Raw genomic sequence first — 288,358 nt, 5'->3', positions numbered from 1 at the left:
AGGATGATAAAGGAGCTGGGAGGGTTTATGGAAAGGATGGGATGGTGGATCTGTGGAGATTTGGGGAGACGGAGTATTCCTTCTCGCACGTGTACAAGGTATAGTTATGGGCCAGGGCTGAGAAACTCCAAAGTGTATTATGAAGCTCACCTGACCTATAACCTTTATGTTGAATTTGGTTAGGATGAACACAAAAGCCTTCACTTCAGGTGTGATTCATCAGACTTCCTAGACACTTTAATCCAAACAAGGTTTATTCCAAAAATGTTATTAACATAAAAATATATATAAACACAGCAAGAATTTTTATCAATTACAAACATAAAGACACCACACAGCTACAGTAATCTATGTATGTAACACTTAATGAATTCCCCCTTAACTGTTCCAATTCAATAACAAAATCCAATTAAACCAAAACCCCTTTTCAAGGGCGTGGCCCAGCACACTGTATTCTCACTTGAATGGGACTGGTCCTTTTCCTGAAATTCTGATCCAATTCCAAACAGCAGATTCAAACTCCTTCCGGAAAACAACTATATCTTTAACGTTATCCACAACTAATATAATTTTTACTTGAACTGCTCTTTAAAATGAAAACATAGAATGACAGGGAAACAACTTATTTTCTCTTTCTGTAGTCTACAGCAGTCAAACTGAAACTGAAACCCCCTCTCACCTCACAGCCACAGCCCAGCTCCACCCACAAAATCACATCACTGAAGCCATGTGATAAGACAAAAACCTTTCTTAAAGGGACACCACATGACAGTATACTCCAGGATTGACTTCTTTGTAGTGAGCCGAGCAGTGTTGGTGGGGGTCGAAATGCGGGAATTGTGATCTCAGACCATGCGCCTCACTGGCTGGAGGCCAGGCTTAGTTCGAGGCAGGAGCAGAGGCTGGGATGCATCTTAGATTCAGGGCTTATGGCAGGCAAGAAGTTCTGTAAGAAGGTGCAGTCGGTGATCGGAGACTATGTGGAGTTGAATCAGAATGGGGAGGTATCAGCAGCCACATTTTGGGAGGCGTTGAAAGCAGTGGTTCAGCGGGAGTTTATCTTGTTCAAGGCGCACAGAGATAGGATGAGGATGGAGGAATATGGACGATTGTTGGACGAGATAGTCAAGGAAATATTCGAGTGCCCCCACCAAGGAGAGGTTAGGGGCAGTTCGATCGGCTGACAATGGGGAAAGCAATGTGGCAGCTAAGGAGGGCAAGGGGGTGCATTATGAATATGGAGAGAAGGCAAGCCATATGCCAGCACAACAGCTATGGAGGCAGGCCGCGTCCAGGGAAATTCTGAGGGTACGACAGGGAAAGGGGAAGTAATGTTGGAGCCAGGGAAGAATAACGAGGTTTTCAGGGAGTATTATGAGAAGTTATATAAGGCCGAACCGAGTGGTGGGGAAGGCGACATGGGGCGGTTTTGGATGAGCTGGAATTCCCACGGCTGGATAAGAGGAGGAGGCGGTGGCTGGAGGAGCCGCTAGGGTTGAGAGAGGTGAGGGATGAAATCGGGGAAAGCCCCGGGGCCAGACGGTTACCCGGCAGAGATTCTATAAGGAGTTTACAACAGAGTTGGCACCACATTTACTGGGAACGTTTAGTGAAGCGCTGGAGAAGTGTGAGCTACCGGAGACACTGACCCAGGCGTTGATCACGCTAATCCTGAAGAAGGGGAAGGACCCCCTAGAGTGTGGGTCATACAGACCCACATCATTGTTAAACACGGATGTGAAAGTGTTGGCTAAATTAGTGGCGCGAAGGATGGAAGGATGCATTCCGGGTGTGATCGCCATCCAAAGGTTCCCCACTGACTCCGAGTGCCCCACATCCACTTTGTGAAGTGGCTACAGGTGGCACGTCTCGACCTAACTCAGGAGGAATACCCGCCGCTGAAAGCAGCCGGCCAATCTGATTGGCTGACTGCTCTCCAGCCCCTGCAGTGGCAAGAGCTGCAGTGGATTGAAGAGGAATTGCACGAGGAAACCGGAGGTTAAATCCAGGTACCTGAGGCCAAAGTGAAGTTTCAAGAGGTGCCAGGGCCGGGAGGGGAGAGAAGGCTTGGAGTGACAGGAAGGGGAAAGAGGCAGGGAGGAGAGGGAGGCCCAGAGGCCAATGAACATTTTGGGGCGGGGGGGGGGGGGGGGATTTGCTGGTGGGCCCTCAACTTGAGGAGGGTTTTGAATGGAGGCTCTCCTTACCCATTCCCAGATCTACGTCTGTTGAATTTTGGCCTCTCCCCACATAAGTTCAATTGAGTCGGCCTAAAAATCAGGATGGGTGGGAAACAGCCATTATTCAGCAATGCACAGTTCTGCTCCAAAATGGATTACTTGGCACTTAGAATCAATATTAGAAAAATGGCAAAGTTATACAAACAATCGCCTGTAGGATGTCGATTATTCATGTTGATTGTGAGACTTCCGGTTGCGGCGATGCACTGCTAAGCCGCACGTTTCGGCAGCTCCCGTTCGAACGGACTTTTGGGCTCTTTTCGGGAGCCCCAACGGAATTTTTTTTAGACCAAGCCCAGTGTGGGGTGATGAAGGAAGATCCCCCCCCCCGTGTGTGTATGGAAAGGACCAGTGGTAGTGGCCAGATTGTGAAGGATCCTTTGGAGCAGCGGCAGAGCAGAGAAGGGAGAAGCAAGATGGCGGCGGATGGAGCCCAGACGACATGGGGCACGGACCAGCAGGAATTCCTCCGACGATGTGTGGAGGAACTAAAGAAAGAGGTGCTGGCGCCGATGTTACTGGCAATCGAGGGACTGAAGGAAAAACAAAAGGTCCAGGCGATAGAGCTCCGTGGAGTGAGGGCAAAGGCAGCCGAGAATGAGGATGAGATACAGGGCCTGGTGGTAAAAACGGAGACGCATGAGGCACTACATAAAAGGTGCATAGAAAGGCTGGAAGCCCTGGAGAACAGCTCGAGGAGGAAGAACCTACGGATTTTAGGTCTCCCCAAAGGAGCAGAGGGAGCTGATGTTGGGGCTTATGTGAGCACGATGCTCCACACGCTAATGGGAGCTGAGGTCCCAACGGACCCCCTGGAGGTGGAAGGAGCGTACCGGGTCCTTGTGAGAAGACCAAAGGCGGGTGAAATACCAAGGGCGATAGTGGTGAGATTCCACTGCTTCATGGACAGAGAGGCGGTCCTGAGCTGGGCCAAGAAGGTACGGAGTAGCAAGTGGGAGAATGCGGTGATACGTGTGTATGAGGACTGGAGTGCGGAGGTGGCGAGAAGGAGGGCGAGTTTTAATTGGGCCAAGGCGATGCTTCACAGGAAGAAAATAAAATTTGGGATGCTGCAGCCGGCGCGATTGTGGGTCACGCATCAGGGCAAGCACTACTACTTCGAAATGGCAGATGAGACATGGACCTTCATTCAAGAAGAGAAACTGGACTAGATCTGAGAGTTTGATGTTGGGGGGGAAGCAACGAGGTGGTGGTACAGGAATGTAAAGTGGGGAAAGGGGAGGTTTATTATACAGCAATGTTGGATGGGGAATTTCTCTCCCCCTGATGGGGGGACACGAAGAAATGTGGGCGCCGGTGGGAAAAAGGGACAGAGAGGGGGAGGGGGAATGAGGGAGCTGCGCCACAGGGGGCGGGGCCGATAGGCAAGCACGGGGTTTTTTCCCACGCTATGGAGATGATGGCGGGAAGATAGGCGCAGGAAGGAAGAGAGCCCCACACACAAGGAGGTCAAAGAGAGAACGGGGGAAGCCGGGGTCAGCTAGAGTTAGCTGACTTTCGGAAGCATTATGGGGGGAGTAACCATGCTAGATGGGGATCTAGCCGGGGGGGGGGGGGGGGGGGGGGCGGGCGGGGGGGGGGGACTAACTGGGTTGCTGCTGCTGAGTGCAAGGGGGAGCTGGCAAGAGAAGAGGTGGTCGGGACGGGAAGGCGACGCCTGGGGGACAGATGGGTGCGCGGGACCTGGACGGGAGGATGGCCCAGAAAAGGGGATGGCTAATCGGTGGGGGGGGGCGAGCGGCCCCCCAATCCGGCTGATCACGTGGAATGTGAGAGGCCTAAATGGGCCGATTAAGAGGGCACGGGTGTTCGCGCACTTCAAGAGACTGAAGGCGGACGTAGTCATGCTCCAGGAGACGCACCTGAAGGTGGCAGATCAGGTTAGGTTAAGAAAAGGGTGGGTGGGACAGGTATTCCACTCAGGGTTGGACGCGAAAAACAGGGGGGTGGCGATACTGGTGGGGAAACGGGTATCGTTCGAGGGTAAGAATATAGTGGTGGATAACGGGGGCAGATATGTGATGGTGAGTGGTAGATTGCAGGGAGAGGCAGTCGTGCTGGTGAATGTATATGCCCCGAACTGGGAAGATGCAGGATTCATGAAGCGGATGCTGGGACGTATCCCGGACCTGGAGGTGGGAAGCTTGGTAATGGGGGGGGACTTCAACACTGTGCTGGATCCAGGGCTAGACCGGTCTAGATCCAGGACCGGGAGAAGGCCGGCAGCGGCCAAGGTGCTTAGGGGATTTATGGAACAAATGGGGGGAATGGATCCGTGGAGGTTTGCCAGGCCATTGGCTAAAGAGTTTTCCTTTTTCTCCCACGTCCACAAGGTATATTCCCGAATAGACTTCTTTGTTATGAGTAGGGCACTGATCTCGAAGGTGGCAGGAACGGAGTATTCGGCCATAGCCGTTTCAGACCACGCCCCGCATTGGGTGGATCTGGAACTAGGAGAGGAAGGGAGCAGCGCCCACTCCTGCGACTGGATGTGGGGCTACTGGCAGATGAGCGGGTCTGTGGGAGGGTGCGGGGGTGTATTGAGAGATACCTGGAGGTCAATGACGATGGTGAGGTTCAGGTGGGGGTAGTATGGGAAGCGCTGAAGGCGGTGGTTAGAGGAGAGCTAATCTCCATTAGAGCTCACAAGGAGAAACAAGAGGGCAAAGAAAGGGAGAGATGAGTGGGGGAGATTTTGAGGGTGGATAAAAGATATGCGGAGGCCCCAGACGAAGGACTGTATAGAGAAAGGCGAAGACTTCAGACGGAGTTTGACCTGCTGACCACAGGAAAGGCAGAGGCACGGTGGATGAAGGCACAGGAGATGCGATATGAGTATGGGGAAAAGGCGAGCCGGCTGCTGGCCCACCAATTTCGTAAGAGGATAGCGGCGAGAGAGATTGGGGGAGTTAGGGACGAAACGGGAACTATGGAGCAGAGAGCAGGGAAGGTGAACGAGGTGTTCAAGACCTTTTATGAGAGGCTATATCCCCGGGGGGAAAAGAGGGAATGCTACATTTTCTGGACCAACTAAGGTTCCCGAGGGTGGAGAAGAAGGAGGTGGCAGGTCTGGGGGCGCCAATCGAGGTGTACAAGGTGACTAAGGGACTGGGGAAGATGCAGGCAGGGAAGGCCCCGGGACCAGACGGGTTTCCGGTGGAATTCTACAGGAAATATGTGGACCTGTTGGCCCCGCTGCTGGCGAGAACCTTTAACGAGGCCAGGGAAGGGGGGATACTACCCCCGACAATGTCGGAGGCGACGATATCATTAATTCTGAAGCGGGATAAAGATCCGCTGCAATGCGGGTCATACAGGCCTATCTCACTCCTAAATGTAGACGCCAAACTGCTGGCAAAAGTGTTGGCAACAAGGATAGAGGATTGCGTCCCGGGGGTGGTGCATGAAGACCAGACAGGGTTTGTAAAGGGGAGACAACTGAATGTTAACGTTCGATGGCTATTGGGGGTGATGATGACGCCCCCACCGGAGGGGGAGGCAGAGATAGTGGCGGCGATGGATGCGGAGAAGGCATTCGATAGGGTGGAGTGGGACTATTTGTGGGAGGTGCTGAGGAGGTTTGGGTTCGGGGAGGGGTTTGTTAGATGGGTCAGACTCCTATATGGGGCCCCAGTGGCAAGTGTAGTCACAAACCGGCAAAGATCGGGGTATTTTCGGCTACACAGGGGAACAAGACAGGGGTGTCCCCTGTCCCCGTTACTGTTCGCGTTGGCAATTGAACCACTGGCCATAGTGCTGAGGGACTCTAAGAAGTGGAGGGGGTGGTTAGAGGGGCAGAGGAGCATTGAGTGTCGCGCTACGCTGATGACTTACTGCTATACGTTGCGGACCCTGTAGAGGGGATGCCAGAGGTTATGCAGATACTGAGGGAGTTTGGAGATTTCTCGGGATGCAGGCTAAATATGGGGAAGAGCAAGCTTTTTGTAATACACCCGGGGGGCCAGGGAAGAGGAATAGACGCTCTGCCGTTAAGGAGAGTGGAAAGGAGCTTCCGATATCTGGGGATCCAGGTAGCCAGGAACTGGGGAACTCTACACAGACTTAATCTGACGCGACTGGTGGAGCAGATGGAGGAGGACTTCAAGAGGTGGGATATAGAATCATAGAATCATAGAAGTTTACAGCATGGAAACAGGCCCTTCGGCCCAACCAGTCCATGCCACCCAGTTTTTAGCATTAAGCTAGTCCCAGTTGCCCGCACTTGGCCCATAACCCTCTATACCCATCTTACCCATGTAACTATCTAAATGTTTTTTAAAAGACACAATTGTACCCGCCTCTACTACTACCTCTGGCAGCCCATTCCAGACACTCACGACCCTCTGAGTGAAGAAATTGCCCTTCTGGGCCCTTCTGAATCTCTCCCCTCTCACCTTAAACCTATGCCCTCTAGTTTTAGACTCCCCTACCTTTGGGAAAAGATGTTGACTATCTACCTTATCTATGCCCCTCATTATTTTATAGACCTCTATAAGATCACCCCTAAGCCTCCTACGCTCCAGGGAAAAAAGTCCCAGTCTATCCAGCCTCTCCTTATAACTCAAACCATCAAGTCCCGGCAACATCCTAGTAAATCTTTTCTGCACTCTTTCCAGTTTAATAATATCCTTTCTATAATAGGGTGACCAGAACTGCACACAGTATTCCAAGTGTGGCCGTACCAATGTCTTGTACAACTTCAACAAGACTTCCCAACTCCTGTATTCAATGTTCTGACCAATGAAACCAAGCATGCCGAATGCCTTCTTCACCACCCTGTCCACCTGCGACTCCACCTTCAAGGAGCTATGAACCTGTACTCCTAGATCTCTTTGTTCTATAACTCTCCCCAACGCCATACCATTAACTGAGTAGGTCCTGGCCTGATTCGATCTGCCAAAATGCATCACCTCACATTTATCGAAATTAAACTCCATCTGCCACTCGTCGGCCCACTGGCCTAATTGATCAAGATCCCGTTGCAATCCTAGATAACCTTCTTCACTATCCACTGTGCCACTAATCTTGGTGTCATCTGCAAACTTACTAACCATGCCTCCTAAATTCTCATCCAAATCATTAATATAAATCACAAATAACAGTGGACCCAGCACCGATCCCTGAGGCACACCACTGGTCACAGGCCTCCAGTTTGAAAAACAACCCTCTACAACCACCCTCTGCCTTCTGTCGTCCAGCCAATTTTGAATCCAATTGGCAACCTCACCCTGGATCCCGTGAGCTTTAACCTTCTGCAACAACCTACCATGCGGTACCTTGTCAAAGGCTTTGCTAAAGTCCACGTAGACAACGTCTACTGCACTGCCCTCATCTACCTTCTTGGTCACCCCCTCAAAAAACTCAATCAAATTTGTGAGACATGATTTTCCACGCACAAAGCCATGCTGACTGCCCCGAATCAGTCCTTGCCTCTCTAAATGCTTGTAGATCCTTCTAGCAACTTACCTACTACAGACATTAGGCTCACCGGTCTGTAGTTCCCAGGCTTTTCCCTGCTGCCCTTCTTAAACAAGGGCACAACATTCGCCACTCTCCAATCTTCAGGCACCTCACCTGTGGCTGCCGATGATTCAAATATCTCTGTTAGGGGACCCGCAATTTCCTCCCTAGCCTCCCACAACATCCTGGAATACATTTCATCAGGTCCCGGGGATTTATCTACCTTGATGCGCTTTAAGACTTCCAGCACCTCCTCCTCTGTAATATGCACACTTCTCAAGACATCACTATTTATTTCCCTTAGTTTCCTAACATCCATGCCTTTCTCCACCGTGAATACCGATGAGAAATATTCATTCAGGATCTCACCCAACTCTTGTGGCTCTGCACATAGATGTCCTTGTTGATCCTTAAGAGGCCCTACTCTGTCCCTAGTTACTCTTTTCCCCTTTATGTATCTGTAGAATCTCTTTGGATTCTCCCTTGCATTATTTGCCAAAGCAAATGTTGCCACTCTCATTGGCGGGCAGAGTGCAGGCGGTAAAAATGATGGTCCTCTCGAGGTTTCTTTTCGTGTTTCAGTGTCTCCCCATTCTGATCACAAATAGACAGGAGCATTATGAGCTTTGTGTGGGCAGGGAAGACCCCGAGGGTAAAGAGGGGGTTCCTGCAGCGCAGTAGGGATAGAGGGGGACTGGTGCTGCCGAGCCTGAACGACTACTACTGGGCCGCCAATGTGGCGATGGTTTGTAAGTGGATGAGGGAGGGAGAGGGGGCGGCGTGGAAGAGGCTGGAGATGGCGTCCTGTAAAGGAACGAGCCTAAAGGCGCTGGTGATGGCGCCGCTGCCGTTCTCCCTGAAAAGGTATACCACAAACCCAGTGGTGGTGGCAACCTTGAGGATCTGGGGGAAGTGGAGGCGACACAGGGGGGTGACGGGTGCCTCGGTGTGGTCCCCGATTAGGAATAACCACAGGTTTGTCCCAGGAAGGATGGACGGGGGGTTCCAGGGTTGGCAACGAGTAGGAATTAGGAAACTGAGGGACCTGTTTATAGACGGGACGTTTGCAAGTCTGGGAACGCTGGAGGAAAAATATGAGTTGCCCCCGGGGAATATCTTCAGATATATGCAAGTGAGGGCGTTTACGAGGTAACAGGTGAGGGAATTTCCGCTGCTCCCGACACAGGGGATCCAAGATAGAGTGATTTCCGGGGTATGGGTCGGGGAGGGCAAAGTGTCCGAAATATATCAGGAGATGAGAGACGAGGGGGAGGTGAAGATAGAGGAGCTGAAGGGAAAATGGGAAGAAGAGCTGGGGGAGGAGATTGAGGAGGGGCTATGGGCTGATGCCCTAAGCAGGGTAAATTCCTCGTCTTCGTGTGCCAGGCTTAGCCTGATTCAATTTAAGGTTCTACAGAGTACATATGACGGGAGCAAGACTGAGCAGGTTCTTCGGAATGGAGGACAGGTGTGGGAGGTGCTCGGGAAGCCCGGCGAACCACACACACATGTTCTGGTCGTGTCCAGCACTGGACGAATGAGTACTGAGGGGGGGTGGAAAGGGTGATTTCAAAGGCGGTGAAGGTCCGGGTCAAGCCAGGCTGGGGGTTAGCGATATTTGGGGTAGCGGAAGAGCCGGGAGTGCAGGAGGCGAAAGAGGCCGATATTCTGGCCTTTGCGTCCCTAGTAGCCCGGCGTAGGATTTTACTCATGTGGAAGGAAGCGAAACTCCCCGGCGTGGAGCTCCTGGATAAACGACAGGGCAGGGTTTATAAAGCTGGAACGAATAAAATTTGCATTGAGAGGATCGGCTCAGGGGTTCTCCAGGCGGTGGCAACCGTTCCTTGACTATCTCGCGGAACGTTAAGGGAAGATAGAGTGACAGCAGCAGCAACCCGGGGGGGGGGGGGGGGGGGGGTGGGGGGAGGGAAAGGGGGGGTGAGCACTATTTTTTGTTATTTTGTTAGTTCACTATATTATTTGCATAATGTTATTTACTAGTTATTGTATTATTTTTATGTTGGTTTGTAAAAACGGAAAAATTTAGTTTCAAAAATTTAATAAAATATATATATATTTTTTAAAAATTCATGTTGATTGTGATCTCTCCAATGATTAGCCACTCACCCTTCTCTCCGACTGCAACAATGAAGTTCCCTCATGAAACACATTTATACCTTTTTCCCCCAATAGTAGACAGGGTGTTAGGCTGACAGGACCGCACTGTACAATAAAAGTCTTTTGTGACATAAATTATCCAATGGAGCCGAGTATCTTTGTTTAAACCATGGAGTTGAAGCCCACCTTTATGTTGCTTTTCCTCTATAGGCTAGAGAGATCTTGTTAAGGCCTCCCATCTTTGAACAGCCAAGATTTTACATTATCTGCCCTTATCTCATCCTGGGCTGTTTTCCACAAATTTCTCAAAACATTTGAAGTTGGGTTTTGTCGAGGAGGAAGAATATTTGAGACAGGAAACTTCCTGACCCAGCAAACCTATCTCTTTTAAAAAGGCCCCAGCCACCGTATTACATTCGGGGGGGCGGGGGAGTGATAAGAGTTGGGCCTACCGACATCAGAGGCTCTTCAGATGCAGCCACGGAAGTGAACGAGCTGATGCAAACTGGTTAGAAGGCCTCCCTCAGTTCTCTGGGTTGGCCCAATTGCATTAAAGGGTGTTAGGACCTCTAGCTATTACCCCTCGTATCCCCTAACGCTCCCTCCCCTCCCAACCAATATTTATACCCCATTATAACCCCATGCCCCCTTACCCTTTATTCCCCATTCCATGCCCACCATTGCCTTTCCATGCCCCCTGCATTCTCTATGCCCACTCACCCAATCTGCACTATCTACAAAACCAATGAGCTACATAGAAATACTGGCAATTCTTTGAAATGCTCATGAAAAAACATTCTTTCAAAAATCTCCTTTGAAAACCTACTGCTTACACCTTATAAAGTGTCAATCAGACAGAGCCATTCATAGCATCAATAATAGAAGTTTTACCTCATTTCACACCTCTTAATTTTGTCCAAATGGACACAGGCATTGAAAAACAGATAAAGGACAAATAATGTCTTATAACCTCTAGAAGATATCAATCAAGCAAAGCAAATACTTCCTTTCTACTTGTCTGAAATGATACCATGCCCACGGAGCTGATTCTATTAGCCAGCCTTGGAGCTCAACCAAATACTCACAATTCGGCCATCTGGTAACTGAATTAACAGAAACAGATTGCCAGATATCTGTTTCTCTGGATGGTCTCGGTAAGTGATGGGAGTGTGACGTGTTATGCAGCTTGCAAATTTAATGGTATAGTGGCTCGGATGTTGTATATTAAGTAAACTGTGGGGTATTAACTGCGGATTTACATGTGCTCCTATGAATATGAACACACTGAAACTTAGGTTTGGTTAGAAGGCACATGTTTGTAATGGGTAACTTTGTAAATAAATGTGTGTGTAAAGTTTGGCTCCAGTTCTATCATTCAGCACCTGGTTTTCTCGAATAGAACATAGAAGATATCCTTTGAGGATGCATTCACTGACTTTGACCATCCATTGAGCTTTTTACAGGACGGCAACCAGATTGTTAGTGTGAAAATCCTTGCATTAGTGCTCCTTGCCTTTTGTTCCCCTTCCCTCTGGATGATGTTCCTTGATGACCACCTGCATCTCTCCTCTCCCACAGAAATATGGGGCTGGACTCTCCATTTCAGCGGCTAACTGCCGGCTCGAACGGAGGATTTGGGGGAATTTTATGACCAAGTTATCGGCGCTGACCCCTCACCAATTCCGGGACCGATGAGAGGCTAGCAGCGGCACCGAGTGGAACTCCTAGCTCCCACGCCGAAAGCGGCTGGAGAATGGCCAGGTCCCTGGCCGTGCGTGGGCATGGCTGATGATCTGCAGCGGTCGCGCCAAACAACATGGCGCCGGGCTCGACCCGCCATCCGTGACCCCACAGGCCACCCCCTGGCCACACCCCACCAGCCCCCCCAGCCCTTGCAGAAGCCCCCCCAGCCAGCAGCAAGATCCCGGCCGAGTGAGGCGCCGCTAGACACAGACCACAGCCGCCACACTGAGTTCCCGCCCACTGAGACCACGCGTGTCCAGCACTATCGGGAACTCGGCCCATCGGGGGCGGAGCATTGCGGGAGGGCCTGCCGATGACACGGCAACATCGTTGCAACGGTGCGTGGCGTGATTACGCCATTTCTGAGGGGGTAGGACATGGCTGACCGCCGTCACACTGGCGCCGACCCCGATTTGGGAGTCGTTTCTCTGCCCGATCGCCGATTACGATATCGCCGTCGGGCAACGGAGAATCCAGCCCATGGCCTTTTCCCAACTGTCTAACTCCATGCCTCCAACATTTCTTCCCTGTGGCTGAGCCCCCTCTTTCTGCTCTGCTGCTCCATTTTCTTGGTTTCTAATAGCAGCCTGTTGAAGTAGCATCACACAAGGGTGTCCTTTCTGTCACTGCAGCTGCCCTTTAAGAGGAACAGACTGCTTTTAAGAGGTGCAGGAAGCCAGCAGCCCAACCGCAATCAGCGGCATGGTCCAACCAAACCACTGAGGAGCCATCACAAAGTTCGCACAATGCCTTCCTTAATGGGGGCAGGGCCTGGTCATTTCTCATGACCCTCACGGCCGAAAACAAATGCAGGCAAATTGTCAGCCCTTTGAATTTATATGGGGTGGAATTTTACGCCAGTGGGATTTTCCAATCCCTGCAAAGTCAATAGACTTTTAAACAGCTTACTGCATTTTACGGCCCCAATCCGATGGGGGTAAAACTATAAGCATGGTGTTATTCATAACCTCAATAAATCCCAAAGTAATTTACTGCCAATTAAATATCATTACTTTTGTACTGTAGGGAAACCTGGAGGCAACTGGTGCACAGTAATCTCCCACAAATAGCAATGAGGTAATGACCAGACCATCTGTTTAGTAATGTTTGTTGAAGGATGTTTGGCCAGAACACCAGGGCACCTCTGCTTTTTGATATAGTGCCATAAGATCTCTTCTATTTACCTAAGAGGACAGACAAGGCCTCGGGTGACATCACATCTGAATGACAACACCTCTGACAGTGCAATACTGCCTATGTTTTGTACTCAAATCTCTGGAGGGGACCTTTGCTGCATCATTCTCAGATTCCACGCAAAGGAAACCATCTTGTGTTTGTGCCGGATCTTTGGTGGATATTCCTAACTAATCTCGCTTCCCCTCTCTTTCCCCATAGCCCTGCAGATGTCTCCTTTCAAGCATTTATCCAATTCCCCTTTCGAAAGTTACTGTTGAATATGCTTGCATGACTCTTGAAGGCAGTGTGTTCCAGATCACAACACAACGTGCATATAAATACCTCCTCCTGTTGCCTCTGGTCCCATTGCCAATCACCTTAATCTGTGTCGTCTGGTTACCGTCTCTCCTTTCCCTGGAAACAGTTCCTCCTCATTTATTCTTTGAAGACCCTAGTTGGACACCTCTGTTAAATCTCCTGTTCACCCTCTCTGCTTTGAGGAGATCAATCTCAACTTCTCCAGCCTCTTCACAAAACTGAAACCCCTCGTCACTGATATCATTCAAGTAAATCTTTTCTTTGACACACGATTGGGCAGAAAATCGGTTTTGACGCCAAAATCGTGCCGGGGGCCGGTTTCATGCCAAATCCCAATTCTCCGGTGCCTCGACATCGGCGTCAACCTGTTCCACTCCGCGTGTATAGTAAATAGAGGGGTGCGGGCAGGTGATGGGGGGCCATGGTGACCTCCCACGGGACTGGGCCGGTGCCCAGGCATGGACCACCATTGTCGAGGTCTGCAAGGCAGCCATCTTGCTGCGCACCCCACTGACCCCCACCTTGGCCCCTGGTTCTACAGAGTGACACTGGCTGTATGGATGCTCCCAGCCCTGCATCCCAGCCCCCACTCTCCCACCCAAGGGCAACACCCACAGTAGCCCCTGCAGGAGGGCACGGGCGGGGACCGTGGAGCATACTGCTGGCAAGGGCAGTGGGGACTGACAGTACCCCTGGCAGCAGGGACAGGCACAGTGCCAGAGGCCCCAATAGTGCCGGGCACTGACGGGGCCAAGGGCAGAGTACGCAGGGTAAACCGGGGCCACTGTGCAGCCCATCGGACCTGATTGGGCACGGGGGGGGGGGGGGGGGGGGGGGGGGTCCACCATGCCAACATGCCGGCCTTTCACCCCGTGCAGACAATGGATATTGGAATACAACCAGCAATGGTGGCCTTCCTCCTAGTCGCTGCTGCCCTGGGGGATGCCCTGCGACTCGACGAGCTGGAACTGCCCGAGGAGGAGAATTCTGCAGCAGCGGAGCCTGCCCCATAGGAACAGGAGGCAGCCGGTTAGAATGGAGAGCGGCTGGGCAGCACGGCAGCGCAGTTGGTTAGCACTGCTGTCTCATGGCGCCGAGGTCCCAGGTTCGATCCAAGCCCGGGGTCACTGTCCGTGTGGAGTTTTCACATTCTCCCTGCGTTTGCGTGGGTTTCACCCCCACAACCCAAAAGATGTGCAGGGTAGGTGGATTGGCCACGCTAAATTACCCCTTAATTGGAACAAACTAATTGGGTACTCTAAATTTATAATAAAAAAAAAGAATGGAGAGCGGCCACCCAACAGGCCAAGGAGGAGGAGGTGCAAAGGAGGCACTGCATGAGACCTCGTGTGTACCAGCACCGCCTGTCATTCGAGGACCTGTCGGACCGGGCATGCCGTTGAAAACGCCGGCTAAGCAGGGGCACAATGCTGCACATCTGCCAGATCATGGCACACCTGGAACTGTAAGGAATAGGGGAGGACACCCGCTCCCGGTGGCCGTCAAGGTGACAGTCGCCCTGAACTCTTACACCACAGGGTACTTTCAGGCACAGAATGGGATCCTGTCCGGGATCGAACAGAACTCGGTGCACAGGTGCAACCCTGCCATCACGGAGACCCAATATTCCCAGTCGACACAATGCATCCATTTCAATATGAACAGAGCCTACCAGGATGCCGGGCAGCGAGGTTCGCCGCCGTCACCGAGATGCACGGGTCCAGGGTGTGATCGACGGGATCCACTGCAGTCGTGGCTGATGACACCTATCCGGAGACTACAGACCGATGTGGAGACCTGCTACAATGACACCCATGCCGTGACCAGGAGTGTGATCAAGCGGTGCTTTGGCATCCTGAAGATGCGGTTCAGGTGCCTGGACCTCTGTGGAGGGGCCCTCCATTATGACGCTGGGAGGGTCTCCCGCATCGTAGTGAGTTGCTGCATCCTCCACAACATCGCACAGCAGAAAGGCAACGTGCTGGAGTAAGTCCTCGTCCGGCTAAGAATATGCGGGGGGGTGCCGAGGATGGGCAAGACATGGGACCCGGGCAGGCAAGGGAACCCCAACGATGTGTGCGCCAGGGCCAACTCGCACAGGACGCGCTGGTCGCCTCCAGCTTCAACGACTTGGTGGGGTGGGGAGAACTGGCCAGGGGCATGGAGACCGGATCTGACACCCACCCCTACCCCCTATGCAACCTCTTTTGTGATACTTACCTGTCACACAACGGGGTTGCGGGCCCTGGGTTTGCAGTAACAGCGGGTCTGGGATGGAGGATGATGTCAACTCGCTCTGCGATGAGCTCCGGTTCGCCACATCATTGACAACATCTGACTCCTGCCCATGGTAGCACTTTCCACTGTCCACCTGGGTGACCCCTGCATGCGATCTGGCCATTCCATAACAAGGTCCCATCAAATCCCCTGGGGTGGCGGACATGGGGGCGGTGGGGGATGCGGATGGGGCACCGGAGCGGTGAGCGCTGGCTGAACTGCAGTCCCAGAGCCAAGCCCACCCCCATCGTCCGCCCAGCCTCCTCCCTCACCCCGGCTCCCCTACCCAAGCCCCCTCTGCGGCCAGCCCATCCCTCACTTCCATCGGACAGAGCACCGAGGCAAGTTGTAACATTGTACACAGGTTTTAATGTGAAAAGATAAATACAGAGTGGTGCCTTAGCCCCTATATCTAAACTGTGCCCTGCTTTTCTGGCCTTACGGGCCCTGGCGCTATGTCTAGGTGGATCACCAGACAGTACATCAGCAGTGGAGGCGGCCTGCTGTGATTCCCGCCCTGTGACCTGGGTCTCTTTTGGCGGGGGTCTTCTGGGGCGACCAGGCCTGGATGGGCCCGGCTGCTGCTCGAGTATCCGCAGTGGTGTGGTGCCGTCATGTTCTGCCCAATGCCCACCAGATGTGCCAGGGGCAGGAGGGGGGAGTCCGAGATGCTGCAGTATTCCGGCACCTCCCCTGCGGGAGTCAACTTCATGGGCCCCGTCACCTCTTCCTCTCTCGGGGTGCCCGATGGCCCCCGGGCTACTCCATGGGAAGGGGTGCGAGCGGAGATGTCCCCTGAGGTTCCCCGCCTCCTAACTCTGCCTGTCCTGGAGGCTCGCTCTGGTCTCGACCAGGGTCTGCATACTAGCGGCCATGGAGCACAGGGAGTGGACCACCTCCGTCTGGGACTGCGCCACATCACCCATTGACTGTGCCATTCTGGGTCTGTGTCACATGAAACAGTAGCTGCGCCATCTCCCACTGGAACTGGGCCAGCATATTTGTGTCTGTGTCACGTTGGCCAGCGCCTGGGCAATGCTGCCGCCACTCTCAGCCATGGTCCGCTGTGGTAGGGTCACGCTCAGGAGCGCCAGTGTAATGTCCAGAGTATCCCAGGCCTTGGCTGTGCTGATCCATGGCCGAAATCCTTACCTTCAAGGCCTTCGCCGCGGACACCGCCCGTGCGGTGTTGGTCTGGATGGCACGCATGGCCGGCACCACCTTCTTCTCATGCATGGAGTTGGACTCCTCCACCTGCACCTGCAGGTGCCGGATGCTTGCCGACAACCCCTCATGCAGTCCATGATTCTGCGACTTCATCTCCGCTATCGATGGGACTGTCCGTTCCATAAGTCCGAAACCCGACTGGACGTCCCTGGGGTCGGCCCATCCTCCGACCATCAGCGCCCCCTTCGGGAGTTCCTACCTCCACCTGTTGCACCGGAGCATTTGTGTGCTGCGCACCAGGGAGTGTCCCAGGAGCCTCTTCACTAAAGTGCCCAACCGAGGTGAGTGTCTCTGGGATGGTGGAGGGTGTTGGAGACAGCTGTGACGGGAAGTCAGTGTCATCGGAGCCGAGCTCTAGGGTGTCCTGGGTCTCGGGTATATGGTTCTCCTCCGTGTCGGTATTATCCTCGTCGCTTCCCCGCACCTGGGCTCGGGCTGGGGGCGGGAGTGGGGACACCAGACGGACCCGCCCCATCACCAGCAGGTCTTGCAAGACACAAGACACACGATTAGCCCACGGACTGGGGGTGGGACTGGGGGTGGGGGGGGGGGCATTGTGGGGGCAATGTTTCGGTAGTGTGAGGGTGGTGTTGGGGTGACGGTGGTGTGTGTGTGTGAGTGGTGTGAGAGATGGGGTGGTGTTGGGAGGGTGGGGGACCACAACGCCGACCGGGACCTCACTTCCTTGCCCGATGCTGATCCACATCCTGCGACTGCCCTTTATGGGGCCCGCCGACCACGTGCAGGGCCATCTGCTCTGCTGCGGTGAGGGGCCGCAAGTCCGGCAGTCCCCCTCCAGTCTTTTCCCACTGCTGGCGGTTATGGGTGGCCATCTCCTGGAGGGGGGGGAGGGGGGGGGGCATGGTGGCCATAATGGCTTGTGGTGCAGGGTGGGGGTTCAGGCACCCTCCGGGTGGGGAGGGGTGGGTTACGGGTGTGTGGGCCAGGCTTCAGTTTTGTGGGCACATTGTTACCCACTCACCCTGGCCACCCTGAGGAGGTTGAGCAGTTTCTTTTAGCGCTGCTGGCCGGTCCGGATGGTGTTCCTCGTGGCACCCAGGCACGGTTGAACGGCGGCGGCCTCCTTCCTGGGCCAGGGTACAGGGTCGCCTGCCTCTACTCCATGGCGTCCAGCAGTGTGTCAAGCTCGCCATCCGTGAACCTTAGTGCTGCTCCCCTCGCTGCCATCTTGTTGGCTGGGATGGTGTGTGTGGAGAGTGGAGTGTGTATATGTGGCTGCAGCTTGTCAGCCTCCTGAGTGTCAATCGTGAACCCGGCGAATCCCGCACCGTTTCTCATTAGAATCGATTGTGTTCCATGTGGCGCTGGTGCTAGCCTTTCAACAATCACTGACTATGTCCAGGTGCGGCACCAGGCTTGCTGGTGTAGAAGTCCAAGGATCCTGCCCCGGCGACAACACAACGTCTCAGGAACGGAGAATTCTGCCGATGGCCTGCTGACCCTCAAACAAGAATGCTACCATTGAGCCAGAGCTGATGCTACAAGATGCTGGCAATGGCTTAACATTGGACACATCAGCTCCGTAGCTCACAGAAAACCACCTCCTATTTATGGATGTGAAAGGATTCCCTCATTCGCTGGATTATTCTCTAATGCTCCCACATGTGTCCCCACCACCCCTACCTCTCCTAAAGAGACCCGCTGTCTGCACATGACCAATTGGCGGGAAAGATGACCAGGAGTGTTGGCACATGGATGTGATCAGCTCAACGTGGAGCCAGCTAACTTGGGCACAATTCTCTTGGTCCAGGACATTCTCCCATGGATGTTCCTTAGGTTAATTTGGCGGGGCGGGAATCGGGCCGCGCCGGTTGGCGGGACCCCCCGCTCAATTCTCCGGCCTGGATGGGCCGAAGCCCCGCCCAGAAATTGCCTGTCCCGCCGGCGTAAATCAAACCTGGTATTTACCGGCGGGACCAGGCGGCGTGGGCGGGCTCCGGGGTCCTGGGGGGGGGGGCACGGGGTGATCTGACCCCGGGGGGTGCCCCCACGGTGGCCTGGCCCGCGATTGGGGCCCACCGATCCGCGGGCGGGCCTGTGCCGTGGGGGCACTCTTTCCCTTCCGCCTCCGCCACGGCCTCCACCGTGGCGGAGGCGGAAGAGACTCTCCCCACTGCGCATGCGCGGGAAACTGACAGCGGCCGCTGACGCTCCCGGGCATGCGCCGGGAAACTGTCAGCGGCCGCTGACGCTCCCGCGCATGCGCCGCATTTCCGCGCCAGCTGGCGGGGAAACAAACGCCATTTCCACCAGCTTTCCCTCAATGTTGGGGCTAGGCCGCCAAAGATGCGGAGCATTCCGCACCTTTGGGCCGGCGCGATGCCCGTCTGATTGGCGCCGTCTTTGGCGCCAGTCGGCGGACATCGCGCCGTTGGGGGAGAATTTCGCCCACCATGTCCCATCTCTTGAAGTCCTCCTCCATCTGTTTTACCAACCGCGTTAAATTTAACCTATGCAATGTACCCTAATTCTTGGCTATCTGGATCCCCAAGTAGCGAAAGTCCCTTGTTACCTTCCTCAGCGGTAAGTCCTCTATTTCTCTGCTCTGCTCCCCTGGATGCACCACAAACAACTCACTTTTCCCCATGTTCAGTTTATATCCTGAAAATTCTCCAAACTCCCCAAGTATTCGCATTATCTCTGGCATCCCCTCCGCCGGGTCCGCCACATACAACAACAAATCGTCCGCATAAAGAGATACCCGGTGTACCCACAGATTTCCTGATGGCATGGGATGGTCACAATGGGAAACCCCATTGGCCGGCTGCCAGAACGGCGCGCTGGAAAACGGGGCTGGCGGGACAGAGAATCCTCTGTAGCACAGTGGTTGGCACGGTTCGATTCCCAGCTTGGGTCACTGTCTGTGCAGAGTGTGCACGTTCTCCCCGTGTGTGCGTGGGTTTCCTCCGGGTGCTCCGGTTTCCTCCCACAAGTCCCGAAAGATGTGCTGTTAGGTAAATTCTGAATTCTCCCTCTGTGCACCCGAACAGGCACCGGAGTGTGGTGACTCGGGGATTTTCACAGTAACTGCAGTAATGTAAGCCTACTTGTGATTCTAATAAAGACTATTATTATTATTTTGTTTATCCACCTATTGGTGCTCTAAGTCAGACTTTCATCAATTCCCATAGCAAGGTTTTTCCTGGAACAGGTCGCTAGTCTGTCGCCAGAGGCTTATAGCTTGCGAGGCGTCAAGCATGTCCGACCAGGAGTCTATCCCGCTCTTACCGCCAGCCATTGGCGTATTGGAAGAATTTTGCAGGTTGACACTCAACCTGTTTGGCCCCTTTGTTAGCTCATCTTCCTAGGCCATCAAGTCCTGGTGTGGAACTCGAACCCAAAGTTTCTGATTCAAAAGCTGGGACGCTACACACTGCGTCACAAGACCTCCTCCCCACCTAAGTTAAAATAAGATGATAGCACATGACAATGTGTTCAAAGAATTAATTGAAACTTGAAGATTTTTAATAACTGCACTGTGACTGACCTTGCTTTCCAGTTTATGGATCAACATCATTTCTTTTAATTAGATTATAGCCTCACAACCTGTACAGTTTCATTACTTGATACGGCATATCTATTTTTGTCTTGTATCAGAATGAATCAGCCCTTGTCTTGAGTTTTATTTTGAACAGTTTTATTAGTTGCTGTTGTGTGACCCTCTCGGGAGCGCAACTCCACAGTTTTACATCAAAGCACGATTGGACTGAGGTTACGGACAGAATCACAAGCACTACAGCAAGCAAGGTGGCCATTTTCTCTTGACATTTAAATTGTTGGGATCTCTAGAAGTAAATAATATTCAGATGTGCAGATAGGATTAATATCTGTCAAATGATTACTGAAGCAGCAGCAACCTCTGACTTCCACCAGCTAGAAGGCCAAAGACAGCAGGAATATGGGAAAGACATGTTCCCCTTCAAGTCACGCATTCCTTCTTTTTGAATTTATGGCTGGAATTCTACGTCCATTCGCTGACAGCGGGATTCTCTGGACCCGCCGGCAATGCACCCCCACCCATGCGTTTCCCGGTAGCATGGGGTGGCTTCAATGGCAATTCCCAATGACAGAGGCATAAACAGAGAATCCCGCCACCAGTGAAGCGCACCAAATTTTGCATCCTCTCTCGCAGCGATGGCAGGCGGACTCGCAACGGAGAATCCCGGTCTATCCCGCCCATTCCTTCATTGTCACAGGGTCCAAATCCAAGAACACCCTATTTCAGAGCTCAGTGAGAATACCTTCATCGCACAGGGTTACAATACAAGAGGAATACCCACCGCCATCTTTTCAACGGCAATTAAGGGTGGGCAATAAATCCCAGCCCCACCTGTGATGCCCACACCCTGAGAATTAACAAAAAAATTAAAGGCAGTTTATTGTGCACAGAAGTTTCTTATTTATATTGTCATGTACGCATGTTGGTTAAATAAAATACCGAGAGGCATTGGAGGAACTAACACTTACTAGGGGGCAGTATATAAAGGAAAAGATGATAGAATAAGACACTTTAAAAGAAAGTGTGTATGTTCAGGGTAGCACGGTGGTGCAGTGGTTAGCACTGCTGCCTCACGGCGCCGAGGTCCAAGGTTCGATCCCGGCCCAGGGTCACTGTTCATGTGGAGTTTGCACATTCTCCCCGTGTTTGCTTGAGTTTCGCCCCCACAACCCAAAGATGTACAGGGTAGGTGGATTGGACACGCTAAATTGCCCCTTATTTGGAAAATATGAATTGAGTACTCTAAATTTATATTTAAAAAAACAATGTGTATGTTCAAAAGGTGTGATATTATCAGGGAGAAAGGGGATTTGTGAAGATGAGATTGCATTTATAGTTTATGTTTAGTTTTATAAGAAGGCCTGGAAGTGTGAAAATTCAATTAACAAAAACAATTAAAGTATCAAAATTCTGAATCAATCGCCAGAAATATTAAATGTTTTGTAATCAAGCTCTTTTGTCAATTTTGCACCACGAACAATGTGGGAAAGGGCAAGGCAGAAGGGAACAGGATCATCCATAAAAGTAACCTTATACAATTTCAGTTTAATTGTCATCAATAATATACAATCTGAGGCCTCAGCCACAAATCGACTCCCTGCTATCTGTGATTTCTACAACTGTCCTGGTAATATAACTCTTCCCCAGAAAGCTGCAGAGCATTCCAATTGAATATTTTCAGCACAATTCACAGGTTTTGGTTGGAAACACACTAGAATGTTATAAAGCCTGGGCAGGTGGGTGGAGCTATGATATAAATCAACAACGCGTTTATTAAATGACAGAATAGGTTTGAGGGGCTGAATGGCATACTCTTGTTCCTATTTTCCTATGACAGTCAAAGGCATAAATCCTATCTTCATAGCAGAAGTGTGAGGATTCTAGACACAAACATTCACCGGTTTATGAATGTTCCATGAACAGACTGACAAATGCCTGGTGATGCTGAGCTATCATAGATCACACTTTACAGTTGTTGTGTTCAACTTTCTGGATGCCTCACCTCTCTTTCATCTTCTGACCTTGCTTTACAAGCTCGCCATTTTTCTAACCACATGACTTCACACCGTTTCACTATAATTTAGGGCATCAAACTATTCAAGACATTTCCAGGCTTTCTAAACATCTGTAACCCAAGGATTTCTTTCTGAGCAACAGAGACTAAACAACAACAATAATGATAACTTTCATCCCTGTAACCTATTTAACATAGCAAGATGTCCCAAGGTTTTATAGGAACGTAAATCAGACAAAAATAGATGTTAAAGAAGGAGACATTAGGATAAGTGACAAGACAATGCCAACAGGAGATGTTGGTGTTCAGTTGAATCTCTTAAAGAGACTGAACATCTTTTTGGCTTGATTACAGATAGTGAAGAATACATCTTGTGCTGTGACTGCATAGTAGCAGCGTGAAATGGCCAACTTCACCTGTTGCTCAATTTTTTGAGACGCCTTAGCCTACCTGGGTAATTTGAGGGACAGGACAATTTTCTGGACCAGAATTGGCGGCTTTAGGCCCATTCATGAATTTGTACGATATACAGTGGTAAAAGATGTGATTGGGGTAGCCGTAATCCCACAAGCTGGCTTTACCACATCCTGTTTAACGCATCAAGCTTGCATGCTGAGCCAATGGTTCAGCCCTGTTTATGAGGTTGCTGAACAGGCCAAACCTATAGTGCATGGAACTGCAGGAATCCCAATGCATCCCCCAACAAAGCAAAGGGAAGGGATAAATGGGTCATTTTGGGGGTTGGAAAGACAGAAGTGGAGTGCCACAGGAATCAGAGCTGGGGCCTCAACTATTTACAATCTATATTTTTGACTTGGTTGCTAAATTTGCTTCAGAAAGGGTGCCCGATCTCTGGAGGGCCGAGGTTTCTGGCTCATTCAGGCCCCCTTTCATCAGGCACCCTTTCTGAATTGGCCCCAACAGCGTGCCAGCTTGAGACACACCTCCAGCATTTTCTTTTACTAAATGCCGGAAAATATAGAGAGAAAAGTTGGCTGTGCAGCTGACATCGGTTTCCTAACCTGAACCAGCACTTCGAAAAAAAAGGGAAAATTTCACCCATAAGATCCTGAGGCGACTTGACAGGGTTAATGCAGTAAAGGATGCGTCCCCATGTGGGGGAGACTAGAACTAGGGGACACAGCTTAAAAAAAGAGCTGGCTCATTTAAGTCTTAACAGTGCACTTTGAAAGCAGAGCATGGTTAGAACATCTCAACATGGTTTTATAAATTAGAGTTCTTTGAGGATGTAACTAGTAGGATCGATAAAGGGGAGCCAATAGATGTAGTATAACTTGATTTGCAAAAGGCATTTGACAAGTTGCCACACAGAAGGTTATTTGGCAAAATAAGGGCTCCTGAAGTTGGCAGTAATAAATGAACATGGATAGAAGATTGGTTCATGGATCCAAAAACAAGAGTCGGCATAAATTGAGTTTTTTTTCAAATTGACCGGCAGTCAATAGTAGAGTACCACAAGGATCAGAGGTGGGGCCTCAGCCATTGACAATCTATATTAATGATTTAGGTGAAGAGACAAGGCGCTATTTAATCGGAACATTTCAAAGTGTCATTTTGGGTACAATTGGCGGGGAGTTTCTCAACGGCCGCTGTGGTGAGATCACAGCCCGCATTTAACGGCACTTCGTGCCGGACATGAGCCCACACGAGCTTCTCGCCATTACTGGCTGTCTCACCTGATGTGTTGGGTGCTCTGGATCCGTGGAACACATACAGGGCCACCAACACGTAAAATAGTGCAACACTATTTTATTAAGTTAGAAACTGTTGAACATACTTTCACTGTGGGTTAACACGATGTTCGATTAAACTAAAGACCTGTGCCTGTCCGAATCAGTCTATGCACTCAGCACATGGTGAAGATCTGTGCTGTAAGCTCTGTCCTTCTGAGAGGCTGCATCCCGAATGAGCGGGAACTCTGATGCCCCCTGTCTTTATAGTGCGTGTGCTCTAACTGGTGATTGGCTGTGGTGTGTGTGTTGATTGGTCTTGCTGTGTGTCCATCAGTGTGTGTGTATCTGCACCATGATATACTGGTGTATATTATGACATCACCCTCTGAATCGTCAGACTCACGCATCAGCGTCTCGCCATTAAGAAGGGGGAGCTGCTTTTAAACGCTCCCTCACCACTCAATCTCAGGCGGCACGCAAGCATGGCAGCGCGCAGACCTACTCCGCACTTTGGTCATGCCGACCTGGCCAGTCTTCGCGATGCTGTCGATGAGAGAGGGGGCATCCTGTTCCCCCGAGGGGGCCGGAGGGTCAGCAGCAGGTCCACCAATGCCTGCCTGGTAGTGGCTGTCAGTGCGAGCAGCATGACCAGGAGGACCAGCGTCCAATGTCGGAAGAAGACCAACGACCTCCACTGAGCTGCAAGGGTAAGTTACCACCTCTCTCCTGTCACCCTTCCAATACCCAACCACCCCTCCCCTCGCCAACAAATCACTGGCTGACATCTCACAACCTCCCCACATCCGATCTTTGTGCTTGTTCCTCAGCAGCCCCCTGGCACCTACCAGCACAACCCCTTCATGCTCAATTGTGGGGCCCACACACGTCACCTGCTATAGACCCCCCCCCCACCCCCCCCCCCCCAACCCCCCACCCCCCCCCCCCCCACCCCCCGATCCATTAAGCATGCAGGTCACAAAGCCGTCTCTTTATCCCCGCAGGAGACGATAGCCCATAATAAGTGGGAAAGGGCCAAGACTGGGGGCAGAAACCAGAGATCCAAGTTCTCGCCCCCTCGGAGGAACAGGCCCTGGAAATTGCGGGGTTGTCCGAGGAGAGAGCGGTCACCGACAGCAAGATTGGCCAGCGCTGCAGCAGTGAGAATCCACTGTCCCTTCACCCAGATGACATGTCAGACAGAATGATCATTCCCTGTCACTGACCACATGTCCATTTTCTTGCAGGATCTCCATCTGATGAGGCCGGGTCATCCGGTGTCGGCTCCATGATATACTGTTCCCCCCCTCCCAAGAGACCACCTCGGAGGAGAGTTCCGAGGAGACCACCATCAAGGTGTCACAGCTATCACCCACACATTTCACCAGGGCAGAGACACACACCTCGGTGGGCGACATTAGTGGACAGGCTTCTGGGATACTATCTGGTGAGCACCCCACAGCTGATGATGCAAATTCGGTTGAGGCAGGAACATCCAAGGGAGTGAGCAGTCGGAGGGCTGCTGGATCCCAGGAATCAATTGGATCTCAGTCAGATGCCGAGCCTCTTGTCAAGGTTCTCCCAGAGCTGATGCAGATGCTAGGACTTAGCCGCGATATGCAGGAGGGGTTGTCAGCAACATTCCAACGAGCACATAGCCAATTGGAAGAGTCCCAAAAGCTACAGGCACAGGAGATGATGCCAACAATGAGTGGCACTGAGGCCAACACCACTAGAGTGGCGACCGCAGTGGAAAGGCTGAGGCACGAGGTCAGCATCTTGATTGGTGGTGTCCAAGGCATGGTTCAGTCCGTGACGGCCATGGCTGAGGGCCTCAACATTATGTCCCAATCGCTGAGGGACATGTCCCAGATGCAGATGGACATTGCTGAGGCACGCCAGAGCATGGCTCAGTCTTTGAGGAGCATTGCTGAGGGTGTCAATACCATGGGGCAGAGAATGGGGAGCTGCCAGGAGGAGAAAGGACTGCAGGTCAACCGAGAGTCTGCCACCAGGTGACGGCGGTCTTCAGTTCTTCCAAATCTCCCCCTCCTGACAAGGGCGCATCTCAAGGACAGTAAACAGAAAAGGGTGGCACGGCGAGGCAGTAATCCTCGACCCCGGCCGTGGAACTACTGCCTGAGAGGGAAAAAATCGACAGGTGGACTTTGATCTGCTCTCCACTGGGAAAGCAGTGCACCAGCTCCACCAGACTCAGGGGACCTTTTATGAACACGGAGACAAGGTCAGCAGCCTGCTGAGAAAGCAGGCAGCCATGAGGGAAACAGCTCAGGTTAAAGGCAGAAGCGGCAGGCTAGTCTCTGCACCAGAAAAGATCGACAGAGGCTTTGCAATCTTCTACCGAGGACAGTACACCTCCAAGCCCTCTGGAGGGGGACTCGAAGATAAAGCAGTTCCTCGACGGAATGGACATGCCGGTTATGGGGGAATATAAGAGACAGGGATTGGAAGCACCATTAGAACTGGGGGGAAGTCATAAGAAAACAAGACATAGGAGCAGAATTAGGCCACTCGGCCCATTGAGTCTGCTCCGCCATTCAATCATGGCTGATATTTTCTCATCCCCATTCTCCTGCCTTCTCCCCATAATCCCTGATCCCCTTATTAATCAAGAACCTATCTTTTGTGAGGGCCACAAAGAATTGCAGCACGAGTTTGTAAAACAGAAAGAAATAACATTAATTTACAATAACATGTATATCTACAACAGCAGCAGTAACTCCCTTGCTGCTCACTCCTCTCTAGCTGGTCCCATACTGGCCAGCTTATTTATGCAGGGAATCTGCTCATGATTTCTCCGCCCCCCTCATTGGGGAAGCTCATACTCCCTAAGGATTATTGGATTGCCATTAGTCCCCAGCCAGTGGTAAGCAGGCAGGTTATAACATCCCTCCGCCCCAAAATCCAAGGAATCCACCGAAGACCCTGGCAAAGGAGGGCATCGGACTCGTTTTGCCGCAGGCCGGACACCATTTGCACGAGGAACTGGATCAGGCAGCATGTAACGAGACGGAGAACGGCGCTTCCGTGATGAACGACATAATGGTTGTATATCCACGGCCCGTGGGTCCGAGGACTCCCCCTCTGAGGCGTCCTGCGTCTCCATCTCGGAGTCGGAGTCCACTGCCTCCGTCATCTCGGCATCCCTATCTCCACGCGGTTCTGCAACGACCTGCGCAGGCTTTGAGTGCGGCGCCAGAGGAAGATTGTGAGGAATACTCTCCACTGTGTCTGGTTTCTATGGCTGTAGAAGTGAGCTCCGTGGGCGGGGAATCTTTGGAAGAAATGTTCTTCTGGACCGAATGTGGTCTACATGCTTGCGCTGGAGACGACCATGGGCTTGCACCTGGTAAGAGATAGGGCCCATTCGGCGAAAGATAACGCCAGGGACCCACTGGGCACCACCAGCAAAATTTCGAACGAACACTGGGTCACCGGGCGCAAACTGCCGAATCGGCCGATGCCGAGAAAGGTCAATGTCCCTGCCGTTCTTGAGTGCGGCGCACTTTTGCACTAATGTCTGGGAAAACTATGCTCCGAGGTGGGTGTGAAGTCTCCGGCCCATTAGGAGTTACCCCAGTCACCGCATGTGGAGTGGTCCTGTATGAAAACAAAAAACGAGCCAGTCTCGTGTCCATAGACCCGGACTGCTTCTTTAGGCCCCGTTTGAATGTCTGCACACCACGTTCTGCCAACCCATTGGAAGCCGGGTGGTATGGAGCGGTTCGGATATGGCATTTGCCGTTCATCTTCATGAACCTCGCAAACTCCTCACTTGTGAACAGAGTGCCGTTGTCCGTGACCAGCACCTTGGGGAGGCCATGCGTACTGAAAGACAAACGCATCTTCTCGATTGTTGCGCAGGACGTTGTGCCCAGTATCTTATGCACCTCTAACCATTTAGGCTGGGCATCGATTAATAGAAGGAACATGGATCCTTGAAAAGGGCCGGCGAAATCCGCATGCAAGCGTGCCCAAGGCCACCCTGGCCATTCCCAGTGATGTAGGGGGGCGGTCAGCAGAAGCTTCTGATGCTCCTGGCAAATGGAGCAGTTTTGGGCCACCTTCTCAATGTCGGTGTCGAGGCCTGGCCACCAGACATAACTCCGGGCCAACATTTTCATTTTGGTCACACCCGGATGCCCATTGTGCAAGTCCCTTAGTATCAGCTCCTGTCCTTTCTCCGGGACAATCACACGCATCCCCCACAAGAGGATGCCGTCTTCCACGCTAAATTCTTACAGCTTGGAGGAAAATGCCCGCAACTCGCCTGGGAGCTGTCTATGTTTCCCACCATACAGGACTATGTGCCGAACCTTTGACAGGGCTCCATGTGGGTCCACTCACGGATCTGTGATGCCGTGACAGGCAAGGAGTCCATAAAATTTAGGGTTCCAACCACCTCACAGGCCGCGGGGGTCGACATGGAGCCACTCGATAAAGGCAATCGGCTCAGTGCGTCGGCATTTGCTATCTGCGTTCCTGGTTTGTGCTCCGGAGAATACTCGTATGCAGCAAGCAACAAAGCCCAGCGCTGGATCCATGTCGAAGCAATGGGCGGTATTGGCTTATCCTCTCGGAAAAGTCCCAGCAGAGGCTTATGATCAGTCATGATAGTGAAGTGGCGGCCATACACATACTGGTGGAAGCGTTTCACCGCAAAGACCACCGCCAGGCCCTCCGTCTCGATCTGCGTGTACTTCTTTTCCGCTGCAATCAATGTGCGGAGAGATGGACAGGGGGTCTGGGTGTCAGCCCGCGTTGCAGAAGGAGGTGAGTAGCCATCTTTGCCCACAGGCAAAGAGCATGCCACCCCAGTGCCCGGGGGAGAGTGGTGTAGCTTCAGGTAGGGGTGGACCGCATGGTGGGGCTTGGGGGGGGGGGGGGGGGGAGGTGCGGATGCGGACGTGTGTGGATCCACCATGCCAACCATTGGGTCGTGTGCTCCCATACAAGGGGTAACCCTAGCCCCTGCCTGTCTGCCCCACCGACCACCCACAACTCCCACTGACCTCAGAGGCTTCTGGTGTGCAACTGAAGGCTGTTTCTGATCGGGAATTGGCAATCGTAGTTTGGTGAGCACTTCACACATCCCAAGTGGATTCCCGTGGGTGGGCGAGCCACCTTGATGCATGGACACTGTGCTTGAACATTGCGGGAGGCAGCACCACAGATGCATCGGCCAACATCGGGCACATGTCAGCGGCTAGGTGTACATGGACAGGATGTCTTGGGTGGGGCGGGGTGGGGGGGGGCGGGAAGGGGAGGGGGCATGTCTGCGGGGATGGAGGATGGGATTAGTGTTCTGCCCGCATCACGGAACAAAGAGCAAGAGGCGTTATACTGGTTGTGGTGAGGGTATTTTAATGTTCCTCATTCAGGTGTGCCCCACTATGGTGCCGGTTCACTATCACCAGCCTCCTTCCCCCCCAAACCCCCTACAATGCTCCCTCCACCCAATGTACACTCCACTCCTTACCTCCCACCTACCCTCGCCAACCCCTCCGCCCCCCGGTTCGAGTTCCAGCTGCCCCTGCATCATCTGGCTCTGCCAGCCCTGGCGGCTCCCCATGGTCTGCACCATGGTGTCGACTGTCGACGCCCTCGGCGATGCTCCTCGGTGACTGGGCCATGCTCGGCAGTGACTTGGCAATGCCCTCCTGCGACTGGGACAAGCTCCGCAGCACCTCAGCCATTCGATTCTGAGTGTGGGACATGTCCCGCAGCACTTCATCAAGGTCAGCCTGGTACTGGGTCATGTCCTCCATTGAGTCAGGCAGTCTGCCGAGGCCGTCGGCCATGGCCCTCACCGACTGCGCCATGCTTTGGACACCTTGGACATGCTGCTGACGTCATGCACCAAGCTCTCCACTGCGGTCGCCACCCTAGCAGTGTTGGCCTCATTCCACATACTGCCGGTGACATTTCCTGGGACTCCTCTAATCGACTATGGACCAGCGGGAGTGTCACTGACATCCCCCTCTGGATGTCCCAGCTGCTCCCTAACGTCTCCATCAGCTCCGGGATAGCCTGTTCCACAGGCTCAGCATCAGGCAGGGACCCAGCCAGGCCCTGGAATCCAGCCCTCTGACTGCTGTCTCGCCTGGGGATTCCTGCCTCCACCTGATGTACATCAGTGACTCGCGATATGCTCACCAGGTTGTGCCCCAGAAGCCTGTCCGCTAACGTTTCCCACCGAGGTGTGTGTACCTGCGCTGGTGGAGGGTGGGAATGACAGCCTCCCCAGATCCGCATCCCCAAATCTCGGGGCCGGTCGTCTCTGCACCTTGGCTGTGAGCTGAGTGGGGTCGGTTGTGCAAGCGCTGTTTAAGTGCTGCTCGACCTTGTGAGTGGGTGGGCTGACGAGGACGGTCCCGGCAAATAGGCTGGCGAGCCTTAATTTGCGGAGTGAAGCCAATGAGGCTCGTTAAATGGACCAAATAATATTGTATTGCTGTGCCGACCTCGCCGGGCCTAGAGCCGGGAAGCTCGCGGCAGTTCCCGCTCGCTACCACACGTAGAAATCTTTCCGGGGAATCAAACCCTGCGTCCCATATGCCTGTTTTTTTTCCCATAACTCCAAATAAATTCTCCTTAAATATATGTCCAATTGCCTTTCGCAAGTTCCTATGGAATCTGCTTCTGTCACCCTTTCCCGATCACAACAATCCTCTGAGTGAAAATAAATCTCCCTTTTCCCCTCTAGTTCTTTAGCCAACTTGCCAGGGAGAACAGCTTCAGAACCCCTCATAACTTTGAACATGTCTAACAGGTCTTCCCTTCACTTTCGTGGTACCCAGGAGAACAATCTGTTCACATAACTGTGGGCCCTCATCCCTGGGATTATCCTGGTAAAGCTCCTCTGGACCCTTGCCCAGGCCTTGACATCATTCCTAAGTGTGGCACACACTTTATACATAATGCTTCCAATTCAGGCCTAACCAAAGATTTAGGAAAGTTTACCAATATAAAAAATCTGGAATTAAAATTAGAATTCTGACATGGCAGATTGTCATAAAAAAAAACATCTGGTTTGCCAGTTCTCCTTTAGGGATGGAATCTGCCAACCTTACCCGGTCTGGCCGCTGCAATGTGGTTGTCACTTAACTGCCCCCCGAAATGGCCTTGCTAGCCACTCTGCTCAAGGGCAATTAGCAATGGTCAACAAATGCTGGCCCAGCCAGCGACTCCCACATCCCATGAAAGAAGATTTTTAAAAAGGAGCAGTGTTGTTGTTCTTCCAGAAGATTGTTAGCTTCATCCATGAAGACATATGGAACAAAACTAGGTAAATGATTTTGGGATGCAGTTCAGGAAAGGGTGACCATTGAGAGGTTGAATGGCCTACTCCTGTTCCTATTTTCCAATGCTTCATGATACACTGTACCTTTCAATGTAGCTTTGAAGATGCCTCTGAGCTGATAACAGTTAACAGGGCACTCTCTCTACAGAGTACTCACGGCAACCCAGGTCTCAGATATCCCCTACAAAGAGTTATGAAAAGGACTCACTGTATATTAGCAAACACTAATTGTGTTATGTATTCTAACAGAAGCTCATAAAGGTGAAAGGAAACCAGAGATTGCAATTTCAAAGGGAAAAAATGAACACTTGACCTAAATATGATTGATGAGGGCAATGGTTTCTGAAATATAGCAGAACAAAACCACAGACTGAAGACAAACTGGTGGCTTTATTCCAAACAGCTGATCCAGAAAATATAAAAATAATTGATGTGTTGTCTTGTATTTGTGAAAATGTAGATGTGTAATGAGGCCATTGCCTGATTAAGAAGCATTCGGTCACCAAGGAATTTAACCCATTTAATCCCTTTTAATGGGGACTTTTTCACATTCGAGATTTTGTAAAGAAAGAACTCTCATTTATATAGTGGCCTCAAGACCTCAGGAAATCCAATTAAGTACTTTTGAACTCGAGTCACTGTTGTAATACAGGGCACGTAGCAGCCAATGTGCTCACAGCAAGCCCCCATTTTTCCATTCGACAAGATGCAAGTTTTTCATTCTGATGCAAGATCTGGAACCTTGGGCTGAATTTTAGCCAAACATGGGTGTGCGGGGGTCGAGTCTAATGTTAAAATGTTTCAAATCTGGTACCAAACCCCAACCCTCCTCCAGCACAGCCATTTGCAAGTTTAACGGAGGCGAGCCAACAGGTGGTAGCCAATATGCTCCGAGGAGTCGAGGAGGCAATTTAAGCATCTTTATGAGGCTGACAGCCTCTGATTTAAACTGCTTTGTAGGTTGAAGCAGGGCCAGTCAGGCCTGAACGGAGCCAAGGATAGATTCAGGTAGTAGGTAAGCACCTTTACAGCATTGCTTGAGGGCCATCAGAAACCGGATTGGTCCTCCTCGGAACCCACCGACGCCCTCATCATATCTCCCCACCAGACAGAAATCACTGTGATCAGACCTCTCTCTCTCCTCCCCGCCCCCCCCCCCCCCCCCAGATTAGGGATAATGGGGCTGGTTTAGCACAGTGGGCTAAACAGCTGGCTTGTAATGCAGAACAAGGCCAGCAGCGCGGGTTCAATTCCCTTACCGGCCTCCCCGAACAGACGCCAGAATGTGGCGACTAGGGGCTTTCACAGTAACTTCATTGAAGCCTGCTTGTGACAATAAGCGATGATTATTATTATTATTATCAGACACTTTGGGATCAGGACATCCCCCAGGATTGTTAATTGGGCCTATCACAGTACACAGGGAATTCCAGAATCCAGTTTTCCCATTCAAAACTTCCAGCCTGTGTAAAATGTCCATAATAACATCTAGACCATTCATCTTTATCATAGAATTTACAGTGCAGAAGGAGGCCATTCGGCCCATCGAGTCTGCACCGGCTCTTGGAAAGAGCACCCTACCCAAGGTCAACACCGCCACCCTATCCCCATAACACAGTAACCCCACCCAACACGAAGGGCAATTTTGGACACTAAGGGCAATTTATCATGGCCAATCCACCTAACCTGCACATCTTTGGATTGTGGGAGGAAACCGGAGCACCCGGAGGAAACCCACGCACACACGGGGAGGATGTGCAGACTCCGCACAGACAGTGACCCAAGCCGGAATCGAACCTGGGACCCTGGGGCTGTGAAGCAATTGTGCTATCCACAATGCTACCGTGCTGCCTGGTTCCTATCCACATTGCTACCATGCTTCACTCTGTTACTTTCTCCACAGAAGCTGGCTGACCTATTTAGGGCAGGATTCTCCGACCCCCCGCCGGGTCGGAGAATCCCCGGGGGCGGTGCGAATCCCACCCCGCCGCCGTATTCTCCGCCGCCGGTTTTCGGGCGGGATTCACGCCACGCCGGTCGGGGGCCGTTGGTAGCGGTGCCCCCGGCAATTCTCCGGGCCCCGATGGGTCGAGCGGCCGTCCGTTTTTGGCCAGTCCCACCAGCGTAGGTTACGCATGGTCCCACACGGCGGGATCTGGCATGCGCGAGATCACGCCGGCCCTTTGCCGCATGCGCGAACCCGCGCAGTCCGTTCGGCACCGGCTGGAGCTGCACCAACCCCTCCGGCGTCCACCTAGCCCCCAGAAGTGCGGAGAATTCCACACTTTCGGCGGCTGTTGACGCTGATGTGGTTGGCGCTGGTTCTCCCGCCGGCGTGGGGACTTAGGCCCCAGAAGGGAGATTCCCACTGTTCATTTTGTACTTTTACCAGTTTTAGCGCTGTTGGTTGAGGGATGGATTTTGGCCAGGACACCGGGGAGATCTCCCCTAATCTCCGTTTAAAGTCTCCTTTGAAAGACATCCCCTCAGGCAGTGGAATACTCTCTCAGTATTGCACTGGGGCTGTCGGCGGTCTGCAACCAATGGCTCCAGAACCACATGCTAACATCTCTAACATGTCATTTGTAGATCCCAAATTACCCAGTTGAGTCACGTTAACATGAAAGAAGTCTAAAACAATTAAATCAAGAAAAGTAAGAGGCATGTTTTTATTGTGGGGATAAAACATAATATTGTGGGGATAATAATCATTATGCCGCACTTTATGGGTGCGAATGATTATTTTAATGAATAGCGTCGTCATACACTAAAGAAGCCTGTTTGAATGGTGCAGCTATATCATGGTTGTTAATATGCCTTTAGTTCAAGGAAAAGGTTTTATGGTTGTGACCATAACTGTTTCCAATATAACTGAGATGATAAATATTTCTGAATGTGCTATTATTAGAAACAATTCTTTTAATCGCGAGAATCGATAGCTGAAAATAATGTTAACCCTACTCATTTTAAGTTAGATTGTTTAAAAGACGACTTCACTGACAAAATTATAGCTTTAAAAAAACATAAAACTTGATCACTCGGAGTCAGGGCTATTTTAATTGTGGGGGTTTTTTTCCTCTATTGATACATGTTATTTTATTTAATCGTAGTCGCAAATGTTGCATTCGACCAAGGGCACTTGACAAGTTGCCAAGTATCTGGTTTAGAGATGCTGAATTTTCATTTTCCAATTCCCAATCAAATTTTGTTTCTGCAATTTTTTTTTTTAAAAAGCTCTTCAGATACAAACGGTTGCTGAGCTCTGAGCTTGACTGTGTGCTCTTTGAAAAAGGCATCCCATACAAAGTAATTCAGTGGCACCCAAACCGTCTGCTGCCTGCGCATTATGATGATTGCAAGTGTGCTGCTGACTGGCTACACGCTTCAGCAGGGGACTCAACTTTGTGCAACGCTGAAGCCATTAAAGGCCAGCCTGCATTTCCTAAAGTGCAATCTGGCTGCAGCTGGTGGGAATCATTGTGGAAGGGATTAGTGAGCAGAAGGAAGAGTGAAAATGGCGTCACACACCAGAGAGCCTGCCCTAAGGTCCTCCAACATAGCACTTGAGGTTTTGGCAGATGTATTGGAGAGGGGCGCTCTTCCCTCAGGAGACCAGCAGAAGCCCACCACCGCCACTATCCCCCCCCCCCCCCCCAAACCCAGTAAGATCCTTCCAGAGGTAACAGGAGTAGGTATCAGTCATGGTCAGTGCCTGCAGGCTAACTCCAAGGATCTGGATGCTGCACGGCAAAAGGTCCAATGACCTCATGCATGTGGCCAAGGTCAGTGAATGCATCTTCGAATGTCGCATCCTGACAAATGGTCCACTATACTCACACACTGATTAATTTACCATCTCCTGTTCCCCTCCCCCACTGCTCATATCTCAATAGCCCCTGACAAACAGCAAAGCTAAGATTCCTTGCCCCTCCTCACCCTCCCATTTGGAGCATTGCTGCATGCCGAACGCCCACATCTCTCTGCTTGCACACGCAGTCACCTATTCAACTGTGGTAGACATATTACATCACATTCACTGACACAGTCCCTTACTACTGAAGGCAAAGTGGCCCAAAATCAGAGGGTTCAGCATGGAAGTGACAAGGGACAGGCATGTTAGCATGCCCTCACTTGCATGCTGTGGAAAATGCTACAATGCTGAGACAGTGGCCTGTGGAGGATGATGGCACATTCCGACCTAATCCACTTTTTCACGTTGAACTACTTCCTCATTTCAGTCGCTTCAGATACACAAGTTGCTGATGGCATTAGCATAAACCTCTTGCTCTCTGCCCCCCCCCCCCCCCCACACACACGTACTCACATCTCAACCTTATCATTGTGTCTTTCTCCCTTCAGGCACTCAAGAGCTGCCAACTGGTCAACAACTGGTGCAGGAGCCTGGAGTGCAGCCACGGCCAATGCCTGCTCCAAGGGCAGAACCATTCTTCGCAGGCCTCACTGACGATAACCATGTCGTAAAATCAGCCAGCACCTCCACAATCTCAGCAGAGCCAGCAGAGATCAATCAGCGACTAAACCGCAAGTTGCTGATTTTAGTAACTCGAGGAAGCCAGCCAGCGGTAGTGGAACAAATATTTATTTAACTTTTTACAATATTCTGCTTACGTCTCCCACTTCAATTCTTTCTGGGAGAACTAACCACACCAGGCTTTAAGTCGGCTTTTATGTTAGTCTTTAACGCGCTCCAGTTGAGCAGCTTCCACTCTATCTGGGAAGTTCATACTCCACGGGTCGTACGGGGGTCGATCAACAATGGTTCCCCCTTGGTCCTCATGGGGGTTATAACGCTGATGTTCCCTTTAAATAAGTGTTGGTCGGTGGGGATGGTGGGTGTGGGGAGAGGCCCCCCTGCTGCTGGGTACATATGCAGCTGCGCATCTTTAAGGGACGGCATGATCCTGAGCGATGAAGTCAAAAATAACGGCGCCGGCATTCAAAGCAGTGTCCTATGCTGGCTGGCCTCACAAGCGGCCTAATCTGCATTTGTCTGGCACACGCTGATCACACCCATGCCCTGGCTAAAATGGCACACAGTACACACCATGCCAGAAATGTAAGCATACGGCGCAGATACCATTTTAATTCCAAAACCACATCCATTACTGCCAAAACAAAAGCTGTTCTGGATCTATTTCCCCAGACCCTCCAGAGAGGAGCTTGCATCTCCACCCTTCTGACTCTGAAGTGAGAGTGTTAAACCAAGACAATATTTCATAAGATGAAAATTCAGACAGGACTGTTTCACCCAAAAGGTTAATAAACTTTGTTGTGTGATTGACCCAGAGGTGAGCCGTATAAATTGTTTTATGAGTCACTTAACAATGATTCTGGAATAAGTATATTGAGGGATTTTTGGAGAAGGTTGGATCAGCCTATCAGAAATATTTGTCCCTAAAGATTATTTGCCGAAACATTCAAAAGAACAGTTTACAGTCGAGCGGCACCGTAGCGCAGTGGTTCGCACTGCTGCCTCACAGCACCGAGGACCCGGATTCGATCCAGCCCCGGGTCACTGTCATGTGGAGTTTGCACATTCTCCCCATATCTGCATGGGTCTCACTCCCACGTCCCAAAGATGTGCAGGATAGGTGGAATGGCCATGCCAAATTGCCCCTTAATTGGGAAAAACATTTTTAAAAATAGTTTACAGATGGTTTAAATATTTAGAAATTGGTGGCCACATTTGAGATCAGGGGCGAAATTCTCCCCCAATGGCGGGATGCCCGCCGACTGGCGCCAAAGCCGGCGCAAATCAGACGGGCATCGCGCCGGCAAAAAGGTGCGGAAGTCTCCGCATCTTTGGCGGCCTAGCCCCAACATTGAGGGGCTAGGCCGACGCCGGAGGGATTTCCGCCCCGCCAGCTGGCGGAAATGGCGTTTGTTGCCCCGCCAGCTGGCGCGGAAATGCGGCGCATGCGCGGGAGCGTCAGCGGCCGCTGTCAGTTTCCCCACGCATGCGCGGGAGCGTCAGCGGCCGCCGAAAGTTTCCCGCGCATGCGCAGTGGGGAGAGTCTCTTCCGCCTCCGCCATGGTGGAGGCCGTGGCGGAGGCGGAAGGGAAAGAGTGCCCCCACGGCACAGGCCCGCCCGCGGATCGGTGGGCCCCGATCGCGGGCCAGGCCACCGTGGGGGCACCCCCCGGGGTCAGATCGCCCCGCGCCCCCCCCCCAGGACCCCGGAGCCCGCCCACGCTGCCTGGTCCCGCCGGTAAATACCAGGTTTGATTTACGTCGGCGGGACAGGCAATTCCTGGGCGGGACTTCGGCCCATCCGGGCCGGAGAATCCAGCGGGGGGTCCCGCCAACCGGCGCGGCTGGATTCCCGCCCCCGCCCAATCTCCGGGAGCGGAGACTTCGGCGGGGGCGGGGGCGGGATTCACGGCGGCCAACGGCCATTCTCCGACCCGGCGGGGGGTCGGAGAATGACGCCCCAGAATAGTATTAACATCTGGCATCTGTCTTCTATCCAGCATTCAATCCTTGGACACCCCAGATGTGTTACTCCTTCTATCCCTCAGTTTTTCCTCTCTCCAATCTTAATTTTCATCACCTTATTTACCTCAGGGTAGAATTTCACACATTTTTCACAATCTCCCGCCATAAGTCAGTAGGAATCATAAAAGGAATAGTGGAAATTCTCCCCTTCACCGATCTGACTTTGATCCTGACTTGCACAATGGTGTTGACCGTTCACCTTCGTTAACAACAAAAAAAATGCTTGCTGGTGCACAAGCTCACAATCATACAAATAACCCATATGCACACAGGTGGTCATGCTCAGTGTTAGGATCCCAAACCAGACCCTAACATTTGTTAGGATACTGGACAAGAATCCCAAACATTTTTTTAGTTTGTAAAACTGTGAGGAAAGAGCGATTACTCTGACCAATAGGTATCTTTTATGTCAAAACAAACTTTAATTTAAACACAGAATTAACCACATTAATATCAAAGAAAATAGCTTTACAGTTATCAGTTAAACAGTTCTTGAACAAAAGGGAAAACTTGAACTTGCTATCTATACTGACTACTAATTCCAATTAAGCAACCCAATACAGTCCAAATGCTACTTATAAATAAAATTAACAGGTGACTTGCTTAGCTGCTTAGATATTTGGTGAGAGAGATCCATTCAAGAGCAGAACAAGTACACTTCTGCTCAACCTAACAGCATTTGGCAAAACTGCTGTTCAACTTAAAATACTTCTGTCTTGTCAGATTCAAATCCTATGGCAAAACTGCCAAGCTACAGACAGACCTGGCTCCTCCCATTATTACATCACCCTTGTCTCATTAAGATGCAACATGACCTGCTTAGCTAGGACTAAATACAACCCATCATAAATTATCTACCCTCCAGGGAATCTACAGCAATCAAAACAATGTTCCATTAGCCATCTTTAAAATAATCATGTAACACAACACACATACAGATGAGTACACACGCACAGCTCACACATAGAAACAAACAATACACACACAGGCAAACTCACATACCTACACATACACAGATACACATGGCACACATAACACACACAACACAGAAACACATCTGAACACACACACATATCCCATGTGCATACACACATAACACAAACACACAGGTACACACATGGATGCAAGTATATATATATAATATATATGTGTGCTTTTTTGTGTGTATGTATATATATATATATACACACACAAAAAAGCACACAAACACTACTCTAGGGGCACATACATGCATTGACCACGAAACCACAAATACAGGCAATAGATATATACACAATATACACTGGCATTTGCAGACCCATTGATGCGCAATCAATTACTCTCGAGACGAAGGTAATCAGTAACTGAGGCTTTAATGCACTAGAACTTTACCCCAGCAGCTTCGGTACAGAAAGTGAAGGCTGCTGGGACGGCACCGTCTCTTATACCCTGCCTTCATGGCGGAGCTACGTCATACAGCCAATGGTAGACTCCGGGGTCTTAACTAATGGCGTCGGCCTCTCAGGTACCGCAATACCTGGTACTACCACATTCACCCCCCGTTAAAAAAGTCCGGCGGGGGTGGTGGCCAATGGGGAAAAAACCCAGTAGCATTTCACACGGTAGGACCAGGTATTGAGGCACCGTGCAGGCGAGGATTCGAGCAAAACGTTCATTTATTGTGAAAGTCAGGATGAAGCAATAAGTCGATCGGGTGGCCTGGTCGTCCTTCTGGAACGCCGGAGCTTCGGTGGTGATCCTGGTGTGGGTCCCGGTGGTTGTGACTCTGGGAACGTAGTTTCCGCCTCCTCGGCAGCTTCGTCACCCCTGGGCGGCGCTGTTGGGGCAAGCGGTTGACGCGAGGGGGGAGGACCTGTATGGGGCGCCGGTGGTGGGCGGGCCAAGGCAGGAGTGGCGGGAGTGCTGACCCCTCCCACTGCTGCGGGGGGTGTGGGGGTGGGGGTAATGGCTCGGGAGCGCATGGGGTTCCGGCGGGCGCCAGGTCCCGAAGGGAGACTGTGTCTTGCCTGCCGTCCGGGAACGCCACATAGGCGTACTGCGGGTTAGCATGCAGCAGGTGGACCCTCTCGACCAATGGGTCCGACTTGTGCGCCCGCACGTGCTTCCGAAGCAGGATGGGTACGGGTGTTGCTAGCCAGGTTGGGAGCGAAGTCCCGGAGGAGGACTTCCTGGGAAAGACAAAGAGCCGCTCATGGGGTGTCTGATTTGTGGTTGTGCAGAGCAGCGACCGGATGGCATGGAGTGCCACAGAGAGGACTTCTTGCTAGCGGGAGACTGGGAGATCCCTAGACCGTAGGGCCAGTAGGACGGTCTTCCAGACCGTTCCGTTCTCCCTCTCTACCTGCCCGTTTCCCCGGGGGTTGTAACTGTTCGTCCTGCTCGAGGCGATGGCCTTGCTGAGCAGGAATTGACGCAGTTCGTCGCTCATAAAGGAGGACCCCCTATCACTGTGTATGTACGCGGGGAAACTGAACAGTGTAAAGATACTATGGAGGGCTTTTATGACGGTGGTTGCGGTCATGTCGGGGCAAGGGATGGCGAATGGGGACCGGGAGTACTCGTCAATCACGGTGTTGCGGTCGGTGGGGGGGGAGGGGGCATTTGAAATCCATGCTGAGGCATTCAAAGGGACGAGAAGCCTTTATCAGGTGCGCCCTCTCTGGCCGGTAGAAGTGCGGTTTGCACTCTGCACAGATTTGGCAGTCCCTGGTGACTGTCCTGACCTCCTCGATGGAGTAGGGCAGGTTGCGGGTCTTTACGAAGCGAAAGAAGCGAGTGGCTCCCGGGTGGCAGAGGTCCTCGTGGAGGGCTAGGAGGCGGTCCACTTGGGCGCTGGCACAAGTGCCACGGGACAGGGCATCAGGAGGCTCGTTGAGCTTCCCTGGATGGTACAAGATCTCGTAGTTGTAGGTGGAGAGTTCTATCCTCCACCGCAAGACCTTGTCATTTTTAATCTTGCCCCGCTGTGCATTATCGAACACGAAGGCAACCGACAGTTGGTCCGTGAGGAGAGTGAATCTCCCGCCGGCCAGGTAATGCCTCCAATGTCTCACAGCCTCTACTATGGCCTGGGCCTCCTTTTCGACCGAGGAGTGGCGAATTTCGGAAGCATGGAGAGTGCGGGAGAAGAAGGCCACGGGCCTGCCCGCTTGGTTGAGGGTGGCCGCCAGAGCTACGTCGGACGCATCGCTCTCGACCTGGAAGGGGAGGGACACGTCGATGGCGCGCATCGTGGCCCTTGCAATGTCTGCTTTGGTGCGGCTGAAGGCATGGCGGGCCTCCGTCGACAGGGGGAAGGTTGTGGACTGGATTAGGGGTCTGGATTTATCTGCGTAGTTCGGGACCCAGTGGGCGTAATAACTGAAAAACCCTAGGCAGCGCTTCAGGGCCTTGGGGCAGTGAGGGAGGGGGACCTCCATAAGGGGGCGCATTCGTTCGGGGTCGGGGCCTATAACTCCATTTCGCAGTACGTAGCCGAGGATGGCTAGACGGTCGGTGCTGAACACACATTTATCCTTGTTGTATGTCAGGTTAAGGATTTTTGCGGTTTGGAGGAAATTTCGGAGGTTGGTGTCGTGGTCCTGCTGGTCATGGCCGCAGATGGTTATCCAGATACGGGAAAGTTGCGCGTAAGCCGTACCGGTCAACCATGCGGTCCATCTCTCGCTGGAAGACCGAGACCCCATTAGTGACACCGAAGGGAACCCTTAAAAATTGGTAGAGCCGCCCATCTGCTTCGAAGGCAGTGCACTTGCGGTCACTATTACGGAGGGGTAGCTGGTGGTAGGCGGACCTGAGATCCACCGTTGAGAAGACCTTGTATTGTGTGATCCCGTTTACCAGGTCGGCTATACGGAGGAGAGGGTACGCGTCCAGCTGCGTAAACCTGTTGATGGTCTGGCTGTAGTCAATGACCATCCTATGCTTCTCTCCAGTCTTTACCACCACTACCTGGGTTCTCCAGGGACTGTTGCTCGCTTTGCTGACCCCCTTCCCTCAGCAGCCTTTGGACTTCTGACCTGATGAAGGTCCGGTCCTGGGCACTGTACCGTCTGCTCCTGGTGGCGACGGGTTTGCAATCCGGGGTGAGGTTCGCAAACAGGGAAGGCGGGTCGACTTTAAGGGTCGCGAGGCCGCAGACAGTAAGGGGAGGTATAGGGCCGCCGAATTTAACGGTCAGGCTTTGCAGGTGGCACTGGAAATCCAGCCCCAGGAGTGTAGCCGCGCAGAGGTGCGGCAGGGCGTACAGGCGGAAATTGTCGAATTTCCTACCTTGGACAGTGAGGTTCGCTAGGCAGAACCCCTTTATCTCCACCGAGTGTGACCCGGAGGCCAGGGAGATCCTTTGGTTTACAGGGTGGGTTACAAGTGAACAGCGCCTTACCGTGTCGGGGTGAACAAAGCTTTCCGTGCTCCCAGAGTCAATCAGGCAAGATGTTTTGTGTCCGTTGACGAGGACCGTCGTGGTAGCCTTTGCGAGCCCCCGGGGTTGATTTTGGTCCAGTGTCACCGAGGCCAGATGGAGCAGTTGCGAGTTCTGGTCGAGCAGCGTGTAGTCGGCCGTGCTGGGGGCCTGGGGCTCTATCCAAGATGGTATCGGGGGTGGACAAAATGGCGGCACCCACCCGTCCAGTGTGGTGTCCGGGGAGCATGATGGCCGCGCCCGTGGGTCGCACGTGGCCCTAGGATAGGGGGGTGGAGGTGAGCGCTGGAGCGGGGCGTGCTGCGGCGTTCCGGGGGCGCAGGAGACAGCAGCCACGGCGCGGGGCGGTGAGAGCTGGCCGGTCGGGGCCTGGAGTGGGGCGTGCTGCGGCGTTCCGGGGGCGCAGGAGACAGCAGCCATGGCGCGGGGCGGTGAGCGGCGCTGGCCGGTCGGGGCCTGGAGCGGGGCGTGCTGCGGCGTTCCGGGGGCGCAGGAGACCGCGCCCACTGCGCGGGGCGGTGAGAGCTGGCCGGTCGGGGCCTGGAGTGGGGCGTGCTGCGCCGCTCCGGAGGCGCAGGAGACCGTGCCCACTGCGCGGGGCGGTGAGCGGCGCTGGCCGGTCGGGGCCTGGAGTGGGGCGTGCTGCGCCGCTCCGGAGGCGCAGGAGACCGTGCCCACTGCGCGGGGCGGTGAGTGCTGGGCGGTCGGGGCCTGGAGCGGGGCGTGCTGCGGCGTTCCGGGGGCGCAGGAGACAGCAGCCACGGCGCGGGGCGGTGAGCAGCGCTGGCCGGTCGGGGCCTGGAGTGGGGCGTGCTGCGCCGCTCCGGAGGCGCAGGAGACCGTGCCCACTGCGCGGGGCGGTGAGAGCTGGCCGGTCGGGGCCTGGAGCGGGGCGTGCTGCGGCGTTCCGGGGGCGCAGGAGACCGTGCCCACTGCGCGGGGCGGTGAGAGCTGGCCGGTCGGGGCCTGGAGCGGGGCGTGCTGCGGCGTTCCGGGGGCGCAGGAGACAGCAGCCACGGCGCGGGGCGGTGAGCGGCGCTGGCCGGTCGGGGCCTGGAGCGGGGCGTGCTGCGGCGTTCCGGGGGCGCAGGAGACCGCGCCCACTGCGCGGGGCGGTTGAGAGCTGGCCGGTCGGGGCCTGGAGTGGGGCGTGCTGCGCCGCTCCGGAGGCGCAGGAGACCGTGCCCACTGCGCGGGGCGGTGAGCGGCGCTGGCCGGTCGGGGCCTGGAGTGGGGCGTGCTGCGGCGTTCCGGGGGCGCAGAAGACCGTGCCCACTGCGCGGGGCGGTGAGAGCTGGCCGGTCGGGGCCTGGAGTGGGGCGTGCTGCGGCGTTCCGGGGGCGCAGGAGACCGCGCCCACTGCGCGGGGCGGTGAGAGCTGGCCGGTCGGGGCCTGGAGCGGGGCGTGCTGCGGCGTTCCGGGGGCGCAGGAGACCGCGCCCACTGCGCGGGGCGGTGAGAGCTGGCCGGTCGGGGCCTGGAGCGGGGCGTGCTGCGGCGTTCCGGGGGCGCAGGAGACCGCGCCCACTGCGCGGGGCGGTGAGAGCTGGCCGGTCGGGGCCTGGAGCGGGGCGTGCTGCGGCGTTCCGGGGGCGCAGGAGACCGCGCCCACTGCGCGGGGCGGTGAGAGCTGGCCGGTCGGGGCCTGGAGCGGGGCGTGCTGCGGCGTTCCGGGGGCGCAGGAGACCGCGCCCACTGCGCGGGGCGGTGAGAGCTGGCCGGTCGGGGCCTGGAGCGGGGCGTGCTGCGGCGTTCCGGGGGCGCAGGAGACCGTGCCCACTGCGCGGGGCGGTGAGCGGCGCTGGCCGGTCGGGGCCTGGAGTGGGGCGTGCTGCGGCGTTCCGGGGGCGCAGGAGACCGCGCCCACTGCGCGGGGCGGTGAGAGCTGGCCGGTCGGGGCCTGGAGCGGGGCGTGCTGCGGCGTTCCGGGGGCGCAGGAGACCGTGCCCACTGCGCGGGGCGGTGAGCGGCGCTGGCCGGTCGGGGCCTGGAGCGGGGCGTGCTGCAGCGTTCCGGGGGCGCAGGAGACCGTGCCCACGGCGCGGGGCGGTGAGAGCTGGCCGGTCGGGGCCTGGAGTGGGGCGTGCTGCGGCGTTCCGGGGGCGCGGGAGACCGTGCCCACTGCGCGGGGCGGTGAGAGCTGGCCGGTCGGGGCCTGGAGTGGGGCGTGCTGCGGCGTTCCGGGGGCGCAGGAGACCGTGCCCACTGCGCGGGGCGGTGAGAGCTGGCCGGTCGGGGCCTGGAGCGGGGCGTGCTGCGGCGTTCCGGGGGCGCAGGAGACCGTGCCCACTGCGCGGGGCGGTGAGAGCTGGCCGGTCGGGGCCTGGAGCGGGGCGTGCTGCAGCGTTCCGGGGGCGCAGGAGACAGCAGCCACGGCGCGGGGTGGTGAGAGCTGGCCGGTCGGGGCCTGGAGCGGGGCGTGCTGCGGCGTTCCGGGGGCGCAGGAGACAGCAGCCACGGCGCGGGGCGGTGAGCGGCGCTGGCCGGTCGGGGCCTGGAGCGGGGCGTGCTGCGGCGTTCCGGGGGCGCAGGAGACCGTGCCCACTGCGCGGGGCGGTGAGAGCTGGCCGGTCGGGGCCTGGAGCGGGGCGTGCTGCAGCGTTCCGGGGGCGCAGGAGACAGCAGCCACGGCGCGGGGCGGTGAGAGCTGGCCGGTCGGGGCCTGGAGCGGGGCGTGCTGCGGCGTTCCGGGGGCGCAGGAGACAGCAGCCACGGCGCGGGGCGGTGAGAGCTGGCCGGTCGGGGCCTGGAGCGGGGCGTGCTGCGGCGTTCCGGGGGCGCAGGAGACAGCAGCCACGGCGCGGGGCGGTGAGCGGCGCTGGCCGGTCGGGGCCTGGAGTGGGGCGTGCTGCAGCGACCCAGTAACCCCACCTAACCTTTTTGGACACTAAGGGGCAATTTATCATGGCCAATCCACCTAACCTGCACATCTTTGGACTGTGGGAGGAAACCGGAGCACTCGGAGGAAACTCACGCAGACATGGGGAGGATGTGCAGACTCCGCACAGACAGTGACCCAAGCCGGGACCCTCCAGTATGATACTGAGACGGTTGTCCGCATCGCAGTGGGTTGCTTCGACAACATCGCGCAGTAGATGAGCGGCGTGCTGGAGGAGGAGGATGAAGGTCTGGCCTCATCCAATGAGGTGGATGCGGGCGAGGGTGAGGGTGGGCAGGACATGGGACCCAGGCAGGCACGGGTGGCCAGGCAACGTGTGCGCCAGGGCCAACGCGCACGTGACGATCTGATCGCCTCCAGGTTCACCGACTGAGGCGTGGGTGGGGGGAACTGGCCAGGGGCATGGGATGGAGGATGATGACAACCCGCTCTGTGATGAGCTCTGGAGCTCCGCATTGTTCGAAAACGTCTGACTCCTGCCCATGGCAGCACTTTCCACCGTCCACCTGGGTGATCCCTGCATCCGAGCTGGCCATTCCATCACACGGCCTCATTGAATCCCTGGGGTGGCGGTGATGAGGACAATTGGGGGGAGGGGGTTAGGGTGGGGAGCCCAGGCCACCCACAAGATCCGCCCATTCCACCCCCGGCATCCCCGCTCTTGCCAGCCCAGACAAGCCCATCCCTCACACCCATGTGGCAGAGCACTGAGGCAGGTTGTCACAGTGTGAACAGGTGTTTAATGTGACCACATATATACAGACTTGTGCCCTCCTCCCTATAACTAAACTGTGCCCTGCACCCGTGCCAACTTAACTGGTGTCCAACATGTCTTATGGGCCCGAATGCTATGTCTTGGTGGATCCCCAAACAGTACATCAGGAGTGGGGGCGGTCTGCTGGGGTGACTGCCCTGCGATCTGGGTCCCGTTGGCGGCCGTCTTCTGGGGTGACTGCACCCGGCTGCTGCTCGGGTGTCTCAGGTGGCGTGGTGACTCCCTGTTCTGTCCTCTGCCCACCACTTGCACCAGGGACAGGAATGGGGGTGGGGGTGGAGTCCGAGGTGCTGCAGTGTTCCGGCTCCTCCCCTGCGGGAGTCACCTCCTCGGGGTGCCCAATGGCCTCCAGGCTACTCCATGGGAGTATCCCCTGAGGCTCCCCGACACCTGGCGCTACCAGTTCTGGAGGCCCGCTCTGGTCTTAGCCAGTGTCTGCATGATCGCGGCCATGGAGCATAGGGAGTGGACCTACTCCATCTGAGACTGCACCACATCCCCATTGACTGTTCCAATACCTTCTGGGTGTGTCACATCAGCCAGTGACTGCGCCATCTCTCTCTGGGACTGGGTCACCTCCCTGAGTGTCTATGCCACGTTGACCAGCACCTGGGCAATGCCGCCGATGTTCCCAGCCATGGACCACTGTGACTGGGCCACGCTCAGAAGCACAGCTGCAATTTCCAGGTGGCTTTGGGACATGGTCGCCTGCGAGGCGGCAGCCCTGTCCTGAGCCTCAGCCAGCACCTCCATAGAATGCCCCAGGCCTTGGACATTTTGATCCATAGCCAAAATCATCGCCCTCAATGCCTCTACTACAGACTCCACCCATGCGGTGCTGGCCTAGGTGCCCAACCAAGGTGAGTGTCTCTGGGATGGTGGAGGGTGTTTGGAGACAGCAGTGCCGGAAAGTCAGTGTCATCTCCGGAGTCGAGTTCTGGGGCTCCCTGCGCCTCGGGCGCACGGTTGCCGTCCGAGCTGCTCCCAGCGTCGCTGCTCAGCTCGCTGGCTGTGGGTGGGGTACACCGGATGGACCCGCCGAATCACCAGCAGGTCCTGCAAGACACATGACTAGACCGCGAGCCGGGGGTGGTGGGGGTCAGGGTGGTGTGGTGTTGAAGGCAAGGGTGGTGTGGGGGTGAAGGTGATGGTGTTGGGGTGGGGGGGTTATTGACGCACGTGGTATAAGGAACTGCAACTTAGTGGTGTGGTAGTATGCATTAGGGGTCATGTGGGACTGTGAAGCCGTGATGTCATTGGCTGACAGATCCCGGGTCCTGGTTGGCCGTTGACCTCTAGCTCCGCCCTGAAGGCGGAGTATAAGAACCAGGAGTCCTCCCCCGCAGGCCAGTCTGCTACTGAGCTGCGGGGGAACAGTCACGCTTAATAAAGCCTCATCGACTTCACTCTATTCGTCTCTCGGAGTCTTTGTGCGCTACAATTTATTAAGCGTGCCTAAAGGACTATGGAGCTCAGGATCATTACGGAATGCCTGAAAATCAGCCCCCACGCAGTGAACTCAGCAGCAGTTTTCAAGCACTGGCAGACTTGTTTCGAGGCCTACCTCAGAACGGCCCCCGGCTGGGTCACAGAAGACCAAAAACTACAGGTCCTGCACTCGAGGTTAAGCACGGAGATTTTCTCTCTCATCGAAGACGCAGAGGATTTCCAGACGGCGTTCGCAGCACTAAAAAGCATCTATGTTCGCCCAGTAAACCAGATCTACGCTCGCTATCAACTCGCAACGAGACGGCAAAGTCCCGGAGAATCGATAGATGAATTCTACGCCGCGCTACTAATTTTGGGACGGGCATGCAGCTGCCCGCCGGTGAGCGCGAGTGAACACACGGACATGTTAATGCGCGATGCTTTTGTGGCAGGTATGAACTCCTCCCAAATCCGCCAAAGACTTTTAGAAAAAGAGTCGCTAGGACTCTCAGAGGCACGGGCCCTAGCAGCCTCCCTGGACGTGGCCGCGCGAAACGCCCGCACCTACGGCCCCGACCGCGCGGCAGCCCATTGGGCTCCGTACGCACCCGTCGCGACAAACCACCCCCCCCCGACCACCCCACAGGCTTGCGCGGTTCAGACGCCAAGTCGCACCGGGGGAGCCCGCTGTTATTTCTGCGGCCAGGCGAAACACCCCCGGCAGTGCTGCCCGGCCTGCGCAGCGATTTGTAAGAGCTGCGGGAGAAAGGGCCATTTCGCGGCTGTGTGCCGGTCCCGGGAGGTCGCCGCTGTCCCAGGAGAACAAGGAGCCCTGCGAGCTTCTTACGCTCCCCAACCCCCCCCAGCGCCCCATGTACGACCCGCAGGCGCAACCATTTTGGGTCCCGGCCACCGCTGTCCCCGGAGAAGAGGGAGTCCTGCGCGTCTCTAACGCTCCCCAATCCCCCCCGCGCCCCATGTACGACCCGCAGGCGCCGCCATTTTGGGTCCCGGCCACCACGAGGGGAGGAGGGGCGCCACCATCTTGGACCACCCCAGACCTGTGCGACGCATGGGGGCGGCCATTTTGTCCACCCCCGCCGCCATCTTGTGACCCCCCAGCCATGTGCGATGCATGGGGGCAGCCATCTTGTTCACCCCCGCCGCCATCTTGGACGGCAACAACGGACCCCAGTGTCGACGGCTCCACGGGGTTCGAAGAAGACACTCAAGCATTACGATCACGTCTGGCCTCAATGACGCTGGACCAAGCTCGGCCCCGGACGCTCCAGACGATGACAACAACGGTGCTGATAAACGGGCATGAGACACCATGCCTGGTCGACTCCGGGAGCACGGAAAGCTTTATCCACCCCGACACGGTAAGACGCTGTTTTTTGACCATCCGTCCCAGCGCACAAAAGATTTCCCTAGCTGCAGGATCCCACTCCGTACAGATTAAAGGCTTCTGCATAGTTACCCTAAAGGTGCAAGGGAGGGAGTTTAAAAACTACAGGCTCTACGTCCTTCCCCAACTCTGCGCCCCCACATTACTGGGATTAGACTTCCAGTGCAATCTGCAGAGCCTAACCTTCAAATTCGGCGGCCCAATACCCCCACTCACTAGCTGCGGCCTCGCAACCCTCAAGGTTGAGCCCCCATCCTTGTTTGCAAACCTCACCCCGGATTGCAAACCCGTCGCCACTAGGAGCAGACGGTACAGCGCCCAGGACCGGACCTTCATTCGGTCCGAAGTCCAGCGGCTACTGAAGGAAGGCATAATCCAGGCCAGCAATAGTCCCTGGAGAGCACAGGTGGTAGTAGTAAAGACAGGGGAGAAGCAAAGGATGGTCATAGACTATAGTCAGACCATCAACAGGTACACACAACTAGATGCGTACCCTGTCCCCCGCATATCCGACATGGTCAATCGGATTGCCCAATATAAGGTCTTCTCCACCGTGGACCTCAAGTCCGCCTACCATCAGCTCCCCGTCCGCCCAAGTGACCGCAAGTACACAGCCTTCGAGGCAGACGGGCGATTATACCACTTCCTAAGGGTCCCATTTGGCGTCACAAACGGGGTCTCGGTCTTCCAACGAGAGATGGACCGAATGGTTGATCAACACGGGTTGCGGGCCACGTTCCCGTATCTCGACAACGTAACCATCTGCGGCACGATCAGCAGGACCACGACGCCAACCTCCAAAAATTTCTCCAGGCCGCTAAAGCCTTGAACCTCACGTACAACCATCTTGGGCTACGTAGTGCGCAATGGGATAATAGGCCCCGACCCCGAACGCATGCGCCACCTCATGGAATTTCCCCTCCCGCACTGCTCAAAAGCCCTAAAACGCTGCCTGGGGTTCTTTTCATACTACGCCCAGTGGGTCCCCCAGTACGCAGACAAGGCCCGCCCCCTAATACAGACCACTACCTTCCCCCTGTTGACAGAGGCTTGCCAGGCCTTCAGCCGTATCAAAGCAGATATCGCAAAGGTCACGATGCGCGCCATCGACGAGTCCCTCCCCTTCCAGGTCGAGAGCGACGCCTCCGATGTAGCTCTAGCGGCCACCCTTAACCAAGCGGGCAGACCCGTGGCCTTTTTCTCCCGAACCCTCCACGCTTCAGAAATCCGCCACTCCTCAGTAGAAAAGGAAGCCCAAGCCATAGTGGAAGCTGTGCGACATTGGAGGCATTACCTGGCCGGCAGGAGATTCACTCTCCTCACTGACCAACGGTCGGTAGCCTTCATGTTCGATAATGCACAGCGGGGCAAAATCAAAAACGACAAGATCTTAAGGTGGAGGATCGAGCTCTCCACCTTCAACTATGAGATCCTGTACCGTCCCGGAAAGCTGAACGAGTCGTCCGATGCCCTATCCCACGGCACATGTGCCAACGCACAAATTAACCGCCTCCAAACCCTCCACGAGGACCTCTGCCACCCGGGGGTCACTCGGTTCTACCACTTTATTAAATCCCGCGACCTCCCATACTCTTTGGAGGAGGTCCGTACAGTCACAAGGAACTGCCACATCTGCGCAGAGCGCAAACTGCACTTTTTCAGGCCGGATGGTGCGCACCTGATTAAGGCTTCCCGCCCCTTTGAACACCTTAGTCTGGATTTCAAAGGGCCCCTCCCCTCCACCGACCGCAACACATTTTTTTTTTTTTAACAATACAGCGCAGTACAGGCCCTTCGGCCCACGATGTTGCACTGAAACAAAAGCCATCTAACCTACACTATGCCATTATCATCCATATATTTATCCAATAAACTTTTAAATGCCCTCAATGTTGGTGAGTTCTCTACTGTAGCAGGTAGGGCATTCCACGGCCTCACTACTCTTTGCGTAAAGAACCTACCTCTGACCTCTGTTCTATATCTATTACCCCTCAGTTTAAAGTTATGTCCCCTCGTGCCAGCCATATCCATCTGCGGGAGAAGGCTCTCACTGTCCACCCTATCCAACCCCCTGATCATTTTGTATGCCTCTATTAAGTCTCCTCTTAACCTTCTTCTCTCCAACGAAAACAACCTCAAGTCCATCAGCCTTTCCTCATAAGATTTTCCCTCCATACCAGGCAACATCCTGGTAAATCTCCTCTGCACCCGCTCCAAAGCCTCCAAGTCCTTCCTATAATGCGGTGACCAGAACTGTACGCAATACTCCAAATGCGGCCGTACCAGAGTTCTGTACAGCTGCAACATGACCTCCCGACTCCGGAACTCAATCCCTCTACCAATAAAGGCCAACACTCCATAGGCCTTCTTCACAACCCTATCAACCTGGGTGGCAACTTTCAGGGATCTATGTACATGGACACCTAGATCCCTCTGCTCATCCACACTTTCAAGAACTTTACCATTAGCCAAATATTCCGCATTCCTGTTATTCCTTCCAAAGTGAATCACCTCACACTTCTCTACATTAAACTCCATTTGCCACCTCTCAGCCCAGCTCTGCAGCTTATCTATATCCCTCTGTAACCTGCTACATCCTTCCACACTATCGACAACACCACCGACTTTAGTATCGTCTGCAAATTTACTCACCCACCCTTCTGCGCCTTCCTCTAGGTCATTGATAAAAATGACAAACAGCAACGGCCCCAGAACAGATCCTTGTGGTACTCCACTTGTGACTGTACTCCATTCTGAACATTTCCCATCAACCACCACCCTCTGTCTTCTTTCAGCTAGCCAATTTCTGATCCACATCTCTAAATCACCCTCAATCCCCAGCCTCCGTATTTTCTGCAATAGCCTACCGTGGGGAACCTTATCAAACGCTTTGCTGAAATCCATATACACCACATCAACTGCTCTACCCTCGTCTACCTGTTCAGTCACCTTCTCAAAGAACTCAATAAGGTTTGTGAGGCATGACCTACCCTTCACAAAGCCATGCTGACTATCCCTGATCATATTATTCCTATCTAGATGATTATAATTCTTGTCTCTTATAATCCCCTCCAAGACTTTACCCACTACAGACGTAAGGCTCACTGGTCTATAGTTGCCGGGGTTGTCTCTGCTCCCCTTTTTGGACAAAGGGACCACATTTGCTGTCCTCCAGTCCTCTGGCACTATTCCTGTAGCCAATGATGACATAAAAATCAAAGCCAAAGGTCCAGCAATCTCTTCCCTGGCCTCCCAGAGAATCCTAGGATAAATCCCATCAGGTCCCGGGGACTTATCTATTTTCAGCCTGTCCAGAATTGCCAACACCTCTTCCCTACGTACCTCAATGCCATCTATTCTATTAGCCTGGGGCGAGTTGGTCACTAAGACAAGTGCTTTTAAAGGACAGACTTACCTCCCAGCAACCACTTCCGCAATGCTCCCGCTGAAACTGACTCACCAGCTGTTCTCACGCCGAAATCGACTGGCCTGCCCCTGCAAAGACAAGTGCTTTTAAAGGTTGACTTACCTCCCAGCAGCCACTTCCGCAATGCTCCCGCTGAAACTGACTCACCAGCTGTTCTCACGCCGAAATCGACTGGCCTGCCCCTGCAAAGACAAGTGCTTTTAAAGGACAGACTTACCTCCCAGCAACCACTTCCGTAATGCTCCCGCTGAAACTGACTCACCAGCTGTTCTCACGCCGAAATACTTCCTTAATGTGGTGGACGAGTACTCCCGCTTCCCCTTCGCCATCCCCTGCCCTGACATGACAGCAGCCACAGTCATTAAAACCCTGAACACCATATTCACACTGTTCGGTTGCCCCGCCTACGTCCACAGCGACAGGGGGTCCTCCTTCATGAGTGATGAGCTGCGCCAGTTCCTGCTCAGCAACGGTATAGCCTCGAGCAGGACGACCAGCTACAACCCCCGGGGGAACGGGCAAGTAGAGAGGGAGAATGGCACGGTCTGGCAGACCGTCCTACTGGCCCTACGGTCCAGGGACCTCCCAGTTTCACGGTGGCAGGAGGTCCTCCCGGACGCTCTCCACTCCATCCGGTCACTACTGTGTACTAGCACTAACCAAACGCCTCATGAGCGCCTCCTTGTCTTCCCCAGGAAGTCCTCCTCTGGAACGTCGCCGCCGACCTGGCTGGCGGCCCCAGGACCCATCTTGCTCCGAAAACATGTGCGGGCGCACAAGTCGGACCCGTTGGTCGAGAGGGTTCACCTCCTTCACGCGAACCCGCAGTACGCTTACGTGGAGTACCCCGACGGCCGACAGGACACGGTCTCCCTGCGAGATCTGGCGCCCGCTGGCAACACACACACACCCCCGACACCAATCACCCCCTCCCTGCCACCGGCGCACCCCGCGACCGCCCCCTTCCCAGGAGGATCGGTCCTCCTCCCAGGCCCGACCAGTAGTGAAGCCGAAGCTGAAACCGTAAGGCTCCCGGAGACGACAACACTGGAACAAGCACCACCACCACCACCGGGGCCGAGGCGATCGACACGGCCGACCAGACCGCCCGACCGACTCGTGGTGTCGATCTAACACTACAACATGTGGACTTTAACGCTCCGTGGCGTCGATCTAACACTACAATATGTGGACTTTAACGAGAACCTTTTGTCTTTTTCTCCTGACGATTACTGTAAATAGTTCGAAACAAAAAAAAAACCTTGTACATACTGTAATGACATGCAAAAGTTTTCCTCCCAGGACCAGCCTTGTAAACCCCTACCACCATGCGAAGCATCACCCCGCCGGGTTCATTTTTAACAAGGGGTGAATGTGGTAGTATGCATTAGGGGTCATGTGGGACTGTGAAGCCGTGATGTCATTGGCTGACAGATCCCGGGTCCTGGTTGGCCGTTGACCTCTAGCTCCGCCCTGAAGGTGGAGTATAAGAACCAGGAGTCCTCCCCCGCAGGCCAGTCTGCTACTGAACTGCGGGGGAACAGTCACGCTTAATAAAGCCTCATCGACTTCACTCTATTCGTCTCTCGGAGTCTTTGTGCGCTACAAGTGGGGTCACACTTCCTTGCCCACGGCCGATCTCCACCCCGGCGACCTTCCTTTCCTCCGGGCCACCGACCACGTCCAGGGCTCTCTGTTCTGGAACGGTGAGGGGCCGCAGGTCAGGCTGGCCCCCTGCAGTTTTCTCCAGCTCCCGGCAGTTGTGAGAGGCCTTCTCCTGTGGGTGGAAACAGAAAATGACAGTTTTAGACAATGACTGACTGACGCATGTAGCCCAGGGGGTGGGTAGCTGGTGGCCTCAGTGGCCAGCCTACCCGGCCATGGCAGCCGGTATGGCTGCCGACATGTGGTGCAGGGTGCAGGTGGATCCGGCAACCCTCTAGGTTGGGGGGCAGTCAGGTTACGGATGTGTGGGACATGGGTTGGTGCCAGGGGCACAGTGCTGCCTACTCACTCTGGCCGCCCCGAAAAGGTTGTGCAGTTTCTTCCGGCACTACTGGCCGGTCTGGATGGTGTTGCACGCGGCTCTGACCGCCTCTGCCACCTGCACCCAGGTACGGTGAACGGCAGCGGCTGGCAACCTCCTTCCCGGGCCAAGGTACAGGGTCAACCGCCTCTTTTCCACTGCTTCCAGGTGGGTCTCCAGCTCGGCGTACATGAAACAGGGATGGTATCTGTGGGGATTGAAGTGTGTATATGTGGCTGCAGCTTGTCAGCCTCCTGAGTGCCAATGTCAGACCCAGTGAATCTGGTGCCGTTTATCATTGGAATCGATTGTGTTCCACGTGGCGCCGATGCTAGGCCCTGAACAGTAGCTCAATTGGTCCAGGTGCAGCGCCAGCATTGCTGTCGTGAAAAACCCAGAATCCTGTGCTGGCGCCAACACTTAGTCTCAGGAACGGAGAATCCCGCTGCCAGTGACTGTAAGCCTTGAAATTTTTCAGTTCATCAAAGAATGAGCATGCATTTATGTAGGTCGTGCCTGATAAACATGACTGAATTTTCTGAAGGGGTGACTAAAGTACTGGACAGGGGTATGTCTGTGGATGTTATTTATCTGGGCTTGAGGAAGGCATTTAATAAAGGCCACGATTCTCCCGATTGGAGACTAAATGCTCCCGCCAACAGGAAAGAGATTCCCACTGGCACAAGGAGTGACCCAATGTGCCATTGTGCTAGGCTGGAGGGACTCAGGTTAGGCGTCTTTCCTGGGAGGGGTTGGTCTGGCTACACTGTAGGCTTTAAACCCTTTAAATAGTCTGTCAGTATCTCAAAAATGCAGTTGTGAGATAATAAAATGGAAGTGTTGTCACCTTCTGCCTAAAACCTTTTAAACAATATATCAGTGTGCCAAGTTCAAAGATCTGTGCATTGAAAGTAAAAGTATTCCCGTTAATGTGGTAGAAATCTTTGCAGTGGTGTTTTTACAGTCAGTGTCACTGCCTTTAATCTTTTCTAGCCTGTTTGTAAGCCTCGAAGCCTAACAGCTTTGAAATGCATTGTCTACATTCAATTTCACAGACTATTGTCTTGTGCAAGCTTTCTGATTGGCAGGTCAGCAGGTTTCAAAGGGAGGATTAAGATTGGTTATTTATAGAGCTCTGCAGGGATCCATCAACGCAGAGGAGCAGTTGTTTTTCTAACTGCAGTTTTTTTACAAAGCTGTTTTCTTTGTTCTTAGCACCCGGAAGCTCTCACTACTTCTCCTCTTGCTACCTGTTAACAAAAAGATGTTTTTTAATTCTGATTTCCCCCATTACCAACGGTCGTATGTTTTCATTAATACTTAAATTTGGAGTGTTCCACTCCTCGATTATTAACTTGCACAGCAAACTTGAGATGAGATAAAAGGGTTGGTTTATTTCGCACACATACACACACAATATGCCCAGCCATGTCCCCCACCAGCTGTGTGCTATACTCACCTCTGCACCTTCAGCGTGGAAGTGATTCCCACCGGTGTGGCATCACGTTGGCAGAGGAGAGCATTCAACGTTGCCTGAAGATACGGCGTCAAGCTGTTTAATGACATTTAAATCAAGGCTGTGAACCTGATCGCGTCACTGGGGAGGGCCAGGAACGTCGCAGCCAGAAATCCCACGGGTGCAGATCCTGTTCTGGCCCTCTCGTGAGAGTTAGCGGCCAGAACAGGATGCAAATGGGCCCCAAGAATCACACCCTGAGTTTTACAGCACAAAAATAGGCCCATTGGCCCATTGAGCCTGCACTGAAAATCAAGAACCTATCTATTCTAATCCCATTGCCCACCAGTTTGTCTGTGGCCTTGTATGCTATGCTGATTCAAGTGCTCATTTAAATGCTTCTGAAATGTTGTGAGGCTTCCTGCAGGAAGTGAGCTTCAGATTCCCACAACCCTCTGGGTGAAAACATTTTTCTTCAGATCCACTCTAAATCTCCTGAGTCCACGCTATGAGAAGTGCACTTATAATTTTATGTCATTAGGAGAGTAGGTATATATGATTTGCTATTTACTGTACTCACCAGTTTTTGTTTCAATAAAACTATCGTTAATTCAGAGCCTCAACCTTGATCTAGAAGGAACATTCGTTGGTGACATGTCATGGGTGGGTTTCTGCGTTTTTGAGCCTGAGTGTTGACGCCAACACAGAATCCGTGTACATTTACGACAGAAATACCGGCCGGCGCCGCACCTGGACTGATTGCGCTACCATTGAGGGGCTAGCACCAGTGCCGCGTGGAACATAATCGATTCCAAGGAAAAACGGTGCGGGATTCGCCAGGTCCGTGATCGACATTCGGGAGGCTGACAAGCTGCAGCCGCAAATACACATTACAATACCCACACATGCTCATCCCAGCCAAGAAGATGGCACTGGTTACACTGGAGCGCGCCCATACAGTTGATGGATCGGCTGGAGCCAGAGGGCACCCAGGGGCGTTCCCTGGGGGGATACCTAGACACCCATGGCACTAAGATCAAAGTGGGCTGTGAGTGGTGTGCGCAGCTGCATGGCTGCCTTTCCGGCTGCGGTAATGACGTTCCGTGTCCAACCACCCCAACCCCACAGCCCACCACTCGCTACTCCTCCCAGCCCTGGCAGAGGCCCCTGGCCAGCGGCACAACTGTCAGCAAACTATGGCGATGTTGAACACCTTCCATACCTCCCCTCTCTCCCTCAGCAGCCGCCACACCGATTTCACGATTTTTAAATGCACAACTGAACCACGCCGTCGGGAAAGCGCCATCGGAGGCGGAGGATCCCGGAGGCCCCGGAAAATACTGGGTCGGGCCCGCTAATGATATGCAAACGGTGTCTACTGTACCTGCATTCCGGAACGCATTGATGCTGCTGTCGAGGTGCTGGATCGTTGCGATTTGACGCGCTTGTGCGATTTCGCCGTCGGAATCAATTCTCCACCCAATCGCCTTTCCCGATTTCAGCGTCAGCTGACGGAGAATCCCGCCCCATGCATTTCCGATGTTGGCGCACAGAATAACGTTATCTGTTATAACCCATGTACCCTGGTACCATTTTCCAATGTACTGGGAGGAAATTGATACACTCCAAATAATAAGGGACACAAGGTCCACTTACTGGACTAGGTGGTGATGCTGAGCCCAGGAACATATCAGGCATAAAACCCCCAAAGTTGACAGACCCTTAATGTTTTAATTGGTGTATTTGACAAGAGAGCCTTTGATGCTTAATTTTCATTCCCATCAGTTTGCCGTTTGGAAATAGGTAGTTTAAAACTTTTAACCATTTATTTTGTTTGGCACCACAACCTTCACATCTTGCTAGCGTGGATTCAAAATGTGGGGATGAGGCTGCACAAGTTGTTAGCTCTACTGGTAACAGAAGAAAGAACCCACGCACTTACAAAGTCACCATTGTTCCACATGACCGCAGGCTGCTTTCCCCTTTTAGTCCCCTTTTTGTCCCCTTTGAGAGAGAGAGAGAGAGAAGAGCTGATGGTGATTTAACCTGAGGATCACCACGCCTCAACGAGGGGAAAGGTGGAGAAGGTGGGACCTTCATTGAAGCTATGTTGTTGGTCTACACTCTGCATCACAAACCAGCTTCCCAGTCAACTGAACTAAACCAATCCCATAAAGCATAGTGAAAGAATAAACAGTTATTGTGGTAAACCACTGTTGCACCTCTATTAGGTGATGTATGGTAGGACCTGTACTACAGGTTCGTTAGTAGTCCCTGCCTGCTGGCTCCGCCCAGTAGGCGGAGTATAAATATGTGTGTCCTCCATGCTGCAGCCATTTTGCCAGCTGCTGTGGGAGGCCACACATCTTAGAGCAATAAAGCCTCAGTTGTACCCAACTCAAGTCTCTGTGCAATTGATCGTGCATCAGTTATGATGTAAGAAATATGTCAGCCAATTTCCACACAGCCATGACCAACAAACAGCAAAGTGATAAGGGATCACTTCAGCTGTCTGAGCAATACTGTTTGAGGGATAAATCTTGCCCAGGGCACTGGGGAGAGCTCCTTGCTCTTATTCAAAACAATGCCGTGAGTTATTTTACACTGAAAACAGATTGGACATTTGGATTCCAAAATGGCACACACAGAAAGAGCAGAAAAATGTTTGAACTGCAATTTGCAACACTCGAGCTAGAAGAGGAAGCTGGTGTTGAGTAACAGTAGAGGACAAAGCGAGAAGCCTACACCAAGCAATGCTGGTTCAATCAGTACTCATTACAATGATTTCTGAAACAAAATGACCTCCAGAGAATTAGAAAATAAACAGTTTCAATCATCCTGTCATCCCAGATTGGAAAGAACTTCAGTTTTATTTCGAACACTTCAGTGTCTAAAGGGAATGAATTGTTTGGTTTATGATGGGATGGGAAGGTTAGCCCTTTACAAGTGATATTCTAATTCACTTACACAGAGTGTAGAGGAAAAATCGCCCCTCTTTAATTGTTACTTTAATAAATACCAAGCAAAAAGAAAAAGCAGCCTGACCTGCTTTTTAAAAAAAATAATCTTTATTGTTAAAAGTAGGTTTACATTAAGACTGTAATGAAGTTACTGTGAAAATCCCCTAGTCACCACATTCCGGCGCCTGTTCAGGTACACAGAGGAAGAATTCAGAATGTCCAATTCACCTAACAGCACGTCTTTCGGAACTTGTGGGAGAAAACCGGAGCACCGCGAGGAAACCCACGCAGACACAGGAGAACGTGCAGACTCCACACAGCCAGTGACCCAAGCCGGGAATCAAACCTGGGACCCTGGCGCTGTGAACCAACAGTGCTAACCACTGTGCTACCATGCCACCCAGTAAAACTCTGTGCGCCTGACGGGATTTGGATGTAATAAAGCTATAATAATCCTCAAGGGATAGAATAGAATCATAAAATCCCTACAGAATAGAATCATAAAATCCCTACAGTGAAGGAGGCCATTCAGCCCACTGAGTCACACAGACCCTCTGAAAGAGCACCCTACCTAGGCCCAATCCCCCACCCTATCCCCTAACCCCACCTAGAGGCTATATACCATGGCCAATCCACCTAACCTGCACATCTTTAGACGGTGAGAGGAAACCGGAGCACCCGGAGGAAACCCAAGCAGACACGGAAGAACGTGCAAGCTCCACACGGCCATCTCAGGTTGAAATCAAACCTAGCCTTCTGGCGTTGTGAGGCAGCAGTCCTAACTGCTGTACTCAGACCGGCTGCAACAAAAACAGAGAATGTTAACCAATCTCAGCAAGTCAGGCAGCATCTGTGGTGAGAGAAGGGAGCTAACATTTTGGGTCTGGCAGACTCGTCAAAGCTGGAAAGAACTGGAAATAGGGTCAGATTTATACTGTTGTGAGGGCGTGGAATGGTGGGGCTAGATTGGGGGTCAACCATAGATGGAGATTGACAAAGATGTGGTGGATAGAAAGACAAAGGGAATGTAAATGGAGGTGATTAAGGCTAAGAAGGGTGCTGATAGTGGCACATAAAGAGATTAGAATGTGTGAATGGCAGAACAAAGGTAAGCAGAGTGTCAAAGGGCAACTAGCAACAGGGAAAAGAGGCCCAAGAGAGTGGGGGGGGGACAATGGTGAGGGGAAAACAGATCAATGGAAGCAATGAAAATAAATTGACAAGAAATAACTCAGGCCAGCTGAGTTACCTAAGCTGGACGTTTGAGAGAAAAAAACACATCAGCAAAGTAACGCTGGGTGGAGAGATCTGTAACATGACCGAGGAATTTTCCCCAGGCCTGTAGGTGAGGCTTTTCTGATAATAAATCTTGAGAACAAAGTAACAGCAGGAGACCATTCATCAACTCTCACCCAACCCAAACCCAAACCCATCCCACCATTAAATTAGATCACAGTCAACCTAGATCACAGTCAACTGTCCAGTTGCAGCTCCTGTTAGACCGCTTGATGGCTCTGGAGCTGTGGATGGACTCACTTTGGAGCATCCGCGATGCTGAGGACGTCGTGGATAGCACGTTTAGCGAGTTGATCACACCGCAGGTGAAAGGTACTGAGGGAGATAGAAAATGGGTGACCAAAAGACAGAGCAAGAGGAGGAAGGCAATGCAGGTGTCCTCTGCGGTCATCTCCCTGCAAAACAGATATACCGCTTTGGATACTGTTGAGGGGGATGGCTCACCAGGGGAAGGCAGCAGCAGCCAGGTTCATGGCACCGTGGCTGGCTCTGCTGCGCAGCTGGGCAGGAAGAAGAATGGCAGGGCTATAGTGATAGGGGACTCAATTGTAAGGGGAATAGACAGGCGGTTCTGCGGACGCAATCGAGACTCCAGGATGGTATGTTGCCTCCCTGGTGCAAGGGTCAAGGATGTCTCGGAACGGCTGCAGGATATTCTGGGGGGGGAGGGTAAACAGCCAGCTGTTGTGGTGCACATAGGCACCAACGATATACGTAAAAAATGGGACGAGGTCCTACAAGCTGAATTTAGGGAGCTAGGAGTTAAACTAAAAAGTAGGACCTCAAAGGTAGTAATCTCAGGATTTCTACCAATGCCACGGGCTAGTCAGAGTAGGAATGTCAGGATAGAGAGGATGAATGCGTGGCTCGCGAGATGGTGCAAGAGGGAGGGATTCAAATTCCTGGGACATTGGATCAGTGGGAGACTAGAGGACAGGGAAATCTTTAGGGGGCAGCAGAAAGCTACTAAAAAAAGCTATAAAGAAGAGTAAGATGGATTATGAGAGTAAACTTGCTCAGAATATAAAAACAGATAGTAAAAGTTTCTACAAATACATAAAACAAAAAAGAATGGCCAAGGTAAATATTGGTCCTTTAGAGGATGAGAAGGGAGATTTAATAATGGGAGATGAGGAAATGGCTGAGGAACTGAACAGGTTTTTTGGGTCGGTCTTCACAGTGGAAGACACAAATAACATGCCAGTGACTGATGGAAATGAGGCTATGACAGGTGATGACCTTGCGAGGATTGTTATCACCAAGGAGGTAGGGTTGGACAAGCTAATGGGGCTAAAGGTAGACAAGTCTCCTGGACCTGATGGAATGCATCCCAGAGTGCTAAAAGAGATGGCTAGGGAAATTGCAAATGCACGAGTGATAATTTACCAAAATTCACTAGACTCTGGGGTGGTCCCGGCGGATTGGAAATGAGCAAACGTGACACCACTGTTTAAAAAAAGAGGTAGGCAGAAAGCGGGTAATTATAGGCCAGTGAGCTTAACTTCGGTAGTAGGGAAGATGCTGGAATCTATCATCAAGAATGAAATAGCGAGGTATCTGGATGGAAATTGTCCCATTGGGTTCATAAAGGGCAGGTCGTGCCTAACTAATTTAGTGGAATTCTTTGAGGACATTAACAGTGCGGTAGATAACGGGGAGCCAATGGTTGTGGTATATCTGGATTTCCAGAAAGCCTTTGACAAGTTGCCACACAAAAGGTTACTGCATAAAATAAAGATGCATGGCATTAAGGGGAAAGTAGTAGCATGGATAGAGGATTGGTTAATTAATAGAAAGCAAAGAGTGGGGATTAATGGGTGTTTCTCTGGTTGGCAATCAGTAGCTAGTGGTGTCCCTCAGGGATCAGTGTTGGGCCCACAACTGTTCACAATTTACATAGATGATTTGGAGTTGGGGACCAAGGGCAATGTGTCCAAGTTTGCAGACAACACTAAGATAAGTGGTAAAGCAAAAAAGTGCAGAGGATACTGGAAGTCTGCAGAGGGATTTGGATAGGCTAAATGAATGGGCTAGGGTCTGGCAGATGGAATACAATGTTGACAAATGTGAGGTTATCCATTTTGGTAGGAATAACAGCAAAAGGGATTATTATTTAAATGATAAAATATTAAAACATGCTGCTGATTAGAGAGACCTGGGTGTGCTAGTGCATGAATCGCAAAAAGTTGATTTACAGGTGCGACAGGTGATTAAGAAGGCAAATGGAAGTTTGTCCTTCATTGCTAGAGGGATGCAGTTTAAGACTAGGGAAGTTCTGCTGCAATTGTATAAGGTGTTAGTGAGGCCACACCTCGAGTATGGTGTTCAGTTTTGGTCTCCTTACTTGGGAAAGGATGTACTGGCACTGGAGGGTGTGCAGAGGAGATTCACTGGGTTAATCCCAGAGCTGAAGGGGTTGGATTATGAGAGGTTGAGTAGACTGGGACTGTACTCGTTGGAATTTAGAAGGATGAGGGGAGATCTTATAGAAACATATAAGATTATGAAGGGAATAGATAGGATAGATGCGGGCAGGTTGTTTCCACTGGTGGGTGAAAGCAGAAGTAGGGGACATAGCCTCAAAATAAGGGGAAGTAGATTTAGGACTGAGTTTAGGAGGAACTTCTTCACCCAAAGGGTTGTGAATCTATGGAATTCCTTGCCCAGTGAAGCAGTAGAGGCTCCTTCATTAAATGTTTTTAAGATAAAGATAGATCGTTTTTTGAAGAATAAAGGGATTAAGGGTTATGGTGTTTGGGCCAGAAAGTGGAGCTGTGTCCACAAAAGATCAGCCATGATCTCATTGAATGGTGGGGCAGGCTCGAGGGGCCAGATGGCCTACTCCTGCTCCTAGTTCTTATGTTCTTATGTTCTTTTGTTCAACCTACCTTGCAGCAAAACTCTATCAATCTTGGCTTTGGAATTTTCAGTCGTTCAAATGTTTTTTTTGTGGGAAGTGTGTTCCAGATTTCCACTATGCAGCAGGTGCAAAGTATTTCCTAATACCACCTCTAGCTCTAATTTTAAGGTTATGCCCCCATGTTCTGCACTCCCCACCCCACAAGGATGTAACTTTTCGCAATCTGCATTGTTAACTATTTTAATCATCCTAAATGCCTCAATTAGACCATCCTCAATCTTCTGCATTGGAAGGAATACGGTCCCTGCAGCTTGTCCGCAGAACTTAACCCTTTTTAAACCTGACACTGATAAATCTCTCTGCATGGTATTTCCATCTCAATGTATTTCTTACAGGTTTCCAGCTCCCTCAGAGCGCCTCGGCAGCTGTCCCCCTGAGGAAGCAGCAGCCCTCCACCCTCTTCCCGCCTCTTCCCCCGGGAAGGCCGAGGCTACCCCAGCGCGCCTTTCCCACCAGCTGCTCGTTACTGGGCTAGCCGGCGGGAAAGCCTGGATCGCGGGTGCACGTGTGTTTTCCGAGGCCGCTGAGTGTGTGCACCCGACGGACGGACGTTCAGGCCCATATTTAAATCAACACCTGAGGAGGTGAGCGGCTTCCTTCTCCAACTCCCACCTGTGTGGAGAGCGCAGTGACCCCAAGTACTTGTTAAACAGCCAACAGGACAGAGCAGCAGAGTGTCAGATCGCAAATTCTGAGTAGTTTTCAAAAGTGACATCCCAGCCATTGGAGTGGGCTGGGTGTTGCAGGTGAAAGCCAACTGATGTCAGGGTGAGCACACAGGCGGTGCTCTGGGGGTGAGTAAATCACTTGTTATTTTTTTAACAGTCAGTCAACCGAATTTTAATTCAGGCTCTCGAACAGAAAAATCAATTTAGAGATGCCAGGGCAGACATGGTGTAGAGACTGGGAGTTCACAGATGGAAATACTGGGCGTGATTCTCCGTTTCTGAGACTTAAGTGTTGACGCCGAATCCATGGACATCCACGACAGAAGAACTGGCGCCACACCTGGACCGATTCTGCGACTGTTAAGGGGCTAGCACCGGCGCAATGTGGAACACAATCGACTCCAATGAGAAACGGTGACAGATTTGCCGGTTTCGCGATTGACACCCAAAGGCTGCCAAGCTGCAGGCACATATAAACAATTCCCTCCCAGACACACCATCCCAGCCAATAAGATGACAGCGAGGAGAGCAGTCCCAAGGTTCGCAGACACCGAGCTGAAGACACTGTTGCACACGATGGAGGAGGGGTAGATGATCCTGTACCCCGGCCCAGGAAGGAGGCTGTCAGCAGCCGCCGTTCATCGGGCCTGGGTGCAAGTGGCGCTGTGGGCTACACTGGCCAGCAGAGCCGCAAGAAACTAACCCAACCCACCCCCCGAAGACGGTCAAACCCCCAACATGCGCCACATGCCGGCACCCATACCGGCCGGCATGGCCGGTTGCCCTGGCCACTGAGGCCACCAGGTACCCACCCCCTGAGCTGCATGCGTCAGACTGTCTAACACTGTCGTTTTGTGTGTGTGTGTGTCCGTTCCTCCCCCCGCAGGAGAAGGATGCGCACAACCGCTGGGAGCGGGAGAAGACAGGAGGGGGACCGCTGGGCTTGCTGCCCCTCACCATGGCCGAACAGAAGGTCCTGGACATGGTTGGCAGCCTGGAGGAAAGGGAGGTCGCGGAGGTGGAGCTCGGCCACGGGTGAGCCAGTGAGCCCCTGCTGAGCTGCGGTTCCCTGTGACACGGGTGCCAACTCCTCCCCCACACCATTCGCACCCCCACACCACTGTCACGCCAACACCACCCTGACCCACACCCTCAGCCTACAGCACCCCCAAACCACCACCCCCTACCCACCCTCCCAAACCCCCTCCCCCGGCGTAACCATACATCTTGTCTTGTGTCTTGCAAGACCTGCTGGAAATGGGGGCGGGTCCAGCTGGCATCCCCCGCCCCCAGCCAGTGTCAAAGCCATAGACCCACTCGTGAGCCGAGCAGTGACGAGAAGAACAGCTCGGGTGGCAGCCCTCGTCCCGAGACTCAGGACATCCCGGAGCTCGGGTCGCTGATGACACTGATTTCCCGCCACAGCTGTCTCCAACATCACCCACCATTCCAAAGACACCCACCTCGATTGGGCACATTATTGAAGAGGATCCTGGGACACTATCTGGTGCGCAAGACACAGCTGTTCTAGTACAGCAGGTGGAGGTAGGAACACCCGAGGGGGCGAACGGTCGGAGGGCAGACCGGCCCAAGGAACTAGCTGCCATCCAGACGCGTCTCGGGCTTCTGCAATAGACAGTCCCATCTATAATGGAGATGGAATCGCAGAGCCAGGGACTACATAAGGGGTTGTCGACGAGCGTCCAGCACCTGCAGGTGCAGTTGGAGAAGTCCAACTGCATGCAGCAGCAGGAGGTGGTGCCGACAATGTGTGCCACCCAGACCAACACCGCACAAGTGGCGTCCACGGTGGTTACTGGGGGCGACAGTTTTGGCAATGGATCAGCATGTCCGAGTCCTGGGGCACTCTGTGCAGGCGGTGGCCATGGCCCAGGACAGGGCTGCTGCTTCACAGACAACCATGTTCCAGAGCCTCCTGGAAATTGCAGTGGCGCTCCTGAGTGTGGCCCAGTCACAGCAGGCCATGGCTGGGAATATCGGTGGCATTGCTCCGGTGCTGGCTGACGTGGCGCAGACACAGAGGGAAATGGCCCAGTCCCAGAGGGATGTGGCGCAGTCACTAGCTGATGTGGCGCGAGCTTGCGGACCCTGGCTAAGGCCAGAGCGGGCTTCCAGGAATGGCAGTGGCGGGGGAGCCTCAGGGGATCGCTCCCGCTCGCACTCCGTCCCATGGAGTATCCCAGGGCCATTGGGAACTCCGCAGGAGGAGGAGGTAATGGGGCCCGTGCTGGTGACTCGCACAGGGGAAGTGCCGGAACACTGCAGCATCTCAGACTCCCCCCAACCCCGCCCCCACCCTCCTGTCCCAGGCGCATCCGGTGGGCAGCAGACACCAAGCCACCTGGGACACCCAAGCAGCAGCCTGGCCCATCCAGGCCCAGTCGCCCCAGAAGACGCCGGCCCACGGGGACCCAGGTCGCAGGGCAGGAATCACAGAAGGCTGCCTCCACCTCTGTTGTACCGTCTGGGGATCCACCTAGACGTAGCGTTAGGGCCCGTGAGACCAGGAAGTTGACACGGGTGCACAGTTTAGTCATAGGGGCTAGGGCACAAGCCTGTATATATTTGGTCACAATAAACATCTGTTACCACCAATACAATCTACCCTGGTGCTCTGATGTGTGAGGGGTGGGTCAGGGGTGGTGATTGGGCAGACATTGGGGTGGGGGGGAGGAATGGGCAGATGCTGTGGGTGGCCCGTGCTCTCCCCCCCCCCCAGGGTATCTAATGGGACCGTGTGATGGAATGGCCAGCTTGCATGCAGGGATTGGTGGATGGTGGAAAATGCTACTGTGGGCAGGAGTCAGACATTGACAAACGATGCGGAGCACCAGAGCTCATCGCAGAGCGGGTTGTCAGGATCCACCATCCCATGGGCCAGACCCGCTCTTATTGCCAACCCAGGGCCTCCACACCGTAGAGTGGCAGGTATATATCACGGACGGAGTTGCAGGTGGGGGTTTGGGGGAGGGGGGCGATAGCCCGACCACTCGGCCTGTTCCCCCCCCCCCCCCGTCCTATCCCATCCCCCCCTCCCCCAGCACTGGCAGGGCCCCTCCCACCTCAGCCAGCCTGGCCAGTGTCCGGCCCAGCAGCTCGCAGTTGCTCCTCTCCGGGTTCTACCTCCTCTCTCCCTCTTAGCAGCCAGGATGGTGATTTTTGAAAGCACAGGTGAACCGCGACGTTGGGGACTCGGCCCATTGGAGACGGAGAATCGCGGAGGCCCCGGAGAATATCGGGTCAGGCCCGCTAATGATATGCAAACGGTGTCCATTGTACGTGCATTCCGGTACGCATTGACGCCGCTGACGAGGAATTGCGATTTGGCGTCAAATTGGCGGCTGCCACGATTTTGGCGTCGGATCCAATTCCCCACCAATCGCCTTTCCCGATTCTGCCGTTGGCCAATGGAGACACCACAAAGTGGGGATGGGGAGGGTTTTCTGAACAGGTTAATCCAGGAGACAGTCACATTCCAACGAAAGCCAGAGATTCAGGAATGGGAAGAAGTGATTGTCAGTGAACCTATCACAGGTACTTCGGCCGAGTCGGGATGGGGGTCCAACAAGTCACAGATCTTATCCAACAGATACAATGGGCGGGATTCTCCATTGCCAGATGACAAAATCATATTCGGCGATCGGGCGGAGAATCCCCGTTTGTGACCGAATCGGGTTCAACACGTTTTTCGAATGCTCCGTCCCTTCCAAATCGACATCATCAAGCCGCACGCCGTTGCGGCTATCCCCCGTGCTCCGCCCCCGATGGGCCGAGTTCCCGACTGCGCGGGTCACGCGTGGTCTGAGCTTTTGTAAATCCGGCATGGCTGTTGCGGACTGTGACCACCGCTGCCACAGTCGGGAGAGGGGAACCGTGCTGCTGGCAGGGGGGGCTTTGGAGAGAGCTGGGGTGACTGGTGGGCGGTGGTTCGGGGTTGGCGAAGGCGGTCCAGGAGGACACTATTTGTCCGGCCAGGTCCGCGCACGGCCGCCGCCATTTTGGACGGCGCGACTACTGCAGGTCGTCGCCATGTACATGCTCGGCCACGTACCCGGCAATTCTCCAGCCATTTATGTCGGGAATGCCGGGAGTTTTACGTGGTGCGGGGGCGGCGCCGAGTTATAATTGTAAAACTAGACACTTCCTTCAGACCTAGCCTCAAAATCGGAGAATGCAGACCAGTGTGTTCCCTACCCATGAGGGCAAGGGGAAAGGCTGCAGGGAAGGCAGCTACAATGTCAACCAAGGCTCAAAGGTCTGTCCAAAGTGGGGGAAGAGCAGAACAGAAATGTAGTAGTGATCAGGGCTTCTAAATTAGGGGAATCAATCGCATCCTCTGGTAGTCACGAATGAATATCCCAGAGGAGGTGTTTTCTAAACGATGCCAGGGTAAGGGATATCGTGAGGTAGTTGGAAAGGAAACTGGAACGGGAGGGGAAAATGTAGTTGTCATCGATTATGTCAGAACATGATGTGGAGATGCTGCTGTTGGACTGGGGAGGGCACAGTGAGAAGTCCTACAACACCAGGTTAAAGTCCAACAGGTTTGTTTCGAATCACTTTTTCATTGTCCTGAAAGCTAGTGATTCGAAACAAACCTGTTGGACTTTAACCTGGTGTTGTAAGACTTCTTACTGTACCAGAAATCAATCGGGCAGGATCTGGGAGAGGTTCTCTTGAGGAAATATCAAAGCTAAGAACTAAATTAAAGTACCGGACTACAAGAGGGGTAACCCAGATTATTTGACTATCCACATGCATTGTTTTTACAGTGTTTGACCAGAGAGCCTCCAGATCTCCCGTGAAAAGATGACCTCTGTTCTTCCCATCTCCTACACCAAGATCTCCAACACTGTGTCTGAGCACCTGTGAGAGCTCTCCCTCTGGCATGCTGTATCTTTGCTCCTGTTTCTTCCTTTGAGGAAAGTCTCTCGCATTCATTTCAATCACCTCACGCAGCCAGAATGTATTTCATCCCGAAGATGTGCAGGCTCCACAGGGAGGGGTACCTTCTGCCTCCACGTTGGCTCAAAGTTGGTCAGAATGTGGCACAGGTACAGCACTGTCTCTGGTGAGGCAAAATCTCCTGTGGCCCATGATGTCCGACAGCTCCATGAAGGACACATGGGTCCTGTAATAATAATCTTTATTAGTGTTACAGGTAGGCTTACCTTAACACTGCAATGAAGTTACTGTGAAAAGCCCCAGTCGTCACATTCCGGTGCCTGTTCGGGTACACGGAGGGAGAATTCAGAATGTCCAAATTACCTAACAGCACGACTTTCTGAACATGTGGGAGGAAAGCGGAGCACCCGGAGGATCCCACACACCTTGGGTCTCCTTGTTCGCCTTCATGCCCCCTGTTTGGCCCTGCAGCCCCCTGATCTCCTGACACTGGTGTCCCCTGGGTGTCGCCGCTCGTTGCTGCCGGAGTCTGTGCTCCACCGGCGCTGTAATTAGCAGAACTGCAGCTCCACTGGCTCCATACTGATCTTCATTGGTAAGCTGTGCGGGATGAGAGAGAGACAGTCAGGTTGGTGTCACAGTCGCTTAACTTCAGTACCTCCCCTCACCCACCCATTGCTCTCTCGGTCCTGGGAGCAGCCAGTCCTGCACCTTATCAGGTGGCTATCACTCACTCTCATCTCAACTGTCCTTCCAGCTCAATTGCATGACCGACCCCAGTCAATACCCTAGCCCCCTTCAAAATCACCTCTGGCCTTCTGTCTGGTTGTCCCCTCCCTTAAAGAGACATTGATAGGATGCAGAGCTGGGCCGAAAAATGGCTGATGGAGTTTAACCCTGATAAGTGCTAGGTGATTCATTTTGGTAGGAAAAATTTGAATGCGGATTACAGGGTCAACGGCAGGGTTCTGAGGAATGTGGAGGAACAGAGAGATCTTGGGGTTCATGTCCACAGATCTCTGAAGATTGCCACTCAAGTGGATAGAGCCGTGAAGAAGGCCTATAGTGTGTTAGCGTTTATTAACGGGGGCTTGAGTTTAAGAGCCGCGGGGTTATGCTGCAACTGTACATGACCCTGGTGAGACCATATTTGGAGTATTGTATGCAGTTCTGGTCACCTCATCATAGGAAGGATGTGGAAGCATTGGAAAGGGTGCAAAGGAGATTTACCAGGATGCTGCCTGGATTGGAGGGTAGGTCTTATGAGGAAAGGTTGAGGGTGCGAGGGCTTTTCTCTTTGGAGCGAAGGAGGATGAGAGGCGACTTAATAGAGGTTTATAAGATGATGAGGGGGATAGATAGAGTGGTCGTACAGTGATTATTTACTCGGGTGGATGTAGCCGTTATTGTGTTCAGTTTTGGTCTCCTTACCAAAGGACGTACTGGCGCTGGAGGGTATGCAGAGGAGATTCACAAGGTTAATCCCATAGCTGAAGGGGTTGGATTACGAGGAGAGGTTGAGTAGACTGGGACTGTACTCGTTGGAATTTAGAAGGATGAGGGAGGATCTTATAGAAACATATAAAATTATGAAGGGAATAGATAGGATAGATGCGGGCAGGTTGTTTCCACTGGCGGGTGAAAGCAGAACTAGGGGGCATAGCCTCAAAATAAGGGGAAGTAGATTTAGGACTGAGTTTAGGAGGAACTTCTTCACCCAAAGGGTTGTGAATCTATGGAATTCCTTGCCCAGTGAAGCAGTTGAGGCTCCTTCATTAAATGTTTTTAAGATAAAGATAGATAGTTTTTTGAAGAATAAAGGGATTAAGGGTTATGGTGTTCGGGCCGGAAAGTGGAGCTGAGTCCACAAAAGATCAGCCATCATCTCATTGAATGGTGGAGCAGGCTCGAGGGGCCAGATGGCCTACTCCTGTTCCTAGTTCTTATGTTCTTATGTTCTTATGTTACAAGGGGGCATAACTATAAGGTTCCGGGTGGGAGATATAGGAAGGATGTCCGAGGTAGGTTCTTTACTCAGAGAGTGGTTAGGGTGTGGAATGGACTGCCTGCTGTGATAGTGGAGTCGGACACTTTAGGAACTTTCAAGCGGTTATTGGATAGGCACATGGAGCACACCAGAATGACAGGGAGTGGGATAGCTTGATCTTGGTTTTGGACAAAGCTCGGTACAACATTGAGGGCCGAAGGGCCTGTTCTGTGTGCTGTACTGTTTTATGTTCTAATCTCTCCATCACTGGGGGTTCTGACAGGAAGTTTCAATGGTCATCCATCCCTCATGGGCAGCGATGACTGGACGGTTCTGTCCACCTTGCGGACTAATGGATCCTGTGGTAAACCACTGTTGTACTTGTATTAGAGGATGTATGGTAGAACCTGCACTACAGGTTCGCCTGTGGCCCCTGCCTGCTGGCTCCGCCCAGGAGGCGGGGTATAAATATGCGTGTCCTCCAGCTCGCAGCCATTTCACCAGCTGCTGTAGGAGGCCACACATCTGATACCAATAAAGCCTCAGTTTGGATTCAACTTTCGTCTTTAGTCAAATTGATCGTGCCTCAATTTATTGGTATCAGTTTCGAAGGATGGACCTCCGTATTAAACCGGATCGCCTGCAGCTGGATCCGCACTCAAGCGACGCCAGAAAGGACTTCCAGCACTGGCTAGCTTGCTTTGAAGCGTATATCAACGCGGCGCCGTACCCTGTTCCGGAGGCTCAGAAGATCCAGATCTTATATTCCAGGCTGAGCTCCAAAGTCTTCCCGCTGATCCAGGATGCGCCAAACTACGCCGAAGCCATGACTCGACTCAAGGATAATTACGAGCAAAAGACAAACACGTTCTTCGCCAGGCACGCGCTCGCACCTCGTTCTCAACTACCGGGTGAGTCCATAGAAGATTTCTGGAGGTCCCTAATCCCACTAGTCCGGGACTGTGATTGCCAGGATGTTACAGCTAAGGAACACTCAGAACTCCTCAGTGACTGGAATTGGGTCAGATATCACAGGGGCCACGCGCGACCTCGCAGAGACTAAAACGCTAGCGCTCTCCATGGCGATCGCCCTGCGCAACGTCCAGTCCTACGCCCCCAACCGCGCGGCCCACCCCTCCTACGCTTCATGGACCTCACAGGCAGCCGCCCCAGCGGGGGCACTGCCCACCCAATACGCCTGCGCTATACGCCAGAGAGCAAACCCCGGGAGGCCCCGATGCTACTTTTGCGGCCAGCAAAAGCACCCCCGCCAATGCTGCCCGGCCCGTGCTGCCCTTTGTAAAGCCTGCGGGAAGAAGGTCCACTTCACCGGGGTGTGCCAGGCCCGCTCAGTGGCCGCGATCGCCCCCCCCCCCCTAGGCACGGACAATGGGCGCCGCCATCGCCTCCTCCCCCCTCCCCCCAGACCATGTGGGATCAGTGGGCACCGCCTTCTTCCCCTCAGCGCAACACGTACATTTCATGGGCGCCGCCAGCTTGCTCCACCCCCGCAACATGCGTTCCATGGGCTCCGCCATTTTGTAACCCCCAAGATCTCCGGGCGCCGCCATCTTGTCTACCCCTCAGCACATGGACACCACCAGCATTCCAAGATTGGAACCCAATGACCAACCAAGGCTCGCCTCCATGTCACTCGACCAGTCTTGCCCGCATAACCTGACCAACGCATCCACCAGCGAGACAGTCGACGGCCATGTGACCTCTTGCCTGCTGGACTCCGGGAGCACCGAGAGCTTTATACACCCGGGTACCGGGTATGGTAAGGCGCTGCTCCCTCACGATACACCCCGCCAATCAAAAAATCTCCCTGGCCTCCGGATCCCATTGCGTAGCGATCCGGGGGTACTGTACGGTCACGCTCACGGTCCAGGGCGTAGAATTCCACGGCTTCCGTCTCTATGTTCTTCCTAACCTCTGCGCCACACTTATCCTTGGCCTGGATTTCCAGTGCAACCTCCAGAGCCTAACCCTTAAATTCGGCGGCCCCTTACCACCCCTTACTGTGTGTGGTCTCACGACCCTAAAGGTCGACCCACCTTCCCTCTTTGCTAATCTAACTCCAGATTGCAAACCAGTCGCCACCAGGAGCAGACGGTACAGCACCCAGGATAAGACCTTCATCAGGTCTGAAGTCCAGTGGTTGCTTCGGGAAGGCATCATCGAGGCCAGCAACAGCCCCTGGAGAGCTCAAGTGGTAGTGGTTAAATCTGGGGAGAAACACCGAATGGTCGTGGACTACAGCCAGACCATCAACAGGTACACGCAGCTCAATGCCTACCCCCTCCCACGCATATCTGATATGGTTAACCAGATTGCACAGCACCGGGTCTTCGCAACGGTGGACCTGAAATCCGCCTACCACCAGCTCCCCATCCGTAAATCGGACCGTCCATACACTGCCTTTGAGGCAGACGGCCGTCTATATCACTTCCTTAGGGTTCAACAGGGGTGGTACCAGGGGATTGGAGAGTGGCGAATGTCGTGCCCTTGTTCAAAAAAGGGACTAGGGATAACCCTGGGAATTACAGGCCAGTTAGTCTTACTTCGGTGGTAGGCAAAGTAATGGAAAGGGTACTGAAGGATAGGATTTCTGAGCATCTGGGAAGACACTGCTTGATTAGGGATAGTCAGCACGGATTTGTGAGGGGTAGGTCTTGCCTTACAAGTCTTATTGAATTCTTTGAGGTGGTGACCAAGCATGTGGATGAAGGTAAAGCAGTGGATGTGGTGTACATGGATTTTAGTAAAGCATTTGGTAAGGTTCCCCATGGTAGGCTTATGCAGAAAGTAAGGAGGCATGGGATAGTGGGAAATTTGGCCAGTTGGATAACAAACTGGCTAACCGATAGAAGTCAGAGAATGGTGGTGGGTGGCAAATATTCAGCCTGGATCCCAGTTACCAGTGGCGTACCGCAGGGATCAGTTCTGGGTCCTCTGCTGTTTGTGATTTTCATTAATGACTTGGATGAGGGAGTTGAAGGGTGGGTCAGTAAATTTGCAGACGATACGAAGATTGGTGGAGTTGTGGATAGTAAGGAGGGCTGTTGTCGGCTGCAAAGAGACATAGATAGGATGCAGAGCTGGGCTGAGAAGTGGCAGATGGAGTTTAACCCTGAAAAGTGTGAGGTTGTCCATTTTGGAAGGGCAAATATGAATGCGGAATACAGGGTTAACGGTAGATTTCTTGGCAATGTGGAGGAGCAGAGAGATCTTGGGGTCTATGTTCATACATCTTTGAAAGTTGCCACTCAAGTGGATAGAGCTGTGAAGAAGGCCTATGGTGTGCTCGCGTTCATTAACAGAGGGATTGAATTTAAGAGCCGTGAGGTGATGATGCAGCTGTACAAAACTTTGGTAAGGCCACATTTGGAGTACTGTGTACAGTTCTGGTCGCCTCATTTTAGGAAGGATGTGGAAGCTTTGGAAAAGGTGCAAAGAAGATTTACCAGGATGTTGCCTGGAATGGAGAGTAGGTCTTATGAGGAAAGGTTGAGGGTGCTAGGCCTTTTCTCATTAGAACGGAGAAGGATGAGGGGCGACTTGATAGAGGTTTATAAGATGATCAGGGGAATAGATAGAGTAGACAGTCAGAGACTTTTTCCCCGGGTGGAACAAACCATTACAAGGGGACTAAAATTTAAGGTGAAAGGTGGAAGATATAGGAGGGATATCAGAGGTAGGTTCTTTACCCAGAGAGTAATGGGGGCATGGAATGCACTGCCTGTGGAAGTAGTTGAGTCGGAAACATTAGGGACCTTCAAGCAGCTATTGGATAGGTGCATGGATTACGGTAAAATGATATAATGTAGATTTATTTGTTCTTAAGGGCAGCACAGTAGCATTGTGGATAGCACAATTGCTTCACAGCTCCAGGGTCCCAGGTTCGATTCCGGCTTGGATCACTGTCTGTGCGGAGTCAGCACATCCTCCCCGTGTCTGCGTGGGTTTCCTCCGGGTGCTCCGGTTTCCTCCCACAGTCCAAAGATGTGCATGTTAGGTGGATTGGCCATGACAAATTGCCCTTAGTGTCCAAAATTGCCCTTGGTGTTGGGTGGAGGTGTTGAGTTTGGGTATGGTGCTCTTTCCAAGAGCCGGTGCAGACTCAAAGGGCCGAATGGCCTCCTTCTGCACTGTAAATTCAATGATAATCTATGATTAATCTAGGACAAAGGTTCGGCACAACATCGTGGGCCGAAGGGCCTGTTCTGTGCTGTATTTTCTATGTTCTATGTTCTATGTTCCCTTCGGCGTCATTAACGGGGTCTCGGTCTTCCAAAGGGAGATGGACCGAATGGTCGACCGGCACGGTTTACGGGCCACGTTTCCATACCTAGACAACATCACCATCTGCGGTTAAAGGGGCTGGTTTAGCACACTGGGCTAAATCGCTGGCTTTTAAAGCAGACCAAGGCAGGCCAGCAGCACAGTTCGATTCCTGTACCAGCCTCCCCTAACAGGCGCCGGAATGTGGCGACTAGGGGCTTTTCACAGTAACTTCATTGAAGCCTACTTGTGACAATAAGCGATTTTCATTTTTTCATTTCATGATCAGCAGGACCACGACGCCAACCTTGCTAAATTTCTCCGCACTGCTACTCTCCTAAACCTCACTTACAACAAGGAGAAGTGCGTGTTCAGCACAAACCGCTTAGCCATCCTCGGCTACGTGGTGCAGAACGGAGTTCTGGGGCCCGATCCCGACTGCATGCACCCCCTTATGGAGCTCCCCCTCCCCCACTGCCCCAAGACTCCCAAACGCTGCCTGGGGTTCTTTTCATATTACGCGCAGTGGGTCCCAAACTATGCAGACAAGGCCCACCCACTCATACAGTCCACCCAGTTTCCCCTGACGGCCGAGACCCAACAGGCCTTCGCCCGGATCAGAGCTGATATTGTCAAGGCCACAATGCACACTGTAGACGAGACGCTGCCCTTCCAAGTAGAAAGTGACGCATCAGACGTCGTCCTTGCCGCCACCCTCAATCAGGCAGGCAGGCCCGTGGCATTCTTCTCCCGCAAACTTCATGCCTCAGAAATTCGGCATTCATCCGTCGAAAAGGAGGCTCAAGCTATCGTTGAAGCTGTGCGGCATTACCTGGCTGGCAGGAGATTCACTCTCCTCACTGACCAACAGTCAGTAGCCTTCATGTTCAACAACACACAGCGGAGCAAGATCAAAAATGATAAAATCTTGCGGTGGAGAATCGAGATCTCCACCTATAATTACGAGATTAGGTATCACCCTGGCAAACTCAACGAGCCCCCAGACGCCCTATCCCAAGGTGCATGTGCCAGCGCACAGGTAGACCGACTCCGGACCCTGCACGACAGCCTTTGTCACCCAGGGGTCACACGGTTGTACCACTTCATTAAGGCACAAAATTTGCCCTACTCCATTGAGGAAGTAAGGACAATCACCAGGGTCTGCCAGGTCAGTGCGGAGTGGAAGCCCCACTTCTACCGGCCGGAGCGCGCACGCCTGTCGGGGGGCCGTTGAAAGAGGCCTCCGCAGCGATTCTGCGCCGGCAACTGCCGCGTTCCCGCCGACGTGGTGCTAACATGGTTCCACCCGGCGGGAGCTCGGAGTTGCGGCTGTGGTGGCCGTCCTGGCGGGGGGCAGGGGGATCCATCACCGAGGGGGGGGCCTCCACGACGGCTAGGCCCGCAATCTGGGGCCACCGATCGGCGGGCGCTCGCGATCTGAGGAGGGCCTACTTCTTCGGCGCCGGCCCTCTGTGTGGGTCCGCCATGTCGCGCGGGGCTGCCGCCACAGTGCATGCGCGGACCCGCGGCCGGAAGTGCAGGGCCCCGTCTCAGCAGGCGGAGCTGCGTGGAGCACTCCGGGGCCCTGCAAACCCCCTTAAAAACGGAGAATCACCCCGGACTTTCCAGAAAAAAAGTCTGGAGTGATTCGTGCCCGTTTTCGCGCGGGCGTGGGGACCTAGCCCCATTATAGGAGAATACCGCCCAATGAATCCATTCCAGGATGTTTTCACCCATACCAAGGTGATGCAGTCAAAAGTCGGGCCGTCAAGGTCCCAAAGACGGGATTTCAAAAGGAGAAGTCTCACTCGGCCAAGCTAACTGAATTCTTTGAAGAAACAACAGAGAAAGTAGACAAGAATAATGCTGTACTTGTTATTTATCTACGAAAGGCGTTCGATAAGGTGCCACATGATAAACGAATGAATAAGGTCAGAGCGTGCAGAATCAGTGGACAGGTCGTAGAAATGATAGCTAACTGGCTACAAGACAGAAAGAAGAGAGTAGGGACAAAGGGTAGGCATTCAGAGCAGCAGCAAGTGGAAAGTGGATCAGCACTGAGATGCCGTTCTTATCGAATTCGACTTCGTAAAAGCACAATTTCTGAATTTGCAGACTTCACCAAATTGTGAGGGAAGTCAATGCTGAGGAGAACTGCAACAAATTACATGAAGCCATGAATAAACTCACAAAATTGGCTTTGAATCACCAAACTAATTTCAACACAGATAAATGTGAGTTATTACATTTTGGTCATAAGATTAAGGGGCCCACGTATTACTTGGAAAATAATAATCTAAGTGAGGTAGAGGAGCAAGGTGCACAAAGAGCACAGATACACAAATCACCAAAAAGTTAATAAGACCATAAAAAAGCTGGAGAGTTAACACTGAAAAGTAGAAACCATGTTAAACTTAGATCAAACCTCAGGTTGGATGACATCGCGTTCCATTATTATTGCAAGATGATGGAAAGGGTTTGGATGGACTGAGGATGGTGTAAAAATCATTCACAAGGATGACACCAGAAATGGGTTGGTGTACCTATTAGCAAAGGAAGAAGAGGCTGAGTCTCCTTCCTGGTGAACGGACTGAGGGATGACCTGGTAAAATTATGAAAGGTTTTGAGAGAGTGGACAGGGAGCGAGTGGGGAAGAGCAAAACTGGAGGCCCGTCAATATAAAATAGCCACCAAGAAATCCAACAGGGAATTCAGGAGAAACGTCTTTGCCCAGAGAATAGTGAGAATGTGGAAGTCGCTACCACCGGGAGTGGTTGAAATGAACAGTATGAATGTATTTAAAGGAGACACTAGATAAGTTTATTCAGTGAAGGGAATTAAGGGTTTTGCTGACAAGGTTTGATGAGAAAGGGTAGGAGTGGAGCATGAATGCGGACAGGGGCTAGTTGGGCTGAATGACCGTTTTGGTGCTATCTGTTCTGTGCAATTCTAAAAAATACTGGTAGTGGTTTGATATTACTGGGTGGCATGCAAGGCTATTTTGGAGTCAAGTATGGAACTGCAGTCACATCAAGCCTTGACTGGATATAAGTGAACCAGTTGGATCTTTGCCATATTCCGAAAACTTCAAATTAATTTTTACTGAGACGAGCTTTATTGTTTCCAGATTTTTTTCATACTGAATGCAGATTTTCAAATTGCTATGGTGGGATTGGAACTCGCATTCCTTGGATTACCAGCCCACTAACAAAATAGCGACACTGACGTACCCTTTGCACGTGTCTCCAGTGCCTCTTTGCAAAGTCCTGCAATCAATATCTATTCATGCAGTCATGTTTGGCCATTTCAGCAAGTTTTTATTGAGTCATATTTGAGTGACTCTCAAATCACTAGGTGCCCTAGTCGTCCTTGTCGATCGCCTCAGCCCCGGTGGTGGTGCAGCTGCTGGTTCGGGCACTGTCGTCTCTGGGTGCGTTGCGCTGTTCGTCCCTGTTTCTTTACTCCTGGGCGGGCATGGGAGGAGGACCGATCCACCCGGGAAGGGAGCAGTCGTGGGGTGCGCCGGTGGCAGGGAGGGGGTGATCGGTGTTGGGAGTGTGTGTGTGTTTCCGGCAGGCGCCAGGTCCTGTAGGGAGACCGTGTCCTGTCGGCCGTCGGGGTACGCCACGGAGGCGTACTGAGGGTTTGCGTGGAGAAGGTGAACCCTCTCGACCAATGGGTCCAATTTGTGCGCCCGCACATGTTTTCGGAGCAAGATGGGTCCTGGGCTGCCAGCCAGGTCGGCAGCAGCGTTCCGGAGGAGGACTTCCTAGGGAAGACAAGGAGGCGCTCGTGGGGCGTTTGGTTAGTGGTGGTACACAGCAGCGACCGGATGGAGTGGAGGGCATCCGGGAGGGCTTCCTGCCACCAGGAAACTGGGAGATTTCTGGACCGTAGGGCCAGTAGGACGGTCTTCCAGACTGTACCGTTCTCCCTCTCTACCTGACCGTTCCCCCGGGGGTTGTAGCTGGTCGTCCAGCTCGAGGCAATGCCCTTGCTGAGCAGGAACTGACGCAGCTTGTCACTCATGAAGGAGGACCTCCTGTCGCTATGGATGTACGCGGGAAACCGAACAGTGTAAAGATGGTGCTGAGGGCTTTAATGACTGGCCACTATCATTTTGGGGCAGGGGATGGCAAAGGGGAAACGGGAGTACTCGTCCACCACGTTCAGGAAGTATGCGTTGCAGTCAGTGGAGGGGAGGGGACCTTTGAAATCCAAACTGAGGCGTTCAAAGGGACGGAAAGCCTTTATCAGGTGCGCTCTATCTGGCCTGACAAAATGCGGTTTGCACTCTGCGCAGATTTGGTAGTTCCTGGTGGCTGTACGGACCTCCTCAATCGAGTAGGGAAGGTTGCGGGACTTCACGAAATGGTAGAATTGAGTGACCCCCGGGTGGCAGAGGTCCTCGTGGAGGGCTTGGAGGAGGTCTACTTGTGCGTTGGCACATGTGCCGCGGGATAGGGCATCGGACGGCTCGTTCAGCTTTCCGGGATGATACAAGATCTCATAGTTATAGGTGGAGAGCTCAATCCTCCACCTCAAGATCTTGTCATTCTTGATTTTGCCCCGCTGTGCATTATCGAACATAAAGGCTACCGACCGTTAGTCAGTGAGGAGAGTGAATCTCCTGCCGGCCAGGTAATGCCTCCAATGTCGCACAGCTTCCACTATGGCTTGGGCTTCCTTTTCCACTGAGGGGTGGCGGATTTCTGAGGCGTGGAGGGTCCGGGAGAAAAAGGCCACGGGTCTGCCCGCTTGGTTGAGAGTGGCCGCCAGAGCTTCATCGGATGCGTCGCTCTCGACCTGGAAGGGGAGGGACTCGTCGATTGCATGCATCGTGGCCTTTGCGATATCCGCTTTGATGCGGCTGAAGGCCTGGCGGGCCTCTGTCGACAGGGAGAAGGTAGTGGACTGTATTAACAGGCGGGCCTTGTCTGCGTACTGGGGAACCCACTAGGCGTAATACGAAAAGAAGCCCAGGCAGCGTTTCAGGGCTTTGGTGCAGTCGGGGAGGGGAAACTCCATAAGGGGGCGCATGCGTTCGGGGTCGGGGCCTATCACTCCATTGCGCACTACGTATCCCAGGATGGCCAGACGGTTGGTGCTAAAAACGCATTTTTCCTCATTATAGGTGAGGTTCAGGGCGTTAGCGGTCTGGAGGAATTTGCGGAGGTTGGCGTTGTGGTCCTGCTGGTCATGGCCGCAGATGGTTACATTGTCGAGGTATGGGAACGTGGCCCGCAACCCGTGCTGGTCAACAATTCGGTTCATCTCTCGTTGGAAGACCGAGACTCCGTTTGTGACGCCGAATGGGACCCTTAAGAAGTGGTAGAGCCGCCCGTCTGCCTCGAAGGCCGTGTACTTGCGGTAACTCGGGCGGATGGGGAGCTGGTGGTAGGCGGACTTGAGGTCCACGGTGGAAAAGACCTTGTACTGTGCAATCCGATTGACCATGTCGGATATGTGGGGGAGAGGGTACGCATCGAGCTGCGTGTACCTATTGACGGTCTGACTATAGTCTACGACCATCCTCTGCTTCTCCCCAGTCTTCACAACTACCACCAAGGCTCTCCAGGGACTATTGCTGGCCTGGATTATGGCTTCCTTCAGCAGCCGCTGGACTTCAGACCGGATAAATGTTCGGTCCTGGGCGCTGTACCGTCTGCTCCTAGTGGTGACGGGTTTGCAATCCGGGGTGAGGTTCGCAAACAAGGAAGGCGGTTCAACCTTGAGGGTCGCGAGGCTGCAGATAGTGAGTGGGGGTATTGGGCCGCCGAATTGGAACGTAAGGCTCTGGAGGTTACACTGGAAATCTAACCCCAAGAGAGTGGGAGCGCAGAGTTGGGGAAGGACATAAAGCCTATAATTCTTAAACTCCCTCCCTTGCACTGTTAGGTTCGCGATGCAGAACCCCTTGATCTCTACGGAATGGGATCCCGCTGCCAGGAAAATCTTTTGGGTGCTCGGACGAATAGAAAGAAAACAGCGTGTTACCGTATCCGGGTGGATAAAACTTTCCGTGCTCCCAGAGTCGATTAGGCATGGCGTCTCGTACCCGTTGACCAGCACCGTTGTCGTTGCCGTTTGGAACGTCCGGGGCCGCGATTGGTCCAGGGTCACCGAAGCCAGTCGTGGTTGCTGCAACGTGGCGCTTTCTTCCTACCCCATGGAGCCGTCTATGCTGGGGTCCTTGGCTATCAGCCAAGATGGCGGCGTCCATGGATTGCACGCGGTCGGGGGGTCACAAGGTGGCGGCGCCCATCCTCCCCGCGTGGTGTCCGGGACCCAAAATGCAGCGCCCGCGGGCCGCACATGGAGCGCTGGGGGGGTTGAGTCTGCTGTCCCCGTTCTCTCCTGGAGATTGCGGCGACCCCCCGGGACTGGCACACCGCTGTGTAATGCCCCTTTTTGCCGCAGCTTTTACAAATAGCTGAGCGGGCCGGGCAGCGCTGCCGGGGTTGTTTCGCCTGCCCGCAAAAATAGCAACGAGGCCCACCAGGATGGTCTGGTGCTCTACCCGCGCAGGCTTGCGGGGGGGTGGGGGGTGCCGGGGAGTCGGTCGCAACGGGGGTCCACGGAGCCCAAGGGGCTGCCGCACGGTCGGGGCCGTAGGCGCAGGCATTTTGTGAGGCCACGTTGAGGGAGGCCGCAAGGGCCCGTGCCTCTGTGAGTCCTAATGAGTCTCTTTCTAACAGTCTTTGGCGAATTTGAGAAGAAGTCATACCTGCTACAAAAGCATCTCTGATTAGGAGCTCCGTGTGCTCGTTTGCGCTCACCGACGGGCAGTTGCAGTTCCTTCCCAAAATCAAGAGCGCGCTGTAGAACTTGTCGAGTGACTCTCCGGGGATTTGCCATCTCGTCGCGAGTTGTTGGCGTGCGTAGACCTGGTTTATGGGCCGAATGTAGACTGCTTTCAGCATGGCGAGCTGCGTCGGGAAATCCTCCGCGTCTTCGATGAGCGTGTAGATCTCCGGGCTCACCCTGGAATGCAGGACCTGCATTTTCTGATCTTCCGTGGTCCGGCCGGGGGCCGTTCGAAGGTAACCTTCGAAGCATGCTAGCCAGTGTTTAAACACAGCCGCTGAGTTTGCTGCATGGGGCTGATTCGCAGACACTCCGGGGCGATCCGGAGCTCCATCGTCTTTTAAGCTTGCTTAATAAATTGTAGCGCAACAATTACTCACTCAAGTCGAGAAGAGATTAAATCAATCGAGGCTTTATTAAGCAAGACTTGTTCCCCAGCAGCTCAGTTACAGAATGCGGCTGCTGGTAGAACTCGAGCTCTTATACTCCGCCTTCAGGGCGGAGCCAGCAGGCGGCAGATCCAACCAGGACCCGGGACCTGTCAGCCAATAGCCTCTCGGCTTCACAGGTACCGTACTACCCCTAATACATACCACCACAGTAGATTACTGAAGAAAGGAGATCAAAGTGTGGAGGGCACCCATAAGCTCTCAGTAACTGGAGTCCACAGTCAGAAAATCAGTTCTTCATTTGGGGCATGCAGAGATACCCGGGTGAACAGGCTGCACAGGAAACAGAACATACTGTGCAGAAGGAGGCCATTCGGCCCATCGAGTCTGCACCGACCCACTTAAGCCCTCACTTCCACCCTATCCCCACAACCCAATAACCCCTCCTAACCTTTTGCTCACTAAGGGCAATTTATCATGGCCAATCCAACTAACCTTTTTTTAAATAAATTTAGAGTACCCAATTATTTTTTCCAATTGAGGGGCAATTTAGCATGGCCAATCCACCTACTCTGCACATTTTTGGGTTGTGGGGGCGAAACCCACGCAGACACGGGGAGAATGTGCAAACTCCACACGGACAGTGACCCAGAGCCAGGATCGAACCTGGGACCTCAGCGCCTGTGCTGACCACTAGGCCACCGTGCTGCCCTCAATCCACCTAACCTGCATGGCTAAGGACAGTGGGAGGAAACCGGAGCACCCGGAGGAAACCCACGCAGACACGGGGAGAACGTGCAGACTCCGCACAGACAATGACCCAGCAGGGAATCGAACCTGGGACCCTGGCGCTGTGAAGCCGCAATGCTATCCACTTGTGCTACCGTGCTGCCCTAAATCCCCAACCTCAAGCTGCTGTTAACCATGTGTCCCAGTCTCCAGGTTCAATTAGGAGTAATTTACTCTTCTCTTGCCACTGCCAAAGAAGGCACACTTCCTTCTCAAAATACTAACAAAGTTGAACTAACTGCCAGATATCTATTGGCACAGAATGTTGTGCAGATATTCAGTCGATCAAGGCTCCACTTCACTACCAAATGGATCTTACCAGCATGGTCTCAATGCTGCCATTGGCTGACTCCCGGCCACAGTAACTGTGGTAATACCAGGTATTGCGGTACCAGAGAGAGGAATAACCATTGGCTAGACCGCGGGGTCTACCATTGGGCAATGTACATAGCCCCGCCCTGAGAGGCGGGGTATAATAACCTGTGCCATGCCCAGCAGCCTTCACTTCTGTAACTTCGCTGCTGGGTACAGTTCTATATGATTAAAGCTGACTCGATATGACTCCACGTGGACTCAAGCGTATTGATTGTGCATCAGTAACCAAGGCTTCAATCTCCTGCTCCTACTGACAGACATTTTTCTACGTCAGCCCAACACCATGCTTACCCTTTCCTGCTCAATACTGGATGTCCTTTCGGTTTGAGCCTTCAAGGCCAGCCAGCTTGCAGGCTCCAGAGATGATGCTCATACTAAATCCTGCTGTCCATGCCCTAATTTACACCCAGGTCAACCCATCACCTCTTGTGTTCACTGACCGAGATAGGTTTCCGATCTGGTAACATCTCAAATTTAGAATTCTGAACCGAGTGCTCGATGTTAAGTAATGGGTTAAAAGACATTTCAATTAGTTGTCTCATTTATGTTAAGTATCCAATAATTGACACTGATATGTAAAGGGGCTTCAGGTGGCCTTTGTGTCAGGTGATGTGATATTAGAGTTTTGTGCAGAGTCTGTTGAAGTAAATGAAAGGTGTTTGTGGAAAAGGAGCAGAATCTTTGACTCTTTATACAAGAGCAGCTAAACGTCTAGCACTCAAATGCCTTCATGGCCTTTCCCTTCTCTATTTCTGTAACTTCACCCATCCCTGCAACCCGCAGACAGATTTACCTCTTTTTCTGGACTCTTGCACATCCCCAAATCTTTTTACTCTGCTGTTGGCAATTGACTTAAAAGCTCTACGGTCAAGGTTTTTGCCAACTTCCTGAATACCAACTTACGTGGCTCAGGTTTAAAGTTTCTCTGATAATGCGGCATGGTGGCACAGTGGTTAGAACTACTGCCTCACGGTGCCAGGGACCTGCTTTCAATTCTGGCCTTGGGTGACCGTCTGTGCGGAGTCTGCACTTTCTCCCCGTGTCTGCGTGGGTTTCCTCCGAGTGCTCTGGTTTCCTCCCACAGTCCAAAGATGTGCAGCTTAAGTGGATTGGCCATGATAAATTGCCCCTTAGTGTACAAAGGTTACGTGGAGTTGTGGGGATGGGGTGAGGAAGTGCGCCTAATGGGGTGCTCTTTCAGAGGGTTAGTGCAGACTCAATGGGCTGAATGGCCTCCTTCTGCATTGCAGGGATTCTATGATTCCATCATGCTGCTGTGAAGCACTGTTGGACATCATGGCATGTTAAAGCCATGATGTAAATGCTAATTGCTTTCCTTGTAGCCCCCTCGTACTGTGGGCCAGGAGCTTCTGGACTGGATTGCCAAGGTTTTGCAGCAGGAGTCTTGAGGGAGATTGAGGTGATACATCCTTGCCTTTGTTTGTGGACTGCCTTCTCTTTCAAGAAGAAATCAGAGAAAGAAAATATTGAATACAGGTTCGGTCTGAGAATATTTCTTTTTTACATGTCATTGCCTTTGCAGAGTCTGCACGCTCTCCCTGTGTCTGCGTGGGTTTCCACTGGGTCCTCCGGTTTCCTCCCACAAGTCCCGAAAGACGTGCTGCAAGGTGAGTTGGACATTCTGAATTCTCCCTCTGTGTACCCGAGCAGGCGCCAGAATGTGGTGACGAGGGGCTTTTCACAGTAACTTCATTGCAGTGTTAATGTGAGCCTACTTGTGACAATAAAGATTATTATTATTATGAGGTTGAAAACAGATGCTGCCAAAGAAATGCCCATCGCATCATTCTTTCACTATTTCCCCCTACATGTTCAGATTGGAGTAAAAAGATACATGCCAAAGTCGGAAGGTGATGTCAAGGTTAATGTAGAACCTTCTGCTTGTAGTTGTTAAGATGGTACAGATGGCATTCAACGCAGGAACAGCAAGGTGGATGCTGAAAATGGGACAGATGCCAGTGGTTACTGTGTGGAATTTGGGAGTAGCATTCTGTCCAAATAGCACAACATCAATTACAAAACTGGGCCAAATGGGCTGGGGGTCAAAATGCCTGCAATTACTCTCTGTGCTAATGCTGAATGCATTCAGCTGAGGCTCCCATTGCCACTGTTATTAAATAACTGGATAAACGTCTCTGGTAAATAAGCAGACAACATGTGCAGAAGAATGTTTTGGTTGTGATACCAGGCTACCTCATGCTTCTATGTGAAAGCCGGAGCTCCCAGCTCAATGTATCAGAACCCTCGACATTATTCAATGACGAGCAGGAGAATTCTGATCAATATTTCCCCTTCCACCAATGTCTTTAAAATCGATTGCCTGGTTATTATGATATTGCTATTTGTGGGTGCTTGCTGAATATAAATTGGTTGCAGGGATGTTTCTTGGATTGGATTAGGGACCACACCTCAATAGTGTTAAATTGCTTGTGAAACGCAGACCTTGAGGTAAGAATTCAGCAATCTTATGCTGGTGCTGGAACTCTTTGTTTCAATGTAGCTAGGCTTCAGGTCAGAGGGCAGCTTCACAAAATGACCCCTGTGATGTACTCCAGGGCCACCTCTGACTGAGCAAGAGACAAGAGCAAGACTGAATGTCTCGGTGCACTTTACAATGGGTTGAAATGGACATGGAACACTAAAGGAAGAGGGGATGGTGGCAGGGGAAGGGAACGTGACCAAAGGAAGTGGCTGGAGAACTAAAGTTTTGGGAGGTTCTCAGAGAGAGAGAGACTTCCAGAGAAACAGGAGGGCAATGATTGTAAGATCTGCCTCTGATGGTATGGCAGAGGGATAAGGGAGGAGGTAGTGCTTTCCAGGATGTACCTGGAGCAGGTTACTTGGATGGGGTGAAACTGGCTGAAAGAAGGGTTGAAGACAAGTGGAAGACACGGTAGCATTGCGGATAGCACAATTGCTTCACAGCTCCAGGGTCCCAGGTTCGATTCCGGCTTGGGTCACTGACTGTGCGGAGTCTGCACATCCTCCCCGTGTGTGCGTGGGTTTCCTCCGGGTGCTCCGGTTTCCTCCCACAGTCCAAAGATGTGCAGGTTAGGTGGATTGTCCATGATACATTGCCCTTAGTGTCCAAAATTGCCCTTAGTGTTGGGTGGAGTTACTGGGTTATGGGGATAGGGTGTGGAAGTGTGGACCTTGGGTAGGGTGCTCTTTCCAAGAGCCGGTGCAGACTCGATGAGCCAAATGGCCTCCTTCTGCACTGTAAATTCTATGATAATCTATGTTGAATTCAAATTTCTGGGGCATGATGAGGATCCTGAGTAGGGGCAAGCAGAGAAAGCTGAGGATTTGTTGAAGCGAACATACAGAGAAACATACATAGAAAATAGAAGCAGGAGGAGACCATTCGTAATGATCATGGCTGATCATCAAATTCAATACCCAATCCCGCCTTCCCCCCATATTCCTTGATCCCATTAGTCCCAAGAGCTATATCTAATTCATAGAATCATAGAATTTACAGTGCAGAAGGAGGATATTCAAGCCACCACTGATGCTTGGAAAGAGCACCCTACTTAAGCTCACACCTCCACCCTATCCCTGTAACCCCACCCAACCTTTTGGACACTAAGGGGCAGTTTAGCATGACCAATCCACCTGACCTGCACATCTTTGGACTATAGAGGAAGCCGGAGCACCCGGAGGAAACCCACGCAGACACGGGGAGGAAGTGCAAACTCCACACAGACAGCCACCCGAAGCCGGAATTGAACCCAGGTGCCTGGTGCGGTGAGGCAGCAGTGCTAACCACTGTGCCACCGTGCGGCCCCAGATTCCTTCTAGAAATCACACCTTTTGGCCTCAACTACTTTCTGTGGTAGTGAATTCCACAGATTCACCACTCTGGGTAAATAAATTTCTCCTCATCTCAGTCCTAAAAGGTTTACTCCTTATCCTCAAAGTATGACCCCCTAGTTCTGGACTTCCCCACCATCAGCACATTCTGTATTCTACCCTGTCTAATCCTGTTCGAATTTTATAAGTTTCTATGAGATCCCCGCTCACTCTTCTAAACTCCAATGAATATAATCCTAACCGACTTAGTCTCTCTCATATGACAGTCCCGCCATCCCAGGAATCAGCCTGGTAAAACCTTCACTAGCAAGAGCGTTCTTCCTCTGATCAGGATAAGATAAACCTGCACACAATACTCCAGGTGTGGCCTCGCCAATGCACTTTACAATTGCAGTAAAACATCCCTGTTCCTATACTCAAATCCTCTCATTATGAAGGCCAACATACCATTTGCCTTCTTTACTGCCTGCTGATGCACGAGGACACCAAGGTCTCACTGAGTAGCCACCTCTCTCAACTTACACCCATTCAAGTAATAAAAGAAGTCTCCTGTTTACAACAACAACTTATATTTATATAGCATCTTTTATGTTATGAAATGTCCCAAGGCACTTTGCAGGAGCACTCAGAACCAAGTATGTCAGCAAGACACACAAGCGTGGTCAAGCAGGTGCATTTTGAGGGACAGCTTAAATGACAAAAGCGAGGTAGAGGGGCAGTGAGGTGAATGCAAGGTACCTGCAAGTTTGGGGACTGGAGAGCACGGCCAACAATGCTGGAGCCATTAAAATTGGGGATACTCAAGTGTCCAGAATTAGAGGGAAACCGATATCACGGAGGGCTGTGGGGCTGGAGGAGATTTCAATGGTTGGGAGGCAATAGGCAATGGAGGGATTTGAAAAAAAGGGCTGGAATTTTAAAATCAAAATGTTGCTGTGTTAATGGTGCGCTAAATTCAGATATGCTGGTGAACAACCTCTCTAGCCTGGAATAACTAATGTCGTATTTGAGACATGTCAGCTATCTAGGCCGGGATTCTCCGGTCCCCCGCCGGGTCGGAGAATCCCTAGGGGGAGGGTTGAATCCCGCCCCGCCACCGGCTGCCCTATTCTCCGGCACCTTTTTCCGGGCGGCAGCGGGATTCCTGCCACGCCGGTCGGGGGCCGTTGACAGCAGCCCCCCCCCGGCGATTCTCCGAGCCCCGATGGGCCGAACGGCCGTCTAGTTTTGGCCAGTCCCATGGCGTGAATTACTCCCCTCACGCACAGCGGGACCTGGCAGGTAAGTGTGCGGGGGCGGTCCTGGGGGGGGCACGAGGTGGGGGATCCGACCCCGGGAGGATCCCCCACAGTGGCCTGGCCCACGATCGGAGCCTACCGATCTGCATGTGGGCTTGTTCCGTGGGGGGACTTCTTTCCTCCATGCCGGGCCCCTGTAGGACTCCGTCATATTGCCCGGGGCCGGCGCGGAGAACAGAACCCCCGCGCATGCGCGGAAATACACCATCCCTTCGGCGCCGGCTGGAGCCCTCCGGCATCCACCTAGCCCCCGAAAGTTCAAAGAATTCCTCACTTTCGGGGGCTGTTGACACCGGAGTGGTTGCTGCCGGTTTGCCCGCTGGTGTGGGGACTTCGTCCCCAGAAGGGAGAATCCCGCCCCTACTTTCTGACCAATTGTGTATATTTTAACACATTTTCAAAGTTTCTTTGATTTGAAGGTTAGAGAGCACAGGGCGATAGGAGAATGGGGCTTTTGATGACCTCAAGTTTAAAGAGGGTAAAATGAGCAGCCAGATTAAGTTGGAATAGTTGAGTCTTGAGTTAACAAACAGGAATAAAGGTTGGATGGGCTGAGCAAGGGCAAAGGCGAGCAATGTTACTGAAGTGGAAAAAGGTGGTCTGAGTGATGATGCGAATATGAAGTTGGAAGGCCCCCCAAGGAGCAAATGTGACACCCAGGTTGCGAATAGCCAGGTGTGCTGTCACCAGAGGCTGTGTGCTGGAAGGACCGTACTTTTCTCATAGGATTCGTTTCCTGACAGAGTTTCCCCCTACAAGAAGTCAACCCAGAAGTCACAGAACCAACTAATGGAAAACCCCTATCAGGAATCAGTGCAACGAGGATCAACTGGTGTGGCCTTGCGAGATGTTGTAAGCAGAGCACTGAGTCTTGCTAGAGGGGAAGCATTTGGTGATGGTAAGGAAGATGCCTTGGAGAGTGAAGAATTTGCTGTGTTAATACTGAGTGTTGCTGGTGGGGTGGCATGGTAACGCAGTGGTTAGCACAGTTGCTTCACAGCTCAAGGGACCAGGATTTGATTCCCGGCTTGGGTCAGTATCTGTACGGAGTCTGCATGTTCTCCCCGTATCTGCGTGGGTTTCCTCCGGGTGCTGCCCGTTTCCTCCCACAAGTCCCGAAAGACGTGCCCGTCAGGTGAATTGGACATTCTGAATTCTCCCTCAATGTACCCGAACAGGCGCCGGAATGTGGTGACTGGGGGATTTTCACAGTAACGTCATTGCAGTATTGATATAAGCCTACTCATGACGCTAGTAAAGATTATTAATATTGGACTCTGCCAAAAACAGATTTTGGATTGAACTTTGGCCTATGTGAGAACCCATAGGTAATCTGACTATCACTGTTATAACATTGTGTTGAGTTTTCACTAGGAAACAGATCATCGTCCAGGTTTAAAAACGGATATTCAGGGCACGGGTCTCCGGCCTCGTTACGCACTCGCTCAAGCGAAACGAGGCTGGTCAATAGCGAGAGAGGCGTCAAACAGTTTTGCGATGCAACCGGCCTGCTCCCTTAGGCAAAATCGTGATCTCGCTGCTGCGTGGCAAGAAACCAATTATCACCACTTAAGCTCTATTTCCATACAATTAACAGCAGCCACCTCTTATCCAACGGCCTCACATCATTCAGTGGCCTCCCCAGCAAGTGGTCACGCTGGCGCCGATCAGTACTCCTTTTTAATAACGTGAATCTGGCAGAAGGGCTTCTGCGGGGAGCCGAGGACGTGAGTGGCCATCTTTGCTCACAGGCAACGGGCTCGAGGGCGCTTGTGCTTGCCCCCCCAGTGCGCGTGCGGGGATGAGGGTCCCTCGGCTGGGGGTGGGGGACCCTCCGCAGGGGTGGGCCATCATGGGAGAGAGGAGAAGTGTTGGGGAGGGGGCAACTAGGGGAAACTGGTGTGGAACCAGCATGCCAACCCCTGGATCGTGTGTACCCATTTCTGGCAACCTGAGTCCCTGTCCATCTGCCCCACCAATCAGCCATAACTCATAGACTGCCGGAGCCTCTGGCCATGCGGCTGAAGGCTATTGCTGATAGGAAGTTGGCAATCGTGGTTAAGTGAGCACTTCACACAACTCGAGTGGATCCCCATGGGTGAATGGGCCATGTAGCATTTGGGAATCATTGCCTAGCGTCCCAATCACACCTTGATGCTTGGGCACTTTTCTTGAACACAGCGGGAGGCACCACCACACACACAGCAGCCAACATCCGAACACCCAGGGATGGGACACAGCTCCAGGGACATGTCCATGGCTGGAGGGTGGGTGAGTGCCACGGGGAGGGGGAGATGCCCGGAGAGACGGGCCAAGCGTTCGGAGAGCGGCCCGCATTGAGGAAGAATGTGGCAGAGGCATCATACTGTTGTGCACAAAGGTGTTTACTGTGTGTAACATATCCCCATTCTCCCGATGGTGCCGCACCCCCACCCCCTCACCCCCTACCTAATGTGCATCAGCAGCAGAGTGGTGCTCCCTTATTGTGCCCCAGAAGCATGATCACTAATCTGCGCTAGTGGGGTATGGGGATGACAGCTGTGACGCCTCGATTGTGTCCTCCTCGGAGCTCTCCTCTGAGGTGGTCTCCTGGGAAGCTGGAGAGGGGGCCGCCCGGGATGGGCCGGCGCCGTAGGCTGGAGGACCTGCGGGAGAATGGACATGTGGTCAGTGGGAGGGATGGGTCAGTCAGTAAGGCAATAACAACTCACTTTGACAGGTCCTTTGGGTGGAGCCCGGTGGATCCTCACCTCTGCGGCATCTGCCAGCCTCTGCATTGGTGACTGCTCTGTCCTCAGCCACCCCAGTAACCTCTAGGACACACTCCTCAAAAGTGGTGAGGATTCTTATGTCCGGCACACCATCACTGGTCTGGGCCCTCTCCTGACTGTTGTGGAAAAGACACAGAGAGGGGGCATCATTAGCCACACACGTGGTTCACAGTGGTGGGACAGGGGGTGTGAAGGAAGGGTTGGGGGGGGGTTGAAGGGGGAGGCGGAGTGGAGGGATGGTTGGGGTCGCATGGAGAGTTATGGGTGGAGGCTCGCGAGGGTGCAGAAAGATCCTGGGCAGGGTGGGGGGGGGGAGCAGTGGGCATTGTGTCTACTCACTCGTGCTGCCCGGTATAGGTCGTTGACCTTTTTCCGGCACAGGAGGCCCGTCCTTCTGGTCACACTCCCAGTGCTCACAGCCGTCACCACCTCGTCCCAGGCAACACTGGCTGCCCTGTGACCGACCCTCCAGGAACCTTGTGGTAACAGGACATCCCTCCTGGCCTCCAATGCATCTAGCAGCCGCCCCAGATCTGCATCCCCGAATTTTGGGACTGGTCACCTCGTCGCCATTGTCGCCGAGCTGGCTGGGGTTTGCAGGGCAAGTGCTGCTCGACCTTGTTAGCGGGGGGCTGCCGAGCGCGGTGCCGGCGAATCAGTTGCCGAGCCTTCATTTGTGGCGAGAAGCCTGTGAGGCCTTGTTAAGTGGACCAATTAACGTTGAATTGCGTTGCTGGCCTCACTAGGCCAAGTGCTGGGGAGCTCGTGGCAGTTTCCCGCTCGCTATCACACTTAGAAATCTTTCTAGAGAATTGTTCCGAATGTGTGTAAATTTGTGCTCAAAGAGGAGCTGGGTATTTATTTCCTTCCTTTTTCTGTTTTGCTGAGTGTCTGAAGACCTTTGAATAAATGTTCAGGTTTTGGTATTTGGAAAATTGTGAGCTTTTGAACTGATTGAACTTTTGAACTGATTGAACTGCAGACAGATTGTGAAGGACAAGAAGGGGACGTTTCCCTTTGTTGTAGCTGTTTGGAGAAATGCCTTTGTGCACTGCTGCATCTTGTGTACTGTGGCTTGGCATAGTCATGTGACTGCTTAGGTAATCTTGGGTGAGACAAAGCTTTGTGCGTAAGCCATTTTCTTTCCACCACGTGGTGTCACAAGTGTGGAGCTGAATTTGAGTAGGTTTGGACAATTGTAAGAGAGTCAACCCGCTGTAAGAAACAACCAATAAGAATTAAAGCTTCAGCCTGAAGCTGTACAGTGAGTCAGTATAGCTTTGAATATACCAGTATTGGCTCCAATGGAGATGAAGGCAGATTTGAGAATGAGTTGGAAATGTTTCTGGTCTCAATGGCAGAAATATGAAATTGCGCAGAGTTAAATAAGAAACCTCTGTTATCAGTGCTGGGGAAAGAGTGCTACAATCTGTATTGTACCCTAGGCCTGAGAAGCAGAAATGCCAGTCTTATGAAATTTTGGAAAACCTACTTTGAGCCCTCTGTACATGTTATTTATGAATCTTGTGTGTTCAACATCGAGGGCACGATTCTCCGCTCCCACGCCGGTTGCGAGAATCGCCTGGGTCGCCTCCCGCGTTCACGGAAGCGGCCAGACCGGCACAATCGCGTTTTGCACGGCGCGGTACAGTGAATCGCCCGAGACAGCCAAAATGGCAATTCACCGGTACCCCCGCGATTCTCCGGCCCGAATGGGCCGAGCGGCCTGCCCAAAACGGCGGGTTCCCCCCGGCGCCGTCCACATCTGGTCGCTGCCGGCGGGAACAGCGTGGGAACGCTGGGGGGGCATCCAGCGGGGGGGCGAGGGGGGATCCTGCACCGGGGGGGCCTCAAATGGGGTCTGGCCCGCGATCGGTGCCCACCGATCGTCGGGCCGGCCTCTCTGAAGGAGGACCTCCTTTCTTCCGCAGCCCCGCAAGACCCGTCAGACATCTTCTTGCGGGGCGGACTCGGAGAGGACGGCAACCACACATGCGCAGGTTTGCGCTGGCCAACCAGCGCATGCGCGGGTGGCGCCAGTTATGCGGCGCCGGCCGCGTCATGTATGCAGCGCCATCTTTATGGGGCGCCAAGGCCTGGCGCGTGTAAATGACGCGGTGCCGCTTCTAGTTCATTATCAGGCCCTGAATCGGTCGGGATAGGGGCCGTTTCGCGCTGTCGTGAACCTCGACGGCGCGAACACTCTGTCTCCATTTCGGAGAATCCCGCCGCAGAGCTCTGGAAATGGGGAGGATATTGATTAGTATGTGACCTCACTGAATCTTGAGTTTGAGCGGTGTCACAGTGATTAGCACTGCTGCATCACAGCGCCAGGGACCTGGTTCAATTCCAGCCTTGGGTAACAGTTGTCTGCATGGGTTTCCTCCGGGTGCTCCGGCTTTCTCCCAGTCATAAAATGTGCAGATTAGGTGGATTGGCCATGCTAAACTGCCCCTTAGTGTCCAAAGATGTGCAGGTTAGGTAGGGTTATGGGGATAGGGGGGGGATGTGGGTCTAGGTAGGGTGCTCTTTTGGAGAGTCGGTGCAGACCCGATGGGCCAAATGGCCTCCTTCCGCACAGTAGGGATTCTAAGATTCAGTTCTATGATTCCATGAAGGATAATCTGATCAGAGATAGGATCGCCTTAATAATAGGACATCCCGCTTTGCAATCCCGAGAGGCAGTTAAGGGCTTCCAGGTTCGAGACAATATGGAGAGAAGGAAGGAAGAACTGCAGAAGGAGAGTATTGAGCCCATGTGAAGTATCAGTCCAGCACTGGTGCAAAGTGCATCATGAGCTTTGCAGACCGATGTGAACTTGGTCAAGTTGGGCAACTCAACAATGGAACCATCAAAGATAAAGTTGAGGCTCTTCTGATGGAACAATGCTCACCCCCCAGAGGACAAACTAAGCTGAGAGCCCAATGCAATGGGAAGGAAGCAGATTGGCTGTTTCAGGTAGTAGACACTGAAAATCTCAGCTGGAACAAGTCAGGAACGTCGACTGATAACCCTCGGTGTACTGACAGAGATTTTTAGTGTTCACGTGGCACCTGGCCATTAACTGCTGAACAGATCCTGACAATTTACACAGATATTGTCACAGATCTTGGATGTCTTCTTGTTGAATATCATGAAGTAGGTGAGAGTGTAAGATCCAACTCCACATCTTCCACGAGCTGTTCTCCAGTCCAGCCTGAAAGATAGAAACTTCAAAAGATGGGAGTACTCCAGAAAGTGACAACTCCTACAGACTGGGGTCAGCAGCACGGTAGCAGTGAAACAATCTGGAAAGCTGCGAGCATGCTTCCATCCATCCAAAGAAGCTCAGTAAAGCTTTGAAGAGATCTCACTACCCCATGCCAAACACTGGAAAACGAAATGTCCTGCAACTTGCCAAGACAGGTCCTCACTACCCTAGACATGAAAGATGGATCCTGGCCAGCGAAGTTGGATGAAAGTAGCAGTTTTCTGACTATGTCCTGGATGCCATTTGAGAGGAACAGATGGTTGCACATGCTGTCTCACAATTCTACTGCTCCAGAATATCAACACTGACAGCATGAGATCGTCAATGATCTTCCAGGAGTGAAGTGATTGAGGATGATCAGCTAGTCTATGGATGTGGAGATACAATGGAAGAAGCCATCGTTGACCATGATCAGAATTTAGTGAGAGTGCTAGAGAGTTCGCCACAAAGGTGAAGCTGAACTAGAAGAAAACTGCAATTGATCCTGCAAAGTTCGTGTCCAGTTTGTCATCTCTCTCTAACATCTTTATTATTGTCACAAGTAGGCTTACATTAACACTGCAATGAAGTTACTGTGAAAATCCCCTAGTCGCCGCACTCTGGCGCCTGGTCGGGTACACAGAGGGAGAATTCAGAATGTGCAATCCACCTAACAGCACGTCTTTTGGGACTTGTGGGAGGAAACCGGAGCACCTGAAGGAAACCCACACAGACACGGGGAGAATCTGCAGACTCTGTACAGACAGTGACCCAAGCCGAGAATCGAACCTGGGACCCTGACCCCTGAAGCAACAGTGCTAACCGCTGTGTGAACACGAACATTGCAAGTTCACTGCAAAGGGTGCTCCTATTGTCTTTGCTTGTGAATATTTTAATCAGTACCTGTTTGGGAGCGACAAAGTGATGGTAGAGTATGACTGAAAGCCACTTAGTTGGTTTGAAAAAAATTCTTGCACCAGCAAAGGATGTTACTTTGTTCGCAGAGAACCAAATTATTTGGAAGGTGACGTACAAGCCAGGGAAGCGGATGTACATCGTTGGCATACTGTCAAGATCCACATTCCCTTTTTGGAGGAAGTTACTGATGCTAGTACAGAATGTGAAATCTTCCAGATTCAATGGAAGCAGCAAGTCAATGTGATCTGGAAGTCATCAACTGAGCAGCGACATTGAATCTGACAGATTAGCATATTCTGCTCTGACCAAGCAAACTGCACAATGAGTTGCAATTCTTAAGTGCTACAGGAAGTAGTAATGAAAGGATGGTTGGAAACAATCAAGGACACCGTTATTGTTAAGTGTTGGGCATGATTTCCTAAGGTGGCATCTTGTAGAAAGGAGATGAGGAAAACAATGCTGTAACACATCCATGTAAACCATCAAGGAATTGAGTGACATAGACATAGATAGACAGAATTTACAGTGCAGAAGGAGGCCATTCCGCCCATCCAGTCTACACCGGCCCTTGTATAGAGCACCCTACTTAAGCCCCTACCTCCACACTATCCCTGTAACCTAGAAACCCCACCCAATCTTTTTGGACACTAAGGGCAATTTATTATGGCCAATCCACCTAACCTGCACATTTTTGGACTGGAAGGAAACGGGAGCGCCCGGAGGAAACCCACGCAGTCACGGGGAGAATGTGCAAACTCCACACAGACAGTGACCCAAGTCGAGAGCAAACCTGGGACCCTGGAGTGATGAAGCAACGGTGCTAACCACTGTGCTACAGTACCGCCTTGGGTGCCATTGTTGCGAGCTGGCTGGGGTTGCCTGCTTAAGTGCTACTCAACCTTCTTAGAGAGGGACCTGGTGAGCGCAGCGCCGGCGAATCAGCTGGCGACCCTTCATTTGCAGCAAGAGGCCGATGAGGCCTCGTTAAGTGGACCAATTAATGTTAAATAGCGTTGCCGGTCCCTCTGGGCCGAGCCCCGGGAAGCCCGCGGCAGTTGCCGCTCGCTGTAACACTTAATCTTTCCGGAGAATGGCTAAGAATGCAGAATCGAGTGGTTTGCAGCCCTCTGACATGGAAATTTGTTTTGTTTTTTTCTTTGAGACACCAGGATGGCAGTATTTATTGCCCATCGCTGGATATCTTTTCTGATTTCAAATCAACTGTGTATTGTTAGTTCGTCACATCAGACAACCCATTTTTCCCACTTGTTATGGAGACCACAGTGATATCTTGCACTCCAATTGGAGAATCACCCTGCCGTGCAACCAGTTTCCCACAGTGGGTGTTATGTGAAAGTCTGGAACAGAGTCGTCATTTCTCTGGGTGTTAAGACGGAAAGACATTTTTAAATTATATATGTGGGCAGGTCAGACTTAGAGCTCCCCACCAGGAGGACGTCCTTTCGTCCAGCTACAATCTCTTAACTTGCCATTAATAGGCAATTTGCTTCCGCCAGTACAGCTTTCAGGGGTAAAGGAGCGTACAAACGTTCTAATCACTTCAGGATGCATCTCCCGCCCCCCCGCTCTCATATGGAAGGGATATCATATTGACTGAGTCAAGTGTAGGCCAGGCTAGCTGTGGTGACAGTTCCCATCTCCTGAAGAACATTAAAGTACTCGGTGGGTTATTATGACAATTTGGAACTTCCCTCGCCATTTCTATTTTCTTGGGACCACCACACAAATGACCAGATTTCTTGAATTTGGTTTCACCAGATTCTAAACCTCATGCAGGTTTATATTTGCAGACCCATATGACGGAGGGAGGGGGGGGGACAAAAATCTGAAATGTAGAAGTCAAAACAAAACTGAATTTAAGAGTTGTGGGAGTCTGCCTGGAGAGCGCTGTGTGGCAAAAGCACCACCGCTGACGTTAATGGGTAAATTTATCCTCTACCTTTCCGTTCAAAAATTATTGGGTTCTAATTTCGGAAACAGTTTTCAAGGCAATGGCAAGCATCATCGGCTGGATTCTCTGTTACTGAGACTAAGGGCTGGATTCTCTGATTTTGAGGCTATGTCCGGAGGAGTGTCTAGTTTTATAATGAAAAGCTGGCGCCGACCATGCGCCGATGCTCCGCCCGATGGGGGGCTCGCAGCGGCGCCGGGTAAACCATTGCATTCCCGACATAAATGGCGGGAGAATTGCCAGGTCCGTGACGGCGCATGCGCAAGGCAACGATCTGCAGCAGTTGCGCCGTACAGCATGGCGCTGAAAGCACACGGACCCGGCCAGCCAAATAGTGCCCCCAAATAGTGCCCCCACCAGTCCCCCTAGCTTCCCTGCCAGCAGCACGGCTCCCTCCCAACTGTGGCCGCGCTGGACATGTGCCGGAACACCGCAGCACCTTGGACTGCCCCCACTCCCTCCCCCTCCAGTCCTTGGCACGTCTGGCAGGCAGCGGAGGACAGGGCAGCACCACACCACCTGGGACACCCGAGCAACAGCCGGATCCATCCAGTCCCGGTCGCCCCAGAAGATGGGGACCCAAGTTTCAGGGTGGGAATCGCAGCAGGCCACCTCCACTCCTGCTGTACCGTCTGCAAAACCACCTAGACATAGCTATAGGGCCCATAAGGCCAGGACGTTAGACCTCAGTTAAGTTGGCAGGGGTGCAGGGCACAGTTTAGTGTTAGGGGCTAGGGCACAAATCTGTATATACATTGTCACATTAAACACCTATTCACACTGTTCCAACCTGCCTCAGTTATCTATCAGTTGGGTCTGGGCTTGCCAGAGGGGTGGAGGGGGCAACACGGTAGCACAATGGTTAGCACTGTTGCTTCACAGCGCCAGGGTCCCAGGTTCGATTCGTGGCTTGGGTAACTGTCTGTTTGGAGTCTGCACTTTCTCCCCGTGTCTGCACGTTCTCCCCGTGTCTGCTCCGGTTTCCTCCCACAAGTCCTGAAAGACGTGCTGTTAGGTGAATTGGACATTCTGAATTCTCCCTCCATGTACCCAGAATGTGGTGACTAGGGGCTTTTCACAGTAACTTCATTACAGTGTTAATGTAGGGGTCAGACGTTGGCATATGGTGCAGAGCACCAGAGCTCATCGCAGAGCGGGTTGTCATCATCCTTCATCCCATAGACCAGGCCCGCTGTTACTGCCAACACAGAGCCTGCACCCTGTTGTGCGGCAGGTATGTATCACAGAGGGGGTTGCAGGCAGGGGGGTGGCCGGTGGGGGAGGAGGGGTGTGGGGTGGAATGCAGAGTCTGTGCACCTGGCCAGGTTCCAACCCCCCCCCCCCCCAACTGGTGACCCTGGAGGTGATCTAGCGTGCGTCCCATGCATGTTGGCCCAAGTGGATAGCACTGTGGCTTCACAGCGCCAGGGTCCCAGGTTCGAGTCCCTGCTGGGTCACTGTCTGTGCAGAGTCTGCACGTTCTCCCCGTGTCTGCGTGGTTTTCCTCCGGGTGCTCTGGTTTCCTCGCACAGTCCTATCAATTATTTTCATTTCTCCCATCGATCCATTTTCCCCTCACTATCCCCCACCACCACCACCCCACTAGGGCTACCTGCTTCCTGTTCCAGGGTGTCCTTTGACACACTGCTTACTTCTGCCATTAATGCATTGTGATCTCTTAATGACTAAGAAGGGTGCTGACAGTGGCACATTTATCACCTCCATTTCCATTGCCTTTGTCTTTCTGTCCACAACATATGTGTCAATCTCCACCTATGGATGGCCCCCCTATCCAGTCCAAATGCTCCACATCCCCCCCCCCCCCCCACTAAAAATCTTACCCTATTTCCAGTTCTCTTCATCTTTGACAAAGAGGCATCCAGACTCGAAACATTAGCTCCCTTTTCTCTCCACAGATGCTGCCAGACCTGCTGAGATTGTCCAGCGTTTTCTGTTTTTGTTTCAGATTTCAGCATCCGCAATCATTTGCTTTTATATTGAATGTATTTCATTCCTCCCTGGCTCAATTTGCACCAACTCCCTTTGGTAACTTACGCCCACCTGGTCAAAGCTCCCTATAAATGTTTCTTTCAAAAATGAATTTAAAGTCTGAGAAGCAGCCGATTGTAGGACCCAGGGGCCACCGATAGCGGCACTGCACTGGTAGATGGGGGAGGGGGGGGATCCATCATTTTACTCAAACTCCGGGGTAATGCGGGACTTGCTATTTCTCCCCACACTGAACTGATACATTGTGGTCGAGGTTCGAATGCAGAGTAACGCCGCAGCGGTCAATGGATCTAGTTGAAACTGCTGATCATTTCTCAGTCAAGGATTGCACCAGCTGCACACGGAACACTGTTTTGCACCGAGGTATCGGATAGGTCATCAGTTCGGACCCTCACATCGTGTTGACAAGGGGCAGCCCAGCAGGACTAATGGAGTTTCTTCCCCCGCGTCCCCATCTGTACCTATTCAATAGCCGGACATAGTTGTGCCGCAGAGTGTGATCCAAACAGAGGTAGGTCTGCAATCTCTCCCAGCATCAGACTGACCCATCAGGCGATAACTTACAGCTCTTTTCACTGTTAGGTGCTTTATAGTGTGTGTGTGTAGCAGATCATAGAATTTACAGTGCAGGAACAATTTACAATCCAGGAACAATTTACAATCCAGGAACAATTTTTTGAAACGTTTGTCCCACCACCTCTTCAGACTATTTCCGCTGCATTGAAAGTAGTCAATCACTGTGACAATTAATGCCCCAGTTACACTCTGCCAAGCATTTCTTAAACTGCACATCACACAAGACAAATGCGATTTCAAACCGATATGTTAGCGTTTGCAATTCGGAATGGTAAAATAGTCTCTCATACAAGCACATATACTCCCACACACGCACACTCCGTGCACACACATATGAACACTCTCCTGCACACACATTATTCCCATACACACATTTTACTCTCACGCACATAACTCTCCTACACACGCATTCATGCACACACAAATACTTTCTCACACACATATTTCATGGAATCCCTACAGTGCTGAAGGAGGCAATTTGGCCCATTGGGTCTGCATGATCCTCTGAAAGAGCACTCTACCTACTTCCCCGCCCTATCCCCCCTATCCCCGTAACCCACCCTAACCTTGTGGACACTGAGAGGCAATTTATCATGGCCAATCCACCTAACCTGCGCATCTTTGGACTGTGGGAGGAAACCGGAGCACCCAGAAGAAATCCACACAGACACAGGGAGAATGTGCAGAGTCCACACAGACAGTGACCTGAGGCAGGAATCGAACCCGGGACCCTGCCGCTATGAGGCAGCAGTGCTAACCACTTTGCTATATACTCTTCCGCACACATATTTGCACTTTCTCAGACACATGCTCTTCCAATTTCCCTGCATACACACTCACACATTTATATTCTCTGTTATTGATTCATACACTCACATACTTGCACACACACCTCACACTCATTCACATGCTCACACTTCTCCAGCAATTCATTGGGATGGAGGATGACTTGCTTCACTCCAGTTTGATGGGTTCTGAGATAGCAGTTTAATGGGCGACTTGTCGCCTCTGCCACCTGTGGGTCAGGTAGTGCTTGGATGGTCAGTTGAGGTGTTTGCTGGTTTATGCATTCTTTCTTTTCAAAAAAATAAATTTGGAGTACCCAATTCATTTTTTCCAATTAAGGGGCAATTTAGCGTGGCCAATCCACCTACCCTGCACATCTTTGGGTTGTGGGGGCAAAACCCAAGCAAACACGGGGAGAAGCAAACAGTGTGCAAACTCCACACTGACAGTGACCCAGAGCCGGGATTGAACCTGGGACCTCGGCGCCGTAAGGCAGCAATGCTAACCACTGTGCCACCGTGCTGCCCTGGTTTATGCACTCTTACTGGCATTTTGACTTTGCTTCTGTGTCCCGAACAATGTCTCTCGTTTTTGTTTTCTGTGCCTTCCCAAATAAACCTCCACTTTGCTCAGTCACAAGCCAGGGCCTCTCATGAGCCGACAGGAATATTTAACCTCATCAGAGATGCTTTGAGGACATCCCTAAAGTGTCCTCCTGAGAACTCCCTGTCACGGCTAAGTTCAGAGTAGGACAGTTATTTTGGGAGTCAGGTGTCGGACTATGAACAACATAGCCCATCATTCTGGGCATGTTGGCGCAGGAGAGAACAGTGTTATTGGATCACCTTTCCTGCCACTGGAAAGGTCTTGCGAAGGAACTGCTGGTGAAACTTCACCAGTGCTTTGAGGTGCCTGTGGTAGCTTGTCCAAGTCTCTGAAGCAGATGTACACTGTCCATGTACGCACTGTTACATGTATCACACACGCTGTTGCGTATACGCTGTGAGGCATCCACACAAGCATTGTTGCAATTGCACCATCAAGCATACACACAAACGCTGTTGCGTATACACCATCAAGAATCCACACAAACACTGTTGCGTATACACCATCAAGAATCCACACAAACGCTGTTGCATATACACTATCAAGCATCCACGCAAACACTGTTGCATATACAACATCAAGAATCCACACAAGCACTGTTGCGTGTACACCATCAAGAATCCACACAAATGCTGTTGCGTGTACACCAAGAATCCACAAAAATGCTGTTGCGCATACACCATCAAGAATCCACACAAACGTTGTTGCGCATACACTGTCAGCTGTCCATACAAACTCTGTTGCGTATATGCCGTCAGGTGTCGATATAAACTAAGTTGAGTATATGCCATCAGGTGTCTGCACAAATTCTGTTGCGTATGTGCGGTTAGGTGTCCACACAAACTCTGTTGCGTATATGCGGTCAGGTGTCCACACAAACTCTGTTGCGTACATGCGGTTAGGTATCCACACAAATGCTGTTGTGTATAAACCATCAGCCGTCCACAGAAATGCTGTTGTGTATACGCAGTCAGGTGTCGACACAAATGCTATTGTGCATACGCAGTCAGATATCCACACAAACGCTGTTGCGTATACGCAGTCAGGCATCCACACAAACGCTGATGCACATACGCAGTCAAGCATCCACACAAACACTGTTGCATTTACGCAGTCAGGTATCCACACACGCTGTTGCATGTATGCAATCAGGCATCCACACAAACGCTGTTGTGTACATGCGATCAGGTGTCCACACAAACTGTGTTGCATATACATCCACACAAATGCTGTATACACAGTCAGGCACACACACTCATATTGATATACACTCTCAGGGGCTGTTTAGCACACACACACATATTGATACACACTCTCAGGGGCTGTTTAGCACAGGGCTAAATCGCTGGCTTTGAAAGCGGACCAAGGCAGGCCAGCAGCACGGTTCAATTCCTGTAACAGCCTCCCCGAACAGGCGCCGGAAATGTGGCTACTAGGGGCTTTTCACAGTAACTTCATTTGAAGCCTACTTGTGACAATAAGCGATTTTCATTTCATTTCATATGCATGCACTCATGCACTAACACACACTTGAAGACACCTGCACGTTTACATGAATTCAAGTTATGCAAAAATACACCTGTGTCTATAAACATAGATATTTTTTGTCTATATGCACAAATAATTTTATAAATCTCTGTGGATACAGATATGCAGACACGTACACGCACACTCCTGGTTATTGGGTGAGAGGCACACTGCTGCCTCAGTGGGTGATTACTGGTAGATTTCAGCAGAATGGAGCAAGGCTGGATCGGAGATAAATAGGGTAGGTAGGTTGGTGTGTAGGTGTTGGTTTTCAGGTTGGGACACTGGACCAGCTCTCTGTGAACAGGGCAGTGCGATGCAGTGATGGTGCTTTTAGACTGCAGTGTTCCTCCCGCCGATTCTGCTGCCCCATCCCCAGGGGCCGCTCGGTGGAGGGATGGGCTCAGCGAACAGCCCCTCACAAGTGCTCATGGATCGCTCGGCAGGGTCTAGTACCACGCCGGGCAGCTTTTTATAGAAAAGAAGATGAGGTAGGCGGAACGAAGTGCTGTCTTGTTTTATCCTGCTCCGGGGAAATACGTTGTAGCCGCCGATGTGAAACTGACCTATCTACACAAATATATTCATCTAACATTCATATCACATACACCTCACGAACACATCACACTCCTATAGTTACGTATACAGCACATTCCTACAGTTACATACACATGTCACATACAACACACTTATAGTTACATATACATCACATACCTATAGTTAAATACACATGTACATCGCATTCCTATAGTTACATATACATCACATTCCGATATTTACATGGGCATCTCATTTATACATCACATACCTATAGTTCCATACACATCTCACATATATAGCACATTCCTACAGTTACATTTACATCATATACCTATCGTTAAACATACATATACATCACGTACCTATAGTTAAATACATATATCCATCGCATTCCTATAGTCACATGTACTTCACATTCCTGTAGTTACAAACACATATACAGCACACACCTAGAGTTACATATACACCACATTCCTATAGTTTCATGCACATCTCACATACAAAGCACATTCCTATAGTTACATATACATCACATACCTATAGTTAAATACACATCACACACCTATAGTTAAATACACATATATATCGCATTCTTATAGTTAGATATAAATCACATACCTATAGTTAAATACACATATATATCGCATTCTTACAGTTACATATACATCTCACGTGCAGGCCAACTGAAAATATTAATGTGCATTTCGCAAAATTTCCTGATCACTTAAATGAGACACGTTCCAACAGAACACAGGGCTGAGCTGAGCTTGACAATTGGAACTGTCTAAACTCAGCGGTCACGATGTTGCATTGCTTCGGCGTGGGGCTGTGTGTGTCTGTGTCAGGGGATAGCACTCCGAATAAACCGAGGGGGGGGGGGGGGGAGGGGGCGTCGGGATATCAAAGTTCTTCCCTTCAGATCTCCTTGAGTGAGGCAAATGTTGAATTCGCAAGGTTCGTGTATTGTAAAGAGATTGTCACTGCAGTCCTGGTCTCTCTGATCAAGTGCAGGGCTTTAGCCAGCTAACTTGGTGACTGTGCCGGCTACTACCACCTCTCATTGTAAACATTTGTCAAATTCCCGTCATTTTTTAATTCTTCGGATCCTGGCACGGCCGGGTGGATTGATCATTGCATCACTGCACCCTCCTGTTAGTTTCAGTTTGAGAAAGGTGAGGGTTTACACCAAGTGCAACGGCTCGACAAGATAAATGGCCTGAAATGGGGATTTTACCCCCACCCCTGATTCTGTTGATGCCAGTGGAGTTCACATCTGCATCCTGCCAACTCCCAGTGTCAGATTGCAGCAGTGCTACTGAAGGGTGAGAGAGTCTCATTTATTTGCAAAACCTTTCCTGCTGTAGTGCTCTGAGGGAGATAACGTTATTGAAGAAGGTGGCCTGTCGGGGAGGGAATACCTGGGATGGGGTGTGTGTTTTGACAAACATTCACCTGGACTCTTATTATGAGAGCTGCTGCATTGTGTTTGCAAAGAAACGTCAAATGTTTGGAGCTCCATTGGCCAAAAATAAACGGTGACCGTTCACACTGGAGTCCTGATACTTTTGGGAGCTCGGGGTACACGAACTATTGAATCATAGAATCCCTACAATGCAGAAAGAGACCATTCGGCCCATTGAGTCTGCACCAACCCTCCTAAACAGTGCCCCGCCTGGGCCCATACCCCCCCCCCCCTCTCTCCCTGTAACCCCACCTAACCCAAACTTTGGACACTAAGGGACGATTTATCATGGCCAATCCACTTAACCTGCACATCTTTGGACTGGGAGGAAACCGGAGCACCCGGGGGAAACCCACGCACACACGGGGAGAACGTGCAGACTCCATACAGACAGTCACCCGAGGCCAGAATTGAACCCAGGTCCCTGGCTCTGTGAGACAGTTGTGCCAACAACTGTGCCACCCCTTGCTAATGCCTTTCTCTCCACCTTCCTAACCCCTTCTCCCCTCTCCTTCACCTCTGCCAACACCGCCATTTCCTCCTCGCTGAATCATGGGGTAGGGATTTTATGGTCACAAATTGGGTGGCCCACATGTAAATTCCAGAGTCGACAATCTGATGCCAGCCTCTGGTATTACGGAAGGCGAGCGGGCGCCGAGATTGGACGTTCGACCACCATTTTGAAACAAGCAGTTAACAGGCGACCAAGCATGTTTTTCAGGCCCAACCCATGTGCAATATATCCGATGCCCACCTCATTTTCTGGGCTTCAGACAGGAAAAGGTTTGGAGGTGCTTAAGGCCAGGTGTGAGAAGGCAGCACAAAGGTGGAAGAAACATTTTGCAGCTTAAAAAGCAGCTTGTGTGTGTCTGTGTGTTTCCAGCGAGCTGCAGTTTGGAGAAAAAGAGCTTGGGGAGTGTCTGTGTTTGCAGTGAGCTGGATCTCTGCCATGAAAGACTGTCTCTGGATCATTTGGGTGATTTAAACTCATAATAGTAAAGCCTTTAACCTGATGTGATTCTGTTTAAAGATGTTAAGTCTCTTGGAAGTTTGAAGGAACATGTTGAGGAATTATTTACTGTTGCAATATTTTCAGAGTTATCTTTGAAGTAAGGGATGTTAAGAGATCCAATGTTTATTTAAGATGTTAAGTTGTGTTCGTGGAATAAACATTGTTTTGTGTTTAAAAACCTACGTGTCCATAATTGTAATCCCACACCTAGGGAACAGTCTGTGCAACAAATACATTAAAGGGAGAGGTTGGTTGAACTCCATGATACATTTTGGGGTTCTGAAAATGCCTCACCCATAACAATTGGAGGCTCGAGGGGGATAAAAGTCTATCTATTGGATTGGCTTTTGTGAACTTAAAGACAGTGAAGGATTGTTGCTTTTCCGGTGTGGTATTTTAGTTTAAGTGGGGAGAGTGTTGTGAACAGTGGCTCTTTCAGAGGCTCAGAAGTTTTTGGGGGTGGAGAATGTCACACGTAGTACTTTACGGACAGAAACGAAAAGCAGACTGTTAGATTTGGCAAGAACATTGCAGTTAACATTACCTGACAAAATGTGAAAAGGTGAGGTAATTATGGCGGTGGTTAAGCATTTAAAGTTGCCTGAGATAGAGTTTGACTCACTGGAAATGGCAAAAATTCAGTTGCAAATTAAACAAATGGAACATGAGAAAGAATTAAAGCAGCTTGAATACGAGAGTGAGAGAGAGGAAAAAGAAAGAGAAAGAGAGAGAGAGGAAAAAGAAAGAGAAAGAGAGAGAGAGAGGAAAAAGAAAGAGAAAGAGAGAGAGAGGAAAAAGAAAAGGAGAGAGAAGAAAGGAGAAAAAAAAGAATAGCCCTAGCAGAACAAAAAGAAAAAGAAAGGGAGATACAGATTAGGGAAAAAGATAAAGAGAGAGAGTTTGAACTTCAGAAAATGGCCATGAAACATGACAATTAGTTAAAATTGGCAGACGTAAAGGGAAACGTACAGTTGGATGATAGTGATGAGGATAGTGAGAAAGAGTGTCATAGTCGAAGGCTTGGTGGGAATCTATTTAAATATGTCCAAGCATTGCCAAGGTTTGACAAGAAGGAAGTAGAAGCCTTTTTCATTTCATTTGAGAAGGTAGCTAAACAAATTAAATGGCCACAGGACATGTGGGTGTTACTGATTCAAACAAAGCTGGAAGGTAGAGCTAGTGAAGTGTTTGCATCACTACCGGAGGAGGTATCTGGAACGTATGAGGAGGTGAAGAAATCCATCTCAAGTGCATATGAGCTAGTGCCTCAAGTTTACAGACAAAGGTTTAGAAATTTAAGGAAAGAATTTGGTCAAACATACATGGAGTTTGAAAGGCTCAAACAGAGTAATTTTGATAGGTGGATAAGGGCTTTGAAAATAGACCAAACGTATGAAGCTCTCAGAGAAATTATACTTTTGGAGGAGTTTAAAAATTCAATTCCTGAGGTAGTGAGAACTCATGTGGAAGAACAGAGGGTTAAAACTGCGAGATTAGCAGCGGAAATGGCAGATGATTATGAATTAGTTCATAAATCAAAGATTGGTTTCCGACATCAGTTTCAGCCGGTGAGGGATAGAAACTGGAGACATGAAAAATACTCAAGTGGTAAAGGTAAAGGTGATCTGATGGGAGACAATAAAGAGAGTGTACCTCAGATTAAAAAAGAAATCCAGGAGGGTGGAAAAGAAATGAAAAGTTTCAGTTGTTTTCACTGTAATAAACTATGCCATGTAAAGTCACAGTGCTGGTAGTTGAAGAAAAGCACTGGGAAGGAATTTTAAGAGATACAGGGGCTAGTCAGTCTTTAATGGTAAGAGATGAGGAATTCTGTAGTTTGGGAAGAATGTTGCCAGAAAAGGTGGTGATATGTGGAATTCAGGGTGAGAGGAGTAGCATTCCATTATATAAGGTAAGGTTGGAAAATCCTGTGAAGAGTGGTGAAGTGGTAGTAGGAGTAATAGATAAACTATCTTGTCCAGGAATACAGTTTATCTTGGGTAATGATATAGCTGGATCGCAGGTGGGAGTGATGCCTACTGTGGTTGATAAGCCATTGGAAAATCAGTCAACTGAAGTTGAAAGACGAATATCCTGGGATTTTTCCGGATTGTGTAGTAACAAGGTCGCAAAGTCACAGGTTAAGACAAGAGGAGAAATCAAAGAGTGAAGATGAAATTGAAGTGCAATTATCAGAAACGATTTTTGATCAGATGGTTGAAAAAGAATAAGAACAGGTGGAGGATGAGGCGGATATTTTTAGTTCAGGAAAATTGGCGGAGTTATAACAGAAAGATATAGAAATAAAACGGATATATCAGAAAGCATATACGGAAGAGGAATCTGAGAGTATACCAGTGTTATTACCGTAAAAATGATGCCTTGATGAGAAAATGGAGACCTGTACATATGCAGGCGGATGAAAAGTGGGCAGAAGTTCATCAAGTAGTATTGCCGGTAGGGTATAGAAAGGAGGTGTTGCGAGTTGCACATGAGGTACCAGTGGGAGGTCATTTAGGAATAAGGAAAACTCAAGTTAAAATCCAGAAACATTTTTATTGGCCTGGACTACATAAAGATGTAGTTAAATTTTGTCAATCATGTCACACATGTCAAGTGATAGGAAAACCTCAAGCAGTGATAAAACCAGCACCCCTAATATCCATTCCAGCTTTTGAGGAACCTTTTACAAGGGTCATAATCGATTGTGTAGGACCGTTTCCTAAACCAAAAAATGGGAATCAATATCTTTTGACTGTAATGGATGTGTCTACTAGGTTTCCAGAGGCCATTCCAGTACATAATATTACAGCTAAAAGGATTGTGGAGGAGTTACTTAAATTCTTTATTAGATATGGACTACCCACAGAAATTCAGTGGGATCAAGGAACAAATTTTACTTCAAAGTTATTCAAAGAAGTTATGGCTAGCTTAGGAATAAAACAATTTAAATCAACTGCGTACCATCCAGAATCGCAGAGAGCGTTAGAAAGGTGGCATCAGACATTAAAGACAACGTTGAGGGCGTATTGTCAAGGTTATCCAGAGGATTGGGATAAAGGAATCCCATTCGTACTGTTTGCAATTAGGGATGCACCTAATGAGTCTACCAAATTTAGTCCTTTTGAACTAATTTTTGGTCATGAGGTAAGAGGACCACTTAAATTGATTAAGGAAAAATTGGTGGGTGAGAAATCGGAAATTACACTATTGGATTACGTCTCAAATTTCAGGGAACGATTAAATAGAGCAGGTGAATTGGCTAGATAACATTTGAAAGATGCACAAAATGTGATGAAACGGGTAGCGGACAAGAAATCCAAAGTTCGTAGTTTTGCCAGTGGGGATAAAGTTTTAGTGTTGTTACCAGTGGTAGGTGAGCCTTTAAAAGCTAGGTTTTGTGGACCGTATCAGATTGAAAGGAAATTAAGTGAGGTGAATTATGTGGTAAAAACACCAGATAGAAGGAAGACTCACCAAGTGTGTCATGTGAATATGCTTAAAAGGTACTTTGAAAGGGAAGGAGAGAAAAAGGAGGTTTGAATGATTCTAACTCAAAGTGACAAATCAAATCCAGATGACTGTGAATTTGACATACCTCAAATTAAATTGGAAAATGAGGATGTTCTTAAAAATTGGGATGAATTGTTAAGTTATCTTCCAGAGGAAAGACAAACTGACCTGAAAGAGTTATTGATATCACATGGCAAGTTTGTGGAGATAAATTGGGAAGTACTAAAATGGCTATACATGATGCAGATGTGGGAAACGCTGTTCCTATCAAACAACATCCATTTAGACTTAATCCTTTAAAATTGGCACAGGTTAACAAAGAGATTGAGAGTATGCTTAAAAATGGCATAATTAAAGTGGGTTGCAGCCAATGGAGCTCACCCATAGTGATGGTACCTAAACCAGACATTACCCAATGGTTGTGTGTGGACTACAGAAAGGGGAATGCAGTTACAAGAAAGGACTCTTATCCTATCCCACGTTTGAAGGATTGCATTGAGAAATTGGGACAATCTGCTTTTATTTCCAACTTCCAGACATTGAAAGAACATTTAAAACATCGTATGGAGTTCTTCGATCAACTTCAGGTGGCGGGTTTGGTGATGAACCTAGCCGAAAGTGAATTTGGAGAAGCCCAAATCACTTTCCTTGCGGAGTTTCCGATACCCTCAAGTCGAAGGGAAATAATGCAATTTCTTAGCATGAGTGGATTTGGTCAAACAGTTGTGCAAAAGTTTTGTGGCGTGATTACTCCACTGATGGAATCGCTGAAGAAACGTAAAAAATTTCAATGGACAGCGGACTTTCAACAGGCATTTGACTGCCTGAAAGCTGTGATCACCAATGTTCCTGTATTGGGGAATTGCAAGGGGCTCTGTGGTCAGATTGAACTAAAGTATCTGATTCTACAGAGAAATGCCGAGGAGTAGAGGAATGGATGGATCGTGCAGAGACTTTGTTCAAAGAGACTGTCAATCGAGAAGGATTTCGGTTGGAGGAAGAAGAACAAAGAAAAATGGACTATATTATTATACCTGTTTGCGTGTGTTGTTTTTTTTAAAAACGAAAATGTATATTTACTGTGTACATTTCTTAGTGGATGGTGCAAAAGTGGAAAATGAAACCATCTTGAAGTTGATGGGGGTTTTTTTCTCTTGGGGGGAGGTGTCATGTGAGAGTATCTTTAAGACATGGATGTTTAAGCAATGTATCTTTAAGAAAACAGTGATGTCAGAGAGTGGGTGGAGCTGAGGTCAGGTCAGCCATTTTGGCAGTTTCTGGTTTTGCAGTTTAAAAAGCAGCTTGTGTGTGTCTGTGTGTTTCCAGAGAGCTGCAGTTTGGAGAAAAAGAGCTTGGGGAGTGTCTGTGTTTGCAGTGAGCTGGATCTCTGCCATGAGAGACTATCTCTGGATCATTTGGGTGATTTAAACTCATAATAGTAAAGCCTTTAACCTGATGTGATTCTGTTTAAAGGTGCAGGGATCCTGTGAGTCTATGAAAGCTGCATTCCTCTTACCACATCCACCGGGGAATGGAGGTAAGAATCAGGCATGAACTGAAGGAGGGGCTTTCATGAACATTGTCACTCCCAAACATGGTGGAACCCAGAATGTGAGTATAGGAGATGAGGCAGAAACAAGTATCTTTAGCCAAAATTGTCAAGTGGATGATCCTAATTGGCCAGTTTCCAGTCAATTCAATGAATGTCTTGTAATACGAAGACATGTCTGAATGCTTTGGGCATAAAAGAAAGACAATGTCCCTGATCGCCTTCCAGCTACAGGGCTGAAGATCCACACCAGCCACTCGCCAAATTATTCCAATGCAGCTACTGAAGCTGTCATTACCCAGCAATATAGAATGTTCCCCATCTATGTCTTATCAACAAGAGACAGACCTACATAAGGCCCTGTAGAGACAATGTAGGGGGAGGGGCTGGTTGAAAAATGGGCAGACGAGACACTACTGGGCAATACAAATTTCACCCCCAGTTGATGTACATGTTGGCAGTTATGCGAGCTGGATAGAATAATCACCTACCCAATTTGAGAAGGCGGGCGACATTAAATCAACCTCTTGGCAGGTAAGGCCTCAGCTTAACATGTCATCCTAAAGACAGCACCTCCGGCAGTGCAGCACTCCTCCTTTACTGCACCGGCAGTGTCAGTCTGGATTATGTACTCAAAGCCCTGGAGTGGGGCGTGAATCCAATATTCAGAGGGAGATAGCAAGTCCTCACCCAGGCTGACGCCTGTGATAATAAACACATCTTTCAGATAATGACTCGGAGGCAAAGTGAGGATTTAAAGGAACCCATGACAGCTACTTCTTTCGACTCCCTTGAGATTGCTAATTAAATGGAACTCCACTCAGACTCAGCAGATAAGCGAGAACAGACTGAGCTAGACCAAACTTCATCAAAATGCGCCAGGGTGCACCGGGGTGGAGGAGCATTAAAGAAATGGCGACATTTCCTTTTATGAAATTCATATCTGCATCTCTGAGTGCTGAGTAAAGCATTGTGAGACTGTCCTTGAAACACGAGTGCCTGTCTTTAAAGCCCACTTAGATCTTTGATGTTCACTATTCTGGTGTCAGGAAGCACATTTGGTTAGATATAAACTTACAGTGCTGACTGCCTGTTCAGCTAAACAAAAGAGTTATGAATCAGAGCACTACAAAAAGCTGCCTCAATAGGTGTCTGTGGATCTCAACTTTTATATAAAATCAGGTAAAGTTGCTAAATATAAATTAAACGCTGCTAACCTTCGACGCAGTGCTCAATTTTTAGTCAACCTGCCTGGACTGAATAAGTGCCAGGCTTTCATCCGATCCTGGCTCAGTTCCTGAGGACAGTTGGCCCAGTATCAAAGGCAGGCACGCTGGCTAACCGACGGCTATCAGGAGAAAGAAATCAGGAAGCCAGTCACACTCTTGCAAAATAGAGTGGAGAGACAGAAACAGATTAAGAAAAAATGTGGAGTATATGAGTGTTCTTCACACACGGGAGCTGGCTCCAATTCCAAACTCAAACTGCGCTCGGGAGTCACTCAAGTTGTACAAATTATTCTAAAGAAAATAATCTAAAGATTGTGAGTTTTATATGCCCGGTGTTGGGAATTTGAGGGAACCATTGCACCATTGCACGGATTCGAGGGCACTCGGCCCCATTTACACATTTGCTAATGTTTTAATACTGGGAATATGAGTGTTGCTGATGCGACCAGCATTTAAAGCCCATCCCTTAAGTGAGCGGCTAACTAGGCTAAGTCAGGGCGATAGTTAAGAGTCAACCATGTTGGTGTTGGACTGGAGTCAGATGTAAGCTAGGCCAGGTAAGGACAGCAGATCTCTTTCCCTAAAGGGCAGCACGGTGGCACGGCTGCCTCACAGTGCCGGTGGCCCAGGTTCAATTCTGGCCTTGGGTCACTGTCTGTGTGGAGTTGTACCTTCTCCCCGTGTCTGCGTGGGCTTCCTCCGGTTTCCTCCCACAGTCCAAAGATCTGCAGGTTAGGTGGATTGGCCATGATAAATTGCCCCTCAGTGTAGGTTAGGTTATGGGGTTACAGGGATAGGGTGGAGTGGGCATGGGTAGAGTGCTCATATGAAGGGTTGGAACAGACACGATGGGCTGAATGGCCTCCTTCTGCACTGTATGGGTTCTATCCTATTCTAAACGGCATTGGTAAGCCCGTTTGGTTTATGATAATCTGATAGCTTTGTGGTCACCTCTACTAGTGACAGCTTTTTTATTTCCAGATACTTTTAAACTGATCGTTGATTGTCAAAGGCGCCCTGGAGGGATTTCAACACAGGTTCTCTAGTTTATTAGTCTAGGCTTCTTGGTAACTGGTCCAGTAACATAAACATTGGTTTAGATGAAACCATTGATAAGTTCCAAATTCCTCCCCTGGGGGAAACCAAACTGTGACACCCAGATCTGGATGTAGATGGGGGATGGGGGTCTGAGCAAGGTTCAAAACAGCCAAAGCATCCACCCCGCCCCTCCCCCCCTGCCTCCGCAGCCAGCATTCCCCAACAGCAGCTGAGGATTACTTTACAGCCTCTGGAAGTGGCAGTCTCCTGCCCACCCCCCCCCCCCCCCCCCCCCACCCCCCCAACCACCACCACCAAGCACCCCACCACCCACTTCCACATCGGACTCGAACTATCGGAGGCTGGAACCAGCTGTGGCCTGGTAGACAGAGATGGGAATGGTATTGTCTTCACTGCGATGTTGCCCTTCCCAGGGTAACAATAGGTGAGGCCCCTTTGTGTTGCTGATGGTTCCTGGCCACATCTATGGGACACTGCAGGAAACTCACTACTCAATTGATAACCGGGTGGAGAGGATAATAGACTGAGGAAGAGAGAGAGAGAGAGAGGGTAGGGGATGATGGAGTGAGTGAGAGAGAGAAGGGAGAGTGAGGGGTGATGGGATGATGGAATGAGATAGAGAGGACAATGGAGAGAGAGAGGGAGGATGAAGGAGTGAGGAAGAAAGAGAGGGATAAGAAGTGAGATAGAGAGAGAATAAGGGATGATGGAGTAAGATTTCTCTATATATATAGAGAGAGGGGACAGAAGATGATGGAGTGTGATAGAGAAAGAGGACAGTGGTTAGCACAGCTGCATCATAGCGCCAGGATCCGTGTTCAATTCTGACCTTGGGTGACTGTGTGGAGTTTGTATGTTCTCCCGGTGTCTCCGTGGGTTTCCTCCGGGTGCTCCGGTTTCCTCCCACAGTCCAAAGATGTGCAGGTTAGGTGGATTGACGATGCTAAATTGCCCCTTAGATTCAAAGATGGGGTTCTGGGTTCCGGGGATAGGGCGCAGGAACAGGCCTAGGTAGAGACTTTATTTCAGAGGGTCAGTGATGACTTGATGGGCAGACTGGCCTCCTCCTGCACTGTAGGAATTCTATGGGCTTGAAGGGCGGGGATGATGGAGTGGTGACATTGTGGGCAGAATGCACGTGTGCAACTGTTCTTGATGCCCTTCTGGTCAGTGGGATGAGTTAGAGCACTTTAACAAACGTCACATGGTTGTGAATTTGTTCTTCTTGCGAGTAGAATGAAACAGAGTTGTTTTTTCAATCCCTATATCTCAACACTAGTAGAGCTTTCGATGATGCTACCTGTAGGTGCCAACTGCCATTCTAATTATATGAGAAGAGGAGCTGGAGCCAAAAGAGACACAAGACATGTTGAAGGGCCCCCCTGGACTGCATGAAGAAAACTTCGGCCTATTCAGCCATGGCTCCAATTCAACAGTAGATCAGTCATTTGACTAGTTTGGTCCTGATACAGCTCATTGATTGGGGCCTGGTCAGTCCCGGCTAGTTCCCACATCTGGCTGATCATAAATGGCTCTCAACAAATACAAAAGCAAAATACCACAGATTCTGAAAATCGGAAATAAAAAGAGAAGATAATGGTATTATTTGGGTCAAACAACATCTATGGAGGGAGAAAAGAGATTTTGTGTTTCCGGCATTTTCTGTTTTGATCTTGTGATGAATATAGAAATTGTATATTATATTTTATATTTTGTTGCGGTAATGTTATAAAAAACTCTTGTTTAAAATACATCCAGGCAGTATGTCAAGCTGTAATTAAGGAGTCATGAAAGATGAAGACATGATTGATTCCAACCACTTACTTTCTTATAGATGAAGGGCTAACAAAATAGTGTTTTGATTGCTGGAGATTCCCTGGACTGTAGATGATTTGAGGAATTGCATTTAGTCCCACCAACCAGGCCATCCCACTTAGTGAGATACGAAGCAAGTAACCTATTTTGTTAACTTTTTTTATCAGTGCCATTTGGGTTGCTTTAATTGGAATTAGTAGCTGGTGTAGGTAGTGCTTGAGATTCCATTTGGAAGACCATGGGCGGGATTCTCCGTCCCGCCGCATCCGTTTTCTTGTGGGGCACGCGCCCGCCGGCACCGGGATCATCCGTCCTGGCAGCCGGCCAATGGGGTTTCCCATTGTGGGCACCCTCATGCCATTGGGAATACCGTGGGCATGAGTGCGCTGCTAGCAAAGTGGAGGATCCCACCGATGAAGATTCCAGCTACATGTTCTCCCACCAGAGGTGAACTGGAACTGATTAGTGCTCCCACTGGGAGTTCAAATCAGGAAGCAGTTCCGTATCCTTTCCCATGCAAATTTATGCATGGAGAGGAATATGATAGATTCCCGAGGGAATCCCGTCATTGGGCCGCCATTTTGAGCATCTGGCCCGATAGCAAGGCCCCGTGGCTGGCCACCTCCCCCCCACCCCCACCCCTACAGCATCGCAAAGCAGCCTCCTAACCTCCCGCATCACGGATCAAGCCGCCCGCTCACGATTCAGCTCCCCACCCCCAAGTATAGGGTGACCCGACGTGCCAACTCCCAGAGAACCCCTGAATAGGCAGATCCCCGAGACCCCTTGGTTGGGTGATCCCCCCCAGAGACCCCATCTATATGGAGACCTCCATAGAGACCCCCCAAATAGGGAGACCACTCCAGAGACCCCCTGGAAAGGGGACCCACCCAGACACCCGCTAGATAGGGAGAACTCTAATGATCCTCCTCGATAGGGAGACTCCCCCCCCGAGTCCCGCAAGATAACATGACCCCCCCCAGGGGCTCCCTAGATAGGGCAACTCCATAGATAGGGAAACCTCCAGAGACCACCTAGATAGGGAGACCCACACAAAGAGCCCCTGATTAGGAGGGCCCCCCAAGACCACCTGTCATTTTCCACTCAGCAGTTCACTTAACTCTCTTTGAAGTGGTTGATGTTTGTAAACATTGTGGTTATAGCACTAAGAGAAGCTGTCAATCACAGCCCACTAGGACAAATGAATGAATGGCTTGCAGCTGAAGGATCTGAGGGGTTTAAACAAAGGTCAATGCTTTGCTCTTTCCAGTAATGGACATGATGTTTCCACATGGGGTCTCTGTGGGGATTCTCTTTAGGAGGTCTCTGTGGGGGGTGTCCTTTAATTCAGGGGGTCTCTGTGTGGAGTCCCTGTATTCAGGGGGTCTCTGTGGGGGGTTCCTTTATTCAGGGAGTCACTGTGGGGGGTTCCTTTATTCAGGGGGCCACAGTGGGGGGTCCCATTATTCAGGGGGTATCAGGGGTGTCCCCCTATTTAGGGGGTTTCTGAGGATGTCTCACATTATAGGAGGTCTCTGGGGAATTTGGGGAGTCTGGTAGGGGAGGGGTAGGCAGGTTGTGCATTGTAGGGGAGAAGGTTGCCCTCGGGTTGACCTTGGGGGCAGCTCCCTTTAGTGGTCACCCTTTTGGCCCACGGCAAGGTCCACCTCATCAGGGCCATGTGGGCAATACATGAAGTGATTGTCGCCCATGTGACTCTCAGCCCAGAGGACCAGAGAATCTGGCGCTGGGTCCGCTAAGTGGATGCAAATGGATCATTAGGACACCCATTAGCACAGTCCCGCTGGTGCGCAGACACGAACCGCGATTTCGGCTGGATGCCCGATTCTCCGACCGATCACGATCTGCGTTGCTGCCATTGCGGGGTGGAGAATCCAGCCCTGTAAGATCAAGCTTTTGCTTTTATGGAATAACTATTTAACTGTGAATGGTAAAAATGTTTCTTTGAAGTTAATGTGGTTAATTCTGTGTTTAAATTAAAGTTTGTTTCAACATAAACAATACCGATTGGTCAGAGTCATCGATCCTGGGGTGAAGTATCCTTTCCTCAGTTTTTCAAATTAAAAAAAATTGTTCGCCGTTCTCATCTGGTATCCTCAAAAATGTTGGGGTCTGCTCCGACATCCTAACGATCTCGATAAATGCAAGTCTTTTGTTTACTTCAGTGACACAAAATTGATGGATTGGTTATCACCTTGAGGAATGGAACCTTGGGCTGGATTCTCCGCAGCCCCGCTCCGAAATCGCGTTTGGCACAGGGGGTGGAGAATCCAATTTCACGCCAGAATTGGGCCCGGCGCCAGCCGGCAATTCTCCTGGACCCGAGAATCGGTGTATTCGCGGAGTATTAGCCAGAGGCCAGCCCAGCGATCCTCCGCTCCCGACCGGCCGAGTTCCCGACGGCGTGGTTCTAATGACCTATCGCCGTTCAGGAAGCTCGCGTGGCGGCTGCGGACTCAGCCATCCTAGTGGGGGGCGGGGGAATGGTACACTTATAAGACCATAAGATCTAGGAGCAGAATTAGGCCACTTGGCCCATCGAGTCTGCTCCGCCATTCAATCATGGCGGATATTTTTCTCATCCCCATTCTCCTGCCTTCTCCCCATAACCCCTGATCCCCTTATTTTTTTTTAGCAAACAATTTTATTGAGGTATTTTTTGGCATTGTAAACAGTTACAGATTACAGAAATATGCAAACATCAACGGAAAACCAAACACTTCAACCTAACCATAATGCATATACCCGCTCCTCTCCCATAGACACTACCCGCCTATTTATCCCTCCTATTCTACTCTAATCTCCCCCCTCCCTCTCACTGACGTTCACTCTCCCGCGAAGAAGTCGATGAATGGTTGCCACCTTCGGGCGATCCCCAATACAGATCCCCTCAAGGTGAACTTGATTTTTTCCATACCCAGAAAACTTGACATGTCCGAAAGTCACTGTTCGGTCTTCGGGGGTTTGAGTCCCTCCATGCCAGCAGTATTCGCCGCCAGGCTATCAGGGAAGCAAAGGCCAGAACATCCTCTTTCTCCCCCTGGACGCCAGGGTCTTCCAAAACCCAGAAAATTGCCACCTCTGGACTCATCACCACCCTTGTTTTCAGCACCCGGGACATGACGTCCGCAAATCCCTCCCAGTACCCCCTAAGCTTAGGACATGCCCAAAACATGTGAACGTGGTTCGCTGGTCCTCCCGCGCATCCAGCGCACTTGTCCTCTACCCCAAAGAATTTGCTCATCCGAGCCACCGTCATGTGGACCCGGTGAACGACCTTAAATTGAATCAGGCCGAGCCTGGCACATGTTGCGATTGAGTTTACCCTACTCAGTGCTTCCGCCCATACCCCGTCCTCCACCTCCCCGCCGAATTCCTCCTCCCATTTGAGTTTCAGTTCCTCCATCTGGGACTCTTCCCCCTTCATGAGCACCTTGTAAATATCCGAGTCTCTACCCTCCCCTCCTTCTCCTCCAGAGACTATTCTGTCCGGGATCCCTATTGGTGGGAGGCGTGGGAAGGATGGGACCTGCCTGCGTACAAAGTCCCGCATCTGTAAGTACCTAAAGTCATTTCCCCTTTCCAGCCCAGCTTTCTCCTCCAACTCCCTCAAACACGCAAAGCTTCCCTCCAGCAACATATCGGCCACCCTCCTCACCCCCACCCGCCGCCATGTTCGAAACTCTCCATCCATGTTCCCGGGGGCGAATCGATGGTTATCACAAATTGGAGCCCAGACCGACGCACCCACCTCCCCTGCATGCTTTCTCCACTGGCCCCAAATCCGCAGGGCCGCCCCCACTACCGGGCTGGTGGAATACCTGGCCGGCGCAAGCGGTAGGGGAGCCGTGACCAGGGCTGCCAAACTGGTGTCCCTGCACAAAGCCACCTCCACTCGCTCCCAGATAGACCCCGTACCCACCATCCACTTCCTTATCATGGCTATGTTAGCCGCCCAGTAGTAGTTGATCAGATTCGGCAATGCCAGTCCCCCCTCGCTGCGGCTCCTTTCAAGCATCGCCTTCCTCACCCGCGGGGATTTTCCCGCCCAGACAAAGCACATGATGATTTTGCCGGTCCTTTTGAAGATGGACCGTGGGATAAAGATCAGGGGGCACTGGAAGATGAACAGGAATCTCGGGAGGATTGTCAACTTTACCGTCTGCACCCTCCCCGCAAGTGACAGCGGGAGTGCATCCCATCTCCGAAACTCCCTCTTCATTTGTTCCACCACTCTAGTCAAATGTAACTTAAGTAACCTGCCCCAGTCTCGTGCCACCTGTATCCCCAAGTACTGGAAATTTTCACCAACCAGCCTAAATAGCAGCTCCTTCAGCCTATTCTCCTGGCCCTTTGCCTGCACCACAAACATCTCACTCTTGGCGATGTTTAATTTGTACTCTGAGAACCGGCCAAACCTCCTCAATGTTTCCAGTATATTTTCCATCCCGGCCAATGGGTCTGAAACGTACAGGAGCAGGTCATCCGCATAAAGAGAGACCCTGTGCTCCAGCCCCACCCCCCCCCCCCCCACCACCCACCCCCCCCCCCCCCCCCCAGTCACTCCCTTCCACCCCTTTGCAGCTCTCAGCGCAATCGCCAACGGTTCTATGGCCAGCGCGAACAGCAACGGGGAGAGTGGGCATCCCTGTCTGGTACCGCAATGTAGTCTGAAGTAATCTGACATTATCCTGTTCGTCCTTACGCTAGCTTTTGGGGCCTGGTACAATAGTCTGACCCAATTAACCAGTCCCTCCCCGAACCCAAACCGTCCGAGTACCTCCCACAAATAGTCCCACTCCACCCGGTCAAAGGCCTTCTCAGCGTCCATTGCCACCACTACCTCCACCTCCTTGCCCGTCGGGGGCATCATAATCACATTAAACAATCTTCTCAAGTTGGCTGTCAGCTGCCTGCCTTTCACAAACCCTGTTTGGTCGTCCCCAATCACCTCCAGTACACAGTCCTCAATTCTAATCGGCAGGACCTTGGCCAGGAGCTTTGCATCCACGTTGATCAGGGAGATTGGCCTGTATGACCCGGATTCCGGGTCCTTGTCCCGCTTTAATATCAGCGAGATGGTGGCTTGCGACATCGTCCCTCGCCTCATTAAAAACCCTCGTCAGGACCGGTCCCACTATCTCCGAGAACCTCTTGTAAAACTCTACTGGGTATCCATCTGGTCCCAGGGCTTTCCCCGACTGCATGGCCTTTAGGCCCCCCAGTACCTCCTCTGCTCTAATCGGGGACCCAGCCCGTCCACTAGTCCCCGCCTACTTTTGAAAAGGTTAGTCCATCCAGGAACCGTTTAATCTCCTCCGGCTCCTCCGGGGGTTCTTAAGTGTAAAGCTTACTATAAAAGTCCCGAAATACCTTGGGCGTCATTCTCCGACCCCCCGCCGGGTTGGAGAATCGCCGGGGCTGCCGTGAGTCCCGCCCCCGCCGGTTGCCGAAGTCTCCGGTACCGGATATTCGGCGGGGGCGGGAATCGGGCCGCACCGGTTGGCGGGCCCCCCCCCGCTGGATTCTCCGGCCCTTATGGGCCGAAGTCCCGCCGATAAATTTCCTGTCCCGCCGGCGTGGATTAAACCACCTTTTGGACAAGGCGGCGTGGGCGGGCTCCGGGATCCTGGGGGGGGGCGCGGGACGATCTGGCCCCGGGGGGTGCCCCCACGGTGGCCTCGCCCGCGATCGGGGCCCACCGATCCGCGGGCGGGCCTGTGCCGTGGGGGCACTCTTTCTCTTCCGCCTCCGCCACGGTCTCCACCATGGCGGAGGCGGAAGAGACTCCCTCCACTGCGCATGCATGGGAAACTGTCAGCGGCCGCTGACGCTCCTGCGCATGCGCCGCCCCGACATGTCATTTCCGCGCCAGCTGGCGGGGCAACAAAGGCCGTTTCCGCCAGCTGGCGGGGCGGAAATTCCTCCGCCGTCGGCCTAGCCCCTCAATGTTGGGGCTCGGCCCCCAAAGAAGCGGAGCATTCCGCACCTTTGGGGCGGCGTGATGCCCGTCTGATTGGCGCCGTTTTGGGCGCCAGTCGGCGGACATCGCGCCGTTTCGGGAGAATTTCGCCCCTTATTCAGTCCTGACCGGTCCTCCACTCTGCTCCCCTTCCCATCCACCACTCTACTTATTTCCCTGGCTGCCTCCCTCTTCCTGAGTTGCTGCGCTAGAATTCTGCTGGCCTTCTCCCCATGCTCATACACCACTCCCCTCGCCTTCCTAAGTTGTTCCACGCCCCTACTCGTGGATAGCACACCCAGTTCCGCCTGCAATCTCCGTCTCTCCCTGAGTAGGTCCTCCCCCGGGGACCCCGCATGCTCCTCGTCTATCCGGTAAATCTCCTTAACCAATCTGTCCATTTCTGCTCTATCTGCCTTATCCCTGTGAGCCCGAATTGACATGCAGGTCCACCCAATGTGGGGCATGGTCCGAAATAGTGATTGCCGAGTATTCCGTATTCTTTACCTCCCCCACACAGTCCCTGCTCAAGATAAAGAAATCAATCCTAGAGTATACTTTGTGAACATGCGAATAGAACGAGTAGCCCCTTCCCGTCGGCTGTCTGGCTCTCCAGGGGTCCACTGCCCCCATTTGCTCCATGAACCCTTTCAGCTCCCTTGCCATTGCTGGGAGACTACCCGTTCTGGGACATGACCGGTCTAGCCCCGGGTCGAGGACCGTATTAAAGTCCCCCCCCCATCATCAACTTGCGTGAGTCTGGGATCTTCCCCAGCACTCTTTTAATAAAGTCAGCGTCGTCCCAGTTCGGAGTATATATGTTCACCAGCACCACTCTCCTCCCCTCCAGCTTGCCCCTTGCCATAAGGAATCTGCCCCCGCCATCTGCGATTACGCCCACCGCCTCAAATTGAACCCGCTCATTGATCATAATTGCTACCCTCCTGGACTTAGAGTCTAAGTCCGAGTGGAAGACCTGGCTGATCCAGCCCTTCCTTAGCCTAGTCTGGTCAGACACTTTCAAATGTGTCTCCTGCAACATAATTACGTTCGCCTTTAGAGCCCGCAAGTGCGTGAACACACGTGCACTTTTAACTGGCCCATTTAGTCCTCTGACATTCCAAGTGATCAGCCTGGTTGGGAGCACACCGCGCCCCCCCCCCCCCCCCCCCCAAACCCCCCCACGCCGGTCAGCCATAACCTTTCTTGGGCCCGCCCCTGGCCCATACGCCGCACCGCTCTTGGCCGCCTCCACCCCTGATCTCCTCTCCATTACCTACTTCAGACCCCTGCCACGTCAGCAGAATAAATTTCCCCCCTCCCCCCCTTCCCCCCAGCACCATCTCCCGATAGCCCCACCCCTGCCATTCACTGGCTGTATTCTCCCCCCCCTCCTGACTCCCTTGACTAGCCAATCTGCTAGCCCGGTGACTCATCCCTCCGGCGTCCCCTTGTCTCACTCCCATTGTTTCCCCGACCTCATCTCCCCACTCCCCAGCACACCATCCCCCACTCCGACCCACTGGAGCAGCCTCACTAAGATGGGAAAGATCAGACACGATGTAAACATCAAACAGCACCGCGAGGCTGCTCCAGGTACAATACAGTTCCAGCTGTGTACACAGATAAGTGTTAACCCACATCCCTTTCTGAACATTAATAAAATAGCAACACAGTAACCCAGTACCCATACATCACCCACCCGAAACAAACATAAAAACCATAGACATTTAAAAAAATCCCAATCAACATCTTTAATCCCCATTGCTTACCGGCCACCTTTATGTTACAATGAAGGCTCCAGCACACCCAGAGAACACGACGAAAGGTACCAACAACAGCATAAAAAAGAGAAACAAAAAGAAGAGCATACGAGAGGGGGATCCCCGCACCCCCCGTAGCCAAAAGCTGCCCAAAAATACAACATATGGCACCTTTAAAGCAGCAAACAGTCGACCATCAGTCCAGGCACAGTAGGCATCCCCCCAAACAATAACTCTTGGACCCTAGCTTGCGTCCGTGGGTCCTTTTTTCGGGACCAGCCCCTGATCCCTCGCGAAGTCCATCGCTTCTTCAGGCTCGGAGAAGTAGTGGTGTTGGCCCTGATGCGTGACCCAAAGACGGGCCGGGAAGAGAAGACCAAACTTCACGTGCTTTTTGAACAACACCTCCTTAACTTGTTTAAAGGCTGCTCGCCGCCTGGCCACCTCCTGGCTTAGGTCCTGGTAAATGCGAAGGACACTGTTATTCCGCGTGCTGCTCTTAGCACTCTTTGCCCACTGCAGCACCCGCTCCTTCTCCACAAACCTGTGGAACCTGATCACCATCGAACGGGGGGTACCCCCCTGGACGCACCTGTCTCGCCTGTACTCTATGTGCCCCCACCAGCTCCGGCGGTCGCGGACAGGCTTCAGCCCCCATCAGCTGCATCAACAGGTCAGCCACAAACGCTGTGGCATCAGCTCCCTCAGCCCCCTCCGGGAGGCCGATGATCCTCAGAATTTGTATGCGGGCTCTATTTTCCAGCTCCTCTACTCTGTCCAGCAGTCTTTTCTGTCTCTCCTTCAGCCCATCGACCTCTAGCGCAGCAACCGTCTGCGCGTCCGCCTGCTCCTCCACCGCCTCCCCCAGCTCCTTACCTTTTTCGGCCTGGGCATCCAGTCTCTGGTTCAATTGATCCACTGCCTTCTGAAGTGGGTCCAAGTTATCCCGCTTCAACGATTCAAAACTGCTCTTTATCACCTACAGCATGTTTTCCAGAGCCTGCTGGATCGCCGGGTCCGAGGTCCGCAGGTCCGCCATCTTTGCTCCCGGGTCAGCTTCCCCTGCACCTTGCCTTTGTCCCTTCCTCTCCCGTTTGTGCTGCTTTCTGTTGTCCCGTGGTTCCATGCAGCTCTGCCCGTTCCTCAGCACCTCCGTGGTCACCTTTCCAGTGCTCCACAGTCCGGCAAAACCGGGGAACCAGGTCCTCAAATCCCGCCGGAGTGAGAACCACCAAATGTGCGGCTCACTCTCTCATCGCCGCCACCGGAAGTCCCCTTATTGATCAAAAATCTATCTCTGTTTTAAAGACACTCCATGATTTGGCCTCCACAGCCTTCTGCGGCAAAGAGTTCCACAGATTCACCATCCTCTGGCTGAAGAAATTCCTCCTCATCTCTGTTTTAAAGGGTCGTTCCTTTAGTCTGAGATGGTGCCCTCTGGTTCTAGTTTTTCCTACAAGTGTAAACATTCTCTCCACGTCCACTCTATCCAGGCCTCGCAGTATCCTGCAAGTTTCAATAAGACCCCCCCTCATCCTTCTAAACTCCATCGAGTACAGACCCAGAGTCCTCAACCGTTCAGCATACGACAAGCTGTTCATTCCAGGGATCATTCTTGTGAACCTCCTCTGGACCCTTTCCAAGGCCTGCACATCCTTCCTTAGATACGGGGTCCAAAACTGCTCACAGTACTCCAAATGGGGTCTGACCAGAGCCTTATATAGCCTCAGAAGTACATCCCTGGTCTTGTATTCTCTCCCTCGTGACATGAATGCTAACATTGCATTTGCCTTCCTAACTGCAGACTGAACCTGCACATTAACCTTAAGAGAATCGTGAACAAGGACTCCCAAGTCCCTTTGTGCTTCTGATTTCCTAAGCATCTTCCATTCAGAAAATAGTCTATGCCGCCATTTCTCCTTCCAAAGTGCATAACCTCACACGTTTCCACATTGTATTCCATCTGCCACTTCTTTGCCCACTCTCCCAGCCTGTCCAAGTCCTTCTGAAGCCCTCCTGCTTCCTCAATACTATCTGCCCCTCTACAAATCTTTGTACCATCTGCAAACTTAGCAACCGTGCCTTCAGTTCCTTCCTCCAGATCATTAATGTATATTGTGAAAAGTTGTGGTCCCAGCACCGACCCCTGAGGCACACCACTAGTCACCTGCTGCCATCCTGAAAAAGACCCCTTTATCCCCACTCTCTGTCTTCTACCAGTCAGCCAATCCTCTATCCATGCCAGGATCTTACCCTGAACACCATGGGCTTTGAACTTATTTAACAGTCTCCTATGCGGCACCTTGTAAAAGGCCTTCTGGAAATCTAAATAAATCACGTCTACTGGTTCTCCTTTGTCTAACTTCGTTGTTACCTCCTCAAAGAACTCTGACAGATTTGTCAGACATGACCTCCCCTTGATGAAGCCGTGCTGACTCAATCCTATTTTATCATGCACTTCCAAGTACTCTGCGATCTCATCTTTAAGTAGGGGCTGGTTTAGCACAGTGGGTTAAACAGCTGGCTTGTAATTCAGAACAAGGCAGCAGCGCGGGTTAGAATCCCGTACCGGCCTCCCCGAATAGGCGCCGGAATGTGGCAACTAGGGGCTTTTCACAGTAACTTCACTGAAGCCTACTTGTGACAATAAGCGATTATTATTATTATTATTATGGACTCTGAAATCTTACCAATGACCGAAGTCAGGCTAACCGGCCTATAATTTCCCGTCTTCTGCCTCCCTCCCTTCTTAAACAGTGGTGTTACATTAGCCACTTTCCAGTCCTCTGGGACCTTTCCTGCCTCCGGTGATTGCTGGAAGATCACCACCAATGCCTCCACAATTTCCTCAGCTATCTCTCTTAGAAGCCTGGGGTGTAGTCCATCCGGTCCAGGTGATTTATCCACCTTTAGACCTTTCAGTTTTCCCAGAACCTTCTCCTTAGTGATGGCCACTGCACTCGCCTCTGCCCCCTGATTCTCCTGGAGCTCTGGCATCCCACTGGTGTCTTCCACTGTGAAGACTGATGCAAAGTAACTATTCAGTTCGTCTGCCATTTCTTTGTCTCCTATTATTACTTCTCCAGCCACATTTTCCAGTGGTCCAATGTCTATTTTTGCCTCTCTCTTACCTTTAATATATCGAAAAAAACGCTTCTTATCTTCCTTTATGTTACTAGCTAGCTTGGACTCATATTTCATCTTCTCCCCGCTTATGGGCAGCCGGGGGAAAGATTGGGGCGGTCAGATCTTCGCGCGGCCGATCAGGGGGGTCTACATTCTTCATCTGCCTCCACGGTCCGCGTCCGCCATTGCGCTCGTGCTGCCATTGGAGGCCGCCGTGCGCATGCGGGGACTCAAAATCGGAAGTGCGGGGGCCCGTATCCGCAGCTAAAGCTTTGTGAATTACTCCGGGTCCCTGCTGGCCCAGCTGAGTTAACTGGCTGATCTTTTTGAGAGGAAACTCAAGAGTGAATGAATCGCCAGCGTTTTTACTCCGGCGTGGGGACATAGACCCATTTTGGGAGAATCCAGCCCCTTATCTTTCAATGAGGCACCTGACAACCTTCCGGCCTCAACATTGGGTTCAACATCTTTAGATTTTAACCACTGCTCCCAATTCTTCAGGCTGGTGCTGTTCATGATTCCTCTGGGCCTAGCTAATTTGTCCCATTAGCAGCTCTGTTACCTAATCCCATAATTTCTTTTGTCATCCTGCCCGTCACTCTTCCTCAGATTATCCCTTTGTTCCCTCGTGCCCACCTCCCCCTAAACCTTCCCCTCCAGCTCTACACTTGCTTAAAAACCATTCAATCTCTTACTTTTTGCGTTTCTGATTATAGCTCGTCAACCTGCAACATTAACTCCCTCTCTCTCTCTCCACAGACGCTGCATTGGTCATCTGAGAACTTCCAGCATTTTCTGTTCTTATTTCCAATTTCTCACATGTGTAGTAGTTTGCTTCCATTCGCAACCTCTTATTTTCTGGCACGCAATTGATTTTTACATCTCGCTGAACCACGGTTAATAAATTCAACTGGTCCTGTTCCCGGGTACGTTTGGTTTATTAAAAACTGCAACCCAAATGGCCCAGGCACCAGGGGAACAGGCTTGTTGGAGGTTATCATTCTGGTCAGCACTTCCTGATGCACTATCAATTACAACGAGACGAGAGTAATCGAGGCTTTATTAAGCAGAGATGTGTTGCCTCTTGCAGCTGCTGCCAAAATGGCTGCAGCTCAGTGAGCACACACATTTATACTCCGCCTACTGGGCGGAGCCAGCAGGCAGGAATCTACCCCCATACCTGTAGTACAGGAGCCTTACCGTATTACTTCTCATAGACGTCATATATACAAACAGTGGTGACTACCACATTCACCCCCTGTTAAAAAAGAGTCCAGCGGGGGTGGTGGAAAACTATTTACATGTATGTGAGCATTTTTAAAGTGTACAGTTTGGGGAAAAGTTCACAAATTTAGCCGGTCAGGTGCCTTGATCCTCTGTTGTGAGCGCCGCAGTCCCGGTGGCGATGCAGGCGCCAGTAACTCCGGGAGCGTGTAGTCCTCATCTTCATCCCCAGGTGGAACCAATGGGAGGACCGATCGTCCTGGAGTGGGGGCTGTGGTGAGGTGCGCTGGGGGGAGGATGGGTGGCGCCGGGGCAGTTGGGAGGGGGGGGGATGGACCAGCTGGTGCCAAGTCCCTGAGGGAGGCTGTGTCTTGGCGGCAGTCGGGGTATGCCACGTAGGCGTACTGCGGGTTTGCATGCAGTAGCTGTACCCTCTCGACCAATGGGTCCGCCATGTGGAGCCGCACGTGCTTGCGGAGGAGAACGCGTCCTGGAGCTGCCAGCCACATTGGGAGCGAAAGCCCAGAGGTGGACGTCCTAGGGAAGGCAAAGAGACGTTCATGGGGGGTTGCATTAGTCGCAGTGCAAAGTAGCGATCGGAAAGAGTGGAGGGCGTCGAGGAGGACCTCCTGCCAGCGGGAGACTGGGAGGTTTTTAGACCGTAGGGCCAGCAGGACGGCCTTCCAGACTGTCCCGTTCTCCCTCTCCACCTGCCCGTTTCCCCGGGGGTTATAGCTGGTCGTCCTGCTCGAGGCAGTGCACTTGCTGAGCAGGAATTGACGCAGCTCATCACTCATAAAGGAGGATCCCCGGTCACTGTGGACGTAAGCAGGGAAACCGAACAGAGTGAAGATGCTATTGAGGGCTTTGATGACTGTGGCAGACGTCATATCGAGGCATGGTATGGCGAAGGGGAATCTGGAGTATTCATCGACCACGTTAAGGAAGTACGTGTTTCGGTCGGAGGAGGGGAGGAGCCCTTTGAAATCCACGCTGAGGCGTTCAAAGGGACGGGAGGCCTTCACCAGGTGTGCTCGGTCTGGCCAGTAGAAGTGCAGTTTGCACTCCGCACACACCTGGCAGTCTTTGGTGACCGCCCTGACTTCCGCAACTTTGAAGAGATAAAGCTTGGGAACATATGCAAGAGGAAATATGAATGTTCTGCCCTTGGTTTAAAAATAAGGGTCGTGAGGCCGCATACAGTAAGGGGTGGTAGGAGCCCGCCGATTTCAGAGTTAGACTTTGGAGGTTGCACTGGAAGTCCAGGCCGAGTAGCAAGGCAGCGCAGAGGTTGGGGAGGACGTAGAGCTGGAAGTCGCTGCACTCTATGCCCTGGATGGTGAGGGTGGCAGTGCAGTACCCCCGGATCTCCAATACGGGCTGCGGGCCATGTTCCCATACCTAGACAATGTCACCATCTGCGGACTTAACCAGCAGGACCACGACGCCAACCTCAAAAAATTCCTCCACACCGCCAAGCTCCTTAATCTCACATACAATAAGGAGAAATGCGTTTTCCGCACAACTCGAAAATGAAGCCTAAGCCATTGTAGAAGCTGTGCGACATTGGAGGCATTACCTGGCCGGCAGGAGATTCACTCACCTCACTGATCAACGGTCGGTTGCCTTCATGTTTAATAACACACAGCGGGGCAAGATCATAAACGATAAAATCTTGAGGTGGAGGATCGAGCTCTCCACCTACAATTACGAGATTTTGTATCGCCCCGATAAGCTCAACGAGCCCCCCGATGCCCTATCCCGCGGTACATGTGCCACTGCAGAAGTGGACCGACTCCGGGCCCTACACGATGGTCTCTGTCATCCAGGGGTCACCCGGTTCTTTCACTTCATAAAGGCCCGCAACCTACTCTACTGTCAGTGTAGTTGGGCGCGTCCGGATATGGGGAAAAATATCGGACCTCAACCGTGTGTACAGGATCTGAGGTTTCTGTGCTTCTGAGGGTTGTTCTGTCGCTGATCCGATGTAGGCTTCAAAGCAAGCTAGCCAGTGGTCGAAGGCCGACGTGGCTTTGTCTGCTTGAGGGTGTAGCTGCAGGCGATCTGTCTTGATGCGTAGGTCCATCGCTGTAAAATCTCTGCTTAATAAATTGATGCATTATCAATTATGACGAGATGAGAGTAGAGAGCAATCGAGGCTTTTTCAAGCAGAGATGTGTTGCCTCCTACAGCTGCTGCCGAAATGGCTGCAGCTCGGTGAGCACACACATTTATACTCCGTCTACTGGGCGGAGCCAGCAGGCAGGGGTCTACCCCCGTACCTGTAGTACAGGAGCCTTACCGTATTACTTCTCATATACGTCATAAAAACAAACAGTGGTGACTACCACACTTCCGTTTCTAGCTGTCAGGATATTACTTGTTGACTTTAGCAATGACAGGAGCAGGAATATTTATCAATCAAGCATAGAAACCTTTCTGCCACCAATTCTTTGTCTTGTATTTACTATAATTTAGGAATTTAAGAAGTTCAGAGGATACTAAGGGAAGGGTTGACACTGAGGTAACTAATTTAGAACACCATTTGCCTTTTACCATCCAGGACAAAACAGCCCGCTTGATTGGCACGCCATCCACCATTTTATGCATTCACTCTCTCCGTCACCAGTGCACAGTGGCAGCATTGTGCACCATCTACATGTTGCATTGCAGCTACTCACCAAGGTAGCACCTTCCAAACCCACCTCTACCACCTAGAAAAACAAGGGCAGCAGATACCTGGGAACACCACCACCTGCAGTTTCCCCCTCGAGGCCATTCACCATCCTGACTTGGAAATATATTGCCTTTCCTTCAGTGCCGCTGGGTCAAAATCCTGGAATTCCCTCGCTAACAGCACAGTGGGTGTAGCTACACCACTTGGACTGCAGCGGTTCAAGAAGGCAGCTCACCACCACCTTCTCAAGGGCAATTAGGGATGGCAGTAACATTGGCCTGGCCAGCGAAATCCACATCCCATGAACAAATAATTTTTTTAAAGCTGAGATATTAATAATTGGTCCATCCATTTTATTGCTCTCCATTTTGCCAATGTCATGGGAACTCTCAAAATGACAGTCACCTTAAGAAAGAGAAGTGGCTAAAATGTTTTCATTGATAGCATTAAAGTACCTTGTCAGTGTCGCAGTAGGAGAATGGCAGTGTAGTGACTATGTCTTTGGACTAATAACCCACAGAGTGTCAGTTCAAACCCTACTGTGACAGCCTGAAAATTTGAATTCAATTCATACATTATTTTGATTTTTTAAAATAACCGGTAAAAATGATCATGAAGCTGGAGGATTGTTGTAAAAACCCAACTGATTCACTAATGCCCTACAGGAATGGAAACCTTTCGACCTTCAACGATCTGGTCTATATAATAATAATCTTTATTGTCACAAGTAGGCTTACATTAACACTGCAATGAAGTTACTGTGAAAAGTCTCGAGTTGCCACATTCCGGCGCCTGTTCGGGTCCACAGAGGGAGAATTCAGAATGTCCAAATTACCTAACAGTACGTCTTTTGGGACTTCTTGGAGGAAACCGGAGCACCCGGAGGAAACCCACGCAGACCCGGGGAGAACTTGCAAACTCCGCACAGACAGTGACCCAAGCCAGGAATCGAACCTGGGACCCTGGAGCTGTGAAGGCATAGTGCTAACCACTATGCTACTGTGACTCCAATCCCACACCACTGGGATTGACTCTTAACTGCCCTCTGAAATGACCTAGCGAACCAGACATGTCACACTGCGACAGCAAAGCCTCACTAAGGCACCCACCACCACTTTCTCAGGCCAACTAGCCACATCCCAATGAAGGAATTATTTTAAAATCCCAACTAAAATAGCATTCTATTAAGCTTCAATTGTCTTGTTTCAAGCAAAGTAATGTTTGGGTTGTTTGACACAGAGCGATATCTTTCATTTCACCCAAGTTCAGCTCATTTGCCATTTATGAATTACGTGGTTTTCCAGACTGCCGACACAAATCTCTGACTTCCTCACATTACCTCTAGCGATGATCGAGTCAGACACAACTGCCACTCCAATGGCCATGATTAAGGTGCGGTCAAAGTAGGAAATGCTGGAAGTGTGCATTAGGTGAATCACCATCTGAAGCTGAAATGTGGGCCAGTGTTTCAGGTAGAATCCCTCGTCATTAGGTTAGCAAATAGTTTTGCTCATCCAGTAGTGTTTCTGGAGCAACTGCTGTAACTCTCCTTCCCTTAAATCTTGTCCTCCTCTCCCCTGCAATATACCCACTTCCATCCTCTGTGTCTGCCGCCCAGCTCTCCCCTGACCACTCATTCTGCCCTGCTCTCATCTTGCATTCACTTTCCCTCCACCCTACCTCCGTCTCACCCCTCCCCTTTCCATTCTTTCCTTGGGCCTTTTCTTTTTCCTCTTGTATTCTCTCCCCCCACCCCCGCCACTTTCTCTACTCTTGCATTATTTCTTCATTCCCCTCCCATATCTATTCTCTCACTCCTTCTCTTCTATTATACTTGAGGCACCACTATAAACCAGACAGTGGCTGCTTGATGGCACGAGCTCCCCCCTCTGAACGTGGTTTACGATTCCCCTCTGCTGCCCAATCATTGCTGAAATGAGGAGTTGGGATCCCCTGAAAACATTAGTGCCTTTTCTTGGCCTGGTGCACTCATGCAGTGGGTGCTAATGCAGCTGGTGCAGTGGCTGCAGCATGGCTGGTGGAAGGATGCTGATTTTCAGGGGGGACACTACACATGGCCTTGTGACTTCAAGTAGCTCTGGCCCTTTGAAGACACAACTACTGACTACACCACCTGGGAATGGAGATAGCAAACTGGGCTGTCTGCCTTGCTAGATGTCTGGAGAGAGGCACTGGCAAGGTGGCACTGGCAGAGTGGCACTGACAAGGTAAGGGTGGCACGGTAGCACAGTGGTTAGCACTTTTTGCTTCACAGCACCAGGGTCCCGAGTTCGATTCCCAGCTTGGGTCACTGTCTGTGTGGAGTCTGCACGTTCTCCCCTTATCGCGTGGGTTTCCTCCGGATGCTCCAGTTTCCTCCCACAAGTCCTGAAAGACGGGCTGTTAGGTGAATTGGACATTCTGAATTCTCCCTCAGTGAACCCGAATAGGTGCTGGAATGTGGCGACTAGGGGTTTTTCACAGCAACTTCATTGCAGTGTTAATGTAAGCCTACAAATAAAGATTATTGTTAAAAAAAGGTGGCATTGGTAGAAGGTCAGGCATTCCAATTCTCTTCCTGCACCTAGTGGTGCGTCAAGCCAGATTTTTGTCTGTTTCCATAGCTAGTAATTCTCAGAACAGGTCACTAGCCTGTCACCAGCGACTTATAGCTTGAGGGCACTACTCCGCATGAAGTGTGGCTGACCAGGAGTCTTACCACCAGTCATTGGTGTTTTTGGAAGGATTTGCAGGTTGACACACTCAAGCTTTGTTTGACTGCGTGTCCTGGCGTGAGACTCAAACCCGGAGCTTCTGGCTCAGAGGCATGGAATCCGCCCACAGTACCACAAGACCTCCTGGAGTGGCAGTGGTGGAAGCACAAATGGTGTCTCCTGAGAGGCAGGTACAGCAGGTGGTGAAGAAGGCAAATGGTATGTTGGCCTTCATAGCGAAAAGATTCAAATACAGAAGCAGGGATGTCTTACTGCAATTATGCAGGGCCTTGGTGAGCCCACATCTGGACTATTGTGTGCAATTTTGGTCTCATTATCTGAGGAAGGATGTTCTTGCTATGGAGGGAGTGCAGCGAAGGTTTACCAGGCTGATCCCTGGGATAGTGAGACTGACATCTGAGGAGAGATTGAGTCAGTTAGGATTATATTTGCTAGAGTTTCGAAGAATGAGGGGGATCTCATAGAAACCTATAAAATTCTAGCAGGACTACAGGGTACATCCAGGAAGGATGTTCCTGATGGCGGGGGACTCCAGAGCCAGGAGTCACAATCTAAGGATATGGGGTAGATCATTTAGGACTGAGGTTAGGAGAAATTTCTTCACCCACAGCGTGTTAAGCCTGTGGAATTTTCTACCCAGTAAGCAGTTGAGGGCAAAATATTGTATGTTTTCGAGAAAGAGTAAAGAGTTAGGTGTAGATCTTGAGGCTGGAAGAATGAAAGAATGGGGACGCGGGGGGGGGGGGGGGGGGGGACAGGTGACTGAGTTGGATCAGAGAGGCACTGGCAGAGTGGCACTGGTAGAGTGCCAGTTCTCAGTGAATGGCAAAGCAGGTTTGAAGGGCTGAATAGTCTCTTACTCCTATTTTCAATGTTTCTATGAGAGTGGACAGAAGGTTCATGCAACAGGGAGCCATTGCCACCCACACTGTGTAAGCTGTAGATTTAGCAATAGTGCAGTGTTCCCCAGGTTCAAATTATTAATGTGCACCAATCAAAGAATGGTCCTCACACTAAACCCTATGGGACACCGTATACCTCCCTCCAGTCAAAAATTCACAACTCTCTGTGGTTGTTTGGAAAGTAATGGAAAGGGTACTGAAGGATAGGATTTCTGAGCATCTGGAAAGACACTGCTTGATTAGGGATAGTCAGCACGGATTTGTGAGGGGTAGGTCTTGCCTTACAAATCTTATTGAATTCTTTGAGGAGGTGACCAAGCATGTGGATGAAGGTAAAGCAGTGGATGTAGTGTACATGGATTTTAGTAAGGCATTTGATAAAGTTCCCCATGGTAGGCTTATGCAGAAAGTAAGGAGGCATGGGATAGTGGGAAATTTGGCCAGTTGGATAACGAACTGGCTAACCGATAGAAGTCAGAGAGTGGTGGTAGATGGCAAATATTCAGCCTGGATCCCAGTTACCAGTGGTGTACCGCAGGGATCAGTTCTGGGTCCTCTGCTGTTTGTGATTTTCATTAATGACTTGGATGAGGGAGTTGAAGGGTGGGTCAGTAAATTTGCAGACGATACGAAGATTGGTGGAGTTGTGGATAGTAAGGAGGGCTGTTGTCGGCTGCAAAGAGACATAGATAGGATGCAGAGCTGGGCTGAGAAGTGGCAGATGGAGTTTAACCCTGAAAAGTGTGAGGTTGTCCATTTTGGAAGGACAAATATGAATGCGGAATATAGGGTTAACGGTAGAGTTCTTGGCAATGTGGAGGAGCAGAGAGATCTTGGGGTCTATGTTCATACATCTTTGAAAGTTGCCACTCAAGTGGATAGAGCTGTGAAGAAGGCCTATGGTGTGCTCGCGTTCATTAACAGAGGGATTGAATTTAAGAGCCGTGAGGTGATGATGCAGCTGTACAAAACTTTGGTAAGGCCACATTTGGAGTACTGTGTACAGTTCTGGTCGCCTCATTTTAGGAAGGATGTGGAAGCTCTGGAAAAGGTGCAAAGAAGATTTACCAGGATGTTGCCTGGAATGGAGAGTAGGTCTTACGAGGAAAGGTTGAGGGTGCTAGGCTTTTTCTCACTAGAACGGAGAAGGATGAGGGGCGACTTGATAGAGGTTTATAAGATGATCAGGGGAATAGATAGAGTAGACAGTCAGAGACCTTTTCCCCGGGTGGAACAAACCATTACAAGGGGACATAAATTTAAGGTGAAAGGTGGAAGATATAGGAGGGATATCAGAGGTAGGTTCTTTACCAAGAGAGTAGTGGGGGCATGGAATGCACTGCCTGTGGAAGTAGTTGAGTCGGAAACATTAGGGACCTTCAAGCAGCTATTGGATAGGTACATGGATGACGGTAAAATGATATAGTGTAGATTTATTTGTTCCTAAGGGCAGCACGGTAGCATTGTGGATAGCACAATTGCTTCACAGCTCCAATGTCCCAGGTTCGATTCCGGCTTGGGTCATTGTCTGTGCGGAGTCTACACGTCCTCCCCGTGTCTGCGTGGGTTTCCTCCGGGTGCTCCGGTTTCCTCCCACAGTCCAAATATGTGCGGGTTAGGTGAATTGGCCAATGATAAATTGCCCTTAATGTCCAAATTGCCCTTGGTGTTGGGTGGAGGTGTTGAGTTTGGGTATGGTGCTCTTTCCAAGAGCCGGTGCAGACTCAAAGGGCCGAATGGCCTCCTTCTGCACTGTAAATTCAATGATAATCTATGATTAATCTAGGACAAAGGTTCGGCACAACATCGTGGGCCGAAGGGCCTGTTCTGTGCTGTATTTTCTATGTTCTATCCCTTTGCCAACATTGCCATATTTTGTTAGTGCCCCTTTTAATGCATGGGGTTCCATTGTGGCCAACAAGTCTGATATGCTGTATTCTACCAAGTGCATTTGAGAATCCATACAGACAACATCAACTGCACTGCCTCATTCACCCTCCCTGTTACCTCAACAAAAAACTCAATCTGTTTAGTCAAAGACAATTTGTCTGGAATTAATATTCTTTACTGTTCCAGACTTGTCCAAATAGCTATTAATTTTGCCCCAGATTAATATTTTAAAAAGCACCCACCAAAGTTAAACTGACTTGCCTATATTTGCCAAGTTTATCCTTCTCTCCTTTTTGGGGGCAAGGGTTTAATATTTGCAATCCTCCAGTCCTCTGGCACCTTCCCCCCACCCCCACCCTGCCATGTACTTATTGGAAGATTATGAAAAGCATTTCTGTAACTTCCAAACTGACATCCCTCAGCATCCATCTGGTCCAGGTGACTTATCCACTATGAATGCTGCCAGCTTTTCTAGTACCGCCACTTTTATCTATTTTTATCTGATCCAATATCCTGTCAAGCCCCCTGTTTGCAGTAGGTAGGCGGAATTTTAAACCATGGCACGCCCAACAGAGCAACAGGAAGTGGGCGCATAATCCACTCTCTCGCTTTTTACTGGTTCCCACATAATTACATTTAAGATTTAAAGTGTTGGTGGCATTGACAGGAGATCATATGGTGAGGCAGCTTTTAGGTGGTGAAGCCCGCCATCCGCTCACAATACAGCAGGTATGGGCATGCTATAAAAGAACCGCCTGGACAAACGGGAAGGCTCCTTATCATGGCCATAACCTGTCTGCCCAACTCCATCGTCATTAACACGCAATTCATTGAGAGCACTAAGCTGGTGTTTTCCAATTTTATATTTCATTTGCAAATATTTCACATTACATTAGTTTCACTTCATTCATGAGTGCATGATCGTTACAAGTTAAGACCAGCTCAGTCAGAGAGCTAAATGTACTGGCACATCTCATGGTTGGCACTCATTGATGGTTGCAAGGGAGTTAGGGACATTTCTTTATTGTGCAAGAAACAATGTTGGGCGCGATTCAACTAATTGGGAACAAAATCCCATAGCAAGCGCGTTTCCCGGCGCTCACAGTGCGGAGAATCACATGGCTATATAATGCAACTCGCGTTGTATAATGGGCCTCAGCAGAGAATGGGTGGCCTCGGGCGCACATAGCCCGTTTTGTACAGTGAAGAGCTCTGCTCGTCAGACCCCCCCAGTGTAGCGAGAGATCAGTACGCCATTTGAAAATGGCGAGGCCCCCGAAGCGGCCCCCAACCCCCCCCAGCCCCAATGCACTATGAGAGGGTATTTGGCCCCTCCCCTCACCCCCCTCCCAACACTCTTGTGCACAAAATGCCATCTTGGCACCTTGGCAGTGCCACCTGGGGACCTTGGCAGTGCCAGGGCACCACCCTGCTGAAAAGGCATGCAACAGGGGGCCTCCAATCCTCTGGGAGACCCCCAAAAGTGCCACACATCTCCTGACCTCATTACAGCATCGGTCCAAATATAGACAAAAGAGATGAACTCGAGGTGAAGCGAGAGTGACATCAAGACAGCATTTGATCGAGTGCGGCATCAAAGAGCCCTGAAGAAAATTGAAGCTAATGGGAATTAGGGGGAAACTCCCCTTGCTGGAGTTATACCTGGCACAAAGGAAGATGATTGTAATTGTTGGAGGCCAATCATCTCAGTCCCAACGCATTGCAGAAGGAGTTCCTCAGGGTAGTGTCCTAGGCCCAAACACTTTCAGCTTCTTCATCACTGACTTCCCTTCCATCATAAGATCTTGGTGGGGTTGTTCGCTGCTGATTGCACAATGCTTGTTACCATTTTCAACTCCTCAGATACTTAGGGTTTGTGCTCACACGCAGTAAGACCTGGACGACATTCAGGCTTGGGAAGAAACGCAGCAAGTGTCAGGCAATGACCCTCTCCAAGAGAGACTCTAACCATCTCCTCTTTTAACAACATTACCATCACCGAATCCCCCATCATCAACATCCTGGATGTCCCCATTGAACAGAAATCTAACTGCCTTGCCACATAAATACTGTGGCTACTGGAGCAGGCCAGAGTTTGGGATCTCTGCAGCAACTAACCCACACTCTGACTTTCCAACGTCTGTCCACCATCTACGTGGTACAAATCAGGAGTGCGATGGAAGACTCTCCACTTGTCTGAATGGATATGCAACAACACTGAAGAGACTCAACACCATCCAGGACAAAGCAGCTCACTTGATCAGCATTCCATTCACCACTTTAAACATTGACTCCATCACCGACGCACAGTAGCAGCAGTGTGTACCATGTAGAAGATGCACTGCAGGAATTCACTAAGGCTCCATTGACAACTCCTCCCAAATCAACAATCTCTACCACCTAGAGCAAGGGTATCAGCAGGCACATGGGATCAACATCCCCTGCAAATTCCCCTCCAAGTCACACACAAGATACTTTCCAAGTCTCACACACTAGTGCAACATAAAAATACATTGTCATTCCTTCAATGTTGCTGAGATAAACTCCTGGACCTTCCTTCGCAGCAGTACTGTGGGTGTACCCATAACACATGCACTGCTGTGGTTCAAAAAAGCGACTCAAGCACCACCTTTTATGAGGGCAATTAGGGATGGGAAATCTTTGCACAGTAACTTAATTGCATTGTTAATGTAAGCCCACTTGTGACAATAAAGATTATTATTATAAATGTTTTGCCTCACCAGCAATGCCCATGCCACAAGAATAAACAAAGGAAAAGGTAGGACTTGGTGAATGGGATGTGCAAATTGTAGTAATGTGGTCAGATTGTGAGACAACTCTTCAGTCACAAGAGAGATTTGAACAACCAGTTCTGCAGGCAACGATTCAAATTCACATTGAGCCTAATGCCAAGGAGTGAGGCTTGGAGGAGAATTCCATTCCACAGTCAGTTTCCATCGCAGTATACAGGTTGCCATGGCTACTGTAAAACAAATTTCAAATGTAAATAAAAAGTGAACTCCTCTGAGTAACATCTGGACTATAAATGAAGAGTCATCATATTATAAACTGTAAAATGAAATATAAAGCACAATGGCTTATAAAATTGATCCCACAGTGCATGCATTGTGGGTGCGAAATGACTATTTAAGTCTCCAATATAGCAGGCACACACATTACAAGCTAGAAGTGTGCCATCCATCATATTGCTAAAGACCAAAAACTAGTGCCTATATCTGTAAAACGCATTGAGACATTTTGTCACATGCAGATAAAGGGCTTAAAACCTGTTTGAGGCCCTCACTGCAAGATTGGTTTGCCCTGCAGCAGACAGCATCACCTGCATCAGGAAAACTAGGCCGAGATGTGGCCTAATCCATAGTCTTTAAAGGCACTGCCTGTTAGTGCACAGCCAACAAGGTAAGATTCAACTCTCCCAAATTTCTACGATGTTGAAGCTCAAAATTTGAACAATCCCAAGCTCTGCTGCCTTGTGTCCCAATCACACCAAATTCTGCTGAGCCGATACCGGCGAGTCAGGTCACTGACCTACATTGATTCCCGGTCCACAAACATCTCTTTAAAATTTTTATCTCCATGTTCAAATGTCTCCAAAGCCTCCACCCTCGCTATGCCTATGGCCTCCTACAATCCTCTGATCACTCCGCTCTATCGTCTTGTGCATCTCCTCACTTCCTTCACCCTCACCGTTGGCTGTTTCTGAATGCGCCCCCTCAGCCTTGCCACTGTTTTTTCTCTTCAAACCTGCCCGTGCAGCCAAGTTTTAGCCATGTTTGTGGTCACCTGCCGTAATACTGTAAACGTTATGATACCTGTCAGTCTCCCAACCAGAACTCGCAGAACTAACCGGAATTTCAGTAGGAACCCCTGACACGAATTGTCCCTTCACTAACCAGAAGCAATTGCAAAGTTATCTGGAACACGGGTGTATACACGATCATTTTATGCGTTAATTTACATTTTATGTAATGTTGAAGATTATAAATTATAAAATTTACTTCCTGAGCACCTACATATTAGTTCATGCGACAAGCATTGCCCTGTATTCCATTGGGAAATGAAACTCTGTCAACTAGCATTTTTGATTGCGTCACCCATTCCCCACGAATGCCAATAATAAAGATTTCACTGTACCACCTTCTGGGGCTTGGTGTCAAACCATGCTTGCTAGTATTCCTTTGAAGTACCTGAGGATGGTTTGCTGCCTGATAAATGAAAGTTGTTGACTGAGCTCAGAAGGGTGTGTAACTTTAAAGAAAAAGGCGGATGGAGAGGTCAACAAGTTTGTTGGTGCATCAGGAGTCCTAACCCGATCCCTCGGCTTGCGGTGATAAGCAAAAGAATATTTCTGTTTTCTCAACAGGAAGGAGATCTGAGGGTCGGATGGGCTCCAGTAGAATAACTTTTCTTCTTGGACAGCAGCGGGAGTTTTGAGATAATTGGTCGGAGATAGCAAAGCAAATGGAAGGTCACATGGATCAAGGCAAGGGCTTGAGTCACAAAGCTCCTGTCGAGGCTGGGAAAAGGAACGGTCTCATCAACACCAAAGACTTGGCGGCGGACAGCAAGGATGGCCTGGTGTCTCTCTATTCAGCGCCTCAATACCAGGGTCACACAGTGGGGAGTTTCCCACCTCAGAACTACATAGAGAGGAGCAGGAATGACTCCAGCCAGCAGCAGGTCCTCAACCCCAGTACCCTGCAACACACGGTCGAGGCCCAATACCGGCCCAACATCATTTTGTACTCCGAGAATGTCCTGAGACCTTGGAGCGAGAACAACAGTTCAGACTGCTGTGAAACAACTTTTATTGAAAGCAGGTCCCCCACAAAGGATGGCCTGGACTATGGAGAAAGCCAATTTATCGACCTGTCAGCAGACGATAGCAAAGTCCAAACCCTGTCTTACGATGTGGAGGATGAGGATGACTTCCAGGAGCTGGAGGTAGGAATCTATTTCAAATTATTTCTTCGGAATTGAATTACTGGGATTGTGGGAGGCGGGGATAATTTTAACCTAACTTGCTCGATGGGAAAGAGTTGGATCGGAATCCACTTTACAACCTTGCCCGATTGCACTCCGTTGAAGTCAATGGAAACACAATCTGTGCAATCGGCTCCTGGGCAGATGGTGGAAGTGTGAGCGACAACAACTTACGTTTATTCAATCACTACAGCATAGCCAAAAGTCCCAAGGTGCTTCACAGAGCGGTTGGCAAATTAAAACTTTACACTCAGACACATGAGGGGGGCACCAGTGCAGGTGACCCAAAGTTTGGTCAAAGCAGTAGGTTTTAAGAAGCGTTATGAGAAGGGTAGCAAGGTGAAGAGTTTTCAGGTGGAGTTCCAGAGCTCAAGGCCTAGGCTCCTGAAAGGATGAGAGTTGATGGTGGAGGTGAAGGAAGTGGGAGACCTGCTGGAGGCCAGAATTCGAAGAGCACGGAGATCTCGAGGGCTGGAGGAGGTTACAGAGACGGAAGGTGTGAGGCCATGCATTTCTTTTCCATAATATAAATGAGAAACACAATGGCCTTGACAGAGTAATAACAAATTCTATCAGTTTACTGTGTGCTGAAGGTGGCGTTAACTGAGCAGATTTCAATATAAATCTTCCCACATTCACGAGAGGAATAATGAAAGAGTTTTTTTTAAATCTTTTTTTTAAAATTGCAATTCTGTAACACTTGTCACAATCTCAGGACCAGCCCAAAGCAGCTTAAAGCCCATTAAACACTTTTGGAATGTGATAGTACAGAGAAACACAGCAGCTCATCAATGCACATCAAATTCCCGTAAACAACCACACAATAATAATCAACATTCATTTAATGCTGGTCAAGGGATAACTGTTGGCCAGGAAATTGAGGAGAGCTGCCCTGCTCTTCATTGAAAGGCAGACAGAGTTTCAGTTTAACCACAGAAACCCACCCCACTGGCAGTGCAGCACTCCTTCAGTACTCCACTGGACTGTCCGCATTGATTCAATGCTGTAGTGGGGCTTGAATATACAGCCTTCCGATTCAGGTACTGCTGAGCTACAACTATGGCTGTGGCAAATTACACCAAGCCAGTCAAAGTACAATAAATAATTGTAAGCTAAACTGGTCTGATGAACTGCCGTTGTGTCAATTCGGTCACGGAATCACCTTTCCCACATTAAATCCTTTTTTTGCCCAAATCAGTGAACAAAATGACAATAAACACAGTTTTTAAAAAATGGAAGTAAACACAGTTCTGTGATCATATGAATCAGATTTCCAGTAATTACTGTGTAGGAGCTGAAGTAGGAAGAAGTCATGTTGAGGATGTCATCAGCTGCCAAATACTGCAGAGTTCACTGTGAGCCAGTTTAACCATCTAACCAGATTGAAGAAAATTGAAAGAAGGCAAGATAAGACATTTATTTTGCACACTGAGTCATTTGGAGCTGGGACGCACTGCTTGAAAAAGTGGTGAAAGCAGATTCAAAGAAATTGGGTATCTACTTAAGAAGGGAATATTTTTATGTTATGGGGAAAGAGCAGGGAGTGCAACTAATTGATTGGCTTTCATGGTTTTACATGGCAGGATTTTCCACACCCTCCTGCGGCATGTTTTGCGGCGCCAGCGGCAGGATCGTCCGGTCCTGCCGCTGTCACCGTGGTTTCCCATTGTTTCACCCCCCTGCCGTAGCTGGGGAACCCGCGGCAGGGTGGGGGACGGTCGCCATTGGTGGGAGCGGCAGATCCCGCCGGCGGGAATAGCCAGAAAATCCTACCCTTTGGGCGTGATCTTCCCAAAAGGGAACAAAGTTCCCGAGCGAGCGCGTTTGGCTGCGTGTTTCGCAGTACTCGCAGTGCCAAGGAACACACGACTATTCAACACGACTCACTTAAATAAGGGGCCTGAACAGGGAGCGCACGGCCAAGATCGTACATAGTCCTGTTTTTTTACAATGGTGAGCTCTGCTCGCCGGAACTCCCTGTTGTAGCGAGAGATCGGGACACCATTTTTAAATGGTGCCCCGATCTCCAAGGCCCCCCCAAAATCCCTGACCTCCCCCAGCCCCCCACCCCAGCCCCAACGCAATATGGGAGGATCCCCAGCTTGCACCCCCTCCCCCTCCCCCCCCCCCCCCACCACGACAGACAACCCCAGCCCGATCCTGCGCATGCAAAAAATGGCAGCTTGGCACCCTGGCAATGTTCCTACCAGTGCCACCTGGGCACCTTGGCAGTGCCAGGCTGGCATTCAGGTGGCACTGCCATGGTGGCACTGCCAGGGTACCCAGGGGGTACCAGCAGTTCCGGGGCACCTCCCTGTCCAAAGGGCACGCTTGTGGGGACCTACAATTCCCTTGGGAGACACTTCCCCAAGGTCCGTTCCATCTGGTTCCAGTTTGTGGGGATCAGTACCAAACGGCGCTTGCGTGAGGTCTCCGGCGCGAAGGGGCTGAATCCCTAAGCCTCAGGTACGTGGGGAATCTGCTCATTAGAGTAAGGCTCGCTCTAATATGCTGATTTTCCAAAAATTGATCTTGCCCATTGTGGTGGAATTCATCTTCCAACGCCTCACGAGGTTGTGTTGAATCTCACGAGCCGAGTAGATCCCGGGAGTGGGGTCTCCTGGCTTTCAACAGCCACGCTGTGCCACGGCGAGCTGCTTTTCCAGCGCAGCGTGGCCGTAGGATCGCGCCCTCAATATTTATATAATTCAACAATTTCCCCACCCTCTGCCTATTTCAGCATCTTTTTAAATTATTCCAGAATTCACCTCCCCTGCATTCGACAGAAAGTCCATTCCAGGTGTGATCATTCTTTATGATTAAGGTCAGGGGCGGGTCTACTATGAAACTAATGAAGCTTAAGCTTCAGGGCGCCTAATCCCGGAGGGGCCCCAGAAGCGACTTTAGCCCACATTGCTTGAAAATTGTGTGGTGTTGGATAACAAGAAAGTCAAATAAAAATACTGTGGATCAGCAACGTGAAGAACAGATGAGAAAAACCATACAGTACTATTTTGAAGTACTGAAAAGAGTTGTAGCTGTTATAAAGTTTTTCAGTGAAAGAGGTTTGGCATTTAGAGGTCATGAGGAGAAGTGGGGCTCAACAAATATTGGAAACTTCATGGGGGCCATTGAACTTATTGTAGAGTGTGGTAGTAGTCTGTGTTAGAAGGATTACGGTACCTGGTAATGCTGGAATACCATTGGTGGAGAATGTACTTGTTCCTATTGGTTAAGCCTGGATGTTAGCTCCGCCCTGCAAGGTGGGGTATAAGAGTCCGTGCCGCCTCAGCAGGTTTCTTCTGTACCTGCGCTGCTGGGGGAAACATCTAGCGTATTAAAGCCTTCAATTGTCTCCAATCTCTCTTCTGGAGTTATTGATCGTGCATCAATTTAATACGCTAGTTTTTAAAGAATGGAGCTCCGAATCAAGCCGGAGTGTCTGCAACTCAGCCCCCACGCGGCAACCTTCAAGCACTGGCTGGCGCGCTTCAACGGATATCTCGGGACGGCCGAAAACACACCCACGGGAGAACAGAAACTACAAATTCTGCACTCGAGGGTGAGCCCAGAAATCTACACCCTCATCGAGGACGCGGATGATTTTGATGCCGCAATGGATCTGCTGAAAGGACATTATATTCGTCCTGTAAACCAGGTCTACGCCCGACATCTACAGCGACGAGGCATAAAATCCCTGGGGAATCACTGGAAGAATTCTACCGTGTGCTCCTGGTGTTGGGGAGAAACTGCAGCTGCCCGCAAGTTTCAGCAAACGACCACACAGAACGTTTGATTCGGGACCCTTTCGTTACAGGTATGCTGTCCTCCCAAATCCGCCAATGATTGCTGGAGAAAGAGACACTAGGCCTCAAGGAGGCACGGGCCCTTGCTAGCTCCCTGGATGTGGCCTCCCAAAACGCCCGCGCTTATGTCCCAGACCACGCGGCAGCCCCCTGGGCAGCGTGGAACCCCCCCGCGGCCGACCCCGAGGCATCTCCCATCCCCTCACAAGCTTGTACTGCGAGACAGCCTGGCAACCCCGGGGGGCCCCACTGCTATTTTTGCAGGCAAGCCAAGCACCCCCGACAGCGATGTCCGGCCCGTTCATCCATCTGCATGGGATGCGGCAAAAAGGGCCACTCTGTGGCGGTATGCCAGGCCCGGGCGGTCGCTGCGGTCTCCGGAGGCGAATACGGACCGCCACCACATCCCTCTCCACGGAAGCCGTGCGGCCAGCGGGCGCCGCCATCTTCCTCCTCCAGGGCCACGTGTGGCCTCCGGGCGCCGCCATCTTGTCCCGCGGACGCCACGTGCGATGGATGGGCGCCGCCATTTTGTGCACCCCCAGCCATGTGCGACCAGCGGGCACCGCATCTTGGATGGACTCCCAGGACCCCAGCTCGGCTGACCACACACCGCCCGAAGAGAACATCCAACTGCTGCCACGATTAGCCTCGGTGACCCTGGACCAGTCTCGGCCCCGAACACTCTCGACTGCTACGACGACGGTGCTTATCAATGGGCATGAAACATCCTGCCTAATCGACTCTGGGAGCACGGAGTGCTTCATACACCCCGACACGGTAAGGCGCTGTTCTCTCCCCGTCTACCCCGTTAATCAAAAAATCTCCCTGGCCTCCAGATCTCACTCAGTGGAATCAAGGGGTTTTGTGTAGCTAACCTCACGGTCCAGGGAAGGGAGTTCAAAAACTACCAACTCTACGTCCTTCCTCACCTCTGCGCGGCCACACTCCTAAGGTTGGATTTTCAGTGCAACCTCCGAAGTCTAACTTTCAAATTCGGCGGCCCTATACCACCCCTCACTGCCTTGCGACCCTCAAGGTCGATCCGCCTTCCCTGTTTGCGAACCTCACCCCGGATTGCAAAACAGTCGCCACCAGGAGCAGACGGTACAGTGCCCAGGACCGGATCTATATTAGGTCAGAGGTCCAACGGTTACTGAGGGAAGGTGTCATTGAGGCTAGCAACAACCCCTGGAGAGCTCAAGTAGTGGTTATAAAGACCAGGGAGAAGCATAGGATGGTCATCGACTACAGTCGGACCATCAACAGGTTTACGCAGCTTGAAGCGTACCCTCTCCCCCGCATAGCATTGTGGATAGCACAATTGCTTCACAGCTCCATGGTCCCAGGTTCGATTCCGGCTTGGGTCATTGTCTGTGCGGAGTCTGCACGTCCTCCCCGTGTCTGCGTGGGTTTCCTCCGGGTGCTCCGGTTTCCTCCCACAGTCCAAAGATGTGCGGGTTAGGTGAATTGGCCAATGATAAATTGCCCTTAATGTCCAAATTGCCCTTGGTGTTGGGTGGAGGTGTTGAGTTTGGGTATGGTGCTCTTTCCAAGAGCCGGTGCAGACTCAAAGGGCCGAATGGCCTCCTTCTGCACTGTAAATTCAATGATAATCTATGATTAATCTAGGACAAAGGTTCGGCACAACATCGTGGGCCGAAGGGCCTGTTCTGTGCTGTATTTTCTCTGTTCTCTGTTCTGTTCTATATCCGACCTGATCAACAGGATTGCGTAATACAAGGTCTTTTCCACGGTGGATCTTAAATCCGCCTACCACCAGCTCCCCATCCGCACTAGAGACCGCAAATACACTACTTTCGAAGCAGATGGGCGGCTCTACCACTTCTTAAGGGTTCCCTTCGGTGTCACTAATGGGGTCTCGGTCTTCCAACGAGAGATGGACCGAAGTACGTTTTTTTTCCTATGATGCCCAGTGGGTCCCCAACTATGCGGACAAGGCACGTCCACTGATCCAATCCACAGATTTTCCCCTGTCGATAGAGGCCCCCCATGCCTTCAGCCGCATCAAAGCAGACATTGCAAAGGCCACGATGCACGCCATCGACGAGTCCCTCCCCTTCCAGGTCGAGAGTGACGCGTCCGATGTAGCTCTGGCGGCCACCCTCAACAAAGCGGGCAGACCTGTGGCCTTCTTCTCACGCACCCTCCACGCTTCCGAAATCCACCCTTCCTCAGTCGAAAAGGAGGCCCAGGCCATAGTAGAAGCTGTGCGACATTGGAGGCATTACCTGGCCGGCAGGAGATTCACTCTCCTCACTGACCAACGGTCGGTTGCTTTCATGTTCGATAATGCACAGCGGGGCAAGATAAAAAATGACAAGATCTTACGGTGGAGGATCAAACTCTCCACCTACAACTATGAGATCTTGTATCGTCCCGGGAAGCTAACCGAGCCTCCTGATGCCCCTATCCCGCGGCACATGTGCCAACGTACAAGTGGACCGCCTCCGAGCCCTCCACGAGGACCTCTGCCACCCGGAGGTCACTCGCTTTTTCCATTTCATCAAGACCCGCAACCTGCCCTACTCCATTGAGGAGGTCAGGGGAGCCACCAGGAATTGCCAAATCTGTGCGGAGTGCAAGCCGCACTTCTACAGGCCAGAGAAAGCGCACCTGATAAAGGCTTCCCGTCGCTTTGAACGCCTCAGTATGGATTTCAAAGGCCCCCTCCCCTCCACTGACCGCAACACGTACTTCCTGAACGTGATTGACGAATACTCCTGGTTCCCATTCGCCATTCCCTGCCCCGACATGACCGCAACCACCGTCATAAAAGCCCTCCACAGTATCTTTACGCTGTTTGGTTTCCCCGCCTACATTCACAGCGGTAGGGGGTCCTCCTTCATGAGTGACGAACTGCGCCAATTCCTGCTCAGCAAGGGCATCACCTCAAGCAGGTCGACCAGTTACAACCCCCGGGGAAACGGACAGGTAGAGAGGGAGAACGGAACAGTCTGGAAGATCGTCCTACTGGCCCTGCGGTCCAGGAATCTCCCAGATCCCGCTGGCAGGAAGTCCTCCCGGATGCCCTCCACTCACTGCTTTGTACCACGACCAACCAAACACCTCACGAACGTCTCCTTGTCTTCCCCAGGAAGTCCTGCTCTGGGACATCCCTCCAGACCTGGCTGGCAGCTCCCGGACCCATCCTGCTCCGAAAACACGTGCGGGCGCACAAATCGGACCCATTGGTCGAGAGGTTCCGTCTCCTCCACGCTAGCCCTCAGTACGCCTACGTGGCGTACCCCGATGGCCGACAGGATACGTTCTCCCTCCGGGACCTGGCGCCTGCTGGTTCCCCATACACCCCCCTGCCACCAGTCCCACCCTCCCTCCCACCGTCGCACCCCACAGCTGCCCCCTTCCCAAGTGGATCGGTTCTTCCACCGGCCCTGTCTAGGCCCTCCCGCCCACCAGCGCACCCCACAGCCGCCCCCTTCCCAGGTCAGTCGGTCCTTCCACCGGCCCCGTGTAAGGGTGCTGAAGCTGCCACAGAAGCCGAAACCACGCTCCCGGAGTCACAGACGCCCGAACCTCCACCGGCATCACCACCAAAGCTGCAACGATCACAGAGGATGACCAGGACCCCCGATCGACTAATTGCTTCATTTTGAAATGTACATTACCGTTGTAAATAGTTAAGCTGTAATAAGGCAAAATGCTGTAAGGAGGTATTACGGTACCTTCATAACTGTAACTTCTACCACTTTACCACGTTGTAATACGAAGCCACCACCCCGCCGGACTCTTTTTTAACAGGGGGTGAATGTGGTAGTCTGTGTTAGAAGGATTACGGTACCTGGTAATGCCGGAATACTATTGGTGGAGAATGTACTTGTTCTCATTGGTTAAGCCTGTATGTTAGCTCCGCCCTGCAAGGCGGGGTATAAGAACCCGTGCCGCCTCAGCAGCTTTCTTCTGTACCTGCGCTGCTGGGGGAAACATCTAACGTATTAAAGCCTTCAATTGTCTCCAATCTCGCTTCTGGAGTTATTGATCGTGCATCACAGAGTTCGACCCATTTTTACATGAACATCTCGAGAAATGTAAAAATGAAAAAGTAAATGCTACTTACCTATCCAAACCCGTGTATGAAGAATTGATAGAAATCATGGGAAAACATGTACAAGATGAAATTGTGAATCAAATCAACAACCTAGACACCAAATACTATTCTATTATTGTTGACTCTACGCCTGACCTGACACATGTTGACCAGCTGGTAATTGTGGTTCGATACTGCTATAATGTAAAACCCTGTGAGAGATTTTTAACATTTTTACCGATAGAAAACCATTCATCCACGACCTTTTTCAACAAAATACAACAAGTCCTGGGTGAACATAAGCTTTCATTTGAAAATATCCGTGGTCAGCCCTAAGATAATGCATCTAACATGAAGGGCTCGGAGAAAGGGCTGCAAGCACTCTTTAAAAACATTAAGAGGTACGCAGACTATGTACCATGTGCAGCCCATTCACTTAACCTTGCTGGAGGAAAGGCAGTGTCTACTGTACCTGAAGTTGTTGACTATTTTGGCATTTTGCAGGAGCTGTATGTTTTCTTTTCTGGATCTCCATGAAGATGGGGGATTTTAAACACACAGGGCAATCTACATTTTTCTCTAAAGAGCTTAAGTGTAACTAGATGGTCTGCACACTTTGAAGCAGTGCGGGCAATTAAAAATGGATATATGGGTATTTTACAAACTCTCAAACATATTTTTGAAGATTCAGAAGAGAAGCCTGAATGTAAATGAGATGCAAAGAATTTATACCACAAGTTGGTAAAGCTGGAATATGCTATTTTAACTGTCGTTTGGAAAGAAGTGCTGGAGCGTTTCAACAAAACAAGTAAGAAACTCCAAACCCCTGGTTTTGATGTATTTGAAGGTTATCGTCTGCTATCATCTTTACTTTCGTTTGTTAAAGAACTCAGAGAAAATTCAGCCGATAGGATTGCACACTATGAATCAGAAGCAAAAGGTTTGTATGAAGATATCACCTCAAGTTATTCTGATGCTTCCAAACGCATTGTTACAAGGAAATTTTCAGATGGAACAAGTGGTATTGCTTCTTTGAGAGGAGCTGACAAATTTAGGATAGAAGTTCTATATCAACTCTATGACTGCTTGATAATCCAGTTACGCAAGAGGATTGACCCATATGAGCAGATTGCGAAAAGGTTCAAGTTCCTCTCAGAATTGGTGAACAATTCTGAAATTGATGAGGACAGTATTAAACTTATAATATCGTATTACAAAGATGATATTGACCACAAATTAGTAAACGAGTGTTATCAGTTCAAAGAATATTTGCACCTTAGGAAATCCCAGAACACAGAAGAAAACACGCCATCTAAAATGCAATGCGCAGAAGTTCTTCAGCTTATTTGTGAGCAACACCTAATTGACGTGTTCCCCAATATTACTACTGCGCTTAAGCTGTACTTGACAATGCCTATCACGAGCTGTGAAGCAGAAAGCAATTTTTCAAAGCTATCCTTTATTTTTTTTTTATAAATATTTTATTGAAAATTTTTGGTCAACCAACACAGTACATTGTGCATCCTTTACAAAATATTATAACAACACAAATAACAATGACCTATTTTATAAACAAAAAATGAATAAATAATAAATAACAAAAATGAAAACTAACCCTAATTGGCAACTGCCTTATCACAAGTAACGCTCTCCAAAAATATAATTTAACAGTCCAATATATAATTATCTGTCGCAACGACCTATACATACTATACAGTATATATTAACAACCCTGAGAGTCCTTCTGGTTCCTCCCCCCCCCCCCCCCCCCCCCCCCCCCCCCCCCCCCCCCCCCCGCCGATCCTGGGCTGCTGCTGCTGCCTTCTTTTTTCCATTCCATCTATCTTTCTGCAAGGTATTCGACGAACGGTTGCCACCGCCTGGTGAACCCTTGAGCCGACCCCCTTAGAACGAACTTAATCCGCTCTAGCTTTATAAACCCTGCCATGTCATTTATCCAGGTCTCCACCCCCGGGTGCTTGGCTTCTTTCCACATTAACAATATCCTGCGCCGGGCTACTAGGGACGCAAAGGCCAAAACATCGGCCTCTCTCGCCTCCTGCACTCCTGGCTCTTGTGCAACCCCAAATATAGCCAACCCCCAGCTTGGTTCGACCCGGACCCCCACTACTTTTGAAAGCACCTTTGTCACCCCCATCCAAAACCCCTGTAGTGCCGGGCATGACCAAAACATATGGGTATGATTCGCTGGGCTTCTCGGGCACCTCGCACACCTATCCTCCACCCCAAAAAATTTACTGAGCCGTGCTCCAGTCATATGCGCCCTGTGTAATACCTTAAACTGAATCAGGCTTAGCCTGGCACACGAGGACGACGAGTTTACCCTGCTTAGGGCATCTGCCCACAGCCCCTCCTCGATCTCCTCCCCCAGCTCTTCTTCGCATTTCCCTTTTAGTTCATCTACCATAGTCTCCCCTTCGTCCCTCATTTCCCTATATATATCTGACACCTTACCATCCCCCACCCATGTCTTTGAGATCACTCTATCCAGCACCTCTTGTGTCGGGAGCTGCGGGAATTCCCTCACCTGTTGCCTCGCAAAAGCCCTCAGTTGCATATACCTGAATGCATTCCCTTGGGGCAACCCATATTTCTCGGTCAGCGCTCCCAGACTCGCGAACTTCCCATCCACAAACAGATCTTTCAGTTGCGTTATTCCTGCTCTTTGCCACATTCCATATCCCCCATCCATTCCCCCCGGGGCAAACCTATGGTTGTTTCTTATCGGGGACCCCCCCAAGGCTCCAGTCTTTCCCCTATGCCGTCTCCACTGTCCCCAAATCTTCAGTGTAGCCACCACCACCGGGCTTGTGGTGTAGTTCCTCGGTGAGAACGGCAATGGGGCTGTCACCATAGCCTGTAGGCTAGTCCCCCTACAGGACGGCCTCTCTAATCTCTTCCACGCCGCTCCCTCCTCCTCTCCCATCCACTTACTCACCATTGAAATATTAGCGGCCCAATAATACTCACTTAGGCTCGGTGGTGCCAGCCCCTCCCTATCCCTGCTACGTTGTAAGAATCCCTTCCTCACTCTCGGGGTCTTCCCGGCCCACACAAAACCCATGATGCTCTTTTCGATCCTTTTAAAAAAAGCCTTCGTGATCACCACCGGGAGGCACTGAAACACAAAGAGGAATCTCGGGAGGACCACCATCTTAACCGCCTGCACCCTCCCTGCCAGTGACAGGGATACCATATCCCATCTCTTAAAATCCTCCTCCATTTGTTCCACCAACCGCGTTAAATTTAACCTATGCAATGTGCCCCAATTCTTGGCTATCTGGATCCCCAGGTAACGAACGTGCCCTGTTACCTTCCTCAACGGTAGGTCCTCTATTTCTCTACTCTGCTCCCCTGGATGCACCACAAACAACTCACTTTTCCCCATGTTCAATTTATACCCTGAAAAATCCCCAAACTCCCCAAGTATCCGCATTATTTCTGGCATCCCCTCCGCCGGGTCTGCCACGTATAGTAGCAAATCGTCCGCATACAAAGATACCCGGTGTTCTTCTCCTCCTCTAAGTACTCCCCTCCACTTCTTGGAACCCCTCAACGCTATCGCCAGGGGCCCAATCGCCAGTGTAAACAATAATGGGGACAGAGGGCATCCCTGCCTTGTCCCTCTATGGAGCCGAAAATATGCAGATCCCCGTCCATTCGTGACCACGCTCGCCATCGGGGCCCTATACAACAGCTGCACCCATCTAACATACCCCTCTCCAAAACCAAATCTCCTCAACACCTCCCACAAATAATCCCACTCCACTCTATCAAATGCTTTCTCGGCATCCATCGCCACTACTATCTCCGTTTCCCCCTCTGGTGGGGCCATTATCATTACCCCTAACAGCCTCCGTATATTCGTGTTCAGCTGTCTCCACTTCACAAACCCAGTTTGGTCCTCGTGGACCACCCCCGGGACACATTCCTCTATTCTCATTGCCATTATCTTGGCCAGGATCTTGGCATCTACATTTAGGAGGGAAATAGGTCTATCGGACCCGCATTGTAGCGGGTCCTTTTCCTTCTTTAAGAGAAGCGATATCGTTGCTTCAGACATAGTCGGGGGCAGTTGTCCCCTTTCCTTTGCCTCATTAAAGGTCCTCGTCAATACCGGGGCGGGCAAGTCCACATATTTTCTATAGAATTCGACTGGGAATCCATCCGGTCCCGGGGCCTTTCCCGTCTGCATGCTCCTAATTCCTTTCACCACTTCTTCTACCTCGATCTGTGCTCCCAGTCCCACCCTTTCCTGCTCTTTCACCTTGGGAAATTCCAGCCGATCCAAGAAGCCCATCATTCTCTCCCTCCCATCCGGGGATTGAGCTTCATATAATTTTTTATAAAATGTCTTGAACACTCCATTCACTCTCTCCGCTCCCCGCTCCATCTCTCCTTCCTCATCCCTCACTCCCCCTATTTCCCTCGCTGCTCCCCTTTTCCTCAATTGGTGTGCCAGCAACCTGCTCGCCTTCTCCCCATATTCGTACTGTACACCCTGTGCCTTCCTCCATTGTGCCTCTGCAGTGCCCGTAGTCAGCAAGTCAAATTCTACATGTAGCCTTTGCCTTTCCCTGTACAGTCCCTCCTCCGGTACTTCCGCATATTGTCTGTCCACCCTCAAAAGTTCTTGCAGCAACCGCTCCCGTTCCTTACTCTCCTGCTTCCCTTTATGTGCCCTTATTGATATCAGCTCCCTTCTAACCACCGCCTTCAACGCCTCCCAGACCACTCCCACCTGGACCTCCCCATGATCATTGAGTTCCAAGTACTTTTCAATGCACCCCCTCACCCTTAGACACACCCCCTCATCTGCTATTAGTCCCATGTCCATTCTCCAGGGTGGGCGCCCTCCTGTTTCCTCCCCTATCTCCAAGTCTACCCAGTGTGGAGCATGATCCGAAATGGCTATAGCCGTATACTCCGTTCCCCTCACCTTCGGGATCAACGCCCTCCCCAGCACAAAAAAGTCTATTCGCGAGTAGACTTTATGGACATAGGAGAAAAACGAGAACTCCTTACTCCTAGGTCTGCTAAATCTCCACGGGTCTACACCTCCCATCTGCTCCATAAAATCTTTAAGTACCTTGGCTGCTGCCGGCCTCCTTACAGTCCTGGACTTCGACCTATCCAGCCCTGGTTCCAACACCGTATTAAAATCTACCCCCATTATCAGCTTTCCCATCTCTCGGTCCGGAATGCGTCCTAGCATCCGCCTCATAAAATTGGCATCATCCCAGTTCGGGGCATATACGTTTACCAAAACCACCGTCTCCCCCTATAGTTTGCCACTCACCATCACGTATCTGCCCCCGTTATCCGCCACTATAGTCTTTGCCTCGAACATTACCCGCTTCCCCACTAATATAGCCACCCCCCTGTTTTTCGCATCTAGCCCCGAATGGAACACCTGCCCCACCCATCCTTTGCGTAGCCTAACCTGGTCTATCAGTTTCAGGTGCGTTTCCTGTAACATAACCACATCTGCCTTAAGTTTCTTAAGGTGTGCGAGTACCCGTGCCCTCTTTATCAGCCCGTTCAGCCCTCTCACGTTCCACGTGATCAGCCGGGTTGGGGGGCTTCCTAACACCCCCCCCCCCCCTTGTCGATTAGCCATCCCCTTTTTCCAGCTCCTCACCCGGTTCCCGCGCAGCTGTATCTCCCCCAGGCGGTGCCCCCCCGCCCATCCCCTCCCATACCAGCTCCCCCCTCTCCCCAGCAGCAGCAACCCAGTAATTCCCCCCTCCCACCCACCCCCCCCCCCCGCTAGATCCCCCGCTAGCGTAATTACTCCCCCCATGTTGCTCCCAGAAGTCAGCAAACTCTGGCCGACCTCGGCTTCCCCCCGTGACCTCGGCTCGCACCGTGCGACGCCCCCTCCTTCCTGCTTCTCTATTCCCGCCATGATTATCATAGCGCGGGAACCAAGCCCGCGCTTCTCCCTTGGCCCCGCCCCAATGGCCAACGCCCCATCTCCTCCACCTCCCCTCCTCCCCTCATCACCACCTGTGGAAGAGAGAAAAGTTACCACATCGCAGGATTAGTACATAAAACTCCTCTTTCCCCCCTTTTTAACCCCCCTCTTTGCCCCCCACATTCGCCCCACCACTTTGTTCAAACGTTCTTTTTAATAACCCGCTCATTCCAGTTTTCTTCCACAATAAAAGTCCACGCTTCATCCGCCGTCTCAAAGTAGTGGTGCCTCCCTCAATATGTGACCCACAGTCTTGCCGGTTGCAGCATTCCAAATTTTATCTTCTTTTTATGAAGCACCGCCTTGGCCCGATTAAAGCTCGCCCTCCTTCTCGCCACCTCCGCACTCCAGTCTTGATAAACGCGGATCACCGCGTTCTCCCATTTACTGCTCCGAGTTTTCTTTGCCCATCTAAGGACCATTTCTCTATTCTTAAAACGGAGGAATCTCACCACTATGGCTCTGGGAATTTCTCCTGCTCTCGGCCCTCGCGCCATCACTCGGTATGCTCCCTCCACCTCCAACGGACCCGCCGGGGCCTCCGCTCCCATTAACGAGTGCAGCATCGTGCTCACATATGCCCCGACGTCCGCTCCCTCCACACCTTCAGGAAGACCAAGAATCCTCAGGTTGTTTCTCCTTGCGTTGTTCTCCAGTGCCTCCAACCTTTCCACACATCATTTCTGATGTGCCTCATGCGTCTCAGTCTTCACCACCAGGCCCTGTATGTCGTCCTCATTCTCGGCTGCCTTTGCTTTCACGACCCAAAGCTCCCGCTCCTGGGTCTTTTGTTCCTCCTTTAGCCCTTCGATCGCCTGTAGTATCTGGGCCAACAGCTCTTTCTTCATTTCCTTTTTGAGCTCTTCCACACAGCATTTCAAGAACTCTTGTTGTTCAGGGCCCCATGTTAAACTGCCACCTTCCGACGCCATCTTGGTTTTTGCTTGCCTTCCTTGCCGCTGTTCTAAAGGATCCACTGCAATCCGGCCACTTTCTCCTCCTTTTTTCATCCGTAACCAGGGGGGATTCCCTTCTGGTTTACCGCACAGTGTTTTTAGCCGTCAAAATTGCCGTTGGGGCTCCTATCAAGAGCCCAAAAGTCCGTTTCACCGGGAGCTGCCGAAACGTGCGACTCAGCTGGTCATCGCCGCACCCGGAAGTCAAAAGCTATCCTTTATAAAGAACAAATTTTGGTCTACCATGACTGAAGAGTGCTTAAATTCTTTATGCATATTGTCTCTAGAAAATGATATTGCAAGCTCTCATATGACAAAACTGTATGTGAATATGTTGCCAGAAAAAACAGAAAAAAAGATTATGTTGTAAAATGTGCTTCATGTAGTATGTATTCCCATAGGTGTCTAAAATAAAAGATTATATTGACTGTGGTCTTTTCTATGGATTATTTCATCATTCTATGATGCATCATGCATGTATATAACATTTCCCTAATTTTCAGCCCCCCATAACTCGAAAACGATAAGGCATAGGAAATATTCGTTCACACCAGTGACTTTGACATGTGAGATAATCCAGTACAGCAATTTTAATCAAAATCTGAGATGTAGTGGTTACATTTTTTAAACATTTGTGGTGGTCTGTCGTGGAACAACCCCATTGAAGAAGATAACAGTGGTTACCCAGACCTCGTTGCTGGTTGCGAAGGGGCCCCCATAACAGTTCAAGCTTCAGGGCCCCAAAAATGTAGGTCCGCCACTGATTAAGGTATCAGTCTTCAATGTATGATTTTACCCATTTGAACCCATGTCATACTTTAAATTAAATGCCTAGAGTAAAACTCTGGATTTATGCTTTCCACCCCCATCACTCTCATCTATTCCTCTTCAGCACGTCCCCTTGAGGCTGACAAGCCTGTCCCTTCGCATAACCCAGACCCCTGCCATTCGGTCATCGGCCGTGTGGTTCCTTTCTCCTCTGCCTCCAGTTGTTAAATGTCTCTCTTATTTCTCAGTGATCAGGACAAGTACCAAAGCTTCAGTCTGACCAGAGCCCTGGACAGTTTGATCATGACTTTGCCTGTCTTGTACTCTACTGTATTCAGAATAACTTCAAACATCCTATTGGCTTAACTGGCCTTGTTTGAGTATCAAGGTTACTAATACTCTTCAACCTCTTTCTACTTCTTCCACAACTAATTCAATCCCATTTTCCTACCCCGCGAGCGTTATTTTAAAGTCAGCATTTAATCTCGGGCGGGATTCTCCACTCCCCAGCTTTGTGTTTGTCGGCGACACGCCTTTCATTGACCGCCTCTTGTCATTTCCCATTGAAATCACCTCACACCACCAGGGGGAATAGGGGCCGGGATTCTCCGAGCCTCCGCGCCGCAATCGCGCTCGGCGCAGGGGCGGAGAATGAGCATCAGACCCGCAATCGGGTCCGACGGCGCTTCCGCGATTCTCCGGGGGCCGGAGAATTGCCGCGAATCGCCCGTGCGCGGTCGACGCGGTGCTGGTCGGGGGGGCATTGAAGGAGGCCCCCGTGGCGATTCTCTGCCGGCAACTGACGGAGTTCCCGCCAGCGTGGTTCACTCATGGTTCCATCCGGCGGGCACGCGGAGTGGTGGCTGCGGACTCAGAGCGCGGCCGCTCTGGTGGGGGGCGGGGAAAGCCGTCACCGGGGGGGGGGGCTCCAGGCCGGCCAGGCTCGCAATCGGGCGCCACCGATCTGTGGGTGCGTGCAATCTCGGAGGGGACCTATATTCTCAGGGCCGGTCCACTGTGTGGGTCGGCCATGTTGCAAGGGGCCGCTGCCGCGCGCATGCACGGACCTCTGGCTGGATGTGCAGGGCCCCGTATCGGCAGCCGGAGCTGCAAGGTGTACTCCAGGGCCCTGCTAACCCCCTGCAAAATGGAGAATCACTCTGGACTTTCTCCAGGTAAGTCCAGAGTGATTCGTGCCCATTTTCCCGCGGGCGTGGAGACGTAGCCCCATTATCAGGGAATTCTGCCCAGGGAGCCCCAATTGCCAGAGAATTCTGGTCCTTAACTGAACATCCCATGCAGTCTTCTTCGTTTCCCACCCTTCCACTGATCTCCTGCCACTGACATTACACCTTTAACCAGGAGTTTTCTCCTCTTGGTCCAGTTTCTTATCGATCCCCAAGGCTTTTTTTCCTCACTCTTTATAGTTCTAAACTTCACCTATGACCCCTCCTGTGAAATATTGTCCAATTGGTTTTAGAATCGAGGACTGTCGAAGATCACTTGAGTTATCATTTCCTCAAAGAATTTGACACGATTGGCAATCAGGATCTTCTCCTTCCCAAACCAGGTTGACTACTGTTTACTGGGTTATTATTGTTAGATTACTCTGATAGTCAATGCCATTATTTTGGATTTAAAGTGGAACGAAGGATCTGTAATTACTTGTGTCTGTTTTCACACACCTTCCCCCCTCCCATTCGAAGGTGGATACTGGATGTGTCTATTTTCCATCTCCACAGTGCTCTGTAACTCATTGATCATGATTGCCAATGCTTCTCAAATCCCCTCCCTCATCTCTCTCATCTCTCTGGGATAAGTGCTATCTATCCCTCGAGATGTAACTTTTTCTCACACTTAAACAAATGGGTTTTGATAATATTTCTGAGCAGTTTCGAACCGAGGCCCTTTTGCATGTAAAGCAAACATGACATCCATTGCACTATAGAAACAGGGCCTGTTTCGAGCCTAACAAGCCTGATTGGAAGTTCCATCATTTAGGCCATCATTCTGCCGTGGTTACCCAGGTGTTCTGGTCAATATTTATCCTTCGCTGACATCAATCAGAGAAACGATCTGCTTGAGGAGAGCGCATGGTTCACGCCTTCCCTTGTGAATATTTGCAGGAAGGGAACATTCATTACACTGATTCTCGGTTTAACACACTTGTACCTTTTATGGTCTTTAATTCTTCTCCAACCATTCTTACTACAGGGTTTTCAGCACAGGCCTCGGTGCTATCAGCCTCGCCTGAGTCAGAAGGTGATGGATTCAAGTTGTACTGCAGAGTACATAATCCAGGCTGACACTGCAGTGCCTGTACTGAGGCAGTGCTGGAGAGCTGGCACTGCCCAGCTTTTGGATTGAACGCTAAACCAAGGCTGGGACTGCCCTTCGTTACAAAATCCTGGGCAAGTGCACGGTCAGTCCCACAGACCCCGGCGTCCCAACATAAGTGAATTAACCAATAATTTGTATATTTTCCTGAGATCTTTGATCCTTGACTGCTGCAGTCTTACAGGCACCAGATTTGTAAGTAAAACATTTTTAAAAACTGTACCTATGACAAGAGAAGAGTTAAACACGGAATGGTAACAATAGAACAACGGTTTGCTAATCTAATTCCCCTAACACTGTCCCTCCCTCCACACATGCACACACAAATCAGACACACAGTGAGGGTGAGGGAAGGATCACAAATAATGGGGATTAAACTGGGAATAATAGATTTGAGGATCTTAGCTGCTGAGGTTCAGGTCTTTGTAGGCAACAATCTCTTCGGGACACAAAACTTTGAAATCCACTGGTTGGACCGGACCCCTTAGTCTTTGCCTTCAATTAGAACCCGCAGTCTGTAGAATCCTTTCTGGGGAGCCACTTTCACTTGACTGACCTCAGTCTCACTGAGACAATCTTAGAATTCTCTATTTCAATGTTTACAGCAGGTTCACTGCCCACTCTATATTTCAACTGCTTGTCTGGTCTTTGTGCAGGGTTTCTGGCTTCACAGGCCTGGTTTTAAGGACCATTTTTGGTTCTCAGGAGAGGGATATCAGAGTGGGTGTTTCCCAGCCTTTCAAACAGAGGATTTCACAGGCCTGCCTACTGCTTGCAGAATTTCAATCATAAATTGCCTTCACTGGTCTGGCTGGAGAGGGTTTTAATCATCAGCCTTATCCAATAGAACCTATTCTTTCCAAGGTTTACACAGAACTGACACTCAGCTCTGCAAATGGAACCTGCCAATGTCTCCAGAACATTCTGAAGGGCCCAACCAATCAAAATCAAGTATGGGATAAATCCCAGAATTCCAGAAGAGCTGATTGGCTGCTAGCCAAGTCCATCAAAATTAATTTATGGGCCCCTGCCACATAGTACACTACACCAAGGGGTACACATGAGCCAGTATCATATTAAACCAGGGGTATTTCAGTTTAAAAACCGAAGTCTGCAGTATTGAAGCAGCCAGCAAGACAGGAATTAAAAAGGTAAACAAGGATCAGACAAGGATTTAAAAGAGGTTCCTTACACATCTCAGGTTGAAAAGATTCCACTGCACCATCTCAAAGAAGGACAGGGGAATAATCCCTATGTTCTATTCAATAGATATCCCTTATCAATCAGCATGGTGAGAAATTATCTGATCATTTATCACATTGTTGTTTGGGGAATCTTGCTATGTGAAAATTAGCTGCCACAGTTCCTACCTTAGAATAATGAATAACACTTCTCAAAAACACTTAATTGACTATGAAGAGCTTTGGGTAAATCCTGAGGTCATGTACGTTACTAATCAAATGCAAGTCATTTTTTCTTTAATTACTGAAATAATTTTTCAGTCATGTTTTTCCACAGCATACTTTTTAAACACACTCACGTTGTTGCTGGTCAGCCTGTTAATGTTTTTCCTCATGTTCCTCCATTCATCTAACTCTCTGTTTTTTTTCTTTATGGGATTTACAAAGGTAATTCTTTCCTCATCACTTTTGATTTGTTTGTTAATCCTTTTCAGGTCATGTTTTTTTTGTCTGAGCTTGCTGAATTTAGGGATATATTTATCTTGTATGATCAGCACTATTCCTTCGAAGGAGGAGCGCGGTAGCACAAGTGGGTAGCACTGTGGCTTCACAGCGCCAGGGTCCCAGGTTCGATTCCCCGCTGGGTCACTGTCTGTGAGGAGTCTGCACGTTCTCCCCGTGTGTGCGTGGGTTTCCTCCGGGTGCTCCGGTTTCCTCCCACAGTCCAAAGACATGCAGATTAGGTGGTTTGGCCATGCTGAATTGCCCTTAGTGTCCAAAAAGGTTCGGAGGGGTTACGGGGATAGGGTGGAAGTGAGGGCTTAAGTGGGTCAGTGCAGACTCGATGGGCTGAATGGCCTCTTTCTGCACTGTATGTTCTATGTGCTGTGTATTCCTTTTATCCTCTCTACTTCATTTATGCCCAAACACCTTCCTCCAATCCGTTTGCTTTAGTTGCTTCCTTGTTTGTGAGAAAGTTATATACATGTCGAGGGTCCTTTGTCCCAAACCCTAGGGGCTGATTGTATTTTGATTTTCAGATATTTTTGGATCTACTGTATATACTGTAGCCTCTAAGCTGAGGCTAGCTGTAGTCGACAAATACAAGTTTGTTTCTCCATTTGTCAACTCTCACACACCCTACGTCTTACATACAAACACTTGAATTAAGAGCAGGAGTAGGCCATTCGGTCCCTCCAGTCTGCTGTGCCATTCAATAAGATCACAGCTGAGCTGATTGTAACTTCAATCCCACATTCCTGTCTACTCCTGATAACCTTTCACCCCCTCGTTAATCAAGAATCTCTCTAGCACCGCCTGAAAAATATTCAAAGACCCTGCTTCCACTGCCTTTTGTGGAAGAGCGTTCCAGAGATTCACGACCCTGTGAGAAAATATAAATTCCCCTCATCTCCTTTTTAAATGAGCGACCCCTTATTTTTTAAATAGCGACCCCTCGTTCTAGATTCTGCAACAAGAGGAAACATCTTCTCCCATCCACCCTACCAATACCCCTCAGAATCTTAAAGGTTTTGACCTCTTACTCTTCGAAACTCTAATGGATGCAAACCGAACTGAGCCACTCCAACCTTTCCCCATAACACAACCTGCCTATTCCTCATTAGTCTCGTAAACTTCCTCTGAACTGCTTCGAATGCCTTTATGTATTTCCTTAAATAAGACCAATACTGTACACAATTTAGATGTGTTCTGACCAGTGTCCTGTACAAGCGAAGCATAACCTCCCTATGTTTGTGATCAATTCCTCTCACAATAAACAATGACATTCCATTAACTTTCCTCGTCACTTGCTGTACCTGTACACTAGCCTTTTGTTGGCACCTGGACTCCCAGATCCCTCTGCATCTGAGAGCTTTGCAGTCTCTCATTATTTAGATAATAAGGTTTTTTTTATTCTTCCTGCCAAAATGGGCAATTTCACATTTGTCCAAATTATACTCCATTTGCCAGACTTTTGCCCACTCAACCTATACATGTCCTTTTGTACACTCCTTACGTCCTCTTCACAATTTACTTTCCTCCATTTCAGCAAATTTAGCAATCACAACTTCAGTCCCTTCATCCAAGTAAATAAAACATAAAATGTTCAAGCCTCAGCACTGATCCCCGTGGCACGCCACTGGGTACATCTTGCCAACCAGAAAAAGACCCATTTATGCCAATTCTCTGGGCAGAATTCAACCAAAAGATTTCTCTGTCACTTTGGGCAAGTTTGGAGGGGTGTTTCTCGTCAGCTTTTTGGGTGGGATCCGCACCAGTATACAATCATTTGGGGCCTTGGGGTGCTTCTCCCCAGTCTAGCCCGCACATAGAAATTCTTCCAGCACTGAGGAGCTGAAGTCGCCAGTCAGACTGGCTCCTCAGAGATCAGGGCACCAGTTTGAAAGGGTGCCCCGATCTCTAAGTGAACTTGAGGGTCCCTTTAACCCTCCACCAATGGACAATGTCACCGCACACCTGGGCATTATCCCACATCCCCTCAAGTGAGGACACCTCACTATGGGGTCGCTGAGGGCACCCCCTTCTTAGGCCCCTTCATGCCCCCTTTCAGGCCCCCCCCCTTTCAGTACCACCACCCTTACCCACCCCAACCTTTATGAGGCCCCTTCATACCCACCCTTCACCCCTCCACCCTTCATATCCTCCAATCGCCCATTTGTGGATACGGCCCCCCTCACGGCACCCTGGCAGTATCTCTTACAGCCTGGCAGTGCCATCTAGCACCTTGGAAATGCCAGGGTGGCAATGCCAAGGTGCCTGGGTGCCAGAGGAAGGGCCAGGGCGCCATACTGCCCTGTCCCTGACTGCCCACTGGTCTCCAATGGCCTGGGAAAGCACCCCAGGGTCCATTACCTGGTCCACATTTGTGTGGACCAGCACTGAATGGCGCCCGGTCGTGGCCTCACTTGCAAGACCGTTAGTTCTGCGAGAGCTGGGAGAAAATGTCCCCGAATAGCTCATTTAAATATGCTGATTTGGGTCTTGCCGAGCGAGGGCGAGATTCAGATCGTGACATGTCGCGAGGATTGATTAAAACTTGCATGACGTCTCAAAAGTTGGAAATCTTGCAAGAGACTTCTCGTGAGATTCAATGGCCTTGTCATGTTGGGCACAACGAGGCCAGTAAATCGCACCCTCTATTTCCGGTTAGCTAGCCAATCATCAATCCATCCCAATATGTTACTCCCAACACAATGGGCTGTATCCTCCGTTTCTGCCGCTAAGTGCCACGCCGGCGTGGGACCCGTGGTCTTTCACGATTGGCAAATCAGTGCAAACCCCTCACCGATTCCGGTACCAATGTGGGACTAGCACCGGCACCGCTTAAAACGCCCGTGGATCGCGCGGAAAATGGGCAGGGAATGGCCGTGTCGCGCATGTGCAAAGCTGACAACCTGCACCAGTCACCCCTTACTACATGGCGCCTACCTAGCGTGCAAACTGCCACCCCACTGCTCACCCCTGGCCACCCCTCACCAGTCCCCCCAGTCCTAGCAGACGCCCCCCTGGCCAGCGGCACGGTTCCCGGCCGAGAGTGACGGTGCTGGACACAGTCCGCAGCCAGCATGCCGGGTTCCCGTCCGCTGGGACCACATGTGTCCCTCGGTGTGGGGAACTCGGCCCATCGGGGGCGGAGCCACATGGGTGGGCCGGCTGATGATGCACCAGTGCCATTGAAATAGCGCACGGCGCGCGTCACAATGATGCCAGTTTGGAGGGGGCGGAGCATGGCGGACCGGTGTCAAACCGGCACTGGCCTCGATTTTGGCGTGAAAATTCATTCTCTGTCCGATCGCCGAACACGATTTCGCCGTCGGGCTATGGAGAATCCCGCCCCATGAGTTTTTATTTTCTGCAATAACCTTTGATGTGGCACCTTATCAAATGCCTTCTGGAAATCTAAGTGCAGTATATCCACTGGTTTCCCCTTTATCTATGCATATGTGACTCCTTAAAAGAACTCTGTTGACTCTGCCTGATTGCTTTCGAGCCGGCACCTCAATATGCCAACATCTTCATGCACAAGTTTGAACAAGACATCCTCACCTTACAGGACCTTCAACCGACGTTGTACACCAGATACATCGATGACATTTTTTTCCTTTGGACCCACGGCAAAGAATCACTGAAATGACTACACGGTGACATCAATAAGTTCCATCCCACCATCAGACTCACCATGGACAACTCTCCAAAATCAGTTGCATTCTTGGACACACTCATCTCCATCAAGGATGGTCACCCAGCACTTCGCTTTACCGCAAGCCCACAGATAACCTCATGATGCTCCACTTCTCCAGCTTCCACCCTAAACACATTAAAGATCTCAGATGAGGTGGAGTGCAACAGACATCTACAGATGCTTAAAGATGCGCTCTTATGAACGGGATATGGCGCTCAACTCATCGATCGACAGTTCCAACGCGCCCCAGCAAAATACCGCACTGACCTCCTCAGAAGACAAACACGGGACACAACTGACAGAGTACTCTTCGTCGTCCAGTACTTCCCCGGAGCGAAGAAACTACAACATCTTCTTTGTAGCCTTCAACACGTCATCGATGAAGACAAACATCTTGCCAAGGTCATCCCCACACCCCCATTACTTGCCTTCAAACAACCGCGCAACTTCAAACAGACCATTGTTTGCAGCAAACTACCCAGCCTTCAGAACAGTGACCACGACACCACACAACCCTGCCATGGCAATCTCTGCAAGTCGTGCCAGATCATCGACATGGGTACCACCACTAAACATGAGAAAACCATCCACCAGGTACGTGGTACATACTCATGCGACTCGGCCAATGTCTACCTCATACGCTGCAGGAAAGGATATTCCGAAGTGTGATACATTGGCGAGACCAGGCAGACGCTGCGACAACGGATGAACGGACAGCGCGCAACAATCGCCAGGCAGGAATGTTCCCTTCCAGTCGGGGAACACTTCAGCAGTCAAGGGCATTCAGCCTCTGATCTTCGGGTAAGCGTTCTCCAAGGCGGCCTTCAGGATGTGCAACAATGCAGAATCGGCGAGCAGAAACCTACAGCCAAGTTCCGCACACATGAGTAGAGCCTCAACCGGGACCTTGGATTCATCTTGCATTACATTCACCCCCCACCATCTGGCCTGAACTTGCAAAATCCTACCAACTATCCTGGCTTGAGACAATTCACACCTCTTTAACCTGTGATTATCCCTCTCTCCAGTTGCTCCGTCTGGACCTGTAAAGACTTAATTACCTGCAAAGACTTCCATTCAAAGTATCGTCTTGCATCATTGACTTTGTCCATATATATGTTTCTGGAACCCACCTCTTCATTCACCTGAGGAAGGAGCTGTGCTCCGAAAGCTAGTGATTCGAAACAAACCTGTTGGACTTTAACTTGGTGTTGTAAGACTTCTTACTGTGATTGCTTTAGAACTTCCCCCAGTGACCTGTGATGGCATCTTTAATAATGTCTTCCCACATTTTCCCAATGACAGGTGTCCTGCTTTATGTCTTCCTCCCTTTTTAAGGAAAGGAGTGACATTTGCCATCTTCCAATCAAATGGAACCTTCCCCGAGTCTTGGGAATTTTGGAAAATTAAAACCAATGCATCAACTAGCTCATTAACCACTTGGTTCAAAATCCTAGAGTGAAATCCATCTGGACCAGGGGATTTGACAGCCTGCAGACCCAACAATTTGCTGACTACCACTTCCCTGGTGACTGTAATTTTCCTGTGTTTGTCTCTCCATTCCATTTCCTGATTTACAGCTAATTCTGGGATGTTACTTGTGCCCTTTATAGTGAAGACAGATGCAAAATATCTGTTCAATTTAACCACCTTGCTTTCCATTATCAATTCGCCAGATGCACTTTTTATAGGGCTAACGATTATTTTGTTAACTTTTCTTATTTAAATATCTATAGAAAATCTTACTCTCTGTCTTATTATATTACTGGCTAACTTTCACTCATATTCTAGTATACCTCTTCTTATCAGTCTTTTAGTTATTCTTTGCTGCACTTTATATTCTTTCCAATCTTCTGACCTGCCACTCATCTTTGCACAAATATATGCTTTTTCTTTAAGTTTGATACTATCTTTTTGGGGGCGGCATGGTGGTGCAGTGGTTAGCACTGCTGCCGCACGGCGCTGAGGACCCGAGTTTGATGCCGACCCCTGGTCACTGATTGTATGGAATTTGCACATTCTCCCTGTGTCTGTGTGGGTCTCATCCCCACAACCCAAAGATGTGCAGGGTATGTGAATTGGCCACGCTAAATTGCCCCTTAATTGGGAAAAAAAACACTTGGGTACTCTGAATTTCTTTTTAAGTTTGATACTATCTTTAACTTTTTTAGTTAACCACAGAGATGGGTCCGCCCCTTGGAATTTTTCATTCTCATTGGAATGTGTCTACTCTTGTGTATTTTGACATATCCTTCAGTCTGCCACTGAATCTTTATTGATTTATCACTTAAGCACATTTGCCAGTTCACTTTAGCTAGCTCCATTTTCATGCCTTCATAATTACCCTTATTTAAGTTTAAAATATTGGTCATAGATGCACTCTTCTTTCCCTCAAAATAATGTAAAATTCAGTCACGTTATGATCACTGTTGTCTAGGGGTGCCTTCACTCTGAGGTTATCAATTATTCCTATCGCATTGCCCAAACCACATCTAGTGTAGCCCGCCCTCTGGTTGGCTCCAGAACATGCTGCCTAAGAAACTATCATGGAATCATAGAATCCCTACAGTGCAGAAGGAGGCCATTTGGCCCATCGGGTCTGCACTAACCCTTTGACAGAGGACCCCACCTAGGCTCATTCCTCCACACCACCCCTGTAACCTCACCTAAACTGCACATTTTTGGACACTAAGAAGTAATTTTTAGCATGGCCAATCCACCTAACCTGCACATCTTTGGACTGTGGGAGGAAACCGGAGCACCCCGAGGAATCCCATGCAGACACGGGGAGAACATGCAAACTCCACACAGACAGTCACCCAAGGCCGAAATTGAACCCGGGTCCCTGGCGCTGTGAGGCAGCAGTGCTAACCACTGATCTACCGTGTCACCTGGGAGCAGCTACAAATGATAGCATGTTCAGTTCAATCTTATGGAGTGGACTAAACAGAGGCCCAACAGATACATTAACGATGAGGACGGGATTCGAATCCACGCATGCGAAACAAAATGGATTAGCAGTCCATTGCCTTAACCTCTCGGCAACCTTATCATCGTGAAAACATAATATGAACTCCTCACCCACACTACCTTTGCCCATCTGATTTTTCCAATATACATGTAGATTAAAATCCCTCGTGATTATTGCCTTACCTTTCTGACAAGCTTCCAATTTCTTTCTTTTACACTCTGTCCTACCATATAGTTACAATTAGGGGGCCTGTACACCACTCCCACAATGACTCTATGACTCTATACTGTCCCCTACTACCATTACATTCTTATGTGTGCCCCCAATGTGAATGGCTTCCTGTACCGTGGTGCCATGGTCAGAAAGCTCATCCACCCTTCAGACCCCACATTCATCCAAACAAACTGAGAAAGCTCAATCAAATCTGTTGGACAATTGCAGAGCCTGATATTGCTGCACTCCTGCCCTCTGGGTCTCCCTACCTGCCCCAGCTGCAGTCCCACCCTCCTGTCCCTCACCATTATCCAAACCAGAAGACCCTATTCTCAGGAGTGTTACCAGCTCCTGATACAAAGTGTTCAGGTAACCTTCTCCTTCCCTTATGTGTCGCAGTGTCTGAATATCAGCCTCCAGCTCAATGACTCTGAGCAGAAGCACCTCAAGCCACAGACACTTACTGCAGCCGTGCCTGTCCTGGATAACACTGGTATCCATGAACTCTCACCTGCTTCAGCCACGGCACATCATCTGTCCGGCCATACCTATGAGCTTTAATTAATTACTTCATTATTTTATTGAATTATTTATTTACTTTTAGATATTTATTAATCTCATCACAAATTTAGTACCATTGTAAACCTTAGGAAAATAGACATTGACCAGATACTCACCAGATACTCACCTCCCCTCCTATAGAAGGGCAGAAACCAAATCCTACAGGGTAAAAAAGCAAAGGAATACCTCCCTCGCCTCCTCACCAAACTCCCTCAGCTCAACAAACCGCCACACTCTGTTGAGGTTGCACTCCTGTAATGTAGGATTACATTGTTTTATTTACATACAAATTAACAAATTAACTGCATAGTTGTTCAAAAAAGCATTTGCTTTTTGGATGTGTTTGGTTTTCAGATGGACAGATACAGTGTATTTTACTTGGCTGGTAGGGTGGGTTTTCCAGCACTTCCCTCCAGTCGGATATTCCAGTCCCACCAAAGTTGACCCCCCACCACAGGTTACCCAGCAGTGGGATGGGCAAACCATGGAAAATACTGTAGACATCAGTGGGGCTGGAAAATCCCACCGGCAGTCAATAGCGAGTGGGGGGGGAGGGGGGGCAGAGAGAGGGAGAATGGGGGGGGGCAGAGAGAGGGAGAGTGGGGGGGGGGGAGAGGAAAAGTGGGGGGGCTGGAAAATTTCGACCGCATCTAAATCCCAGATCATTTCAGGTCATCCAGTCCTAGACATCAAATCCATGGATGGGATGCAATGCAGAGTTATCAAAAGCTCAACGGATTCAATCGATGGTTGCAAAGATTAGGCTCTCGAGTATAATAGATTAAGGGGTGATCTGAGGAGTTTTCAGATGATTATAGAGAGAAAATATTTCCTCTGGCGGGATTCCATAACCAGGAGCAGAACTTTCAAATGAGAGCTTGGCTGTTTAGTGGTCAGGAAGCATTTCCTCACACAAAGGGAAGTGGAAATCTGGAACTCTCCCCACCCAACATCATCCAAGAAAAGGTGTTGAGGCTTGATCATTTATTGTTGAGCAAAAGTACTGAGGGATATGGGAGTTGCTGTAATATGCCTTTAAGGGATAGCAGCATGTCATCACTTTAAAAGGATAGTGTTATTTGATTCAGCCTCAGTTTCACATTGGCCTGGAGCAGAACACAGGCACACAGCTCTGCAGCTCAGATGTTCTCAAGCTTTCGATCCATACATGTATGTTCACATGGAATTAGTAAATGAACTGACCACATGTTTGCATAATTATTTATGAGCGGTTGGTGCCTTTTGTATCTTTATAACACATATATGTTATATGTGTTACTTGTGTCAATAAGCGATTTTCATATGATAAGTTATGCACAAGTTTAAAAACATGGAGGTTATGTTGTAGCTGTATAGAATGCTGCTGAGACCTCACCTGGAGTACTGTGTACATTTCTGGGCTCCTTATTTGCGAAAGTATGTGCTGGCACTGGGGGGTGGGGAGGGGGGAGGCATGCAGAGGAGATTCACTAGGTTGATTCCGGAGTTGAGAGGATTGGCTTATGAGGAGAGATTGAGTAGACTGGGACAATAGCCATTGGAATTTGGAAGAATGAGGGTGGATCTTATTGAAACATATAAAATTATGAAGGCAATAGATAAGATAGAAGCAGGTAGATTGTATCCACTGGTGGGTGAAACTAGAACTATGGCATAGACTCAAAATAAGAGGGAGCAGATTTAGGACTGAGTTGAGGATGAACTTCTTCACCCAAAGGGTTGTAAATCTGTGTTAAGGAGTTGAGCAGTTGAGGCTACCTCATTGAATATTTTAAAGGCAAAGATAGATAGATTTGTGGACAGTAAAAGAATTTAGAGTTGTGGTGAGCAGGTGGGCAAGTGGAGCTGAGTCCACAAAAAGATCAGCTGTGATCTTATTGAAAGGCAGAGCAGGTTCGAGAGGCCAGATGGCTTACTCCTGCTCCTAGTTCTTATGTTCTTATTTCGTGCAGAAGAGCACTTTATCCACAGAGTAAAGTACTCTAATGCATCTGAACAATTCCCCAATGTTCATCATATTAATGGTCACTTATTTTTTAAGAACAAAGCACTATAATCAATCACTGCATTGAAAACATACTTAAAATACCATACAGCATCTAATTAAGAAATGTGAGGTTGTCAACAGCTTTTAAACTTTCTGTTAACAGGTTCCCAAATCCAGAGCAGCCTTCCACCCTGATTCAGAACCCCTCTGACCTGGCATGAATGACATCATGTTTTGAAGCTTTCCAAAGCCAGCCCAGGTCCATGAAAATTATAGTGGCTCTCAATTCACCAGGCTGAAGTGTCCTGCGTCAGGGTTTCTGACTGCGGGCTCACAACCCGTACCCTTGACCCACACCTTTGAAAATAACAGAGGATGAGATTGGAGGCAGAAATCCTGGAATCGAGTTCACCACCTCTTTATACCTTCTCATCTGATATAGGTTTACCCCATGACAGGACAGTAAAATCATGTCCTGGTTTGTCATGTCCATGGGAACAGGAGCCAGCCATTCAGCCTCTTTTTCACCATTCTACTCAATTACGACTGATCATCACCCCAACTCCATTACCCATCACTGCTGCACATCCACCAATAACCTGATCAATCTTGAAATGATACTTGGCATTTTGAGGGAGGTGGTTGCCGATTTCTAATATGCTTTGTGTGAAAAAGTGTCTTCTAATATTACTTCAAAACGGCCTGGCACTAAATTTTAAATTATGCATTCTTGTTCCGTTTCCTCAGCTCGAGGAAATCATTTTTCACTATCTATCATTTATCAAGTTGGAAACCTCATTTGGTTCACCCCTTAAACTAAAGGAAATGCAAAGCCTGTTTACCCAATTAATCCTCATAACTGAATCCTTTTAACTGCAGTATGATTCCAGTGAATATGCACTGTACCTTTACCAGTGCCAAGATATCCTTGCTGAGGTACAGTGCCCAGAATTGAAGCCCGTACACAGGATGGGCTCTGACTAACTGTATTCTGCTCACTGCAACCACTGAGTTGGATTGGTTTGTCTAGCTTTCTTCCTGGTCCAGATGGACCATCAGATCGGGTGTTTTAAATTCCGCAGTGTTAAAGGTCATGGTGTTTTCTCCGTACAGTGATTTCCTTACCACAGCCAGGTCTCTGGATGAGTTGCTGAGCGAGATCAAGGGTTTTTACCTCAGGCTCGGATAAGGCAAAAGTAGTATCTAAGGGGAATGAACCATGCCCATATGACTGTCCGCAACATCAGAAAAGGCTTGGAGGACACAATCACCTGCCCACACTTTTATGTTCAAGACATGCCTTGTCACATGTTCCATGAGAACAGGAAATGAAGGAGTCAGAAATAATTATTCGCATTTATACAGAACCTTTCACAGCATCAGGGCAGTATAGCCAATGTTTTAACAATTCATTTACGGGATGTGGGCGTCGCTAGTTAGGCCAGCATTTATTGCCCATCCCTAGTTGCCCTTCAGAAGGTGGTGGTGAGTTGCCTTCTTGAACTGCTGCAGTCCATGTGGTGTAGGTACACCCATGGTGCTGTTAGGGAGGGTGTTCCAAGATTTTGTCCCAGCGACAGCAAAGGAACGGCGATATTTTTCCAAGTCAGGGTGGTGCTTTTGAAGTGTAATTATGTTAACAATGTTGAAAGCGTGGCAGCCAATTTCATGCAGAGCAAGATTCCAGGAGCAGCAACGTGATAATGACTATATAATCTGGTTTTGCGGTGCTTTGAGGACTCGTTCGCTCTCCTTCAAAATAGTGGTATGAGCTATTTCACGATCACCTGAAAGGGCAGATAGAGCCTTTGCTGAACTTTTCATCTGACAGAAAGCTCCATCGACAGTGTAGCCCTCCCTCAGTATTGTAGTGGGGGAGTGACAGCCGCAATTATGCACTCGTGTGGGCCATTCTGATGGGGAGATGAGCAGGAATCTGTGAAGGATCTAAAGCCCGTTTCAACATGGGTAAACTTTCCCAAATATGTGAATATTCCTGCCTACCATATCAAGGCCTTGTTAGGACCAATTTCCAGGCCACGGAATTCCTATCATCATTTACAAAATCATTTGTAAACCTTGAAATTAGCACAATTTCATCAAACTTCATGTGGTTCTATTTGGGAGTCAAACCTACAATCATGTATATCCTCTGTTACTTTACTGATTGAATAGAAATCTTGAAACAGCCATCAAAATTCTGCTATTTTATAAATATTATATTCCTTTTGTTTCATCTAAAGCCAAAACTGTAATGTGGGAAGTATTGGGATGAGATTTGTTCGGATCCCAAGCGATGTTTCCCAGCGGCAGAGGCGGCTCAAGATTGGCTGCCGGTGGGGTCTTTCCATTCTGCCAATGCCGATGCCATTTTGCGTTGCTCGCCCGTCCTGCCACCAGAGAACCCTTCACTGGGGTGACGGGGAGGGGGGGGGGGGGGGGCGGAGGCGGTTGCCTTGCGGCTGCAAATTGGGACAGGTAGCACTCATGGTTTGGACTTGTTAGGGGACCAAAATGGTGCCTGCAGCACACATGCACACTTTTAGTGTGAGGCACACGACAGATACCACACTGTGACAGTGTTGGCACATACAGTGCATGGCTGCATAAATATGCAGAACAGGAAGAGCATGTCGTCAATCAACATCCAATAGTGATTTGACTCCGGCGGTGCCTCCTCATCGGATGAGGCCTGGCGTTAATCCTCACCTCCGCATCTTCAGGATGTCAATGCGCTGCCTGATCACGGCCCTGGTCAAGGCATGGGCATCGCTGTAGCAGGTCTCCACGTCAGTCTGTGGCCTCCGGATAGGCGTCATCAATGATGTCCACAGAGGATAACCCTGTCGCCCGGGGGCCACCCCCTCATCCCGGGTTCCACCTCAAAGGATTCGGGAACCGTCGAGTGTGCCACGATGAAGGCGTCGTGCACGCTGCCTGGGTGTCGGGAGCAGAAGTACATGATGTGCATCTCGTGGTCACACATCAGCTACACGTTCATGGAGTGGTACCCTTTTCGGTTTGTGAAGACCATGTGCTGGTGCTCGTAAGAGGACAAGCGTCCCATCGATCAGCCCCTGAACCACGGCCATCCCAGTGATGGTGTCGGATCCTGCTGCCCGGGCACCCTGGTGAGCTCGGTCGCCATTGAAGCTGATATATTGTGTCGAGCGGGCATATTGGGGCTCCATGAAGGCGCAGGTGCACCTGTGCACCGAGGTCAGTGATATGCCGGACAGGTCTCCACTTGGGTGCCTGGAAGGCCCAGTGGCAATAAAGTTCAGAGTGACCCATCACCTTGATGGACGCCGGGTGCTGTTGGCCTGCCCCATACCCCCCGTGGTTCCAGATGCACCATGATCTGCCGGATATGTCGCACGGTCCCCTGCATGCCCGGTCTGGCAGTTGCTTGAATGACAGGCACTGCCAGTACACGTCCTCGGTCGGCTCTCGATCCTCACCAGCTGGCTCTTGTTCCTCTGGGGCACGCTCCATTGCTGCAGGGTCCTCCCCGAGTAGCTCCTGTTCTTACAACCTCAGTGTATCCACCAGGTGGCAAGGCAGATGGAGTTGGATTTGGCTTTTGTTTATTGTCACGTGTACCAAGGTACAGTGAAAAGTATTTCTCTGCGAGCAACTCAACAGATCATTAAGTACATGAAAAGAAAAGGAAATAAAAGAAAATACATAATAGGGCAACACAACATATACAATGTAACTACATAAGCACCGGCATCGGGTGAAGCATACAGGGTGTAGTGTTAATGAGGTCAGTCCATAAGAGGGTCATTTAGGAGTCTGGTAACAGCGGGAAGAAGCTGTTTTTGAGTCTGTTTGTGCATGTTCTCCGACTTCTGCATCTCCTGCCCAATGGAAGAAGTTGGAAGAGTGAGTAAGCCGGGTGGGAGGGATCTTTGATTATACTGCCCGCTTTCCCCAGGCAGCGGGAGGTGTAAATGGAGTCAATGGCAGGTTTGTGTGATGGACTGGGTGATGTTCACGACTTTCTGAAGTTTCTTACGGTCTTGGGCCGAGCAGTTGAGGCTGTGATGCAGCCAAATAGGATGCTTTCTGTGGTGCATCTGTAAAAGTTGGTAAGAGTTAATGTGGACATGCCGAATTTACTTAGTTTCCTGAGGAAGTATAGGCGCTGTTGTGCTTTCTTGGTGGTAGCGTCGACGTGGGTGGACCAGGACAAATTTTTGGTGATGTGCACACCTAGGAATTTGAAACTGCTAACGACCTCCACCTCGCCCCCGTTGATGCTGACAGGGGTGTGTACGGTACTTTGCTTCCTGAAGTCAATTACCAGCTCTTTAGTTTTGCTGGCATTGAGGGAGAGATTGTTATCGCTACACCACTCCACTAGGTTCTCTATCTCCCTCCTGTATTCTGACTCATCGTTATTCGAGATCCGGTCCACTATGGTCTTATCGTCAGCAAACTTGCAGATGGCAACCATTCCTGGTTGAATTCCGAAATCCGTTGTCTGCAGGAAGTGAAAGGCCAACATGTTAGAATGGTGTGTATCCCCGTGCCCAACCAGGTCCAACGGGCTACACGTGGCCACAGCCTTCACTACAGCCCCTGCCTCCACATGTCTCCTTCCCCCGCCCCCCCCTTCTCCCCCATCCTCACACCTACCCTTGGCCATTCCTCCTGACACTCTGCCCTCTGCACCACACCCCTGGCTCCAGAACCTGATCCCTGCCAGAAGGGGAACTGATACCTGGTACTACCTCTGCCAGCGGGAGGCTCTGTGGCCCCCATTCGGCACCTTCCTGTAGTGGCAACTATGGGCGTTGCCCTCGTGTGGGCCGTGTGATGCACTGCCAGTGTGTGGTGCCTGATTGTTGGTGAGGCGGGCACGTTGGTAAGGTGGAGCTGGGGCGAGAGAGAGATTGGGGGTGGGGTGTGAGCACCCATACAGCCGGCGTTGCTCTGTGCAACCACGGGACACGGTGAGCAGTCAATAGGGTGCACAGCTAAATGACTATTTAGCAGGCCGCAGCAATGGCGGTCTGCGCCTGGACACCAGCAGCCCACGGTCGTGCCTCTGTGTACAAGATCTACCTTCGCTCTCTCACTCAGCAGCCACTGCGCCTGTTTCTTGATTTTTTAAACCACAAGTGAACCTTGTCATTGGTAATTCCTTCTAGTGGAGGCAGAGCATCCCGGGAGCTCGGGAGAATACCATGACGGGCCCGTTAATGATATGCCAATGGCGTTTACTGTACTTGCAGCGTAGAACACAGTGATGCTGCTGTCGAGGGGACGGAGCAGAGCATTCTGTTGGGTGCCCTGCGCCGACCTTGATTTTCAGCTGAGAAGCAATTCTCTACTTCATCATGTTTCCCGATTCCGGCATTGGCCAATGGAGAATAAGCCCCTGGTGTCCTGGTTCAACACATTTATATTCTGATTAAGAGGTTTATCCAACACCTTTAAAGTTAATTCAAATTTAACTAGGAGGATTCATGGACAAAAGCTACTTCATTAGTGAGACCAAGTGAAGAAGATATCCATAAAACTGCCTTTCTGGAACCAAATGTGAATAAATTGGCTAGTCTAATGTGCGTGCTTTTTAGATAAATTCCTCACCCTTCTACTGTGATATAAAAGATTAAATAGGGATTTACTGCTTTGCTGTCTCAGTTCCTCCCTCCATTGGAGGTGTTAGACCAGCTGAACAATATTAGTGAATGAGAATAATTATAAATCGGATGATTAAAGTTCATTGTTTTAAGTAGGTGGTAGAGTGGTTTTGAAATGACGGTTGCCCCCATTATCTTTATTTAAGTTTGTCCTGAGCTTTCCTGTACCTCCTGATGTGACAGTCTCTACCTCTCGACTGTCCCTGACTGCATCAGTAAGCTTCTACCCCAATTAGTCCAGAAGTGCGGCATCTTGAGCCAATTCAGATTTTTCCTCTCCTGTGAGAACGCAACGGAGACTGGCAAACATTCTTCCATGAATCACTGAAACGTCAGTCAGGACTGGTCCCTCAGTCTAGGCTCCAGCCTTGCAGTTATCGAGCCGTGTCGATGGTTCTATTTCATTTTGGTTTGTGTTTCGTAGATTTTTCTCATTAACAGTGACTGGTATTGAGAATTCCCTCATATCCTGCAAGTTGGCATTGAAGTGCAAGTTGGACACCTCTGTGACACAAAACAGAATGCATTGCAATTCAATCGCAATTTAATTAACTCTTTACTTCGGTCTTGGACTTTCTCACCAACCTCTGCTTTTATTATGAAATGATGGAACAATCCAGGAAATATGTAATTAACTGGATGCCTTGCTTTTTGATTTTACACAGAGCGATTACTCGAGTGAGACAGAAAGTGAGGACAATTTCCTCATGATACCACCCAGGGACCATCTGGGTCTCAGCGTTTTCTCCATGCTCTGCTGCTTCTGGCCTTTGGGAATCGCTGCCTTCTACCTTTCGCACGAAGTAAGTAGGGGTGAGAGGTCACACGGACTGCTATATAAATGAAGGAAGCATCACAATTCATCCTCAAACACTGCCTGGCATTGGAATGACCATCGATAACCAGCGTTTTATTAAACGGCAGCAATTAACATAAGAACAGAAGAACTAGGAGCAGGAGTAGGCCACCTGGCCCCTCGAGCCTGCTCCGCTATCCAATGAGATCATGGCTGATCTTTTGTGGTCTCAGCTCCAGTTTCCGGCCCGAACACCATAACCCTTAATCCCTTTATTCTTCAAAAAACTATCTATCTTTATCTTAAAAACATTTAATGAAGGAGCCTCAACTGCTTCACTGGGCAAGGAATTCCATAGATTCACAACCCTTTGGGTGAAGAGGTTCCTCCTAAACGCAGTCCTAAATCTACTTCTCCTTATTTTGAGGCTATGCCCCCTAGTTCTGCTTTCACCCGCAAGTGGAAACAACTTGCCCGCATCTATCCTATCTATTCCCTTCATAATTTTATATGTTTCTATAAGATTCCCCCTCATCCTTCTAAATTCCAATGAGTACAATCGCAGTCTACTCAACCTCTCCTCGTAATCCAACCCCTTCAGCTCTGCAATTAACCTAGTGAATCTCCTCTGCACACCCTCCAGCGCCAGTACGTCCTTTCTCAGGTAAGGAGACCAAAACTGAACACAATACTCCAGGTGTGGCCTCACTAACACGTTATACAATTGCAGCATAACCTCCCTAGTCTTAAACTCCATCCCTCTAGCAATGAAGGACAAAATTCCATTCGCCTTCTTAATCACCTGTTGCACCTGTAAACCAACTTTTTGCAACTCATGCACTAGCACACCCAGGTCTCTCTGCACAACAGCATGTTTTAATATTTTATCATTTAAATAATAATCCCTTTTGCTGTTATTCCTACGGAAATGGATGACCTCACATTTGTAATTCATAGATAGAAACATAGAATTTACAGTGCAGAAGGAGGCCATTCGGCCCATCGAGTCTGCACCGGCCCTTGGAAAGAGAACCCCGTTTAAGCCCACACCTCCACCCGATCCCCGTAATCCCAGTAATCCCACCAAACATTTTTTGGATATTAAGGGGCAATTTAGCATGGCCAATCCACCTAACCTGCACATCTTTGGACTGTGGGAGGAAACCATAGCACTTGGAGGAAACCCATGCAGACACAGGGGGAACATGCAGACTCCGCACAGTGACCCAAGCCGGAATCAAACCTGGGACCCTGGAGCTGTGAAGCAACAGTGCTAACCGTACTCAATGTATTTTGTTAAGATCAAAACTCATGAAGCTGTTCCTGATCATTTTGATTTGAGAGTTAATTCCTGTCCTAACGGGTGTGTTGCCCCCCCCCCCCCCCCTCTCCCAGTGCCAGAGTAAGTGGTATTTCAAAGCATCCAGGGAGGAATTTGGAAAGGATGGGGCCATTGTGGTCAATGTTAGAACAAAGTGACATGTAGGAACAGGGAAAAAGGTCTTTCTGATGGAGCATCAGGAATTTGGAGCTGAATTTAAAAAGCCGTCAAGGGTAATAATCACTGGATTATTGCCCAAGTCATGGCAACAATGGCATACAGGTAGATCAGGGGAATTACTATGTGACTAAAGGGTTGCTGTGGGGAAGAGGAATTCATTTAAGGAACCATTTAATCCCTACAGTGCAGAAGGAGGCCATTTGGCCCATCAGGTCTGCACCGACCCTCTGAAAGACCATCCCACCCGCACCCACTCCCGCCCCCCATCCCTGCAACCCCACCTAACTTGTACTAAGGGGTAATTTAGCATGGCCAATCCACTTAATCTGCACATATTTGGACTGTGGGAGGAAACCAGATCACCCAGGGCCCCAGTTGAACCCGTGTCCCTGGCGCTGTGAGACTGCAGTGCTAACCATTGTGCCACCATGGGGCACAGGCACCAGTATTGTGGCAGAAAGGGAATGGGCTCCCTCTGAAATGGAATGGAATCAGTGTTGTGGCAGAAAGGGTAAACTCAGAGGTGCTGAAATTAGTTAAGCTGCGGGACAGATCTCCAAGAAATGAAGCAAAGTTAAATATAACTGAGACAGGAAAGGACTGCCTGAGCCAAGGGAGGGTGTAAAATGGCCAGGGAAGATAGAGTTATAGAGCAGGAGAGGAATAGGGTTAAAAATAAGAGGCAGGATATTTTTTAAGTGCTGAGAGACTGGGAAATGTTTCCATCCAGGGGAACTTTGTTGTTCCTGTAAGTCAATCACAGAATATCAACATGCACAAGTAACAAGCAAATGGGAAGGCAAGTGTTATGTGGTGGCTTAGTGGAATCATCACTGGACTAGTAATCCCGAGACGCTGGGTCATTCTCTGGGACCTGAGATCGAAAGCCACCACAGCAGAAGGTGAAATTTTAATTCGCTTTTTTAAAAAATCTGGAATGAAAAGTGTAATGATGACCAAGAAATCATTCTTGATTATCATAAAAACCCATCTGGTTACTAATGCTGCCATCCTTACCTGGCCTGACTCCAGACCCAAGCAGTGTAGTTGACTCTCAAATGCCCATTGAAATTAATGCGATATTAAGCCGAGACACTGGGCGGGATTCTCCGTCCCGCCGCACACATTTTCTGGAGCCAGCCAATGGAGTTTCCCTTTGTGGGCACCCTCATGCCGTCGGAAAATGCTCGGGCGCGAGTGCATTGCCGGCGAAACGGAGAATCCCGCCGACGGAGAATCCAGCCCACTATCTGTCCCCACAGGTGGATAGAAAAGATGCCATGGCACAGTTTTAAAGATGAACTGGGGAGTTATCCCTGTTCTCCTGGTCAAGATTTATCCCCCAATCTATGTCAAAAACAGATTACCTGGTCATTATCTCATCATGGGAGTTTGCTGAGTGTAAATTTGCTGTTGCGTTTCCTACACTACACTTCAAAACCACTTTGTTGGCTGAAAATTGCTTTGAGACATCCAGTGGTTGTGGAAAGTGCTGTATAAATGTGAATCTTTCATTCCATTTCCCTCATTTTTCTGCATCTTTCTTCCTTGTTGGGGCTGGGGTGTGGCCCTCCAAGAGTCTCGGATGGTCTCCACCAGTGTGGCCTGCAGTGGCGGACCTCAATGGCTGCCCCCTTGGCCCACCGTGAGATCCACCACGTCAGGGCCATGCTGACAAAGATCACAAGTGATCCGCACCCACGTAATTCACGGAGAATCACGGGAGGCCAGAGTACAGGGCACCGGACCCGTTTGCATTTTGTTACAGCTGGCGTGCAGCGTGGACCTCGCTCACGCCGCCAGCGGGGGAGTTGGAGCATAGCATTCAGATCACCCAGCGCTGATCCCGATTTCAGTTCTAAATCTACTGCCTCTCAACCTATATCTGTGACCTCTCGTTCTACAAGGGGGAACATTTGGTCTACCTTTACTTTATCAATTCCGTTTAGCATTTGATAGACCTCCATCAGATCCCCTCTCATCGTTCTAAACTCCAGCAAGTATAAGCCCAAACTCTTTAATCTCTCCTCATACATCAACCCTTTCATCCCCGGAATCCAGCTGGTGAACCTCCTCTGAACTGTCTCCAATGCCACCACATCCTCAAGTAAGGAGACCAAAACTGGACACAATTCTCCAGATGTGGTCTCACCAACACCCTATATAATTGAAACAACCCTCTGCCCAGACGCATCTTGAATCTGCTTTCCAGTTAGATAATAATCTGCTGTTCTATTTTTTTGGCCAAAATGGATAACCTCACACTTATCTACATTAAACTCCAACTGCCAAATTTGGTCCAATCCCCTAACCTATCTATATCTGTCTGTAAAATCTGTATCTCCTCTTCACTGCCTGCTTTCCCACCTATTTTAGTGTCATCCATAAACTTTGCTATGTTACACTCTGTCCTTGGACCTCTGGTGGCGGCTTGTAGGTGGAGGTCTCACGTTAGGTGGCTCAGGCTAGAGTCTCTAGTTTTTGGACTTTTGTGCCCGGTCTCAGGGGTAGTTTGTGACTGAGTTGGTGTGAGAAGTTATAAGGAAGGTGTGAAATGTTGAAGACCCAGAAGGAAGATGCTGGATTAGGAGGGTGAAGCTGCAGAGGGGACAGCAGGCAGGGGGGTGGGGGAGTTAGGCCTCCCAAATTTGTTGTATTATTATTGGGCGGCAAATGCAGAGAAGATGCGGGGCTGGAGCAGGGAGGGGGGGGGGGCTTTGTGGGTGATGGTGATGGGGGGCTCTTGTAGGGGGGCGGGGTGGGGAGGTTGGGGGGCTCTTGTAGGGGGGTGGGTTTGCGGTCGCTGGCAACGTGCCGTTCCCAATGGCCCCAGGGACGTATTTGGTGAGTCCAGTGGTGGTGGCCACGTTGAAGATCTGGAGGCAATTTAGACAGCACTTTAGGCTGGGGCCGGCTCGGGGGGAATGCCGATTAGGGGGAATCATGGGTTCGAGCCGGGGAGAATAGATGCGAGGTTTTGGGGGTGGGAAGAGAGAGCGAATAAGGCTCTATTTCTGGGGGGGGGTTTGCGCGTTTGGAGGAGTTGGGTGAGAGGTTTCACGTGGGGTTTCAGATATCTGCAGGTGTGGGATTTACGAGGTGTTTCCGACCTTCCCGATAGCGCTGGCCTCTTTGTTGTTGGAGGCGGTGCTGTCAGTGGAAGGATTGGAGAGGGGGGGTTGTCTCGCCGATTTACAGGAGGATTTTGGAAGAGGACGGGGTGGTGTTGGGGGAGTTAAGGCGAAGTGGAGGAAGAGTCGGGGTTAGTGCTGGAGGAGGGACTATGGTGCGCGATGTTGTGGAGGATGAATGCCTCGACTTTGTGTGCGAGGCTGGGGTTGATACAGCTGACGGTAGTGTACAGGGCGCACCTTACAAAGTCTAGGATGAGCCAACTGTTTGAGGGGGTGGAGGATGTCTGAGAGCGATGTGGGAGGGGCCCCGTGAACCCTGTTCATATGTTTTGGGCCTATTTGAAGCTGCAAAGGTTTTGGAGGACGGTGTTCAGCACCACCTAGGGGGGTGTTACATATGGACGTGGAGCCCTGTCCCCTGGAAGCCATATTCGGGGTGTCGGATCGGCCGTTGCTACATGCAGGTACGGGGGCAGATGTTTTAGTCTGCGCCTGATGGGTCTTGTTGGGGTGGAGGTCAGCTTCTCCACCCTGTGCCTCGGCGTGGCGGGGGAGCCTGCTGGAGTTTTTGACTCTGGAGAAGGTGACGTTTGCACTAAGGGGGGGGGGGGGGGGGGGGTGGCAGTAAGCGACAGGTTCTACAATTGTTGGGGTTTGTTTATCATGCATTTTCAGGAATTGGTTACTGTTGACTGTTGGAGGGGAGGGTTTGGGGGGGTTGGGGGGTTTTGTTTATGTTTTTTTTGTATTGTAAAATTGTTGAAATTTTGCTGACTAAATTTACTTGCAACAAAAAAAGTTACACTCTGTCCCTGCTTGCAGATGATTTATATAAATTGGAAACGGATGAGGTGTGAGGACTGCCCCTGCCGCACCCCGCTAGTAACAAAAAAAGTTACACTCTGTCCCTGCTTGCAGATGATTTATATAAATTGGAAACGGATGAGGTGTGAGGACTGCCCCTGCCGCACCCCGCTAGCTACAATTCGCCAGAGAAGGACCCATTTATCCCAACCTTCTGCTTTCTGTCAGTCAGCCAATTCTAAATCCAATCTGGTACTCTATTCCCAATCCCCTGTGATCTCACCTTCTGGATGCAGCACCTTGTCAAATGTCTTCTGCAAGTCTGGTTATACCACATTCACAGGTTTCAAATTATCCACCTTGCTGCTTACGTCTCAAAGAACTCAAGCAAGTTTGTCAAGCATGGTTTACCCTTCATAAAACCATGCTGACAATAGTGGATTGAGCTTTGTCTTTCCAAATGTTCAGTCATCTTCTCCTTAATGGTTGATTCCAGCAACTTCCCCACAGAGATCAAGCTAACCAGTCGATAGTTTCCTACTTTTTGCTTCTCTCCCTTTTTGAATAGGGGCATCACATTAGCGTGTTTCCAATCTACCGGGACCCTTCCAGAATCCAGGGAATTCTGAAATATCATAACCAATGCATCCACTATCTCCACTGCCACCTCCTTTAATACCCCAGGGTGCAGGCCATCCGGTCCCGGAGACTTATCTGACCTTAATCCCATCAGTTTATTCAATACCATCTCCCGAGTGGGTTATTGCACCAATTTCCTCTAAATTAACTGTAGTTTTGGAAAATGTCACTTAGGATCGAGACAAGGAGAGGTTTCTTTACACAGAGGGTTGTGAACTTTTGGAATTCTCTACCCCAGAGGGCTGTGGAAGCTCAATCATTGAGTATGTTTAAAGAGAGATTGATAGATTTCTGATTGACAATAACGTAAAGGGTTATGGGGATAGTGGGTGTAAAAGGCATTGAAGTGTCCGATCAGCCAAGATCGTATTGAATCGTGTAGCAGCCTCGATGGGCTGAATGGCCCCCTTCTGTTCCCATGTTCCTATTTTCCTTTATTCCTATGAACCCCAGTTAGACCGCAACTGAGGTATTGTGTCTTGTTCTGGTCACTGTATCATAAAAACAGATACAGTATTGGATTTTATGCTCCTCCACCAGCAGGTTTGAAGGGGTAAGTAAAATCCAATGGTTCATCTACCGCACACCCCCAGCCTCATCCCTGGGGAGGAGTTAGGTGACCTGCCCACTCTGGGGCATATTGAGGTCATTAAGTGGCTAACTAATGGCCACTTAAGGCCTTCACCTCGCCCTGGTCAATATTGTAACCATGATGTGGGATGGGGGTACGGGGGGGGGTTCAGCAACACCTTGCAGGAGGTTCAACATCTTTCGCTTCATGGGGGGGGGCAGAGGGGGCCCCCTTTGCAGCTCCCCTGGATCCATTGGAGGCTAACTTTGCTCCTCTCGCAAGATTATAATCCCCTATTGACCCTCATCCCTGGTCTTTTGAACTAGGCTCCCAACCCCCCAAATCTCTCGGTCCCTCCTTCCCTCTCCAAGACTCCCAAACTCAGACTCACCTGGGTTCCTCAGCATTAGACTGTCTGTGGTCCCAACAGTAGCCACCGCTCCCGGTGGCCCTGCTGGTACTATGGAGTAGCTAGCCGTCCAAATGGTAAGCTTCTCTAAGATGAGACTTCCTCCAGAGAAAGGGGCGGTAGCTCCGCCTTAAAGCAATGAACACTGCTCCCAGCATTAAATTGTTGAGGGGCAGCCATCGGGCTTGTGGTCGGGCTCCCCTCCCCTGACCTTTTAGCTGGGGGTGTGGGGACAGCACCCCATTAAACCCAGCACCCCATTAAACCCAGCACCCCATTAAACACAGCACCCCATTAAACCCAGCTCATTGAGAAACAGAGGGCGGGATTCTCCCATCCCGCGGCAGAGTGTCTACGCCGGCGTAAACGCCGTCGCGTTTTACGATGGCGTGAACGGGCCGCTCCCAGGACTAATACTGGCCCCTACAGGTAGCCAGCACGGCACTGGAGCATTCACGCTGCTCCAGCTGCCGATCCCGGTGTGAACTGTCCGCGGGATCGGCGCATCCGCAGTTGCGCCGTCGCCAATGAGGACATGCGCAGTGGCCTCCTTCAACGCGCCAGCCCCGACGCCACATGGTGTAGGAATACAGGGGCCGGCGCGTAGGAAAGGAGGCCCCCGATCGATGGGTCCCGATCGCAGGCCAGGCCACATCGGAGCTCCCCCCCCCCACCGGGTCGGACCCCCCCACAGGCCGCCACCCGACCCTTCCATGCCGAGGTCCCGCCGGCCCAGAGCAGGTTAGAATCGACGGGCCTGCCGCATAGAGCCGCCCACGACCGGCACCGCGCCAACTACGCCGGCGCCAATGGCGCCGATTCTCCACTCTGCGGAGAATCGCGTGCCGGCGTCGGGGCGGCGTGGCCCATTCGCGGGGATCCTCCGGCCCGGCCCAGGGCTGGGAGAATCCCGCCCTGAGTTTTAGCTGCTTATGGATAAGGACAAGAGTGGTCTTCAGGCGAAGGTGTTAGACTGGGGGAAGCCTAATTACAACAGAATTAATCAGCATCAGGAAAGTGTTGACTGGGCGAGGCGGTTTGAGGGAAAATCAACATCTGGCATGTGGGAGACTTTCAAAAGTCAGTTGATTAGAATTCAGGACAGGCAGGTACCTGTGACGACGAAAGATAAGGTGGCAAGTATAGGGAACGCTGAATAACAAGGGATATTATGAACCTTGTCAAAAAGAAAAAGGAAAAAGGAAGGCTTAGGTCAGATGAAGCCCTTCAAGATTATAAAGGAAGGAACTTAAAGAAGACTAAAATGTGTCATGAAATGTCGTTGTCAAACAGGATTAAGGAAAATCCTAAACCATTTTATACATATATAAAGAGCAAGAGGGTAGCCAGAGAAAGGGTTGGTCCATTCAAGGATATTGGAGGGAATCTATGTATGGAACCAAAGGAAATGGGAGAGATACTAAATTAATACTTTGCCTCAGTATTCACCAAAAAGGACTCAATTGTGAGGAGTATAGGGTAGAGTGTGTAGATATTCTGAGTCATGTTGATATTAATAAAGAGGTGTTAGGCATCTTAAAAAGCATTAAAGTAGGTAAGTCCCCAGGGCTTGATGGAATCTACCCCAGAATACTGTGAGAGGCAAGGGAGGAAATTGCTAGGGCTTTGACAGTAATCTTTGCATCCACATTGGCTACAGGTGAAGTTCCAGAGGACTGGAGAGTTGTCAATATTGTTCCATTGTTTAAGAAGGGCAGCATGGATAATCTAGGAAATTATAGGCTGGTGAGCCTTACGTCAGTGGTAGGGAAATTATTGGAAAAGATTCTTAGAGATAGGATTTACTCACATTTGGAAACAAATGGACTTATTAGTGATGGACAGCATGGTTTTATGAAGAGTAGGTCGTGCCTCACTAATTTGATCGAGTTATTCGAGGAAGTGACAAAGGTGATAGATGAGGGAAAGGCAGTAGATGTGGTATACATGGACTTCAGTAAAGCCTTTGACAAGGTACCTCATGGTAGACTGGTACAAACGGTGAAGTCACAGTGGGTCAGAGGAGAGCTGGCAAGTTGGATACAGAGCTGGCTTGGGCACAGAATACAGAGGGTAGCAGTAGAAGGGTGCTTTACTGAATGGAAGGCTGTGACTCGCGGTGTTCCACAGGGATCGGTTCTGGGGCCTTTGTTCGTGGTGAATAAAAATGATTTGGAAGAAAATGTAGCTGGTCTGATTCGTAAGTTTGCAGACGACACAAAAATTGGTGGAGTTGCGGATAGTGAAGAGGATTGTCAGAAGATACAATAGGATATAAACTGGTTGAAGTCTTGGGCGGAAAAATGGCAGATGGAGGGGGGAGGGAATAGGTGATCATGCTGATAAAGTTAGATGAGGAAGAATGAGAGTGAGGTCGAGTGAAGCCTGAACATTTGCATGGAATTGTTGGGTGGAAGTTTCCATGCTGTACCAGCTATGTAAAGTACTCATCTCCCATGTGCACGTAGAGAGGTGCAATCTCATCGAAAGAAACCTGACAGAGCCTGTGAGCTCTGTACACATGGGGATGAGTAACAGCAATAATCGTACCTAAAAAAACTACTGCGGTGCCTGTCTCCCACATGATCACATCTGGAATAATCATTCCAGTACCTGGCTCCTGTGCACATTAACTAATCAACAACAATCCCCACATCTAAAGACTTATTACAGAACCCATTCCCATTCTGTCATAATTGGCCATACTGGCATAGTGGTTAGCACTGCTGCCTCACAGTGCCAGGGACCCAGGTTCAATTCCAGCCTTAGGTGACTGTGTGGAGTTTGCACTTTCTCCCATGTCTGTGTAGGTTTCCTCCAGTTTCTCCCACAGTCCAAAGATGTGCAGGTTAGATGGATTGGCCATGCTAAATTTCCCCTTAGTTTTGAAACATGTGCAGGTTGGTGGGGTTACAGGGATAGGACGTGGGAGTGGGCCTAAATAGGATGCGCTTTCAGAGAGTTGGTGCAGACTCAATGGGCCAAATGATTTCCTTCTGCACTGTAGGAATTCTATGGTTCCTCCACCTACCGCTTGGCACCATAGTGCTGTCCTCTTAACAGCTCCCTACAAAGAAGATTACACACACATGCACCAGAAGTGTAACGACACATAGTTCACTGTTTCTTGCAGGAGTACTGTCATTCTCTATAAGGTCAATACCAATGCCTACGAAATAGACCAAATTCTTCTGGTCCATCCATGAACCTTTAAGTCTGCCTGCACCTCTCGTGCTGGTAGTGCCTTCTAACAGCCCAAGACTCATCTGGACTTCCTCTTCTGACCAATCGTGTGGCCAAGTCGCACCTTCTTCATTTTCATTACACACAAGAGCAAGCTCCAGGTTCCAGTTGAATACACTTCTGGTGTTTCCTGCACTTTCTTACTACTGGATGGTGCCAGGAGGGGGTGTCGCCTCTGACAAGAGCCGGAAGGTGATCCAAGTTTCCTCAGATTGCTAATCATCTTGCGTATAAACCCAAGGGTGGAATAGACCCACACTTCACAAGTGTGTAATAAGACTAAAGTTGACACTGAAACAAAAGGGAGGCATTAGGACAGGTGAGCAAAAGCCTGCTCCAAGAAGTAGGTTTTAAGCAGGAGGAAAGGGAGGCTGAGATGCAGAGTCGTTCAGCAAAGAAGTTAGAAAAAGCATAGGGCCCAGACACTTGAAGACACAGTTGCCAATAGTAGGGTGAATGAACTGAAAACAGGATGCAGATCGCAGCAGAGTGAACTGGTAGGAGTTTGGTGAATGGGGAGTTTTAAGTATCAATACCTTTCTGAAAAATCTGGTCTACAATTAGCATTTAATGAGTATTTACTTAAAGTGAAATGAAATGAAAATTGCTTATTGTCACAAGTAGGCTTCAAATGAAGTTACTGTGAAAAGCCCCTAGTCGCCACATTCTGGCACCTGTTTGGGGAGGCTGGTACGGGAATTGAACCATGCTGCTGGCCTGGTCTGTTTTCAAAGCCAGCAATTTAGCCCTGTGCTAAACAGCCCCTGAGTTAATAAACTGAAGTAAGTTAATAAACTAAAGTATTTTCTTCCAGCCTTAGGCAGGGATAAACAAGTTCCACATGATAATGGAAGGCAGAGTGGGCTCGGGCGGCCTACTGGCCTACTCCTACTCTTAATTTAGATGTTTACATGTATGTTCGTATGCCAAGAGGCCAGAGTTGGGATGAATGTAGAAATATCAGAGGACTGTAAACAAGAGGGTTACAGGGATATGGAGAGGTGAGACTATTGATGGATTTGTGGTAGTCACCACTGTTGTATCATATTGTATATATGGGCATGACGGTAAGGCCCCTGTACTACAGGTACGGGGGTAGATCCCTGCCTGCTGGCTCCGCCCAGGAGGCGGAGTATAAATGTGTGTGCTCTCCGAACAGCAGCCATTTAGTAAGCTGCTGTAGGAGGCCACACATCTCTGTGTAATAAAGCCTCGATTACATTCTACTCTCGTCTCATCATAATTGATAGTGCATCAGGATTTGAACAAAAGATGACGTTTTCCCCACTTAAAGGTTTTACTGTGCTAAAAGTGTACTATTAAATTGAAGAGTTGAGGGCAAAGGCCATGACTGACAGCATTAACCAAAGTAAAAAAAACAAGTTGTCCATGTAGATCCCTCTGAAATTATCCACCCTGCTGTAGTGTATTGAAAATTGTATTGTGCAATGTATCTACTTGAGGCTATCGTACACACATGTACCAGTAGAGGGAGTCTGATAGGGAGATAATAAAGGATCAATGCTTCACAACTCCTGCAGTTCGAATTGTAGATGTCTCTAGCTGAATATGTAACTAAGAATTCACACCTGCTGCAGATTGTGTGACCCATGTGACTATTTCCCTCTGTATATAATTGAAGAGAAAACAATGTTTAACTGAGCCATCACTGGGTCTGTAATATCAGTTTAATAGAAAAACTTTCACACAAAAGGTGCATTTGTATTACAGCCATGCACAGCCTCAGGATGCCCCAAAACACTTCCCAGCCAACAAAGTACTTTTCTTTTAAGTGTAATGTGGGAAATGCATGTCCAATTTGTACATAGCATGGTCCCACAAATAACAATGGGATAATGGCTAGATAATGTTTTGTTTTTGAGTGATACCTTTTGTGGGATGAATATTGGCCGAAACACTTGAAACAGAGGAACGTGAACGAGGTAGCTTTAGGACTGCTCTTAAATTATGCAAATTCTGTTTCTCCTCCCATTGGTCAGTTTGCAGTAGGAAGGTGTCACCTCCACCAATGTGACACCCTTGTGAATGGGCAATATTATCCTCACAGAGCGCTTTAGAGGGTACAAAGACAGGTCTTCACCGACGGGACTAAGAGAGGGTCCTTAGATCTGAAGTACGGACATCCCAACCTCCTGCATATTTCTCGTCGCTTTCCTTTGGCCAACATCCCGAGATGTTTTTAATTTGACAAATCTTCTATGGAGGAAAAGGGGATGCACTCCCACAACTAAATAGCTCCAAGCGAAAACAGCGATTGCAGAACTCAGCAGGTTAATTGGATTGGATTGGATTGGATTGGATTTGTTTATTGTCACGTGTACCGAGGTACAGTGAAAAGTATTTTTCTGCGAGCAGTTCAACAGATCATTAAATACATGGGAAGTAAAAGAAAATACATAGTAGGGCAACACAAAGTATATAATGTAACTACATAGGGCACTGGCATCGGATGAAGCATACAGGGGTGCAGTGTTAATGAGGTCAGTCCATAAGAGGGTCGTTTAGGAGTCTGGTAACAGCGGGGAAGAAGTTGTTTTTGAGTCTGTTCGTGCGTGTTCTCAGACTTCTGTATCTCCTGCCCGATGGAAGAAGTTGGAAGAGTGAGTAAGTCGGGTGGGAGGGATCTTTGATTATGCTGCCCGCTTTCCCCAGGCAGCGGGAGGTGTAAATGGAGTCAATGGATGGGAGGCAGGTTTGTGTGATGGACCGGGCAGTGTTCACGACTCTCTGAAGTTTCTTGCGGTCCTGGGCCAAGCTGTTGCCATACCAGGCTGTGATGCAGCCCGATAGGATGCTTTCTATGGTGCATCTGTAAAAGTTGATAAGGGTTAATGTGGCCATGCCGAATTTACTCAGTTTCCTGAGGAAGTATAGGCGCTGTTGTGCTTTCTTGGTGGTAGCTTCAACGTGGGTGGACAAGGACAGATTTTTGGAGATGTGCACCCCTAGGAATTTGAAACTGCTAATCATCTCCATCTCGGCCCCGTTGATGCTGACAGGGGTGTGTACAGTACTTTGCTTCCTGAAGTCAATGACCAGCTCTTTAGTTTTGCTGGCATTGAGGGAGAGATTGTTGACGCTGCACCACTCCACTAGGTACTCTATCTCCCTCCTGTATTCTGACTCGTCGTTATTCGAGGTCCGGCCCACTATGGTTGTATCGTCAGCAGACTTGTAGATGGAGTTGGAACCAAATTTTGCCACACAGTCATGTGTGTACAGGGAGTAGAGTAGGGGGCTAAGTACGCAGCCTTGCGGGGCCCCGGTATTGAGGATTATTGTGGAATAGGTGTTGTTATTCATTCTTAATGATTGTGGTCTGTTGGTCAGAAAATCGAGGATCCAGTTGCAGAGTGGGGAGCCAAGTCCTAGGTTTTGGTGCTTTGATATGAGCTTGGCTGGGATTCTGCTGTTGAAGGCGGAGCTATAGTCAATAAATAGGAGTCTGATGTAGGAGTCCTTGTTGTCGAGATGCTCTAGTGATGAGTGTAGGCAGGGAGATGGCGTCTGCTGTGGACCGGTTGCGGCGGTATGCGAATTGCAGTGGATCAAGGTGTTCTGGGAGTATGGAGGGGATGCGCTTCATGATCAACCTCTCAAAGCACTTCACTGCGACTGAAGTCAGGGCCACCGGGCGGTAGTCATTGAGGCACGTTGCCTGGTTCTTCTTTGGCACCGGTATGATGGTGGTCTCCTTGAAGCAGGTGGGGACCTTGGAGTGGATTAGGGTCAGGTTAAAGATGTCTGCGAATACCTCTGCCAGCTGGTCCGCGCAGGCTCTGAGTGCACGACCAGGGATCCCGTCCGGGCCCGTCGCCTTCCGAGGGTTCACTTTCAGGAAGGCCGATCTGACTTTGGAAGCTGTGATGGTGGGTATGGGTGAGTTATGGACTGCAAGGGCACTCGACAGCGGATTGTTGGTTACCTGCTCGAACCGAGCATAGAATGCATTGAGCTCATCGGGGAGGGGTGCGCTGCTGCCGGAGATACTGCTCCGCTTCGCTTTGTAGCCCATTATGTTGTTTAGTCCTTGCCACAATCGCCGAGAGTCTGTCTGTGACTTTAGCTTGGTTTGATATTATCTCTTGGCATCTTGGATGGCTTTGTGGAGGTCGTACTTGGATTTCTTGTATAGGTCAGGGTCGCCTGACTTGAACCCCTCAGATCTGTCCTTCAGTAGGGAGTCAATCTCGTGATTGAGGCATGGTTTCCGGTTGGGGAACGCACGTACTGCTTTCTCTGGCAGGCAGTCGTCCACACATTTGCTGATGAAGTCTGTGACGGTGGTGGCATACACATTTAAGTTGGTCGCTGAGTTCTTAAATATGGACCAGTCCACTGTATCTAAGCAATCACGTAAGAGCTCTTCTGTTTCCTCAGACCAGCACTGCACGGCCTTCTTAGCTGGATTCTCCCGCTTGAGTTTCTGCTTGTATGCTGGGAGAAGAGGCACTGTCTTATGGTCTGATTTCCCAAAGTGAGGTCAGGGGGTGGAACGGTAGGCGCCCTTGATTTTTGAGTAGCAGTGGTCAAGAGTGTTGTCGCCCCTGGTGGGAGAAGAGGTGTGCTGGTGGAATTTTGGCAGTACACTCTTGAGGTTGGCCTTGTTGAAGTCTCCGGCCACGATGAACTAGGCCTCCGGATGGTCTGTTTCGTAGTTGTTTATAACTGTACAGTTCATCCAGCGCCGCCTTCACTTCTGCCTGGGGTGGGATATAGACCGCTGTGATAATGACTGAAGTGAACTCACGTGGAAGATAGTATGGGCGGCACTTCACAGTCAGGTATTCCAGGTCCGGGGAGCAATAGGTCGCCACATCCAAGCACCAAGAGGAGTTGATGAGGAGGCACACCCCTCCACCCTTCGCTTTGCCTGATGACGCTGTGCGGTCTGCCCGGTGAATTGAGAAGCCTTCAGGTTGTATGGCACAGTCCGGTGAAGCGGGGGTGAGCCAGGTCTCTGTGAAACAGAGCACACAGCAGTCTCTTACTTCCCTCTGAGAGGTAAGTCTGGCGTTAAGTCCATCCAGCTTGTGTTCGATCGCTTGGACATTTGCCAGGAGTATCCTGGGGAGAGGGGTCTTGAAGCCGCGTTGCGTCAGTCTAACCTGCAGACCGCCACGTTTCCCTCGCTTCCTCGGTCGGCGGCTGCGGCTGGATGATCCTGGGATCCGATGGGAGAAGTCTGACCTTGTAGAAGGTAGGTGGTTGCGTCTGGCGGGGTCCAGGGCGCTGGCGGGGACCAGGGCGCTGGTTACGTTTCCGAGGTCACATCTGGTTGGGTCCCGGGTGCTGATTGAGGTAGAGGGGTTGCTAGGGGGGGCATGTTTGTGATCTGGACGGGTCCCGGCGTTCTGCGGGCACGTGAATACCTTGCAGCGCGTTTGGGTCCTCGTGCGCGGTCTCCGCCATTACGGGGTCCTGGGTCGTGGGCAGGAGCTTCCTGAGGCAGGTTGGGTTGAGTCTCGTGGTCTGTTCCCTCCCTGGGCGTTCCTGGGGTCAGGTCTTGAAGTAGGCCCGGTCGGGCCTCCACGTGGATTTTTCTTTCTTCCATCTCCAGGTAGGTCGGGTTGCTGGGCGGCCTCTCAAGGTCGGGTTGCTGGGCGGGTCTCTCGGGGTCGAGTTGGGCCGGGTCTCGTCATCGGGGGTCAGGTAGGGAGCTCTGGGGGCTGGCGTCAGTTGTTAGGCCGGGTTGGGAGCTCCGAGGTCCAGGTCGGCTCCAAATCGAGGTCGGGGCTTCACTTCCGGTTTGGGCCCAATCCACTTCCAGGTCGTGGGAGAGGTTAGTAATAATGTTAGTCTCAGAATTAAATTTTAAAAGATTAGAACGAGTATAAGTTAAGTAAAAAGTGGATCTGTTGGGGAGAGCTCGCAGAGAGTCGCCTCACTCCGGCGCTATCTTCTGGACACAATCTGCCTGATATTATTGTGGAGGACGTGTAATGTGTCGGTAATATTAACTGGCAGCAGAGACACTCATTACATTGTAAAATCTCTGTTTGGAAGCTATTGGATCTTGGTTTAATTTTATGCTGCGTTGTGGGATGTGCACTCCAGCACTTTCTTCATTATAGTGTAGCTCCCGAGGAATATATTACAATGAAGGTAGATAACACTGTAAAATTCAGAAAGATATTAAATTGCACTCCAGGAACCTCAAAGGAAATAACTTTCTGCATTCCCTGGGCCCCGAGGCAGCACGGCAATGGTTTTGTGACTGGAGATGTTTCAGGTCTGTGACGTGGGTTGTCTCTCAGCTTGCCAGGGCCTCTGTTCGTCCCTGAAGTGAAAATGAGGCTTCCTTCACATGGAGCAGGGTGATGTTATACAATCTGTCTCCAGGCAATTGAAACAGATTTGAGTGCTGACTCTGAGAGAGCAGCAGTAGTGTGAGAAGGTGCCAGAGGATGCAGGTTGATTTTCTGTCCTGTCGACCATTTTGCAGGAACGCTGACCTCCAATCGGCCAGGCGCCAAAAACAGCTAAACACCCGGTTTTGGTACAAATTGCATTCGCAGGCGCCTGCATGTTTTCTGCCATTGTTGATGTCAGTGGCAGGCATCCGCCAGCAGGTGCCGGGACTAGTTTGCGATTTGTGCATTACAGGCCTGAACACTCACTATCTCTCCCCTCTCTTCACCAGATGTGCAGCACCCCTGGCCTGAACCCTCACTATCTCTCCCCTCTCTTCACCAGATGTCCAGCACCCCTGGCCTGAACCCTCACTATCTCTCCCCTCTCTTCACCAGATGTGCAGCACCCCTGGCCTGAACCCTCACTATCTCTCCCCTCTCTTCACCAGATGTCCAGCACCCCTGGCCTGAACCCTCACTACCTCTCCCCTCTCTTCACCAGATGTGCAGCACCCCTGGCCTGAACCCTCACTATCTCTCCCCTCTCTTCACCAGATGTGCAGCACCCCTGGCCTGAACCTCACTATCTCTCCCCTCTCTTCACCAGATGTGCAGCACCCCTGGCCTGAACCCTCACTACCTCTCTCCTCTCTTCACCAGATGTGCAGCAACCCTGGCCTGAACCCTCACTACCTCTCTCCTCTCTTCACCAGATGTCCAGCACCCCTGGCCTGAACCCTCACTACCTCTCCCCTCTCTTCACCAGATGTCCAGCACCCCTGGCCTGAACCCTCACTGCCTCTCTCCTCTCTTCACCAGATGTGCAGCACCCCTGGCCTGAACCCTCACTACCTCTCCCCTCTCTTCACCAGATGTGCAGCACCCCTGGCCTGAACCCTCGCTGCCTCTCTCCTCTCTTCACCAGATGTGCAGCACCCCTGGCCTGAACCCTCACTACCTCTCCCCTCTCTTCACCAGATGTGCAGCACCCCTGGCCTGAACCCTCGCTGCGTCTCTCCTCTCTCCCCTCTCTTCACCAGATGTCCAGCACCCCTTTCACTCGCTGCCCCTCACTAGCTGCCGCTTTGCCGAGTCCTTGTTGCCTTATTCCTGTATTTACAACACTGGTGAGATACAGAGCAAACCGCCCTCGACATATTCCCATCACACAGCCAGGAAGACACAAAGTAATTTTTCTTTTTTTGTTTTTCTTTTTTTTAAATATTAGATTATTTTAACTTTTTCCCAATTAAGAGGCAATTTAGCATGGCCAATCCACCTAACCTGCATATCTTTTGGTTCGTGGGAGTGAGACCCACGCAGACACGATGAGAATGTGCAAACTCAACACGGATAGTGACCCAGGGTCGGGATCGAACCTGGGACCTCAGCACCGTGAGGCAGCAGTGAGATACAGAGTAATGCAGCATATCAGCCATTTTTACTTTTCAGAAAGGCAAACAGTTTGTTTAGCGGAGAGGCTGGATTTCCCCGTCCCCCAGCTGTGTGTTGCTCGGCGATGTGTCATTCGCTGGTCATGGGATCCGCCTTCCCGCCGCTTGTCAATGGGATTTCCCATTGAAGCCATTCCAGGAATCCCACAGGCGGGGGTGCGTGGTGGGAACAGAGAATCACAACAGCCGGAGAATTACGACCGATATATCGTTGTTTGCAGTTTCAGCTACAAGGAACAACTTGTTTTCTGGCTGAGTTTTGTTTTTGTCCGTTTTTGATGCAGGGGGGTAACTGGGTGTCGCTGGCAGTGATGTTACAGGCAGGCGGGTACATGGTGTGTCGCTGGCAGTGATGTTACAGGCAGGGGGGTACATGGTGTGTCGCTGGCAGTGATGTTACAGGCAGGCGGGTACATGGTGTGTCGCTGGCAGTGATGTTACAGGCAGGGGGGTACCTGGGGTGTCGCTGGCAGTAATGTTACAGGCAGGCGGTTACCTGGTGTGTCGCTGGCAGTGATGTTACAGGCAGGTGGGTACCTGGTGTGTCGCTGGCAGTGATGTTACAGGCAGGCGGGTATCTGGGGTGTCACTGGCAGAGATGTTACAGGCAGGCGGGTAACTGGGGTGTCACTGGCAGTGATGTTACAGGCAGGCGGGTACCTGGGGTGTCACTGGCAGTGATGTTACAGGCAGGCGGGTACCTGGGGTGTCACTGGCAGTGATTTTACAGGCAGGCACGTACCTGGTGTGTCGCTGGCAGTGATGTTACAGGCAGGGGGGTACCTGGGGTGTCGCTGGCAGTGATTTTACAGGCAGGCACGTACCTGGTGTGTCGCTGGCAGTGATGTTACAGGCAGGCGGGTACCTGATGTGTCGCTGGCAGTGATGTTACAGGCAGGGGGGTACCTGGTGCGTCGCTGGCAGTGATGTTACAGGAGGCAGGTATCTGGGGTGTCGCTGGCAGTGATGTTACAGGCAGGTGGGTATCTGGGGTGTCACTGGCAGTGATGTTACAGGCAGGCGGGTACCTGGTGTGTCGCTGTCAGTGATGTTACAGGCAGGGGGGTACCTGGTGTGTCGCTGGCAGTGATGTTACAGGAGGCAGGTATCTGGAGTGTCGCTGGCAGTGATGTTACATGCAGGTGGGTACCTGGTGTGTCGCTGGCAATGATGTAACAGGCAGGTGGGTATCTGGGGTGTCACTGGCAGTGATGTTACAGGCAGGCGGGTACCTGGTGTGTCGCTGTCAGTGATGTTACAGGCAGGGGGGTACCTGGGGTGTCGCTGGCAGTGATGTTACAGGCAGGTGGGTATCTGGGGTGTCACTGGCAGTGATGTTACAGGCAGGTGGGTACCTGGTGTGTCACTGGCAGTGATGTTACAGGCAGATGGGTATCTGGGGTGTCACTGGCAGTGATGTTACAGGCAGGTGAGTACCTGGCGTGTCGCTGGCAGTGATGTTACAGGCAGGCGGGTACCTGGGGTGTCGCTGGCAGTGATGTTACAGGAGGCACTTACCTGGGGTGTCGCTGGGAGTGATGTTACAGTCAGGTGGGTACCTGGTGTGTCGCTGGCAGTGTTACAGGCAGGTGGGTACCTGGTGTGTTGCTGGCAGTGATGTTACAGGCAAGCGGGTACCTGGGGTGTCGCTGGCAGTGATGTTACAGGCAGGGAGGTACCTGGGGTGTCGCTGGCAGTGATGTTACAGGCAGGTGGGTACCTGGTGTGTCACTGGCAGTGATGTTACAGGCAGATGGGTATCTGGGGTGTCGCTGGCAGTGATGTTACAGGCAGGGGGGTACCTGGGGTGTCGCTGACAGTGATGTTACAGGCAGGCGGGTACCTGGGGTGTCGCTGGCAGTGATGTTACAGGCGGGCGGGTATCTGGGGTGTCGCTGGCAGTGATGTTACAGGCAGGCAGGTACCTGGTGTGTCGCTGGCAGTGATGTTACAGGCAGGTGGGTACCTGGTGTGTCACTGGCAGTGATGTTACAGGCAGGTGGGTACCTGGTGTGTCGCTGGCAGTGATGTTACAGGCAGGTGGGTACCTGGGGTGTCGCTGGCAGTGAAGTTACCGGCAGGCGGGTACCTGGGGTGTCGCTGGCAGTGATGTTACAGGCAGGTGGGTACCTGGTGTGTCGCTGGCAGTGATGTTACAGGCAGGTGGGTACCTGGGGTGTCGCTGGCAGTGATGTTACCGGCAGGCGGGTACCTGGGGTGTCGCTGGCAGTGATGTTACAGGCAGGTGGGTACCTGGTGTGTCGCTGGCAGTGATGTTACAGGCAGGCGGGTACCTGGGGTGTCGCTGGCAGTGATGTTACAGGAGGCACTTACCTGGGGTGTCGCTGGGAGTGATGTTACAGTCAGGTGGGTACCTGGTGTGTTGCTGGCAGTGATGTTACAGGCAAGCGGGTGCTTGGGGTGTCGCTGGCAGTGATGTTACAGGCAGGCGGGTACCTGGTGTGTCGCTGGCAGTGATGTTACAGGCAGGCAGGTATCTGGTGTGTCGCTGGCAGTGATGTTACAGGCAGGCGGGTACCTGGTGTGTCGCTGGCAGTGATGTTACAGGCAGGCAGGTATCTGGTGTGTCGCTGGCAGTGATGTTACAGGCAGGCGGGTATCTGGGGTTTCGCTGGCAGTGATGTTACTGGCAGGCGGGTACCTGGGGTTTCACTGGCAGTGATGTTACAGGCAGGTGGGTACCTGGGGTGTCGCTGGCAGTGATGTTACAGGTGGCGGGTACCTGGTGTGTCGCTGGCAGTGATGTTACAGGCAGGTGGGTACCTGGTGTGTCGCTGGCAGTGATGTTACAGGCAGGTGGGTACCTGGAGTGTCGCTGGCAGTGATGTTACAGGTGGCGGGTACCTGGTGTGTCGCTGGCAGTGATGTTACAGGCAGGGGGGGACCTGGTGTGTCGCTGGCAGTGATGTTACAGGCAGGTGGGTACCTGGTGTGACGCTGGCAGTGATGTTACAGGCAGGTGGGTACCTGGAGTGTCGCTGGCAGTGATGTTACAGGCAGGTGGGTACCTGGGGTGTCGCTGGCAGTGATGTTACAGGTGGCGGGTACCTGGTGTGTCGCTGGCAGTGATGTTACAGGCAGGGGGGGACCTGGTGTGTCGCTGGCAGTGATGTTACAGGCAGGTGGGTACCTGGGGTGTCGCTGGCAGTGATGTTACAGGCGGCGGGTACCTGGTGTGTCGCTGGCAGTGATGTTACAGGCAGGGGGGGACCTGGTGTGTCGCTGGCAGTGATGTTACAGGCAGGGGGGGACCTGGTGTGTCACTGGCAGTGATGTTACAGGCAGGTGGGTACCTGGGGTGTCGCTGGCAGTGATGCTACAGGCAGGTGGGTACCTGGGGTGTCGCTGGCAGTGATGTTACAGGCAGGCAGGTACCTTGTGTGTCGCTGGCAGTGATGTTACAGGCAGGTGGGTACCTGGGGTGTCGCTGGCAGTGATGTTACAGGCAGGCAGGTACCTTGTGTGTCGCTGGCAATGATGTTACAGGCAGGTGGGTACCTGGGGTGTCGCTGGCAGTGATGTTACAGGCAGGCAGGTACCTTGTGTGTCGCTGGCAGTGATGTTACAGGCAGGGGGGTACCTGGGGTGTCGCTAGCAGTGATGTTACAGGCAGGCGGGTACCTGGTGTGTCGCTGGCAGTGATGTTACAGGCAGGTGGGTACCTGGGGTGTCAACTGGCAGTGATGTTACAGGCAGGTGGGTACCTGGGGTGTCGCTGGCAGTGATGTTACTGGCAGGGGGGGTACCTGGGGTGTCACTGGCAGTGATGTTACAGGCAGGTGGGTACCTGGGGGGTCAACTGGCAGTGATGTTACAGGCAGGTGGGTACCTGGGGTGTCACTGGCAGTGATGTTACAGGCAGGTGGGTACCTGGGGTGTCACTGGCAGTGATGTTACAGGAGGCGGGTACCTGGTGTGTCGCTGGCAGTGATGTTACAGGCAGGTGGGTACCTGGGGTGTCGCTGGCAGTGATGTTACAGGCAGGCGGGTATCTGGGGTGTCGCTGGCAGTGATGTTACAGGCAGGCGGGTATCTGGTGTGTCACTGGCAGTGATGTTACAGGCAGGTGGGTACCTGGTGTGTCGCTGGCAGTGATGTTACAGGCAGGTGGGTACCTGGGGTGTCGCTGGCAGTGATGTTACCGGCAGGCGGGTACCTGGGGTGTCGCTGGCAGTGATGTTACAGGCAGGTGGGTACCTGGTGTGTCGCTGGCAGTGATGTTACAGGCAGGTGGGTACCTGGGGTGTCGCTGGCAGTGATGTTACCGGCAGGCGGGTACCTGGGGTGTCGCTGGCAGTGATGTTACAGGCAGGTGGGTACCTGGTGTGTCGCTGGCAGTGATGTTACAGGCAGGCGGGTATCTGGGGTTTCGCTGGCAGTGATGTTACTGGCAGGCGGGTACCTGGGGTTTCACTGGCAGTGATGTTACAGGCAGGTGGGTACCTGGGGTGTCGCTGGCAGTGATGTTACAGGTGGCGGGTACCTGGTGTGTCGCTGGCAGTGATGTTACAGGCAGGTGGGTACCTGGTGTGTCGCTGGCAGTGATGTTACAGGCAGGTGGGTACCTGGAGTGTCGCTGGCAGTGATGTTACAGGTGGCGGGTACCTGGTGTGTCGCTGGCAGTGATGTTACAGGCAGGGGGGGACCTGGTGTGTCGCTGGCAGTGATGTTACAGGCAGGTGGGTACCTGGTGTGACGCTGGCAGTGATGTTACAGGCAGGTGGGTACCTGGAGTGTCGCTGGCAGTGATGTTACAGGCAGGTGGGTACCTGGGGTGTCGCTGGCAGTGATGTTACAGGTGGCGGGTACCTGGTGTGTCGCTGGCAGTGATGTTACAGGCAGGGGGGGACCTGGTGTGTCGCTGGCAGTGATGTTACAGGCAGGTGGGTACCTGGGGTGTCGCTGGCAGTGATGTTACAGGCGGCGGGTACCTGGTGTGTCGCTGGCAGTGATGTTACAGGCAGGGGGGGACCTGGTGTGTCGCTGGCAGTGATGTTACAGGCAGGGGGGGACCTGGTGTGTCACTGGCAGTGATGTTACAGGCAGGTGGGTACCTGGGGTGTCGCTGGCAGTGATGCTACAGGCAGGTGGGTACCTGGGGTGTCGCTGGCAGTGATGTTACAGGCAGGCAGGTACCTTGTGTGTCGCTGGCAGTGATGTTACAGGCAGGTGGGTACCTGGGGTGTCGCTGGCAGTGATGTTACAGGCAGGCAGGTACCTTGTGTGTCGCTGGCAATGATGTTACAGGCAGGTGGGTACCTGGGGTGTCGCTGGCAGTGATGTTACAGGCAGGCAGGTACCTTGTGTGTCGCTGGCAGTGATGTTACAGGCAGGGGGGTACCTGGGGTGTCACTGGCAGTGATGTTACAGGCAGGCGGGTACCTGGTGTGTCGCTGGCAGTGATGTTACAGGCAGGTGGGTACCTGGGGTGTCAACTGGCAGTGATGTTACAGGCAGGTGGGTACCTGGGGTGTCGCTGGCAGTGATGTTACTGGCAGGGGGGGTACCTGGGGTGTCACTGGCAGTGATGTTACAGGCAGGTGGGTACCTGGGGGGTCAACTGGCAGTGATGTTACAGGCAGGTGGGTACCTGGGGTGTCACTGGCAGTGATGTTACAGGCAGGTGGGTACCTGGGGTGTCACTGGCAGTGATGTTACAGGAGGCGGGTACCTGGTGTGTTGCTGGCAGTGATGTTACAGGCAGGTGGGTACCTGGGGTGTCGCTGGCAGTGATGTTACAGGCAGGCGGGTATCTGGGGTGTCGCTGGCAGTGATGTTACAGGCAGGCGGGTATCTGGTGTGTCGCTGGCAGTGATGTTACAGGCAGGGGGGTACCTGGGGTGTCGCTGGCAGTGATGTTACAGGCAGGCGGGTATCTGGGGTGTCGCTGGCAGTGATGTTACAGGCAGGCGGGTATCTGGGGTGTCGCTGACAGTGATGTTACAGGCAGGGGGGTACCTGGGGGTCGCTGGCAGTGATGTTACAGGCAGGTGGGTACCTGGGGGGTCAACTGGCAGTGATGTTACAGGCAGGTGGGTACCTGGGGTGTCACTGGCAGTGATGTTACAGGCAGGTGGGTACCTGGGGTGTCACTGGCAGTGATGTTACAGGAGGCGGGTACCTGGTGTGTCGCTGGCAGTGATGTTACAGGCAGGTGGGTACCTGGGGTGTCGCTGGCAGTGATGTTACAGGCAGGCGGGTATCTGGGGTGTCGCTGGCAGTGATGTTACAGGCAGGCGGGTATCTGGTGTGTCGCTGGCAGTGATGTTACAGGCAGGGGGGGTACCTGGGGTGTCGCTGGCAGTGATGTTACAGGCAGGCGGGTATCTGGGGTGTCGCTGACAGTGATGTTACAGGCAGGGGGGTACCTGGTGTGTCGCTGGCAGTGATGTTACAGGCAGGCGGGTACCTGGGGTGTCGCTGACAGTGATGTTACAGGCAGGCGGGTATCTGGTGTGTCGCTGGCAGTGATGTTACAGGCAGGGGGGTACCTGGGGTGTCGCTGGCAGTGATGTTACAGGCAGGCGGGTACTTGGGGTGTCACTGGCAGTGATGTTACAGACAGGGGAGTACCTGGGGTGTCGCTGACAGTGATGTTACAGGCAGGCGGGTACCTGGGGTGTCGCTGGCAGTGATGTTACAGGCGGGCGGGTACCTGGGGTGTCGCTTGCAGTGATGTTACAGGCAGGCGGGTAATTGGGGTGTCACTGGCAGTGATGTTACAGGCAGGCGGGTAATTGGGGTGTCGCTGGCAGTGATGTTACAGGCAGGGGGGTACCTGGGGTGTCGCTGGCAGTGATGTTACAGGCGGGCGGGTATCTGGGGTGTCGCTGGCAGTGATGTTACATGCAGGGGGGTACCTGGTGTGTCGCAGGCAGTGATGTTACAGGCAGGTGGGTACCTGGGGTGTCGCTGACAGTGATGTTACAGGCAGGCGGTTACCTGGGGTGTCGCTGGCAGTGATGTTACAGGCAGGCGGGTACCTGGTTTGTTGCTGGCAGTGATGTTACAGGTAGGTGGGTACCTGGGGTGTCGCTGGCAGTGATGTTACAGGTAGGTGGGTACGTGGTTTGTCGCTGGCAGTGATGTTACAGGCAGGTGGGTATCTGGGGTGTCGCTGGCAGTGATGTTACAGGCAAGCGGGTACCTGTATTGTCGCTGGCAGTGATGGTACAGGCAGGCGGGTACCTGGGGTTTCGCTGGCAGTGATGTTACAGGCAGGCGGGTATCTGGGGTGTCGCTGGCAGTGATGTTAGAGGCAGGCGGGTACCTGGGGTGTCGCTGGCAGTGGTGTTACAGGCAGGCGGGTACCTGGTGTGTCGCTGTCAGTGATGTTACAGGCAGGCGGGTACCTGGGGTGTCGCTGGCAGTGATGTTACAGGAGGCAGGTACCTGGGGTGTCGCTGGCAGAGATGTTACAGGCAGGAGGGTACCTGGGGTGTCACTGGCAGTGATGTTACAGGCAGGCAGGTACTTGGGGTGTCACTGGCAGTGATGTTACTGGAGGCAGGTACCTGGTGTTTCGCTGGCAGTGATGTTACAGGCAGGCGGGTAGCTGGTGCGTCGCTGGCAGTGATGTTACAGGCAGGCAGGTACTTGGGGTGTCACTGGCAGTGATGTTACAGGCAGGCGGGTACCTGCAGTGTCGCTGGCAGTGATGTTACAGGCAGGCATGTACCTGCAGCGTCGCTGGCAGTGATGTTACAGGCAGACGGGTACCTGGGGTGTCGCTGGCAGTGATGTTACAGGCAGGCGGGTACCTGGGGTGTCGCTGGCAGTGATGTTACAGGAGGCAGGTATCTGGGGTGTCGCTGGCAGTGATGTTACAGGCAGGCGGGTACCTGGGGTGTCGCTGGCAGTGATGTTACAGGCAGGTGGATACCTGGGGTGTCACTGGCAGTGATGTTTCAGGCAGACGGGTACCTGGTGTGTCGCTGGCAGTGATGTTACAGGAGGCGGGTACCTGGGGTGTCGCTGGCAGTGATGTTACAGGCAGGCGGGGACCTGGGGTGTCGCTGGCTGTGATGTTACAGGCAGGCGGGGACCTGGGGTGTCGCTGGCAGTGATGTTACAGGCAGGCGGGCACATGGGGTGTCGCTGGCAGTGATATTACAGGAGGCACTTACCTGGGGTGTCGCTGGGAGTGATGTTACAGGCAGGTGGGTACCTGTTGTGTCGCTGGCAGGGATGTTACAGGCAGGTGGGTACCTGGTGTGTCGCTGGCAGTGATGTTACAGGCAGGCGGGTACCTGGGGTGTCGCTGGCAGTGATGTTACAGGCAGGGGGGTACCTGGGGTCTCAACTGGCAGTGATGTTACAGGCAGGCGGGTACCTGGGGTGTCGCTGGCAGTGATGTTACAGGCAGGCACGTACCTGGTGTGTCGCTGGCAGTGATGTTACAGGCAGGCAGGTACCTGGTGTGTCGCTGGCAGTGATGTTTCAGTCAGGGGGGTACCTGGGGTGTCGCTGGCAGTGATGTTTCAGTCAGGGGGGTACCTGGGGTGTCGCTGGCAGTGATGTTACAGGCAGGGAGGTACCTGGGGTCTCAACTGGCAGTGATGTTACAGGCAGGCGGGTACCTGGGGTGTCGCTGGCAGTGATGTTACAGGCAGGGGGGTACCTGGGGTCTCAACTGGCAGTGATGTTACAGGCAGGCAGGTACCTGCAGTGTCGCTGGCAGTGATGTTACAGGCAGGCGGGTAGCTGGTGCGTCGCTGGCAGTGATGTTACAGGCAGGGGGGTACCTGCAGTGTCGCTGGCAGTGATGTTACAGGCAGCCGGGTACCTGCAGTGTCGCTGGCAGTGATGTTACAGGCAGACGGGTATCTGGGGTGTCGCTGGCAGTGATGTTACAGGCAGGGGGGTACCTGCAGTGTCGCAGGCAGTGATGTTACAGGCAGACGGGTACCTGGGGTGTCGCTGGCAGTGATGTTACAGGCAGCCGGGTACCTGCAGTGTCGCTGGCAGTGATGTTACAGGCAGACGGGTACCTGGGGTGTCGCTGGCAGTGATGTTACAGGCAGGCGGGTACCTGGTGTGTCGCTGGCAGTGATGTTGCAGGAGGCAGGTATCTGGGGTGTCGCTGGCAGTGATGTTACAGGCAGGCGGGTACCTGGGGTGTCGCTGGCAGTGATGTTACAGGCAGGTGGATATCTGGGGTGTCACTGGCAGTGATGTTTCAGGCAGACGGGTACCTGGTGTTTCGCTGGCAGTGATGTTACAGGCAGGCGGGGACCTGGTTTGTCGCTGGCAGTGATGTTACAGGCAGGTGGGTATCTGGGGTGTCGCTGGCAGTGATGTTACAGGCAAGCGGGTACCTGTATTGTCGCTGGCAGTGATGTTACAGGCAGGCGGGTATCTGGGGTGTCGCTGGCAGTGATGTTACAGGCAGGGGGGTACCTGGTGTGTCGCTGGCAGTGATGTTACAGGCAGGCGGGTACCTGGTGTGTCGCTGGCAGTGATGTTACAGGCAGGCGGGTACCTGGGATGTCGCTGGCAGAGATGTTACAGGCAGGAGGGTACCTGGGGTGTCACTGGCAGTGATGTTACAGGCAGGCAGGTATCTGGTGTGTCACTGGCAGTGATGTTACAGGCAGGCAGGCAGGTATTGGGGTGTCGCTGGGAGTGATGTTACAGGCAGGCGGGTACCTGGTGTGTCGCTGGCAGTGATGTTACAGGCAGGCAGGTACTTGGGGTGTCGCTGGGAGTGATGTTACAGGCAGGCGGGTACCTGCAGTGTCGCAGGCAGTGATGTTACAGGCAGCCGGGTACCTGATGTGTCGCTGGCAGTGATGTTACAGGCAGGCGGGTACCTGCAGTGTCGCGGGCAGTGATGTTACAGGCAGCCGGGTACCTGATGTGTCGCTGGCAGTGATGTTACAGGCAGTGATGTTACAGGCAGGCATGTACCTGCAGTGTCGCTGGCAGTGATGTTACAGGCAGACGGGTACCTGGTGTGTCGCTGGCAGTGATGTTACAGGAGGCAGGTATCTGGGGTGTCGCTGGCAGTGATGTTACAGGCAGGCGGGTACCTGGGGTGTCGCTGGCAGTGATGTTATAGGCAGGTGGATATCTGGGGTGTCACTGGCAGTAATGTTTCAGGCAGACGGGTACCTGGTGTGTCGCTGGCAGTGATGTTACAGGAGGCGGGTACCTGGGGTGTCGCTGGCAGTGATGTTACAGGCAGGCGGGGACCTGGGGTGTCGCTGGCAGTGATGTTACAGGCAGGCGGGGACCTGGGGTGTCGATGGCAGTGATGTTACAGGCAGGCGGGGACCTGGGGTGTCGCTGGCAGTGATGTTACAGGCAGGCCGGTACCTGGGGTGTCGCTGGCAGTGATGTTACAGGCAGGCAGGTATCTGGGGTGTCGCTGGCAGTGATATTACAGGAGGCACTTACCTGGGGTGTCGCTGGGAGTGATGTTACAGGCAGGTGGGTAACTGTTGTGTCGCTGGCAGGGATGTTACAGGCAGGTGGGTACCTGGTGTGTCGCTGGCAGTGATGTTACAGGCAGGCGGGTACCTGGGGTCTCAACTGGCAGTGATGTTACAGGCACGCGGGTACCTGGGGTGTCGCTGGCAGTGATGTTACTGGAGGCAGGTATCTGGGGTGTCGCTGGCAGTGATGTTACAGGCAGGCGGGTACCTGGGGTGTCACTGGCAGTGATGTTACAGGCAGGCAGGTACCTGGTGTGTCGCTGGCAGTGATGTTACAGGCAGGCAGGTACCTGGTGTGTCGCTGGCAGTGATGTTTCAGGCAGGGGGGTACCTGGGGTGTCGCTGGCAGTGATGTTACAGGCAGGCAGGTACCTGGTGTGTCGCTGGCAGTGATGTTACAGGCAGGCGGGTAGCTGGTGCGTCGCTGGCAGTGATGTTACAGGCAGGCAGGTATCTGGTGTGTCGCTGGCAGTGATGTTACAGGCAGGCAGGTACCTGAGGTGTCGCTGGCAGTGATGTTACAGGCAGGCAGGTACCTGGTGTGTCGCTGGCAGTGATGTTACAGGCAGGCGGGTAGCTGGTGCGTCGCTGGCAGTGATGTTACAGGCAGGCAGGTACTTGGGGTGTCACTGGCAGTGATGTTACAGGCAGGGGGGTACCTGCAGTGTCGCGGGCAGTGATGTTACAGGCAGGCAGGTATTTGGGGTGTCACTGGCAGTGATGTTACAGGCAGCCGGGTACCTGCAGTGTCGCTGGCAGTGATGTTATAGGCAGGCATGTACCTGCAGTGTCGCTGGCAGTGATGTTACAGGCAGACGGGTACCTGGGGTGTCGCTGGCAGTGATGTTACAGGCAGGCGGGTACCTGGTGTGTCGCTGGCAGTGATGTTACAGGAGGTAGGTATCTGGGGTGTCGCTGGCAGTGATGTTACAGGCAGGCGGGTACCTGGGGTGTCGCTGGCAGTGATGTTACAGGCAGGTGGATATCTGGGGTGTCACTGGCAGTGATGTTTCAGGCAGACGGGTACCTGGTGTTTCGCTGGCAGTGATGTTACAGGGAGGCGGGTACCTGGGGTGTCGCTGGCAGTGATGTTACAGGCAGGTGGATATCTGGGGTGTCACTGGCAGTGATGTTACAGGCAGGTGGGTACCTGGTGTGTCGCTGGCAGGGATGTTACAGGCAGGTGGGTACCTGGTGTGTCGCTGGCAGTGATGTTACAGGCAGGCGGGTACCTGGGGTGTCGCTGGCAGTGATGTTACAGGCAGGCAGGTACCTGGTGTGTCGCTGGCAGTGATGTTTCAGGCAGGGGGGTACCTGGGGTGTCGCTGGCAGTGATGTTACAGGCAGGCGGGTACCTGGGGTGTCGCTGGCAGTGATGTTACAGGCAGGCGGGTACCTGGGGTGTCGCTGGCAGTGATGTTACAGGCAGGTGGGTACCTGGTGTGTCGCTGGCAGTGATGTTTCAGGCAGGCGGGTACCTGGTGTGTCGCTGGCAGTGATGTTACCGGCAGGCGGGTACCTGGTGTGTCGCTGGCAGTGATGTTACAGGCAGGCAGGTACCTGGTGTGTCGCTGGCAGTGATGTTTCAGGCAGGGGGGTACCTGGGGTGTCGCTGGCAGTGATGTTACAGGCAGGCAGGTACCTGGTTTGTCGCTGGCAGTGATGTTACAGGAGGCACTTACCTGGGGTGTCGCTGGGAGTGATGTTACAGGCAGGTGGGTACCTGTTGTGTCGCTGGCAGGGATGTTACAGGCAGGTGGGTACCTGGTGTGTCGCTGGCAGTGATGTTACAGGCAGGCGGGTACCTGGGGTGTCGCTGGCAGTGATGTTACAGGCAGGGGGGTACCTGGGGTCTCAACTGGCAGTGATGTTACAGGCAGGCGGGTACCTGGGGTGTCGCTGGCAGTGATGTTTCAGGCAGGGGGGTACCTGGGGTGTCGCTGGCAGTGATGTTACAGGCAGGGAGGTACCTGGGGTCTCAACTGGCAGTGATGTTACAGGCAGGCGGGTACCTGGGGTGTCGCTGGCATTGATGTTACAGGCAGGGGGGTACCTGGGGTCTCAACTGGCAGTGATGTTACAGGCAGGCGGGTACCTGGGGTGTCGCTGGCAGTGATGTTACAGGCAGGCAGGTACCTGCAGTGTCGCTGGCAGTGATGTTACAGGCAGGCGGGTAGCTGGTGCGTCGCTGGCAGTGATGTTACAGGCAGGGGGGTACCTGCAGTGTCGCTGGCAGTGATGTTACAGGTAGCCGGGTACCTGCAGTGTCGCTGGCAGTGATGTTACAGGCAGACGGGTACCTGGGGTGTCGCTGGCAGTGATGTTACAGGCAGGGGGGTACCTGCAGTGTCGCTGGCAGTGATGTTACAGGCAGACGGGTACCTGGGGTGTCGCTGGCAGTGATGTTACAGGCAGGCATGTACCTGCAGTGTCGCTGGCAGTGATGTTACAGGCAGACGGGTACCTGGGGTGTCGCTGGCAGTGATGTTACAGGCAGGCGGGTACCTGGTGTGTCGCTGGCAGTGATGTTACAGGAGGCAGGTATCTGGGGTGTCGCTGGCAGTGATGTTACAGGCAGGCGGGTACCTGGGATGTCGCTGGCAGTGATGTTACAGGCAGGTGGATATCTGGGGTGTCACTGGCAGTGATGTTTCAGGCAGACGGGTACCTGGTGTTTCGCTGGCAGTGATGTTACAGGCAGGCGGAGACCTGGTTTGTCGCTGGCAGTGATGTTACAGGCAGGTGGGTATCTGGGGTGTCGCTGGCAGTGATGTTACAGGCAAGCGGGTACCTGTGTTGTCGCTGGCAGTGATGTTACAGGCAGGCGGGTATCTGGGGTGTCGCTGGCAGTGATGTTACAGGCAGGGGGGTACCTGGTGTGTCGCTGGCAGTGATGTTACAGGCAGGCGGGTACCTGGTGTGTCGCTGGCAGTGATGTTACAGGCAGGCGGGTACCTGGGATGTCGCTGGCAGAGATGTTACAGGCAGGAGGGTACCTGGGGTGTCACTGGCAGTGATGTTACAGGCAGGCAGGTATCTGGTGTGTCACTGGCAGTGATGTTACAGGCAGGCAGGTACTTGAGGTGTCGCTGTGAGTGATGTTATAGGCAGGCGGGTACCTGGTGTGTCGCTGGCAGTGATGTTACAGGCAGGCAGGTACTTGGGGTGTCGCTGGGAGTGATGTTACAGGCAGGCGGGTACCTGCAGTGTCGCGGGCAGTGATGTTACAGGCAGCCGGGTACCTGATGTGTCGCTGGCAGTGATGTTACAGGCAGGCGGGTACCTGCAGTGTCGCGGGCAGTGATGTTACAGGCAGCCGGGTACCTGATGTGTCGCTGGCAGTGATGTTACAGGCAGGCAGGTACTTGGGGTGTCACTGGCAGTGATGTTACAGGCAGGCATGTACCTGCAGTGTCGCTGGCAGTGATGTTACAGGCAGACGGGTACCTGGTGTGTCGCTGGCAGTGATGTTACAGGAGGCAGGTATCTGGGGTGTCGCTGGCAGTGATGTTACAGGCAGGCGGGGACCTGGGGTGTCGCTGGCAGTGATGTTACAGGCAGGCCGGTACCTGGGGTGTCGCTGGCAGTGATGTTACAGGCAGGCAGGTATCTGGGGTGTCGCTGGGAGTGATGTTACAGGCAGGTGGGTACCTGTTGTGTCGCTGGCAGGGATGTTACAGGCAGGTGGGTACCTGGTGTGTCGCTGGCAGTGATGTTACAGGCAGGCGGGTACCTGGGGTGTCGCTGGCAGTGATGTTACAGGCAGGGGGGTACCTGGGGTCTCAACTGGCAGTGATGTTACAGGCACGCGGGTACCTGGGGTGTCGCTGGCAGTGATGTTACAGGCAGGCAGGTACCTGGTGTGTCGCTGGCAGTGATGTTACAGGCAGGCAGGTATCTGGTGTGTCGCTGGCAGTGATGTTTCAGGCAGGGGGGTACCTGGGGTGTCGCTGGCAGTGATGTTACAGGCAGGCAGGTACCTGGTGTGTCACTGGCAGTGATGTTACAGGCAGGCAGGTAGCTGGTGCGTCGCTGGCAGTGATGTTACAGGCAGGCAGGTACTTGGGGTGTCACTGGCAGTGATGTTACAGGCAGGGGGGTACCTGCAGTGTCGCGGGCAGTGATGTTACAGGCAGGCAGGTATTTGGGGTGTCACTGGCAGTGATGTTACAGGCAGCCGGGTACCTGCAGTGTCGCTGGCAGTGATGTTACAGGCAGGCATGTACCTGCAGTGTCGCTGGCAGTGATGTTACAGGCAGACGGGTACCTGGGGTGTCGCTGGCAGTGATGTTACAGGCAGGCGGGTACCTGGTGTGTCGCTGGCAGTGATGTTACAGGAGGCAGGTATCTGGGGTGTCGCTGGCAGTGATGTTACAGGCAGGCGGGTACCTGGGGTGTCGCTGGCAGTGATGTTACAGGCAGGTGGATATCTGGGGTGTCACTGGCAGTGATATTTCAGGCAGACGGGTACCTGGTGTTTCGCTGGCAGTGATGTTACAGGCAGGCGGGTACCTGGTGTTTCGCTGGCAGGGATGTTACAGGCAGGCGGGTATCTGGGGTGTCGCTGGCAGTGATGTTACAGGCAGGCGGGTACCTGGTGTTTCGCTGGCAGTGATGTTGCAGGGAGGCGGGTACCTGGGGTGTCGCTGGCAGTGATGTTACAGGCAGGTGGATATCTGGGGTGTCACTGGCAGTGATGTTTCAGGCAGACGGGTACCTGGGGTGTCGCTGGCAGTGATGTTACAGGCAGGCGGGGACCTGGGGTGTCGCTGGCAGTGATGTTACAGGCAGGCCGGTACCTGGGGTGTCGCTGGCAGGGATGTTACAGGCAGGCCGGTACCTGGGGTGTCGCTGGCAGTGATGTTACAGGCAGGTGGGTACCTGGTGTGTCGCTGGCAGGGATGTTACAGGCAGGTGGGTACCTGGTGTGTCGCTGGCAGTGATGTTACAGGCAGGCGGGTACCTGGGGTCTCAACTGGCAGTGATGTTACAGGCAGGCGGGTACCTGGGGTGTCGCTGGCAGTGATGTTACAGGCAGGCGGGTACCTGGTGTGTCGCTGGCAGTGATGTTTCAGGCAGGGGGGTACCTGGGGTGTCGCTGGCAGTGATGTTACAGGCAGGCGGGTACCTGGAGTGTCGCTGGCAGTGATGTTTCAGGCAGGCGGGTACCTGGTGTGTCGCTGGCAGTGATGTTACCGGCAGGCGGGTACCTGGTGTGTCGCTGGCAGTGATGTTACAGGCAGGCAGGTACCTGGTGTGTCGCTGGCAGTGATGTTTCAGGCAGGGGGGTACCTGGGGTGTCGCTGGCAGTGATGTTACAGGCAGGCAGGTACCTGGGGTGTCGCTGGCAGTGATGTTTCAGGCAGGGGGGTACCTGGGGTGTCGCTGGCAGTGATGTTTCAGACAGGGGGGTACCTGGGGTGTCGCTGGCAGTGATGTTACAGGCAGGCAGGTACCTGGTGTGTCGCTGGCAGTGATGTTACAGGCAGGCCTGTACCTGGGGTGTCGCTGGCAGTGATATTACAGGCAGGGGGGTACCTGTTGTGTCGCTGGCAGGGATGTTACAGGCAGGTGGGTACCTGGTGTGTCGCTGGCAGTGATGTTACAGGCAGGCGGGTACCTGGGGTGTCGCTGGCAGTGATGTTACAGGCAGGGGGGTACCTGGGGTCTCAACTGGCAGTGATGTTACAGGCAGGCGGGTACCTGGGGTGTCGCTGGCAGTGATGTTACAGGCAGGCACGTACCTGGTGTGTCGCTGGCAGTGATGTTACAGGCAGGCAGGTACCTGGTGTGTCGCTGGCAGTGATGTTTCAGGCAGAGGGGTACCTGGGGTGTCGCTGGCAGTGATGTTACAGGCAGGGAGGTACCTGGGGTCTCAACTGGCAGTGATGTTACAGGCAGGCGGGTACCTGGGGTGTCGCTGGCAGTGATGTTACAGGCAGGGGGGTACCTGGGGTCTCAACTGGCAGTGATGTTACAGGCAGGCGGGTAGCTGGTGCGTCGCTGGCAGTGATGTTACAGGCAGGGGGGTACCTGCAGTGTCGCTGGCAGTGATGTTACAGGCAGCCGGGTACCTGCAGTGTCGCTGGCAGTGATGTTACAGGCAGACGGGTACCTGGGGTGTCGCTGGCAGTGATGTTACAGGCAGGGGGGTACCTGCAGTGTCGCTGGCAGTGATGTTACAGGCAGACGGGTACCTGGAGTGTCGGTGGCAGTGATGTTACAGGCAGCCGGGTACCTGCAGTGTCGCTGGCAGTGATGTTACAGGCAGACGGGTACCTGGGGTGTCGCTGGCAGTGATGTTACAGGCAGGCGGGTACCTGGTGTGTCGCTGGCAGTGATGTTACAGGAGGCAGGTATCTGGGGTGTCGCTGGCAGTGATGTTACAGGCAGGCGGGTACCTGGGGAGTCGCTGGCAGTGATGTTACAGGCAGGTGGATATCTGGGGTGTCACTGGCAGTGATGTTTCAGGCAGACGGGTACCTGGTGTTTCGCTGGCAGTGATGTTAGAGGCAGGCGGGGACCTGGTTTGTCGCTGGCAGTGATGTTACAGGCAGGTGGGTATCTGGGGTGTCGCTGGCAGTGATGTTACAGGCAAGCGGGTACCTGTATTGTCGCTGGCAGTGATGTTACAGGCAGGCGGGTACATGGTGTGTCGCTGGCAGTGATGTTACAGGCAGGCGGGTACCTGGGATGTCGCTGGCAGTGATGTTACAGGCAGGCGGGTACCTGCAGTGTCGCGGGCAGTGATGTTACAGGCAGCCGGGTACCTGATGTGTCGCTGGCAGTGATGTTACAGGCAGGCAGGTACTTGGGGTGTCACTGGCAGTGATGTTACAGGCAGGCATGTACCTGCAGTGTCGCTGGCAGTGGTGTTACAGGCAGACGGGTACCTGGTGTGTCGCTGGCAGTGATGTTACAGGAGGCAGGTATCTGGGGTGTCGCTGGCAGTGATGTTACAGGCAGGCGGGTACCTGGGGTGTCGCTGGCAGTGATGTTATAGGCAGGTGGATATCTGGGGTGTCACTGGCAGTAATGTTTCAGTCAGACGGGTACCTGGTGTGTCGCTGGCAGTGATGTTACAGGAGGCGGGTACCTGGGGTGTCGCTGGCAGTGATGTTACAGGCAGGCGGGGACCTGGGGTGTCGCTGGCAGTGATGTTACAGGCAGGCGGGGACCTGGGGTGTCGATGGCAGTGATGTTACAGGCAGGCGGGGACCTGGGGTGTCGCTGGCAGTGATGTTACAGGCAGGCCGGTACCTGGGGTGTCGCTGGCAGTGATGTTACAGGCAGGCAGGTATCTGGGGTGTCGCTGGCAGTGATATTACAGGAGGCACTTACCTGGGGTGTCGCTGGGAGTGATGTTACAGGCAGGTGGGTAACTGTTGTGTCGCTGGCAGGGATGTTAAAGGCAGGTGGGTACCTGGTGTGTCGCTGGCAGTGATGTTACAGGCAGGCGGGTACCTGGGGTCTCAACTGGCAGTGATGTTACAGGCACGCGGGTACCTGGGGTGTCGCTGGCAGTGATGTTACAGGAGGCAGGTATCTGGGGTGTCGCTGGCAGTGATGTTACAGGCAGGCGGGTACCTGGGGTGTCACTGGCAGTGATGTTACAGGCAGGCAGGTACCTGGTGTGTCGCTGGCAGTGATGTTACAGGCAGGCAGGTACCTGGTGTGTCGCTGGCAGTGATGTTTCAGGCAGGGGGGTACCTGGGGTGTCGCTGGCAGTGATGTTACAGGCAGGCAGGTACCTGGTGTGTCGCTGGCAGTGATGTTACAGGCAGGCGGGTAGCTGGTGCGTCGCTGGCAGTGATGTTACAGGCAGGCAGGTATCTGGTGTGTCGCTGGCAGTGATGTTACAGGCAGGCAGGTACCTGGGGTGTCGCTGGCAGTGATGTTACAGGCAGGCAGGTACCTGGTGTGTCGCTGGCAGTGATGTTACAGGCAGGCGGGTAGCTGGTGCGTCGCTGGCAGTGATGTTACAGGCAGGCAGGTACTTGGGGTGTCACTGGCAGTGATGTTACAGTCAGGGGGGTACCTGCAGTGTCGCGGGCAGTGATGTTACAGGCAGGCAGGTATTTGGGGTGTCACTGGCAGTGATGTTACAGGCAGCCGGGTACCTGCAGTGTCGCTGGCAGTGATGTTATAGGCAGGCATGTACCTGCAGTGTCGCTGGCAGTGATGTTACAGGCAGACGGGTACCTGGGGTGTCGCTGGCAGTGATGTTACAGGCAGGCGGGTACCTGGTGTGTCGCTGGCAGTGATGTTACAGGAGGTAGGTATCTGGGGTGTCGCTGGCAGTGATGTTACAGGCAGGCGGGTACCTGGGGTGTCGCTGGCAGTGATGTTACAGGCAGGTGGATATCTGGGGTGTCACTGGCAGTGATGTTTCAGGCAGACGGGTACCTGGTGTTTCGCTGGCAGTGATGTTACAGGGAGGCGGGTACCTGGGGTGTCGCTGGCAGTGATGTTACAGGCAGGTGGATATCTGGGGTGTCACTGGCAGTGATGTTACAGGCAGGTGGGTACCTGGTGTGTCGCTGGCAGGGATGTTACAGGCAGGTGGGTACCTGGTGTGTCGCTGGCAGTGATGTTACAGGCAGGCGGGTACCTGGGGTGTCGCTGGCAGTGATGTTACAGGCAGGCGGGTACCTGGTGTGTCGCTGGCAGTGATGTTTCAGGCAGGGGGGTACCTGGGGTGTCGCTGGCAGTGATGTTACAGGCAGGCGGGTAGCTGGGGTGTCGCTGGCAGTGATGTTACAGGCAGGCGGGTAGCTGGGGTGTCGCTGGCAGTGATGTTACAGGCAGGTGGGTACCTGGTGTGTCGCTGGCAGTGATGTTTCAGGCAGGCGGGTACCTGGTGTGTCGCTGGCAGTGATGTTACCGGCAGGCGGGTACCTGGTGTGTCGCTGGCAGTGATGTTACAGGCAGGCAGGTACCTGGTGTGTCGCTGGCAGTGATGTTTCAGGCAGGGGGGTACCTGGGGTGTCGCTGGCAGTGATGTTACAGGCAGGCAGGTACCTGGTTTGTCGCTGGCAGTGATGTTACAGGAGGCACTTACCTGGGGTGTCGCTGGGAGTGATGTTACAGGCAGGTGGGTACCTGTTGTGTCGCTGGCAGGGATGTTACAGGCAGGTGGGTACCTGGTGTGTCGCTGGCAGTGATGTTACAGGCAGGCGGGTACCTGGGGTGTCGCTGGCAGTGATGTTACAGGCAGGGGGGTACCTGGGGTCTCAACTGGCAGTGATGTTACAGGCAGGCGGGTACCTGGGGTGTCGCTGGCAGTGATGTTACAGGCAGGCACGTACCTGGTGTGTCGCTGGCAGTGATGTTACAGGCAGGCAGGTATCTGGTGTGTCGCTGGCAGTGATGTTTCAGGCAGGGGGTTACCTGGGGTGTCGCTGGCAGTGATGTTACAGGCAGGGAGGTACCTGGGGTCTCAACTGGCAGTGATGTTACAGGCAGGCGGGTACCTGGGGTGTCGCTGGCATTGATGTTACAGGCAGGGGGGTACCTGGGGTCTCAACTGGCAGTGATGTTACAGGCAGGCGGGTACCTGGGGTGTCGCTGGCAGTGATGTTACAGGCAGGCAGGTACCTGCAGTGTCGCTGGCAGTGATGTTACAGGCAGGCGGGTAGCTGGTGCGTCGCTGGCAGTGATGTTACAGGCAGGGGGGTACCTGCAGTGTCGCTGGCAGTGATGTTACAGGTAGCCGGGTACCTGCAGTGTCGCTGGCAGTGATGTTACAGGCAGACGGGTACCTGGGGTGTCGCTGGCAGTGATGTTACAGGCAGGGGGGTACCTGCAGTGTCGCTGGCAGTGATGTTACAGGCAGACGGGTACCTGGGGTGTCGCTGGCAGTGATGTTACAGGCAGGCATGTACCTGCAGTGTCGCTGGCAGTGATGTTACAGGCAGACGGGTACCTGGGGTGTCGCTGGCAGTGATGTTACAGGCAGGCGGGTACCTGGTGTGTCGCTGGCAGTGATGTTACAGGAGGCAGGTATCTGGGGTGTCGCTGGCAGTGATGTTACAGGCAGGCGGGTACCTGGGGTGTCGCTGGCAGTGATGTTACAGGCAGGTGGATATCTGGGGTGTCACTGGCAGTGATGTTTCAGGCAGACGGGTACCTGGTGTTTCGCTGGCAGTGATGTTACAGGCAGGCGGAGACCTGGTTTGTCGCTGGCAGTGATGTTACATGCAGGTGGGTATCTGGGGTGTCGCTGGCAGTGATGTTACAGGCAAGCGGGTACCTGTGTTGTCGCTGGCAGTGATGTTACAGGCAGGCGGGTATCTGGGGTGTCGCTGGCAGTGATGTTACAGGCAGGGGGGTACCTGGTGTGTCGCTGGCAGTGATGTTACAGGCAGGCGGGTACCTGGTGTGTCGCTGGCAGTGATGTTACAGGCAGGCGGGTACCTGGGATGTCGCTGGCAGAGATGTTACAGGCAGGAGGGTACCTGGGGTGTCACTGGCAGTGATGTTACAGGCAGGCAGGTATCTGGTGTGTCACTGGCAGTGATGTTACAGGCAGGCAGGTACTTGGGGTGTCGCTGTGAGTGATGTTATAGGCAGGCGGGTGCCTGGTGTGTCGCTGGCAGTGATGTTACAGGCAGGCAGGTACTTGGGGTGTCGCTGGGAGTGATGTTACAGGCAGGCGGGTACCTGCAGTGTCGCGGGCAGTGATGTTACAGGCAGCCGGGTACCTGATGTGTCGCTGGCAGTGATGTTACAGGCAGGCGGGTACCTGCAGTGTCGCGGGCAGTGATGTTACAGGCAGCCGGGTACCTGATGTGTCGCTGGCAGTGATGTTACAGGCAGGCAGGTACTTGGGGTGTCACTGGCAGTGATGTTACAGGCAGGCATGTACCTGCAGTGTCGCTGGCAGTGATGTTACAGGCAGACGGGTACCTGGTGTGTCGCTGGCAGTGATGTTACAGGAGGCAGGTATCTGGGGTGTTGCTGGCAGTGATGTTACAGGCAGCAGGGGACCTGGGGTGTCGCTGGCAGTGATGTTACAGGCAGGCCGGTACCTGGGGTGTCGCTGGCAGTGATGTTACAGGCAGGCAGGTATCTGGGGTGTCGCTGGGAGTGATGTTACAGGCAGGTGGATATCTGGGGTGTCACTGGCAGTGATGTTACAGGCAGGTGGGTACCTGGTGTGTCGCTGGCAGGGATGTTACAGGCAGGTGGGTACCTGGTGTGTCGCTGGCAGTGATGTTACAGGCAGGCGGGTACCTGGGGTGTCGCTGGCAGTGATGTTACAGGCAGGCGGGTACCTGGTGTGTCGCTGGCAGTGATGTTTCAGGCAGGGGGGTACCTGGGGTGTCGCTGGCAGTGATGTTACAGGCAGGCGGGTAGCTGGGGTGTCGCTGGCAGTGATGTTACAGGCAGGCGGGTAGCTGGGGTGTCGCTGGCAGTGATGTTACAGGCAGGTGGGTACCTGGTGTGTCGCTGGCAGTGATGTTTCAGGCAGGCGGGTACCTGGTGTGTCGCTGGCAGTGATGTTACCGGCAGGCGGGTACCTGGTGTGTCGCTGGCAGTGATGTTACAGGCAGGCAGGTACCTGGTGTGTCGCTGGCAGTGATGTTTCAGGCAGGGGGGTACCTGGGGTGTCGCTGGCAGTGATGTTACAGGCAGGCAGGTACCTGGTTTGTCGCTGGCAGTGATGTTACAGGAGGCACTTACCTGGGGTGTCGCTGGGAGTGATGTTACAGGCAGGTGGGTACCTGTTGTGTCGCTGGCAGGGATGTTACAGGCAGGTGGGTACCTGGTGTGTCGCTGGCAGTGATGTTACAGGCAGGCGGGTACCTGGGGTGTCGCTGGCAGTGATGTTACAGGCAGGGGGGTACCTGGGGTCTCAACTGGCAGTGATGTTACAGGCAGGCGGGTACCTGGGGTGTCGCTGGCAGTGATGTTACAGGCAGGCACGTACCTGGTGTGTCGCTGGCAGTGATGTTACAGGCAGGCAGGTATCTGGTGTGTCGCTGGCAGTGATGTTTCAGGCAGGGGGTTACCTGGGGTGTCGCTGGCAGTGATGTTACAGGCAGGGAGGTACCTGGGGTCTCAACTGGCAGTGATGTTACAGGCAGGCGGGTACCTGGGGTGTCGCTGGCATTGATGTTACAGGCAGGGGGGTACCTGGGGTCTCAACTGGCAGTGATGTTACAGGCAGGCGGGTACCTGGGGTGTCGCTGGCAGTGATGTTACAGGCAGGCAGGTACCTGCAGTGTCGCTGGCAGTGATGTTACAGGCAGGCGGGTAGCTGGTGCGTCGCTGGCAGTGATGTTACAGGCAGGGGGGTACCTGCAGTGTCGCTGGCAGTGATGTTACAGGCAGACGGGTACCTGGGGTGTCGCTGGCAGTGATGTTACAGGCAGGCATGTACCTGCAGTGTCGCTGGCAGTGATGTTACAGGCAGACGGGTACCTGGGGTGTCGCTGGCAGTGATGTTACAGGCAGGCGGGTACCTGGTGTGTCGCTGGCAGTGATGTTACAGGAGGCAGGTATCTGGGGTGTCGCTGGCAGTGATGTTACAGGCAGGCGGGTACCTGGGGTGTCGCTGGCAGTGATGTTACAGGCAGGTGGATATCTGGGGTGTCACTGGCAGTGATGTTTCAGGCAGACGGGTACCTGGTGTTTCGCTGGCAGTGATGTTACAGGCAGGCGGAGACCTGGTTTGTCGCTGGCAGTGATGTTACATGCAGGTGGGTATCTGGGGTGTCGCTGGCAGTGATGTTACAGGCAAGCGGGTACCTGTGTTGTCGCTGGCAGTGATGTTACAGGCAGGCGGGTATCTGGGGTGTCGCTGGCAGTGATGTTACAGGCAGGGGGGTACCTGGTGTGTCGCTGGCAGTGATGTTACAGGCAGGCGGGTACCTGGTGTGTCGCTGGCAGTGATGTTACAGGCAGGCGGGTACCTGGGATGTCGCTGGCAGAGATGTTACAGGCAGGAGGGTACCTGGGGTGTCACTGGCAGTGATGTTACAGGCAGGCAGGTATCTGGTGTGTCACTGGCAGTGATGTTACAGGCAGGCAGGTACTTGGGGTGTCGCTGTGAGTGATGTTATAGGCAGGCGGGTGCCTGGTGTGTCGCTGGCAGTGATGTTACAGGCAGGCAGGTACTTGGGGTGTCGCTGGGAGTGATGTTACAGGCAGGCGGGTACCTGCAGTGTCGCGGGCAGTGATGTTACAGGCAGCCGGGTACCTGATGTGTCGCTGGCAGTGATGTTACAGGCAGGCGGGTACCTGCAGTGTCGCGGGCAGTGATGTTACAGGCAGCCGGGTACCTGATGTGTCGCTGGCAGTGATGTTACAGGCAGGCAGGTACTTGGGGTGTCACTGGCAGTGATGTTACAGGCAGGCATGTACCTGCAGTGTCGCTGGCAGTGATGTTACAGGCAGACGGGTACCTGGTGTGTCGCTGGCAGTGATGTTACAGGAGGCAGGTATCTGGGGTGTTGCTGGCAGTGATGTTACAGGCAGCAGGGGACCTGGGGTGTCGCTGGCAGTGATGTTACAGGCAGGCCGGTACCTGGGGTGTCGCTGGCAGTGATGTTACAGGCAGGCAGGTATCTGGGGTGTCGCTGGGAGTGATGTTACAGGCAGGTGGGTACCTGTTGTGTCGCTGGCAGGGATGTTACAGGCAGGTGGGTACCTGGTGTGTCGCTGGCAGTGATGTTACAGGCAGGCGGGTACCTGGGGTGTCGCTGGCAGTGATGTTACAGGCAGGGGGGTACCTGGGGTCTCAACTGGCAGTGATGTTACAGGCACGCGGGTACCTGGGGTGTCGCTGGCAGTGATGTTACAGGCAGGCAGGTACCTGGTGTGTCGCTGGCAGTGATGTTACAGGCAGGCAGGTACCTGGTGTGTCGCTGGCAGTGATGTTTCAGGCAGGGGGGTACCTGGGGTGTCGCTGGCAGTGATGTTACAGGCAGGCAGGTACCTGGTGTGTCACTGGCAGTGATGTTACAGGCAGGCGGGTAGCTGGTGCGTCGCTGGCAGTGATGTTACAGGCAGGCAGGTACTTGGGGTGTCACTGGCAGTGATGTTACAGGCAGGGGGGTACCTGCAGTGTCGCGGGCAGTGATGTTACAGGCAGGCAGGTATTTGGGGTGTCACTGGCAGTGATGTTACAGGCAGCCGGGTACCTGCAGTGTCGCTGGCAGTGATGTTACAGGCAGGCATGTACCTGCAGTGTCGCTGGCAGTGATGTTACAGGCAGACGGGTACCTGGGGTGTCGCTGGCAGTGATGTTACAGGCAGGCGGGTACCTGGTGTGTCGCTGGCAGTGATGTTACAGGAGGCAGGTATCTGGGGTGTCGCTGGCAGTGATGTTACAGGCAGGCGGGTACCTGGGGTGTCGCTGGCAGTGATGTTACAGGCAGGTGGATATCTGGGGTGTCACTGGCAGTGATGTTTCAGGCAGACGGGTACCTGGTGTTCCGCTGGCAGTGATGTTACAGGCAGGCGGGTACCTGGTGTTTCGCTGGCAGGGATGTTACAGGCAGGCGGGTATCTGGGGTGTCGCTGGCAGTGATGTTACAGGCAGGCGGGTACCTGGTGTTTCGCTGGCAGTGATGTTGCAGGGAGGCGGGTACCTGGGGTGTCGCTGGCAGTGATGTTACAGGCAGGTGGATATCTGGGGTGTCACTGGCAGTGATGTTTCAGGCAGACGGGTACCTGGGGTGTCGCTGGCAGTGATGTTACAGGCAGGCGGGGACCTGGGGTGTCGCTGGCAGTGATGTTACAGGCAGGCCGGTACCTGGGGTGTCGCTGGCAGGGATGTTACAGGCAGGCCGGTACCTGGGGTGTCGCTGGCAGTGATGTTACAGGCAGGTGGGTACCTGGTGTGTCGCTGGCAGGGATGTTACAGGCAGGTGGGTACCTGGTGTGTCGCTGGCAGTGATGTTACAGGCAGGCGGGTACCTGGGGTCTCAACTGGCAGTGATGTTACAGGCAGGCGGGTACCTGGGGTGTCGCTGGCAGTGATGTTACAGGCAGGCGGGTACCTGGTGTGTCGCTGGCAGTGATGTTTCAGGCAGGGGGGTACCTGGGGTGTCGCTGGCAGTGATGTTACAGGCAGGCGGGTACCTGGGGTGTCGCTGGCAGTGATGTTTCAGGCAGGCGGGTACCTGGTGTGTCGCTGGCAGTGATGTTACCGGCAGGCGGGTACCTGGTGTGTCGCTGGCAGTGATGTTACAGGCAGGCAGGTACCTGGTGTGTCGCTGGCAGTGATGTTTCAGGCAGGGGGGTACCTGGGGTGTCGCTGGCAGTGATGTTACAGGCAGGCAGGTACCTGGGGTGTCGCTGGCAGTGATGTTTCAGGCAGGGGGGTACCTGGGGTGTCGCTGGCAGTGATGTTTCAGACAGGGGGGTACCTGGGGTGTCGCTGGCAGTGATGTTACAGGCAGGCAGGTACCTGGTGTGTCGCTGGCAGTGATGTTACAGGCAGGCCGGTACCTGGGGTGTCGCTGGCAGTGATATTACAGGCAGGGGGGTACCTGTTGTGTCGCTGGCAGGGATGTTACAGGCAGGTGGGTACCTGGTGTGTCGCTGGCAGTGATGTTACAGGCAGGCGGGTACCTGTGGTGTCGCTGGCAGTGATGTTACAGGCAGGGGGGTACCTGGGGTCTCAACTGGCAGTGATGTTACAGGCAGGCACGTACCTGGTGTGTCGCTGGCAGTGATGTTACAGGCAGGCAGGTACCTGGTGTGTCGCTGGCAGTGATGTTTCAGGCAGAGGGGTACCTGGGGTGTCGCTGGCAGTGATGTTACAGGCAGGGAGGTACCTGGGGTCTCAACTGGCAGTGATGTTACAGGCAGGCGGGTACCTGGGGTGTCGCTGGCAGTGATGTTACAGGCAGGGGGGTACCTGCAGTGTCGCTGGCAGTGATGTTACAGGCAGCCGGGTACCTGCAGTGTCGCTGGCAGTGATGTTACAGGCAGACGGGTACCTGGGGTGTCGCTGGCAGTGATGTTACAGGCAGGGGGGTACCTGCAGTGTCGCTGGCAGTGATGTTACAGGCAGACGGGTACCTGGAGTGTCGGTGGCAGTGATGTTACAGGCAGCCGGGTACCTGCAGTGTCGCTGGCAGTGATGTTACAGGCAGACGGGTACCTGGGGTGTCGCTGGCAGTGATGTTACAGGCAGGCGGGTACCTGGTGTGTCGCTGGCAGTGATGTTACAGGAGGCAGGTATCTGGGGTGTCGCTGGCAGTGATGTTACAGGCAGGCGGGTACCTGGGGAGTCGCTGGCAGTGATGTTACAGGCAGGTGGATATCTGGGGTGTCACTGGCAGTGATGTTTCAGGCAGACGGGTACCTGGTGTTTCGCTGGCAGTGATGTTAGAGGCAGGCGGGGACCTGGTTTGTCGCTGGCAGTGATGTTACAGGCAGGTGGGTATCTGGGGTGTCGCTGGCAGTGATGTTACAGGCAAGCGGGTACCTGTATTGTCGCTGGCAGTGATGTTACAGGCAGGCGGGTATCTGGGGTGTCGCTGGCAGTGATGTTACAGGCAGGGGTGTACCTGGTGTGTCGCTGGCAGTGATGTTACAGGCAGGCGGGTACATGGTGTGTCGCTGGCAGTGATGTTACAGGCAGGCGGGTACCTGGGATGTCGCTGGCAGAGATGTTACAGGCAGGAGGGTACCTGGGGTGTCACTGGCAGTGATGTTACAGGCAGGCAGGTATCTGGTGTGTCACTGGCAGTGATGTTACAGGCAGGCAGGTACTTGGGGTGTCGCTGGGAGTGATGTTACAGGCAGGCGGGTACCTGGTGTGTCGCTGGCAGTGATGTTACAGGCAGGCAGGTACTTGGGGTGTCGCTGGGAGTGATGTTACAGGCAGGCGGGTACCTGCAGTGTCGCGGGCAGTGATGTTACAGGCAGCCGGGTACCTGATGTGTCGCTGGCAGTGATGTTACAGGCAGGCGGGTACCTGCAGTGTCGCGGGCAGTGATGTTACAGGCAGCCGGGTACCTGATGTGTCGCTGGCAGTGATGTTACAGGCAGGCAGGTACTTGGGGTGTCACTGGCAGTGATGTTACAGGCAGGCATGTACCTGCAGTGTCGCTGGCAGTGATGTTACAGGCAGACGGGTACCTGGTGTGTCGCTGGCAGTGATGTTACAGGAGGCAGGTATCTGGGGTGTCGCTGGCAGTGATGTTACAGGCAGGCGGGGACCTGGGGTGTCGCTGGCAGTGATGTTACAGGCAGGCCGGTACCTGGGGTGTCGCTGGCAGTGATGTTACAGGCAGGCAGGTATCTGGGGTGTCGCTGGGAGTGATGTTACAGGCAGGTGGGTACCTGTTGTGTCGCTGGCAGGGATGTTACAGGCAGGTGGGTACCTGGTGTGTCGCTGGCAGTGATGTTACAGGCAGGCGGGTACCTGGGGTGTCGCTGGCAGTGATGTTACAGGCAGGGGGGTACCTGGGGTCTCAACTGGCAGTGATGTTACAGGCACGCGGGTACCTGGGGTGTCGCTGGCAGTGATGTTACAGGCAGGCAGGTACCTGGTGTGTCGCTGGCAGTGATGTTACAGGCAGGCAGGTACCTGGTGTGTCGCTGGCAGTGATGTTTCAGGCAGGGGGGTACCTGGGGTGTCGCTGGCAGTGATGTTACAGGCAGGCAGGTACCTGGTGTGTCACTGGCAATGATGTTACAGGCAGGCGGGTAGCTGGTGCGTCGCTGGCAGTGATGTTACAGGCAGGCAGGTACTTGGGGTGTCACTGGCAGTGATGTTACAGGCAGGGGGGTACCTGCAGTGTCGCGGGCAGTGATGTTACAGGCAGGCAGGTATTTGGGGTGTCACTGGCAGTGATGTTACAGGCAGCCGGGTACCTGCAGTGTCGCTGGCAGTGATGTTACAGGCAGGCATGTACCTGCAGTGTCGCTGGCAGTGATGTTACAGGCAGACGGGTACCTGGGGTGTCGCTGGCAGTGATGTTACAGGCAGGCGGGTACCTGGTGTGTCGCTGGCAGTGATGTTACAGGAGGCAGGTATCTGGGGTGTCGCTGGCAGTGATGTTACAGGCAGGCGGGTACCTGGGGTGTCGCTGGCAGTGATGTTACAGGCAGGTGGATATCTGGGGTGTCACTGGCAGTGATGTTTCAGGCAGACGGGTACCTGGTGTTTCGCTGGCAGTGATGTTACAGGCAGGCGGGTACCTGGTGTTTCGCTGGCATGGATGTTACAGGCAGGCGGGTATCTGGGGTGTCGCTGGCAGTGATGTTACAGGCAGGCGGGTACCTGGTGTTTCGCTGGCAGTGATGTTACAGGGAGGCGGGTACCTGGGGTGTCGCTGGCAGTGATGTTACAGGCAGGTGGATATCTGGGGTGTCACTGGCAGTGATGTTTCAGGCAGACGGGTACCTGGGGTGTCGCTGGCAGTGATGTTACAGGCAGGCGGGGACCTGGGGTGTCGCTGGCAGTGATGTTACAGGCAGGCCGGTACCTGGGGTGTCGCTGGCAGGGATGTTACAGGCAGGCCGGTACCTGGGGTGTCGCTGGCAGTGATGTTACAGGCAGGTGGGTACCTGGTGTGTCGCTGGCAGGGATGTTACAGGCAGGTGGGTACCTGGTGTGTCGCTGGCAGTGATGTTACAGGCAGGCGGGTACCTGGGGTCTCAACTGGCAGTGATGTTACAGGCAGGCGGGTACCTGGGGTGTCGCTGGCAGTGATGTTACAGGCAGGCGGGTACCTGGTGTGTCGCTGGCAGTGATGTTTCAGGCAGGGGGGTACCTGGGGTGTCGCTGGCAGTGATGTTACAGGCAGGCGGGTACCTGGGGTGTCACTGGCAGTGATGTTTCAGGCAGGCGGGTACCTGGTGTGTCGCTGGCAGTGATGTTACCGGCAGGCGGGTACCTGGTGTGTCGCTGGCAGTGATGTTACAGGCAGGCAGGTACCTGGTGTGTCGCTGGCAGTGATGTTTCAGGCAGGGGGGTACCTGGGGTGTCGCTGGCAGTGATGTTACAGGCAGGCAGGTACCTGGGGTGTCGCTGGCAGTGATGTTTCAGGCAGGGGGGTACCTGGGGTGTCGCTGGCAGTGATGTTTCAGACAGGGGGGTACCTGGGGTGTCGCTGGCAGTGATGTTACAGGCAGGCAGGTACCTGGTGTGTCGCTGGCAGTGATGTTACAGGCAGGCCGGTACCTGGGGTGTCGCTGGCAGTGATATTACAGGCAGGGGGGTACCTGTTGTGTCGCTGGCAGGGATGTTACAGGCAGGTGGGTACCTGGTGTGTCGCTGGCAGTGATGTTACAGGCAGGCGGGTAACTGGGGTGTCGCTGGCAGTGATGTTACAGGCAGGGGGGTACCTGGGGTCTCAACTGGCAGTGATGTTACAGGCAGGCGGGTACCTGGGGTGTCGCTGGCAGTGATGTTACAGGCAGGCACGTACCTGGTGTGTCGCTGGCAGTGATGTTACAGGCAGGCAGGTACCTGGTGTGTCGCTGGCAGTGATGTTTCAGGCAGAGGGGTACCTGGGGTGTCGCTGGCAGTGATGTTACAGGCAGGGAGGTACCTGGGGTCTCAACTGGCAGTGATGTTACAGGCAGGCGGGTACCTGGGGTGTCGCTGGCAGTGATGTTACAGGCAGGGGGGTACCTGGGGTCTCAACTGGCAGTGATGTTACAGGCAGGCGGGTAGCTGGTGCGTCGCTGGCAGTGATGTTACAGGCAGGGGGGTACCTGCAGTGTCGCTGGCAGTGATGTTACAGGCAGCCGGGTACCTGCAGTGTCGCTGGCAGTGATGTTACAGGCAGACGGGTACCTGGGGTGTCGCTGGCAGTGATGTTACAGGCAGGGGGGTACCTGCAGTGTCGCTGGCCGTGATGTTACAGGCAGACGTGTACCTGGAGTGTCGGTGGCAGTGATGTTACAGGCAGCCGGGTACCTGCAGTGTCGCTGGCAGTGATGTTACAGGCAGACGGGTACCTGGGGTGTCGCTGGCAGTGATGTTACAGGCAGGCGGGTACCTGGTGTGTCGCTGGCAGTGATGTTACAGGAGGCAGGTATCTGGGGTGTCGCTGGCAGTGATGTTACAGGCAGGCGGGTACCTGGGGTGTCGCTGGCAGTGATGTTACAGGCAGGTGGATATCTGGGGTGTCACTGGCAGTGATGTTTCAGGCAGACGGGTACCTGGTGTTTCGCTGGCAGTGATGTTAGAGGCAGGCGGGGACCTGGTTTGTCGCTGGCAGTGATGTTACAGGCAGGTGGGTATCTGGGGTGTCGCTGGCAGTGATGTTACAGGCAAGCGGGTACCTGTATTGTCGCTGACAGTGATGTTACAGGCAGGCGGGTATCTGGGTGTCGCTGGCAGTGATGTTACAGGCAGGGGGGTACCTGGTGTGTCGCTGGCAGTGATGTTACAGGCAGGCGGGTACATGGTGTGTCGCTGGCAGTGATGTTACAGGCAGGCGGGTACCTGGGATGTCGCTGGCAGAGATGTTACAGGCAGGAGGGTACCTGGGGTGTCACTGGCAGTGATGTTACAGGCAGGCAGGTATCTGGTGTGTCACTGGCAGTGATGTTACAGGCAGGCAGGTACTTGGGGTGTCGCTGGGAGTGATGTTACAGGCAGGCGGGTACCTGGTGTGTCGCTGGCAGTGATGTTACAGGCAGGCAGGTACTTGGGGTGTCGCTGGGAGTGATGTTACAGGCAGGCGGGTACCTGCAGTGTCGCGGGCAGTGATGTTACAGGCAGCCGGGTACCTGATGTGTCGCTGGCAGTGATGTTACAGGCAGGCGGGTACCTGCAGTGTCGCGGGCAGTGATGTTACAGGCAGCCGGGTACCTGATGTGTCGCTGGCAGTGATGTTACAGGCAGGCAGGTACTTGGGGTGTCACTGGCAGTGATGTTACAGGCAGGCATGTACCTGCAGTGTCGCTGGCAGTGATGTTACAGGCAGACGGGTACCTGGTGTGTCGCTGGCAGTGATGTTACAGGAGGCAGGTATCTGGGGTGTCGCTGGCAGTGATGTTACAGGCAGGCGGGTACCTGGGGTGTCGCTGGCAGTGATGTTATAGGCAGGTGGATATCTGGGGTGTCACTGGCAGTAATGTTTCAGGCAGACGGGTACCTGGTGTGTCGCTGGCAGTGATGTTACAGGAGGCGGGTACCTGGGGTGTCGCTGGCAGTGATGTTACAGGCAGGCGGGGACCTGGGGTGTCGCTGGCAGTGATGTTACAGGCAGGCGGGGACCTGGGGTGTCGCTGGCAGTGATGTTACAGGCAGGCCGGTACCTGGGGTGTCGCTGGCAGTGATGTTACAGGCAGGTAGGTATCTGGGGTGTCGCTGGCAGTGATATTACAGGAGGCACTTACCTGGGGTGTCGCTGGGAGTGATGTTACAGGCAGGTGGGTACCTGTTGTGTCGCTGGCAGGGATGTTACAGGCAGGTGGGTACCTGGTGTGTCGCTGGCAGTGATGTTACAGGCAGGCGGGTATCTGGGGTGTCGCTGGCAGTGATGTTACAGGCAGGGGGGTACCTGGGGTCTCAACTGGCAGTGATGTTACAGGCACGCGGGTACCTGGGGTGTCGCTGGCAGTGATGTTACAGGCAGGCAGGTACCTGGTGTGTCGCTGGCAGTGATGTTACAGGCAGGCAGGTACCTGGTGTGTCGCTGGCAGTGATGTTTCAGGCAGGGGGGTACCTGGGGTGTCGCTGGCAGTGATGTTACAGGCAGGCAGGTACCTGGTGTGTCGCTGGCAGTGATGTTACAGGCAGGCGGGTAGCTGGTGCGTCGCTGGCAGTGATGTTACAGGCAGGCAGGTACTTGGGGTGTCACTGGCAGTGATGTTACAGGCAGGGGGGTACCTGCAGTGTCGCGGGCAGTGATATTACAGGCAGGCAGGTATTTGGGGTGTCACTGGCAGTGATGTTACAGGCAGCCGGGTACCTGCAGTGTCGCTGGCAGTGATGTTACAGGCAGGCATGTACCTGCAGTGTCGCTGGCAGTGATGTTACAGGCAGACGGGTACCTGGGGTGTCGCTGGCAGTGATGTTACAGGCAGGCGGGTACCTGGTGTGTCGCTGGCAGTGATGTTACAGGAGGCAGGTATCTGGGGTGTCGCTGGCAGTGATGTTACAGGCAGGTGGATATCTGGGGTGTCACTGGCAGTGATGTTTCAGGCAGACGGGTACCTGGGGTGTCGCTGGCAGTGATGTTACAGGCAGGTGGATATCTGGGGTGTCACTGGCAGTGATGTTTCAGGCAGACGGGTACCTGGGGTGTCGCTGGCAGTGATGTTACAGGCAGGCGGGGACCTGGGGTGTCGCTGGCAGTGATGTTACAGGCAGGCGGGTACCTGGGGTGTCGCTGGCAGTGATGTTACAGGCAGGCGGGTACCTGGGGGTCGCTGGCAGTGATGTTACAGGCAGGCGGGTACCTGGGGTCTCAACTGGCAGTGATGTTACAGGCAGGCGGGTACCTGGGGTGTCGCTGGCAGTGATGGTACAGGCAGGCGGGTACCTGGTGTGTCGCTGGCAGTGATGTTTCAGGCAGGGGGGTACCTGGGGTGTCGCTGGCAGTGATGTTACAGGCAGGCGGGTACCTGGGGTGTCGCTGGCAGTGATGTTTCAGGCAGGTGGATATCTGGGGTGTCACTGGCAGTGATGTTTCAGGCAGACGGGTACCTGGGGTGTCGCTGGCAGTGATGTTACAGGCAGGCGGGGACCTGGGGTGTCGCTGGCAGTGATGTTACAGGCAGGCCGGTACCTGGGGTGTCGCTGGCAGGGATGTTACAGGCAGGCCGGTACCTGGGGTGTCGCTGGCAGTGATGTTACAGGCAGGTGGGTACCTGGTGTGTCGCTGGCAGGGATGTTACAGGCAGGTGGGTACCTGGTGTGTCGCTGGCAGTGATGTTACAGGCAGGCGGGTACCTGGGGTCTCAACTGGCAGTGATGTTACAGGCAGGCGGGTACCTGGGGTGTCGCTGGCAGTGATGTTACAGGCAGGCGGGTACCTGGTGTGTCGCTGGCAGTGATGTTTCAGGCAGGGGGGTACCTGGGGTGTCGCTGGCAGTGATGTTACAGGCAGGCGGGTACCTGGGGTGTCACTGGCAGTGATGTTTCAGGCAGGCGGGTACCTGGTGTGTCGCTGGCAGTGATGTTACCGGCAGGCGGGTACCTGGTGTGTCGCTGGCAGTGATGTTACAGGCAGGCAGGTACCTGGTGTGTCGCTGGCAGTGATGTTTCAGGCAGGGGGGTACCTGGGGTGTCGCTGGCAGTGATGTTACAGGCAGGCAGGTACCTGGGGTGTCGCTGGCAGTGATGTTTCAGGCAGGGGGGTACCTGGGGTGTCGCTGGCAGTGATGTTTCAGACAGGGGGGTACCTGGGGTGTCGCTGGCAGTGATGTTACAGGCAGGCAGGTACCTGGTGTGTCGCTGGCAGTGATGTTACAGGCAGGCCGGTACCTGGGGTGTCGCTGGCAGTGATATTACAGGCAGGGGGGTACCTGTTGTGTCGCTGGCAGGGATGTTACAGGCAGGTGGGTACCTGGTGTGTCGCTGGCAGTGATGTTACAGGCAGGCGGGTAACTGGGGTGTCACTGGCAGTGATGTTACAGGCAGGGGGGTACCTGAGGTCTCAACTGGCAGTGATGTTACAGGCAGGCGGGTACCTGGGGTGTCGCTGGCAGTGATGTTACAGGCAGGCACGTACCTGGTGTGTCGCTGGCAGTGATGTTACAGGCAGGCAGGTACCTGGTGTGTCGCTGGCAGTGATGTTTCAGGCAGAGGGGTACCTGGGGTGTCGCTGGCAGTGATGTTACAGGCAGGGAGGTACCTGGGGTCTCAACTGGCAGTGATGTTACAGGCAGGCGGGTACCTGGGGTGTCGCTGGCAGTGATGTTACAGGCAGGGGGGTACCTGGGGTCTCAACTGGCAGTGATGTTACAGGCAGGCGGGTAGCTGGTGCGTCGCTGGCAGTGATGTTACAGGCAGGGGGGTACCTGCAGTGTCGCTGGCAGTGATGTTACAGGCAGCCGGGTACCTGCAGTGTCGCTGGCAGTGATGTTACAGGCAGACGGGTACCTGGGGTGTCGCTGGCAGTGATGTTACAGGCAGGGGGGTACCTGCAGTGTCGCTGGCCGTGATGTTACAGGCAGACGGGTACCTGGAGTGTCGGTGGCAGTGATGTTACAGGCAGCCGGGTACCTGCAGTGTCGCTGGCAGTGATGTTACAGGCAGACGGGTACCTGGGGTGTCGCTGGCAGTGATGTTACAGGCAGGCGGGTACCTGGTGTGTCGCTGGCAGTGATGTTACAGGAGGCAGGTATCTGGGGTGTCGCTGGCAGTGATGTTACAGGCAGGCGGGTACCTGGGGTGTCGCTGGCAGTGATGTTACAGGCAGGTGGATATCTGGGGTGTCACTGGCAGTGATGTTTCAGGCAGACGGGTACCTGGTGTTTCGCTGGCAGTGATGTTAGAGGCAGGCGGGGACCTGGTTTGTCGCTGGCAGTGATGTTACAGGCAGGTGGGTATCTGGGGTGTCGCTGGCAGTGATGTTACAGGCAAGCGGGTACCTGTATTGTCGCTGGCAGTGATGTTACAGGCAGGCGGGTATCTGGGTGTCGCTGGCAGTGATGTTACAGGCAGGGGGGTACCTGGTGTGTCGCTGGCAGTGATGTTACAGGCAGGCGGGTACATGGTGTGTCGCTGGCAGTGATGTTACAGGCAGGCGGGTACCTGGGATGTCGCTGGCAGAGATGTTACAGGCAGGAGGGTACCTGGGGTGTCACTGGCAGTGATGTTACAGGCAGGCAGGTATCTGGTGTGTCACTGGCAGTGATGTTACAGGCAGGCAGGTACTTGGGGTGTCGCTGGGAGTGATGTTACAGGCAGGCGGGTACCTGGTGTGTCGCTGGCAGTGATGTTACAGGCAGGCAGGTACTTGGGGTGTCGCTGGGAGTGATGTTACAGGCAGGCGGGTACCTGCAGTGTCGCGGGCAGTGATGTTACAGGCAGCCGGGTACCTGATGTGTCGCTGGCAGTGATGTTACAGGCAGGCGGGTACCTGCAGTGTCGCGGGCAGTGATGTTACAGGCAGCCGGGTACCTGATGTGTCGCTGGCAGTGATGTTACAGGCAGGCAGGTACTTGGGGTGTCACTGGCAGTGATGTTACAGGCAGGCATGTACCTGCAGTGTCGCTGGCAGTGATGTTACAGGCAGACGGGTACCTGGTGTGTCGCTGGCAGTGATGTTACAGGAGGCAGGTATCTGGGGTGTCGCTGGCAGTGATGTTACAGGCAGGCGGGTACCTGGGGTGTCGCTGGCAGTGATGTTATAGGCAGGTGGATATCTGGGGTGTCACTGGCAGTAATGTTTCAGGCAGACGGGTACCTGGTGTGTCGCTGGCAGTGATGTTACAGGAGGCGGGTACCTGGGGTGTCGCTGGCAGTGATGTTACAGGCAGGCGGGGACCTGGGGTGTCGCTGGCAGTGATGTTACAGGCAGGCGGGGACCTGGGGTGTCGCTGGCAGTGATGTTACAGGCAGGCCGGTACCTGGGGTGTCGCTGGCAGTGATGTTACAGGCAGGTAGGTATCTGGGGTGTCGCTGGCAGTGATATTACAGGAGGCACTTACCTGGGGTGTCGCTGGGAGTGATGTTACAGGCAGGTGGGTACCTGTTGTGTCGCTGGCAGGGATGTTACAGGCAGGTGGGTACCTGGTGTGTCGCTGGCAGTGATGTTACAGGCAGGCGGGTACCTGGGGTGTCGCTGGCAGTGATGTTACAGGCAGGGGGGTACCTGGGGTCTCAACTGGCAGTGATGTTACAGGCACGCGGGTACCTGGGGTGTCGCTGGCAGTGATGTTACAGGCAGGCAGGTACCTGGTGTGTCGCTGGCAGTGATGTTACAGGCAGGCAGGTACCTGGTGTGTCGCTGGCAGTGATGTTTCAGGCAGGGGGGTACCTGGGGTGTCGCTGGCAGTGATGTTACAGGCAGGCAGGTACCTGGTGTGTCGCTGGCAGTGATGTTACAGGCAGGCGGGTAGCTGGTGCGTCGCTGGCAGTGATGTTACAGGCAGGCAGGTACTTGGGGTGTCACTGGCAGTGATGTTACAGGCAGGGGGGTACCTGCAGTGTCGCGGGCAGTGATATTACAGGCAGGCAGGTATTTGGGGTGTCACTGGCAGTGATGTTACAGGCAGCCGGGTACCTGCAGTGTCGCTGGCAGTGATGTTACAGGCAGGCATGTACCTGCAGTGTCGCTGGCAGTGATGTTACAGGCAGACGGGTACCTGGGGTGTCGCTGGCAGTGATGTTACAGGCAGGCGGGTACCTGGTGTGTCGCTGGCAGTGATGTTACAGGAGGCAGGTATCTGGGGTGTCGCTGGCAGTGATGTTACAGGCAGGCGGGTACCTGGAGTGTCGCTGGCAGTGATGTTACAGGCAGGTGGATATCTGGGGTGTCACTGGCAGTGATGTTTCAGGCAGACGGGTACCTGGGGTGTCGCTGGCAGTGATGTTACAGGCAGGTGGATATCTGGGGTGTCACTGGCAGTGATGTTTCAGGCAGACGGGTACCTGGGGTGTCGCTGGCAGTGATGTTACAGGCAGGCGGGGACCTGGGGTGTCGCTGGCAGTGATGTTACAGGCAGGCGGGTACCTGGGGTGTCGCTGGCAGTGATGTTACAGGCAGGCGGGTACCTGGGGGTCGCTGGCAGTGATGTTACAGGCAGGCGGGTACCTGGGGTCTCAACTGGCAGTGATGTTACAGGCAGGCGGGTACCTGGGGTGTCGCTGGCAGTGATGGTACAGGCAGGCGGGTACCTGGTGTGTCGCTGGCAGTGATGTTTCAGGCAGGGGGGTACCTGGGGTGTCGCTGGCAGTGATGTTACAGGCAGGCGGGTACCTGGGGTGTCGCTGGCAGTGATGTTTCAGGCAGGCGGGTACCTGGTGTGTCGCTGGCAGTGATGTTACCGGCAGGCGGGTACCTGGTGTGTCGCTGGCAGTGATGTTACAGGCAGGCACGTACCTGGTGTGTCGCTGGCAGTGATGTTTCAGGCAGGGGGTACCTGGGGTGTCGCTGGCAGTGATGTTACAGGCAGGCAGGTACCTGGTTTGTCGCTGGCCGTGATGTTACCGGCAGGCGGGTATCTGGTGTGTCGCTGGGAGTGATGTTACAGGAGGCGGGTACCTGGGGTTTCGCTGGCAGTGATGTTACAGGCAGGCGGGTACCTGGGGTTTCGCTGGCAGTGATGTTACAGGCAGGCGGGTACCTGGTGTGTCACTGGCAGTGATGTTACAGGCAGGTGGGTACCTGGGGTTTCACTGGCAGTGATGTTACAGGCAGGCGGGTACCTGGTGTGTAGCTGGCAGTGATGTTACAGGAGGCGGGTACCTGGGGTTACGCTGGCAGTGATGTTACTGGAGGCGGGTACCTGGTGTGTCGCTGGCAGTGATGTTACAGGCACGTGGGTACCTGGGGTGTCGCTGGCAGTGATGTTACAGGCAGGCAGGTATCTGGTATGTCGCTGGCAGTGATGTTACAGGCAGGGGGGTACCTGGGGTGTCGCTGGCAGTGATGTTTCAGGCAGGCGGGTATCTGGTGTGTCGCTGGCAGTGATGTTACAGGCAGGGGGTACCTGGGGTATCACTGGTAGTGATGTTACAGGCGGGCGGGTACATGGGGTGTCACTGGCAGTGATGTTAAGGGCAGGCGGGTATCAGGTGTGTCGCTGGCAGTGATGTTACAGGCAGGGGGGTACCTGGGGTGTCACTGGCAGTGATGTTACAGGCAGGGGGGGTACCTGGGGTGTCACTGGCAGTAATGATACTGGCAGGCGGTGACTTGGTGTGTCGCTGGCAGTGATGTTACAGGCAGGCGGGTATCTGGGGTGTCGCTGGCAGTGATGTTACAGGCAGGCGGGTATCTGGTGTGTCGCTGGAAGTGATGTTACAGGCAGGGGGTACGTGTGGTGTCGCTGGCAGTGATGTTACAGGCAGGGGGGTACCTGGAGTGTCACTGGCAGTGATGTTACAGGCAGGCGGGTATCTGGTGTGTCGCTGGCAGTGATGTTACAGGCAGGGGGGTACCTGGGGTGTCGCTGGCAGTGATGTTACAGGCAGGCGGGTACTTGGGGTGTCGCTGGCCAGTGATGTTACAGGCAGGCGGGTACCTGGGGTGTCGCTGGCAGTGATGTTACAGGCAGGGGAGTACCTGGTGTGTCGCTGACAGTGATATTACAGGCAGGTGGGTACCTGGGGTGTCGCTGGCAGTGATGTTACAGGCAGGCGGGTACCTGGAGTGTCGCTGGCAATGATGTTACAGGCAGGTGGGTACCTGGTGTGTCGCTGGCAGTGATGTTTCAGGCAGGCGGGTACCTGGTGTGTCGCTGGCAGTGATGTTACCGGCAGGCGGGTACCTGGTGTGTCGCTGGCAGTGATGTTACAGGCAGGCAGGTACCTGGTGTGTCGCTGGCAGTGATGTTTCAGGCAGGGGGGTACCTGGGGTGTCGCTGGCAGTGATGTTACAGGCAGGCAGGTACCTGGTTTGTCGCTGGCAGTGATGTTACAGGACACGCTTACCTGGGGTGTCGCTGGGAGTGATGTTACAGGCAGGTGGGTACCTGTTGTGTCGCTGGCAGGGATGTTACAGGCAGGTGGGTACCTGGTGTGTCGCTGGCAGTGATGTTACAGGCAGGCGGGTACCTGGGGTGTCGCTGGCAGTGATGTTACAGGCAGGCACGTACCTGGTGTGTCGCTGGCAGTGATGTTACAGGCAGGCAGGTATCTGGTGTGTCGCTGGCAGTGATGTTTCAGGCAGGGGGGTACCTGGGGTGTCGCTGGCAGTGATGTTACAGGCAGGGAGGTACCTGGGGTCTCAACTGGCAGTGATGTTACAGGCAGGCGGGTACCTGGGGTGTCGCTGGCAGTGATGTTACAGGCAGGGGGGTACCTGGGGTCTCAACTGGCAGTGATGTTACAGGCAGGCGGGTACCTGGGGTGTCGCTGGCAGTGATGTTACAGGCAGGCAGGTACCTGCAGTGTCGCTGGCAGTGATGTTACAGGCAGGCGGGTAGCTGGTGCGTCGCTGGCAGTGATGTTACAGGCAGGGGGGTACCTGCAGTGTCGCTGGCAGTGATGTTACAGGCAGCCGGGTACCTGCAGTGTCGCTGGCAGTGATGTTACAGGCAGACGGGTACCTGGGGTGTCGCTGGCAGTGATGTTACAGGCAGGGGGGTACCTGCAGTGTCGCTGGCAGTGATGTTACAGGCAGACGGGTACCTGGGGTGTCGCTGGCAGTGATGTTACAGGCAGGCATGTACCTGCAGTGTCGCTGGCAGTGATGTTACAGGCAGACGGGTACCTGGGGTGTCGCTGGCAGTGATGTTACAGGCAGGCGGGTACCTGGTGTGTCGCTGGCAGTGATGTTACAGGAGGCAGGTATCTGGGGTGTCGCTGGCAGTGATGTTACAGGCAGGCGGGTACCTGGGGTGTCGCTGGCAGTGATGTTACAGGCAGGTGGATATCTGGGGTGTCACTGGCAGTGATGTTTCAGGCAGACGGGTACCTGGTGTTTCGCTGGCAGTGATGTTACAGGCAGGCGGAGACCTGGTTTGTCGCTGGCAGTGATGTTACAGGCAGGTGGGTATCTGGGGTGTCGCTGGCAGTGATGTTACAGGCAAGCGGGTACCTGTATTGTCGCTGGCAGTGATGTTACAGGCAGGCGGGTATCTGGGGTGTCGCTGGCAGTGATGTTACAGGCAGGGGGGTACCTGGTGTGTCGCTGGCAGTGATGTTACAGGCAGGCGGGTACCTGGTGTGTCGCTGGCAGTGATGTTACAGGCAGGCGGGTACCTGGGATGTCGCTGGCAGAGATGTTACAGGCAGGAGGGTACCTGGGGTGTCACTGGCAGTGATGTTACAGGCAGGCAGGTATCTGGTGTGTCACTGGCAGTGATGTTACAGGCAGGCAGGTACTTGGGGTGTCGCTGTGAGTGATGTTACAGGCAGGCGGGTACCTGGTGTGTCGCTGGCAGTGATGTTACAGGCAGGCAGGTACTTGGGGTGTCGCTGGGAGTGATGTTACAGGCAGGCGGGTACCTGCAGTGTCGCGGGCAGTGATGTTACAGGCAGCCGGGTACCTGATGTGTCGCTGGCAGTGATGTTACAGGCAGGCGGGTACCTGCAGTGTCGCGGGCAGTGATGTTACAGGCAGCCGGGTACCTGATGTGTCGCTGGCAGTGATGTTACAGGCAGGCAGGTACTTGGGGTGTCACTGGCAGTGATGTTACAGGCAGGCATGTACCTGCAGTGTCGCTGGCAGTGATGTTACAGGCAGACGGGTACCTGGTGTGTCGCTGGCAGTGATGTTACAGGAGGCAGGTATCTGGGGTGTCGCTGGCAGTGATGTTACAGGCAGGCGGGGACCTGGGGTGTCGCTGGCAGTGATGTTACAGGCAGGCCGGTACCTGGGGTGTCGCTGGCAGTGATGTTACAGGCAGGCAGGTATCTGGGGTGTCGCTGGGAGTGATGTTACAGGCAGGTGGGTACCTGTTGTGTCGCTGGCAGGGATGTTACAGGCAGGTGGGTACCTGGTGTGTCGCTGGCAGTGATGTTACAGGCAGGCGGGTACCTGGGGTGTCGCTGGCAGTGATGTTACAGGCAGGGGGGTACCTGGGGTCTCAACTGGCAGTGATGTTACAGGCACGCGGGTACCTGGGGTGTCGCTGGCAGTGATGTTACAGGCAGGCAGGTACCTGGTGTGTCGCTGGCAGTGATGTTACAGGCAGGCAGGTACCTGGTGTGTCGCTGGCAGTGATGTTTCAGGCAGGGGGGTACCTGGGGTGTCGCTGGCAGTGATGTTACAGGCAGGCAGGTACTTGGGGTGTCACTGGCAGTGATGTTACAGGCAGGGGGGTACCTGCAGTGTCGCGGGCAGTGATGTTACAGGCAGGCAGGTATTTGGGGTGTCACTGGCAGTGATGTTACAGGCAGCCGGGTACCTGCAGTGTCGCTGGCAGTGATGTTACAGGCAGGCATGTACCTGCAGTGTCGCTGGCAGTGATGTTACAGGCAGACGGGTACCTGGGGTGTCGCTGGCAGTGATGTTACAGGCAGGCGGGTACCTGGTGTGTCGCTGGCAGTGATGTTACAGGAGGCAGGTATCTGGGGTGTCGCTGGCAGTGATGTTACAGGCAGGCGGGTACCTGGGGTGTCGCTGGCAGTGATGTTACAGGCAGGTGGATATCTGGGGTGTCACTGGCAGTGATGTTTCAGGCAGACGGGTACCTGGTGTTTCGCTGGCAGTGATGTTACAGGCAGGCGGGTACCTGGTGTTTCGCTGGCAGGGATGTTACAGGCAGGCGGGTATCTGGGGTGTCGCTGGCAGTGATGTTACAGGCAGGCGGGTACCTGGTGTTTCGCTGGCAGTGATGTTACAGGGAGGCGGGTACCTGGGGTGTCGCTGGCAGTGATGTTACAGGCAGGTGGATATCTGGGGTGTCACTGGCAGTGATGTTTCAGGCAGACGGGTACCTGGGGTGTCGCTGGCAGTGATGTTACAGGCAGGCGGGGACCTGGGGTGTCGCTGGCAGTGATGTTACAGGCAGGCCGGTACCTGGGGTGTCGCTGGCAGGGATGTTACAGGCAGGCCGGTACCTGGGGTGTCGCTGGCAGTGATGTTACAGGCAGGTGGGTACCTGGTGTGTCGCTGGCAGGGATGTTACAGGCAGGTGGGCACCTGGTGTGTCGCTGGCAGTGATGTTACAGGCAGGCGGGTACCTGGGGTCTCAACTGGCAGTGATGTTACAGGCAGGCGGGTACCTGGGGTGTCGCTGGCAGTGATGTTACAGGCAGGCGGGTACCTGGTGTGTCGCTGGCAGTGATGTTTCAGGCAGGGGGGTACCTGGGGTGTCGCTGGCAGTGATGTTACAGGCAGGCGGGTACCTGGGGTGTCGCTGGCAGTGATGTTTCAGGCAGGCGGGTACCTGGTGTGTCGCTGGCAGTGATGTTACCGGCAGGCGGGTACCTGGTGTGTCGCTGGCAGTGATGTTACAGGCAGGCAGGTACCTGGTGTGTCGCTGGCAGTGATGTTTCAGGCAGGGGGGTACCTGGGGTGTCGCTGGCAGTGATGTTACAGGCAGGCAGGTACCTGGGGTGTCGCTGGCAGTGGTGTTTCAGGCAGGGGGGTACCTGGGGTGTCGCTGGCAGTGATGTTTCAGGCAGGGGGGTACCTGGGGTGTCGCTGGCAGTGATGTTACAGGCAGGCAGGTACCTGGTGTGTCGCTGGCAGTGATATTACAGGCAGGGGGGTACCTGTTGTGTCGCTGGCAGTGATGTTACAGGCAGGTGGGTACCTGGTGTGTCGCTGGCAGTGATGTTACAGGCAGGCGGGTACCTGGGGTGTCGCTGGCAGTGATGTTACAGGCAGGGGGGTACCTGGGGTCTCAACTGGCAGTGATGTTACAGGCAGGCGGGTACCTGGGGTGTCGCTGGCAGTGATGTTACAGGCAGGCACGTACCTGGTGTGTCGCTGGCAGTGATGTTACAGGCAGGCAGGTACCTGGTGTGTCGCTGGCAGTGATGTTTCAGGCAGAGGGGTACCTGGGGTGTCGCTGGCAGTGATGTTACAGGCAGGGAGGTACCTGGGGTCTCAACTGGCAGTGATGTTACAGGCAGGCGGGTACCGGGGGTGTCGCTGGCAGTGATGTTACAGGCAGCCGGGTACCTGCAGTGTCGCTGGCAGTGATGTTACAGGCAGACGGGTACCTGGGGTGTCGCTGGCAGTGATGTTACAGGCAGGGGGGTACCTGCAGTATCGCTGGCAGTGATGTTACATGCAGACGGGTACCTGGGGTGTCGCTGGCAGTGATGTTACAGGCAGCCGGGTACCTGCAGTGTCGCTGGCAGTGATGTTACAGGCAGACGGGTACCTGGGGTGTCGCTGGCAGTGATGTTACAGGCAGGCGGGTACCTGGTGTGTCGCTGGCAGTGATGTTACAGGAGGCAGGTATCTGGGGTGTCGCTGGCAGTGATGTTACAGGCAGGCGGGTACCTGGGGTGTCGCTGGCAGTGATGTTACAGGCAGGTGGCTATCTGGGGTGTCACTGGCAGTGATGTTTCAGGCAGACGGGTACCTGGTGTTTCGCTGGCAGTGATGTTAGAGGCAGGCGGGGACCTGGTTTGTCGCTGGCAGTGATGTTACAGGCAGGTGGGTATCTGGGGTGTCGCTGGCAGTGATGTTACAGGCAAGCGGGTACCTGTATTGTCGCTGGCAGTGATGTTACAGGCAGGCGGGTACTTGGGGTGTCGCTGGGAGTGATGTTACAGGCAGGCGGGTACCTGGTGTGTCGCTGGCAGTGATGTTACAGGCAGGCAGGTACTTGGGGTGTCGCTGGGAGTGATGTTACAGGCAGGCGGGTACCTGCAGTGTCGCGGGCAGTGATGTTACAGGCAGCCGGGTACCTGATGTGTCGCTGGCAGTGATGTTACAGGCAGGCGGGTACCTGCAGTGTCGCGGGCAGTGATGTTACAGGCAGCCGGGTACCTGATGTGTCGCTGGCAGTGATGTTACAGGCAGGCAGGTACTTGCAGTGTCGCTGGCAGTGATGTTACAGGCAGACGGGTACCTGGTGTGTCGCTGGCAGTGATGTTACAGGAGGCAGGTATCTGGGGTGTCGCTGGCAGTGATGTTACAGGCAGGCGGGTACCTGGGGTGTCGCTGGCAGTGATGTTATAGGCAGGTGGATATCTGGGGTGTCGCTGGCAGTGATGTTTCAGGCAGACGGGTACCTGGTGTGTCGCTGGCAGTGATGTTACAGGCAGGCAGGTACTTGCAGTGTCGCTGGCAGTGATGTTACAGGCAGGTGGGTACCTGGTGTGTCGCTGGCAGTGATGTTACAGGAGGCGGGTACCTGGGGTGTCGCTGGCAGTGATGTTACAGGCAGGGGGGGACCTGGGGTGTCGCTGGCAGTGATGTTACAGGCAGGCGGGGACCTGGGGTGTCGCTGGCAGTGATGTTACAGGCAGGCCGGTACCTGGGGTGTCGCTGGCAGTGATGTTACAGGCAGGCAGGTATCTGGGGTGTCGCTGGCAGTGATATTACAGGAGGCACTTACCTGGGGTGTCGCCTGGAGTGATGTTACAGGCAGGTGGGTACCTGTTGTGTCGCTGGCAGGGATGTTACAGGCAGGTGGGTACCTGGTGTGTCGCTGGCAGTGATGTTACAGGCAGGCGGGTACCTGGGGTGTCGCTGGCAGTGATGTTACAGGCAGGGGGGTACCTGGGGTCTCAACTGGCAGTGATGTTACAGGCACGCGGGTACCTGGGGTGTCGCTGGCAGTGATGTTACAGGCAGGCAGGTACCTGGTGTGTCGCTGGCAGTGATGTTACAGGCAGGCAGGTACCTGGTGTGTCGCTGGCAGTGATGTTTCAGGCAGGGGGGTACCTGGGGTGTCGCTGGCAGTGATGTTACAGGCAGGCAGGTACCTGGTGTGTCGCTGGCAGTGATGTTACAGGCAGGCGGGTAGCTGGTGCGTCGCTGGCAGTGATGTTACAGGCAGGCAGGTACTTGGGGTGTCACTGGCAGTGATGTTACAGGCAGGGGGGTACCTGCAGTGTCGCTGGCAGTGATGTTACAGGCAGGCATGTACCTGCAGTGTCGCTGGCAGTGATGTTACAGGCAGACGGGTACCTGGGGTGTCGCTGGCAGTGATGTTACAGGCAGGCGGGTACCTGGGGTTTCGCTGGCAGTGATGTTACAGGAGGCAGGTATCTGGGGTGTCGCTGGCAGTGATGTTACAGGCAGGCGGGTACCTTGGGTGTCGCTGGCAGTGATGTTACAGGCAGGTGGATATCTGGGGTGTCACTGGCAGTGATGTTTCAGGCAGACGGGTACCTGGGGTGTCGCTGGCAGTGATGTTACAGGCAGGTGGATATCTGGGGTGTCACTGGCAGTGATGTTTCAGGCAGACGGGTACCTGGGGTGTCGCTGGCAGTGATGTTACAGGCAGGCGGGGACCTGGGGTGTCGCTGGCAGTGATGTTACAGGCAGGCGGGTACCTGGGGTGTCGCTGGCAGTGATGTTACAGGCAGGCGGGTACCTGGGGGTCGCTGGCAGTGATGTTACAGGCAGGCGGGTACCTGGGGTCTCAACTGGCAGTGATGTTACAGGCAGGCGGGTACCTGGGGTGTCGCTGGCAGTGATGGTACAGGCAGGCGGGTACCTGGTGTGTCGCTGGCAGTGATGTTTCAGGCAGGGGGGTACCTGGGGTGTCGCTGGCAGTGATGTTACAGGCAGGCGAGTACCTGGGGTGTCGCTGGCAGTGATGTTTCAGGCAGGCGGGTACCTGGTGTGTCGCTGGCAGTGATGTTCCCGGCAGGCGGGTACCTGGTGTGTCGCTGGCAGTGATGTTACAGGCAGGCACATACCTGGTGTGTCGCTGGCAGTGATGTTTCAGGCAGGGGGGTACCTGGGGTGTCGCTGGCAGTGATGTTACAGGCAGGTACCTGGTTTGTCGCTGGCCGTGATGTTACAGGCAGGCGGGTACCTGGTGTGTCGCTGGCAGTGATGTTACCGGCAGGCGGGTACCTGGTGTGTCGCTGGCCGTGATGTTACCGGCAGGCGGGTACCTGGTGTGTCGCTGGCAGTGATGTTACCGGCAGGCGGGTACCTGGTTTGTCGCTGGCCGTGATGTTACAGGCAGGCGGGTACCTGGTGTGTCGCTGGCAGTGATGTTACCGGCAGGCGGGTACCTGGTGTGTCGCTGGCCGTGATGTTACAGGCAGGCGGGTACCTGGTTTGTCGCTGGCAGTGATGTTACAGGCAGGCGGGTACCTGGTGTGTCGCTGGCAGTGATGTTACCGGCAGGCGGGTATCTGGTGTGTCGCTGGGAGTGATGTTACAGGAGGCGGGTACCTGGGGTTTCGCTGGCAGTGATGTTACAGGCAGGCGGGTACCTGGGGTTTCGCTGGCAGTGATGTTACAGGCAGGCGGGTACCTGGTGTGTCACTGGCAGTGATGTTACAGGCAGGTGGGTACCTGGGGTTTCACTGGCAGTGATGTTACAGGCAGGCGGGTACCTGGTGTGTAGCTGGCAGTGATGTTACAGGAGGCGGGTACCTGGGGTTACGCTGGCAGTGATGTTACTGGAGGCGGGTACCTGGTGTGTCGCTGGCAGTGATGTTACAGGCACGTGGGTACCTGGGGTGTCGCTGGCAGTGATGTTACAGGCAGGCAGGTATCTGGTATGTCGCTGGCAGTGATGTTACAGGCAGGGGGGTACCTGGGGTGTCGCTGGCAGTGATGTTACAGGCAGGCGGGTATCTGGTGTGTCGCTGGCAGTGATGTTACAGGCAGGGGGTACCTGGGGTATCACTGGTAGTGATGTTACAGGCGGGCGGGTACATGGGGTGTCACTGGCAGTGATGTTAAGGGCAGGCGGGTATCAGGTGTGTCGCTGGCAGTGATGTTACAGGCAGGGGGGTACCTGGGGTGTCACTGGCAGTGATGTTACAGGCAGGGGGGGTACCTGGGGTGTCACTGGCAGTAATGATACTGGCAGGCGGTGACTTGGTGTGTCGCTGGCAGTGATGTTAGGGGCAGGCGGGTATCTGGGGTGTCGCTGGCAGTGATGTTACAGGCAGGCGGGTATCTGGTGTGTCGCTGGAAGTGATGTTACAGGCAGGGGGTACGTGTGGTGTCGCTGGCAGTGATGTTACAGGCAGGGGGGTACCTGGAGTGTCACTGGCAGTGATGTTACAGGCAGGCGGGTATCTGGTGTGTCGCTGGCAGTGATGTTACAGGCAGGGGGGTACCTGGGGTGTCGCTGGCAGTGATGTTACAGGCAGGCGGGTACTTGGGGTGTCGCTGGCCAGTGATGTTACAGGCAGGCGGGTACCTGGGGTGTCGCTGGCAGTGATGTTACAGGCAGGGGAGTACCTGGTGTGTCGCTGACAGTGATATTACAGGCAGGTGGGTACCTGGGGTGTCGCTGGCAGTGATGTTACAGGCAGGCGGGTATCTGGGGTGTCGCTGGCAGTGATGTTACAGGCATGTGGGTACCTGGGGTGTCGCTGACTGTGATGTTACAGGCAGGCGGGTATCAGGGGTGTAGCTGGCAGTGATGTTACAGGAAGGCGGGTACCTGGTTTGTCGCTGGCAGTGATGTTCCAGGTAGGTGGGTACCTGGGGTGTCGCTGGCAGTGATGTTACAGGTAGGTGGGTACCTGGGGAGTCGCTGGCAGTGATGTTACAGGCAGGCGGGTACCTGGTGTGTCGCTGTCGGTGATGTTACAGGAGGCAGGTACATGGGGTGTCGCTGGCAGTGATGTTACAGGCAGGCGGGTACGTGGGGTGTCGCTGGCAGTGATGTTACAGGAGGCAGGTACCTGGTGTGTCGCTGGCAGTGATGTTACAGGCAGGCGGTACCTGGTGTGTCACTGGCAGTGATGTTACAGGCAGGGGGGGTACCTGGGGTGTCACTGGCAGTAATGATACTGGCAGGCGGTGACTTGGTGTGTCGCTGGCAGTGATGTTAGGGGCAGGCGGGTATCTGGGGTGTCGCTGGCAGTGATGTTACAGGCAGGCGGGTATCTGGTGTGTCGCTGGAAGTGATGTTACAGGCAGGGGGTACGTGTGGTGTCGCTGGCAGTGATGTTACAGGCAGGGGGGTACCTGGAGTGTCACTGGCAGTGATGTTACAGGCAGGCGGGTATCTGGTGTGTCGCTGGCAGTGATGTTACAGGCAGGGGGGTACCTGGGGTGTCGCTGGCAGTGATGTTACAGGCAGGCGGGTACTTGGGGTGTCGCTGGCCAGTGATGTTACAGGCAGGCGGGTACCTGGGGTGTCGCTGGCAGTGATGTTACAGGCAGGGGAGTACCTGGTGTGTCGCTGACAGTGATATTACAGGCAGGTGGGTACCTGGGGTGTCGCTGGCAGTGATGTTACAGGCAGGCGGGTATCTGGGGTGTCGCTGGCAGTGATGTTACAGGCATGTGGGTACCTGGGGTGTCGCTGACTGTGATGTTACAGGCAGGCGGGTATCAGGGGTGTAGCTGGCAGTGATGTTACAGGCAGGCGGGTATCTGGGGTGTCGCTGGCAGTGATGTTACAGGCATGTGGGTACCTGGGGTGTCGCTGACTGTGATGTTACAGGAAGGCGGGTACCTGGTTTGTCGCTGGCAGTGATGTTCCAGGTAGGTGGGTACCTGGGGTGTCGCTGGCAGTGATGTTACAGGTAGGTGGGTACCTGGGGAGTCGCTGGCAGTGATGTTACAGGCAGGCGGGTACCTGGTGTGTCGCTGTCGGTGATGTTACAGGAGGCAGGTACATGGGGTGTCGCTGGCAGTGATGTTACAGGCAGGCGGGTACGTGGGGTGTCGCTGGCAGTGATGTTACAGGAGGCAGGTACCTGGTGTGTCGCTGGCAGTGATGTTACAGGCAGGCGGTACCTGGTGTGTCACTGGCAGTGATGTTACAGGCAGGCAGGTACTTGGGGTGTCGCTGGCAGTGATGTTACAGGCAGGCGGGTACCTGGGGTGTCAGCTGGCAGTGATGTTACAGGCAGGGGGTATCTGCAGTGTCACTGGCAGTGATGTTACAGGCAGGCAGGTACTTGGGGTGTCACTGGCAGTGATGTTACTGGCAGGGGGGTACCTGCAGTGTCGCTGGCAGTGATGTTACAGGCAGGCAGGTACCTGCAGTGTCGCTGGCAGTGATATTACAGGCAGGCGGGTACCTGGTGTGTCGCTGACAGTGATGTTACAGGCAGGTGGTTATCTGGAGTGTCGCTGGCAGTGATGGTACAGGCAGGTGGGTATCTGGGGTGTCACTGGCAGTGATGTTACAGGCAGGTGGGTATCTGGTGTGTCACTGGCAGTGATGTTACATGTAGACGAGTACCTGGGGCGTCGCTGGCAGTGATGTTACAGGCAGGCAGGTACCTGGTGTGTCGCTGGCAGTGATGTTACAGACAGGCGGGTACCTGGGGTGTCGCTGACAGTGATGTTACAGGCAGGCGGGTATCTGGGGTGTCGCTGGCAGTGATGTTACAGGCAAGGGGGTACCTGGTGTGTCGCTGGCAGTGATGTTACAGGCAGGTGGGTACCTGGGGTGTCGCTGACAGTGATGTTACAGGCAGGCGGGTACCTGGGGTTTCGCTGGCAGTGATGTTACAGGCAGGTGGGTATCTGGGGTGTCGCTGGCAGGGATGTTACAGGTAGGTGGGTACCTGGGGTGTTGCTGGCAGTGATGTTACAGGCAGGTGGGTATCTGGGGTGTCGCTGGCAGGGATGTTACAGGTAGGTGGGTATCTGGGGTGTCGCTGGCAGTGATGTTACAGGCAGGTGGGTACCTGGGGTGTCGCTGGCAGTGATGTTACAGGTAGGTGGGTACCTGGGGTGTTGCTGGCAGTGATGTTACAGGCAGGCGGGTACCTGGGGTGTCGCTGGCAGTGATGTTACAGGTAGGTGGGTAGCTCGGGTGTCGAAGGCAGTGATGTTACAGGTCGGTGGGTACCTGGGGTGTCGCTGGCAGTGATGTTACAGGCAGGCAGGTACCTGGTGTGTCCCTGGCAGTGATGTTACAGACAGGCGGGTATCTGGGGTGTCGCTGGCAGTGATGTTACAGGCAAGCGGGTACCTGGTGTGTCGCTGGCAGTGATGTTACAGGCAAGCGGGAACCTGGTGTGTCGCTGGCAGTGATGTTACAGGCAGGCGGGTATCTGGGGTGTCACTGGCAGTGATGTTACAGGCAGGTGGGTATCTGGGGTGTCACTGGCAGTGATGTTACAGGCAGGGGGGTAACTGGTGTGTCGCTGGCAGTGATGTTACAGGCAGGCGGGTATCTGGGGTGTCACTGGCAGTGATGGTACAGGCAAGCGGGTACCTGGTGTGTCGCTGGCAGTGATGTTACAGGCAAGCGGGTACCTGGTGTGTCTCTGGCAGTGATGTTACAGGCAGGCGGGTATCTGGGGTGTCACTGGCAGTGATGTTACAGGCAAGCGGGTACCTGGTGTGTCGCTGGCAGTGATGTTACAGGCAAGCGGGTACCTGGTGTGTCGCTGACAGTGATGTTACAGGCAAGCGGGTACCTGGGGTGTCACTGGCAGTGATGTTACAGGCAGGCGGGTACCTGGATTGTCGCTGGCAGTGATGTTGCAGGCAGGCGGGTACCTGGGGTGTCGCTGGCAGTGATGTTACAGGCAGGCGGATACCTGGGGTGTCACTGGCAGCGATGTTACAGGCAAGCGGGTACCTTGTGTGTCGCTGGCAGTGATGTTACAGGCAGGTGGGTACCTGGGGTGTCGCTGACAGTGATGTTACAGGCAGGCGGGTACCTGGGGTGTCGCTGGCAGTGATGTTACAGGCAGGCGGGTATCTGGGGTGTCGCTGACAGTGATGTTACAGGCAGGCGGGTACCTGGGGTGTCGCTGGCAGTGATGTTACAGGCAGGCGGGTACCTGGGGTGTCGCTGACAGTGATGTTACAGGCAGGCGGGTATCTGGGGTGTCGCTGGCAGTGATGTTACAGGCAAGGGGGTACCTGGTGTGTCGCTGGCAGTGATGTTACAGGCAGGTGGGTACCTGGGGTGTCGCTGACAGTGATGTTACAGGCAGGCGGGTACCTGGGGTTTCGCTGGCAGTGATGTTACAGGCAGGTGGGTATCTGGGGTGTCGCTGGCAGTGATGTTACAGGTAGGTGGGTACCTGGGGTGTCGCTGGCAGTGATGTTACAGGCAGGCGGGTACCTGGGGTGTCGCTGGCAGTGATGTTACAGGTAGGTGGGTAGCTCGGGTGTCGAGGGCAGTGATGTTACAGGTCGGTGGGTACCTGGGGTGTCGCTGACAGTGATGTTACAGGCAGGCGGGTACCTGGGGTGTCGTTGGCAGTGATGTTACAGGCAGGTGGATATCTGGGGTGTCACTGGCAGTGATGTTTCAGGCAGACGGGTACCTGGTGTGTCGCTGGCAGTGATGTTACAGGCAGGCGGGTACCTGGGGTGTCGCTGGCAGTGATATTACAGGCAGGCGGGGACCTGGGGTGTCGTTGGCAGTGATGTTACAGGCAGGCGGGTACCTGGGGTGTCGCTGGCAGTGATGTTACAGGCAGGCCGGTACCTGGGGTGTCGCTGGCAGTGATGTTACAGGCAGGCGGGTATCTGGGGTGTCGCTGGCAGTGATATTACAGGAGGCACTTACCTGGGGTGTCGCTGGGAGTGATGTTACTGGTAGGTGGGTACCTGGTGTGTCGCTGGCAGGGATGTTACAGGCAGGTGGGTACCTGGTGTGTCGTTGGCAGTGATGTTACAGGCAGGCGGGTACCTGGGGTGTCGCTGGCAGTGATGTTACAGGCAGGGGGGTACCTGGGGTGTCACTGGCAGTGATGTTACTGCCAGGCGGTGACTTGGTGTGTCGCTGGCAGTGATGTTACAGGCAGGCGGGTATCTGGGGTGTCGCTGGCAGTGATGTTACAGGCAGGCGGATATCTGGTGTGTCGCTGGAAGTGATGTTACAGGCAGGCGGGTATCTGGTGTGTCGCTGGCAGTGATGTTACAGGCAGGGGGGTACCTGGGGTGTCGCTGGCAGTGATGTTACAGGCAGGCGGGTACTTGGGGTGTCGCTGGCCAGTGATGTTACAGGCAGGCGGGTACCTGGGGTGTCGCTGGCAGTGATGTTACAGGCAGGGGAGTACCTGGTGTGTCGCTGACAGTGATATTACAGGCAGGTGGGTACCTGGGGTGTCGCTGGCAGTGATGTTACAGGCAGGCGGATATCTGGGGTGTCGCTGGCAGTGATGTTACAGGCATGTGGGTACCTGGGGTGTCGCTGACTGTGATGTTACAGGCAGGCGGGTATCAGGGGTGTAGCTGGCAGTGATGTTACAGGAAGGCGGGTACCTGGTTTGTCGCTGGCAGTGATGTTCCAGGTAGGTGGGTACCTGGGGTGTCGCTGGCAGTGATGTTACAGGTAGGTGGGTACCTGGGGAGTCGCTGGCAGTGATGTTACAGGCAAGCGGGTACCTGGTGTGTCGCTGTCAGTGATGTTACAGGAGGCAGGTACATGGGGTGTCGCTGGCAGTGATGTTACAGGCAGGCGGGTACGTGGGGTGTCGCTGGCAGTGATGTTACAGGAGGCAGGTACCTGGTGTGTCGCTGGCAGTGATGTTACAGGCAGGCGGTACCTGGTGTGTCACTGACAGTGATGTTACAGGCAGGCAGGTACTTGGGGTGTCGCTGGCAGTGATGTTACAGGCAGGCGGGTACCTGGGGTGTCAGCTGGCAGTGATGTTACAGGCAGGGGGGTATCTGCAGTGTCGATGGCAGTGATGTTACAGGCAGGCAGGTACTTGGGGTGTCACTGGCAGTGATGTTACAGGCAGGGGGGTACCTGCAGTGTCGCTGGCAGTGATGTTACAGGCAGGCAGGTACCTGCAGTGTCGCTGGCAGTGATATTACAGGCAGGCGGGTACCTGGTGTGTCGCTGACAGTGATGTTACAGGCAGGTGGTTATCTGGAGTGTCGCTGGCAGTGATGGTACAGGCAGGTGGGTATCTGGGGTGTCGCTGGCAGTGATGTTACAGGCAGGTGGGTATCTGGTGTGTCACTGGCAGTGATGTTACAGGCAGACGAGTACCTGGGGCGTCGCTGGCAGTGATGTTACAGGCAGGCAGGTACCTGGTGTGTCGCTGGCAGTGATATTACAGGCAGGCGGGTACCTCGTGTGTCGCTGGCAGTGATGTTACAGGCAGGCGGGTATCTGGGGTGTCGCTGGCAGTGATGTTATAGGCAAGCGGGTACCTGGTGTGTCGCTGGCAGTGATGTTACAGGCAAGCGGGTACCTGGTGTGTCGCTGGCAGTGATGTTACAGGCAGGCGGGTACCTGGGGTGTCACTGGCAGTGATGTTACAGGCAAGCGGGTACCTGGATTGTCGCTGGCAGTGATGTTGCAGGCAGGCGGGTACCTGGGGTGTCGCTGGCAGTGATGTTACAGGCAGGCGGGTACCTGGGGTGTCACTGGCAGCGATGTTACAGGCAAGCGGGTACCTTGTGTGTCGCTGGCAGTGATGTTACAGGCAGGTGGGTACCTGGGGTGTCGCTGACAGTGATGTTACAGGCAGGCGGGTACCTGGGGTGTCGCTGGCAGTGATGTTACAGGCAGGCGGGTATCTGGGGTGTCGCTGGCAGTGATGTTACAGGCAAGGGGGTACCTGGTGTGTCGCTGGCAGTGATGTTACAGGCAGGTGGGTACCTGGGGTGTCGCTGACAGTGATGTTACAGGCAGGCGGGTACCTGGGGTGTCGTTGGCAGTGATGTTACAGGCAGGCGGGTACATGGGGTGTCACTGGCAGTGATGTTACAGGCAGGTGGGTACCTGGTGTGTCGTTGGCAGTGATATTACAGGCAGGCAGGTACCAGGTTTGTCGCTGGCAGTGATGTTACAGGCAGGTGGGTACCTGGGGTGTCGCTGGCAGTGATGTTACAGGCAGGCAGGTACCAGGTTTGTCGCTGGCAGTGATGTTACAGGCAGGTGGGTACCTGGGGTGTCACTGGCAGTGATGTTACAGGCAGGCAGGTACCAGGTTTGTCGCTGGCAGTAATGTTACAGGCAGGGGGGTACCTGGGGTGTCGCTGGCAGTGATGTTACAGGCAGGCAGGTACCAGGTTTGTCGCTGGCAGTGATGTTACAGGCAGGTGGGTACCTGGGGTGTCGCTGGCAGTGATGTTACAGGCAGGCAGGTATCTGGTGTGTCGCTGGCAGTGATGTTACAGGCAGGGGGGTACCTGGGGTGTCGCTGGCAGTGATGTTACAGGCAGGGGGGTACCTGGGGTCTCAACTGGCAGGGATGTTACAGGGAGGTGGGTACCTGGTGTGTCGCTGGCAGTGATGTTACAGGCAGGCAGGTACCTGGTGTGTCGCTGGCAGTGATGTTTCAGGCAGGGGGGTACCTGGGGTGTCGCTGGCAGTGATGTTACAGGCAGGCAGGTACCAGGTTTGTCGCTGGCAGTGAAGTTACAGGCAGGTGGGTACCTGGGGTGTCGCTGGCAGTGATGTTACAGGCAGGCAGGTACCAGGTTTGTCGCTGGCAGTGATGTTTCAGGCAGGGGGGTACCTGGGGTGTCGCTGGCAGTGATGTTACAGGCAGGCAGGTACCAGGTTTGTCGCTGGCCGTGATGTTACAGGCAGGCGGGTATCTGGTGTGTCGCTGGCAGTGATGTTACAGGCAGGTCGGTACCTGGTGTGTCGCTGGCAGTGATGTTACAGGCAGGTGGGTACCTGGGGAGTCGCTGGCAGTGATGTTACAGGCAAGCGGGTACCTGGTGTGTCGCTGTCAGTGATGTTACAGGAGGCAGGTACATGGGGTGTCGCTGGCAGTGATGTTACAGGCAGGCGGGTACGTGGGGTGTCGCTGGCAGTGATGTTACAGGAGGCAGGTACCTGGTGTGTCGCTGGCAGTGATGTTACAGGCAGGCGGTACCTGGTGTGTCACTGGCAGTGATGTTACAGGCAGGCAGGTACTTGGGGTGTCGCTGGCAGTGATGTTACAGGCAGGCGGGTACCTGGGGTGTCAGCTGGCAGTGATGTTACAGGCAGGGGGGTATCTGCAGTGTCGATGGCAGTGATGTTACAGGCAGGCAGGTACTTGGGGTGTCACTGGCAGTGATGTTACAGGCAGGGGGGTACCTGCAGTGTCGCTGGCAGTGATGTTACAGGCAGGCAGGTACCTGCAGTGTCGCTGGCAGTGATATTACAGGCAGGCGGGTACCTGGTGTGTCGCTGACAGTGATGTTACAGGCAGGTGGTTATCTGGAGTGTCGCTGGCAGTGATGGTACAGGCAGGTGGGTATCTGGGGTGTCGCTGGCAGTGATGTTACAGGCAGGTGGGTATCTGGTGTGTCACTGGCAGTGATGTTACAGGCAGACGAGTACCTGGGGCGTCGCTGGCAGTGATGTTACAGGCAGGCAGGTACCTGGTGTGTCGCTGGCAGTGATATTACAGGCAGGCGGGTACCTCGTGTGTCGCTGGCAGTGATGTTACAGGCAGGCGGGTATCTGGGGTGTCGCTGGCAGTGATGTTACAGGCAAGCGGGTACCTGGTGTGTCGCTGGCAGTGATGTTACAGGCAAGCGGGTACCTGGTGTGTCGCTGGCAGTGATGTTACAGGCAGGCGGGTACCTGGGGTGTCACTGGCAGTGATGTTACAGGCAAGCGGGTACCTGGATTGTCGCTGGCAGTGATGTTGCAGGCAGGCGGGTACCTGGGGTGTCGCTGGCAGTGATGTTACAGGCAGGCGGGTACCTGGGGTGTCACTGGCAGCGATGTTACAGGCAAGCGGGTACCTTGTGTGTCGCTGGCAGTGATGTTACAGGCAGGTGGGTACCTGGGGTGTCGCTGACAGTGATGTTACAGGCAGGCGGGTACCTGGGGTGTCGCTGGCAGTGATGTTACAGGCAGGCGGGTATCTGGGGTGTCGCTGGCAGTGATGTTACAGGCAAGGGGGTACCTGGTGTGTCGCTGGCAGTGATGTTACAGGCAGGTGGGTACCTGGGGTGTCGCTGACAGTGATGTTACAGGCAGGCGGGTACCTGGGGTGTCGTTGGCAGTGATGTTACAGGCAGGCGGGTACATGGGGTGTCACTGGCAGTGATGTTACAGGCAGGTGGGTACCTGGTGTGTCGTCGGCAGTGATATTACAGGCAGGCAGGTACCAGGTTTGTCGCTGGCAGTGATGTTACAGGCAGGTGGGCACCTGGGGTGTCGCTGGCAGTGATGTTACAGGCAGGCAGGTACCAGGTTTGTCGCTGGCAGTGATGTTACAGGCAGGTGGGTACCTGGGGTGTCACTGGCAGTGATGTTACAGGCAGGCAGGTACCAGGTTTGTCGCTGGCAGTAATGTTACAGGCAGGGGGGTACCTGGGGTGTCGCTGGCAGTGATGTTACAGGCAGGCAGGTACCAGGTTTGTCGCTGGCAGTGATGTTACAGGCAGGTGGGTACCTGGGGTGTCGCTGGCAGTGATGTTACAGGCAGGCAGGTATCTGGTGTGTCGCTGGCAGTGATGTTACAGGCAGGGGGGTACCTGGGGTGTCGCTGGCAGTGATGTTACAGGCAGGGGGGTACCTGGGGTCTCAACTGGCAGGGATGTTACAGGGAGGTGGGTACCTGGTGTGTCGCTGGCAGTGATGTTACAGGCAGGCAGGTACCTGGTGTGTCGCTGGCAGTGATGTTTCAGGCAGGGGGGTACCTGGGGTGTCGCTGGCAGTGATGTTACAGGCAGGCAGGTACCAGGTTTGTCGCTGGCAGTGAAGTTACAGGCAGGTGGGTACCTGGGGTGTCGCTGGCAGTGATGTTACAGGCAGGCAGGTACCAGGTTTGTCGCTGGCAGTGATGTTTCAGGCAGGGGGGTACCTGGGGTGTCGCTGGCAGTGATGTTACAGGCAGGCAGGTACCAGGTTTGTCGCTGGCCGTGATGTTACAGGCAGGCGGGTATCTGGTGTGTCGCTGGCAGTGATGTTACAGGCAGGTCGGTACCTGGTGTGTCGCTGGCAGTGATGTTACAGGCAGGTGGGTACCTGGTGTGTCTCTGGCAGTGATGTCACAGGCAGGCGGGTATCTGGTGTGTCGCTGGGAGTGATGTTACAGGCAGGCGGGTATCTGGGGTTTCACTGGCAGTGATGTTACAGGCAGGCGGGTATCTGGGGTTTCACTGGCAGTGATGTTACAGGCAGGTGGGTACCTGGTGTGTCGCTGGCAGTGATGTTACAGGCAGGTGGGTACCTGGGGTGTCGCTGGCAGTGATGTTACAGGCAGACGAGTACCTGGGGCGTCGCTGGCAGTGATGTTACAGGCAGGCAGGTACCTTGTGTGTCGCTGGCAGTGATGTTACAGGCAGGTGGGTACCTGGGGTGTCGCTGACAGTGATGTTACAGGCAGGCGGGTATCTGGGGTGTCGCTGGCAGTGATGTTACAGGCAGGCGGGTATCTGGGGTGTCGCTGGCAGTGATGTTACAGGCAAGGGGGTACCTGGTGTGTCGCTGGCAGTGATGTTACAGGCATGTGGGTACCTGGGGTGTCGCTGACAGTGATGTTACAGGCAGGCGGGTACCTGGGGTTTCGCTGGCAGTGATGTTACACGCAGGTGGGTATCTGGGGTGTCGCTGGCAGTGATGTTACAGGTAGGTGGGTACCTGGGGTGTTGCTGGCAGTGATGTTACAGGCAGGCGGGTACCTGGGGTGTCGCTGGCAGTGATGTTACAGGTAGGTGGGTACCTGGGGTGTCGCTGGCAGTGATGTTACAGGTAGGTGGGTACCTGGGGTGTCGCTGACAGTGATGTTACAGGCAGGCGGGTACCTGGGGTGTCGCTGGCAGTGATGTTACAGGCAGGTGGATATCTGGGGTGTCGCTGGCAGTGATGTTACAGGCAGGCGGGTACCTGGGGTGTCGCTGGCAGTGATGTTACAGGCAGACGGGTACCTGGTGTGTCGCAGGCAGTGATGTTACAGGCAGGCGGGGACCTGGGGTGTCGCTGGCAGTGATGTTACAGGCAGGCGGGTACCTGGGGTGTCGCTGGCAGTGATGTTACAGGCAGGCCGGTACCTGGGGTGTCGCTGGCAGTGATGTTACAGGAGGCACTTACCTGGGGTGTCGCTCGGAGTGATGTTACAGGCAGGTGGGTACCTGGTGTGTCGCTGGCAGGGATGTTACAGGCAGGTGGGTACCTGGTGTGTCGCTGGCAGTGATGTTACAGGCAGGCGGGTACCTGGGGTGTCGATGGCAGTGATGTTACAGGCAGGCGGGTATCTGGGGTTTCACTGGCAGTGATGTTACAGGCAGGTGGGTACCTGGTGTGTCGCTGGCAGTGATGTTACAGGCAGGTGGGTACCTGGGGTGTCGCTGGCAGTGATGTTACAGGCAGACGAGTACCTGGGGCGTCGCTGGCAGTGATGTTACAGGCAGGCAGGTACCTTGTGTGTCGCTGGCAGTGATGTTACAGGCAGGTGGGTACCTGGGGTGTCGCTGACAGTGATGTTACAGGCAGGCGGGTATCTGGGGTGTCGCTGGCAGTGATGTTACAGGCAGGCGGGTATCTGGGGTGTCGCTGGCAGTGATGTTACAGGCAAGGGGGTACCTGGTGTGTCGCTGGCAGTGATGTTACAGGCATGTGGGTACCTGGGGTGTCGCTGACAGTGATGTTACAGGCAGGCGGGTACCTGGGGTTTCGCTGGCAGTGATGTTACAGGCAGGTGGGTATCTGGGGTGTCGCTGGCAGTGATGTTACAGGTAGGTGGGTACCTGGGGTGTTGCTGGCAGTGATGTTACAGGCAGGCGGGTACCTGGGGTGTCGCTGGCAGTGATGTTACAGGCAGGTGGATATCTAGGGTGTCGCTGGCAGTGATGTTACAGGCAGGCGGGTACCTGGGGTGTCGCTGGCAGTGATGTTACAGGCAGACGGGTACCTGGTGTGTCGCAGGCAGTGATGTTACAGGCAGGCGGGGACCTGGGGTGTCGCTGGCAGTGATGTTACAGGCAGGCGGGTACCTGGGGTGTCGCTGGCAGTGATGTTACAGGCAGGCGGGTACCTGGGGTGTCGCTGGCAGTGATGTTACAGGCAGGCCGGTACCTGGGGTGTCGCTGGCAGTGATGTTACAGGAGGCACTTACCTGGGGTGTCGCTCGGAGTGATGTTACAGGCAGGTGGGTACCTGGTGTGTCGCTGGCAGGGATGTTACAGGCAGGTGGGTACCTGGTGTGTCGCTGGCAGTGATGTTACAGGCAGGCGGGTACCTGGGGTGTCGCTGGCAGTGATGTTACAGGCAGGCGGGTATCTGGGGTTTCACTGGCAGTGATGTTACAGGCAGGTGGGTACCTGGTGTGTCGCTGGCAGTGATGTTACAGGCAGGTGGGTACCTGGGGTGTCGCTGGCAGTGATGTTACAGGCAGACGAGTACCTGGGGCGTCGCTGGCAGTGATGTTACAGGCAGGCAGGTACCTTGTGTGTCGCTGGCAGTGATGTTACAGGCAGGTGGGTACCTGGGGTGTCGCTGACAGTGATGTTACAGGCAGGCGGGTATCTGGGGTGTCGCTGGCAGTGATGTTACAGACAGGCGGGTATCTGGGGTATCGCTGGCAGTGATGTTACAGGCAAGGGGGTACCTGGTGTGTCGCTGGCAGTGATGTTACAGGCATGTGGGTACCTGGGGTGTCGCTGACAGTGATGTTACAGGCAGGCGGGTACCTGGGGTTTCGCTGGCAGTGATGTTACAGGCAGGTGGGTATCTGGGGTGTCGCTGGCAGTGATGTTACAGGTAGGTGGGTACCTGGGGTGTTGCTGGCAGTGATGTTACAGGCAGGCGGGTACCTGGGGTGTCGCTGGCAGTGATGTTACAGGTAGGTGGGTACCTGGGGTGTCGCTGGCAGTGATGTTACAGGTAGGTGGGTACCTGGGGTGTCGCTGACAGTGATGTTACAGGCAGGCGGGTACCTGGGGTGTCGCTGGCAGTGATGTTACAGGCAGGTGGATATCTGGGGTGTCGCTGGCAGTGATGTTACAGGCAGGCGGGTACCTGGGGTGTCGCTGGCAGTGATGTTACAGGCAGACGGGTACCTGGTGTGTCGCAGGCAGTGATGTTACAGGCAGGCGGGGACCTGGGGTGTCGCTGGCAGTGATGTTACAGGCAGGCGGGTACCTGGGGTGTCGCTGGCAGTGATGTTACAGGCAGGCCGGTACCTGTGGTGTCGCTGGCAGTGATGTTACAGGAGGCACTTACCTGGGGTGTCGCTCGGAGTGATGTTACAGGCAGGTGGGTACCTGGTGTGTCGCTGGCAGGGATGTTACAGGCAGGTGGGTACCTGGTGTGTCGCTGGCAGTGATGTTACAGGCAGGCGGGTACCTGGGGTGTCGCTGGCAGTGATGTTACAGGCAGAGGGGTACCTGGGGTCTCAACTGGCAGTGATGTTACAGGCAGGCAGGTACCTGGTGTGTCGCTGGCAGTGATGTTACAGGCAGGCAGGTACCTGGTGTATCGCTGGCAGTGATGTTCCAGGTAGGTGGGTACCTGGGGTGTCGCTGGCAGTGATGTTACTGGTAGGTGGGTACCTGGGGAGTCGCTGGCAGTGATGTTACAGGCAAGCGGGTACCTGGTGTGTCGCTGGCAGTGATGTTACAGGAGGCATGTACATGGGGTGTCGCTGGCAGTGATGTTACAGGCAGGCAGGTACCAGGTTTGTCGCTGGCAGTGATGTTACAGGCAGGTGGGTACCTGGGGTGTCGCTGGCCGTGATGTTACAGGCAGGCGGGTATCTGCTGTGTCGCTGGCAGTGATGTTACAGGCAGGGGGGTACCTGGTGTGTCGCTGGCAGTGATGTTACAGGCAGGTGGGTACCTGGTGTGTCGCTGGCAGTGATGTTACAGGCAGGTGGGTACCTGGTGTGTCGCTGGCAGTGATGTTACAGGCAGGCGGGTATCTGGTGTGTCGCTGGGAGTGATGTTACAGGCAGGCGGGTATCTGGGGTTTCACTGGCAGTGATGTTACAGGCAGGCGGGTATCTGGGGTTTCACTGGCAGTGATGTTACAGGCAGGTGGGTACCTGGTGTGTCGCTGGCAGTGATGTTACAGGCAGGTGGGTACCTGGTGTGTCGCTGGCAGTGATGTTACAGGCATGCGGGTATCTGGGGTTTCACTGGCAGTGATGTTACAGGCAGGCGGGTATCTGGGGTTTCACTGGCAGTGATGTTACAGGCAGGTGGGTACCTGGTGTGTCGCTGGCAGTGATGTTACAGGCAGGTGGGTACCTGGTGTGTCGCTGGCAGTGATGTTACAGGCAGGCGGGTATCTGGTGTGTCGCTGGGAGTGATGTTACAGGCAGGCGGGTATCTGGGGTGTCGCTGGCAGTGATGTTACAGGCAGGTGGGTACCTGGGGTTTCACTGGCAGTGATGTTACAGGAGGCGGGTACCTGGGGTTTCGCTGGCAGTGATGTTACAGGCAGGGGGGTACCTGGGGTGTCGCTGTGCAGTGATGTTACAGGCAGGCGGGTACCTGGAGTTTCGCTGGCAGTGATGTTACAGGCAGGCGGGTAATTGGGGTGTCGCTGGCAGTGATGTTACAGGCAGGTGGGTACCTGGGGTGTCGCTGGCAGTGATGTTACAGGCAGGCGGGTATCTGGGGTGTCGCTGGCAGTGATGTTACAGGCATGTGGGTACCTGGGGTGTCGCTGACTGTGATGTTACAGGCAGGCGGGTACCAGGGGTGTAGCTGGCAGTGATGTTACAGGAAGGTGGGTACCTGCAGTGTCGCTGGCAGTGATGTTACAGGCAGGCGGGTACCTGGGGAGTCGCTGGCAGTGATGTTACAGGCAAGCGGGTACCTGGTGTGTCGCTGGCAGTGATGTTACAGGAGGCAGGTACATGGGGTGTCGCTGGCAGTGATGTTACAGGCAGGCGGGTACGTGGGGTGTCGCTGGCCGTGATGTTACAGGAGGCAGGTACCTGGTGTGTCGCTGGCAGTGATGTTACAGGCAGCCGGTACCTGGTGTGTCACTGGCAGTGATGTTACAGGCAGGTGGGTACCTGGTTTGTCGCTGGCAGTGATGTTCCAGGTAGGTGGGTACCTGGGGTGTCGCTGGCAGTGATGTTACTGGTAGGTGGGTACCTGGGGAGTCGCTGGCAGTGATGTTACAGGCAAGCGGGTACCTGGTGTGTCGCTGGCAGTGATGTTACAGGAGGCATGTACATGGGGTGTCGCTGGCAGTGATGTTACAGGCTGGCGGGTACGTGGGGTGTCGCTGGCAGTGATGTTACAGGAGGCAGGTACCTGGTGTGTCGCTGGCAGTGATGTTACAGGCAGGCGGGTACCTGGGGTGTCGCTGGCAGTGATGTTACAGGCAGGCAGGTACTTGGGGTGTCGCTGGCAGTGATGTTACAGGCAGGCGGGTACCTGGGGTGTCAGCTGGCAGTGATGTTACAGGCAGGGGGGTACCTGCAGTGTCGCTGGCAGTGATGTTACAGGCAGGCAGGTACTTGGGGTGTCACTGGCAGTGATGTTACAGGCAGGGGGGTACCTGCAGTGTCGCTGGCAGTGATGTTGCAGGCAGGCAGGTACCTGCAGTGTCGCTGGCAGTGATATTACAGGCAGGCGGGTACCTGGTGTGTCGCTGACAGTGATGTTACAGGCAGGTGGGTATCTGGGGTGTCGCTGGCAGTGATGTTACAGGCAGGTGGGTATCTGGTGTGTCGCTGGCAGTGATGTTACAGGCAGACGAGTACCTGGGGTGTCGCTGGCAGTGATGTTACAGGCAGGCAGGTACCTGGTGTGTCGCTGGCAGTGATATTACAGGCAGGCGGGTACCTCGTGTGTCGCTGGCAGTGATGTTACAGGCAGGCGGGTACCTGGTGTGTCGCTGGCAGTGATGTTACAGGCAGGCGGGTATCTGGGGTGTCGCTGGCAGTGATGTTACAGGCAGGCGGGTACCTGGGGTGTCGCTGGCAGTGATGTTACAGGCAGGCGAGTATCTGGGGTGTCGCTGGCAGTGTTGTTACAGGCAGGCGGGTATCTGGGGTGTCGCTGGCAGTGATGTTACAGGCAGGCGGGTACCTGGGGTGTCGCTGGCAGTGATGTTACAGGCAGGCGGGTACCTGGGGTGTCGCTGGCAGTGATGTTACAGGCAGGCGGGTATCTGGGGTGTCGCTGACAGTGATGTTACAGGCAGGCGGGTACCTGGTGTGTCGCTGACAGTGATGTTTCAGGCAGGGGGGTATCTGGGGTGTCGCTGACAGTGATGTTACAGGCAGGGGGGTATCTGGGGTGTCGCTGACAGTGATGTTACAGGCAGGCAGGTATCTGGGGTGTCGCTGACAGTGATGTTACAGACAGGGGGGTATCTGGGGTGTCGCTGGCAGTGATGTTACAGGCATTGCACCAACATGTGCAAAGATTGTACCCAGTTCAGTTGCAAAGTCACTAACCTCAGGCTGGCAGGAAGCCAGTGTCGACAGAGGAACAGTGCTTGAACGACTCTGTCTTTGTGAGGTTACAGCTGCAAAAGCCCTGCTTGAATTATCAACACATTAGATGTCTTTAAATAACTCTTCCTTTCTAAATCTCCTCCTTGTGTCAGCAGTGACTACATGTGCGATTCAATGGGAAAAGTCTATCCCCGGTTTTGGACACATTTAGTGTGGAGTTTCTGGGCAGCTGCAGCATCGGGAACACCCCGCTTTTCAATGGCACTTTGCCTTTTCCATTGGCCTCGTGGGGTTTCTCCCTGCCGAGGCGGCACTAAGAGTCATTTCCTGTCGGACCCACCAGCTCCTTGTAGATCGGGGTGCCATTTTGGAAAACTGCCCTGATCATTCCCTCCCCCTTTCAATCCCCTGCTCCACCTGGCAAGGTCCCCCCAGACCAGGAAGCCCAGGTGGCACTGCCAGGGTTTCAGGAGGGCAGTGCCAAGGTGCCATAGGGAGTGCCAAGGTGCCACCCTGCCTTATCCCCAACACTAAGGGATCTCTAATGACTTGCCCCCCCACCCCTCCAGGTGCCAATACGTTTGTGTAAACCAGTACTAAACGGTTCCTTGATGCAGTCTCCCACGTGCAGCTGTTAGATCCCAGGCGCTTGGAGAATCCGCAAACGGATATTTAAATAAGTGTAATGGCTCACTTCATATACAGATCTCGATCACGCCCAGAACGAAGTCCAGATTGCGACGTCACGTGAGATTCCGTTAATTCTCGCGGGGTGTTTTGAGCGTCACAAGTCTCGCGAGAGGCCAACTGCCTCGTTCTGACACCAAGTCAGGTGCGACGAGACCACTGAATCATGTCCTACATTTCAATCGAACATCATTGGCTATGAAAGATGTTACAAAAATACATTTTTTATATCTGTTCATTCATTTATAATAATAATAACAATAATAATAATCTTTATTATTAATTTTTCCAATTAAGGGGCAATTTAGCATGGCCAATCCACCTACCCTGCACAGCTTTGGGCTGTGGGGATGAAACCCACACAGACACGGGGAGAAGGGGAAAACTCCACACGGATAGTGACCCAGGGCCGAGATTGACCCGGGTCCTTGGTGCCATGAGGCAGCAGTGCTTGCCACTGTGCCGCCCACTCTGTTCATTAATTTTAACAGGAATTTATACTTCAATGCTTGAAACATGAAGACTGGCACCCACTAACGATGGGGGAAACCACATCTAATAAACCTGACATGTGAGGGTTTAGACTTGATGGCTTGATGGGGGCCAGCAACAATTTGGGTCCCTGTCTCTGGACCCCCTTCTCCCATTGACCCTTCTTTCCCCAACATCGTACCAACACCCCATGCTCCAAGACTCAGAATCAGAAGAAGGCCAATCGGCCCACCGAGTCTGTACTGGCTCTCCAAAGGAGCATTCTCCCTAATCCCACTTCCCTGCCTTATCCTCACAACTTTGCACATTTTTCCTGCATTCCTTTTCAAGTTGCTGGATCTTGAAATATTCCTCCTCAGGCTCATTTCCCTGATATGCCACTAAATCCTTCTCAGTGGTTACAATCGCCTGGACAATGTAACAGTGCTCCCAAACCCTTGATCCAACACCAGACCTTTGGAGCCCACCTTTGTGACCCCGAAGTCCTCCCACTGCACCCCCCCCCCCCCCCCCCCCCCCCCCAGTACAGCGAGCCTTCACACCACATCATGAGAGATTTACATATATGCCTCACCACCTATCCAGGACACTGTGACTATTCAACACCTTTATTGCCCCTTTTTACAAATGAAGGCAATTTATTTGGTACAATTGCAGAGACTGGGGGCGCGGGATAACCACCATGTTGCGCCCAACCCAGATCTGGGTGCGCCGGCTAAATAGCGGGAAAGACCAGAATCAATTTGCTATCTAACCTCCCGAAGACAAGTTGCGGATCATGCCCAAATATGGCGAGCGTATCATTAACCCTCATTTGCGTTAATTTCCATCTCATTGGTGAGCTTGAAGCCAAATGCAACGGATTCCTGGGAATTAACCGGCTCGCCAGCGAGAGATCACGCGGGCGTTGTTTAGTACTCCTTTTTAATAATATGAAGCCGGTGCAGTGGCTGCTGAGGGGAACTGAGGAGGTGAGTAGCCATTTCCCTTTATGGCCATACAGCTCAAGGGCACTGGAGGTGTTGCCCTCGTGCTTGGGGGAGGGGGGACGAGGGGGGGGGGCACCTTTAGGGTGGTTCGGCTTGGTTGGACCCCTCAGGAGGGTTCAGCTTGGTCAGGGGTTTGAAGCGTTCCATATCGGGAGTCACCCCTGGGCCGGGGAGGGGTGGGGTGAGGGCTTTTCCATCCGTGAGGCCTTCAGACCACCTTCAGATATTGTGGAGACCCATAACAGGGGCAACTGCAGCTGCTGCCTGTTTGTCCTACCAAACACTTCCAGGACAGAGCCCTGTTCCTGGTTATACGCTGATGGTCACTTTAACTCTCTTTGACGATAAACAGCCTCTAGCTTCACAGCTGAAGGCTATTGCTAATAAGGAATTGGCCCTGTTGGTTGTGAGAGCTTCACAGAGTTCTTTCACTCTTCTGGCGTGCTCTGGGTCGGTGCAACTTTCCATTACTGCTGGGAGCTGCAAGAGGGGGAGAGAGAGTCAGACTGATCCAAATGCATCGGGGGCAGGGGATGGGGGGACAGAGGGTAGCAGGGGTAGGGATGCAGGCAGGCCCGCTGCAAAGATTAACCTGACAGAGGCTTCACATGTATCAGGTGTAACATTTTTTATTAGTGAACACTTCCATTTCCCCCAGCTACACATCGTGACCCCTGGCCCCAGTGCCACTCAGTGCTCCTCATTCTCCTTGATTTTATGTGGTCTAGTGCTCGATCTCAGTGTGTCCCCAGGATGCACAACAAAGGTGGAGGCAGCCGCTTCTTTTCACACCCTGTGGCCTTCGATGCCCTTGGTGGACGTCCGCTGCAGCGCCTGGAGCCAAAGAGCACCGGCTGACTTACCTTGAGATCCACCGATGTCAGGAGGGGTGGATGTGGACGAGCTGGAGACTGCCGTCGTCTCCTTGGTGGCAGGCCCCAGGTTGGCTTCTAGCATTTCCTCCTCCCTGACAGTGTTGGAGTGAGCTCCAAAGGCCTCTGCACCATCTGGCTCTGCTTCCCTGTTGTCTGCACCATGGTGGCGAAGCTCTTAGCAATGCTCCTCAGTGACTGGGCCATGTTCTGCAGTGCCCGGTAATGTCCACCTGCGTCTGGGACACGTCCCTCAGTGAGTCGGACTTGCTCTGCTGCTACCCGGCAATGTCCACCTGCGTCTGGGACACGTCCCTCAGTGAGTCGGACTTGCTCTGCTGCTACCCGGCAATGTCCACCTGCGTCTGGGACACGTCCCTCAGTGAGTCGGACTTGCTCTGCTGCTGCCCGGCAATGTCCACCTGCGTCTGGGACACGTCCCTCAGTGAGTCGGACTTGCTCTGCTGCTACCCGGCAATGTCCACCTGCGTCTGGGACACGTCCCTCAGTGAGTCGGACTTGCTCTGCTGCTACCCGGCAATGTCCACCTGCGTCTGGGACACGTCCCTCAGTGAGTCGGACTTGCTCTGCTGCTACCCGGCAATGTCCACCTGCGTCTGGGACACGTCCCTCAGTGAACGGGGCATGATGGCAAGGCCCTGAGCCATGGGCGTCATGGACTGAACCATGCCTTCGACACCGAAACTCAAGACACTGAATGCATGCTCCAGGCTGTCCACTGCGGTTGCCACCCTAGTCATGTTGACCTCGGTGCCACGCATTGTCGGCACCATCTCCTGTGCCTGTAGCATTTGGGACTCCTCCAATCGGCGATTCACTAGCTGGAATGTCACTGACATCCCCTCCTGAATCTCACGGCCGTGTCCTAGCATCTCCATCAGCTCTGGGAGAACCTTGTCCAGACACTCGGCATCTGGCTGGGATCCAGCTGAGCCCTGGGATCCAGCAGCCCTCCGGCTGCTGACTCACTTGGAGGTTCCTGCCTCCACCTGATGTGCATCAGTGACTGTGGGGTGCTCACCAGATAGTAACCCAGAAACCTGTCTACTAATGTTGCCCACCGAGGGTGTGTGTGGCTGCACTTTTGAAAGGTGGGGGTGATAGCTTGGAGGCCTTAATGGTGGTCTCCTCGAAGCTCTCCTCTGAGGTGGTCTCTTGGCTGGGTGGGGATGACTCCAGATGGACCAGCCCCATCAGATGGACATCCTGCGAGAGAATGGACACGTGGTCAATGAGAGGCAAGGATAATTTTGTCTGACATGTACAAATTTGAGACACGGCATCTCGCAACTGCAGTGCTGGCCAATCTCGCTGTCGTGGAGTGCCCCCTCCTCGGATCCGATTTCCAGGGCCCGTTCCTCATAGGAGGTGAGGACTTGGATCTCTGGTATTCCGCTTCCCTCTTGACCCTTTCCCGTTTATTATGGGCTATCTTTGCCTGCGGGGACAAAGAGATGGCTTTGTGAGCCTCACGCTTGATGCATCAGGGTGTCTATAGCAGGTGGCATGTGTGGGCACCGCAACTGGACATGAAGGGGTTGTGTTGGTGGGTACCAGTGGGTTCTGAGAAGCAAGCGGAAAGATCGGATCTGGGGAAGGGGCGAGGTGTCAGCCAGTATTTTGTGGGGAGGGTGGGGGCAGGGGGGGAGTGGCGGTTGGGAATTTGAAGGGTGGCAGATGGAACTGATGCTAGGAGAGAGATGGTAACTTACCCTTGCAGCTCGGTGAAGCTCGTTGGTCTCCTTCCGACATTGGATACTGTATTCCTGGTCATGCTGCCCGCACTGACAGCCGTTGCCACTGCCTCCCTGGCGGTATTGGTGGCCCTGCTTCTGGTCTCCGACCCTCTCAGGGGAACAGGATGCCCCGTCTCTCAATCACAGTGTCTCAAAGTCTTTCCAGGTTGACCTCCCCAAAGCGAGGAGCCGGTCTGGGCGCTGCCATGCTTGTGCGTTGACTGGGAGTGAGTAGTGAGGTAGCGAGATGCTGAAGTGCGAGACTGGCGAATCAGACAGCGAGAGCAGCAGTAATGGCGAGAAACTCGTGGGAGCTAATTTTCCACACTAAGTGCCAACGCAGCCGTCAAGAAACACCCTGCCAATTATGCCCAAAATGACACTTAGCAATGTTTCTGTTAAATCGCGTCCTGGGTGGGTTGATGTAACCAGATATCAAAGAACCTTGAGCAGAAATGGAGAAGCAAAATGACCAAACTAAAATGACCATCTGTTAATTCAGCCTTCCTTTAGGGCGACAGTCCAATTGATAGCCATCTGCTCACACAGGAAAATTTCATTTCCCTCAAAGTGCCAGTGGCACAAATTGCAAACTGAATGTTGTTCATTCTTCTCCCATTGGCCTCATAAATATCAGAGTGAGGGAAGAAACTCCTGTAACGGTTACCAGTGCCTCAGGGGTTGACTGTTGCTTCTGAGTCGGATTCCCCATCCCAGAGGCATGAGCACAGTTCCTAGGCCAACATTCCACTGAGAGAGTGCTGCACTGACAAAGGTGCTGTTTGTAAAAAGACATCTCAAAACCCATCTGCGCACTCTGGATGGATGGAAAAAAAACTCCGGCATCATGTTACAGAAAAGCGGGGCAGCCCTGGCCAACAATTGGGCGCGATTCTCCACTCCCACGTCGGTTGGGAGAATCGCCTGGGCCAGCAAAATTTCGGGGGACGCCGGTCCGACGCCCTCCCAAGCTGCGGGAATGGCCCGGTCGAGTTTCGCGGGCCGCAGGCCGGAGAATCGCCGGAGACACCCAAAATGGCGATTCTCCGGCACCCCCGCTATTCTGAGGCCCGAATGGGCCGAGCGGCCAGGCCAAAACGGCGGGTTCCCCCCGGTGCCGTCCACACCTGGTCGCTGCAGTCGTGGGCGGTGCGTGAATGCTGGGGGGGGGGGGGGGCTGTGGGGGAGGGGCGAGGGGGGATCCTGCACCGGCCTTTACCTGGAATGTGGGGTGGCCCGCGATCGGTGCCCACCGATCGTCGGGCTGTCCTCTCTGAAGGAGGACCTCCTTCCTTCTGCGGCCCCGCAAGATCCGTCCCCCATCTTCTTGCGGGACGGACTTAGAGAGGACGGCAACCACGCATGCGCGGATGACGTCCGTTATGCGGCGCCGGCCGCGTCATCTATGCGGCGCCGCTTTTACCCGGGCGACAAGGCCTGGCGCGTGTAGATGACGCGGCCCCGATCCTGGCCCATTGTCAGGGCCTGAATCGATCGGGATCGGGGCCGTTCCACGCCGTCGTGAATCTCGACGCGTTCACGACGGCGCGGCCACTTCGGCGCTGGAGTGGAGAATCCCGCCCATTATCCCTCAGCCAACATCAGTAAAGCAGATTAGATGCTCATTTTCCCGGTTGTTGTTTATGGAATCGTGTAGTGCACAACATGTTTGTTGTATTTATTGGCAACAATGACTCCACTTCATAAAGTGCTTAATTGGCTGTAAAGCACTTTCGAACAGCACGAGATGATGTACCATCAATTGACGACAGACGAAGAGTCGCGAGAAAAACTGTGGCTTTAATCAGCTTAAAGACACCTGCTGGCAGCTGGTCCCAGAATGAGGGCAGGGCTGGAGGTTGGCCACCTTTATACATGAGACCGAGGGGAGGAGCCACAGGTGGAGCCAGCAGGGACAAGCCCAGGCATGTAACATACAATACAAAACAATATAATACAATACAATGGTTTACCACATTCACCCCTGTTAAAAAAAAAAGAGTCCGACGGGGGTGAAATGGACGAGTTGAGTTATAGATCGAGTCAGTCGGGGGTTTTGACTTTCCGCTGTGACCGCCTCAGTCCCGGCTGTGGTGTGGACATTGGTGTCGGATGAGGTATTGAGGCTTGCATGTCCAGGAGCGTGTCATCTTCTGTGTCTTGTAGTAGATGAGTAGCAATGGGGGAAGACGATGTAGGGTCGGGGGTAGTGGTGATGGTCACTGGGGAACCTGCGGGTGCCAAATCCCTAGGGGAGACTGTGTCCTCCCACATGTCATGGTGTGCCATGTACGCATATTGGGGGTTAGCATGGCGGAGAAGGACCCTTTCGACCAGTGGATCCGACTTATGGCTCTTCGCATGCTTCCGGAGGAGGACGGGCCCTTGGACCGTCAGCCAGGACGGGAGCGAGACCCCTGAGATGGATTTCCTAGGGAAAACAAACATCCTCTCATGAGGGGTCACATTGGTGGCGGTACACAGGAGCGACCGGATGGAGTGGAGCGCATCTGGAAGGATCTCCTGCCAGCGGGAGACAGGGTGATGTCTAGACCATAGGGCAAGAAGGACGGCCTTCCAGACTGTCACCTTCTCCCTCTCCACCTGTTCATTACCCCGGGGGTTGTAGCTGGTAGTCCTGCTTGAGGCGATGCCCTTGCTAAGCAGGAACTGATGCAGCTCATCACTCATGAAAGTGGAACCCCGATCACTATGGATATAAGTGGGGAAACCGATCAAGGTGAAGAGACTGTGCAGGGCCTTGATGACTGTGGCAGAGGTCATGTCGGGGCACGGGATGGCGAAAGGGAAAAGTGAGTACTCATCAATGATGTTGAGGAAGTACACATTACGGTCAGTGGAGGGGAGGGGCCCTTTGAAATCGACGCTGAGGCACTTGAAGGGGCGGGAGGCCTTTACCAGGTGCTCTCTGTCTGGCCGATAGAAGTGCGGTTTGCACTCCGCGCAGACCTGGCAGTCCCTGGACATGGTCCTGACCTCCTCGATGGTGTAAGACAGGTTACGGGCCTTGATGAAGTGGAAGAACCAGGTGACCCCTGGGTGACAGAGGTGATTGTGCAGGGCCTGAAGTCGGTCTACTTGTGCGCTGGCACATGTACCGCGGGATAAGGCATGTGGGGGCTCATTGAACTTCCCAAGTCGATACAAGATAGCATAATTATAAGTGGAGAGTTCGATCCTCCACCTTAGGATCTTGTCATGTTTGATTTTGCTCCGCTGTGTGTTATTAAACATGAAGGCAACCGACCGTTGGTCGGTGAGGAGAGTGAATCGCCTGCCGGCCAGGTAATGCCTCCAATGTCGCACAGCTTCCACAATGGCTTGGGCTTCCTTTTCGACGGAGGAGTGTCGAATTTCAGAGCCCTGGAGGGTACGGGAGAAGAAAGCCACGGGCCTGCCCGCCTGGTTGAGGGTAGCGGCCAGAGCAAAGTCGGACGCATCGCTCTCCACCTGGAACGGAATGGACTCGTCCACAGTGTGCATCGCTGCTTTGGCAATATCTGCCTTGATGCGGTTGAAGGCCAGGTGGGCATCAGCCGTCAGGAGAAAAAGGGTGGATTTAATGAGTGGGTGGGCCTTGTCTGCATAATTGAGGACCCACTGGGCATAGAAGGAGAAGAACCCCAGGCATCTCTTCAGGGCCTTGGGGCAGTGGGGGAGGGGATTTTCCAGGAGGGGGCACATTCGGTCGGGGTCGGGACCTCGGACTCTGTTTTCCACAACGTAGCCAAGGATGGCTAGGCGGGTTGTGCGGAAAACACATTTCTCCTTATTGTAGGTGAGGTTAAGGAGCTTGGCGGTGTGGAGGAAATTTTGGATGTTGGCGTCATGGTCCTGCTGGTCATGGCTGCAGATGGTGACATTATCCAGATACGGGAACGTGGCCCGGTCCGTACTGGTCAACCATTCGGTCCATCTCCCATTGGAAGACCGAGACCCCATTGGTGACGCCGAAGGGGACCCCGAGGAAGTGGTAGAGGCGGCCATCTGCCTCGAAGGCAGTGTATTGGCGGTCCTCCGGGCGGATAGGGAGCTGGTGGTACGTGGACTTCAAGTCGATGATGGAGAAGAGTCGATACTGCGCAATCTGATTGACCATGTCAGATATGCGGGGAAGAGGGTACGCATCGAGCTGCGTGTACTGGTTGATCGTCTGACTGTAGTCGACGACCATCCGGTGTTTCTCCCCAGTCCTGACGACCACCACTTGGGCTCTCCAGGGGCTGGTACTAGCCTCAATGATCCCTTCCCGCAGGAGTCGCTGGACCTCCGACCTGATAAAGGCCTTGCCCCGGGCACTGTATCGTCTGCTCCTGATGGCGACGGGCTATCAGTCCGGGGTGAGGTTAGTGAAGAGCGGGGGTGGGGCGACTTTAAGGGGGGGCAGGGGTCCATCGAACTCCAGGGTAAGACTTTTGAGGTGGCACTGGAAGTCAAGACCTAGTAGCAAGGCAGCGCAGAGTTGTGGGAGAACGTAGAGTTTGAACCCTTTGAACTCAACGCCCCGTACTGTAAGGGTTGCAACACAGTACCCACGGACTTCCACGGAATGAGATTCGGAAGCCAGGAAGATTTTCTGGGTCACGGGTATGATTGGGAGGGAACATCGCCGTACCGTGTCTTGGTGAATAAAACTCTCTGTGCTCCCGGAGTCGAACAGGTAGGTCGTCTCGTGACTGTTGATCCGGACTGCCATCATGGATTTGGCAAGGTGATGAGGTTGAGACTGGTCGAGGATGATGGAGGCGATCTTCGGAAGGTGAGCGGGTCGATCGGATGATCAGGGGTTCTGGGAGGCGGCGGGGCGAATCAAAAATGACGGCCCCCGCGAGTCACACGTGGCGGGTGGCGTCGAAGATGGTGGCCAAGATGGCGGCCCCTACGGGTGGCGGGTGGCGTCCAAGATGGCGGCCCCCACGGGTCGCACATGGCAGGTGGCGTCGAAGACGGCAACAAAGATGGCAGCCCCCACGGGTCGCACGCGACGGGTGGTGTCGAAGATGGCGGCCCCCACAAGTTACACGCAGCACTGCTGGGCTTACAAACAGGTCGGGCCTGGCAGACTTTAGAGAAGTGGCCCTTCTTTCTGCACCTGTTGCAGATCGCGCTCCTCGCTGGGCAGCGTTGCCTGGGGTGCTTACCCTGGCCACAGAAGTAGCATTTTGGGCCTCCGGGATTGGCAGGTTGCTGCACGGCACAGGCTTGCGGCGCCCCCGGGTCGGGTGATGGCGCTGCCCACGACGTCCATGAGGGTGCCGCGTGGTCGGAGGTGTAGGCATCCAAGTTGCGGAAGGCCACTTCTAATGAGTCCGAAGTCCGTACTGTTTCTTGGAGGTCGAGTGTACCCCCTTCTAGTAGGCGCTGGCGGATGTAATTCGATTTTGTGCCTGCTACATAGGCGTCCCGGGTCAGCAGCTCTGTGTGCTCGGCAGCCGATACCGCCTTACAACTGCAGTTCCGGCCGAGTACCTGCAATGCGCGCAGAAAATCGGCTTGCGATTCTATGGGGCGCTGTCGCCTCGTGGCAAGGAGATGCCTAGAATACACCTCGTTGACTCCCTTAATATACTGTCCTTTCAACAGCGTTATCGCATCCTCGTACGAGTCAGCGTCCCTGATGATAAGGAATACTTGCGGGCTCACCCGGGAGTTGAGGATTCGCAGCTTGTGGGTCTCGACGACGGCGATCGCGGAGGACTCGACGTACGATATGAAGCAGCGTAGCCAGTGTTCAAACGTAATAGTGGCGTCGGCTGCTTGGGGGTCCAGCTCCAGAAGATCAGGTTTTACCGATGGATCCATCTGAACATTTTAAGCTGATTAAATTGATGTACCATCAATTGACGACAGACGAGGTGTTGGGAGAAAATCTGTGGCTTTAATCAGCTTAAAGACACCTGCTGGCAGCTGGTCCCAGAATGAGGGCAGGGCTGGAGGTTGGCCACCTTCATACATGAGCCTGAGGGGAGGAGCCACAGGCAGAGCCAGCAGGGACAAGCCCAGGCATGTAACATACAATAGTACAATACAATACAATATAATACGGTGGTTTATCACAACGAGGCCATGAATAGCACCGTATTGCCAACAACGTCCACATCCCAAGAATGAAGGACTCAAGTAGGTTTTCCGATTCCTGAAAGCCTCTGTTCGTGAAGTACTTTGGAAGTGTAATCATTGTTTTAAGATCGGAAAAGACAGCAAGCAACTTGTGGATTGTCCAACAACCAGCAATGAGCTAAAGACCAGATATTTTAGCCAAAACCACCAGCTCTTCAAATAATGTCTCAGGACCTTAAACATCCATCTGTGAGGGCAGATAGGGCCTCAGTTTTTCATAAGCAAAATACTACGGATGCTGGAATCTGAAACGAGTACAGAGGATGCTGGAGAAACTCAGTGGGTCTGGCAGCATCTGTAAGGAGAGAGAAACAGAGTTAACATTTCGAGTCCTTTTGGCCCTTCATCAGAACTGAAGAGAGGGTGAATGTGTTAGATATTAAAGTGCAGCTGTGAGAGATTGCAACAAAAAGTAGCAACTTTAGGAACAAAAGACAGGTGTCCTGGTATGGGGGTGTTGCATTGAGGCAATACATGCATCGCATATTTTTTGAAAAGGATTTTAAGATGGAGGGGAAATGCCACAGTCTCAGTTTAAAATCTCATTTGAAAGATAGCACACCCAATTGTGCAGCACTCTCTCTACTGGAGTGACAGCCTAGATTTTGTACAGTATTCTGGAATGGGATTTGAACCCGCGACTTTTGAATCAGAAGGAAAAGCTCTACCGCTAAACCACAGCTGATACCACTCGATATGAAGACATTAAGCATTCAGAGGATAAAATCTCACAGTTCCATTTATCTCACTGACTGTAACAAATTGAAGCCGATGCAAATTTGAAAATGTTCAATAAATTAATACAAGGTCAGCCACAGTTTCTCAATCAGGGAGACAAATTGAATGTCTTGGGAAAAGATCACAAGCGCTTAAATGTGTACTTCTTCATTATCTGTTGAATTGTTTTACATGACTGTTGCTTAGAAACCTATATGGTTGCTAAGAAACCCTTTCATGTTTCAATGTATCATCAGCAATGTATTGAACAATGGCTTGGCCATTTGTGATGGAATTGTAAAATTGAGTACTTAGTCCTCCGTTAGATATTAATATCTTGCGTGCAATCAGGATTATTAAAAGGAATAAATCATGTGGACAACTGCCAAATTATTCTCGTTTCTCTAAGTGCACAGCTCCCTGCGACAAATGGATAAAAGCCATTAAAAGTCTGCACCCTGCATGTTGTCACCACTGATATAAGTATCAGTAACTAGGCCTATGACAACATGGGCTCGCTTTCTCACTGCCGCTAATTATACCGTAACAACCTCAAAGTGGGGCCGACAGGCATACCATTCCTGTTAATACGGATGTTGTGGCTGGCTCCATTTAAAAGGGAGCCGACTGCTCACCTGGTTCAGGCAGTAGATCCCTTTTCACATGGAGGTCGGGCCCTGTGATGTAAATACAGACCCCGATGACCATCTATGGTCAGAACTAGTGGGAGGTGACACTGAGGAGGCTCTGACTAATTCCACGGATGACATAAGAACATAAGAACTAGGAGCAGCGGTAGGCCATCTGGCCCTTCGAGCCTGCTCTGCCATTTAATTAGATCATGGCTGATCTTTTGTGGACTCAGCCCCACTTTCCCGCCCGAACGCCATAACCCTTTATTCCTTATTCTTCAAAAAACTATCTATCTTTACCTTGAAAACATTTCATGAAGGAGCCTCAACTGCTTCCCTGGGCAGGGAATTCCAGAGATTCACAACCCTTTGGGTGAAGAAGTTCCTCCTAAATTCAGTCCTAAATCTACTTTCTCTTATTTTGAGGCTATGCCCCCTAGTTCTGCTTTCACCCGCCAGTGGAAACAACCTGCCCGCATCTATCCTATCTATTCCCGTCATAATTTTATATGTTTCTATAAAATCCCCCCGCATCCTTCTAAATTCCAACGAGTACAGTCTTAGTCTGCTCAATCTCTCCTTGTAATCCAACCCGCTCAGCTCTGGCATTAACCTCGTGAATCTCCTCTGCACACCCTCTAGCGCCAGTATGTCCTTTCTCAGGTAAGGAGACCAAAACTGAACACAATACTCCAGGTGTGGCCTCACTAACACCTTATACAATTGCAGCACAACCGTCCTAGTCGTAAACTCCATCCCTCTAGCAATGGAGGACAAAACTCCATTCGCCTTTTTAATCAACTGTTGCACCTGTAAACCAGCTTTTTGCGACTCATGCACTAGAACACCCAGGTCCCTCTGCACAGCAGCATGATTTAATACTTTATCATTTAAATAACAATCCCTTTTGCTGTTATTCCTACCAAAATGGATAACCTCACATTTGTCAACATTGTATTCCATCTGCCAGACCCTAGCCCATTCACTTAAACTATCCAAATCCCTCTGCAGACTTCCAGTATCCTCTGCACTTTTTGCTTTACCACTCATCTTAATATCGTCTGCAAACGTGGACACATTGCACTTGGTCCCCAACTCCAAATCATCTATGTAAATTGTGAACAATTGTGGGCCCAACACTGATCCCTGAGGGACACCACTAGCTACTGATTGCCAAGCAGGGAAACACCGCACTGGTAATGGCCTCAAAAAATTCCACTAAATTAGTTAGGCACAACCTGCCCTTTATGAACCCATGCTGCGTCAGTCCAATGGGACAATTTCCATCCAGATGCCTCGTTATTTCTTCCTTGATGATAGATTCCAGCATCTTCCCTACTACCGCAGTTAAGCTAACGGTCCTATAATTACCCGCTTTCTGCCTACCTCCTTTTTTAAACAGTGGTATCACGCTTGCTAATTTCCAATCCGCCGGGACCACCCCAGAGTCTAGTGAATTTTGGTAAATTATCACTTTCCCGAGCCATCTCCTTTAGTACCCTAGGATGCATTCCATCAGGGCCAGGAGACTTGTCTACATTTAGCTCCATTAGCTTGCCCATCACTACCTCCTTAGTGAGAACAATCGTCTCAAGGTCCTCACCTGTCATAGCCTCATTTCCATCAGTCACTGGCATGTTATTTGTGTTTTCCACTGTGAAAACCGACCCAAAAACCTGTTCAGTTCCTCAGCCATTTCCTCATCTCCCATTATTAAATCTTCCTTCTCATCCTCTAAAGGACCAATGTTTACCTTAGCCACTCTTTTTTGTTTTATATATGACGGAGGAGAAGAGGCCATCTGAATTGTAGTTATTTGTGTGCACCCCTATGTCCACAAAGTTACTCTGGGCCACAGCAATGCCAAGATCCCCACCTCCCCTAGATTGTACTTTGCCCCAACCCAATCTTGAGGCCTCAATCCTGTGAGCTGTACCAGATTGCCTGTCTTATACTTTACGCCGCAACCATCCACAGGAGCAGTTTAACCCTTGATCCTTTATTTCAGTAGTCAGCTAACAGGTCCAGTAAGATGTGGAGATGCTGGCACTGGACAGGGGTCGGCGCAGTAAGAAGTCTCGCAAACACCAGGTTAAAGTCCAACAGGTTTACTTGAAATCACAAGCTTTCAGAACGCTGCTCCTTCATCAGGTGAAGTCTCATAAACTTAGGGGGCGGGATTCTCCAATAATGGGGCTATGTCCCCACTCCAGCGTGAAAACGCGGGCGAATCACTCTGGACTTTCCTGAAGAAAGTCCAGAGTGATTCTCCGACCTGCAGGGGGCTAGCAGGGCCCCGGAGTGCTCCTTGCAGCTACGGGCTGCCGATACGGGGCCCTGTACCCTGTACATCCGGTTGGGCGTCCGCGCATGCTCATGGCGGCGGCCTGTGTCGGCCTCCCCGCGCGGCATGGCGGACCCACACCGTGCACAGGCACTAGAACGATAGCCCACCCCCCCCCCCCCCCCCGAGATCGCGCGTGCTCGCGGATCGGTGGCCCCCGATCAATAGCCTGGCCATCTGTGAGGCCCCCCCCCCCCCCCCCGGCGAAGGGTTCCCCCGCCCCCCACCAGGGCGACGGCGGACTCCGAGTTCCCGATGGGTGAGACCATGAGAGACCCACGTCGTTGGGAACTCAGCCAGTTACACTTGGTGAATCGCCGCGGGGGGCTCTCTCAATGGCCCCCTACCTGCGCCGCGTGTGCGATTCGCGGCGATTCTCCCGGGACCGGAGAATCGCGGGAGCCACATCGTGCCGGATTCCGGCGTCAACGCCCATTCTCCGTCCCTGCGCCGATCCCGATATTGGCGCGGAGAATCCAGTCCCCGGTGTTCCAAAGGGTTTTACAGAGACTGAAGCACTTTAAAGAGTAGTTACTGTTGTGGTGCGGGCAAAGTGGCAGCCAATTTGGATCAAGAATATATATTGATCAGGACATCTCTACGAAATAGTGGGATTTTGTTAAGATTCTTCAATGGGATGTGAGTGCCACTGGCAAGGCAGCATTTATTGCCCATCCCTAATTGCCCTTAAGAAGGTAGTAGTGGGCTGCCCCCTTGAATTGCTGCAGCTCATCTGGTGTGGGCACACCAAAGTGCTGTTAGGGAGGGAGTTCCAGGATTCTGACCCAATGACAGCTGGCGATATAGTTGCAAGGCAGCATGGTATGCAGTGGAGCCTTTCCATGTGCCTGCTGCCCTTGTTTTTCTAGGTGGTAGAGGCCACGGGTTTGGAAGGTGCTGTTGAAGCATCCCTGCTTAGTGAATTGCTGCAGTGCATCTTGCAAATGGTACACGCTGCTGTCACTGTGCGCTGGGGGTGGAGGGAGTGAATATTCAAGGTGGTGGATGGGGTGCCGATTAAGCGGGCTGCTTTGTCCTGAATCTTCGCTCTGGGATCTTTACCTGAGGGGTCAGACAGGACAGGTTTATTATTCAAAAGGACGAAAGTCCAATCAGTGCTCTCTATCATGTCCACTTTCCATTTAACCTAACATGCAAAGACACTATCTAACCAGCTGTGTAAGCGCAAATTGCCTTGGCCTGCTGAGGAAATGTTGCAAGGCGAACGCATGATTAACATTTTGATTCCAGCCAACGGATGCAGAAAGTGAATTGAACAGACGCCCACCTGACAGAGACAAATGTGAATCAATAGAGAAACGAGCCCTTCACACTATCTCACCAACCTTGGATTATGCTGAATCTCTGCTTGAATTCAATCTTCCTCAGCGATTTGTGTGACCCCCAAACAGTCGCGCGTGAAGTATTTCTGGAATTTGCAATGACCTCCTGACAATTAAATAGAGCAGCTGGTTGCAGCAGTGTGTTGCGGAAGAGATGGTGGAGTGGGTTAATCCAATGGCTCATTAAAAGAATGATTTGGTAGTTTTGTTCATCACTTACTCGACACAAAGAAAATTGTTGTGTATCATGCATCACTTTTGTGTATATTTTGGCTTTCCATTTTCTACCATAACACGACCTTGTCCTTACGGTGCTTTGGTGTAGAATTATGCAGGTCAGAATCGGGATGCAATGTGTTCTTTTTATGGTTATAGAACAGGTACAACGCAGCCCAATTTCAGGCCCAAGGAGCCGTGAAAAACGGCTGACTCATCAGTGGGTCGGCCCACTTTTCAGGCCTTAGAACTCGTATGTGCAGAATTGCAGGACCCAAGGATTTCTTCAGACCCCGTTTGCTAATTTAGTCGGCTGAGGCTTCACCCTGGTTTCCTCAGCGACCACTGCCAATGAAATTATTCTTTCAAAATCATTCCCGTGGAGCTCCTCCTGCCTTTTGTAACATTCCTTATCATGGTCAGCATATCCCCCTAACACTAATGCACCCCCCCAACCCCCGCTATGGGTTCATCACCACCCAGGATGGTGAGGGCTTGCATTTCTCAGTGGGAGCGAGCCCTCTTCGATTTGTAAGGTGCAGCAGGTAGACTGAAAAGGGTTCCAGGCAGGAAAGGGTTCAGCACTGCAGCTTCATTGCTGCTGTGCAGCTATTTCTGTAACATTCCTTAGGCCATAAATATGACTTATTTACGTTTGAGGCAGCTGCAGAGAGCGTGCATGAATAATTAAAACCTGTCGCTTCTGCACATTACCAGCTGGAGAAGAGAGGGAGAGAGAGACTCCCCCATTTCCACGGCACCGTTCACAACATTGGGATGCCCCAGAGCACTTTACAGTCAGTTACATAATTTTTGAAGCACAGCCACTGTTTTTGACACGGGGAACACGCCAGCCAGCTTTCACACGACAAGATCCCACAAACAACAAAATAGTGACAGCCACATGATCTGTTTTGGTGATGCTAGTTCAAGGATAAATACCAATTGGGGCGCTGGGGAGAATATCCTTCCTCCTCTTGGGAATATGGCTCCAGGGGATCTTTCGCCATCAACCTGAGAGGACGGATGGAGCTTCTGATTTAGCCTCTTGTTCAAAAGATAGCACGTCTGACGGTAACAACATCCTGACTCATGTCCAAGACAGCAATGCATGTGCGGGCTCAGCAAGAAGAGCAAATGAAATGAAGTCAGGCTGATGCAGTTGACAGGTTTCATGCAGGGTACATTTCAATTGGATGCTCCAATTCTGTGAAGAATCACAGAGGGAAGTAGAATTCTGAGAAAACTTTCCTGGTTGGCTCTCTACATTCAGTCCAGGGATCTGCGAAGTTGACAAGAGAGAATTATTTTCAATAATGGGTCCTTGCCTGTTTCCCTCTCCTGTGATTCTGAAGTGTCTTTCTGCTTTCTGGTCGAATTCGTTCTTCTTTGTACCAAAGGAGAAATATGAATATAAGATAGTCAGTAAAGAAAAACCTATCCAGAGAATGGTTCGTATTTTTTTTTGCTTTCATGGGATAAGGGTTTCTCGTCCCTAATTGCCCTCGGACTGAGTGGCTTGCTCAGCCATTTCAGAGTCACCCACCTTGCTGTGGATCTGGAATGACATGTTGGCCAGATTGGGTAAGCATGGCAGATTTCCTTCCCTCAAGGGCATTAGTGAACCAGATGGATTTTAGGAACAACTGATGATAACTCTCATGGTCACCATTACTGAGACCAGCTTTCAGTTCCAGGTTTATTAACTGAATCTAAATTCCACCAGTTGCCATGGTGTGATTTCAACCCATGTCCTCAGAGCAACAGTCTGGACCATTAAATCGAGTGACATTACACCTATGTCACCATCATGCCCCTACCACACGGAGTGATTGAGGTAACTGATATAGATGTTATTAAGGGGAAGCTAAATGTTATGAGGGGAAGGATATGTTGATAAAGGGGATGAAGTTAGATGGGTGGAGGCTTGTGTAGAATGTAAACACTGGCATAGATCTGTTGGGCCAAATGGCCTGTCCATTTGCTGCAGGAGTCTTACAGTTGGTGACCTTTAGTTTGCTGTTCCCTGAATGGGAAGAATTTCATTTAAAGGTGGGTAGAGAAAATTGCAAAGCAAAATTATCTTTCAGCTTCTATACTGTTGAGTTCACTTCCACATTGTCTCATATCTGAATCACTATGGCCTAGATTTTCCTGAGAATCTGTCATCATTGCCTATAACAATACTGAAGTGCAAGAGTAAGATCCAGATTGCATTATGGGTCTCATTTTAAATTATTAAAGGAATATATATCTATCTATATATGTAAACGTTTTGTGGCAGAGTTATATAACCTTTGCTGTATCTCTTCAAACAAATCATTTCACATTTCAGAACAGAGGACCATTATCCTGTCAACTAACCAGATAATCAAGACCTTGTTAAAACAGATCCCAAATAGCATTGCCTCTTCAACCAATTACATTGGTGGCACAGTTATGAGCACAGCTCCCTCACAGCTCTAGAGACCCGGGTTCAATTCCGGCCTTGGGTGACTGGGTGGAGTTTGCACGTTCTCCCCGTCTCTGTGGGTTTTCTCCGGGTGCTCCGGTTTCCTCCCACAGTCTAAGGATGTGCGGGTTAGGTGGATTGGCCATGCTAAATTGCCTCTTAATGTACAAAGATGTGCCGGTTAGGTGGGGTTATGGCGATAGGATGGGGAAGTGGGCCTGGGTAAGGTGCTCTTTCAGAAGGTTGGTGCAGACTCGATAAGCCAAATGACCTCCTTCTGCGCTGCAGGAATTCTATAGTTCTACATCCCCAAGAACTTTGTCCATCTATCAATTAGATCCAGAATCCAATTAGCTCCCAAAAACTATGGAATAAAGACCCATGCCTGATTGGTTCCACCACCTTCCATGACTGGACCCTCGTTTCAGACTGGTCCCCAATCACATGCACCAGTTATCAGAATCTTCCCATCCTGACCCTCAGCACTCTGCTCGCAGCCTCCAATTCCAACTGCAGCGCTGTTCCCCTCACCACATCACCAGCCAATTAGGATCATAGGGAATAGGAGCAGGAGCAGGTCATTCACCTCATCAAGCCGACTCCACCGTTCAATAAGATTATGACTGATTTGATTGTGGCACTAACTCCACTTTCTTGCCTGCCTGCCCCCCCCCCCCCTCCCCCCACCTCACAGACCTCCCACCCCCATAACCCTCAAACTTACCCTGGAATATATTCAATACCCCAGCCGCCACTGTTCCACTGGAAGAGAATTGCAAAGGCTATTGACCCACTGAGATGAAAGTATCCTTAAATGAGAGACCCCTTAGTTTTAATCTGTGGCCCCTAGTTCTAGATACCCCCACAGGAGAAAACATCCTCTCAGCATCGACTCCCCATCAAGCCCCCACATATTCTTGTACCTTTCTATAAGATCCCCTCTCAATTTTCTAATCACTGATGTGGATAGGCCGAAATAGGGAAGGCCATTCAGGACATCGCTTTTCACCCAACTGGAATGGCCTAGAGTTCTGAAATGATTTGAGAGATTTTACCTCAGCCTCCTCTCCATGAAAGTCCCCTCCAAGGTTTGAACAATCTGTGATAAAATATTCCTTTGCCTGTTTTGAAATCATCTTTAGTTCCACCTGTGACATGTTTCCAGTTTAATTCAAATTCCCAGCTTATTGACAATTTGCATGGCGGCACCCTACAGGGGCCCAGCGCGGAGGATTATAGCCCCCCCCCCCCCCGGAATGAGCACCCTCGCCGATTGGTAGCCACCGATCGCGGGCCTAGCCACCGTGGAGGCCTCCACCGGAGTCGGATCCTCCCACCCCCCCACCAGGACGGCCCCCGCAACCAAAACGGCAAGGTCCCGCCGGGTGGGACCATATGTGAACCACGCCGGCGGGACTCGGCAGGCACTCGGCCCATCGAGCACGGAGAATTGCTGCGGGGGGCGCTTTCAACGGCCCCCGACCGGCGCCGCGGCAATCGCGCACACGCGCGACTGGCGGCGATTCTCTGGTCGCCGGAGAATCGCGTGCCGGCGTGGGAGCCTATTTTGGGTGATTCTCCGCCCCCGCGGCAAGCATGATTTCGGCGCAGAGGGTCAGTGAATCCCACCCAACACCTCCAACAAGGCAACACTCCCTCAGTCCTGCACTGAGGTGTCTGCCCAGATTATGTGCCGAAGTCTGTTAAGTGGGACTTGAACCCACAACCTTCTGACACAAAAATAGGATTGCTGGGAACAGACCACATGCACTTTCTCCAGGCCTGCTCTCAGTTCTTAATGCTATCATGAGGTGCCTGGCCACGCTTCTGAAAAGTTACCGGAAGTATTCCATTCTTCAGCACCAACATGTTTTACCATGAGGAGTGCAATACTCACAATCTAAAGGCTTTATAAACAGCAGTATATTTATAAATATTATGATGCAATACTATTTTTATAGAAGATATTGATGAAGAGCTATGGTTAAAGAGACATTTTCATCATTGGATAACGGATGAAAATTGTACCATTCCTCACTGTTGAAGACCATTTATTTTTATTTGTTCCTCTCTAGACCAACAAGGGTGTGGCGAAAGGGGATTACCACCATGCAAGCTCAAGCTCCAGACGGGCCCTGTTCCTGGCTGTGCTCTCCATCACCATTGGAACTGGCATTTACGTGGGTGTTGCCGTGGCACTGATAGCCTACCTGTCCAAGAACAACCATTTGTAGGACTCCATGGCCTATGTGGACGCACACGCGCTTCTTGGATCGTGACGTTTTGAGCCGCGCAAGCAAAGTCCCAAAATCAGAAGGCGCGCTGGTCACCTTCAACACGGCAAATGGAACATTTGATTAAAATGAAAACATCGTCAGCATTCATTATGCCAGTCAATCACATCGATGTACAGTATTAGGACTGAAGACCAAATGCTTCTCAAACATAACCGGACTCGAACTGGTAATTCAGTCAGCCGAACGAGGAGGAATGTAAGGTTGAGGTAGCTTCTCAGAAGTGTGTTACAGCAATGACAATAATGTAGAAAATATTTTCAAGTAGTCCTCATAGCAAAACTTATTGTAGCTTTGAAAATAATTTGCGAAGATGAGGTTTTTCAAGGTATCTATGTGTTTCTTTCTCTCTCCGTCTGTTGATCTCCTCACAGGCCTGCTCCAGGGCCTCTGGGGAACAGCCTGCTGAAAACTGGTCACCACACTAACCCCTCCAGTTCTCCTCTGCCCTGCCTCACTGAATCTCTATAGACAGGTACCTGGCTTCCCAGGAGTACTTGCACACTCCTTGCCAGGGTGAGTCCCTCATCGACACCTTTTCAAATGGCACTTCCCACCTCCAGCCACTGGTTTCTCCTGAGTAAGCTGACCGGTCACATTTGGAGGGAGGCTGCACTTGGTTGAAACATCCACCGAGAGAAAGGTTCTCACTCTTGGCGGGCCACTTGATGACCGTCGACTGGAGACGTAGGGGTTATGTCATCAGGTGAGGACAACGCTAGGCTCAGTGATTCAGTTAAGATCAGTCAAGTCTGCGACCAAATATGCAGACTCTCGCCCAGAGAACAAGTGAGTTGTGAGTCTGTGAACTTCATCGTCAGACATTCTGCACCTTGATGCCTGTCATGATCAAATAGCTCGCTATTACTCAGGGTCGAAGCACCCATCTGCATAATGGCTCCAGACCTCAATATCACCTTGTTCGAAACATAGACAAAAGAGTTGAATTCAGAGTGATTGTCCTTTACGTTGAGGTAGCATTTGACTGTGTGTGACATCAAGGAGCCCAAGCAATATTGAAATCAATGGGAATCAGGAGGGGGAGCCCTCCACTGGTTGGAGTCAGACCTAACACAATAGAAGATGGTTGTTGCTGTTGGAGGTCAATCATTTCAGTCCCAGTACATCGCGGCAGGGGTTCCTCAGGGTCATGCCCTAGGCCAAAACATCTTCAGCTGCTTCACCAGTGACCTTCCATATTTCATAAGCTCAGAGTTAGGGATGTTTGCTGATGAATGCACAGTATTCATTTTCATTCATAACTTCTCAAATAATAAAACAGCCCAGGTCTGCACACAGCAAGACCTGATTACATTCAAGTTTGAACTGACCGGGGACAAGTAACATGAATCCCCCATGCTCAACATTCTGCCATTTTATCACCTCTTTAACAAAAAGAGAATATTGTTTGACTAAATCCAACAGTTAAATGTTGAATCCATTTCCTTTCAGAAGACTCGACAACAAATAGGAACAATCTTAAAATCCAAGAGCCAAGATATTCAGGACTGAAATCAGGAAACATGTTCTCACATAGAGAGTAATAGAAATACAAAACTTACTCACCAAAAGGCCCTTGATGTTGGGGTTCAATTGGAGCTTTCAGAGCTGAAATCAGCATGCTTTTGTTATGGAAGAGTATTAAGGGATATGAAGCAAAGTTGGGCAAATGGAGTTAAGGTACAGATCAGTCATGAATGGTGGAGCAGGCTTAAAGGGCCGAATGGCCTCTTCCTGTTACGATGCAATCCTTGTGTATATTGATTCAAAAACATAATTGAAACAGAAATTAGATAACCTTTGTTTTATCCCAACATTGTAACTCGTGCCATGGGCTTAAATACATCGTTATCTCTCAAATCGAACAGCTTTCATCTTCTCTGAAGCATTGTCATTGAGTACGGAGATGAATCTGACATCATTACAGTCATACAGCCTAATTCTTCTTCACAAAGTAGTTTAATGCTCTCCAACTGTGCCTGCAAGTTGAAACTGGGCAAGGTTCGATAGTCAATTGTTTCTTACGAGTGATTAAGCAAAATCAGCAGAACTGAACGCTTGCTCCCTCAAAGGACTTGTAGCAGTTGATCGTCCTCTCAATTCAAACTGCCAATTAGTTGCTACATTTTGTACAACCTTCCTTTCTTCATTTTACTTACCCCATCTCTGGATCTGTAAGATTTAATCACCTGCTAATGGTCGCATTCCAAGCATTGTTTGGCATCTTTGAATTTGTCTATATATGTGTTTCTGGAACATACCTCTTCATTCACCTGAGGAAGGAGCAGCGCTCCGAAAGCTAGTGACATCGAAACAAACCTGTTGGACTTTAACCTGGTGTTGTAAGACTTCGTACTGTGCTCACCCCAGTCCAACGCCGGCATCTCCACATCATTTTACTTAACCCTTGTTCCCATTCCCCTTCATCTAAATTCTGTTCTATTCCTTGATCTATCCCACTTTCATTCCTTTTTTTTCACCAAGCTAAAGTTTGGTTTAGTGAAGGTCAGGAGGCAATGGGTTCAAGTCCCACTCCAGTGACTTGAGCACATAGTCCAGGTTGACACTTCTGGTACATTACTGAGGGACTGCTACACTGTTGGGGGTGTCATCCTTTAGTTGAGAAGTTAAACTGAGATCCTTTCTACCCTGCCAGATGGATGTAAAAGATTCAATGGGACTATTTTAAAGAAGAACAGGTGTTCTGGCCAATATTTATCCCTCAACCAAGTGGATTAACTCAAAGCAGATAATTCTATCATTATGATGACTCCCACTTCTCCATTTTGGCTTTGACAAAGGATGCATATTCCTTCGTTTGGATTCTTGAGATGATTAATGTTTCAGCGATTAAGTATTTCAAAAGAGATTTCAAGGTCCATTGTCCGAACAGAGTTGGAGTCTTTGCTCGCCCCGTTGCTTAAGAATGTAAATTGCCTTTGTGTAATTCCCTTGGAAGTCGTCGTCTACAGCTCACCGATTTATTAGTGCGTCTTCGGAGGTAACGAGGAGCTTCTCTGAATGTCAGAAAGTTCCTTTTGTTTGAATCACAGTCAGTCATGTCTTCTGTCATTTTAACGTCTTTGTCCAGTTTTTAAAAATTTATAAATTATCCACAATCTGTATTTTATGAAAATATGGAGTGAGGTCTTAGCTCCTTGACACGAATATCCAGCAAAACTGATCAGGAAGGGAAATGACAACCCATTGTCATTGGATAAATTGATACTTTACCATGGCTTCTGATCAGAATTGTATGCAATCATGTGGTCAATGATGACATGCTGACACCTGGCCACTAATAACACCCACAGAAAAGTCCCTGAACTTTAATTGGGGTTTAAGAGTGTGGATTACCAAGCCTCACTCTCACTTACAGCTGTACAAATGTACGTCAACATGGCTGATTTACAATGAAGTCCTGCTGGCTCATCCGAGAATTCCACCAGTGTCAACAACACAGTCAAAAGAATTCCATCAATTCTAGCAGAGGATGCTATCTGTGTTATCGAGGGATTGAAATGTTTTTTCTTTGCTGGATGTTTATGCAGCTAATCACACCTACTCAACATGAAATCTGGTTAAACCAGGCTTAGAACAATTTACACGAAGCATGTAGAAATGTCCATAAAAGTGTACCTTAAAAACAAATTGATTTGACAGTGCTGATTCAGTCACTTAACACATTCCTGAAAGTTAAGCATGCAGAAGGTAAAAAAGGTAATTGTATGTTATTTCAAATTTTACAGTAAATGAATGCCCTATTGTTAACAGAATGGTTTAAGTTCTATTTGCATGTAAAATTGGATGTATTAATCAGAACACAGGAGATCACAGGAGTGGTGCATTACCGATTTATGTATATATATATGGAGCTACAACAGAGCCTTTGGCTTTTTTATTGTATATATATTTCTGACTATTCCTGGATGGATTTTCGCTTCAAAGCTCAAAGTAAAACTTATATATTTTGTTTTCATTGGAATTAAATTTTAACCTAGCAGTGAGAGACTGCAGCTGGTATCCATTTACGCTGTTGGACTAGCTAGCCAATGAGAGATTGTGATTGGTGTCCATCAAACCCATTGGATTAAATGGTTCTCGGGACATTGTGACCAGTGGCTATAAAACATATTGGGCGAGATAGCCCCGGAAGATTGTGGCTAGTGTGCCTAACCACCATCACTGCCCCCCACCCACCCCCTCTCCTTCCCTGCCCACCTTGGATCAAGTGAAGAATGTTCTGACAAAGGTTGATGAAAACAAGCCATAAGTACTGTTGGGGCTCGGTGTCGTTGATTAGGACAGACAACAGGGTACTTTGCTTTACTGATGATCTATAATGAAAAGAAATGTAACTTTTAAAAATTAAACAATCCTCCACAAATTTAATTGCTCTATTCAATAACTTCAACTAATCATACATCTCAGTCCTAATATTGCCCTGATCCTGACAGTTTTGCAAGGTAATGTTGATCATGACACTTATGATTTATTTGTCATAAACACCTACACTTAATACATATTGAGCTATAAATCAAGTCCATTGGTTCTTCATCTTTTTCTTTCCCTGGCTTACTCCTCGTTGCTGGCCTCGAACAGGTTTTGGAACAGGCCGACGAACTGCCCCAAGTATCCAGGAAGCCTTCCTCTGACCCTCGGATGGCGTACTTAATCTTCTCCAGGTGGAGAAATTCCGAGAGGTCAGCGAGCCAGTCTGCAGCTTTGGGTGGTGCTGCCGATCGCCAGCCGAGCAGGATTTTCCGGTTTGCGATTAGGGAAGCGAAAGAATGGGCGTTGGCCCCCTTCCCCATGTGTATCTCTGGCTGCTCCAATACCCCGAAGATTGTCACTATTGGGCATGGCTTCACCCTCACCGCCACAACCTTGGACATTGCCTCGGAGAAGGCTGCCCAGAACCCAGCAAGCTTGGGGCAAGCCCAAAACATGTGGGTGTGGTTGGCCGGGCCCCTCTGGCACCGCTCACATTTGTCCTCCACCTGCGGGAAGAACCTGCTCATTCGGGTTCTGGTCAGGTGCGCTCTGTGCACCACTTTGACCTGCATTAGGCTTAGCCTTGCGCAGGAGGAGGTGGAGCTCACCCTGCTCAGTGCTTCGCTCCAGAGTTCCTATCCTACCTCTGTCCCCAGTTCGTCCTCCCATTTTTGTCTGGTCCCATCCAGTGGAGTCCGGGCTCTGTCCTGTAGCTGTCCGTATATTTTCCCACATAGCCCCCCCTTCTCGCTGCTTGTGCCTATCAGGTCCTCCAGTAGTGTGCTTTCTGGGGCCCCGGGGTACCTGACTGTCTCTTTGCGGAGGAAGTGCTTTATTTGAAGGTGTCTCAATTTCTGTCCTCTTGCTAGCTCCACTTCCTCGTCAGTTCGTCCGGGGTCGCCAGTCTGCACCCTATGTAGAAGTCCCCGATGGTCAGTGTGCCCCCGTCCCGCCTCCATCTTTTGAAGCTGGTATCTAGCATGGCTGGGGTGAATCTGATTGCCGCAGATGGGGGCCATTAGGGCCATTTTGGTTATCCCGAAGGGCTGTCTCAGCTGGGCCCACGTTCTCAGCGTGGCCGCTACCACTGGGCCCGTGTACCTTGTTGAGGAGGACGAGAGTGCTGCTGTGGCCAGGGCCAGGAGGGTTGATCCTTCACAGGATGCCTCCTCCATTTGTACCCAATCTGGTTTGGGTTCTTGTACCCATCCCCTCACTCTTTCTGCCGTTGCTGCCCAGTGGTAGTATTGTAGGTTCGGTAGAGCCAGGCCCCCTCTGACTTTCCCTCTTTGCAGTGTCGGTTTGGGAATTCTCGGGTTCTTGCCCCTCCCCGACACAAACGCTATGATTACCCTGTCTATGTTTTGGAAAAAGGCCTTGGGGATGAGGATCGGAATGGATCTATACAGGAAGAGGAACCTTGGCAGTACGTTCATCTTGATCGTTTGCACTCTTCCCGCCAGGGAGAGTGGGACTGAGCCCCACCGTTGAAGGTCTTTTCTTACTTCCTCCACCAGGCTGGTCAGGTTCCACTTGTGGATCTGTGTCCAGTCTCTGGCTATTTGGATCCCCAGGTAACGGAATCTGTTATAGAACATAGACAAATACAGCACAGAACTGGCCCTTCGGCCCACGATGTTGTGCCAAACCTTTGTCCTAGATTAATCAAAGATTATCATTGAATTTCCAGTGCAGAAGGAGGCCATTGGGCCCATTGAGTCTGCACCGGCTCTTGGAAAGAGCACCCTACCCAAGGTCAACACCTCCACCCAACACTAAGAGCAATTTTGGACACTAAGGGCAATTTATCATGGCCAATCCACCTAACCTGCACATCTTTGGACTGTGGGAGGAAACCGGAGCACCCGGAGGAAACCCACGTACACACAGGGAGGATATGCAGACTCCGCACAGACAGTGACCCAAGCCGGAATCAAACCTGGGACCCTGGAGCTGTGAAGCAATTGTGCTATCCACAATGCTACCGTGCTGCCCTTAAGAACAAATAAATCTACACTATATCATTTTACCATAATCCATGTACCTATCCAATAGCTGCTTGAAGGTCCCTAATGTTTCCAACTCAACTACTTTCACAGGCAGTGCATTCCATGCCCCCACTACTCTCTGGGTAAAGAACCTACCTCTGACATTCCCCCTACATCTTCCACCATTCACCTTAAATTTATGTCCCCTTGTAATGGTTTGTTCCACCCGGGGAAAAGGTCTCTGACTGTCTACTCTATCTATTCCCCTGATCATCTTATAAACCTCTATCAAGTCGCCCCTCATCCTTCTCCGTTCTAATGAGAAAAGGCCTAGCACCCTCAACCTTTCCTCGTAAGACCTACTCTCCATTCCAGGCAACATCCTGGTAAATCTCCTTTGCACCTTTTCCAAAGCTTCCACATCCTTCCTAAAATGAGGCGACCAGAACTGTACACAGTACTCCAAATGTGGCCTTACCAAAGTTTTGTACAGCTGCATCATCACCTCACGGCTCTTAAATTCAATCCCTCTGTTAATGAACGCTAGCACACCATAGGCCTTCTTCACAGCTCTATCCACTTGAGTGGCAACTTTCAAAGATGTATGAACATAGACCCCAAGATCTCTCTGCTCCTCCACATTGCCAAGAACTCTACAGTTAACCCTGTATTCCGCATTCATATTTGTCCTTCCAAAATGGACAACCTCACACTTTTCAGGGTTAAACTCCATCTGCCACTTCTCAGCCCAGCTCTGCATCCTATCTATGTCTCTTCGTTCTGGGCCGTTTGAACGGGAGCCCCTTCAGCTCTGTCCCTCCCCCTTTTGGGTTCACTGGGAATGTCTCGCTTTTGCCCAGGTTAAGTTTGTAGCCCGAGAAGGTTCCAAACTCTTTCAGTATTTGCAGTATTTCCTTCAGTCCCTCCTGTGGCTTCGAGACATAGAGGAGCAGGTCATCTGCATAGAGTGAGACTCTGTGCTCTCTGTCTCCTCTCTGGATTCCCTTCCAGATTTTTGCGTCCCGCAGGGCTATCGCCAGAGGTTCGATCGCTAGCGCGAACAAGAGTGGGGACGGGGCAGCCCTGTCTTGTTCCTCTCTGTAGCTGGAAGTATTCAGAGCTGGTGGTGTTAGTTCGGGCACTCGCTTTGGGAGTGTTGTACAGAAGCCTTACCCAGGCGGTGAACCCCGCTCCTAGCCCAAACCGTTCCAGTACCTCGAGGAGATAGCTCCATTCGACTCTGTCAAAGGCCTTTTCTGCGTCCAGAGAGACGATCACCTCTGGTGTTCTCTCCCCGCGGGGGGGGGGGTGGGGGGGTCATTATCACATTCAGCAGCCTCCTGATGTTCACTGTAAGCTGCCTACCCTTGACAAAGCCCGTTTGGTCCTCTGCGACCACCTCTGGTATGCAGCCCTCCAGCCTTTTGGCCAGGACTTTGCAAGTATTTTCGCATCCATGTTCAGCAGTGAAATGGGTCTGTATGATCCACATTCCGTCAAGTCTTTATCTTTTTTGGGTACTAGTGAGATTGTGGCCTGCGCTAGTGTTGGGGGCAGGGTGCCCCCTGCCAGTGAGTCCGCGAACATGTCCCTTAGGTGTGGGGCCAGGACTGGTGCAAATTTTTTGTAGAAATCCGCCGGGAACCCGTCGGGTCCCAGTGCCTTCCCCGCCTGCATGGAGCTGATGCTCTCCATGATTTCTCCCAGGTCTATTGGTGCTTTCCCCGTCTGTCTTCCCCCACCACTGGCAGTTCCAGTCTGTCGAGGAACTGTTTAATTCCTGCATCCCCGTCGGGGGCTCGGAGGCGTACAGTGCTATAAATCAAAGTTGATGGAAGGGTGTAAAACAAACTGCTGATTCATTGTTGCTCATTTTTCATTTCAAACCAAGACATAATTATATCCCCTCCACATTGAGTCAGGCCCCCTTTAGACTGCTGTGTTCAGTCCTTGGGCACTGCACCTCAGGGTGGATGTATTAACCATGGAGAGAAAGCAGCACAGATTTACCAAAATGGTGCCCAGGGATTAACGGGTTAAATTCTGAGGACATGGAGTGTGTTCCCTTGAGTTTAGAAGGCTGCGATCATCTATAGAGGGTGTTTAAAATGATCAAATAATTAGATGGAGTAGATATAGAGAAACAAATTCTCCGGATCAGGGAATCCAAACTAGGAGCACTATCTTAAAATTTGAGTTATACCTTTTAGCCATATATTCTGGAAGCATTTTTTCACACAAATGCTAATGAAAATCTGGCGCTCACTCCCCCAAATGGCTGGGGCTTCTCATTGTCTATTGGAGCTTCCACAACGGAGATCGACAGATCTTGGATAGGTAAGGGATTATCAAGATATATGGAACAAACCGAGATAAATGGAGTTGAGCTATGATCTAACTGAATGCGAGAACAGGGTCTATGGTCTCCTGATTTCTGATAAGCGAACTGGTCTCTTCCTGATTTCTGATAAGCGAACTGGTCTCCTATGTCTCTTATGATATAGTCCCTACTGGCCAGTGACACCATCCTAATGAAACAACCAAGAGACGACCCCATTGGCCCAGAAAACAGTAGCTGTTTATGATACTTGTGGGGCACAAACTTCTTAGTTTTGAAATAAGTCTGGGATGATAGCATAAAACAGGTGCCTGTGAATTTACAACCCATTTTAACTGAGCTCCGTTCTCCTCTCAAGTGAAATCAATGGGCAGATTGTAACCCAGCCAGCCGGCTTGCTAACACCTGCTCTGCACGACCAACCAAGAAAAATTTCACCCCAATATTTCAAACTGAAAACCTTCCTCTTGCGCGTCCCATTGCTTTTTCTTCCTTTAACTGTGAGAATCTTGGTTTACTGATTGCCCTTCCAGCCTCACACTTTGACACGGAAGGGACAGGGTGGGGGAAACGATTACTCCCCCCACTCCGACTCCACCCTATTGGCCCTGCATAGAGGCAGAAGGAACGGTTGGGAAAAATTTTGCTCTGCTCTATTTCCAGGGCACTATAATGAGGTCCCCGCTTTCTCAACCTTGCCCCTCGCCTGAGGTGTGGCGATCCTCAGGTTAAATCACCACCAGCCAGCTCTTCCCCTCAAAGGGGAAAGCAGCCTATGGTCATCTGGGACGATGGCGACTTTACCTTGCCTTATAATGGAGTGTGCTTGTGATTGCAGTCAAGGCAATGAATGGAAGGGAGCTTGACAAATACATTATGATGGCACCACTCGGAGCAAGTTGCACACAATCCTTCCTCCGTGACAAACGGAGGTTTGATGAGGGGCCAAAAGGAGAATGTTTGTGTTGTCACCTTCCAATAAAAGTCTACTGTAATAGAAATATGGAATGCTTGAAAGAGATCTTCTAGGCCTCTTCTCACAGATGGCAAGGAGTGACTCCCAAGGACAACTTTCGAGTTTCAATCTGTATGTAGTTCACTGTTTCAGAAATAGCAGTTTTCCACAGATTCCCCACCAAAGCTAACAGCAGCCTATCTCACAGGTAAATCCACCTCCACCACTCCAATGACGACCATGCTTAAAGTTCAACTTGCCTTCATGAGCTTCGTTTAAAATACCACCATTACCACCAACAGCAAAAGTATATGTCCTTTCTCATTTGTTTACTCATATTCTCCATTTGTTTGTGTATTTGCACTCATGGGCATGCCTTGACCAAAGGGCCAATTAGCAGCAACACCACTCATTAAGCACTAATATCAATGTAGATTGACGAAACTTAATGTGTCATAAAATTACATTGTAAAATAAAATATTTTGGCAGTTCTGCAAATGAATCAATGTGTGATAGGTGTGTGCGTCTTTGGAGCAGATGTTTCAGGGAGACCTGTGTCTCAGAATTGAACTCTTCCATCCATGAATAATTGTCTGTTCTTTCCAGCATGACGTTAGAAGCAAGGATCAGGAGGGCCTCGGTCATGACTTTCTCAGCTAGCAATCACTGTTGGTGTCAGGAGTGCACAAACGGATAATGTGTTCACTTGAGATTTCATTGGGGGCCATCTAACAGAGGCATTAACCAATTTAT

General features: G+C 52.5%; 1 protein-coding gene across 3 annotated transcripts; it reads left to right on the top strand.

The window, feature by feature from the left end:
• The first annotated feature begins 99,131 nt into the window (after positions 1 to 99,131).
• Positions 99,132 to 281,832, top strand: LOC140420597 (synapse differentiation-inducing gene protein 1-like). 3 transcript variants are annotated; one of them, XM_072504601.1, is made up of 5 exons: positions 99,132 to 99,433; positions 110,418 to 110,481; positions 139,281 to 139,861; positions 175,271 to 175,408; positions 277,611 to 281,832. In XM_072504601.1, exons 3-5 carry the CDS (start codon positions 139,379 to 139,381, stop codon positions 277,767 to 277,769), a joined length of 780 nt encoding a protein of 259 aa, XP_072360702.1. In that variant the 5' UTR covers positions 99,132 to 99,433; positions 110,418 to 110,481; positions 139,281 to 139,378; the 3' UTR covers positions 277,770 to 281,832. The 3 variants fall into 3 exon arrangements, with proteins under 3 accessions (XP_072360702.1, XP_072360705.1, XP_072360710.1); XM_072504604.1 differs by lacking the exon at positions 110,418 to 110,481; XM_072504609.1 differs by lacking the exon at positions 175,271 to 175,408.
• Positions 281,833 to 288,358: the final 6,526 nt, after the last annotated feature.

The sequence above is a fragment of the Scyliorhinus torazame genome, chromosome 1 (genome assembly GCF_047496885.1).
Source record: "Scyliorhinus torazame isolate Kashiwa2021f chromosome 1, sScyTor2.1, whole genome shotgun sequence".
NCBI classification, from domain to species: Eukaryota; Metazoa; Chordata; class Chondrichthyes; order Carcharhiniformes; family Scyliorhinidae; genus Scyliorhinus; species Scyliorhinus torazame.
Note: the sequence above shows the minus strand (reverse complement) of the source record. Positions and strands in the feature narration are given on the sequence as shown.

Bases quoted from the DNA above. Each gene is read 5' to 3' on its own strand.
- LOC140420597 (XM_072504604.1), top strand. From the start codon at position 139,379: ATGGAAGGTCACATGGATCAAGGCAAGGGCTTGAGTCACAAAGCTCCT. The intron at 139,862-175,270 runs GTAGGAATCTAT...GATTTTACACAG, and splicing joins ATGACTTCCAGGAGCTGGAG to AGCGATTACTCGAGTGAGAC. The intron at 175,409-277,610 runs GTAAGTAGGGGT...GTTCCTCTCTAG, and splicing joins CCTTCTACCTTTCGCACGAA to ACCAACAAGGGTGTGGCGAA.